Raw genomic sequence first — 288,358 nt, forward strand, 5'->3', positions numbered from 1 at the left:
AGGCCATCCACTGAAGGACCACAGAGAAGATTTGGGGCTGGAGAACCCTTGGTATGAATGGAGCTGTACTGAGCCTGACTAGGGGGGTAACCCCATCAAAGTGCATGGATATCTGATTTGAGCCAATAGAGAAGATGGAGCCAGGCTTTTTTCAGTGGTGATCTGTGAAGAACAGGAGTCAGTGGACACTGAAGGTTTCATCTGAACTGTGAGGGCAATGGAGCACTGGCACAGGTTGCACACTCTACATCCTTGCCTGGTCCTGGAGTACCTGCTCTAGGTGACCCTTCTTGAACAGGATTGGACAGGGTGACATGGAGAGGTCCCTTTCAACCTCAATAATTTGGTGAATCTGATTCTGTGGCTCTTGTATCTCACATTCCTTTTGGAGAGTATCAGAAATGTGGTCTTTGTTTGCTCCCACGGAAGCAGAGCCTAGACCGTGTGGACGTGGCTGAATTGCTGTTCTATACCACTCACTGCATTGCATTGAGGGCATTAAAAGACAGCCTCAGGACAGAAGGGCAGTTTTGTTCCATTTCTTCCTTGGGGAACTGCCAGGACTAGCACTGAGGACTCTGTACCTCTCCTACTGCTGCCCTTCCTGTCCCTCAGAGAATGCAGCTCTAGGCAGTGAACACATCTGATCCATGGCACATCTCCAAAAAGCAACAAACTCAGCCAAGACTCAGCTCTGAAGTGGCAGAGATGAGCCTGAGCTGAGCCCCAGCAGAGCCAAGCAGACAGGTCTGAAGCAGCAGCAGGACATAGAATAAACTCAGTGAAGTGGGGCAGTCTGGAGGTGGGCACTGCAGTGCAGTTCTTGGGGAGGTGTCCATCAGCATTTTTCACTGTGTTGAGCATGGGGACGGGGAACATTGGCTGTGGAGACCCTCTGCTGACTTGCCTTTGTCTTGGCAGCCATGTGGAATTGAGATAGTGAACATCTGTGTGTAAAGCACCTTTTGTTTTGTATATTTTTGTTTTTAATATTGTTGCTGTTACTGTTTCTTATTCCATTGCTATCTTTTTTTTCAGTAAATTGTTATTTCAACCCATAGTTTCTGCTCTCTGTCTCTCTCACCAGAGTGGGACTGGGGGAGGGGAGTGGCTTATTTGGAGTTCAATTCCAGCTGGTTTTTTTTAAACCACCACAAGTAAATAAGGGCTTTCAAGACCAGTTTTGGCAAATAGGGGTTTGTGAAATCAGGGGAGTGTGAGAAATGAAGAAACAGGAGACAAAAGGAACTGAGCTCACAGTCCAGCACTAACACCCTTCTGTGGGCCTGCAAAGCCCAAATTCAGACATATCTCATCACACAGGTGCAACTTGACTTCTTGAGATTCATGATGCTGCAAGGTCTGCATTCACTGAACACCACTTCTATGAGCTGGGCCAACCTGAAATTCTAGTATGGCCTGCAGGACACAGGGAGCCTCACATGAAAAGGCAATCTTTGGGACCCATTTTTAGAAGTGTTTAGGTGTCTTTTAGCTGATCAGGCTCCCCGTGGTGCTAAGCAGATTTGAATGAGGTCTACCACAGTGGAGAGGGAGGGAAGGAAGTGGAAGGACTAAGGAGCTGGATTTGATAATACCAAGTCTGATAACTTGCTCCACTGTGCAACTCACATGAAATTAGCTTCTCAGTCTTTCTTCCCATTTATGGTACCTCTTTCACACACAGCTGGTGTCACTTGACTGTTTATGCAGATGTTCCAGCTGTTAAGGACTTAAATCTGGCCCTTCTGCTGCAAGGTTTACAGGATAGAAAGCATTAGGCACTTTATGTGGATTATATATCATTCACAAACTAGATGATCCCAGCTTCTGAAATAGTCCATCTTCAAGGCCTCAAGGCTGGAGCTAGTGCTCCAAGCAGCTAATCAGTAGGGAAAGTTGCAGCAGTGCTTTGGCTGCTGTGAAGCTGCCAGTTGCAAGAGACTATACACGTAACTGAATTGGACACCTGGGAGGTTGGGCTGTAGTTATAGCTGTGAAAACAGCAGCCGTGCCAATACTGTGATTCTAAGCACCAATCTGTTGTTTTGGGAGCCTGAATTATTTGGAAAGACTTAGCAAATGACTGTCAAGGAGACTTAGAGCTACAGCTATAACTAGTGATGGGGTGTTTCACAGGTATTTTCTTAGGTCTTGAGGTAGTTACATCAGGCCAGGTCCACTCAATTATGTGTATTTACTTTCTCAAATGGGATGGTTGCTTGGACTATGAACCCTGCAGAGACTGGTACAGATGGTGACTGGGAGAAGATTCAATTAGGAAAGAGCTACCTTTTCTGCTCACAGCAGTATAGGGTAGATATCCCAAAACTCCAACTACCCTCTGTGAATTATGAAAACTGGACTTCAGGTGTCAAATTCATTTTATACTGGCATTTCACATCTCTTTCTTAATTTCTAGAACAAAAATAATTGCTATTCCACCAGTGAGCAATAAAAAGCAATAGTGAAGTTAAATATGGTACATTCAGGGTTTATGCTCCCATGAAACATCTGTTTCATGAATATAAGACACTCAGTTTGTCAAGCAAAGACACAAAAAATCTTATTTAAAGAGGCACTGTTGAAGAAACAGTTTTCTTGTTACAGAGAATGTTGACCATTACCTTCTAATAGTTGCTTCTGTTCCTCCTCGTAAAAGTAATTTTATAGTTGTAGCGGTATTTAGTGAAAAAACAGTACAAAAAATTTCAAACACACAACAAAAAGAGTTCTGCCTACCCACTCACCCATTCTATCTGATGTATTTTAAAGTAGCTGTGAGATAACATTGAATGTTCTAAATGTATTTAGCAATGTTAAATACAAATTACAAGTCAACAGGGCTAGAAACAAAAGCATAAGGCTTACTGACACATTTTTTCCTTCATAAAATGAGACTTGTAATTCAATTATGTACTCATAGGGGGAGAAAATGGTGCATGTTCCAGCTAGCAGCTCCTATTGTCCACATGTGCATTCTCAGATCAAACAGATCTAATAATTCCTTGTTAAAGTCATCATTTCCCATTAGATGAGCAACTGTGGCTGGTAAAAGGTAATGGTTACAGTGTGTTACACAATTAACACAGTGTGAAATGAACTGAAATGTGTTTTCTAAAGAAGATTTTCAATGGAAATGGAGTATTTAGATTGTATATATCAAAAATACATACCCAAATGTGGATTGTGCTGAATATTTTTACAAAACTGACAGTGTGCTCAGTCACAGCAGCTCTTACATTACAAATAAAATTAGTATGCTGTCAAAAGCATAGCAAACATTCTTTAGTGATATGAAAAACTTGCATTAGAAGAAAATCTCTTCAAGTTGTCTGGAAATATATAAATGATGGAAATATTTTCAGGCTTGTAATGGTTTCTGCCACAAAAATGTACTAAAATTTCAGATAATCGTAAGGACTGCAATGGATAATAGACAGCAAGTTTAGTGTAAGTAGAATGAATTCAGAATGGAAAATTACATGGGTCTGGTGATTAAAAAAAAAAAAAAAAAGGTAAAAAGAAACAAGCAAACACATAAGTGAGCAGTTTACTGTGTTGCCTACACTATATGTTTCAAACTACCCCAGAATAACTCATGTAGTCAGTGAACCACAATATCCAGCAGTTCTGAGGTTCTGAAGCTGCTTACCAATTCATGCAGTTTCTGCCTATCAATAAAGAGATCAGGTTTCATAGCACATACCTGATCTGAATTTTAAAAAAATAAAAATAAAAATCCATACATCCTTTCATGTTGTAGAGCGTTTTTACTACCTGTAGGCTAAATGCAATTCTGTGGAATTTAACATGATGAACCCATTTTATGTGTTACCTGGGTAGTGACACACTGCTGGAATTTGATAAAAGGTGCTCCAGAGGATAATGTTGTGTGTCTGTGTGTGACTGTGTTTCTGCTAACAATTCTTACTTCTCAAAAGGATTTGTTGGTATAAGGCAGTATGACCAGGTTAGAGCACTGGGCAGGTTAATGTACACATGGCAGCCTCTGACCATTTAGACAATTCCCGAGGTACTGTTGTGCTCAACATAGCAAATATCTAACTCTCAGGTGGCCCTTAGGGAACTTTGGTGTTAAGAAGCCCCATGTCAGAATTACAACATCACAAAATGGCTTGGGCTGGAATAGAACTAGAATAATGGAATCATAGAATCATAGCATATGTTGAGATGTAAGAGATCTCTCAGGACCAACCCCTGGCCCTATTCAGGACACTGCAAGGATCACACCATGTGCCCGAGTGCATTGTTCAAATCCTTCTTTAACTTAAACAGACTTGGTGCTGTGACTACTTCCCTGAGGAGCCTGTTCAATCACTCTTGGGGTGAAAACCTTCTCCTGATATTCAATTTAAACCTCCCCTGACTCAGCTTGATTAAGAGTAGAAAATCTCAAGACACATCCAGTAGTGCTGTTGAGGTGGAGATTCCTATCATAGAGTCACAGAATAGTAGAACCATCATAGAACCATAAAATGGTTTGGGTTGGAAGTGTCCCTAAAGAACATCTAGTTTCAAGCCCCCTGAAATGAACAGGCACACCTTTCACTAGGCCACTTTGCTAAGAGCCCCATCCAGCCTGGCCTAGAATGCTTCCAAGGATGGGACATGCACAACTCTGGCCAGCCTGTTCCAGTGTTGTCACCACCTTCACATTGAAGAATTTCTTCCTAGTACGTCATTTAAATGTATTCTTTTGACTTGAAGCCATTCCTCCTTGTCCTGTCACTCCTGCTCTTGCAAATAATCTCTTTCCATCTTTCTTGTAGGTTCCCTTCAGATGGCAGAAGACTGCAATTATGTGACCTTAAAGCCTTCTATTTCCAAGCTGAACAATCCCAGTTCTCTCAGCCTTTCCTCTTAGAAGAGGTGCTCTACCACTCTAATCATCTTCATGTTCCTCCTCTGGACTCTCTCCAACAGGTCCCTGTCCTTCCTGTGCAGGGACCCCAGAGCTGGATGTAGCACTGCAGGTGGAGACTCACCAGAGCAGAACAGAGGAACAGAATCTATTCCTTGTCCTGCTGCCCATGCTGCTTTGGATGCAGCCCAGCATATGGTTAGTCAGGTGCAAAGATATGGGCAAACATCTCAGAAAAGGATTTCAAAGCACTGGCACATACAACATTAGAGAATCTGGCTGAATCTCAAACACAGGCAATATTTTTTAGGTCCCTTGCTGCAAGAAGATGAGGTTCAGCTTCCAGTCAGGATGAGATCAAGCCATCAGGAATTAAGTTAGAGAAAGAAAAAAAATTAAAAGCAAAACAAAACAAAACATAACAAAACAAAAAAAAACCCCAAAACCAAACCAAACCAAAACAAAACAAAAAACCAAAAAAAAAAAAAAAAAAAAAAAAAAAAAAAAAAAAAAAAAAAAAAAAAAAAAAAAAAAAAAAAAAAACAACAACCAACCAAAACAAAAACAAAACAAAGAACCTGACACATTTATATGTGTCTTCCTTTTGTGTCAGAGATACCTCTCAGGTGAAGAGTTATAGAGGCTAGATGTGGAAAAGAAAAATACTTAAAACCAAGGATCTATCTATGCTATATGATGGAGCACAGTGCATTAATCTGACCTGTAACTACTGAAATAGCATGGCAGGTTTAATTATCTATTTTTCTTATGTTGCTCTCATGCTAGATTTCTTTTTCATAATTATTCTATTGCTATTCTCTTGAGTGTTGTTTTACTGTATACCACTAGACTTGTCCTTGAGGTTTTCATTTATAAGCCTACCAGGTATCAGGTGTTTGATGAGACTAGTTAAGAGAATAATTGGGAGATGTACACTTTATGCTACCAACAGGATACAGTAGCACTGAGACAGTTTTTAGGCACCATGCAGTATCTTCTTTTCCTTGTCTTTACCCCTAAACTTAATTTTTATCCTCCATAATGCACACCTTTAAACTTCCATCTGTGTTTAACTGTTTTTTGAAACAAGGACTGTCTGTTTCTGGCTGCACAGAGGGACCATATAGCCAATTATGCAAACAGTAAGTAACAAATAGCAAGCAGTAAATGAATAACCATATGATAAACACAAAAACTCCAATTGTTTTATTCCTCTGTTTGCAATCCTTTGAAGGGAGGCAACTTTTTGTAGGATAGCTCCTTTTGCAGTATCAAGATCACACTCTGTTCAGGGAATGGGATGAAGAGGTGTTTAGTTTCAAAGATGAGGAAGAAAAGCCACCACTAAAATATCTACTGACTAGATCCTCTCTCTCAAAAATAGGGAAAGATTTATTCAGCCATCCTATATTATTTAGAAGATTCAGTTACATTAGTTTATGAGACAATTACAACTTTATATATAGGCATGATGCCTTTGGTTGTAGTTGTATTCATTAAAATTTTGAAAGAAAATACAGAGACTCCAAACTGAAACTTATCACAGATTTTGGTGGGTTTGAAGTTGGATATCACATGACTCTGATATGCATTTGAGACTGTTCCAAAACTAAGTACTTCAAATAATGTCAGTGTTTTTATATAAGCAAAGAACACCAGAAATTAGAGCCCAAAAATTGACCTAATATAAATACTCAAAAGATTTGATTCCCTTATAGTGAAAATCTGACCTTGTAACTATGCCCTCTGTGAAAATGGTGTAATGTAACTTGCCTGATCAGTGAAATGCTGAAGCATGATCTCTCCTTCTGTAGTTGAAAATACACAGAAAAGAATAAATCTGCTCTTAAACCAAACACACTGTACTCATTTGTAGATGATGTCCAGATAGGTTACTTCAAATGATTGGCAGACAGAGTTTATAGCCAAATGTCTCAGAAACCAGCAATTTATTTTCAGTCCACAAACCTCTGAAACTGCTCTTCATGACTCAGATTGTCCGAACGTGATTTTTTCAATACACTGAGGGCATTTGATAGTTCAAATTTACAAAGAAATTGGCAGTAATGATGCTCTTCAATAGCTCTTTTCAGAAACTCCAAAACAATGACCTGTAATTGTAGGTGAAAAAAATATTGTCATGTCTCAGCAGAATAGCTTTTCTGCAAGTGGAATATGTGCAGTAAAAAGCCCTTACATAATTGTCTAGAGTAGTGGTGAAGGGGACGGAGGGAAGTGTGAGGTCATTCACACAGGTCATGCAGAAATATTTTTTTGGTAGGAAAAGGAGGCAGATCTATCTTCTAATTTTGAACAGAAGGAAGCAGTGTTAGTGAGGAGATACCACATGGATGCAGGAACTGATGCAGTTCCAATGGAAAAGCTGCTCCACAGCTGTTGCCTCCTCATAGAAGCAGAGTCCTTGGAAAGCAGAGGTTCCACACTGTCTCCTATTTAGCCTGATGTTATGCAGGACTAATAACACCAGAAATATAGCTAAGTGAAGAGTGGAAAGACCTTCTTCTGGCAGAATTTCTGCAGTAAATGAGTTCATTTATGCCAACCTGGATGTTAGGCTATTGAGAACAACTGATATTTTAGTTCCAATAGTGAACAACATTCTGAGTATATTGATTAATCAGTGAACAAGTAAACAAAGAGACACTTTCCTCCACTAGAACATAAATGATCTTTCATTTGTTTTTTGATTAAAATGTAGTGGTTAGATTCACAGAAGGACAAACACACCTTGAAGCCCATCAAGCTTGCTCTTATGATACTGATCCCAAAATTTCATGCTATTCTTTCCTAGCTGACTGACTAAACAGTCCCTTTGAATAGATAGATCTCCTTCTCAAAAAAATGCAGGCCAAAATTGCCATTGTTAGGTTACTGTCTATCAGGAGAGAAGGTGAAGCCTACACTTCTTACAGTTTCAAACAATAAAACTCCAGGACGTTTGAAAGCTTCTATTCTGCTTAAGTTCTGAACAATGAATACCTAACATATGCCTCAGCCTTAAACTTTTCTCTTCTTGAAACCTTGGAGGTGTTCAGAATAGTGGGTTTTTTAAGAGCATATAGAACAGAAAAGAAGAGAAATCGTAGCCTTACAGAATGCAGGTACATTGGATAATTTGTCAGAGTAGGGAACACTGACTTTTGAACTAGAATTCATGCTTTTCCCTTTCTAGACAAGTGATGTAACCAGATGGTTCTCATAGAAATGGTGAGGATTAAACCTGTATATTTTAAAAGGGAAACTTGTTTTCATTGCTTTGAAGGAAATACAGGACTGAGGACTGATTCAATTTATGCTGCAGGTGTCGTGAGATCTGATTCAAACAAAAAGAGAAGTCTGAGTATTTGGAGACAATAGCCCAGGAGAAGAAAAAGCAGAAGAATTCTTTTACCAGCAAACTGCAGAAATTAAACTGGTGTTAAATCAAATAATTTCCTCAGTTCCAGTCCAGGATACACAGATTTGTTTGTGTACTTTTTTACAGCCAGGTGTGAGCTGACTTCACTTTCCTATGAACTTACCTCCCTGCAGCCTGAAAGGTGTGCATATTTATCACCTCAATGATATTCTCACAATTAAAGCCATCACAGAGGTCTATTAGCATAGGTGAGTGTGTTAATACAGCTTCTTCCTCCCACTCATTTTGATCAGAGCACTGGCAAAGTCTCTGCCTGCAAGTAATCAGAGACCCTGACCTTTCTTTTCACGTGCTGTATGTTCTGATAACCACTTGAGAACCAGAGGTAAACAGAAAGCTGATGACTAATAACAAAACAGTGTAAAGAGTAGCCATAGGGGAGTTTTGTTTTGCAAGCATTTGTAGTTAAATTTTCATAAAGAAGGATCAAATTCAGATTATAAGTAAATGATGAAAATTTAATGATGAGAAAACTGAAATCATATTTAGGGAGCTAAAGTCCCTATTTTTATGAGAGGATACCATTAACATTTCTTAGACATCAATTGTGCATTAAAATGTGTGCGCTTGTCATATAAAAGTCATTTTCCCAAACAGAACCTCTGATCTAGGCAAACTTTTTATTTGTGACACATACATACTAGCAGGCCAGAGCTAACAGGTACTTCTAATATATCAAAAAAAAGTCAGCATAAATCACAAAGAAACTATGAACAGCATTCTCCAAGGAACTATTTCACTCATTAATATGAGAAGGAATTAGGCCCTTATTAACTGTCATTGGTTCCAAGAGAAATACTTTCCTGCCTTGACTTTACACAAGAATCTACTTAAAGTTTATGACCTTTCTTCCTTCCAAAAGCAGATAAATTATAAAAGCAGCTCATTCTCTCAACACATTAAAAGCATGTCTCCTGGTGAATATTTTTTTCAGTCTCCTGTTTAGTCCTCAGTTAATCATTGTTTTATACTTGTGTGATTGTAGTCTAAAAACTGTAACTGTAAAAATGCCATCTTGGTTACTCTTACAATGTTAAGACTCCTCCTGTGCCATCTTGAAATGATTTACAATATCATTAGAGACTACAAAGACTATGAAGAGTTGATGTAATTTTGAAAGGAAAAAAGGGGGAGGAGAGAAGTGCTTTATTGAATACCAAAGTTATCTTGATAAATGGAGGGATTGGTCTGAAATCAATAACAAGAAATTCAATAGAGACAAGTGCAGAGTACTACACTTGGGGCTTGTCTACACAAACAGATTAGTACAGCAAAGTAAAGCATGAATTTACAGTACACTTGCTGCTGCATACTAACTTTTCATGCTGACACTTTGCTAAGCAGTAAGTATAGCTCTCTGTGATGTCTTCTACTTCACATTTTGCACAGAGACAGCATTAGTGCAGGCTACAAGTATCCACAGGGGAATCAGGCATGGAAAAGCTAGTGTGCAGTAAATTTATACCCTACCTTACTGAAATTTGGTAGTTTAAATTCTACCATAGGCAGGAAAGAAAACGAATGCACAAATAGAAAATGTGGAATTACAGGTTAGATAACATTACTGCATAAGCAGGTTTTAGTCAGCATAACCAGCACAGTCAATGATAAATGATGATAAGTAACTATGATATTGGTATTACACAGAACACTATTACAAGTACCTCGAAAGAAACAGAAGATAATTATTCACATTCTGCTTTTCTCACTCTTGGCAAGATATAAGCCAGAATAGTCTGTTTTCTTTGGAGTTCCACTTGAAAGGCTAGGCAGGTTTGATAGAAGTCAGAAGAATGAAGTCAAATATGCTATAAGAACCAGGACTGCTAAATCCAGAAACACTGACTGATGGCTGAGTATGGTAACAGTCTTCAAAGACATAAAAGAGTGCTATAAGAGAACTTCCTGCTTTTTTTCCTAGTCCAAGAAGACTTGCAAGGAAATAATTGTTTCATGTGCAATTGTGATATGCATACCAGCAGTTTTGAAGAGTAGATGTATACTGTCCTGAAGGGTACAAGAGCAGAGCAACAGTGGAAGCAAGGATAAATGGATCCATTGCTCTCATTTCTAACATCATGACATTCTCTAGGAGTGAGTGCAAGAACAGCAGTAAGAAAGAGAAAATAAGAGACTTCAAGATTAACTCCCTTTGAGGAAAGGGTACTAGAACATTCAGTTTGAGAACTACTGAGTTTGGAGACAATTTATCTAGAAAGAACAAGTAATTAAGGACGCTGGAGGATCCTAAAAACTATTCACAGAAAAACACCTTTCCATGTGGTCTAAACATTCTTGTAATTTTTCTGGGCACAAGCTCAGAAGCAAACAGTTTTGCAACTCCTCTTCATTTCTTTTTAAACCTGTAGTAGCCATACTAAAATACAGACCTTCTAGTGATGTGTACTTGGCTCAAACATATACTTTGCAATTAGCTATGAAGCAGCAGCACCTATGTAGTGAAGCCTACAAAAAGTTAATGGGACTCTAATTTTATATCTGATCATTTACCACGCATTTTTCAGTTTCTCATCTAACTTATCTCCCTCATCTTTGTTATTTGTAAAAAGAAATTTTAGTGTTATACTTCTCATTATTGAAAAGAGAAATAAATAATTAATTATAATATATGCAAATTGTGCTTATATTTATATGTGTTCTTTTATTATTCATTTGCATTTGCTTACTTAATTGTCATTCTATGCAACTCCTAGTTATCCATATATAATTTTCATTATTGAATGTGTTCTATGCTGAATTTACAGCTTGCATGCTATAACCAATTTAACCCAGCTAGCCTAAAAAATTAATTTTTTGCGCTAGCCACATTTCTCTTCTACAAAGACAGCACATAGAAATTATCTTGAACTGAAACATAAAAACAGTTCCTGCTTGAAAAAGAGTGAAGAGTAAATTTAAAGTCTGCCAACTAGATAAAGTAAAAAGTTCTGGAAATTTACAAATTCAAACGGTCAAAGGGGACATTAGAGTTACAGAAAGTTAGTTGCCTTCTCTTGGCATCATCAGATGGTCTAAGTCTTATAAGGGTAGAAAAAGGAATCCAGTGTAAAGTCTTTTTAAAATAATGTTAATAATATCTGGGGGAGAATAAGACAAAGTGAAAGGAATAGGATAAGCCTACAGGCTGGCAATTACAATTGTGTATTTGCCTTCCACCTGGGAAGATTCAAGAAATGGAGGGAAACTAAATGGAAATGGTATGTATTTCCTAGGAATTATATGAAATTTTATTACTGATTTGTTCTACTACCAAGCTAATCACTTTGTCTTTGGTGATATTTAGACAAAGGCAGCAATTTTTTTTACATTAGTTCCCAGCACTATGAACAAAAGAATTATTTATTTTTAATGGCATACCTAAATCTTTACCCAAGGATTAGTTACAAGTACAACTACTCCTTAATACTTAGTATTTCTAACAGAGTTTACACAATCACCTCACTAGATCAATTTTTAATAGAAAACATAAATTATACATTTTATCCCTTCCTATGTGTAAACATATGTGTAAGCACTACTCACATATGATCTGAAGCAGATAAATGGACTTCAGAATAAGAAAAAACACACCATACAGGGAAGAAGGCAGACCAGAAATCAATCAGAAAAGAACAATAAAATATTTCCTATTTTTATGACATCACAGCAGTTAGCTAGAGGTCTAAGTAATGTGCTAATGAATTGTTACATCTGTGAGGTTAGAAAAGTATTAAAAATTGGTCTAAAAAGGTAGACTTGCATAAAGTAGTGGCAAAGGAAAGTAGGCATGAATACCTCTGAATACTGCTACTTCAAAACTCAAATTAGAAGGAACACTGGAAAGCAGTATAATTCAGGCTTGCTTTCTAATAGAAATAATAATGGAGAGCTCATTAGCAGTAAATTTTTTGCAGTTTGGGACCTGAGAGAAACCATTGTAACTATGAATATGAAGGAATTTCATTATAGAAAAGTGATGAGACCCTTCATCATTGGAATTCCATGTAAAATATTGCATTCATTTTATGGTCTTTAACTTTATTAGAGACTGATGATATAGGAGTTGTTCTGAAAAGACAGGCACAGTTCTTTTGGAGTGGTTAATTAAAAGCAACTTTACAGGTAAAATTTGTGCAATTAGTAAAAGTAAGTAAATTAATAAATGAAAGGGATGCTTTTACCTCAGTAGGAGGAAAAGCCTTCTTTTGGGAGAGTAAATTCAGTAAGAATATAGTCTGCAGGGAAGAAGTAGAAACTTGCTCAATATTTGTGGAAGAATAGTACAAGGGGTTTTAGAAAAAAGTACCTCAATGAAAAATGGGAGATTACTTTCTAAAACATCTCTCAGAGCAATAGCTTTGATTAAAGAAATGGTAAATCTCTGATATGCAGAGGAGATATTACCATTCCATAAAATTGCCTGGTACTGGAAAATATTGGTGAGCTCTTGAGAAAAATACAGTTCAAAGTTTGTGAGCATTACTCCTGTTTTCTGAAGGGATACAGCTAACTTACCGAACTTCATCAGCTAAAGGTTTCAGTAATTTTTTTCTCAAGTCATGGAAGATTCATTTGGGAATTCATTTGATACACAAGCTGTGTTGCAGTGTCTGTTCACCTTATTAACTGGACATGACCTGCAGATCATTAGAAAAATAAAGACTAGAGCACCTAATGTCACACACCTATATATCAGTTTGTTTCAGAGAGTTTATGAGTGAACTCCACACTTAGAGTGTCAAAGTGAATCATGGCTAAATAACTGTATTTCTTATGCTTTTACAAAAATACAAACACAAAACCAGAAACAGATAAACACAACAAAATTAACATGAACTCAAGATCACCGTGGTCCATGCCATCCAAGTTCTATTATTTCTGCTTTTTTCACTGCCACAGCAATCACAGTTCTGGATTCCACATGTAGCCAGTTAAAAGGAGTTCAGAGTATTTGCCTCTCGAATGAGTATGTTGCAATTGTAGAAACTTCCTTGCAAAAAAATTCCATCTTTATTTCCACTCTCTAACTAATCAAAATATTTTATTTTCACAGAAGAAATTTTAAAATGCTTCATAAATATTTCACAATAAATTTAACAATTATAGCTATTGGATACTGGAAGAAGCAATATGACTTTTTATTTACAGTCTGTAAGTGATCTCATTTTTCCTTGGGTCACCTGTTTCTAAGTAGGCTTTTGCATCTCATCCTAGATTTTCTGTGACATAGATGAGGAACTAAAGATCTCATGTTATTTATGCCTTTGCCAAGTCTGGTTTTACTTATCTGCTGTGATGAACAGATCTGCAAACATTGGGCTTTTCCCAGAAACTAAGTAGCCCTTTCATAAAGTAGTGATTTACTTATTGAAATGGTAATTGCTACATCTTCACTGATGTGTATGAATTGCTTCAAACTTATAAATTTTCCTTTGGTGCCTCTAAATTCTTATTAAAAACAGGCAGAAGTTCATTTCACACACCACTTAAGCCTTCCCTCAAAGCAATATCCCTACTTGATACATGACTAAGTACAGTTTGAGCTAGGAATAAATCCCAAACATGCCCCTTCTTCTCAAATTCCTTCTTTGACCATGGGACTGTAACTCTGTTAGAATTAAAGTTCAAGTAATTCATTGCCTTGCTCCTGATATAAAGCACCTACAAAAAATTACATTTCTTTCTTTATTCCAAAGACAAACTAAGATAAGGGATCACAAATTATGCATATCATACACAGGACATCAGTCCAAGCTCAAGCAGAGATTCACCAGCTGTGTCCCTCAAACAGAATTTAAAAATTTTATAGATGTTTTCCAATGAGAAAATACTCCTGTACAAAGCAAAGTAATCTGCTTGCTAGTTTGGGTACATTAACTAATTAGCACAGAATACAGGAAAGAATGAGAAAATTTAATTTTTGGCTATAAGATGCATCAAGGTTTTGGAGAAATCATGCTACAATTATTAGGTCATATTGTCAAGAATACTCAAGGAAATATAATATTTCCCACAGTCTCACAATTTATTGTATCTTTACAAATGACAGTTTATTTTTAATGAGTGTTCCTCTCACAAGCAGCAAAAAATGTTAACCATATCCACAGATACTTATTTTGTCAAATTGATCCAGAAAATTAATTAATCTGCAAATTTTATCATACTTTTATTAAGATACTGACCATTAAAAAATCAAGAAAAAATAAAATTTCTTTTTTTATTATAAAATACTCTGTTCTTTCACTGTCAAAATATTTTTGGAAATAGTATTTGTATTCATAAATTAAAGAGGAAACTGTAACTAAACAGAAGGGCCAAGAGTGCTTGTATTTAATTCTAAGTATGAGATTTTAAAAATATTTCTTTTTTGGGAACTGTGTATATTTAACAAAAAAAGCCATAGACAGTATGCTTCAAATTTATAAGTACATGTTTCACAAGAAGTCTGCTATACACTGTCTTGAAAATTAGGAGTTCTTGTCATCAAAACCATTCCCAAATAGGTATTGCATACACTGGATATTATGCAGCTCCTTACACAACAGATCCTTGATGCAGCCATTTGAGGTCTCTGGCAGACCTAAGACATGCACTTTAGTACAAATCACTGGAGAAAAGCCTTTCTTCCTTTAATAGATGAAGTCAGATACAATTTTACTGCCTCTGCCACAGAAGGGCATAGAAGGACCCACAAGATGCCAAGACTGAGGTTCATTTTCTTTTGTTGAGGAATAATTCTGCAGTTTTCTATGCTTTAGGCTGTTTTTACAGTAAGCTTAGCAGATATTTTTTCATCCATTTTCTTCCACGATTCTCTAACACATAATTTTCAGAGTAGTTTATGATATTCTACTAGAATTGCAGTTTAGAACACAGCATTCAGAACTCATGAGGATGTCATGATTAAATCACAGTAAAACTGCCCTCTGACCAAAAGACTCAAATAGTATTATTTAAATTTCTAACATCTATCGGAACACCATGAGACTTTCATTCTGCTCTCCTATAAATGGAGCCTGAATATTTTTAAGTTTACTGTAAATTACTGAAGGAATATTCAACTGTTTCTGATATCATTACTTTTTAAGTAACGGCAAACTTTGAAAAACAATGTCTGTGTAAAGATGAATTTATTAGTTTGCTTACTGTCAGTGTAAGAGAGAAAAGGGAGAAAGGGATAAAATTTTACCAGTGATTTCATGAGGAGCAGAAATAGTATATTTTCTGCCCCAGGCTGAAATATTTTGAAAACATTAACAAGTGAAAGCCTTATAGGTTTCCACCACTGTTTAGACCTTTGATCAGTGATTTTAGCAGGTTTTTTTGAAAATCACCTATTTCCTATATCTTGGATTCCTTTTTTTCAAAAGCACATGAACTGACAAATAAATAATATCACTGATCCATGCCAGGCAATTTTAATATACTGATACTTGCTCAAGTGTATGATCCATGTATTTTTCTACCAGAAATAATTAGTTCCGTTAAAATAGCTCTATCTGTGATTTCTCTATGAAGTGAAAATAAGAGCCAAAGCATGATTTAATAGTTAAAAAAAAAAAAAAAAAGGGTGAACAGAAACAGTCTCTTCACTTCTTAAAAATAAGTAACTTAATCTTCTTTAATCCTAAAAATATACCTTTAGAGATATACATCTTTATTACTTCTAGAATTAGTGAGTTATAGTGTGGCAACATTTGCCTGGTCTAGCACTCAGTTAAGGCATTGTTCATGTGCAAGACCCAGACACTCATACATAGATTGTTTAACTGACTTAACACATTCATGTTCATTAAAATTCCTTTTCAAATGACAAAACCAAAAACATTATTCAACAAAGTTAATCAAGACAAAATATTTCCCAAATGGATTGAATAAAATCCAATGAACTAGCACCTAAGTAATACATTATCTATTCTGATATTAGATCACTGTTACACAACTCAATCACCTAAAGAACCCTTTCAAGTTCAAACTCAACAATGCTTATGAAGAATAGCAAATTCTACAAAGGCTTCAGACCAATTAATAGTATGAATGACTGTGAAAGATGCAGATAAAACACCAACAACCACAATTAGTAGGATTAAAACCGTTGCATTATTAATAGTTCCTTTTTGTATGGATGTTACCTGAAAAGTGGACAAACATTTATATATGAACAGAATGTATATATTTCATATAGTGATGGGAAGTTTTAAAACATATAGAAAATATTGAAACTGTTCCAGCAATAGTATTTCACATCAATTTTCCAGGAATATAAATGAACCATATAATGTCAATTGTGATACAGATTGCTAAGACTGTTAATCATATTTTATACTATTAAATGGAAATTTATAATGAAATCAATATCAAAACTTCTATTGATTTAATAGGCCCAAGACCTAACAATTGGCAACAGCAGAAATTACTTTATGGTTTATATTCATAACAATTACTTTTCATAGAGCATAAGGGATAAACACTACCAGTTTAATCATAATCCCTGTCAAAGGAAAAAATATTTTGTTATGTCAGTATATTCCTGAATGAGATCAGAATATGTACTACATGGCTTGGAAAATTTCTTTCTCCAAATCTACACACAGTCTGGGGTCACAATTTTGTCCTGGGAAATGTCATACATAATGAAGAAATTCCCACAAGCATATCTATCCAAAGAAGCCAAAGCAATAATATTATGAAAGTCTCCTCTCCTACTGGTACATCAGTGGGAAAATATTTACTTTCAATAATGTTATTCATTTGCTTTATTCCATTCTCATTTAAGTTCTGCACATTTCAGCAAGAGAGGTCATCAACTGGTAGGTTTTTGAACTTTTCAGTTCTGGAAACTCTAGTGGAGTGTTTATTGGGGTTTTGGAGATGCTGCTCATAGTGCTCACAGACATAGTGCTCAGTGCTCATAGTTGGAAGCTGACCCACATTTGCCTTTGCAGCTGTGACCCATGAACACAGAACATGGGGGAAAGGGTGGAAGGGGAAGGAAAACATTTCCAGAAATGATAATTCTGAAAGATATGATATGAATTACTGAATTCTTCTTTGGGCAATCTTCTTTTAGGCATGGAGTTCTTACACTTGATGGTTTTCTGGATGTTGGGGGTAAAGTATGCCACTATCCACAATATATATATATATTTATATAAAAGCTATGAGCTTTTTCTTTCAGGAAAAAATTTCCTAGTACCATAAAAAGGGATCTCTTCATTCCATAGAGATCAGTACCTCACAGGAGGCTAGAATTAAGGCAAAGACAGGCCTTTGTACACAGAGAGTGGCTCTATGTTTTCCCATTTCTAAATTATAATGAGTCATTTTAAACAAAGCCCTGCACCTGCAATTTCTTATTGGAGTGGGGGCTTCTGCTTGAACTAGCAAGACCTTCAGTAATAAGATCTGCTTGCTAGGAAAAGGGCTCAAGAAAGTTTTATGTCCTCAACATATATAGGTGTTTGCACACACTCACACACACATGTACTTATACACACACAACTATGCACACACACAAATTCATAAATAGATGTCTATATATGTACATATGCAAAGAGACAATATTGAAAGTCATATTAGACTTGGAGTATTACCCGCTTGTCAGAACTATTTAAACTACTATCTACACAGTACATATTGAAACTCAACTTTAAGATTTTTTTTATTTTTATGTACAGTTCATTTTTTCCTCTGGAAATAAAATATCTAAATACAGACAGACTGTAATGTTGTATATGTATAGCTTTCAACAATACTTTAGCTGAATAAATGCTTTGTACATAGTTCTGTCTTTTAATGGAGTTTACAGCTACATTGATAAAATGGATTCCTCATTTCCTTGATTGTTTTAACCAATAACAAGCAGAGAGACAATTACAAGTTAATATTAATAAGCAGCTCAAATAACACTGGTTAAATTATGTACAATACAAACCATTCATACAAATGAAGACTAGGATATTGAATTTGTTACAATATTTTGTAATAAAGATAAGACAGCCACTTATAACTTACATGTTCTCCGCCAGGCATTTTCCTTCTTAGAGACCAATTCCAGTTTATAAGTAGTTTAGCTGGCCTAAACTTAAACAAGTTTAAAGAATCAGAGTTTAAAGAGTCAGAGAAACATTAAACCAGAATGTCTGCTCACATGTAAATTCCAAATGTTTGCCCATCTTTACTAGAAACAGGCTTGCTCCATGGAAAAAGAGCCACCAACACCACCTTGAATGTGCCTACTGTATGCTGGGAAAAGTCATGACACTTTTGCTGTGTTCATATAATACGGAATACTGAACTCTAAACACACTTTTTTCCCATTTTAACAAGTATTATTCCTACAGTATTATTTACCAGTACAGCTACTCCAAGCAGTAGAATGCATGAATGAAGATTATTGATTGGCATGTGCTCAAAGGACATTCAAGGAGATTTCCATAACAGTCTGTGTTAGAAACCTTGTACTGTCTAGTTAATCCATTTTGCTTGATGATAGGTTATGCTGAATCCTTAGATATCAGACAATGAAAGATTTCTTAGCAGGAATCTCAATAATGTGCACTGAAAAGTGTGTGTGTCTGTGTATGTATGTATGTATGGTTTTATTTCAAATCCATAGTGATTTATACCTAGATTGATACATGGAGCTGACTGGGCAAAAATTACATTAGATTGTTTTCCACTAACATATTTGCAGCCATTTGACATCAGCAGCAGCAGGTAGACACATTCCAGGCAATAGATGTGGCCTTCCTCCTTGAGGTTACAGCCCTGTCATTCGACCTCTTTTATTCCCCAGGCTTCAGTCTCAGACACAAGTTGGTCCTCACCCTGAAGGGAAGTAGGGTGTGTCACTGTGGTAGTTGTAATCAGGACACACCTTCTGTACTAGTTTATAATCTGTACTATAAAAGGAAATGTAAATACAGATTACTTTAAAGGGCTTGGAGCAGAGCCATGACACGTGGCTCTGGGTCTGCTCCTGATAACAGGTTTTTGAAGGGTCATAGTTGCAGAGTGTATTCTTGGTAGCCTTGTCAACCTTTTCATACTCGATTCGACAGTTAAAGGACTTGGAATCTTTGGCATCAATCACCGTCTGTTGTGCCAAGTCAAATTCCACTATTTTTGTAGGGGGCACTAGGCTCACAGATACATTCCCTTGACCAGTGGAGTTATGCCTGAAGTAAACACTAAACGTCCCATTGCCATGGTCAACGATTTTCCCTGTTATTAACAGATTTAGCTTCACAGTCTTGATGTTGGAATGAAAATCTCCCCAGCCAAACATTTTCTTAAATTTCCCAGTCTTGACGATGGGCCGTCTCTTTGCTCTGGGCCGAGGCTCTTGCAGATCTGTGGAGTTCCTCAGCCAGTCCCAGAGATCTTGCTCAGAATAAGTTTCTGGGGCATCGTATCGCAGGTCCAAATCTGTATCGTTTTCCTTTCCACGAAAAGTCTGTGACAGCAGTCGGCTGATGGACAAGTCTTTACTACTTTCTGTCCATATGTGCTTTAGTGTGGATTTAGAGCTTCCTGATTTAAGAAGTTCTGTTTTTCCTCCGTTTGTTAAATTTGCACAGGTAACCTGAAAAAGAAAGGAAGAAGGAAAAAACAATATATTGAGATATGTGATATAAATCCCATCATTTTCACCTGAGACCAAAATGACCAGATTTCCTAATCATAGAGAAATATTTTTTGAGAAATTAAATTGTACCTCTCTACTCAGTAAACCAAAAGAGAAATGTCCATTTTCCTTCACTTTCCAAGTTGTTACTCATTTCTCCTTTGCCCTTTTTGTTTTTTAATTGGCCTTCAGATTTAATCACAGACATTTATGTTATTGGTCTGTTATGATGTCTTTAAGTGATGAGTGTGTAATGAATTACTACAAAAACTGAGGTACACACTCGTTCTTCAGCTTGTATGTGGCATCTCAGAGTGAAGTGTTCTTGCTTGAATGCTCACTCTGCAAAGTTGTTGTATCTTCTACCATCAGAGACACATTAATTTATTTTTGCTGCCCCTGGAGTCTGCTGTCAAGGTGCTGTCTTGGTGGTGCCAGCCTGACCATGCTTGGAATCCATGTCATTATGAATCTAATAATAATAATACAATTTCCCTACTCCTTTTATGAATACTCATTGGTGTATGTTCTCGGCTGGGACCTTCAATCACAACTACTATATAAATAACAGAATAATGAAAATTTTAATGAGTTTTGAGTCGACAGCTGTACATACTGTGTACTCCACGTCAGTTAATGCAGGAGGAGTAACATCCTTTTCTAATAATCCCTTACAGACCAACTACTGCTTTGCCTTGTCAGTATCTATGACAAGCATTTCTCCTTCCTCACTTCACTTCTTTTTTCACCATTTCTTCCCCAAATTAAGTAGTGATCTGTGTAAGACAGAAAGCCTTTTGTATATTAAAAAAAAAATAATAGAGGCACCAATTTGAAAGCAGTGATAAAAAATCCTGCAAAATCATATTTTAAAAGAACAGAAAATCTTGTGCCAAGTTCCTACAAAATCTTCTATTTAAGACATAATTTTTCACAAAATTTACTGTCAGAGCAGTTTGTCTTATTTATATTTTTTCTCTTTGCTTTAATTGAGTGGAAAACAAAGAACAGATGCAGGCTCACAGCTGTCTAACATGCAGCACTGGCAGAGAACTCTGACAGAGCATACCTGGGAGGGCAGGAATTCGTGCAGGGTGGATGGAAAGGGACTGACAACACCTGTAGTCCCATTTCCCCTAAAATTTGCCCCACATACACTGCCCAATTTTTTAACATTTGCACTTCTCTGAAGAAGCCATCAAGTTTCTTATTCGCCTTTTCATATGAGATTCCAAAAATGCCCATTTTATTCCTCTGTGTTCTGGCACTGATTTATGTGCTTCTATCATACTTGCAGTTATATCTTTCTCTTCACTTAAAAATGAATTAAGTGCATTCCATACCCAGGAAACTCATTGGAAACCAGATAGTATTTAAATCATGTCCCCTCCCTACTGGTACAACTGGCAGTATATGTCACAGAGGATATCTATCACAGCATGGCCTTTTCATTTCTTAACAATCATGAAATTGAAACACACTTTCATTAACTTCAGTAGTTTTTCAAGGTCATTTGAAGGCACATACATAAAATCAGTCTAAATTGTCTTAATACACTGATCAGACAGGAGATATGCCCCCGGCCTTTCACAGCAAATAAATAGGAAAATAAATCTGTCGCATCCTACATGATACCTCCCGAATTCATTTCATGTGAGGCCAGTAAGGATACTAGATAAAATATGGATTTATTTCAGGATTTTGCCAAAGAGACAACTTCCCCCTCTTCTGAATGGACAGAAGGATTAAAAAACAGACTAGCATTTCGATAGCCAGTTCATAGCTTCATCTTAGCAATAACACAGTGGGCCAGGAGAGAAGCTGTAATAAAATGCACTGATGGTGCACTGGTTAATGAAGCAGCAATGAAAATTTCACAGGGAGAGAGAAAGAGACTCAGAATACATTTTTTTTCTATGGCATATGGGGAAGGAGGGCAAAATAAGAAAAGAAATGTGGTTAAAAGGAAAAATGTGCCTGTCTAGAATGAATCTGTCAACCTACAATGAATCTAAGCAGCTAGCTAGCAGAGCTAGTAAATCAACAATCTGTAGGTAGGATACAGATTGCTTACTTCTCTCATTTTCTTTGCTTGCAGTTTGTTTTTCCTTTGTTTTCCTTTCTTCATCTAATGATTTACATTTCATAGGATTAGAATACCAGTTCCATGTAACAATAGGTAAGACTATAAAAACCGTTAAAATAGGTCTCTCTCTCTTTTTTTTTTTTTTTTTTTTTTTTTTAGATGTGAAACTGAAGACTCAGGAAAGGGAGGAGCTATTTTCTGAAATGATTGATGGCTGATCCAATATATGGTTTTTTGAAAGCCATAAAAGTATTTAATGGAAATGGATGATTGAGGTTACATGCATTCTATGGTGCTTCATACCCAATCTAACAGATACAACTGATTGTTACTGTCATTGATTTTGCAATATCTGAAAGATTTCTGGCTGTGCAGTTAACACTGAGACCTCTCTTTGTGATTTTCAGTGTGGGTAACTGGTTGAATCCATGAGGAAATGCCTGAACCTGCCCTTCCTAGTCAAGAGTCTATGTGAGCGCTAAAAAAACAGTCCACAAAGCATTAATGAAAAAGCTCTAGAATTCATTGTGCTTTACTAACATTTTCCATCCAACAGCTTTTTCATATACTACTAGTATACTATATGCTGCAGAAAGTATCCTCAGAGACTCACACACCCAATAACAGAGTGTTGCTGCGTAATAGCATTTCTACAGATGCAGCAGTCCTTTCACGTGAACTAATTTCGTTTTCTTCAATCTCTCTTCTTCCCAAACACAAGGTTGCAATAATACAAGAAGAGGACGCAAAAGCATGAGGTTTTGCACTTAGTATTGTGAAACTGATTGTGAAACAGCCAATCCAAAGTGGATAATAAAATATAGAGCAACCTAAATTTTATGTAGGTATATTTTTAAGATATCCTCTTCCTTGTATCTACATATAATTCAGAAACTTGCATATCTGTTTAATTAATTAGTTTACTCTAACCAGTATTGCCTTCTTTTCTATGGCCAAGTGTCACTCCCAGATGAAACATTGAAACATTTGGCTCAGTTTCAATGGCTCTGTCTAGGATGGAGTCCATTTTCTTCACAGCAGCACATTTGGGGCTTTGGTTTTGACTTTTGACCCAAATGTTGGTAGCACACTGGTATTCTAGCTCTGACTGAACAGTGTACAGCACCAAGGCCTTCTCTGTTTCTCTCTTGACCCCTCAAGTGAATAGACTGAAGAGGTGTACAATGGATGTGGAATGGACACAACTGAGCAGAGAACCTGAATTCACCAGACATATTCCATAATATGTAGCATAAAGCTTAGCAATTCAAAGAGTGGAGGCTTAGAGGAGGTAAACATCTTTTGTTGAGGAACTGGTTGGTCATCATTCTACCCACTGGAGTTGGTTGTGAGTTGAGTGTTGCCTTTGCATCACTTGGTCTGGTTTGTTTCCTTCTTTTCTTTCTTCTTCTTCAATTTATCCTTCAGTTATTCAATTTTCTTTATCTCAACTCCTGAGTTTTCTTGTTTTTATTCTTCCATTCCTCTTTCTTGTCCCACTGGGGAAAGGGGGGAAGTAAACAAAGAACTGTGAAGTGCTTAGCTGCTCACCACTGTTAACCCAAAACACCACTGTAGTGCAATAAATCAGTGCTGCAAAAGGGTTGAGTAGGAATATTTCCTCCATGACTGCATAGCCAGAAACGGTTCTGAATGACAATGATGGCAGAAATGTTTGCATAGAAAAATAGTAAGGAACAAAAAATTTAGAAGTGCTTATCTAGTGCTACAAGTGTCATTGGAAAAGCACTGATTAAACATGGTAGACTGACATTTGGTTTTGGTCTTGTACTTTTATTGAAAAGTTTGAATTTCCACTGCATTGTAAAGGCTACTGATACTGAAAAGGTGCCAGGATCTTTTACTGCTGCCTGGCAACTCTTTTCCAACAAATATTGGAAAAAAATTTATTCCATTTATTCTACTTCTTCTTTGAAGAAGAAAAGACAGTGGTTTCATTTGGCACAATATCCAAAAGCATCATTTGAAAGATACAGGAATTGATGTGTAATTATTTTTTAATCTATTAAAATAGAATACTCCATTCATTTTGCATCCTATGTTTTGACGGTGATTAATATTTTAATTTTTAGCTTCATTAAGCATATTTTAATTAATATATGTTGCTCTTTTAGGACTTCCTAAAGGATAGATAGTTTCTTTATCTCAGAAATTTAGGAGTTCTGTTTCAAGACACTAAGCCCTGAATGCTTTGCCAAGCCAAACCTTAACATTTGGAACAGAGAAAATGAAGTTGAAAAGGAATTTCATGAAACCATGAAGGCCTCAAGTGGTGATTTAGGTCCTCTTCTCTATGTAAAATCAACCATAGGTATATTAACATTAATTTAAGACATCAATTTGGTATTTTAAAAAATAGCAATTCAAAAAGGTAAAGAATGCATCTTGATTTCTCACTCTTTTCCTTTTATTCTAGCTCTGCTACAGTTCATTACTTATAATTACAGTATTGGCTTGGAAATTATGTATTTATTCCTCTGAATATATGACTACTTGAGAGTAAATGAAAATGCAAACAAACAATCTAATACTCAAGGTGGAGAAGTCTCTCTCTTCAGGTAAATAACTAATCAAAAACCAAGACTGTTTTTATTGGCATAGCACTGTAAGAATTTGGCAGCACTGTGTTTGCAAATGCTCTGAACAGAATTCAGAATTTTCTTTCCTCAGTAAGATATCTCAGGCATAGCATAAGTGGGAGAGTATTGATGGGCATTACAATAAGCTGGACATTATCAAGGCAGGGCAGCACACAGAAAGTTGGCACTGAATCCAATGTCCTTATATTCATCCTATTTATGCAATGGGTGGAGGGAAAACAAGACTGAGTTTACTCTTCCATTTAGATCCATTTTTTTCTTCCTGCAGCTTTCTACACATTGTACAAAGTTGCCAGTGGCATGGAAAAATTTTATTCAGTAAATAATTTCCAGAAAAGTCAAAATCAATATTCTACAGGTATTTGGTAATAAACAAAGAATCTGAGAATGCAAATTAATGAAGATGTTTTTATAATGGGAGAGAGTAAAACTCACTGAAGGACTTGTATCTCTTAAAAGGAGACTATGGAAAGGAAGGACAAACAGAAAAACACATACATGGATATTTCACAGAATGAGTCCTCTCTGGTTTTAACTTAAAAACCTTTTTGCTGCATAACATGAAAAGAATAAGGATGCATGTTGGTCATTCAAAAAATCTGCAAACTCAAATGAGTCTGACAAACAGAACAGTAACTCGTGATTTACTATGTCAAATGAGAACTCAAGAGTGGCTATGCAGGATCAAAACAAAGACTCATTAAGAAAAATCATCTTGTCTCCAATAGTAACCATACGAGATGCCTGGAGAAGGGCAAGAACATGGCAAGCATATTCTAGACCCCTAATTTCTTCCCAGCTATACAATAATTCTAGTTTTCTCTGCTAGATATTGTTTCTGTATGTGTTTTCTGTTTCATCATTTCTCTTTCAATTTTAAGATACTATGCTGTCACTTATAAAACTCTTTGAACTGAAGGACCAAATGAGTTTTCTGTTTCAGTAACTCTAAACAGACTGATCTCTTGTGCATTTGTTCACTTTGACCCTTTTTAAAATTTAAACATTCACAAGATACTTCAGCAATGAGTTCCACAGTCTGTGTCCTACTATGATTTGTTTTGAACCTGGTTCCAGACCCTTTCTTTGGTGAACCCTTTAGATGGAAAATTCTGTCTCTATCCAAATTTCCCATGCTCCTTCTTACTTTTCTTTGTTGCTATGTTTTAAGTAATTTTTCTACAAGTACTACTGAGTGGAAAATTTGATGATTCCTAGCTGCATGAGGAAGCCTCCTTCTAGCTCACTAGTACATGCCTCAACTACATCCATCCACAATAACAAGCAGATACTGATCTCTTTTCCAGCCCTAACAGCCTCCAGAATCATACAAATAACCCTCCTACATAAGTTATTCTATACTTGGAATTTCCTTTTTGTCCTTCTCCATTCCCAGTTCTGTTTTTAAAATGAGGAGATCAGAATGGTACACAGTATTCAGCATGTGGCAGAACCATGGCCCTGTATGATGGCAAATATGGCTTTCCATTATTTGTTCAATTGTTTGTCTCTATTAATTCAGAATATTTTATTTGGGTTTGGTCATAAAATAGCACCATAGACCATAGAAAAAAAAGCATCTGAAATTTTCAGTAATATTTTCTAAAGTAATAACTTTGTATTATTCATTTTAAGCATAAAAGATTTTAATTTGTTGTCAAACAGAAAACAGAGGGAATGTAATTTTATTTTTTTTACTATCTTTAGGTTAAGAAATTGTACTTAACATACACTTTTACTGCAATTTTTGTATGAAACATCCTTAGGAGTCACAAAATTCAGAATACTTCTATTAAGTGTGTACAACTCAGCTTTAAATTCTGTATTTTTCTGGTTTTAATATATGAGCTATCATTCTGGCTTCAAATGGCCCTTGTTAAAACAAAAATGTAGCTACCTGAGCCTTTTTCATTATTCACATAACAGCAGTTATGCAAGACAAGAAGCTGATATAAATTCAGCTGACAGCAGCTGATATAAATTCAGGGAAATTTAACATCATTGAAATTAGAGACCTGTATCAGTTGATATCTCTTTGAGATCTGACTAAGAATCAAAGACTAATTAGAAAATTTTATCCACAGAAAGATGAGGGTACTAATAAAACAGTAGCAACATTGCTTTGTTTAGGTGCATTATAATTCTTAACAGTTGTTACAAAATATTAAGGTATTGGAATGGCTGTTCTGAAAAAGGAAAAAGCTAGTAAAATTTACAGTTTTACTGTGCTTCCTACACAATGTAATTTGTCTGTTACAAACAAGTCTGAGAACCAACTAGTCTCAAATAATTTTCAGGAAATGCAAAGATGTTAAAGCACCTTAAGTGTTTGCTTCCAGAAAAAAATCCTTAAGAATTAGAGTTTCATTTCCTCTCCCTTGCATTCCTGGACTGTGGGCTAAGCTGTGACACTGCAACAAGCCTTGTGAATGGTAACAGACTGATTAAAATGCTGGTGGCCTGCCAGCTGTTAGGTCCCTAAATTATATCATATTCTTTGCCAGTCCGGTCCATGATCTTGGGTGGGATTCACTGATCTATTCATTCACACGGAATTCTAAGCCTATTCCATGATTAAGAGAGAAACAAAATGGATTATGTCTTCTACATCCATTATTGATGAACTTTCCAAATTGACTAAATGCTCTTTGGCTAGTCACCCAATAGCAGCCAAGAATAATCTGACCTATGGTGTGTGACTTGTCCTGGAGACAATTCTATGGAAAGAACCAAAGGCTGTAGGCTGGAAGAAGGGCAATGAATGCTCTGTGTAAATGCCTTCTGAAATTCTCCAGTCCTGGTGAAGTGCACTTCTCCCTATCCATCTGTAAGTATGCTGAAGGTAATGAAGTGATTTGGTACTCATAGACATGTACACTTGCTATTATTGCTACTCCTTTTAAATATAGGAAATTCCAAATTTGGAGGTTTCCTGTAAGAAACAGTGTAGGTTTGTACTATTCTGTTATCTTTGAGTTTGATTTAATACCATGAAAAAATTTCACGAGTATTTAGAATATGGAAAATTAGTCTTCTTGATCCTGTTTTGTTCACTAGTGACAAAAAGAATTGTTTAGTAAGGAGGCTTTTAAAAAGTGTTTAGTCATCTAAGACAGATAGGTACTTTAAATCAATCAAACTTAGATAATAATTACAGAGACATTTCTTCTAGTAGCAGTGCCCTAATGGACATTTTTCTCCTCCTCCTTTTCTCTGCTTCATTCTGCCAGGGCTGCCTTCTCCCCTGTGACAGTCAGACATATAGAGAGATTTTCTTTAATTCTTTTAGAAACTTGCAGAGTGGAATCAGACTCAAAATTAAACATCCAGGCTCCTCTATCTGCCTGAGTAAGACTGGGATCTTTGAACCAAGAATCAAAATCACAGAACCACAAGAGGAAGTGATTAAAACCAGCCCTACAGTTTGTTCCACCCTTTTCCTGGAAAGCAGGAGCAAAGACAGGTACTTCAATCACTGTTGTTTTTCTCTCCAGAAATGTAGCTTTAGAGGGGGGGGGGGGGGGAAAGTAATTGTTGCCATTGTCTATTTCATTTAAGAGTTTGAAAAAATTAGCAAATCAAAATAGAAGTCCATCTGGTCCTGCACCATGTATTCATCAATGCCTAAGTGTTGATTTTATCAAGGAATGCAAAATGAGGGAGAATATACTATTTATACCAGAAAATCTTTTTCATTTTCAAGTCTTTGCAGAGCAAAGACTGCTTAAGTTGGGAGTGTGGCTATGAATTTATTAATTTTCAATAAATATCATTTACAAATGCATGTCTGTTTCTGAATTAATCTTCTACCATGTGAAACACCCTACCACCTCATCTCTATGTCACATTCTCAGAACAGTCTCATACTGTTGTTTTGAGCAGCCACCTGCCAGCTTTATCTGATGCCACCCAAAATCTGGCCCAGCACAACACAACAAAACCTAGCAAGAGGCAGCATTTTTCCTGTGGGGTTCAGGCAGAAGTTTGGTGCCTGAATGCTGAGGCCAGGCAAACCTGTAAAAGTCTACAGCTGGAACTAGAGGAGCTTCCTGGTTAAAGAAAATAAGGTGTTGTCTGAGTCACAGCTACTTCACAGCTACTTCCAGGCAACTCCAAAGGTATAGAGTGTAAAACTGTAGATTTCAAGTACATAGGAAATGCAAGAACTTTTCCCAATCAGTTTGTGGGCTGAATTTTCACCCAACAATAAAGTAAATTGTAAAATTCCTGGAGCAGCAGAAGGATGAAGATAGTGTGGTATTATGTATCTTAATTTCATTTTAGTGCCCAGTTAAGACAGAATGGAAGGTGTTCAGTTTGTAAAATGACATTTCTCTTTCAGTTTAGAAAATATTATGCTATCACATATAAAAGTCTATGAACTGAAGGACCAAAGGAGTTACAATATCCTGTGAAAATCTTCACATTAGAATTTTACAGCTTTCTGGTTTTTTGCCTTAAAAGAACAGAACTTTAGCCCAAGTATTTCTGATGGCAGAGATGCAAGTGAATATATAAAGGTTTGGAAAAGGATTGAAATATAACTGTATGAAATATCCTATTAACTCTTGCCCTAAGTTTTACATTTTTGGAAAGAATTTAAACTAAACTCTTGAAGCCTGCTGTCTATGTTGTCATTACAGATTTTTTACTTCAGTGGATTATGACTTTTGAAAATTCACCCCATCCGCGTTCAGCAGGGGATTAAACTACCATGGAATAAATTAAAGTGGGTTAAAAATGTCTAACAGAGTTTTAAGATCCGTGCATTATGCCAGTATGACAGAGTGCTGCTAACTTTGAAATGAAAGTCTAGCTAGGTAAATAAATTTTGACAAGGATCTATTGTTCTTGTTCCACATTCCTGTAAGCCTTCTTTTATTAATATTAGCTTGCCATTTTCTGCATACATGTAGAAAGTAATATTAAATAAAATTAGATTTTATATGAAAGGCCACAGAGCAACATTTTAATCAAAATTTGCACTATAGTTTGCTTTTTGTGTAACACACTGAAAAAATATTCATTATCATATAAGTAGCCATATCTTCTGAGGAAAGACTAAGCTTGTCACATCCTGGTACTATATAATGGACAAGGCCACCGTGCACTATTAACACATTCTATTAATATTACTAATTTTCTACATGACATTTCCCATCATCCATTGTCAATGCAAAATTTAGATAAAATTAAATCCACACAAACAGTCTATTGCTCCTGTGTCTGATGCTATATTTTTTCCAGTAAAAGCATTAGAATGTTGATACAGCTAAGTCACTTTCCACATAGATATTCATGGGTGCATCCTAGAAATCTGAATTTGAACATAGATGTCTTTTGAGAAGATTTAACTCCCACTGATCTTTGCAGAGTGCACATTGCCACACAAAGGAATTTTATATCTATGCGAGATGCTTGTGGGGAAATGAAAACAAAAAGGGCTCCCACAAGAAATTCGATTGCAAAAATATAAATTCCTTTCATTAAAATACCCTGTTCTTCAGCATGAGTTATTAATTTATTACAAACAGCTGAATACTTCAGGAAAGCAATTTTAAAAACATAGAGGAAGCTCTTCCAATGTTCAGAGTTTGGCATATCCCTGCTAACTTTTATGCTTTCATCTTCACCTTATGCCATTGCTGGATACATGTACTAACTTCTCATGAGTCTTTTGTGATCTCAAAGAAGGTTTTCTTCACTTTGAATTTTAACCAGACACAGCAATATATTGCCTTCCTGACTGTGTTTGTTTAATAGGCATTGATCATTCATTTTTTTGGCCAGTGGATATCAACCTCTATTAAAATTAATTTCTGAGGAAAGAGGTGTATTTATTTAAAGTTGTTCTGATAAGGAAGGGAATCATTAAGCAGCTATTCTACTGCAAGTGTATTCAATTAATTTTTATTGAGAATTTCTTGATGGTTTTGTAAAGGTCTGCTAATTCTTACAGGGGTATGCTCAGCAGTAAACAGCACGTGGGCACCAGCTCTGCCAAGCAAGCCAAGTGCTGAACATTGTTTTCCTGGCTATAACATAAACAAACATGTTGCAATGTTCCCAAAGTGCAAAGATGTCAAAGAAATATGGATTGGCCTGTTGGAAATCAGGAGACACCACATGTTACATATTTACAAGATCCAGGCAAAATTTAGTCTTGATCCAAATCTTTGCAGGACCCTCTCATCAGCGTACATTTGCTCAGTCAGGATGCAGGGAAACCAAGCAGACTCAGTAACAGTCCTAGCCACACTTGCCCACACAGCTGGTTTTCATGTGACTCTGGACTTGCATTACAAGGGACTAATTAGACCATTAAGAGGAACAGAGCTACTGAGTATTGGAGGGGGATACCATAAACCAATCTCTCTACATCCTATAAACTACTAATATTCAATCTATATGGTGCTTCTTTGTTCTGAATACCACTGAACTTGCGCAGAATCGTTTTGAGGTCTATGGAGCCTTTCTGAGCTGATCTACAGACACTCTCAGGGAATTTATCACAGCCAAACAAAACAGAAAATACTCAATAGAAAATCAACATTGTAGCTGCCTGATAGTAGTCTTGCATTTTCTCCTGCAATAGCACCACACCTAATTAAAAGTGAAAATTGATAGCCAGCAGGATTAATCAAATTCCACATGCAAATGGCTGGCTCATGAGAGCCATGGTCCAATTGCTAACACTATCACTAAGGTCATTAATTTAAATTGAGATGAGTTAAGAGTCCTTTGGGCATTGACACATAAGTTGAAGGAGGTTATTCATTGCTAAGTTTTTCACACTGTAACAAAAAACTTAGGAAGAGGATATGTGAGTATTACTCTAGCATGCCAGCTTCTAGGATGAGCAGCACTGTGAACCTGTCTATGAGGGCCATGAGTCTTCTCCTGAGCAGTTCTAATACATCCATTTAAATTCTTATAAAGATGTACTGAAGCAAGTTAAATACACAACAGTTCAAGATCTAGTAAACTGACATCTTTGGGATTATTTTATGCCTGTTGACTTTTGCTGAACACCTTCAGATAACAAAAACATTCTTTTTTTTAAACAAGTCTTGAGTACCAGTTTCATAAACCTTCAGAGAGTTTCCCAGCCTTCAGTCTTCATAAAAGGTCCAGACTTTTTCAATTAGCAAGAAGTATTAGCTCAAAAAAGAAATACTGCAACACTGGTTATTCTAATGCAAATGCAATGCATTCTCAGTTTACCAACTCACCTCAAAACTAGTTCCAGTGTCTTGATCTATCACTGCATTTCTAGACAGGATGACTAGAACTGTAACCTTACAGGCAGATTATAATATAGTGCCACACTCCTATGAGCTTTCTCTAAATGTTTATGGCAAAAATATTTTCAATTGCATAGTAACAAAATGACTGCAGAGTAATAAAGTAGTGATGGAATTATATAACTTATCCTACATAAAGAATAAAAACATAGCGTTTATTACTCTGACCTTGTATGCCAGGAACTGCTCAGGTACGTAAAAAAAAATCAATTGGTCTACCAAAACAGGCTTAGACTAAAGCAAGACCTGCAAGTCTTGGTAGTCAGGTGGCTTTCTCTAAATTTAAAGACTGGAGTCTGGACAATTAAGCTGGAATCCTTACAAGTTTGGGCTTCATGGCTTACTCAAGAGCCTGTTTTCATATTCGTAGAGTATAAAAAATTCAGGTTTCAGGGATAATCGGGCATTATTTGCCCAAATCTGCTCAAGTTAGGCAATGAGGTGGTACAAAAAAACAGGTAGACAAACACAAACTTTTCACACCAAGTTTCAGAAAGCCTTCATCTTTTTTGACTGATAAATAGAGTCCACTCTGCTTTGACCTCAGACAGTTATAAACATCAGCACCTTGACCACACTTAAATATTTGAGCCAATTCTATCTGCATTTCCACTCCTGCATGAACAAGATTTCAGTGGAGTGATTCAGACAGGAATTAAGTGCTTTGCCTTTCATAGAATAAACATTTAATCAAGGACAGGTCAAGATCACTGTTACATTCATCTGTCTGTCCAAAATCAAATAACTTTTTTCCATTGTCTCATCCTTCTATATCTTTGTGACTGAGCAGCAGCACAAAACAATTTAACATTAGCAAGCAAATTTCATTTGTTACTTGCCAAATGCTGATACAAAAGATAAAAATGAAAAAGCAATAATATTCTCATTCTAAGGCAAAAGGTAACATGTCTTCGCTATAATAAACTTGCTAAATAACAGTCAATGAACTCATAAAATAATTTAATTTAAATATAAGTGCTTAGCAGTTCCTTTTTTCAGGGAGTAAATTACAGTTCTGCTTGTGTTTCTCTTAAATGTATTTTCAGAATAGGCTTCCTTTCAGATCCTGTAGTTAGTGTTATATATTATTACTATTACTGCAATGGTCACAGACCTCCCTGTGGCCAGGGTTAAGGTGTATTAGAAGTTAAACATATATAGTCACTGACCTAGAAAGATTTCTCACTGAAACAGACTTGACAAAGGCAAAGCTAAAAGAAGAAATGCTAGTGATCTCCTAACTCAATTGCAGAGGTAAGAATTAGTACAAATCTCTGGACCTCCCTTTTCCACGTCTTATCCAGTATGTACCAAAAAAAAGGCCAATTCCAATAATTGCTTATATATAATGCCACTAGCTGTTTTAAAAAGGATACAAACACAAGGAAACAAAGTCAGCTTAGAAGTGAGTTGTGTCAACAAGACCAATTCGCAGACCATTAGGTGGTCCCAGTTTTCTACAGGAGCAGGAAAAACTGCTCTTGTTAATTGTTCCTCTGACAAAAAATTGTAGCGAAAATAATCATACTCGTATCTAGTATGAATGTTGTAATGTCGTTGCTAATAATGACAAAAAAAAAAGAAATAAAATTGGATTCACAATTTGGAAGACATTATAAATATCTTTCAAAATGTGAATCTCTCTGGTCTCCTTTGTCTTTCAGCCGTCAGTCAACACCAGCTCTGGGTAGTACATAACCTACCAAGTGAATAACAATAATATTTTTCCATTGTTTCAAACTTACTATATAAAAATCTAACTATATTGTTTTTATAAATTTAGACAAAACCAGAAGAATCATGCCTTTTTCAAGTTATTAGCTTTTCTAAGTGCTTTCTTTCTTAGCTTTCTCTATAGATAACTAAGACAAGAGACCATAGAAAAGTAAGAAAAGTCCAGCTGGTACTTGTTACAAGACACTTTAAGCCTTTTATTCATTCATGGAAAATGTTTGTCCATTTATCTTACGGATTTTATTGCTAAAATATGGAAGAGTTTTCATCTAGTGTAATCCAGCAATATTCCTAGATTAATTAACAGAATAGATTTCCTGGTAATTTCAGAACTTTCAGAACTTGAGCATTTACAAGATATTATTTACAAGAGTAACATTCCATCACTCATGAGTTAGGAGTATGAGAATGAAAAGCTTTGGAATTTGAAGTTTTGCTGTGTCATGGTAGCAAAAGCCTGAAGCCCCAGCCCCAAGCCCTTCCTCATTTCAAGCCCCTAACATGCAATTTCTCACCTAATCCTAAAAGGGTTGATGGCAAGGAAAAGAGGGGCAGGCCTTATGTGTATAATACACAAAATTTTGCGACACATTTTCTAAAACCACTTGTGAACCTTAAATATGATTGTGTACTTTGAGCAATGCAGAATCAGATCTTTATCCAGGTTCACTGACTACTACTTAACTAATTTTTCAGCAGATCCTGTCAGATTAATCCAGCTGAGGATCAACCACATATATTTAAAATCACCAAATAAAACCTTCCAGAGTTAAAATGCAGGTTATTCTGCATTCAGAGCCCTTCAAATAATTTTCAGCTTTACTTGATGTTCAAAATATGATTTGATATTACTCAGGGTGAAGGATTTCCAAACAGAATATAAAAATCTCAGACAGAGTGACTGAAACTTTCAGTTTGTCCTTGAGACTGAAAATGGCAGTAATTTTGGTTATGGGGAATGGCAGTAGAAGCTGCATGGCAGTTGTCTGTGCCTGCTCAATTACTGTCCATTCTAATCAGATTGCTAACAAGGGATCATTAGGAGTTTGGTGTCTATGATGTAAAATATCTACTAGGAATTGGATTTTGATCATCACTTCATTTTACATCTGTTTCCCACTAACCAATGGAACAAAGATTGTTAATCACTCTTGACCTTTCCTGGACTCGAACTAGTAATTTAATTGCTAATCTTTACTGAGGGACTCCGAAGTGCACTATAGAGCCCCTGAGGCATGCAGCTTGACCCTCTCTGTTCAACATTGGCTTTAACCAGCAACATCATCAAGAATAAACTCAGATTTGACAATGTTAATTGCAGCTTTGGCCATAGTTTCCAGATGAAGTAGGAGAAACTGTCTAACTAGAAATATTAAAAATATCTACTGAGCTCTAGGTGATTGTACATGAATCAAAAAAAAATTCTCTCTAGCCAAGAAGACCCTGCAGCCAAGACAAATCTTGCAGACTCACACTACTGCACTGTCAATTTGCTCCTAAGAAATGCCCAACTCCTGGCAATTAGAATTCTTAAGGGGCTGGTGAAAATCTGTTAGTTTTGGCTTGTTTCAAAATCTTCCCCCAGATGGTAATATAATTCCAAACCAGCTGAGATTCACTTTGTGTTGAACTTCATTCTAAAAAAGGATCATACAGAAGAAAAAAAAAAAAAAAACAGGAACAAAAGCTTTTCCCCTCCTCAAATTTCAAGTTACAACATGAAGAACATTTTCTTTGAATCATTCTTCTGAGTACGATTATGTTATTCTAAATTCTGCACCTCCAAATTGAAACTTTTTCCTTGATTATTTTCAAATTTGCATTCAATTATATTTCAGACTAACATTTGCTAATTGAGAGAGAAGAAACATAGAGGCAGTATGGTCTCTCATGCACTCTACTCTTAATGCAAAGCTTAAAACCAGAAGAGAATAAGCTTCTATCTGAACATTTTCTGCCAGATTAAAATCACATTAAACTGATAATAATTTTCCTGTAAATAGCAAGTGCCTAATACTGTTACAGTTTGTCACACAGTTTCATACTTCTTACATGTATTTCTAATACATATTGGTTTTTTACAAAATTTAGGGCCATATTTGTAACTAAGATTAGAACGAGATTTCTGTTTTAAACCTGACTGTTGAAGATTTCTGTACTTGTTTACTTTTCTGTAATACTTAGAGTGCATTGTCATTGCAAACTGGAATGCAGTGTCTACTGCTTTGAGATTTTACTGATTAATATTTCAGACAGAAGTACTAGCAAGGTCTCTCAAAGCAGACAAACTGTGTGGACATGACGTTGTGCAGCAGCTAATTAAATCCACCTATTAGTAGACCTTAACTGGGGCACCGTGCAGCTCTGTGCAAACTGGTTCAGGAAACAGCTTGCACAGAGGTCTGCACTGAATTCTTTGTAATGACAGAGACCTATTCTCTTCATTTTTAGCCACTGAAAAATGTAGATCTTCCAAAGTAAATACAAGTCACTGTAGTTGTTCACTGGAGGGAGTCATTTCCCATGTAAACTGAGTTCAGGCTTCAAGGAGGAACACATTAAAGGTATCTTTCAGTTTGATGGGCTACCAGCCACTTGGGTTGCATCTCAAGGGACAAACATAGAATGCTGTTTTTCTATTATAAAAATAGAATCATTGACTGCACTTTACTGGAGCTACTCCTGAACTACACTGTCATAAACAGAAGTTCGAATCTGTTCCACACAATTACTGACTAGCCCAGTCAATAGCAACTTATTGAATGAGTATCTGATATTTCTCAGGATTGAGAACACTTCCCATTTTCTGCTGTCTTGATCATACTAAGACAGGCCTACACAGGCAACAAAAATTATTTTTAAATAAATATTTTCCGCAGTTTAAACCAAAAATTCATAAACTCCCTCTGCCCTAAGATCTTGGCAAGAGATACAAGTCCCCACAGAAAGCTGAGAAAGTGTGTTGTGTTGAAAAACAGTTCTTTGACTAAGAATTTACAAACTTTCATTTAACAAATCACACACCAACTTTCTTAAGCATTTCAAAGAACCAGCAGAACACAAGAGCTGTGAAAAGACTCGGGAGTTTTGAACCATTCCCAGCCCTCTTTCTGTTGCTGCAGCTCTTTTGGGAAGGCAGCTTGCCAGCTTCCACAAACAAATCCCCAGCACGAGGCTACTGAGGTATTGGAAGGAGGCAGTCAACAGGAACCTGTGGCCAGTGTGCCAGGCCACCTGCTCTAGGAGGGATCAAGCCATGGAGAAGGGTTGAATTCAATTTCCTTAGTAATTCTCTTCACACAGCTTCCCAGCATTTATCAAATCTCTGCCACCTGGAGAAACTCTCTTTTATGTCTGGCAGAGAGAGAGAACAGTGAAAGAGAATGTGTCTCCCCATATTCCCTCACCAGAGTGACACTGGAAACCCCTAAGTAACTACTACAAATACTACAATGGAGATACACATTTTTCCTCCAAAGAATGAAGAAATTTCTGGCAAAGACAAAAAGAAAAAGCAAGACAGTACTCATTAATTTCTGTGAAAATTAATTAAAACTTCAGGGGGCTGAATTAGTGAATCAGATGCAGTCCAGAGGGAAGTTTCTATCCATTGTAGTCTCCTGTTATTTACCACACAAAAGCTCAAAAGTTTGCAGGAACTTAAAATTATTCACCACCAACTTAGTATTCTTCTTACTAATATTATAGTCCAAAGACAATGATCTCAGGAGCAAATCAACAGCAAATTATAACACAGACAAATACATATGAAAACCACTTTTTTCCTTTACTTCACAACATAGAGAAGAATCCATACTGGGGAAAAATATTTACATTATTCAGAGCTAGTACTGACCCTTTATAAAATAAAAATTGATTACATGAATCTTAATATCTGTGGGACTACAATATAGAAATAATATTATTTTGAAATACTGAACTTTTCCTAAATGTGTCTAAGAACTTTACAATAGAAGCAAGTCTGTCCATCGCATCAGGATTATCAAACTACTGAAAGTTACATAATTTTCTCATGGCAACCCCAAATTTTTCTAAATGTTGTTTTGAACAACACTGCAAAACTGTAAAATTGCCAAAATGAATCCAAGAAGGATCAAGTACAGTTGTGTTGGATTTTCAGTGAGAGAAGTTATTCAAGTGTGGTCCTGGCAGAAAAGAACAGGCATTAGAATTTTTTTTAAAAGTAGAATGCATTTGAAGTTAATAAGTATCTGCTTCGATTAGAAATTCAGGAAGTAATTGCAAGATTAAAAATAGAAAGTAAATAAAAGTACGAGCATATTTTGAAAGGAAATGTGTCCATTTAAATACTTTTTTTTTTTTTTTTTGCCCCACTACACTACTGAATTTGGGGTAATGAAAAATGAGACAAGACACACAAGAATGCAAAGCTTTCCAGGGCTAGTCCATCACTGGCAAAGTCACAGAAAGGAATGAAGGTTTATACTTGGTGTGGACCCGTGTGACACTTCCTGGAGAAGCAAGCTTTTTATTCAGAAAAGGAACAGATGTTTTGGCAGATAGCATAGAAAGAATCCTGTCAGAGACTATAAACTAGGCTTGAAGGGGAAAAAAAGAGTCTGGAAAAACTGTGAAGTATAAAACAAAAGAACCAAAATGACATGGATAAAATAGAAATACAGAAAAAAAGACAAGGGCTTTGTTAAAATTGAAAAGAGAAAGTAAATGTGCTCAAGTCTTTGTAACTTTGGGAGAAGTTTTAAGGCAAAAAAATGAAACTTATCTCTCTTCCACTGACACAGCCCATTGCAGCATGACACTGGGAGATTAATTTTATAGCTCCAGACAGAAATCAAATAAAAGGAAGAGTCAATGCCCTTTTTAAGCATCAGTAGAGAAAGATCACAAGTACACAGCCAATATTAAAATGCAGCCAAGGTTTATGGCCAACATTTAAGTGGATTTGTACTGGAAGAACAAAAAATAACCAACTGTGTAAATGGAGATGGGCATACTACCTACCACCTCACCTGCTCTGCACCCAGAACTTTTCCTCTTTCATTTCTTGGCAGTAAAGAAGCTCCTTCTGAACCAAACAAATAGTTTAAGAATACTTGAAACTCAAATTCACCAAGCCATTTCCTGTCAATATCTTCAGTCTTCATAAAAGAGCTTTGTCAAGAAATTCTCAGCCTACTCCATTCTGAAATCTGCAGCTGCTAGACAACATTTTTAAAAATCCTCTATAACCTCCAAGAATAGCCTTTTCTGAAAGAATATACAATGTTATCAAGGTATCCAAGCCAATTATGCCCAGCTATGTCCTGCCATCTGCTAAGAATGGAGTACCAGCCAAAGATACTATGGCACATCTTGGTACAGACATCTAAGTGGGAAAAAATGTGGTCACATGCAAGTTGTATTCCCAGCTAGCTGTGTGTCCACTGATACCTGAACAAGTAATCACAAACATTCAGGTACTGTATGTCAGCTGTTTCACAGTTAGAGCCAACACACCTATCCCTATCATGATGTAAATTCAAGGCAGTTCAAGGCAACTTGTGAGTAAACAACAACAAAAAGTTATCACAGGAAAAAAAGCAAGACCACTGATTTTTTTATTAAAGGATACTCAACTTTACGTTTTAAATCCCACTTCAATAAGCTTCCTGCTTCCAAAAATTAAACTACTTGGCCTGGAGGGGCGCAGCTTAAGGGACAGTCCCTGAAAATATCTTAAAGATTAAATTTAATGTTTAGATGTTGTCCCGAATCACTGCTTGTATGAGGAAAGACCCATACAATAACACTGACTAAAGTAAGAATGAGAAATTTAATATTGCAATGAAAGTTACATACTTTTGTCTTTTGGATTGTAACCCTTATATTAAGTCATTAAAGAGGTGCTGTTTCTCACACAGCAAGACATAGAATATCTCTGTAAAAACAAGAAACCATGAAAAAATTTACAGCCAGAAAAAGACACAAGGAAAAAACTGCAAGGAAATGAATACAAAGTCCCAGTAAAACTGACAGGAAGAAATAAGAAGGTTCATCTGGATAGAAAATTGACCGTATAAGCACTTCTTTGCATTCCATATATATTTCCATCAGAGGTTTCCATTTAAAATGTTCTCGGTCTGCAGTCAAAACCAGATTTTCCTGTCTGATGGACATGAAAGCTCAAATTCACCTCTGTAAATTAACTATGTTCTTTCCGCTTCATACATCAACTATTATGTGCAACGTTATTTCTGGAATTGTATCTTAGCTTACAATTTGATGATTATGGTACATCAGGGAGAAGAGAATGCACCTTGCTCTGCCACAGCTACATTTTTATTGACTCCACAGTACTGAATTGGGAAAATTCTTTTTGTCAGCAAACTGAGCAGGTCTGACTTGGAAGATTTAAAGGCTGCAGATCTGGCACCTGTGATCAGTTGAGGCCTGCAATGACAAGGGGATGGCACAAAGAATCTGCTTAGTCTAGGAAGCTGCTGCAACTATTCACAACAGAAACACTAAGGGATAATAGTGTACCAGACTTGTGCCATGATTTTCTTGAGGCAGAATATGCTTCTTTGTGTAAGGGGAGACTTTCTACACTCTCACCTCCAACCCATCACACCATTTGCATCCTGTATTCAGTTCTAACAACAGAAAGTCATCTCCCCAGTGGTTCTCAGAGGTTTTGTGACATATGATCCATCCTACTTGGTGAAGTCTCTAGCCTCCCAGTTTAGACCTTCAAACTCCAGAACCATGAAACATAGTATTAAGATCCATGACCTTGCTCTCTCACAAATTCTCTGAGGCCTCTAGCAAGATCTTTCCTCATCCATCCCTAAACTTCTCAAAATCTTCTTTGACTCTGAAAACTGGGTTTCTCTCTCCTGAGAAACAAATTCTTTGCTGGTGAGGTCTGATTAAAAGTAGATCTCCCTTATTCTGCAAAGAAGAAACAACAGAAATAATTTCTTACTAAAGGAAAAGCCATGAGTCCAAAACACCAGAGGACAGAGGGATTGATCAAAAGGACAATGAAGTCTTTCAATTAACTTTGATAGACTTTGGTCATAGGTCGTCAATCAGCACCGTTAATCTGTGGATCTTGTAAGAGGTATTGTACTGGAAAAACAGAGAGAAAAAATACAATCTTTATAATCTTACAATCTCTACAAAGACAAGAAAAACTCAGGGCATGTACTCACAGCCATACCACAGTTGCTAGATTATAATAACCAGCTTTATATTTAAATAGAGCAGGTCAATGACAACTTAAATATGGAATTAATGGCATTTTGTTCATCACTAAATGTTATGACTGATTGTTGCCATAACTTGTGCCATACACATTTTTATTTTCACTTTAAAAACAGGTGCTGTGGCTCTATATTTTCTTTTCCAGAATTATTAGCCCATTTTAATGTGTCCATTCTCTATACATCAAGATGTAACTAGAAGATTTAAAATTACACAGACAACAGAAATTTTGGTATCATAGATTTTGTGATTTTTTTTATAGCAGGTTAAGATAATTTATATGCAATGCAATATTTATTGAACTTTATTGTTCCTTTGGGTTTTTGCTGTTATTACATAAGTAATTATGCAAAAAAAATAGTTATATGCTTATAATTCTTTCAATTAGATCTTCCTCCTGATCAATGCTAAATTGCATGTCACTTTGGTGCATTTTCTTTTCCTTGTTCCTTCTACAATTCTTACATTTTTTCACCCAGTATGTACAAACCAGTTCTCTGAACTTGCTTCCTGAGCTATCCCAGGTAAGTGTGAATTACTTTGCTTGTATCAAAATAACAAATTCTACACAAATTCTACTTTTCACTGTTTTACTCACTTATGCTCCCCGTTTGTGTCACTGTAGTAAGTGAAAATTAGCATTATGCTGATCCCCTCAAAATGGCTGAAGTAATTTGCTTTCATTTGTGTTTTTTACTACCTGATAACTCCAGAGCACTTTCATCTCCTTGAGGTAATCACCTTCCCTTTTCCAAACAAGATGAAGGTCTCAGTGGTGCTGCAGCTGTTGCTGACCAATATTTAGCCCAACCTGGCAACAGCACTACTGTGGATCTGATGTGTGCAGAGCCTTCCTGCTACCACTGAGCCCTCTGAGCACTGCAAGGAATCACCAGCTCTGAAAAGGAAGTCCCAGGAACATACACATGCTAAGGGCTGCTGGCTGGCTAGAAAAGCTTTTAAAAATCTGGCCTCTCTTTTAGACTGTGTTATAGACAAAGCTTCTTAGAATCATCAGCACTCACGTGCCTTTCTGCCTCTCCCTAGTTAACTTTTAATCTGAGACCACTACTTAAAACAATTAAATGTTTTCTCTTTCTGAGTTTTGCCTGCAAACAAATACCTTTCTGAAAAATGAATATTTAGCTGTCACTGTCCTCAAGAGCAGAAGTGATCCCTAAATATCATTAATTTCCTGTCTCTTAGTTTGTACTCACCACTTTTAAGTCTACCAGTAGTTTCAATTGTAATATGATGTTGCCTCTACTCACATAGGTTCTTGGGTTTCTCACCTCTGGGACAGACTCCATCTGCCCCTGGAGTTTTGCTAATCTTTAGACATTCTAATATCCTGATCATCTGTTCAGGTATGGTCTTGATTTCCCTCAGTATTTCTTCTTCCTCTCATAGGAAATTTACAGCCATTTCCAGCATCTGTCACCCACTCACTTGAGAATGTTAGGGCAAATCATTAATCTGATGTTTAGAAGTTCTGTCCATTAATTATATTAGCTTCTTACTCCAGCTACCTTTATGGACTTCCCATGCAAAGCATTTTAAAATTCCTTCACAAAACAGTTCAGCAGACTTTTCTATAGGATTAGGCTTCCCACAAAGAATATGTATTTGCCTTCCTCGTCTGAAAAAGCTAAAATGGAAATCTATTGCATGCACTAGGTTTTTGTTTTTTTTTTTCAAAAATCTCCCATTAACTACCTGGTCTTAACTGTGGCATGTACTAATTGCTTTGATCATCTGTATTAAAACCCTGATTTTCATGGAATCTAACCTCTTTTTCTGCATTGTAATATAATCACTCTTGAAACTGAACTTTTAATAGTGAGGATTATTTTAAAAATCAAAGTAACCAGACCTGAAACTTTTGAAAAAATGTAAGAGGAGAGCATAAGTACATCTCCAAGAAAACCAAACAAAAGTTTCTGTTGCTTTGACTGCTCATGCTGTATTTTTGTATGTATTTATTTTTTAACTTTCTTTACTGCTGTCATTCAAACAAAAGATTTTTAGCTTTCCATACTAGAAAAGAGGAACAATCTACACACTGACACAACTTTCTTTCAACATCAGACATTGTTTCCCTTTTAAATAAAGAACTTATCATATATTCCTTTAGAAAGTTAGATCACATCATCTGATTTGTAAACAAGTCAACATCCAATGCAATACACTTCAGCCTAAATGATTTGATTATTCTTTACAGCACCTTTAATGAATGATCCTTCATGTCCACCCACAAAGATCTGGTCCACACTGTCATAATCCACTTCAAATTTCTACCATCATAACATCTGTTCCTCTGTTTAACTCTGATCCCCTCACACAGAATCTAATGGAACAAAAGTGCCAGCCTTTTTGACCAATGCCTGTTTATGATTTTCTAAATAATCAGATATAAGCTATTTGCCTTCATCCTCAAATTCTTCCTCATTTTCATCCTACCTATCATCTCCAATGGGATCTGTCTCCAGTTACACCATAATGTTGGCTTCCATTACCCATTTGTCAGATATTTTTAAACAAGCTCCTCTGTGATTTTTTCCAAGCATCTGCCACACAACCTCATTATCTTTCTTCAAATCCCTCATTAAAACTCTCTTGCTGTGATGCTGACAAAAAAAAATGAGAAAATGTTTAAGCTAATAATGCACTGAGACACTTTCTCTCATACTGACCAACATTGCTTCATTGTTTCCTTGTGCTCCTTCAGCTGTCTCGATGCATGTGTTGTCTCTTACATTTGAATCAAACTTCCCCATGTGGTCCTGGCTTATGACTTAGAGCTCTTTGGTGTTGATAATATAAATAAGAACCAGAAGAAAAGGCTCTTCCCCTCATTATACTTTGCTCGCTCCTGAAAACATGTTCACACTTCTCTTTTGTGTTAGTTTCTAGCAAGTAATTATAAAAAGCACCTCTAATATAATCTCAAAGTCCTCTCTACCTTTTCAGAGGGAAACACCCAACTGAAGGACTAATTTATTCTCTACTAAAAAAAAAATTGAAAAGGACAGCTATGGATAAGAGGGAAAAACTAGTGTTTCAGCACACTTTTTTTCCATAGAGGATAGAGAAATTCAACCCCATCTCCTCTCCATCTTGTTCCTGTCCCTTTGAACAATACAAATAGGATTCATTTCAAGGGAAGGATGAGGTTTTTCTTGGGGATTAGCAATTTCCTTTCTTCCTTCCCTGACTGCCATTGTTTGCTGTGTATAGCCCAAGTCCTGCTGCTTTTGAAGGCACAGACTCATGCTCCAACACTTCTCATGGAAAGGATTTTCCTTCAGGAAGGGAAAGAATTATTTTTCCACAGATAATGGAGAACAGAATAAAAAGTGAATGTTTTTCACATCGCATATTTCACAGTCTCTCAGTTCAGCATTATTTCTATTCTCAGATTGTAAAATTATTTTTGATCTTCCCTAATACATGCACCCAAAACAGCTCTGCACCTGCACTAAAAGGAGCTCTTCCTAAGAACAGAACCTCCTCTGCATGGATCTCAGAGTTACAGTGAGGGCTGATGTTTCCACTTTGGCTTTGAAGTCCTTTCTGTATATAATATGTCCTTACCCACTGACTTTTTTCCCTTTGCATCTTTTTTTTGCTTTTTACCAGATGAATGCAACACTCATAGGAATGACCCTTCATGCTCACAAGAAGGATACTTATTTCCCTGGTCTCACACCTTATCATTGCAAATACTACACAGAAGTGTAGAAATTGGTTTAGACAGATACAATTCACTAATGTCCTCAGCAGATATCTTTCTATCAGCTGGAGAACTTTAGCACCTTTCTCACAAGAAATACACACACAAGAAAAATCTAACAATTCATACACCTACCAAGCTTCCCACAGACATCAGTAAATCATACAGCAACTGCTGATTTTGAGATGTAAGCAGTCAGTTTTGTATTGGTTTTGTATTGCTCAAATGACTTAGGACTTTGGGAAAGCTTGATACTAAATTTTTCCTGTGTTTGCATTTTGTTAAAAAACACCAACAATGCAAGCTACAAAATTATATTAGTTATATTCATGAATGACACAACTCTGCATAATATCCTTTTATTCAATCTGAATTATGGGAAAATGATTTAATTGTGAAAATCTAGTTAGTCAGAGAGTTCATTAATCCCATAGCAGATCCACAGGTGGTAAGCATGGAACTGCAGTGCGAGTACTGGGCAGAGCCAGAGGCTGTTCTAGCACAGAAACAGTTTGGAGACAACATGGAGCAGGTGTAATCTCCAACTCTTCAGGAAGCATTTCAGCATTGCAGCTCAGGAGCTTCTTTCTGCTCCTGGAGGAGTGAGACAGCTCCATGCTGTTAACATGATCTCACTCTACAGAGGCACCAAATGCAAATATATTGTCCTCTCTTTGATTTCATGTTGACAGCATTCTGCCATGGCTGATCAACCAGTCTCCATTTAATTGTAATTTCTTATCTCAAGAGAAATTCAACTCTTTACAGCTTTCACATCAGAAACCTGTTGGAACAATAATAATAAAAAATGCAGCTGAACAGGAAAGTGTTTTCTATGGTTAGCACCTGTTAGTGCCTTACTAGCAGCTGTTCAGCTCTGATGGACACATTACAAAAAAATGGACTTTCCATGCAACAAATACAAAGAGGTTTTCTTGTTATAAACACAGCAGAAGCTCAACTTTGAGAACTCACAGTGTAAGGACTCTTTCATCCACATCTACATGGCTATCAGACTTCTTGTCTTTGCCCATGAGAAACCTACCTGAAGCAAACAGTTTCATCTTAAAAAGCTGAACCACTTTAACAAGAAACTGAAGCACTCCTGGAGAAAGAAATCTAAAAAACCCAAAAAAACAAAAAAAAAAAAAAAAAAAACCAAAAAAAAAAAACCCAAAAAAACCCCAAAAACAGACAAACAAACAAACAAAAACAACAAAAAACAAAAAACAATGACCAAAAAAAAAAAACAAACAAAAAAACACCCCTAAGTACATTATCCTCCGGAATTTCTCTACATTTTTCTGGTTTTCTTTAGTGCATTTTGGTCACTTGACTAATATCACTTCTAACACATCTCTTACCAATATCAACTTCAATCTGTCTCCAAATTCAAGAAGACATCTTTACCCTAAATCATGCTCTGATTTAGCAAGAAATGACCTTGCAGGACAGATTGATGGGCAATTTAAGTGAGCAGAGGAAATTTTCATTAACAAGAGATTAAGATATTAGAACTTGGTTTAGAGTATTTGTGTCATGCTATGAATAAAAAAAATCTAATCAAAAAAGGAAAAGCAATAATGTAATCATGTAACAAATGAAATTAAGGAGGGGAATCAATTACATGATCTACAGTCTATGGCTCCAATTTGAAGTTATGCACCATTTACAAAGATCTTCTGAATAATTCACCCAGGAGAAAAAAAGTTCAAAAAGTGCTGTCCAATAAAGCACAGAGCTTTACAGTTCATTTAAGCCATGTTTCTTTATGCACAAGTACCCATATCTCCATTATGCATCCAAGGGTGCACAATCACAAAACAAGGTGGACTGTGACAGAAGGGGACATGACCTGTTCCAGCACATAGTGCTCATTTAGTTGAGGAAAAGTAAAATAGGTATAAAATGTCAAACTGCCTGATGTACCCTAACTTAAAATAAATGCTCACTACCTTTGATGGTTTTATTCCAAGTTTTGCAGCAATAGAAATAAAGGATGAAGAGGATAAGAAAAAAATGTAACCACTTAGAGAGATTTTCCAAGAAAATATATTTATGCTGAAGCTGAGACATTCAATTTGCAGGTTTTGTGGCCCCACATATCTTACCTACTACTACCAACTACAGATCTACTGATCTGTAAGGTAACATAAATGATCACCAGTAAAGGCTTTTGATCACTCAGGTTTCAAAGGGTATAATAGCTGGCAAACCTCTAGATAATTAGTACAAATCCAATAGGACAGTTTAGTAAGTTAGGCAAAAGCATCAGAACATATTTTTTAATGCCTCCCAAAAAACATAAATTTTATGAACAAGGAATTGTCAGAATCTTACACCACCCCATCATCAACACCTGAAACCATTGGATAAAGAGGAAACTGAGTCAGCTGCAAGTTCCCATCACCTTGGCATCTTCAGAAATTTTTAGCAAAAGGAAAATATCATCCAAATATAGCAATGTTGTTTCCTATATTTGACAATGGCCTAAGGAATGCAAGAACATACTGTCCCAATCTGCTGCCTGCATTTCAAGAGAAATGTTGATAAATTGTATTCAGCTAACAGAAGAACCTTCAGCATTCTTAGCAGATCAGAAAATCTGCTTGTAGCTAAATACTCCAAGAGCTCAATACCTTTACAGAAGATTAAGGATTACAGAACATTAAGAATTATTTCTTCTACAGTTTAAAAGAATGTGTATGGGAAACAGAAATTTAATAATGGCTTCTCTGATCTACAGCAAAGAACAATTTTGAGAAGACATGCGCAAAACTTCAAAAAAAACCATGAATTACAATGTGACTAAAAGCCATCAGCTTTGGAAAAAACATAGGAATTAGAAATGTGGAACATCTGATCTTTCATAGGCCAGAAGTTCCCCAAACTCTTAAAGCACAAGAAAAGCAGAGTTGTGCACACATCACAGACTTCTCAGAGATAAGATACATGGAAAGAGAGAAGGATCTCCGTACACAATGAAAGAAACTACAATATATGAAATGGGAACAGTTAAAATACATTATCAACAGAAATACCTTTGAAGCCATTAGTGGACAAACATTCAATTAAGATTAAAAGGAGATAGCTCAGTACTGACTTCAGCAATATATCTACTTTCACTGAAGAAAAATAAAGATTATTAGATGATGAATGCACTGAATATCTTCAACAGCTGTAGGACAGCTTATAGTTTCTACCATTTTAGTACAGGGAATGAAGAAATTTTTAAAAAAACAAAACCTGGAAAAAAGTGTTTTGTGATATTGAAACTAGATTACTTTGAACAGATTTTATAAAGTGCCTTTACAGAATACTGCATTTTCTGCTGCAACTGCTCACCAACATTGGCAAAGAGCACAGATGGAGTTACTATTAGCTAGACTGATCATGCACTTACTAAGTCAAGATAGAAATCTTTGCCTCTTGGCATCAAAAACCTAGAGGGAGGTAACAGTAACTCATATGACTGTGTCATAAGAGAGTCATAAGGAAAATATTTACATAGTAGAGGAAACACAGAAGATATGAGCACATATAGAAGACATTGTCTTTAGATAATTCAAAATATGCACACAAATGAGAATATTGATTTAGAAAAAAATTTTGGAGTCTGTTATACTATACTGAAGATGTTTTGATAGAAAAAAGCAAGACATTAGGAAAGCAAAGGGCAGCAAAAAAGCATTTGGTTGCACAGAAATGCAACCAAATGCAAATTAACAATTTTGACTTAACACGCAACATGGCCAGCATGCCAGTGTAATCAATATAATCAGAAACTACAGAATGCAAAAAGGCAGAAGAAGAAACCGCAAGTTTACAATGACAGTACAAAACTTCAAGAAAATAATGAATCAGAATAAGTTTGGTAAAAACATGAGTATCCTTCATGACTTCAGGACACATTTAACTGCATGAAGAACACTATGTTCACTCTTGGATCCTTGGTGCAGGGTCCAACCAGCTGGGGGCAATCCCCTGGAATGCCATGAAAATGTCTGAGGTGCAAAAGCAGATGGCATGAGGATAAAGAAACTGAGCTCAATCTAGAGAAAAATGTAAGGAAGATCCTTAAAGTCAGATTTTTTACTGCCTAAAAGGGAGATATAGAGAAGATGGAGACAGGCTTTCCTAGGAAATTTTGCATGGAAACAAGAAATAAAGAGAAATTCCTGTTGAACATGGTGAAAACATGAGTGTGATCAAACATGGTAACAGTTGCTCCAGAGACTGTAACACATTTATTTACAGCACTGCCCTAAACACAGCCCCGATCAATCTGATTAGCTTGAAACTTAGCTCTGCTACAAGGAAAACACTGAGGTAAATGACTTCCAGAAGGCCAAAACAAAATACAAAACTGTGGTTTATGTAAGCCCTCCCTCAGATCAAAATGAGCAACAAAACTCAAAGACAGACTGAAAACAATTAGCTATATTTTGGAAAAAGTTCTGAAATCAAAGAAAGAAGATTAAATTGATAGTGAGAAGTGGTAAAATTTTAATAAGACTTTAGGTGAAAAGTTGAGAGGCAGAGGTAATTATTGGCTGACTATGAAAATAGAAATACAAGGAAGGTGGTGTAAAAAGACTGAGCATTACTGTTCCCTGAAATCTGTAGCTACAAGGCCTGGCCTTTAGTATCCAATGGCATAAGAAATTTTGCTTTCCAAGCTTTTCTTTCAAAGCTATTTCATACCTTTATTGCACTGGGCCTGAAAGTTCTGAGAGGGAAGGAATATTTTCTGAAAAGCATTCCCCCACTGGAAAATGGATTTCATAGCCTTTATTGTTTTTCAGCAGGGTTTTTTTCCAGAATTAATTTCTTGTTTAATTATACGTTTCCCATCCCCAGTTTTCCTAAGGGCTTTTGGTATGCTGGGTGAAATATAGTCTGGGAAATTCAAATGCAAAATTCAGAGATTTCAGTGGTTCCTTTGGAGGAGGTGTGATGGTGAGTATTGGGAAGTTGCACATTTGTTCCCCAGGCAAGAGTGGACCTTTTCAGAGGATTATAGTTTGTAGAGAATTTGCTTCTGATGACTGAGTTTAAGGAGTCTGAGACTGTTCAAAAATTTTACAGTGGTATCAATGCATGAAGAAAAGAATATCAATAATGACACAGTCTGATAAAATGTAAAAATGAAAATAATCTTATTACAAGGAATAGAAGTAGAGAAATATGGTAGGAGTGCTGAGACAAGCACAGTAAAGAAAATGAAAGGCTAACAACAAATGGCCACCTTCCAGGCAGCTGAGCCAAATTTTAAAGAGATTCAAGAGGCAATCAGAACCCTTAGGAATAACAAGCACCAGGTGTCAACAGTGTTGCTGCTGAAATGTTAAAAACAAGAAGCTGTAATCTTAGAGACCTTACCTTTTTTTTTTTTTTATGGAGTTCTTTTAAAAAGCTAAGGGAACTGAAGAAAGCAGGCTTATTTCTAATTTCAAAAAGGAAGACAAAATGTAAAGAGACAAAATGTTTTCTCTACCTATTATGATTCACACAATCCTAGCTTTAACACTTTATATATATTTTGCCCTTAGAGGCAACAAACAATAGGAGAATGCAAGTGTTTCCAGGCATATATAACATTTCCTAAATCTCATCTCTATGTATCAGACATTTTCAATGCTTCAGTGGCAAAGAAAAATTGTTGTATGATCAGCATACATATTTAAATAGATTTTAAGGTCTGTGTGATAGCATTCTCCAACATGGTCTGTGTATTACAGTGAAAGAGATGCCTAATAAAATAATTAGGGTAGCCCAGTTGTCTTTACATGGCTGAAATTTAGATTATGGCATAAGAAATTCCTATGCAATTTGTCAACAGTATAGGATTATAAAAGGCAAAACTATGTGTTGAGAAACCCTGGCATGAACCTGTAGGAAAGTTCCTACATAGGGTAGGGAAAAAAAAATAGGTCTCAAGACAATTCAGTAGCAGATCATACAGTCAGAATTCTGGGAAAATATTCCAGTTAAAAATTTCAATATACTGCTCTTATACCACTATTGGATAACACATAAAATGCTGACCAAGAAGGAGGCAGAAAAATGTGGCAAGTGTTACTAAGAATCTGCAAAGTTAAGATGGTGAAAAAGAAGAAATGAGAATCTGAATTTAGTTTATCAAAGTGATATAGAAGTTTGCCTTCTTCACCTAAGTTTCATGAGTACACTTTCAATAGACTCTCAGGATGAGAGTAAACTCAGCAGTGAGTTGTATTTTTTCATTGAGCAAGAGCTTCCTTTGTTATAGTGGGTATTTATAGCCTGTGCTTGACCATATCTTAATGAAGGTAAGTTTCTGAATTATTGCTAGACTTGACTTGATACTGTTACATTAAAATTTTCCTGATGCCCGATTTTAAGATTCAAATGCAAGATGCAACGGTATTTTGTTTTATTTTGTTTTAATTTAATAAAATTACCTACCTCAATTATTTCTACTCTTTCTTTTTTTTTTTCTTTCTATGATCATTTAATGCCCTTCTTCTTTATCTAGTAATTATCGCTCTAGGCAATTGCTAGATCCAGTTACAGAGTTCATTACTAGGTTTGATCTAAAGATCCACACTGTTTTTCAAAATTGTCAGCAGAAGAATCACCTTGCATCTTATTGGAGATTAGAATATATTGCTATAGAATGCATCTTAGTCTTGTCCCTTTTTAATATACAGTTTCTAATAGGAATAAAACTGCATATTGGCATCTCTGAGCCAAAAGAAGGATAAATAGGTCATTGACCTTGGAAAAGAATCCCATGCAGAATTCAGGGCTATCACGTAGCATTTCATCATTATGAGATTTTATTCAAGAGGCAAAGTTTGCCCCTGCTCTCTTTTCATGGATCATTAATAGCTTTTTAATCAAGAAAAACTAGCTGAAGATAGTGTCATTTAGCTAGAGCTATATAATGATCTTTATAAATGTCTCCTGAATACAGTGATAAAACTAAAAGATCTCCCTAACAGTTCTTCTATTTATTTGCTATTTCTGTCTACTTTAATGTCTGGCAACTGTGCTATGAAAATTACAGCTGACTATTATAATTGAGGAAAAATCAAATATCTTTTGAAATAACAGAGTAATTTTTTCCTAAAACAAATATTGAATGTATAGGTCAACTTAGAGAAAGCCATGAAATTCAACAAATAGTTTTTATTGGGCCAAAATGAAGAAACAAAATCAGAAGCCAGTTGTGTTGCAAACAAGGTTTTTCTAATCCTTCAGAATTCAAATCAGAAATCATCAATTAAATCCCTTCTTTTAAAAATATATAATTTCAGAAATTTTGTTTTAAAAACACATCTAAAACCATAGAGTATATTACATAGCAAAAACTGACTGTACTTGCACACTTGAAGTGTGCCGTTTATGTACAAAGTCTACATTTATTTCTTACAAAAATCAACCCAGAGGCACCAGGATTTTCTATTTAAATTAGCAATTTCTGAATACAAATGTGATTTTGGGGGTATTTTTTTCAAACATCCATTGTATACTAATGATGCTAAGACAGAAGACATCCAAAGCTTGAAACAAAATTCCTCTGTTCATCCAAACATTTGGTTTGTTTTCATTTAGAGAATAAAATATTCCCTCCACCCAAATCTTCAATATTCAAAGGTGTGATCCAAATTCATAGACAAACACAATATAAATTATGCAAAGGTATTGTTTGATCACCTAAATAAGTAACATCATCACTGCACTATTAGTCTAATCTGAATTTTAGGAAAGATTACCTATTTTTCACAGCATCTGGCACTGACTACTTGAATTAAAAAATAAACAAACACCATGGTGATACTATATGTAGAATTTTTACATATAATTTTATGACAGCACGTTCTTTGATGATGTAACTTTGAAATTTTACTTTACTGACAAAGATTTGTGCTTTAGTACTGCCTCTAGCTGTACCTAGTAACAATTCTACCTGAATTGTGAAGAGATTCCACTTGTCTGCTACAGTTTGACTCTTAAGATCCTCCAATATGCTTCACAGTAAGATTCCGCCTCTTAGTCGTTGTCAGTATTCTTTATTTTCACCTATTTTACTCATATCTCCACATCTTAAGATCAGATCACCGGAAGTTATGACTTTCCCAAAGAGAGAAAAGATTCCTTATTAATATACTTGCATAAAAATGTACACACGCCTCTGCATATGAAGACCAAATGAAATAAGTATAGTGAACAGTATAATTTGGTAAAAATTATTGCTCCAAATGTCAAACAAATACACCCAAGAATAAATAATATCACTGGTCTGGTTACCACGTATAACAGACTCTCCACTTTAGAGAGGTTGAGAAATTGGGAAAGGGTCACATGCTTTGGAAAGGCTCCAAAAGCACTCTGCTGTGCAGGGCACAACTCTTTTCTACTTCTGAACCTGGTATGGAAGTCCTGATATAGAGTTTAAATTTGTTCCATATCACATATGTGTGATTAAGTTATTCAGAGATTTATCTATGATTGCAACTAAACTGTACTGTTCTATTGTGGGTGTCCCTCTGCACAGTGTAGAGAAACCAAAACCTTCTGTACATTTATACCTGGGAATGAAGGGACAAGTTTTCGAGGCTATTGAGAGATCTGAAGAGGTAGGTTCTAGCTCCCCAGTACTTTACAAAAGTATCTGTTCACCAAGGTACAAGAAAGACATGTATTCAGAAAGAAAGATAATTCAACCAAACCACTAAGCACATGAATGTCTATGTGCTTTTAGTCATTTGTTCAAGACTGTGGAAGGAAATCATCACCAAGCAAAAGATACAATGTGGGATATCTTGTATGACTGGTTGTTTTTCTTTTTCTGAGATGAGTTTGCCATACAAAGACATGTTCACTCAGGAACTCTTTAACCAGGATTTCAGAACTTACTGAAGGCTGTCAAATGTATCTGAAATACTACAAAAGCATCAAATCTACATTATGTGTTTGAACATAGCCATCTAGTGCAATTTTAGATACTAAATTGTCTAAGTTATCAGATAACCTAAGCCAACAAAAATAGCTGTATAAAATTAAATTTTAGAAAGAGGAATCCATCTCAGGGTGACTACCAATACAATAATCTCTTTATCCCCACATCCGGTGGATCCAATAATTTTTTGATCTCCTGGATTCTGCCTCAATTGTAAATCAATTGTAAATAAAGATCTATCACTTTATGGCACCAGATAGTAGCAGCTTATATCTACAGCTCACATCTACACAGTTTACCTGATAGAAACCATTCAAAGTAAAAAAAATACAAAATAAAAAAGTACACAGACCTTCTAGCAAAGGTCTGAATATGTATCTACCACTGATGTAGCTACGTTATGAACTCAAAAAAGGTTTTCTCTAGATGATATCAAGATCAAAGTCCAGTGTGGAACATATTACAGCTAAAGGTAAACCACAGTAGTGAATTGAACCTGAAGTAAGCCCTGAAAGTTTATGCTAGCCACTCTCCCCAAGAGGCCAGGTGTAGGGTTTCATCACACCCCCTAGGAATGTTTGGGTTTGCACAGAGACAGTGCACAAGTGTAATATAAACAAAAGGCTCTAACCTTGGGTTAATGCTGTCATCACTTAGCTTTGTAACTCACCTGTTGCGACCGGTGACGTCTCCTTGAGCCTGAGATCACTCACCACACAACTTTTTGTTTTTAAAACAACTTTTGTTTTTAGGGTTCTTGTTTTTCCAGCTCAAGAACCAAAGGAAGAGTCAGAAGCTGTTTTCTGAGGTTTCCAAGCCTGTTTATTCTTTCATATCTAAGGAATTTTTTCCCTGACCTACAGAGGTCTGTCTAGCAGGTCAGTCAGAGGCACACTGCCTGCCCTCTGGGCAGGTCCTATCTTTTTATACTATAAATTACGTACATGTTGTTTACAATTACTTTCCAATACATGACACTTACGTTGCACTGTCCAACTTTCTCCCAAACCAATCCAGAAGAAGAAGGACAGACATACCACACCCAAATTCTTCCATCTTGGCTCTGGACCCCTTATTGCAAGCAATTCTATAAATTCACTTTTCTACCTTCTAACAATCTAATTTATGCTCTACTTATTTTTTGTGACTTGTAATTCTTCCTGTAATGATGGTAATTTTTCCCAGGGACTGAAATCAAACCCACAGGGGTCTTGGGCACTGTGCCAAGGCCTCTGAGCCTCCTGCCCGGGTCTCAGGGTGTCCAGGGAAGTCAGGGGAATATCCTGGATTCCCACACTCACCCTGAAGAAGCAGCACAAAAAAGGACAGATTGGAGGTATCTTCTGCATAACTCAATTGGTGCATAGCTTTAAGTAACCCCCACGGACCTATTATTAAAGGTAAGATTTCTTTTCTGAAACAAGAAGAGGGTATTTGAATTACTGTCTAGATTAGAGATCTTGGTCAATGGCAGCTCCCAGAAAAAATTCCCCACTGGCACAGCCTACCTTGGATCTCAGATGAGTTAAACAAAGGTGGTACTTGAACAGAAGGGTTTTAAAATTACAGCCTATGTGAAAAGAAAGGCCTATTGCCATTGCAATAACTGAAGAAAAGATAGATTGAAGTTTCACATCAATGTATAAACTAAGAGGAAATGATGGAGGAATTGCAGAAGATTCACATCATGGCAGAGCCACTCTCCCCAGAATTCTTGTCCCCTCTCCAGATTTTACAGCTAAGTGACACAGGCTCAACCAGAAGGGACTGCATGCAGAGCACTGCTCTCACCTGGGTAGACTCACCTGAGTTCCCCATGCAGGCTTTCTGCACCCACTTGCTTTTGCCCTAAACCACTTCATTAGTTCAGATGCCTGTAGCAGTAATATCTAAAATTCCTTTTGAGTTTGGAACATACATAAGAAATAGATTACTATGTACATTGTCCAATACATGGGTGTCCACATGGATTTGTCTCCTTCTAAGGTTCATTAACTTGCTGGCTATTCCATGTCCTTTTCTGATCAGAAACTAAAGGACATCAGTAACAGCATTAACAAAAACAAATGAACAAAAAAACCCCAGACAATATAACTTATTCTTCTAATGGATTATCTACAGTGTATTTTCTGGAAAACATCAACAAATACCAAATTTACCTGACTCACTATTCCCCATGAACTTATACAGGATCAAGATCAGCTGGGTAGATGGACAATGATAACAGTCTGCAGAAAAACAGGGTGACAGCAAGACACAATGCCAAATTCAGGAGAAGAGGGAAAGTACAAAGAGTGATCAAAATAAGTGAGAAGTATCAAAAAATCTAAAGCAACTGACTGTCCTACATAACAGGTGATTTCTGAGTGTGGACAGAGGGACCATCTCAAAAGAAATGAAGACTGCTGTCACATCTTACACAGAGGAGCAGTGACAGTGGGTGTCAGAGGGTGATTGTTGTACTGAGAGGTAGGTTGAAGTCAAACGGGTCAGATAAGAAGGGAGGATACTTGCTCCAGGTAAAGCTCCAGGGTGGCTTTTAGAGACCTACCTGATCACAGACCTAACTCTGCTACTAACTTTCTGCCCTCAGGCAATTAATTTTGTTTCTTTGAGATTCTGTTTTTCTTTCTGTCTTCCCTGACATCTAGTTTGAACTGTTTGTTGTTTAGGATAGCAGCTGTTCTTTCACAGTTCTTTGAACAATGGGGGTCTGATCTCATAGGAATCATCTAGATGCTCCTAGAATACAAATAATACATAATCTTAATTTAGCAACTATTTATTGAGTTCTCTCAGGTATTAGAACTAATTACTGCCACTTTCCCTTAAAGAAATAATCCATCATTCTGCTGTTGATAAAAGTGCTTTTTGAACAATGGATTTAAAATCTATCTATTCAGATAAATAATTTGTTCTTATTTCTTTCCTATCACTTTATGCAAATTGTTTGCTTCCCTGAGGGACAAGTCTAAACTCTCTAAATAGTGTGAACTAAGCCAGTATTGAGCAAGTTCAGATTTTGTACAATGTAAGGATGCAAAGAGATTGTTTCTGTTTCCAAAGAAACAGAAACTCTATATACAAAAAATTTGCATTCCACTCATAAGTAGTAAATAGAAAAGCTGAACTATATGGGAGATGACTGCATAGCCATCTCATTTGATAACTGTGTATTAAAACTAGCATTTTTCTATCTATGAGATTTGTGATTACACTGTAATATTCTAAGTAAATTCACTGTAAAGTCTAAGTAATCCATTTCTACCCAAACTATCTTATAGTAGTAGACCACACAGCTTAACTACACCTGTGGTAGGCACATTGCAGGAGTAGACATTTCTTTCAAATGGATCACTTTAAGAACTTGAATTCAGGTTTTCAAAGACTTCTTTTCATAATTAAATAAAACCTCAGAGTACAGTCTCAAGATAGAAATTTCAAAAATTTGACATCCTGCACAGGAGGTTTGCCTACCTAGAGATTGTTTACTTCAGCTGTTTAGAAAGAGCTTGCTCTAGTTATTGCTGGAAATATTTCCCAAGCAGAACTCACCACAGGGAAATGGCTAAATAGTAGAAAATCTCCTTTCTAGCAGAGCAAGGAAAAATGTTTTATATTTTATCTATGTATGTCAAATATGGAATGGATCAACCCAAAACCACAGAAACCCATCTTAAGTTTCAGTTCAGCAAATGTAATATGATGTGATATAACTGAAAAAGAAATGTTGCAAATAAATTCTTTCATTACTAATTAATTTTAAGGGAGTTTGAAATCCCACTCTATCTATATGCAACAATCTGAGCTACATACTATTCTGACATTAAGCTTCTGGTTTACCTGCTGTAACTAGAACAAAAATTTTGGTTCATTTTCCTAAATTTTTTGGGATAAAGGTTTAAGGAAAAAGCCTTACTACAAAAAAGGCTAATGGCATTTCTACTAAGTATTTTAGAATTTTATCTACCTTTAAAAGAGAGCTCTATAACAAACCAGATCAACCTAGAGAGGATGCTAAAAAGAGAAAGATATTGATAAGATAAATGAAGTAGTTCTTCATTTACCCTATTCCATAGGTATCATTAGTCTCAGCAAGCAAAAGTGGATACTAATCTAGTGACAGAGGACTAAAAAACCCCATTACATGAGAGATACTGTGCTGAGTGTGAGTCATGGGTCAGGTGATAAGATATGTGGTTTCACTGATTGTTTCAGTCCCTGGACTATCAAGCAACTGATGGTCCCTAAAGCTGTATCCATTCATCCCATCTAAGAGTATTCCTGGTGTTCAAGGCACAGTCTAGCAGTGGACTGAATTTCAAGGATTAGGAGACTAATTCAAATTTGGCTACTCTGGAGTGTATAACCTTCCTCATTTCATTGTGTGACTGACTTCTCCCTTTTGTCCCTATACTGTTTAAACTTCAAACTTTGAGTGGCTGGTGCTGTCTCTTACTATTTATGTACACAGCTCCTAGTACAAGATGGCCTCAACCTCATTCAAAATCCCTGGGTACTTCTAAAACTAAAAACAGAATCAGAAGCTCATGATACTTCCAGAGGCATATACACAGACCTGGGGACCTCATTTGTTTCCCAAGTCTGCATCCCAAAATGTGTTTAAACATCATCCAACCACTGGAAGAAGAATCTGGTTCAGTCATAATTTTTCTCACCACTGATACAGCCATGAAGAAGATTAAAGGAAGAAAAACTGGAAAGAAAAACTGGAAGAAACTGGAAAAATAACTGCAATGGACATGGAGACCAGAGAGACGAAGCAGTGGAGATCTTTCTCTGTCCAGAGCTGTGGACACTGGAAGGATGGTACATGATTTTTCTTGATAAACGAGTTTAAGCAATATCACCACAAAATAGCAGTCTTGCTCATGCAAGACTTTCTTTGGCTTCATGAGGTATCTGACAGACCAGAATTCTGCACTTTAATAATGCCTTAGGGAAATGATGTTCTTATGCACTGCCTCTGTATAAGTTTGCTTTTTTCTGATAAGCTTCTGAAATAAGCTCAGAATCAAATTGCATCAAATTAACCAGTTCCACAACAGTGCTCCAATCTCCTGAACACCTATTGATTGTGGAGAGCCTGCAAGCATCATACCAGGACTTGGACCTTTTAATCACCTCTGAGATTCTCAGCTGATTCCTCTCTCTTCAACATTAGTGTGGTTCCCACATACTCATTCTGAAGAAAAAAAATTATTTTATCCTATTCAAAAATACAAATTAAAAGAACAGAGACAGATTTTCTCTTTCAGCCTTCGGCTTCACGTATCAGCACAACAATTACTTGTGCAATTAATTTTGTGCCTGCTATTGGAGTAAGTAAATCTGCAACCATGGTCGAGCTATTCAAAATTAGAATCAAAGGTCAGCAAGTTTTCCATAATAATAGTAATATTGAAGTTTGTATAGATTAAAAATTCACATGTATCTTTCCAAGTAGCACAGAACCATTCAGCTTTACAACAACAACTGATACCAATAGATAGATTCTTAGTAACCTAACAATGATTTTTAATTTATTTTGTGCCTGTGAAGTATAAAACTGTGTTTCTAAAGTCATGTAAGACTAGCAAAGTAAGAAATAAACAAACAAAACAAAACAAGAAACTCCACAAAAATAACCCCTACCATTTGAGCAGGAAGTTTGCTTAAAATGTCCTTTTCTCTCATTTGTAAAATGCTGTCACCAGATGGAATGCGTTCTCGACTGCAATGCTCAAAGGTACTCATTAAGTCCAGGAAAAAATATATTTCAGACGAAATTTTTACATAACCTTTGCCCACAACACTTTTGAGGTTCAGACCTATTCCAATAAGCTGGGAGTGTGTTTGTTTGAATGGCTGGCTGGTGCTTTTGTGATTGCGCTGTGTCAGGTTGTTTGGCAGGCTGGATCTTTACTTATCACAGACACAGTCCCTTAGTAGTCAAGCAGTTTGCAATCATTTGTTTGTCCTCAGAATATTTTAAAATTACAAGAGTGTCATTTATGCTATTTATTGCACAGCTAGAGGACAGAGGCAGTCACAACTCAACTATAATTTGTTTTCGGTACAGACTTTCAATTTTTTATTGCCCCTAAGTGCAGGATCGCAGAGCATCATCATTGGGATCACCCAGATTGAGTAAAGGTGGGAGAATTGCATCCAAGTTATTAAGATTAAAGCTTGGAATGTGGATTTCCACACTATTTTAAAGGAAGAAAGAACATTCCTCATAAGCTTGAGTAAGGAGACTTTAGCCCACTCACTAAAATCCCTTCAGACCTGGTCTAGTTGGGTCTTCGTACCTCTGTTCTGCAACAGGTATACAGATTTTCCCATTAGCAAAATATTTCTCTGTCTACCCCTGAAGTAGACAGGGACTGTGAGAAACTAGTCTGTGTTTACAATGCACAGCATCTCGTCCTGGATTGATGCAGGTACCTAAAATTATAATCTAGAAGAAAATTAATTTTCTCAGTGTACAAGGAACATCACAGAAACAAAGCCTAACCCTTTGAGTCCAAATCCTGTATCATTGGCTATGATGTCATCTTTCCTGATTGGCTGTAAATCAGTTTGAAAGGCTGGTGTCAAATGATGGCCTGCTTAATTCTGAAGGTGGCTTAAAATGAAAGGAATCTGATCTAAGATACACTGCAAACACTGGGAGTGATTTCCTAAAGATATCAGTGGCCTTGGTATTGCAGCTCAAATATGCAAACACAGCCTGCTTGCAAGAATCCTTGCCAGATCCATGATGTTCTCCATATGCCTTTCAAGGATGCAGAGTTAAAAAAACAAAAACCAAAGAACCAAAAACACCAACCTCTCTCATTTTATAAGGACATTTGTAAAAGTCTTGTTATAATTTCAATTTCCCAGTCAGGTTGATTTATGGATTTCCCCCCTTGTTTATAGCTTTTTCAATGCTCCATTTTATAGAAGCCATGAGTACATCAGGATTTGCACCAAGGACCTCAAATAAGTAGCTCAACATCAGCTGACAAAGCAGCAGACTGATTTAATAAGATTTTTTTGCTCCAGATTCTCTCAATCTGCTTTGCACCAATTACAGAAGGTAGGGTCAGAAAGAAGGCTTAACCTAGAATTTTTTTCAAAGATTTTAGCAATGCCTTGTTCAGAACTGTTTTCCTGATCCCTATTATGTTATTAGCCCAACAGAGGGAAGAAACATGTCACAGGAGCTGTCTTAATATTAAGTATTAGATCACTGATGCTAGGTGTGAAATATTCTGGCTTTGTTGTAGTGTGAGAAGGCTTATACAGAATTGCTAAATAAAGAAACCTAATTTTACTTTCTTTTTCTTTTTTTAGAAAAATAAAATAAACATGAAGGAATCACTGCATGACCCTGTTAATACAAATTGAGTCAAAGCCTGTGAATGTATCATGACTATAAATGCTGTAGTGAATAGCTCATAAAAAGACCTGCTTTGCTGGACTTTTTAAAATTGGGTCAGGGTGGGTCATGCCTAAATCTCCTGGAAACCAAAAAGAACTAATTTTTTACCAAATGCAAAGTAGTTCTATGAATATTCAAATATGCTCTAATTAATTTTCTAAAAGTCAGAGTCTTTTTCTGCCAGAACATAGATTATCATAATTTTATCCTTCAAATTTGAGAAATAAAAATCATAAAATTTTAAATAATCTTTAAAACCTTCAAATTATTTTATGGAAGTTTCCTATGTACAGGATCATAACAAACAGTTCACAGGTTTCTTAAGCTGGAGGAAGAAAAATACCTTTAACCTTGTAAAACTTCAAGGTAGAATCATCTAATGCTTTTATTCACATAAATTAGTATGATTTTTATCAGGACTAATCAGACAAGCTTGTGGGTTTTTATTTTTTTTTTTTAATTTTAGGCTTTCACAGCAAACCTTTTCTGGTTTTTCATGCTTTGCTCTTCATGTTGAAAAATTAAAAAAATATGATAGTAATATAAAGACATATCAACAACATAAAATAATTTTCCTTCATACAAAAAAATGCCAATTTATTTGTTTACTTGCTGGTTACTATAGAAGGGAGAATGCTAGCCTTGTATATGACCGTAAACAGTGTGACTTCCAGTCCTCAGCAATAAATATACCTGGAATATGGACAAGAGTGGTATTCAGCCTGAACACCCATCATCATTTTAGGAGTTTGAAGTGCATCTGGTCCTTCAGAGTACTATTCCTGTGATTACCCAGTTCAAGTCTTTCCCCACTATTGTATGTGTCATCAAGTGGCAGTAATGAAAATAACTGCAGCCAGTATTATAGGGTTTAGGACTTTGCCATCTGTTGAATATTAGCCTCTGGTCTCCCCCACTGGCTTGCTGTTATGCCAAAATCAACTCATCAGCAGTGTCACCATTCTGCATTTGTATACATTTGTATAGTCTTTTGTTCACACATATCCCACAGAATTCCACAAAGTACTGTTAACAGGGCCAGTAATCACCAATAAGACGTCAGATAGAACAAGAGTAGTTCAAGCACTGACACCCAAATTCCATGGTGTGGAGAGGCAGGGATTGCAGCTGAGGTTCCCCATTGCAAGAGATGCATGCTTAAAAAGTTAATACAACTGTCTTAAGCATATGCTAAGATCTACTAATGTCCAACCCTGATCCAACAGATTTTTTGCTTTGCAACCAGAACCTGTAAAGAGTCTTGGGTGGAAGGGAATATAAGGCACTAACATAATACCCTAGAGAACAATTAATATATTCATAAAGCTCTTCTTTTAAAATATCACAGTTTGTTGACACGTACAACAAAACATTGGAAGTGTCCTGGAAGTTGAATGCCAGTAATTACTGCTCAGGCTTTAGACCATAAAACTTTCTCTTGTTTTCTGAAGACTCAAGTCCTTTGAAGATAAAAATGGATCTAAGTAGTCTGATCTCAGAAATTCCCTGAGTTTAGAGAGTTCATCAGTCAAAAGACTGCATCATCATCAATGGTACATACATTCACATGGCACCTGCAAGAGACTATTCCAAGCAAAATCCTCACCCTTGCATTCTCACTTGCTACATCACAGATGACTAAGATAACTTGTAAAATTCACATGTTGTTTGCTGGCAAATGCTAGATTTTAATTGTGACTACTTCAAAGACAGTATGTCACCATTAGCTGGAAGAAAAAAAGGTGAAGATACAGCAATGCACTGAATAATTTCAACAGGAAATACAGTCAGTGCTAAAGAACATATAGCAACACCTAAAACCTTGTGAGGATTCATTGTGTTGACTAGGAATGCAAACTAAGAAATAAAGGTTGTTATATGAAGATGGAAAGTTCTTAGGGAGCATTCATACTAATCATATCTTTCATGTTATTATACCTGGAATGTAGCATCTCCGTTACATTTTTGTTCAGACATTATTATTTTGGAAAAATTGTGACGCTGTTTTTATTCTCCAGTCCATGGAAACAGGCTGAGTAGAGGAAAAAATCTCAATCTATTGCCTTCAGCCAATAAGGGTGTCTCAATAGTGAATTTGACTGAGAAATGAACACAATCAAATGTGAAGGAGGCTCTTACCAATTTTTTTAATAGCCAAATCTACCCTCACTTCTGAAAATTCATGTGGGTCACGTACAAGAATAGCAAAAAAATACTACTTACAACAATAGAAAAATACTGAGGAAAACAATCAGAATTCTTTAATCTCCAGATGGACTGCAGGACAGAAAATGCAGTTCATATTTCCTGACTAACTACCTCCAGTTCCATACTCAACTAATCAGTTGTTGGTACTAAAATAAAACTAGTAGCTTAGATTTCACAGCTTTATGAGGAACCTACCAGCATGGTACTCTGGCAACCAGTCCAACCATTAAACACTTAGTATTGCTCTTTCAGACACAAAAGAAGGCTTACTATCAATGCTACAATAAACAATAACTGCTGACCCTGTTTCAGGAGATTGCTGATTTAGCAGCATGAGAGCAAAGAGATTTAGAGTAACAAAAATCAGCTTCAGTAAATCTAATTAAGTTTGCTTAATTCAAGACTCTGGATTACTCTCATGTCGTCTTCATAATCTTAAATTCTTAAATTACATAAACTGAGCAACAGAGGAAAGATGCATTAAAACATGTGGAACCATGGCCAAAATTTTCTTTTGATTTTCCTCTCAGTTCCTTCTCAGCTTGCCAATATGTCTGTACATTTCCCTAGTATTTTCCCTATTATCATTACCTAACATTTTCATTTTTGAAATAGACTAAAAGTGAAGAAGATGGGAGAGAGTAACTTGCTTATTTCAACCCCACCATTTTTGGAACGCATGATTTTCCAAAATACAGATGGTGATTCCTCTGCCCAAGCAGTTATGAATGAGAATGAGTGAACACAGAGAACACAGCAGAGTTGATTTATTGAGGAGTAAAGTGATCGGCCACCATTATAGTGCAGACTCATTTTTGGTTTCTTTTCATATTCTCCCCATATTAATGCACTAAGAGATAGCAGCTCTCTTGGGTTCCAGCTCTCCCTCCGCCTATCTCACTGTTTTTAATCAGAAGTTCAACCCTTAGAGGATAGAAATCTTTTCAATTAGGCTTACTGAAATGCTTACATTACTGTGAAAAATTTTGGCTTCCATAAATTGGTATATTTTCAAGACATACCATTTCATCAAAATGTGCCTGAACAATGTAAGGCTTCAGAATCAAGTGGATCAGAAAAAATTGCAGGACAAACTCAGATCCTGTAATAGAAACAGAGCAACATGCAAGTCACATTTTACCATAGCTCTGTGGGAACTGTAATCAGCCTAAGTGCTGTAAAATGTAGCTGCAATTATTTGCAGATTAAAAATTCCAGCCACAGTTACTTCTTGATTCAAAATTGAGGATGAAGAATTAGAGGTCACTCTGTTAAAATAAGAACATTTTAGTGTAATGTTTGTCAAGGTTGTCTTGGTTAGGTTTTTCTAGTTGCTTTTGTACCATAGTGTAAAAATAAATTCTATAAATCTGCACACAAATTCTAAATATTCAAATGCAAAACCATGGACTATTCAAAATGCTGCCAAGCAAAATAATGCTACAGGCCATTTTCAGTGATAGAAGCACAGCTGTATTGAGAACCTTCACTGAGATCTCCACTAGAGCATGGGAGTAGAAAGATTGGAGAAATGGCCCTGTAAATATGCAATGGGCAATCTGCTGTGATTTTTAAGGACACAAAATTTGACCAAATTAGAGAAAATTATAAATCCAGACTATTTAGCCATCTCTGGAGTCAAAATGCAAAGTATTGAAGTAGACAAAAAGTCTAATAGTTTCATTAGACTATGAAACTGATTTACAGTTCATTATATCCCCAACCATCTGGGAATAACCTGGAGACAAAAGCCTTTGTATCATGTGGAAGGACACTAAGCTATATCATCTCCAGCCCTAAGTACAGAGAGCATGTTAGGTGAAGGGGAAATGTGATAGAAGCTACAAAGAAGATAACAGAAGCCAACTAGAGGGAAGTCTGTCTGGGGAATACATGGGGGGGAAAAGGCTATTTATACTGCTGTGCTGGAGAAACACATAATTCATGTTTTCAAGAGTAGTGCATAAACATATATACAAAATTCAGCTTAGTGTTGGTTTCAACTCTCTACTGGCTACTAGCCATAAGATTAATCCCTTCTTACATATACAGACTTTCTGAAGAACACAAATAGCTGCTGTTAGCTGAGCCTGATTGGCATCCAGCCCCTCATTCTGATGTGATACTGAAATACGAATTTCTTAGTCCATACCAAAACCAATTTTTAAAACAGAAAAAAGATTAAATTATGACTTAACTATTACTTCTTGTATCTGAAACTAAGCTTCTATCAAAAAGAATTACTGTGAGCCCCATGTGTTAGAGGTTAGGCAAAAGCCTCTAAAAGAAGTTGCATCCAACAAATATGCCATACAGTAAGACTACGTGACACAAAAAAAACTCTGAAAAGTTTATAAGTACAAATCCAGTGAAATTCATTAAAAAACAAGCATGTCTACAACAGTTTCAAAAATCATACAGATTTTTTTAGTAAATGCTTAAAAAGTGTTTCAAATATTTTTTAAAAGAGGAGCATGTTGTTTTCTTAATTCTGTGAAAGATCCAGAGTCCCTAATAGGCACAGTGATCCAATCAATACATCTATATAGTCAGGAGATATGGTAGTTGTTACTCATTCATTATGTAGCATTCTCTAAAGCCACATTAAAAGGAGTGAGATATTAAGAAATGGCTGGCTAGTAGATTGACACATGCCATTGTGCTCTATTCAATCAATTAAACCATCCAGATAGTCCTTTGAGGATAAATGAGTAGATGCTCAAAGAACATATCTGAGCAATCTGATGAAGACATTGAAACAGCAATTCATCATTGCTTCAACATGAATGGTAATAAAGACTAACCAAATGACAGATGTTCTATACAAAGTCAGACACTGCAGACAAATGCAAGAGATAAGACACTTTAACTCTTTCCAGTAATGACTGAAAAAAACATCAAGCCAAAATTCCATGTTTTTAGAAATATTCCACTAGAAAAAAATCTCCTGCTGTTGGAATAGTCAATTTTGCTCTGCCGAACTGCTGTAAGCATGCACTCTTGACACAAATAGAGTGTAAATCAGGTTACTTTGTACCAGCAACAAATCCTGTAGTAATTCCTTAATACAAATCACCTCTTGGTTGAAGAGGAATGTTCAAGCACAAGAGATATGGGAAAGAACACAAGAGACACTGGAAAGTGGCTGGCAAGAGTGAGGAACACACATAGCTGATCCACCAGCTCAGTTTAAATGGTTGCTGCGAGTTAGAATTGAAAGGAGTCTCAAGTTCACACTAAGTCTACAGGTGATTCTCTAAGAGACATTAAACTACCCATGCATGCTGAGCTGCTATTGCATTGTTTGTTTTCATCATGTCACCTTTGTTCCTTTCTCTTCCCCAACTGTGCTCTAGAACTGTGGTCCTTTGTCTCTTGAGAGCTTAGAAATTATTCATAGGGGATCAAAATGTCTGCAGGGCTCACTGGCTCATTTCATAATGTTTTAAGCCAATCCAAGGTTCCCCTGCTGTCAAAAAGAAGGATCCTCTTTCCTATGGCCTCAGATTGCAATTTCCTCCTTTTCATCAGCTCTAACACTAAAAGGAGCTGTGTAATGAGTCCCATCAGTTTACTGATATCTGATTTCTGGAGATTTAGTTTTGGTGTAAGCCATCACACAATCAAAAAATGCCAGCACAACAAGCAGGCAAGGCTGGGGGAAAGGGGAGGATCAACTAGCCATGGACTAGCTTAATGGAAACATAGCACAACTGCTTTAGAAGGCCTGATATTTAGCAGCAGTTCCATTCTCCACAGAGCAAAAGCTACTGCTAATTAGTAGCTCCAAGTGTCTACACTAGCCAGGGGACTACTAAAAGCTCGTCATTTCTGGCATAAGCTCAGATTCTCCAGGACCAAGTGCATATTTACAGCATCAGCCAATAATTAGAATTGATTGCCATTCCCCAACCTCCAGGAACTGAGCTGCTGCCAAATGCCCAGATCAGACAGGCTGGGGAGCCCAAAACAGTCTCACTGCTTCAGAAAGAGGTTCAAATATGGGTCCTTCCATCAGAAGAACAGCTCATCTTCCCAGGCATTAAGGCCCAGAAAAATGCAGAAGTTGAATTCTCCTGCAGCCTCTTGAATATTTAGCAATTTTCTACTTGTAGATGGCTCTGGTAAAAGATGCTAACGGATTGCATGTCAGCAGTCACTGCTACCTCAGAGAAAACTTAGACAGCCTGCAGTAACAACACTCAGAGCAATCAGAACATTCTCTACGATAAAGACTATTGCACTTTCTGGCAGGGGAAAATATGTCAGCAAATGTGTCAGCTCTGCAATGGGAAGATATATACCTTGGGTCACCATAAGGCTTTCAACCTTGTCACACAGCTATGGACTGATTTTCCATGTAGTATTGCAGGGCTTCAAGGAAAATGATCATCACAGGTGTGGCAAACAGTCAGATCTTTGCATGTTTCACTGAACATGGCAAATTCCCAAGTCTTGACTATGGAAAAGATTGTTGGTACCAAGTCAGGGAAGAAATTAAACATGGTATGTAGAATCAATGAATGTTTGTACACACTTGAACACCATCAAGCCAATGTCAAGAAAGCTTTCTATGCATTGGTGTTGGGATTTTCTCATTTATGCAAAAAAATCAGCATCTTCCAAACCAAACTTGCGTTCTACTTACGAAAGAACATGAAAATGTTTCTCTCCTTAATTATCCTAGTAATAGAAAGGTAGAATAATGAAATAAACTAGACAATATTTTGTGCTCTCACTTTTTTCAAATATTTACTAGTTTCTCATTTGTTTAGCTCTTTTTTCATGGAGATATTGGCTAATTATTCAAAGGTACTCATCAGCAAAGACCCTTCCAAGTGCTAAGGTTTTAGAAATTTTATTTCCCAGAGACTTGATATTTGCCAGAATCATCTCAGATGAGCATTTTTATAAAGATGGACTTAATTAACATTTAACTGGAGTATTACACAGTGAAGGTGTTGTTTTTTTGTCTACAAAGCATTCTGCAACAGTTGGGTTTTACCAGAGAGTAATTGCTTTTAATAGCCAAGTCAGCAGCTGACATTTCCATGTTCCAGATTTCTCCTAACTGTGTGCTGTGTTGGCAGGGGGACAGCCTAACTGTAGTACTGTCATCAACACAGAATACAAAAGGACAGTCAGCTTGATATGCTAGAGAGACAAACAATGGAAAGAAACAAAAGCAATTAATTTCGGGGTGTTCTGTTGGTTAAATATAAAATTATTGTGCTTTTTCTCTTTTCACAAACTGGTTGGCTAAGGAAAGTCTCTGTAACTGTTGTTAGTTTATTTATCTTTAGCATATATAACAGCAGTGACAATGTGAATTTCAGAATTTTCATTATATTCAATTTCATTGCATAGGAAATTAATAGTTTTGAAGTCATATTTTTGTTCAATTGGTTAGCATTCCTATTAGCCATCAGGAATATTAAGCCCCCCTGGCTTGTCCTACCTTTGTCAATGTATCATAATGTTATGGGTTATGTTTTCACTAGCTCCTCTCCCTACCCCCCACCATGGAGCTGCCGGCCCCTCCCCCGGGCTGTTTTATCTAGCCGGGTGTTTTTCGGCTTTTGGGGCTTTTTGCCGGTGCTTTGGCTGCTGCTTCTGCTGCTGCTTTTGCTGCTGCTTCGGCTGCCCCCCTGCCCCCCTTCCCTCCACTGCTTCAGCTGCTTTCCCCCCCCCCCCAGCTGCCTAAACTGCCCCTCTCCCTCCCCCCATAACACATACCAGTGTCATTCTGTATCCTCAGCCACAGGCAGTCCTTGAGCTGCAAATTGTTGAAGAGTGAATATGCATGATGGACCCCTGCTTTCCTGGACAAAACTGAAAATCGGCCAGTCCAGAAAGTGATGGAGTGGTGAATTAATTCCTTTGTATTGCTTTGCTAAGCTTTTGCCTTACCTATTAAACTGGCTTTATCTCAACCCACGAGTTGTCTCATTTACCATTCCAGTCCTCTGCCCTTCCCACCAGTTCAAGGTGTGCAAGCAAAAGGTTGTGTGGGGCTTGGTTAATCCAGGACAAAGAAGAAGGCTGTTGTGTGTCCCCAGTCTTAAGTGCTAGAAAGAATTTCTCCACAAAGCTTTCTTTCTTGTATTTTACATTGGGATAAATGACACATTTTTATTTGTGCTCACCATTAGTTGACTTCAAAGGTACTTTATAAATGAGAAGATTCTGGCAGTCAAAACATCTATCCCTTTTATGATGTTTTTATTTGCTGGGAGATTTTCTTATGAAAACTCTATTTCAAGATTTTCTTACATTCTCAGTTTTGTAAATGTGAAAAGAAAAGCATACACAGAATATTAATCAAGTCCTACTTCTCTCTTTAAGGTCAAACAGAATTTTTGAAGTTGATATATCTGACAAAGGATTATGACTACAAGAGTCATATCTGCATCTTAAAAGCAGATTTGAGAAATGCCAAATTATTCCAGTTCTAACTGCAAAGCCAAGAGAAAACACCTTTCCACAGAACATTTCAGCTGTTTTCACTAATTTACTCAAGTATTAGTTTTCCAGAGTACATGGCAAGTATACAAGGGATATAACAGTTTCAACAATGTTGTCACAGGTGTTGTGTTACTATAAATGAGGTCACCTATTAGTAAGCAACATCTGAGACCATACAGGTTACCAGCAAAGACTAAAAAAGATGATTTTCTATCATCTCTCAATGCAATATATGAAAACAACAACTTTTCTCACCTGCATGTGTCCTTCAGCAACTTAAGAGTTATATCACAATGTATTAGTATTTCACTATCTCCTTTTGCTTTCATACAGGGTGATGAGGGTTAGGGGTGATGAGGGTAGAGGGGCAGAAATATGCATGGGTTTACCCTGTATTTCATTGCTACAGATGCACTTTGCATGGCTGCACAGCACTGGGTTGTCCTCCTTCAGGGTAAGAGAGCCAGCTCTTTAAAGCAGAATATCACTGCGCAGCCTATTCATCTTGCACATTGAAGTCCTCTCAGAAACGAGTGTCCAACAGCAGCTGATACTTGGAATTTGATGAGTACTTTACTTGATAGTTTACTTGATGAGTAAAGAACACTGTCTTCTCTAACCCATAGAGAAACAGTTCAAAAAAATGTGGTGTCCAACCCTCACTTGAGAAATTAAACAATTAATTGCAGTGTATGGATGTAGGCTCTGTAGTAAACTTGTGTTCTTCATTGAGACTATTTTCTTGGAGAGCAGAAAATAGACTTGTTCTTCTCTGAGTCCAGGTGATGGCATGGTACCATACTGTTTAGTCAAGAAAGAAATCATGTTTGGTCCTGCTTTTGACTTCTTTTAGGGAGAGGATGCATTAGTATTAATGCTCTAATCTCCTCTGGAAAGGAAACTCGAGATAAGAGCCTGATCCCAAGGAGAAAATATTGATAAGGTCATATTTTTATAGCAAACTGAAGAGCAAATATAAGCATAGAGGCAATTTTGTGCCAAATCCTATTTTGAGAGTTTCTTTTTTGTTTTACAGAAGCAAAAATATCGTCTGAACTGATATTTTTCATTTTTGTGCTCAGTCTGCAGTTTATCACCTTTCATGATGAATAAAGTAAAATGTGGTTATTTTTCATTTAAAACTGCCTTTTGTACTTTAAAGAAAATGTCCTTGTCATTTTTTGCATACTGCCTAGTCCAGAAAAAAATTATCTGGCAAGTTTCAAATGCTGTATGCATATAGTCAAAGGGGAAGATTTCATACTTGACTGAGTTTGGAAGTAGTAGATAAGAAACAAATGCATTAACACATAAAAAACAACACATTCTAGAACATCTACTGGCCTTTGTAGAGTAGGATATTTATAACAACCCTGACTCAATGCTCCAATGCAAATGGAATACAAGTATACATAAGGTATTATAAGGTCAAGATTTCAGGTACTGATTCAGTTCTGTAAAGTCAAAAAGGAGTCTCTGGGTACTGCATTGGATGTTAAAAACATAGAAAATGCATCCTGGCATTTTGGGAAGTGTTGAAATGCATATAACATAATCAAAACAATTTCCTTGCCTGTTCAGCACTTCTGACCATATGTTGCCATTATGCAAACACAGGAATTGTTAGACTACTGATTACATGGTAAACTAGTTGTCAAAAAACTTCAACACCATGCAATTTTCTTTACAATACTACATGTCACAATTTACTGTTTTTCCTTTTTACATGTCTACATTTTTAAAGGATGGAAAGCACCCACTCTTGAAAAGGAAAAAAAAAAGGCTTTAAAATAATATTTTTGTGATATTAGGTTAAGAAATTCACACTCATCAAAGTATCAAACAAACCAAAGTTATGATTTCCAGGATAAACACCACATCTACACTGCACTAAGACCTAGAAATATCTGTCAAAGAAAGTGTTAGAAAACTCTCTTCAAGGTAGAAGAGGACTAAGTTAAAATTCCTGTCAGAATCATCACTTCCCAAGTTTCTTGACTCCTCTGTGCATGTACACTCTTACCATGACATGGCAGGCATATATTTTTTGCATTTCATATTACATATCCACTACATTTGTAACACCAGAATATTTCATTGTGAATTTTAAGCATAAGGATTTTAATACCTTGTTCTTGTGGAAAAGGCTTACCAGAGCAGAAGCTGAGCTGTATTAATTTATTGTCATGATGAAAAGGATAGTGAGAATCAAGACTGACACTAACTCTTTCTATTTTCCCCACTACTTTTTGATTGCAATCATTGTGGTCTCCATGGATGTCATATCCATAACAGGCACACCAGCATTTGAAGCAGTTTACTGAGGCTGGAAAACAGTTCTGATAAAAAATGTGCTGCTGCCAGAACTTGGCATATTAGAGTGTCTGAAAAGATTGCCAAGTCTGGCATTTTGCCTCTGCTGCCCAGGGCCATAGAAGATTGACACAAACTAAAAATAGTTGTAAAGATCAAATGTGTGTGTTTTTAAGAGGTGCTTTTCTTTTCTTTTCTTTTAAAGCACAACTTGCCTGACAGACCACAAGCACCTAATACAACAAGGTGCCGATGGTTTCAGGAATGGTGCTGGGGATCATATGAGCTTTGTTTTGTTTGAGAGCACTCTACAGAACTGACTCTACAGTACATGTTGAAATACAAAATGTTATGTGCAAGGTGGAATTTTAAAAAAAAGCCAAAGGAGTCAGAAAAGCAAATGTCAGTAAAAATCATGTAAATCATATACAAGTTGATGAACAAAACTAAAAACAAATAGGGGATTAGCATTTGATCAAGTTTTTGATCAAGCATTAAATTCTGTGACCTTTCTATGCCCACAGAAAATTCAAGCCTCAAGACACACACAGTCTGAGTAATAGTACACGGCACATGATTCTTCCTTGTTTTACAACACTCTCTTTAGACTTTTGAAAACTTGAATTTTTGCTCCATTTCTTACTGAACCATTTGGTGCAGACACACACACACAAAATGTTTTATTTCCTTTTGATTTTTTACATAATTTTCGCCTTTTCCTTTTTTGTGATTTTTCTCTGTAAGTCATCATGAGGAAAAGTTGTACAGACAAAAATGTGTGCAGCATGCCAATTTCCAAATCAATTATAATTGACTAATAGGTCAGGTGTAACAACCTCTCAGCCAATATCCAACTTCTTCAGAGGATTTTCCAGAATGTGAAGCTTACATTTTTAATTGATTGTTCTAGGATATGAAGGAAAGATAAGCATGGGACAGCATTATATTGAACATTTTATAAATAGAAAAATATGTTCACAAAGTTCAAGTAATTACTAATTGTGAACTATTTACAAACTTCAGAACTTCTTGCAATCCTGGAGAAAACAGGACATGGCTCTGAGAAGCCTGATCTAGCAGGTGACATCCCAGTCCATGTCAGTGGGGCTGTAACAAGATGATCTTTAAGGTTCTTTACAGTTCAAACCATTCTATGATTCTATCATAAACTCTACACAGAGAGCAACAATGTTGGACAATTTTCCAACACTTTCTGCCTCAGCTTGACCGTTACTAGGATTTCTTTGAAGCAGGAGAACATTGTAATATGTAAATTTGTATTGCTTAACTGCAAAAACCCAGGGAAATTTTAGGGTTCTTCTACCAGATTTTAATAAAGCTGCTAAAGGCTCCTTTCCAGTTTTGTACATACAAATTGTGTAAATAATTCACACTAAAATCTCTGGCACCTGAAGGAACTGAAAGGATAACAGACCTTTCCATGGTTTCAGAGAGGTAGGACCAAGACCAATTTTCCAATCAATTCGATTAATTTTATATTAATAAAAAATGAGGTCTGTTCACCACACAATCTGTCTCTGAGGTATGATATTGTGTTTCTTGTTACAACAGGAGTTGTACTGTATCTGAGGAACATTATGACTTTCAAAGCCACTGTCATTCAGCTATGGAAGACTGCAGGCTCAACTTCTTCTTGGATCTTATAAAAATTACCTATTTTCTCAAGAAAAGTAAATAAGAAAAATATTGTGGCATGATGAATTTCTCTGAAGAGCTAATAAAACTTAATTTCATGAACTCCTCTCAAATGCTGATCCATACATTTCTAGTTACTCGTTGTTGGGTGACTGCCGAGTCATCAGAGTGACTGACACACTTTCAACTTTAAAAAATGCTTATTTGGTGCATCAGTAGCAGTTTTCAATACACTGGTTGCTGTGCCCTGCAGACCTCTGAGTGGAATAAGACTGTCCTGGCCCACAGAGGCAGATTCTCCAATTATAATTTTTGCAATATTGTCTCTCCCTGCTGCTTCAAGAACAACAATGGTGGTGAATTACAGAGTCCATTGGACTTTCACACTCACAGCTCACTTCCATGCTACTTACAGTTATTGTGGCATAGATTAATAATAAATAGTGCCTCTTAATGCTGTAGCACAAATAGTTCACCAAAACTCCTCATTCATTTAGCCTTCTTTGTTTTTCCTTTTCTCATAGGAAGGAATATGTCTTTTTCTGAGGAACACATTTGATATGTTCATCAAGTTTGCTTCTTCATGATACTCTTAGTAGTGGAGCTTGTCTCTGCTGGTGGCTGTGATTGCATCTGCATTTTACTGACCTATTACCTATAGAGATTGAGGGCATATGTGGATGACTTTCACTACCGGAAGTTTCATGCTGAAAGTTGGCCATATGGGAAGTATCTCCACAATTACTGGGAAAGAGGTTAAGAGTATCAATGCAATTCTGTTGCTTCCATTGAGGAAATTGTAAATTTCCTCTTTTGTGTCTCAGTATCTACACAGCTAGAAATATGTGTTAACAGAGCAGCTGTCGCCAGTCTCAAGCATTCAGAGACATCCTGATTCAATTAGATTGTCACTGATGAATTCATATTTCTAGTACATTTTGGTCCTTAATTTGTACTCTGGGCAAAAAATAATTCCTACTTTCTGTAGTCCTACTTTCTTTACTCCTGCTCCTCATTTCACCAAATCTTCATAAATAAAAGCATAAAAGCACAACAAATGAATGCTATTAGTGAAACAAAGGATACAGCAGTACTTTTAACTTCTTCCAAATTATGGCACAGATACCACTAAAATAAGAGGCTATTTCAAGGGACCTTCATTTCCATTTTTTCTATGCTGAAAAAAGATATTAAAATGTTCTCTATCATGAAAATTTGTGGCAAATGTGATTTTACCATCCCTTAAATTATTGAAGAGTTTTCATACTAAATCAGGGGTTTTGATTAGAAGGTAACTTGAAAAAATATTTGTGTCATGATGATGGGCAGCACTTAGCACAAAGAGACACCTTGACTAATTATAAAACAGCTCAATTGCCAACCATTATGAAGTTCAACAAGTGTCAGATTCTGCACCTGGGATGGGGCAACCCTGGATGTACAGACAGACTGGTGAATGAGATGTTGGAAATCAGTGCCACAGAAAGGAACCTGGGGGTCCTGGTTGACAGAGAGTTAAATGTGAGTCAGCAGTGCCCTGGCAGCCAGGAGGGCCAAGCTTGTCCTGGGGGGCATCAGGAACAGCATCACAGCCAGGCAAGGGAGGGGATTGTCCTGGTCTGCTCTGAGTTGGGGCAACCTCATTTCCAGTGCTGGGGGCAGGTTTGGGAGCCACAATATAAAAAAGACATTAAACTGTTAGAGAGCAAAGGAGGGCAACAAAGATGGTGAAAGACCTTGAGGGGAGGCCATGTGAGCAGTACCTGAGGTCACTTGGTCTGCTCAGCCTGGAGGAGACTGAAGGGAGGCTCATTTAGGCTGGATATTAGAAAAAGGTTTTTCACCCAGAGGCTGGTTGTGCACTGGCTCAGGCTCCCCAGGGAAGTGCTCACTGCACCAAGGCTGCCAGAGCACAAGAAGCATTTGGACAATGCTCTCAGGTACATGATGTGATTCTTGGGGATGGTCCTGTGCAGGGCCAGGAGATGGATTTGATGATCCTTGTGGGTCTCTTCCAACTCAGCATATTCTGTGATTCTATTTTCAGAGCTGAGGTCTCTGCTTTCACACCAGATCTTCTTAGTAGTGACACATTTTCAAAAGCAGTAAAGTGATCTGCCTACTTTTGCACGAGACTAGACAAGCGGGATATTTACCTTTGAGTCAATTACAAAAACTTACTGAAGCAAAGGGTTCTGATCCAAAATCCACAAAAACTTTTTTAAGTTAGCAACTATCACCCAAATTATCATAACACTGAATGTGCACACCCTAAGACTACCTCAAATCTGATATAATGACACTTAGCTTAGGCTTTCCTTTGAGTTTTAATGTAAATCCCATTATTTTGCAACTGGACTAGATTAAAGACATATACACTTGTTGTGCTTGTTGATCAGATGACTTTTATGACTTTTTATCAGTTTAGCATCAGGACCAGGTCCCCAGGACCCAACATAGTGCCTGAATATAACTGTTGAAGCTTTGCTATTAAATTACATAGGAGTTAACTGAATAAACATAATTAAGCTCAAAATTAACGTGACCTGGTTTTTAAAATGAAAATATTTTTTTCTGGTTTGTTCTTTTATTGTATCGAAAGCAATAGCAGCTGAATTTATTTACAGAAATGTAGTGGTTATTTTCTCTGAACCTTTCAGCCACTCAAACTCAACCTAAGACTCAAAAGACTAGTAGTGTGCATATAACTCACAAATTACATCAGTGTCAGATCTTACATGCTGAGATTCCTGCGTCCTCTTGTGTTAGCAGTCTGTCTTTAACACACACAGCACAGGCCCAAGTACTCTTTCTTCTCTGTTATACCTTGCCTTCAAGTGTGCTCTCTGAGCTGTCACACACACCTGCTGGAAAAGGGATTTTCTAAGAGTTTTGAGAAGGTTTGAGATCTTCATAGAAAAAATTTTTGATGTTGTTGAACCTAGTTGCAGGCACTGAAGGTAAAACTTGACCTAACCATGAAGGCAGTCAGGTGTGTCTATTAGAACACATTTTTTGCTGAATTCAGCATGAATAAAGTAGTTACTTGGTCTCCTGAGAGCAGTTGTTTGGGCTCTTGAGAAAGGGCCAGTTTATAGAGATACTTTTCAAAGTGTTAATCAATGTAACTCTTCTCCCTATAACTTGTTTTTTCCATTGGAGCAAGTTCTTAGTTCTTTGCTCTTGTAAACAATTAATAAGTCATTCATTAATGCTCTACTTAACTGGGTATTTTGTAAATCTCTGTTCTCTAATAGAAAAAGAAGAAAATATGAGAGCACTTTCTCATGGTTTATTACGGCCTTTTAACAGCATTGGAAATATTCCATCAAGAAATTTTAGTCACATTATTTGCTGTAGGATGGATTAATCAAAAAAAAAGAAAATTCCTTTAAAGGCATTAACCTTTGCTAAAAATTGCAGATGGCTGTAATGACAAATTTTATGCCTTAGGTATTAGATGATTTACGAAGTGCCTGATCCAGCAAAAAATATTCATACCCTTATGGACCATGCAAGCACTGGATGCTGGTTCCACAGCAGGTGAGTTGACATATTGAGATGAAAGGTCAAACTGCAACAGAAAGCGAATACCTCAAGTACAAGTAGTGAATGGACTCCCTGTGTCCATCTGTCACCACCCCTGGCCTCTAGACAGTCTTCCCACTGAGAGTCATGTGAATTACAAGGCTCCCATTTCCCTGCTCCACTTCTTTCCTCTCTCATTCCTTTCTTCTGTTCCTCAGTGCTGTGAACAGCACACTGCTCCTCCACTACTTATCTTCACAAGAACCTTCTGCTTCCTTGCTCCTCAGATGTGTACAGCCAATTGCTAACAAATCCACTGGAATGTAATGACATGGGTTTCAAAGCCAGATCTCCAGAATAGTTCATGCTGATTCCTGTTTGTCCCAGCTGACAATAACTGCAAATTTCTCCACACCAAATATATTTTAAGTGTCTGGACTTTCTGTTGTCATTATTCAGATAACCAGAAGAGATCAATTTTTTTTAACTCCTCACTTAAATTAATATCTTTGTGGGACAACTGACAAAACCTTTATCCTAGAAGCACATATCCTGTACAGTACCAATACCAGCAGCTTCTTCTTATTTAAGAGTAAAAAGGAGGAAAAATTTTAAAATGTTTGAGAGGAGTTCATATTGGCTGACAGAAATGCCCATTATACCCACATTCACCTCTGTGTGAATGAATAATCCAAACCTACTGTACCTCTAAAAGTGGGCTGAAAAATAATGCTCAGGGCACACCTTTAAGATTATTTAGACTTATTCTAAAAATTGTGTATTTTTGTGATATTCCTGTTCTGTCCTGGGTGAATTAAAAAGAAGAAGAAAAGGAAAAAGAAGGCAGTAAAAAGTGAAGAAATACAAAGAACAGCCCTTGAGAAATATTAAATATTTGCCCTAGGTTCAGGTGCAATTTTTGGTGGAGATTCATATCTAACTCTGTTTGTCAAAGCTTGATTCTTATAGAAAGGATTTCTAAAAATAGATGTAAATATATATTCCTTTTCCTCTCTCTAAATGCCCACAAATATTTAAATTATGTGTTCTAACTGCACGCTGTTCATGTACTTGCCTCATTATTGCAATCTATCATATCTCTACAGGTAACATTAAAAATCTGGTCATGTACATGAGATGCTTTAAATCAAACAATTAATTACTTTTAGAAGTAGGCTTCTTTTTCAAAGATGAAGGAAAATATTTTAGTTAGTCAAGATATCTTATTACTTCTCCATAATATGCAGAGCTTTAGGGAAAGATTAGGTTTATTAAGTCAGATTCACAATGCAGGCTTTCAACACTGCCATTTCCAATAAGTACACATTTGTTTAATATTAAAGTTCCTTTTCAAAACAAAGTAGTTAAGCCTACCCTCACATTTATACATCTGCAGTTTGTTTGATAACTTACAACATAATTACAGGCTGTCCTCCCACTAAATGCTGCATTCAGACTTATGAAACAAGGTGGTAAAATATGCACTGGAGTCTATGTACTAAGCCAGTAATTTACCACAAGCACTAGGAAGAAAAGAAACAGAGGGGAACCCTGCTATTTAAACTGCTCAGTTATCACGTTTTCCTCCCCCACACATGCAGTAGCATATAACCCATTCATATTTCAATTTTACATTTCCCAAACTGTCATCTTGTGTTTCAAGTTCATTTGAGATCCAATCTGCTTATCAGAGCAGCAGTGAATGCCTTTGCAGATCGAAAGAGGGCTGTCACTCCCCACTAACAAATATGTCTGTGGCACACGGGTTGGTGAAATAAAGCAGCCTTGTGGGGTTAACAAAAGTGCCCAGGGTGTTAGGGAGGGAAGAGGTGTCCAGCCCCTTTCTGACCTCCCACGTCCAAGCAATGAGAGAGTATCCTCCCTCTCTGTTGGAGCTGCAGCTAAAATAACTAAGCAAATTCCCAGGTAGAACCAGGGAATGTGAACAAATGAGAGACTGACCTCATTTCAGCCCTTTCAGCCAAGTTTCTCGCAGAGGGTGGGTCACCCCAGGGGAGGCACTGAAGAGGCCAGCTGCCCCTGCCCTGCAGAGCTCACTGCAGGATGCCTCATCACCCCATCCTTCCTCCGGAGCTGCTTGCTCACTGAGAAAACAAGGCTCACATGGTTCCTGGGCTCTGTCCAGCCCTTCCTTCCAGCCTGGCTTCCCTTGGAGTAGGCAGCTCCTGTGAGCCGCTTTCCTCAGAGACTGCAAGCCATTAGCCAGAAACAATGCTTACAGGTAGTTACATTCCCTTTCTTTTTTACTTGTTTCTTGTTGTTGCTCATTTTACTCTCCCATCATATTTAAACAGCAATCACAGGTTCTGAATCACAGTTTCCTGTGATATGTATGTGAAGCTTGCCTTGCAGCATGTTCTCAGAACAGCTCCACTCTGCAAATATGCCAGTTCACTTGTGCTCCAGTGTACTCAGACACTACCTACAGCTGTAGGAAATTACCCAAGTTTTAGATTTTAAAAAGTGAAAGCCACATCTTCACATATAGTATTCACTAAACACATCCTGTACTATAAAAAATAATAACTATTAAAGGCATATTTATTTTCTACTGTTTTTCTACCTTTTTGCTGCCTCTCAAATGTGCACCATAAATATCAATGAAAACACAGTCACTCTTAGTTCCATTTTAAAATCTCTAAGTTACATTTGGCACATTGTGACGTGAGAGTTAGTTTGCTATGAGAAAACAAGTAACACTAGAATAACATCTTAAATGTAGGTATGTGACTTTCATAACAGTGAAAGATTTATTAGGGAAAGGAAGGAGATAATATACTGAAGGCTGGATGTTTTGGAGTCCTTTATTTGCTAAAGCATTTCCATAATGTGATCCTGAGAAACCTAGGTCCATCCCCACTCTTTCTGAAGCATTTTGAAATGCCAAGAAATGGTGTATTCTACACCATTTGCTCACTAAGCTTCCCCTTAGTTCTCATATCTGTTTTGTTCAAGGACACCCATCTCAAATTTTGTCTGGGCTTTCAAAAAAAGTAAAGGATGTTTTCCTCATGCCAAAATCCATACTGTTTTTTTTCAGTGCGCTCAACAAGCAGATAAAACTGGTTAAGACACAAACTACCAAGAAGCTATTGAAATCTGTTGAAATTTTGTCTCCTCCAATTACATCCAAAGTTGCAGCCTTACTGGAATTCTACCTTCTATGTGAGCTAAACCAAAGTGGTATCTGACTATGTCTGAAATAGTACAGGAGTCTTTAAAGCACAATTAAAAAAGGTAAAAACTTTTCTGACCTGTATGGTTGCAACATATAAAACATGTCTAGGACATGAAGCTTCCAATAGGGATCCCTGCTTCTCTACAGTCCTTTAAATTGAGCCAGGGCTGCCTAGAATATTCGAGTCCCATCACCTGCTCCATAAAAAATATTAAAAGTTGTTAGTGGAAGAGACAAACAGATAAAGAGGAAAACCAGATAGCCTCTTTCAGTATTTTTGCAAGCTCTTTTTCAAACTGTGTTGAATAACTAAGAAATTCAGTGCAACTGCTGCAGTATCAGCAGAAAAAATATGACACTACCATAAAAGAAAGGATGTGAGGCAACATGTCAAGGTGTTTGATTCTTAAATAATAAATCAGACTAATGTTTGAAATAAAGTTCCTATATAAAACAAATTACAATTTCTATTCTTATCTGTCAAAGATGGCTACTTGCATGTTTGAGTGCCTATATAATCTGAGTCATAGCAGGTATAATTTATGCTTTTTTCACTAAATCTTTCTCCAGAAAAACATTTCTTTGGATATATTTTCCAAAACTCCAGTTTGTCATTCTCTTCTTTCCCCATCTGTCTGTTAGCCAGAAAATATTCTTCAATGTTTCAACTAGTGAAACATGAGCTTGTTGTGATAAGTCTACCTAGAGGAGACACATCCTCTATGATACAGGTTGATATTTGGGCATGTAATTCCTTTGGGACTCGAATCATTGCCTAATTAACACCCATCTATAGTTCAAATAGTGTCAATTAAAGCATGAATGTGATCATGTCCACAAAAAGAAAGAACACAAATTATAAGTGACTTCTGAAAAGGCATTTCACATCTGTGAACTGACCCATCTGGCATGAAAACAAGAACAGAAAGGCACACACACAAAAGGAAGGAATTGTGCTTGTGGCTGGACCCGTGAAAAGGTCTAATAAACTGTGTATTTTGATGATGGGCAGTGCTTTTATTTTTTCATGATTCCTGCCAGTTATAGGAATCAACTGCTGACAGATGTACTACAATTCAGGGTTAAATTGCTAGGTGGCTGGGCTCTGGATTGCCTGTTGCTTCTTTAAAGTTCAACAGCAATGATCTTTGGCAGCAGAACTCTCTTGTTTCCCCAGCTAATGCACTGATTTGGGGTTTACTCACACTACTCTGTTTCATGACAGCATCTTAAGTGCTCCATCATGGCGAGCTCCATGAAAAATTGTGATATAACAGAAAAGTGCAACTAAATTCCTTTTGCAGCTCTTTGGTCTGGAAGCCTGGAGTGAAAGGTTTGCTCTTGCTCTAACATTCCTCACCACCCTCAGGCTAAAGCACAGGTTGCAGCACCCATTTGAGGTCTGGGCTCCTGTTATATCCCTTCTCTTTGCCAGAGAAGGTTACAGTGGTAATGTGGTTACTACTCTGCACCCTGGGTCCACCTCTTGAGCCAGCAACCAAGCTCCCATGTGGTCTCTGATGTGAGGAAAGGTTGCTGCAGAGCTGGAGAGACAAATGGATTGAAACTATAGGCAACCAAGGTTCAACTCAGTAGTTTGCTGGCACTCTAGCAAACTTGATTCAAGCCTAGGGAAACCCCATTACCAAGGGAAATATATATCTTTTGTCCTATATCAAGCTTCATCTTTGGCCTTTAGGAAATCTCTCCTTTTAATGTCATTATTATAAATAAATCCATAGATCCTGCAGAGTGGGAAAGTGTTTATAAAAGAAGTATTTTTTGTATTGTCACTTATCAGACACAATTGCAGTAGACCAGAGACCCTATGGTTATGTATTCACACTAATAAAAAGGAAAATTTTCCATGCCACCTACTGATTTGCCTGCTCCTGGAGTGCAGCTCAATAAGAATTGACTTGGGTTAAGAAACATAAAATAGAAGAGTGAGTTTTCAATAATTTCAGGCTCTATCAGTTCCAGTAGAAGTCCAAACATGCTGCTAGATCTACAAAAATATATCCACTGGCTACATCCGGTAGTACTGATGTTTTCCATTCATCATTATATAAGTTATGCATGAGGACAGAATATGCTCAATAGCTGTTAGGGAAGGTGACACTATCACAAAGTATACAAAGCAAACTTTAAAACTGATTGCAACAACTATGAGATATAGTAGAACACAGCAGTCAATAAGCCAAGGATAAAGGCAGTAATCTACACCCCAAATGGTCCTTCAAAACAAGGCCAATCATTGCCAGTACTTAACAACCAAACTATTTCAGAGAGTGTCAGCTTCCAGACAGTCACTAATGCTGAGTGACATGAAAAGTGAATGTGAAAATATCAAACAATAGTCCAATTCCTGAGGTTCTTACTCATACATTTAATGCAGTTGTTACTAGGGCAATTTTTTTTTTATTGAAGTCAATCCATTCTGACACCCTGTTCTGAAAGCTTGTTGGACTTGGCAATAATAATTCCTTCTGCTTCTTTTCATGTGTTATCCCTTCAGCCTTGATCCTTTCATCTGTGTCCCCTGTAGGAATAATGTGCAATCCCTACTCTATGTCCAATTATTGAGACATCTGGAGATGGGAGTAAGGAGGCATGACAACCAAAATATAGCAAAGGACCTTAAATTTAAAAAGCAAATTGGCCTTATAGCTGCAGAGAGAAAAGATTGCTATGAATATAAACATACATTATAAACATCTGATAATCTGCTCACTATCTGAAGTGTGTTTAATTCAATTGAATGCAATATCATTTCTCTTGCAGACTTTTTGGATTTGAGTAAAAAGAATTAAATCATGAGGAAAGATTAAAACTTTTTTTGTTGAAAACAACTCTACCAGTTAAGAAACAAGTAAATGAAATCCCAAATCTCTACCAAACTGCTTCTGCAAATTTTTTTTTTCATCAGTTTGAAATTCCAGCCAAGTAAAAATGGTGTAGAAAACTACGAACTATAAAATCCTTTTTTTTTTTCCTTCTGTAAAGGAGGACTATCTGATTATTTTATAAACAGACAATGCCACATAACTGAAAGAAACAAAGCTAGGAGATATTAGATGATATTTAAATTCAGTATGACAAAGAAATACTAGCAATAAATATTTTGATACTTTGCGTTATGGGTCATGGTGAAGACATGTTAGAAACTCAGCAGAACATCAATGTTGTTTGCCAAACAGGCAGAATGGAGAACATTTTGTCATGCCTCTAAGGCAAACTCTATAATTTAGTCTACAAGCCAGATCGACTTTTACCAGCAGAATAGAATATCCTGAATATTTATGCATTTTAGGCAGCCCATTGTAACCTCCAGCCCACCAGGGCCCACTCTACCACATGTGCTATAACATCAGTGCTCTGCTTTGCCACTTGTCAGCCACAAGCTCACAGGCATGCCAGGCACCCTGCCTAAATTCTCAGCAATCATCTCCTTTCAGAGTGACTGGTTTGAAGGCTCCTGTATGGACAGAGGAAAGCCTGTTTTATAAGCCTGTGTCATGCTGTGAGACCAGCTCCCAGCTTTGTGTCATGCAAACCCTAATCTCTTCACAACCTGTCTGGTTTCATCTCAGTCTGGTGTGAATATCATTTCTCTGCTGAGGGATCTGGATTGCTCATGATCTAATCATATCTCCTGTCATCTCAATACAGGTTATTTGTCCTACATGTTTATCATAGATGCATACTTCCAAATGTCAGCTAAAAACAATGTGACAATAGCAGCAAAATGTTTTGCTTTACCATGTGCAAACCAGCCCGTTGGGTATCTGAGAAAAAAGGCACCGTCTCCTTTTCTGACTTTTAATCCTAATGCTTGCCTTTTCAATGTGGCTAGTTTCTTCCTCCTTGCTTACCCTCTGAATCAGACAGTGACAGTATGTTTTCTCACTGTGCTGCATTTTTTAACTCATGTAACCTGTAAAGTTGTTTCTGTGTCAATTTTTTTTCTGTCATTGACTACTTTAAATGTAAGTCTTCATCCACTGATACTCACAAAGCATCTCTGTGAATATCCCTGAATATACCTTCAAAAGCAATCATTCCCTTTTGCACAGAAATGCAAGGGCCTTTCAAGTACATGACCAGAAGAATGTACATTCTTGGGCTCTGTGTCTGGGTCCTTCTATACTTTTACTGTGTCTTTATTTCAATGTTTATTGAAAGTTTTACCCTCAGATCCAAACCCACAAAAACAGAGGGAAGAGCATCCTCTTGTAAGTGACAGAAAAAGAAAAGGGCAGCAAAAGCCCATGCCAAAATCTGAATGTTGAAGGAAGGATCCCAGTGAGATGATACAGCCCTGTGTATGCAGGCAATAAATAGGAGAATGAGAGTCCCTTGAATTTAACCCCAGCTGCTGAAGAAAGAGAAAGGGCAGCAAACTCAGGTCTTCCCAGTAAATGAGGAACCAGAGGGAAGGAGGACCAGACAAAATCAGGCACATCACCAGGGGCAAATTGTTCCCTGAGAAATAAAAAAATATTAAAAACCATCCTTTCCTCTAAAAAGGAGGGAAGCAGGTGAGACACTGCCCAGAGGTATGTTTGAGGAGGGGTGCAGCCATACAGTGCTCCCCCAGACCTGTCAAGGTATGTGGTGTTTCCTTCAGTAGGACATGACTGTGAACACATTAGAGCACAGCTATCAAGCTAGCACAACCATTCACACCCAGGCAGGTTGACCACTTCATACATCACTCTGTCTAGGGCTTTGCCTTTAAATCCTCTTATTTTGCTACCTCAAAGGCACCTCAGTGTGTCCTAGTCAAAGTGGCTGTACAATTTATCAATAGCAGCAGCAGCTGCTGACACATCTTGTAGTTACTTGGAACTGTAGCAATCTACCTGTAAGGAGACAGTGAAAAAAAATCAGTGTCTGAGATATGCATGGGTAACAAAGGCAGGGCAGTGGTTTCATGAGGCCTACAGCAGGCTCCAATACAACAAATTTAAATGAATGTGACATTGATTTCTCCTGCAGCTCGATTCAGTAATTAAAGCTATAACCAAAGGCTCTTTTCATTTTTTACTCAGGAAAATTCTCACTGCAGTCAAAGGAATCTATCCAATGGAAGTCCAGGAAAACCTCAGTAGCAGTCCAAAAATTTAACACTACTTGATTTATTTCTAATCACTCTCTTTTAGAAGGGTAATTAAAGCCACTTGACATGTGAGATGCTGTATACGTGCTCTGACCTAGTATGAGAAAGTAACAAGATAGCATTCTTTGTTAGAAAATAAAAAGCATGAACCAGAAGCAATAATCTCCTCTGGGTTTTCTATAGCATGCCCTGATTAAAAAGGAAATCTTTCTCCTGTCTACAAATCAAGACAGATGAAGTCTACAATGCAGCATTCAGACTCCAGAAGTTACAATGGTGCAGTGTGAGCAGCTGAAGGCAATCCCAGAGCCAAGACTTTTCCATCCTCTCCCTCTTCCCCAGGCTCACACTTTGTCACCTGTCCTGCCCTTCCACACACCTGCAGAGCCCACCTGTGCTGTCTCACCTGTAGTGTCTCACTTGTGCTGCCCCCCCTGCCCTCGCTGCCCTCCCCTGCCTCCCTACACACAGGCAGACATTTCCTCCACTCCTGAGAACCGGATTGGTGCCCTTATCCATTTGGTTCCCTCTTTTCTAATCTCTGGAAATGATCACATGGGGTTGTCTTTGTCACATCATTAATGCTGCCTTCAGTAATTACAACACACTGGCTTTCCTGTGTATTTTCAAATGCAGTTTAAGGATTAATGCTATTATATATCCTTTTCTTCTGACAGGGCTAGATTGTTTTCTCCCTACTGTTACACATTTACAATAATCTCTCAAATTTCATGTGTGGAAGGTACAGAACCATCAGAAGTGATTATCAATTAACAGTGTTAATACACTGTGATATCAAAGTGTCTTCTAAATAATCTTAATGTTTAAATTTTAAGTTTTTTTTTAACATTCAGAGGTCACTTAACACCATTTAAAAACAGTGGAATAGGTCACTTGAAGACAAAACAGTTTGAGAAGCCATCCACCTCTACAGCAAAATGTTTATGCCCTTTGAAACACAAAGGTGAGGGAGTTGTTCTATTTATTGTTTAGTGTTTTGTACATTTACAGACAAGGTCCAGAAGTATTTATCTTTCATCTCAAAATCTGATTGCTATGTTAATGCCATTTAAAACTAAATGGAAGAAAATTATATTCTCCACAAGAGTTCAATTGTTTCTTTTCTTTGCATAGAAAAGGAAATAACAGTAATTTTTATTCACACAAATTCCTGTATAGAAGCCTCTGTGCATAAATCACATTGGGCCTCCATAATTTGTTATTAGCTATTGGTTATAGCTGGGATAAATGCATGGGTACACTGTTTATGTAATTGCAAGCAATGTCACTTTTGCATTTGGGTCTCAGACCTCCTGTAGTTTTATACAAACCTTTCTCTAGTTTTTCCTTTTCCTGCAAATCTTTAAGTCAAACAGAAATACCTTTCCCAGTCACAGGAAGAGCCAAATTAGTTCTCAGAGTGAACAAAAACACCCAAGGGAACCCACTATGCAGTCGTATCAGCCATGTACATAATGCTTAAAGTGACATTTGAGGAACTAAATGGGCTGAAATATTCAAGAATTATTCAAGTTTTCAGTGACCCATATGATGCTTAGATCAACATTTTTACAGAGAGGTCCATTGTGTTTTCCTGACTCCTGGTATGGTGCAGGTCAAAGGAAATGGCTTAATATTACATACCATGCTATTCTCCATATATTTTCCCTCCATATTCTCTCTTGGATCTTCCCTATCATAGTTATGGTATGACACAACACAGGACAACAGAATCAACTTACTGATTCACAGGTATAGAAGTCTTCAATGGAAAATGTTGACACTTGGGTGAGATGCTTGGATATCACCTTCCCAGATGAGGAAGGAAAGCAGTTCAGTATAAAGATCTCATCTTTTTGTGCCCTTTCAATGATCATCATTAGTGCTTCTAGAAACCCACAAAATAATTTGCAATGCATCTGTTCAGAATACCAATGAAAGAAATAATTTAAGAATCTTTTAAATTTTAGCACTTTACAGAAATATGAAGCTGTACCTGCTTTGCATGAAATAGGGGTCTGCAACAATAAGTTTTATATGCATAAGCAGGTACTACAAATATATGTTCAGATAGCTTAAATGTAGGCAGCAAGCTGAACACCCACTTATGAGTTAAGTTTACATGCCCCAGTTACAGATATTCTCCTTTTATATTAGTTACTTAATTTCATACTCAAAGCCTTGATTTCTGTTTGTAAATCTGATTTTATTGGATTTTCCCTCTATAAAAGATTCCCAAAGCACCTCCACCACTCTGTTGCAAGTATTTTCCTTCTCACTCTTTAACTTCTATCACAGATTCCTTGGGGCAAATACACTGTTTACTATATCAAAGCATGTTGCAGCTCACCTGATGTTTCTATTTGCAAAAATACAAGAATCATACTGTTGATCTCCCAGCTGACAATGCAAAAAACAGACTCTCACAGGAAAGAAGTTAGACCCTGCCCTCATGCCCACAGTCTGCAAAGCAGGGAGTGTATTTGGAGAAAGGTTCCTTGCTCCCTCACTTCCTGGATATATATGCAAACAACAGGCACAATGCAAGCTGCAGCAAATTTCTAGCAAAGGTGCAGATGTCCAGTCTCAGTTTGGACCACAACAGAAAGTTTCAGTTCTCCTCACACAAAAGAAGACAATACCTCCCTAGACTCATTACATTACATATCATTCAGATTCAGGCCCTCAGAACGAGGAATATCAATCTGTCTTACATATTTTTCCAGCTTATGATGTATGCTACAGTCCACTAGGAACAGATATGAAATAATTATATTTCATTTCATCTCACGTCAGACAACAAATTAGCTTAGCACGTTTTAATGGAGTGGTGCACAGTGCCTCTTTCACTTAATGAGACCACATTTTGATGAGGGACTCCAGTGGGTTAAGGAATCATAACCATAATGAAATACAAGGTTTGGGGTTTGGTTCATTAGGCAACAAGGAGAGCTCTTCAGAATACTTGCTTCCAAAAAGAAATACTTATGCCAGGATGTTATATCCCTCTGGAGGGTTTTTCTGTGAACTGCCATTACTGAAGAAATGTACTTGGAGGGAGAGTAATGGGAAGAGGGATTAAAGAATTCAGCTGGGCCACAACACATTCATCCATCAAAAGAGGATAAAAAGTTGATGTCTCAGTCATGAAAAAAAAATTGTTTTTAATCTGGTTTGATAATCAATTTTATACTGGAAAAAGAGCCATTTCTATTTCCATAAGACCAGTTATCTTGCATACATCCAAGATATGCATGAAAAATGGCAGTTTTATGTATGCCTTTCCACCATGTATACAAAAATTACAAGCAGAAGATACGGGCAAAATGCATGTCTCCAAACTCTGGCAGATATTTTCCTAGAAGAAATCAGTATGGTGACTTCACTAGCAGCTGACAGCAAGAAAAAAGTGACAAATTAGTAATTTTACACTATTTAAACCTACAGAAACTGCATTTCCTCTTCACAATGAAAATACGATCAAGCAAAAGTTGAAGGTTACTTTTGGTATATGTGATGTGTTTTCATACCAATTCTCCTTATGATTATAATTTCCATAAACTAGCAAACATATTGGTAATAAAGAAGGAGAGAAAAGTTACGGATTACCTTGCCCAGAGATGGTCCCTCTTGAAAGGTAAACCAGAAATTTGTACAATTTTGAGGAAGGTTGAAGAAAACCAAATAAAGAAGGGAGTTTATCCTTTGGTGGACTTGTATCCATGCTTGTCCCAGAAGCTAAGCAATACACCTGTAGCACCAAGTAATTGTGTCCATTTTAAAATTTGTACAGAAGAAGATAAGAGAGGATTCTAAGTAGTGGAAAATAATCAATATGCCTTTCATTAGTAGTAAGGGGAACAGTTTGAAATCTGAGCTGAGCGTTGAAAGCCCTGAACATTTCTTTTCTATAAAAAATGTTAAAAGTCTGTCTCTGGAGACTGGAAGAGGATTTCTAGGATCTCTTTATATGTGCACGTTCTTCCTGATATGTGCATGCCACAGACCACACAAAATCTCACTTTATGATAATACCTTCCATCTCCTAACTACTGAAAACAAAGTACAGTGGATAGAGTGAAGCATTCCTTTCAAAGGTTAACATGCAGACTGTATTAGTCCTCCCAGGCATAATCATCCAGCAACAATTATAATTAAAAGTCATAATACATAATTTTTTTTTTCCCAAATCCCACACTTAACTTTGATCATAATATCAGATTACAAGGCACACATAATCAACAATATTGTAATAAAATCGCATCAAAGCTTGCTGACCTTTTGGTGCAATCTTTTGGGTAAAATTCACAGTACACAAACATGTTTTCATCTATGTGAAACATTTAACATGCATAAAGAAAGGTAACTTTTGACATCAACATAATTAGCCCTGGCATATTGACTCTAGATGTCAGCCCTTGGCTGTGAGCTAACTTGTGTGAGATCTTGACATAATCATGTTAAGTGCTGCCAGTTTGCCTAGCTGCCATAGATTAAACAAGAAAAATGGTATCAACGATGTAGGCGTCTGTGCTCTGCTGCATGCTAATGAAGCCATTTGCACCAAAATTGTTGATATTTAGAATTTCCTTTCTTCTAATTATGAAAGCAATCGATAGTATAGAATCTTTGTACTTTTTGAAATAGGCTATTAATTAACCTATTGATTGTTTTGGAGAGTGAGATAGATAATCTTCCTGAAAATATATTCCCTTTTTCAAGGTCTTCTCTGTGCCTTCTAGGATGCTGAGATCTACTGACAGAATAATGTTGCCTTTTTACCGTATGAATAAATAGCCATAATAGCTACAGCATAATTTACAGATTATTTCTGTTCTCCTTGAACCAAGGTCTGAAAGCTGCTAAAACAACTCAATAAGGGAAACTTGCCATCAGATGAAATTTGGATTTATATCCACAGAAAGCACTGCATTTAATTTCTCTCGACTTTATCTGGAAGTTGCATACTGAGAGCAGGGACCTCTGAAGACTTTTCAACTTGGCCTGTCTTTGCATACTTGTTATCCTGCAATCACCCTCTGAGATCTTGGAGCAGTGTCATTTCTCCTAGCAATGAGAGATAAGAGGATGTACTTTGCACATTCCTTAAGCTTGATAACATTAAAATATTGTATCTTGGCATCAGTTGGAACTTCATTGCAAATATAATTCTGTGGGTTTTAGTACATGGAGGTTAAAACTGTCGAATTTTGATCTTTCTATTATTTTAGGTAACATGATATTAATGCTTATTTCAGCATATGCTTTGGCACTCTAATGATCTGGGGCAAGGTAGCAAATTTTACCACATGTACAAAATATTAAATTTTAAGGCAGTGACAAAAAGACAGTTTCAAACTTGTGTATTTATACCACACACAAAACAAAGTTTGACTTTTGAAATATAATGATTTCATAATCACAAGCTACAAGCTCAGTATCAGCAACATCCATTAGAAAAATTCAGCATTATCTTTTACTGTTAAAAATACATTTAACAACTGTTGGTTATAAAATTATATTAAGAGTCAGGTCAGCCTCAGAATTTTAATTTGTCCACATTCCAGTGCATTGCAGAGTAACTAGTTTTGAATGTCTAAATCTGAACCCATTCTAGGGTCCTTAGGCAGCCCTTCTGTTTAGGACTTCTTTGAAGTAAAATCATGCTTTTCCCACGATTTAAGTATAGGGGAATAGAAAATCACATAAAAACAACTGGCTTCTCAGTGATTCCACCATTTTAAAAACCCTGATTCTAAATCCCTTGCAGTGGGTGGATGCTGCTGATCCAAATCCAGTTATAGCCCCTGATACTGACTGCACTTGTGCTGTTCTGGTTACAGATCTCACCTGGAGCTAAATCCCATTAGAGTGATTGTTTTCAGAGTCTTTTTTGTATGAACTTAGAAACTGCAGCTTGATAAAGATTTATATTAGTACATTAATTTTCTTCCTTTAAAATTAGATCTGAAAGTTAGTTAAATCTTTTAACAAAACTGATACTTTTTCAAAGGAGAATTGGAGCATCCTAATAACCTGGCTCCATCCTGGAACATTTTAAGGCTCTTGCCAATCTTTTATTCCAATCTTTGCAGATAAAACAATATTTATTTGCCTAGAAACAATTATTTACTGTCATTGGGATAGTCTAGGGTTGCCTGCCTTGCATCCAGCTACCACTCCAGAGGGGCATGGGTACCCTGTAGGTCCTGTGCCATCCCTGCCAAAGCCACATTGCTACCACAGACAGTGATAACATTATCACAGATGCAGTGTCTCCAGTGGCAGGGGGCATCTTGGTGTGGGAAATTGAACTTGAGTCCTTAAGCACTGCTCCAAATGCATAGGGTAGAATTCAACATGGAATTAAAGGACATGTTTAGGTGTCTACATAAAAAGTAGGTGTCCAAGCTCCTAATATAGGCAATAGAGCTAGTAAAAAATGTGGTGGAAACCAGGCTTCTCACCAATCTGCTCAACATATCTAAGGGTCCAGTAATTGTACTTACGGCAGATAGTTGTCTAAAATCGATCCTTCCAGCTATTATGATACACAAATACTGTAAATGTGACGTAAGACATGGGAAATGGAGCCTTTATGGAATATATTGAAGTAGGAAAGGCTGAGTTTCAAATGGCACCAGATAACTATGTTTCAGCAACAGAATCAAGTCCTGCTGTTATACCATGAATTTAGACTCCTGGATGATATGCCGACCCTTATTTTTATGTATCTGATCTAGAACTACATCCACTGGACACCAAAAATGGTGTCCAATGATAAATTCTCTTCTAGAGCCCAGTTTTCCCATAAGCCTCACAAGTCTAAACCAGAAACAGCACAAAATGTAAATGAATAAGTTTGATGTGCATCTGAGAGCAGATCCACCTGTTTGGTTTCTTTTTCTATTACACCAGTACAAGTATAGATTTTACAATTCTGCAAATCATAGGCTTAGTCTTGCCACTCCAAGCATTAAATCAAAACCAATTCAGGATTAAGACATGAACATCAAAGAGATACTTCTACTGCTGCTCCTCCTTCCCTCACAGTATATTGCTCAGCCATTTAGGGAATTAACTGCACAGTCCATGTACACCAAATCAAATATCTGCAAAGGAATTTTTCTATTCTGCTTATTCCATAATAGGAATGAAACTTTCCAAAAGAGCTGTTGGTGTACCCTCCTTTTCTGCATAATTTTTATAAAAAGCAGTTTACAAGCAATCTTGACAGTACCAATATTTAGTGAAATGGATTTTTTTTTACTTTTTGCATTGTCTCACAGGTTATTGTTTCTGGTAATTTAGTTAAACTTATTCCAAGTATCTCACCATTTCACATGTTTTAGAGTCCCTTTCTCTAATAATGAACAGTAGATGTATTAATACCTCCAGGGCACTTGATACATCTTGGACATAAAGGACATGTATTCTTTCTGCTGCACAGAGAGAATCTAATGCTCAAAAATACTCTGCTGTGAAAAACTTTACTCGTCTGTATAGATGCTAATTTTACATACATACACTCAGATATAAATAAATGTTAATTGTTGATTTTCTCTGTGGGACTGTGTTTGTTTCTGAGTGCTTAATATATTAGCTACTTTATATTCTCTGATGGGACATGTATGCAATCCCATGCTGTTCCTTCTCCAGTACTTCAAGGAGTCCTGGACAAAAAAATCCTAGTACAAACAACAGGTGGACTCATCAAAAACAAGTCTAGGAAATCCACTATTTTTTTTCTACACTATATTCTGCAGCAATATAAAAGACATTACTACTGAACAGAAGTTTAAAATTTCTCTTAATTTGGCAACTCCCAGAAGAATAATTTGAGAACTGATGCCAAAATGTACTTTACGGGATTCCTAGAACATTCAGAATTTCTCAAGCAGCAATACCTGAGTCCTATGAAATATAATGATAACATGAGAAATATTTCCAAATGGTGCCTTACCCAATCCTCTTTTGTTCCCTATTTTCTTTGCTTAAGTGGAAAATACTGAAAGTTAAAAAAATCTCTAAGTCTCCTTCATATTAAGCCTACTTTTGCTTAATTTTTTTATGTGCACTGAAAAACAGTATCAACATTGGGAACAACATTCCAGAGCAGTACATGGTTCATATCTGCTATTCCAGATTAGTTTTTATTCCCTACCAGATTATTTTCATATGTGACTTCAAAATACTCTTCATCAGTTACTGACTCCTTTCTCCCTATCATTGCTTAAGCTCCTTGTCTTCTTTTTATGAAGGTAACATGTCATACCCAAATTATTTTTGGCCTGTGTTTTGTTACCTTTCAATCACCTATAATTTCTGCTACTTTTGTCCAAATACAGAGAAATATGCAACATAAAACTTCACTTCCCAGGAATCTTATCAGTGCTCTGGACACCAGAATGATCAAGGAGCGTTTTGCCCATGGGGTAGCACTTTAGAAACTTGGAAAAGTTTTAAACGTTCTTTCCAAGTCACTTTACCCATACAGGAAAGGTGGTCTTGTGTTTGAGGCTAAATCTTGGAGCCATTAATATCATAAGAACCACAATTCTTTCCTACAACACAGTATTTGATGCTTTATCAAAGAGATTGTTTAAACTGGGATATTTTCACCCAAATATATGCATTTAACATTTTTAATATTATATATTACAGATATGTGTGTGTGTATATATATATTTATGCACAATCCAATAATAAATCGTATCTTGCACATATTTCAGATATTTAAACCTTTTTTAAAATTGGATTTTTCTCAGCTTTTTTATATATGTAGACTTTATGATGTTTATTATAATGTAGATTCTTCCATAACCTGGATCAGATTTGTCAACATGTCTTGCCTCTTACACTTGCTCATCCTGACTTTGCCAAGAAAGGTGTTTCATTTTGACTCAAGTATGCTAGCAATGTGTTGTTATATTATAATTATTTTACTTGTGATATGCCACTGAAAGCTTATCAGGAATGCAGTAAACAGCATGTATGGCCACATCATTATCTATAGATTCAGTAACTCACTGAAGAAGACAGACATTTCAGCTGTTTTCCTGTTCCTAATCATTTTTAACCACCTTTTTTAGACTGTGAATCCTTCCAAACATTTCAGCCTGCTTTCAGCATGCCTGCTACACTCTTTTGGAAGCTTATGATTAAGCCCTCCATAGCAACTGCTCCCTATATACTCCCTCACTGTCAGGAGGTTAACTGCCAGATCTTTATTTGCCACATTTTCCCCCAGGCCCTAAAGCCCTCATTCCCTCTGCCATGATAAACAGAGACCCTACAAGCACAACTCCAAGTACACACAACTCTCACTTCCATCTCTGCATGAGATTTCTGTCAACTATTCCCTAACCACTGCATGCAGCAAAGCCACAAACATTTTGCTATTATCCAGGCACTGCATGCCTCCTGAGGGGATGGAAATGCCTGGGTCTTCTTTATAATAGTTATTGTCAGAGCAAAGCCCACTGGACAAAGCACAGTAATTTCACCTTATAAAGAATAAACACTACTATTCATGTTGCGTAAGGAAATGCAGCTAAGCCCTGAATGCCTTTGGCATTCAAAATTTGTAGCAGCTCTTGTATCCAGTTTCTTATAATTTCTTATAACTAACCCTGATTTTATGAAGGTTTCTCTCATTCGTCACAACCTTCAGAAAATTGGAGTTCCTATGCTTATTTTTAGACATGAAGGGAAAGAGGATTTCATTTTAACAAGCTTTAAAGAATAATTTGTGATGCCAAAAATAGTTTCTGGTGATAATATGCTGAAACTTCAAAATGCTTAATTCTAAATCCTAAAAGTACTAGACAGCAAGTTTTGCTATTTTAGTTACATGAAGGGTTTATATTTGCATGAAGGTGCTGTGGTCTTCATGAGCATATCATTGCAAAAGTCAGTTTCCAGCTGACTGGAAATTTCACGAAATTTCACAACAGGAAATCACCTTGTTGCAATATGAAATTTGTTTACTTCTTTACCAATAAGTCATTATTTCTAGAGATCATATTATAAGATCTCCAGCATCTGAAGTTTATTTGCTTTATTTTTCTGGTGGGCAATAAAGCTTCCCATGTGCAGAAGTAATTCTCAGCTTTCTTTTTTTAATCATTTATTTATACATCTGAAATTATTTTCTCATTAATAATTTTTATGTTCCAAAAAAATCTTTTATTCAGATCAAATTTGACTCATCCATTACTGAAAATTTTATTTCTAAGTATCAATGTGTCATGACAACTTAAAAAACACACCTATAAATATAGCCAAATTTGCCAATAGTTTTGTACAATAGTTTTGGAATAGAGTGTTAGCAAACTTCAAAGTTTGCGTCAAAACTGGCTTGTTTCTTCCAGTAGATTCCCAGTGGAGCTAAGAAAGCAAACTTCCTCATTCTACACTGAACAGTTCACTTTTTCCCTACTGAAGAATAAAAGGAAAGTGTAAAAAAATGGTTACCAATGAAACTTTTACAACTGAGTATCATTAATTTTGACATGGTCTCTAAACCCACAGGCAGCTTTTGCAACCACTGAAATGACTCTGAAGGTCAGTCCAGAATGCAGTGAGTTTTTAAATTTAAATTATCGTTTTTCTTTGAGCATGTTTCATTTTGCTATCTCTATAAAGACATTTCAAACTGAAGACCACCTACAGTGTATCAGAATATTCTTCCACAATTTATTGAAACATATCATAAAGATTGAAGGTCTTTGGAAGCATATGCACAATCTGGTATTTCCTACCAGACTGAAGGGTTGATTTTTCAACTTTAATAATCCTTGATAAACATCGCTTCTCCAGAATGCATGAAAAGAGATGCTTTTTATACCAATACTTAATATCTTCCATATAAAGATTTATATGCATTCTTCTAAAGCAATATCTTATTTCACACCCATAAGCTAATGTTTCTCTTCCAAATAATATACGATTAGTAGATATTATGCCAAGAATAAATCTACTGCACAGTAATATAATGAATCTGTAACCTTCAATGCTTGCACAGTACTCTCCCAGAATACCTTGTAGCAATCAATAATACATTTCACACTATCAATGAATAACATAAAACAGTGAAAGATGCATGGAAGTCTTTGCTATATCAAATAAATGCTGCTTCTCAGCCAGATTTTCTTTGAGAATAGGATGTGTTACAAACAACTCCTGGGAACTATAAGTTCAGGATCGTTTCTATAATATCTGTAGATATATTTACATCAGAACTGGAACATAAGTTTCCAAACTGATTGATACCTAAGCAAATTGGAATAAATGCTATATCAAGGACATTTTTTCATCATTAATAAACCTGACATACAGCACACCACAGAGCTATGCTAACATATATTTTACTGCAGGTAATAGAACAGATCTTGAATAAGATGTTTATATGCAGCAGCAGCAAACTTAAAACCCACTCTATGGCATTTATACTCTCTAGCCAAGGTAGATATAACTTTTGCCAAACTTTCTCTGACTACATGTGACAAGGTTTCTTTATAGCCCAAGTTAACAAAACGCTTGTAGCTGTACAGGTACTTCAGATGAGAAACACCACTTCTCTAAGCTATTCATACCACATCTAAGTCACCATGCCTCCCTCTCTTGAGGAGTTGTAAAACACTTCATGTTATAAGATCCTGTTACATTTTTTCAGCTGTTTCCCTCTGCTTCCAGAGGGCAATTGTATTTACAACAGAGAAACAATTTGAAAAAAATAAAAGGAAAACAAGGAAAACAAATGCTATTTCATGGAGAAAATATTTCAAGAGCTAATATTTCAAGCCTGCAAGAAGAAATAACCACTATGAGTCTGAACATTTTTGGCTGCTCTTCCACAGACCAAAGGAACTTTATGAAGAGGCAAAGGATGCATGCTTAAAATACAACATTAAGCAAAGTTCTGAACTCCAGGTTCCCATGGTCTTGGTACATTCCATAGATTGTGATTGAATCTATGAAGACCCTCTTTTGAAGGATCTGACAAAGTCTTTTAGGTAAAATAGACAAATTAATCCCTGTTGTAGGTATGAGTTTTGTACTTAGTGTTTATTTAGGGCTCAAACATTTAGATCTGAAAGCAGCTTTAATTGCCTTAGAGACTGAGGTGTCATCTCTCAGATTTAGTGAAAATTTGAGGAACGGGAAAGAGAAATTATGATTTAAGAGGCACAAGGCAAGTGACCTTGTGAACTCTATCTCTCAATACATAATGATACCAATTTTTAAAATTACTGTAGTAATTCAAATAAATACCAAGAAAAAAACAAAACTGTGATGAAATTCACTGAAATTTCCATTAGAAATGGACAATCCTTATGGAATAAAACTGGTCATTACCTATCTATTTACTTTTTTGACTGCAAAGCACTGGAAGCACAAGATGCTGCTGAAGGACAAGTGGGAATGCATCCCAATACTCTTGGTTGGTAGAAGAGGCTCCACCAACTTAGTAGTTTTTTTGACAGCAAGATTGATAAACCAAACTCTCTGTAACTCTACAAACCTCTGTGTAGTGCAACCTCCCTCATGCTCTTGCCCTTCTCCCCGATTCACTGCTCCCCTCAATTCTCGCACAGCACTGGGACAGAGCCAGAGCACCAGGACTGATGCAGAAAAACTCTCAGTTGTACCTAAGTCTCTCATAACTCTATATTCACACTTCCTTGTCATGTGTCTTTCCTGAGACCCTTTGTGATAGCTGGAACATGGAGCATGGGCAGATCCTCTTCAAACTGAAAAAACAGCACAATTAAAATTTGGCTAACTCAAATCAGGAGAGCAATTGAAGAAAACTGTATCTAACCCACTTAGGTGTCCAGGATAATTGCAGATGTATAACTGAGGAAACTCTCTGGCATCTTTCTCTTTACCAAGCTGGCTGCCTAGATAAATCACCTTTCATTAACAATTCAGAAAGATGCACTGATGTCTGAAACCGCAGAGGAGCGTAGATTTCTAGCCATTCTCTGACCAAACTTAACTCAGACTGCTTTGTGTGAAAAGCTGTAGCAGGTATGAATGGCACTCACTTCTTACATAGCTGCAGAGTGTTTGAAGCACTTGCCTCAAAAGCAGGAGCCCAGCTTCCACAGAAGGGGCATAGAGTACTTTGATCCAAAAAGCTGCTGTTGAAGACACTGCCTAGAATTCAAAATCCATTAGGATAATGCAAGTGAGAGCTCTCATGACTCCATAACAGCATAGGAACACTGCACAATTTATAAGGTACCGTCCTGTAAATGAGAGGTCAACATTTCACCTCACAAACACACAGCAACTCCAGGCTCTGGTGTCTGGCTTGATGCAGGAGCATAGCCCCCTTTTTGGTGCTAACCTACTGTAGAACTTTGACACCTGAGCTGTTGGGGACTCCCAGGCTAGGTACCAAACCTGCCTCACCCTCTGTATGTGGGTAACTTTGGTTATGAATTCAACTTGCTCAGCAAAGTTTAAGTACTAAGGGAATTTAGAAGCTAGGTCTTGGATAACAAACTTGTTTACATGGATAGAAAACCTTCATAGTCTCTAAATTGTTTGGGGGCATGTAACTTATATATTGGTCTCTTGCTACACTGTTGAATGGAGAAAGAGCATTCCCTCACAAAAGGGAATACTGATAAAACACCTGAGAAGCTTGTTTGCTTCTCTACTGAAAAGTAGTATTTGTCTGAGCATATTTATTGTACATCTAATTCCATCTTTGTTTGCACTTTATAGATACTGCCTACCAGCACAGATGTCCTATGTTGAAAAATATGACAATTTTGAAATGAAATCACTCTGCATGTATAATGTCAACAGATGTTTTGGAAATGTGGAAATATGTCCCATTTTCACACAGCAGACTTCTGCTGCTTTTTCCCAAAAAGCATCCAAGGTAACAGAAATGTCATGAGGCTAGTGGCTTTGGAGCAGCCACCAGTCATCTTGGAGAATCACTGTTTGTGAATTGTTGAGGAAGACTCAAATAGATCCAGGGGAATCTCTTTGGCTACCAGGCTTCCAATGCCAATATCAAACTAGGCAGTTTCATTTCAGATTCCAATAGCATTTCAGATTCCAGCCACTGTCTAAAACCACTCTATCATAATTGCTACAAGAATGTGTGTCTACTAAAATCCATTCAATCACTTACCCAGGGAGGTTTGACTCATTTGCATGAGGCCTCTTTATGTTAGCTTAGCAACATGGAGCAGTCATAAAATGGATGCAAATGCAAAATAAGCCTTTCTCCATGCTGTGTCCATATCATCTCTGCATAATCTTCCTAGCCTTAGTGCCCTGATGCTCCCCATCCCACTCTTTTGTTGTCCCTCTTAGGGTACCCTGTGTGAAAGTAAATCATTAGCTGCTTAGAGCAGGGACATGTAATTATAGGTATTGAAAGCATGCAGAGAGTGCAATGAAAAAAATGTTTTCATAAGAAAAAATACTCTCTCTGCTAATAAATAATGAAGAATTTCCTCTCATTGTCAGTGGATGGGAAAATCTTGGCTACTTTATTTTCACTACAGTGTTGCCTAAGAATCACAGCTCCCTTTCTAAGCCTTTTTCCATCTCAGGGATGACAGTTTTCAGCAGATGCAGATTACTGTTTCCCCTCTCTTCCCTCCCCACACACATCCCCTGTCAGCTACAGTTTGCAAACTATTTCTATCTGAGGAACAACTAAGGCTTCGCCACCTCCAGATAGTTCATTCCTGGATAGTAGACCCCAGTGCTTGCCACTCCACAACACCTGAGGTGGGCACAAGCTCCTCTGCTTTCCCCATCCTCTGAGTACCCTCACAGAACCAAATGCTGACCTACATTGATTTGATTTTAAGGTGAGTTATGTGTGATCTCTCAAGTAAATTTTCAGAGCATGAACCAAATCTGAAAGAACTGTTATATATATATATGTGTATCTCCATGAAAAAGGCAATCTGGTTTTGGATATGGAAAATTAACATGGTCTTTTAAAAAAAACTTATATAAAATGCAGTCTTAACCCTAAATGCCCTTAAGAGATATGCAAATAAGCCATTGCCAGCAGGTACCCTGAAAAGAGATTACCAGGGAATTCATCATGGGGCACAAGAGCAAAGCAGTTAGAGTGCTCTGGTGTTGCACTTGAAACGAGTCCTCTCCCTGATGGACTTCTGCTGTAATCACACACTTTCCCAGCCAGTCTATATGAATGCAGACAAGGTCACAAGCATGGGGGATTCAAGGACAGACAGATAAGATACTAATCACATCACCTTCCTGCCTCTTATTGGTATGCTTCAACCACACCAGCCCAGCAAGCCATCCTAATCAGGAGCTGCAACCTCAACACCTCACACAATGATTCAGTCAAGATGGTTCAGGGCCATCACTTCCTCTATTTATCATGTTGGCCCATTTCCCAAATAAATAATAAAATACACATAAGATTTTCTGTTTCCATTCCATCCCTCACCCACATATAAAAATTATGAAAATAAGATACAAGCCTAATACTATCTATTGTTACAGTCACTTACTTTTTGACAGAAAATTATTATTATTAAAATTATATATCATTATTATTATTATATGAAAATGTGCATTAATTTTCCCATAATATTTTAGAAGGGTAATAAAATATTCCATCTACAAGATTTGAAATCTGAGATCTCAGAGAGCATCTGGGAAGTGAAAGTACTTACTGCCACTTTTGCAAGGGGTATTTTTGCATCTATCTTTTTACCTCATTTTTAAAACAAATGCCACACAGATGCTCTGGTAACCTAGACAATAACCAGTGCATGAGAGAAAGTGAAAAACAAAATTAATAAGTGGTATTTTTTTTGCACACAGGCACTTTTTTTTCCAGGTTGGCAAACATGCTGAAATCTGAGGGCTTAAGTTACTGATGATTTTTTTGTTTGTTGTTTCCTATTTAATGGCCTGAGGATATTTGCATTGTCTACATAAATGCCACAGGTTAATTAAGTATTATCTTTAAATGTATTTCCTTTTATCAATTTTAATTGTGGAGACTTTCAATTTCAGACCAAAGTCCCTTTTTGATGAAATCTCCAGAAAGTAAATAGAAGCCTCAGATTTAGCTTCTTGTTAATATTCACTATCTTGTATACCTTCATTGTGTCTTTTTTTCTTTTCTAAAATTCATTACTTCATCTCTTTCTTCAGATTAAAATTGTTTCATGCTTCTATGTTTTTTGCCATGTACCTGTTGGCCTCTTCTAATTTATATGTATATGGCTTCAGCTGGAGTATGGAGTTAATAAAGTGATGGTACTATATCTTTCCATTTTTTCTGTGTTACACTATTGCTCTTTGCAAATTACTTCAGAGATTTATAGTGAGCTGTCCAAAGTAGCTTCCAATACTGTACTTCCAGCTCCACAGTCACTTAATAGAGAGGGCTTAATTATATCAATGTCACATCTGGCATTTCAGCTGTATCCAATTGGACTGCCTTGTATGTTACAAAAAGAGTATTATTTATTCATTGAGGTTAGAGACAGATACTCAGTCACCCCTTTTGGAGTCTTTAACCAGCTGATATCTTGTATCTTATTGATCTCCTTAGGGTTTTCTCATGGAAAATTGTTTGGTCAGGACAGTGGTAATGAAATAAATGTCACAATCTGTGAAATGCATACAGTACTTCTGTAGGCATTTTTGTGTATTAAGAAAGTGCACCTCTTTGAAGAATATAAAATAATTTAGGTGCACTACTCAACCATTCAATGACTTAAATCTACTCATTATGAATAATCAATAGTCTCTCTTTCATTCTTCCAGGTTATAAAAGGCTTCTAGCCACATTGCCAAATAATCAAGTTCACCTTCCTAACCTTTTTAGCCTTTCACTGAGACATATAAGTTTTGTTTGATATTTCACCTTTTTATTTAGCTTTTTGTTTTGATATGCCATTAAGTTTTCAGGATACTCCTTTGTGAGCAGCACCTGCTCCTCCCACAGTTCAATTGTAATTTTCCTTATCTTGTAGGACTGATGTCTTTGGCAGATGTCTTTGTCTGACCTGAATACTCTTTAGTACCTGTCAGCCTTCTGCTCTTGCTTTATATAATTTCCCTAAATATTTTCAGTTCTCTGGGGTAGCAGTTTTTACCCTGTTAGAAAAAGAAAGAATCACTTTCTGTAGGGGACTTTTTTCTGCAAAATTTCCTACAGTTTCTAAGTATATTTTAATCCTCATCTTTACTTGTGTTTTCCTATTACAATTCTGAGATTTTGAGTACTCATCCTGTGCTGCACATGTTGATAAGTTGGGGTACATTTTATGAAGACATTGCTTAAAGGGGCATCTTTCTCTTGATAATATAATTTTTATTTGTGAAAGATTCCCTTCCCACTGTCAAATTAATCGGTAAAAGTTCAGCATCTGGCCAGAAGGGTCTCTCAAGTCTTCCCAGAACTTTACTGATATCCCATCTTCACACCTGTTGCACATACCCTCCCAACCATCACCTACCCAGGAAAAGCCTTATTCAGACTAATAACAGAATTTCCCACTGACAACTCCAGCTCCTGGTGTTAGAGGAGTAAAAATATTGCCACCTGTTCCAGTCTAAACTGCTATCATCAAGGAATATTTCCACAGAAAACAAATAGCAATTAATACGCAAGCAAAATTGGTAAATTATTTTTCAAAAATATTTTTTAGAAAATTGCAATACATTATCACTGGTATGGTTTGTTTGTTTTTTGGTTTTGGGGGGTTTTTTTTGTTTGTTTTTTCTTTCTTTTTCTTTTTCTTTTTTTTTTTTTTTTTTTTTTTTTTTGCATATAGAAAGGGTTTTGTATTCTCTGAAAACACCACAGACAAGGAACTGAATTTTAAGTGGTAGTGGCACAGTTCTCCATTTGCATCAATTTTTCATATTATTTTCCCTTGTGACAGTTTCCCCTCAGGCCAGAGCACAGGCAGCTAATCGTTCTAGGGAAAAAAGTTTGGATTAAAAGATCTCCAAGTCCATTACAGAAGTCCTAATGAAAGTGTTTACCTTCAAAGTCATATTTAACAATCAAACACAAATCCCACTCAGGCTGTAGTCAGTCTTAGAAGTAATCCAAGGGCTGACTTTAGAATATAAAGCAAATATTCTGCAAAAATGTTCTGCACATTGAAACTTCAGGGTAGTTTCTCCAGTTGCAAACCCTAGTTAAAGGCTTACCAGACATCTTACAGCCTCTCCTGGTGACGGTTTGGTAATATCTTTAAACAAGCAGGAAAAATGGGCAAGGAAAGTTCCTCTGGACTCAAAGGCACAATTAAAGATAGAATGAACTGGCTTACTATTGCCATAGGTAAGGCTGACATTTTAAAATGTTATTTGGAAAAAGAGGGAAAGGATATTATAGACAGGAAAAAGGATGAAGGAAATGAAAAAGAAAGAAAAGGGTAAAGTGATGCTGAGACAAAAAGGCTGTGAAAAGCAAAATGAAGAGATTTCCCATTTACCAGTAATCTTCTAAAATATTTGTTTTTCTCCTGTAGAGATAATCCTGAATTTTTCCTTCCTTTGTAAAGGTGATGTAAAGATCCAATAAAAACCACTCTTATGTAAACTGAAAGTTGTTTTCTTTATAGGTCATCCTTTTAAATTTTTAGTTTCTGAATCTTTTCAATTTCTGTCAATTGTAAATAGAAAAAAACAGATATTAGCTGTTGTAAATATCATAGACCAAAGAGTCATCAGTTAAATATAGTTAGAAGAAACTACCCTTGGTTATCCCATAGATGCCATTCATCTCCACTTGCACTGGTTTTTGATACTGCAACAGAGATAAACTTCCCCTATGAATGTTCTCAAAAGCTTACTCCATCACTTCAGAATTAAGTGGTGAGTTTGCAAAGAGCTGAGGATCCTCTGCAGTCCACAAGAACTGAGGATTTTCAGCATCATGAGGTACTGGCATTTTTAATTATCAAAGTTGGAGTCCTTGGGCAACATCATTCCCTAACTCAAAGCTATTATTTCCAGCAGTTCTTCTGATTAAGTATAAGCAAACAGCTCTGGAGTCTTCTACACAGTAGGATATTTAGAAGTAGTTTCATTGCAAATTATTTCCTACAAATAAAAAGACACCAACAAACCCAAAACTGTGATTTTCAATTTTCAGAAATGACCTAATGAACTGAGACAGTGAAGCTAATGTGCCCCAATTATGTCAGGGAGGAGAGAGGGGAAGAAGAAGAAATGAAAAAACAAAGAAAGAACTTGGATTATAAATGATTCTGATTTCACCCTTCTGAACACCCCATTTTGATTCACAGTGAACCAGTCAGCAACTGAAAATAGACTGCAATTTTCTGAAGTGGAGAGTTTTAAAGGTGCACAGAAGGAGTATGCTTTGAACTCAGCATGGAAGAGCATCACAGCAAGTGTTCCTGAAGGCAGTGTCCTTGGAGCAGGTAAAAAATACAATTGTGTCATCATCCTCTTCCAGTCTACAGGATGCATTTCTTTTGTGGAGGGCCTGCTACACAATGATAGACATGTCACTCAATGTGGAACATAGCTTCAAAGGTGCCACCTCTTCTCTTAGCACTTCCCTGAACTGTGCTTGAGACACACACCCTCGTATCCACACAGAGAATCTTGACAAAACACTCCTTCCCATTCCTCTACATGCTCCTTTCCTACTCTGTGCTCTAAAGACAGATTCTAGTGTTTGTTCAGCTAGAGATGTATAATTTGATGGTGACAAAATGGGGACCTCTTGTAAGACAGACTATGTCATATATAGTTTGGAATTTCTTGGCTTGTCTTTGACTCTTTTCCACAGTCTCCTCCCAGAATCTTCTTTTAGATTAATTCCCACTACATTACCCTTAGCATGCTGGGTCCCCTTCATTTAGCCCCTCTTAAGTGCACACTTCCCCAACATTTTTGCATTCCATTTCTCTCATCAACACACTAAAACCTTTCCTGTAAAGTGCTAAAAATGAACATACAATTTGCCACCTTTCCATTACCTGTAAAGCCCTTGCCTCTATTTGTAGTTTATTGTGTTTGGGTTACAAATTCAGCGGAGCAGGAATCATTTACTGATTCACTTGAATGCAGTACCTAAAACAAAGGTCCTCCTGCTGAGGAATAAGAGTATATTTTTCTCCCTCTTCTTTTTAATACATGTGATGGAAAAAGGAACTTTATGTGAAGCATTGGAAAACACTTGCTAACGGTAGGACAAATTTGTCTAACTTTCAGGCTCCACCATAACAAAGGATGTTTATTTCTTCTTATCCCAAAGCTTAGACTCATGTCAGCAGAGTTGTGGCCATTGTGCCTTGCCACCCCATAACAACAAAAGCAGAGGAAAACCTGTGATCCTTTCCTGTGTTACCATACTGAACACTGAGAGGCTCTGATGTAGGAGACCTCATTTTTCACGATTAAAAATGAATTTGGCGATTTGAAGAAGTGGGTTGAAATCAATAGGATGCAATTCTGAAAGGACAAGTGAAAGTGTTACAGTTATGTAGAGTAATCAACTGTACAAATAGAAAATGAGTCTGTAGGAAAGAGTTTGTGGCCTATGGGAGATCACAAGCTGAACAGAAACAGTCTCACCTCTCTGCAAAAATTATTACAGAGGTTATATGGGCAGTATAATGTATAAGATTTGCCTGTAGTTACTCCAAAATCAGTAAGCAGCTAGAGAACTGTATGCACCTTTAGGCACTTGCTTTAAAAGAGATGTGAACTTCTTGCAAAAGTCCCAGCAGAGAAACAAGGTGGATTAGAGGACTGGGGAAAAAATGAGCTGTAGGTAAAGATTGAACAAAACCAGAGTTGTTCAGCTTGGAGAGTGAAACACTTAAGAGGAAATGTCATAACAGACTTGAACAGTACCCTGCTGAGGAATTGGAATCAATTGTTCTCCATGTCCACAGGGATTAGAACAAGAAATAATGGAATGTGGAAACTTTAGACTAGTCATTAGAAAAACTTTCTGACTTGACGAAAGCAAAGCATCGGAACAGATTGCTTGGAAAGACTGCAAAATCCATATCATTGGATTTTTTAAGAATAGGTTGCAGACATGTTTTATCAGATTCTGCAATAATATTTATAATAATAACACCTTATGCCTCTCTTCTGTGTTTTATAGCAAAGAACCCCAGGGTGCAGCTACCCTCTAAGTAAAACATACAGACAGGAAAATTTGCACTCCACTTTTTCAGATAATGAGAAAAATGCCTCAAAGTAGCTAAGTCTCTTGCTTACTGAGCTGTAGGCATGCCCTAACAAGTGACTGTGCTGATAATTTGGGGTGTCAGCTCCAAAGTCCCATCAAGTTATAATGACTCCATTGAGTCTGAGTCATCTGACCGTCCTACAGATGTCTATAAAGTAAACAGCTATACTAACCCATCATAGTGCTCTTTGTAGTCAATGAAAGTAAGCAGGTATGTTTAGACAATGAATCACCTGGCCTCCTAAGGTGTACAACATAAGCTATATTTCATTGTTTCCCAGGCAGGGAATCTGAGCTTTCCAACTCCTCCCTTTGTAACCCAGGATTTGACATAAAGTACTTTGAAGCTACATATTTGCATATAGAAATATATGGGTGCAACTTGATGATTCTTAGTACATGGTTGAGGTCACTATGGAGTAAGTTCTGTATTTAGGAGCAGAAACAGGAAATATTCCCCTTCTACATTTTAGTGTTAGTTAAGATGATGGCTCAATTGTAAGAAGATGAACTGCCTGACAAAGCTTGTGTGATAGATGAAGATGGCTATAGGAATATGATCTGTTTAGCTCTCGTGATTCTGTAATTTACCACATAGTCCATCCTGCATTTATAAAGTGAAAAGGATCTCTCCAGATGTGCTAGAATAAAAGTCAATTCTAGTAACAGCTTTCATATTGCCTTTCCCCCAGAAATCAATCTCCTTTCACACTAGATTTGTTTTGCAAATATGAAACCTTTCTCCTGGTATACTTCCCATACTTTTTTTCCTTACTTCAAAAACACCATCTCTTTAACTTCAAATGTCTCTCACTCTTTCCATCTCTTTTTGACCTCATTCCTAGCATGAGGTCTCACCTTTAACTGTGTCACGAGCTTTTAGAGAGACCTGACTAATCCTGAGAAAGGATGGCTTGTTAGGTGGCAGAATCAATATCCTCTTTGGGACCACAACACAGCTCAGGAATGTTATTAGCTAGGCATTCTATAGCAGAGGTGATCAGACTGAGGACCTCTGCCCTTGGCCTCCTGTGCTGCAGGTGAGGGAGGTGCTCTGCAGCCACAGTGTGGGGCTGCCAGGTCAGCTCTGGGCACCAGGCACAGCAGCAGACCAAAGGGAGCTCAGCAAGAATTAGCAGTGCTTTATGTGAACTCCAGGTGCTGAGCCATCGTCATTTGCTTCTGAACAACTCCTACCTTAGGCTGGGCAACACCAAGTGGGGCCCCTGTTAAAGGGGTGACCCATCCAGCCAGTGCCCCACTGACACATAAGGCTGAGTTACTAATTTGAAAAGCATTTTACTTCCATGGATCATGACATTTGGAGAAGGGACTGCAGTGTCTATTTTTAATTTTGCCATTGCCCTGGACTGGGATGGAGTCAGAAAAGTGGAGGGAAGATTCCATTTTGTTTATACATTTAATCTATTTAATTGCAGATCTCCAGGATATGGATGCAACAAAAGAAAATGTCTGAATCAGGATTCCACTGACAGTGCCTCTTATTCTGAAAAGACCAGTACAATCACAGTATTTATTTGGCTTTGTTTCAGTCCTGTAGCTGGAGAATTGCCACTACTGGTCCCTTTGGCCACTTTCTGTCATCTCTTCCAAAAAAAGCCAACTAGCTTGGCTACTCTGAGGGCTAGTTTGGCAGCTGTTAACGTCCAGATTATATTTCTTGAGCACTGGCATCTGCAGCAGTGACCAGCCCCTCCTCTGGCCTCTGCCCTGGCTTTGATCCCAGCAGCACAGCAGCCTCAGGTTGGTGCAGGGCCAGTCTGCTGCTGGAATCCCTTCACATCCTGTCTTCCTTTGAGTCCACCTTGAAAATAGAAAATATGCTTCATAGTAGCTGCCACACTTGCAAACAGACACAATGGGCTGCATCTTATATTCAAGACAATCACAGGGCTAATACCATTCCAAACACACTTGGAAATTTTTTATTGCCACAGCATGGCTAGAAGAGGTGCAAATCACTTGTGTTTGAGCCTTTTCTTCATAAACAGGGCAAATTTTTTTTCTGATCCAGTTTTCACAGAAGATTTCTTACCATCACACAATTGAAAGCAATAAAATTTAATTATCACTCATCAGCAGATGCATAACAACTAACAGACTATGTCAGTACCGTAAGCCTGGATGAACCAATGTAACATAAGAAAGGAGCCCAAATTTTTATAAAGCGCTAGAAAACTCTAATTCCAGAGTCTGCACTTGAAATAGGAGATGGAAATGGATAGGACAGAAATTAATATGAATACGGATTTGGCAGATAAAGATCACGAAAGGACAAGAAATCTTGCAAAGGACTAAATTCTACATCAAATGTGCAGCCTATGGAATTTTATAAATAAATGTCCAAAGCAGGTTCCAGGTGCTTCTTAGATAACAAAGCTAAGTCCAGTCTGAGACCAAGATTGAATAAGCCTTAGTATGTTTTAATAGCAGAAATCTAACTCCCAAAAACATGCATGAGGAAACATGGTAGGACTTACAAACAGTGAAGCAGGCAGTGTGTACTCCTTGTCTATTTCATTTTGATGCAATATTTCACATGTAAATATAGGATTAATTTTTTTTGTGGTAAGTTCAAGATGCAAAATTCATTCAAAGCCTCCCGAGAGCTCCCCACTGCCTACAGAGCCACCCTGTACAGGAAGGAATCATGTCAGACAGCAGACTTGCAGAGGCTGCTACCCTGTCTCCTGTCAGTTCCCAGCACTGTCAATCAAATCCTTTGCCAGAATGCAACATAATAGTCAAGAAGCAGGAAAAGGGAAAGTAGAGAGACAATGACAAACCAAAACAACTATCCCCTGTTTCTGTGAAGATTTGTTGTAGGTAAAGAACTTCTTCCCATGAGATTTAATTTCCCAATCAGGAATTGTCTTCATCTGCTCAAGACCAGGCACTGGACAGATGTGAAAGTTCATTCTCCCAGTGTCACAGCCCTGTAGCATTGAATTCCTGTAGCAACACATTGAATCTCAGCTGTAGACAAGACAATGTGCCAGTGAGAGGCAGAGTCTGATAAGCTGTTGATGAAATTGATGATGCACAACATCTGCATTGCCTGATCCATTCTGGGACATTCAAGCTAGACCAGACTTTGCTTTGGAATCACAGCAACCTTGGCCACAGCTGATACCTACTGAACTCAGATACTCAGAGCAATGAAAACTCAGAGCAAATTTCTCAGATATATAAAGTGCGTTCAGCACTTACTGTGTAATAATAGAACCTTTTGCTTAGCAAACTAGAATTTACATGGGCAAGTACAGGAAGTTTGGGTTTTTTTACAGAAACTGGAAAGGTGGCAGAGGCAACCAGGCACCTGATAATTCTTTCATTATATAGGAAATTTCCAAATAGGATCTCACTACATACCCTCCATTCTGCCCTCTCTTACACTCCTTGGCAGTGTGTGTAGCAAGGATAAAGTTGCAAAATGGTTGCATTTTGTCATGCTCCAGTTCATCTAACATTCTCAAGAAATTTCAGCTTCAAACTATTCTAGTTTAATTTCTGACTTCAGAAAAATCACATATCCCTGACCCCTCTCTTAGGCCTTCACCAATGAGAGTGAGTTCATATGAATCCACTAGCCATGGCTGTAATTAGGATTGATTTTTTTTTAAATCTCCTATACTCTCTACAAAGCATTATTTTCATTTTAATTGTAAAGTATTGCTACACTTAACCCCACTCTGCAATCAAATAGAAGTCAGCAGCATTAAATCCCTTTCAATGGGTGGTTTTAGTTTGTGTGAGTTAAAAAGTACAGCTGCAAAAGAAGGACCCTGATAAGCTACTACAGGCACCGCATCCCATCATGTCTTTCAGAACTGATCAAAATCCATATTAATACTAATTAAGGTCTTCATTTAGCTGCCCAACTGGTCAGATGCTCCAGGATCCACTTCTCTGATTGTTAGGTGATTTCTAGCCTGAATTCGTGTATGGGCAGTCACAACACATTGATTCTTATGGCAACATTGTTGTTCAGCTGAAGGAAGTGTTTTCACTTCCTTTGCCCTTACCCCAGGATATATTAAACAGAGCAGTTATATCAAACATAACCCCTTTCTCCTAAGACTAACCCAAGCCATCTTTTAGTCTCCTCTCAAAAAAAAAAAAAAAAAAAAAAAAAAAAAAAAAAGAGTCTGGCATTTTCCAGTCATTTATTTATTCCTTGAGTATGAGTTCCTAGAATTGCACATAATTTTCCAGGTAAAATACCAATAATATAATTTTCCACCTCACTAGAAGTACCTTACCTGACTTGCCTTAGGAACATTTGATCTTTTTCATGGCTAAATCATATTGAGATATGTTGATCAATCTGTGACCATCTGTCAAACAGGTTTCCTTACTTCCTTAGTAATTTCCAAAACTTGATTTTTCCACCTTACCAGATAATTTCTTTTTACAAATTCCCAGATACAGTGGCTGAGTTCTAAAAATGTTCACTTCACTATTCTTCCTCCCTGCTTTTCAAACAAAAAGTCAGGCTTACTCATGGTGTAAGAACTTTCCAGTTGGATTTGACTGTATGGATTGGACTTCCATGCCATATCTGGGCTGGACTACCACTCTGTGTCAGGCATTTTGCTCATTATTCACATCATCTCAATATCAAAAGTACATTTTCCTTCCTGGAGTGGAAAAACTTTACAAAATACATTGCAAGAAAAAACAACTTAAGTCAGCAAAGAAATTAGAAGAGTTTAATTGCTTACCATTGTAGTGATGACTCTTTTATCTCTTATTAAATGCACAGTCAAGCTTCATAGTCTCAACAGATACTTTTCAAAGCAATTTTATCTTTAAGCAAAGATACAAAGCATCTCATAGATGGAAAAACCAATGCAGAAAGCCATTATGAGATTTTGCCCAAACAGGTAACACTGCTGGCTGCACAACTCACAGAGGTAATCCTTGCTTGGAAGAATGCACAGACACTGGTGCTTACTTCACTGAGACTAAGTTTTCATAATAATATGGTTGGTAAAATAAAAGGCATTGTAAGATGAAATTCAATTTCTGGTTTTGATTTCTTAGCCCAAGTTTTGGGGGTTTTGGTGGTTTTGGGTTTTTTCTGTATGTGTGATGAGGTTTAGTTTGCTTTTCATTCTGTTACTACTCAAGCACCGCTTCAAGTTTTCCAGAAACGATGATATGAGCTTATGTTTTGTTGAAAACCCCACCAATAAATAGATGAAGTTAAAAATGTCCCTTATCATGTGTATTTCTACTTTGATTTTGTTTAGGTCAATCTGGGCCAGAAATATGCTTTGAGCATTACTTAACAGGCAATTTCTCTCATTTTCAATAGATATTATTTCGTCATGCCCCACTGTAATACTCAAAAACTACAATGCAATCGCAATAGCCAATTAACTTCTGTCAAATCCCAAACCAGAACGTTTATGTCAGAACAAGGTTGAACTACTTACTGTAATGATATAATAGAGAAGTTTACCTCCTACCCGGGTCTCTACCCAAAATGAATTAAACTCTCCTGAACTCTCATTCTATGAATATACATAATTTTTACAAATCATACAGCAAATTGCTAACACTCTTGTAGCATCTCAAGGAACGTGAACTTTGAAATGGAAACTGTGTCAGAGACACCACTCAACAGCTCTTTATTTGAGGAATTTACCTGAGACAAGGTTCTGAGACCCTGAGTAACAGAGCTTTATTCTTGCAGAAGTGTTTTTTTCTCATTATTTTGCTATGCAAATATTACCTAACACCAGAACACTGAATGGTTTACATAAATCCCCCCACTTTCTGTTTTATATCATTCTTGAAGGGTTTTCCTGGCATTTCATTGCTTGGATGGGTGCACTGTTCACTGTGTAATAAAGAGGCTCAGCCCAAAGAGTGGTGGTGAAGGGAGTTAAATCCAGATGGCAACCAGTCACTAGTGGTGCTACCCAGGGCTCAGTGTTGGGGCCAGTCCTGTTTAATATCTCTATCAAAGATCTGAGCAAGGGGATCAGGTTGGCCTCCAGACAGTTTGCAGGTGACATCAAGCTGGGTAGGAATGCTGGTCTACTGGAAGGCAGGAAGGCTCTGCAAAGCCAAAGATCTGGACAGGCTGGATTGATGTGTCAAGGACTAATAGCATGATATTCAACAAGGAAATGTTCCGGGTCCTGCATTTGGGTCACAACAACCCCATGGAGCAGTACAGACTGGGGAAGAGTGGCTGTAAAGACTGTTGAGGACCTGGCCTACTGCCAGTTGAACATGAGCCAGCAGGATGCCCAGGTGGACAAGAATCATCTTGGCTTGTACCAGAATTAGTGTGGCCAGCAGCACCAAGGCAGTGATCATCCCCTTGTACTTGGCACTGGTGAGGCTGAACCTCAAACCCACGTTCAGCTTTGGGCCCCACAGTACAAGAAAGACACTGAGGTGCTGGAACGTGTCCAGAGAAGAGCAACAGAGCTGGTGAAGGGTCTGGAACATGAGTATGATGAGGAGCAGCTGAGGGAACTCATGATATTTAGGCTGGAGAGGAGAAGGTCCAGGGGAAACCTCCTCACTATCTACAACACCTGAAAAGAGGTGAAGCTGGGTGGTCTCCCAAGTAATGAGGGACAGAACAAGAGGAAATTGCCTTAGGTTGTGTCAGGGGAGGTTTATGTGGGATTTTAGGAAAAACATCTCCACTGAAGGAGTCATTGAGCATTGGAACAGGCTACCCGAGGAAGCAGCTAAGTCACTATCCCTGGGGGTATTTAAAAGACAGATGTGGCATTTAATATATGTTCTAGCAGTGGATTTGGCAGTGTTAAGGTAATGGTTGGATGTGATGGTCTTAAAGGTCTTTTCTAATCTAAATTATTCTAGCACTCTATAATTTATATGTTAGGTCTCAAAACCATGACTTAAATTAAATTTTTGAGTTTTTACTAGATTGGAGAATTCCTGGTGTACTCTTTGTTCAGAATTGCTTTTCCTTCCTATACACAGCAGGAAACTAAGAACTGGAACTCATCACAGAACGGGTGAAGGCCATCTGGACAACCACAATTTTCAAGGTTAAGAGAGATTGCAAGTCATTTAAAAAATAAAAACTAAATCTGTCAGGTCACTTCAGCTTTTTCCTATGGATCTTTTGGTGTGGATCACAGAGACCACCATGCTTCCAAGGGACAGCAAGGAAGGATGAGCCTCTGGAGGGGATCAGCAGGGGCAATATTCAAGAATAAAAGGTTCAGTCACAGAAAACAGTGCAGTAAGGTACAGAGTTCAAGAATTAGGTCATTATTAATCAAATTACAGATCAGTCCCAATAACCACATATTTCCCTGAGCCTGCATTCAACAGCCCTTTTGTAAGATATTCACAGAGTAGGATCAATACCTCTCTGGAGGTAAGTGGCATAAATTATGTCTCAACATATACACCACAGGAGCTTTACTGTGTGTTGTATACAGTAATTGCATTTTATAGATGACTGTGGAAGGTTTCAGCTTTCATTGATTTTTATCATAAACTAAGAGGCAGCAAGAAGAAAAGAACAGCAGTTTATATGAAGAAGCCAGTCAGCTGAAGCTGCAAAAGAAAATGAAAATTTGGCAACGTACATGCAATCAATCCATGTTTCATGTGGAAATGAATGCAGATATTTGAGCCTTTCCACTCAGAGTAGCAAAAATCTTGAGTGCCACAGAAATCCCAGTTCATCTAATAGCAGTCAATTGTGCTATCCATCAGCAGGGCTTAAGACTATAAGAAATCTTTCTAATTACAACATTTTTAACATTTCTTATACTATGTAGGCAATCTGAATCATTTATGAAACAAGGTAACAGGTTGTGTTTTCATTATCACACATAATGTGACCACATTCACATTCTAATTGATGTGAGGGGCATAAATTAAGATGATCATCGTATCCAACACTTGAAACTTTCAAAAGTGTATTTTTAAAACATTGCTTTTCTGATTTCCTTCTTTTTCATGTCCTTCACAGCAAGCAATTCATAAGAGATGTTAATGCAGCATAACAACTCTTTACCCTTTTTCAAGGCCAATTTTGCAATATGGGCAAAGTGATTGGAAATGTAGTCCTGAAAAAGCTTAAACCATCTGTCAGGGACTCAGTTAAGAAGATCCACAATGTTTCACAGCCAAAGATCTGGATAAATTATGCCTGGCTAGAAATGTCCAAGGCATATGAGTTACCATTCAAGCTTATTAGGATGAATTGCAATTTTTTTTATTGTTCATTACCCTGGTAACATAGTCTTTTCAAATTATAATATGCAATAAACCATGCAGACTGGAAAGCAAGCAAGTGGTAAACATGGACACTAATGATTATAAAAGCACCGTGTCTTGTTATATCAAAAAGCTATGCATGTGTATGCACCCAAAAGCCTATTTGTTTGTCTCTGTTGACATAAAGTTGTCTATATTTTTGTGCTCCAATTACTTGTCTGAAATTTATTCCTGAAATGTGTTTCATTAAAAAAAATAATAAATAAATAAAAAAGAATGTGGAGAGTGAGAGATTGGGATTGCTTTGATTAAGTTTTATGACTTGAGCTAGAAGACATAAAAACAATATTAATGTTATGCAGTTGTTTTAATACTGTTATTGGTTTAATGGAGTATTGTTACCCCAACATTTCTAAACAATGATTTTTCCAAAGTATTTCATAAGCGCTCTCAGTCTAAAACACTTTAAAGACCATAAATACTGTATGAAGCTTTTATCAGAAATATGAAATTGATTATTACTTGAGGGAAGGCCTCTGGGCAACATACGAAATAAAAATAAATCAAATTTTCCCATCTAAATTACTGTGCTATGATTTTTAAAACCCCTACAGACACTGTAAATGCTAAAAGGTAGGTGAAGATCTATGCTTATCATGTATGTGAGTGTGATGAGAATTATTTGGTAAGCAATAATAATTTTGTGCACAAAGGCCATAACTGGTGTTTGGGTATCTGAGATTTTCTCCTTCACAGCTATCAAAAAATTCTTCCAAGTCCTAAAATTGATCCCTTACCTGCTTTAGAAATTACCACTGATTTCACCTGGGAAAACACAGGATCTGTAAACTAAGCCTATCCCACTAAATTTAGCAAAACCCTTAATATCTCAGCTTTCACATTTATGAGTATTTTTCTGATTAATCTCTTAAGGGTCAAAATTATATAATATTTTATTTTCTCACACTATTTTCATTGTCCAGGAATGAAAAATGTTAATATATCTCAGAAAACCCATTGAGGAGATGAAAGCAAACCAAAAGAAAATAATCTGAAATGCTGATGCCAATAAAAAACTCATACCTTTCTCTTTCTTTCATCTTACCACAATAATTTTTTGCATGTTTGAAAGGAGTCTTTCTTGGGGAAAGGGTGATAGGATTAAGAGAGGCATTGGATGATTGCTCAGGGTGATGGCAGCAATTCAGCAGAGTACCTGCTGTAAAGTGATGCAGTGTACAGTGTACAGGTACCCTTACAAAACCCAGAGTGGATCCCTCATGACCACTGAAAGCACTTAACAGGCCACATATTTTGTACATGTGTAATCAAGTGAAAATATACAATGATCACCAATTCCAAAAATGGATGCTACGCAGCCAAATTTCTCCACAAAACCACATTGGCATCCACACAACCTGAATGGTCTTTTTTATATTTTCACAAGATAATAAAACTCCATTAATACAGCAAGAAACAAACAAACAAACAAACCAAAACAAAGCAGCAGCTGGCACATTAGGTGCTGTTCAGGTGCCAACACAGCAGTCTGCAACTAACAAGATTATTTTGTGTTTGTTTTGCTGATTATATTCAGTGGAAAATAGATTGCAAGCAAGAATAGCAGCTTTATCAGTGAGGCTGACTGGAGACTCAGTTAGGCTTTCTGCAAAAAGACACCTGAACTCCTTTTTACTCACATCACTTTGCTTTTTGTCTCTGTCTCCATTTTTATACTGGCAAAGCTTGTGTTTCCTTTTATGGTTACTGAGGATATGACAGTGATCCTAGTCAAGCACATCTGATTTACAGATTGGGCCAAGTGACATCCTGGACCAAATTTGATCAGATAACCTAGATAATGGAAAATCAAATGACTTTACAGTACCGTGGTAGCTAGGGCATGAGTTAGTTTCAGACACTAGGAAGAAAAAAAATAAGGAAAAATATGGTGCCCTTTCCTGATGTTATTTATTTGAACAAATTTGTGCATCCCTGAAAGGTTATCCTCTTATGTCTTTAAGCTCCCTCCTCCACTATAACAATGAGCCAGTTGAGCTATCATTTATCACAGCAGGCTAAAATTGTCACAGCCTTTTCTGACTGTTCAGGGAAAGGGAGGAAAGGAAACTTCTGACAAAACCATAGGTTCTTGCCTAGTTCTGCTCAGAATATGAATTTCTCTGCTGTGAGAAAAGCAAGAAGGTTTCATCCAAGTAATTGGAAAAGGAGAATTAAGAGATGTACAACCCATGTCCAGACTTACCAAGGATATGAGAAGTAATCTAATCAGTAAAACATGGAGAAGCAACTTATTCTCTAAAAAGAAATTAAATAGCGGAGGAATGGAAAGATAAAGATTGAAATCTTACTGGCAACACCTTAACATATATTCTAACAAATGCTCCACCATCTTAACAGCAAGCTTAGATTGTCTTTTGGCTTATTCCTGCAATAGGGCAAGGAATAAGCCTGTCCTGTCTATTCTCCACCACCCTGTACCAGATCACAAAGCTCCAGTATAGAAAAGAAACCCTTCCTTTTCCTTCTGCCTTTGCAGAAGTCTGGGTAGTATATCTGTCAAATGACTAGATATAAGCACTACTGTGAAAGGCCTGTAAAATATCTTCTATAAAATATCTTCAAATACAGGAAAACTGTATTTGAGGTCCGTTACCTTAGCTTTGTTTATCTGTTATGTAGAACAAATTTCATTTGTCCAAAGTCAAGTTCTGAACTGTACCAGCACCAAAGTAATTTTGAAGGAGAGCTTCTCTGAATAACCCAACACCTGCTCTTCTAATACACCTACTATTCTTCTACTCTCCACTAAATACTATTTACAGTAGACTTCAGAAATTATTTATGGAGTTTGGTTGGTTTGTTTGTTTTTTAAAAAAGAAATAAAGAATAGATGACAGAACTTTACATTCAGAGATCACCAAAGCAAAGACAGAAAACATCCAGTGAGAGAATAATTGTTAGAGGATAAAAATAAAAAAACAAAGCCCATTTTTGATTTAGCCTTTCATATAGCTGGCAGTATTTAAATGTTGACTGGTTTATGATCTCATGTTTTGAAGTTCAAAACAAATCCTGAATGCAATGCAAATGAGCTCATTATCTCACCTCTCATCTTTATGTATCTAATTTCTTGATGACCTGTTTTACTTTTTCTCTGCCTTAAAAGCAAGAAATAATTCAGAGACAGAGGAATATTTTTACATTTTTTTTATGTCACTTGCTCAGATCTGATTACTAATCAGAATGAATAAATCATTCTTAAATGAATACTGGGTAGACACAAATGACTGACTAGTCAATGTTCTCAAAACAACAAGGTGTTTTTATGTGGAATAGAAAAATAAAGCAAACCTCTGATAAGTTTTGAGATGATAATAAAGATAAATGTTTGTAGAATTTAAATTATGTTTTCTCAGTTCACCTGACAAAATGACGAATGACAAATGTTAATCAAAATAACCTTTTCATTTAATTCATATAACAAGTTAGTTAGCAAAATGTTAGTTTTAGGCACTGAATTATGAACTTGAGAAGTCTGTGCCAATGTGAATGGATCAGTCAGCTGCTTCTCATTAAACTCTGTTCACAGAATCCATGTTCATCTCCTCGTTGTGTGGGGATTTACAAATGAAACACTTCTACTCAAAGCACTTACGTGCTGGCTTTGTCACTAACTGAAGTATGCTAAAGATGAAAGAAGCTGACCATGAAACATCAAAAATATTGAAGTAGCAACCATGTTGCCAACATCTAAATGTAAGGATCTTGAATTATACACACTTACAAACTATCAGAGGAGAAAAAGCTTGAATTCCAGAACAGAATGGGAAAAGCTTGCAAATGTAGGTCTACAGTCACTGGCAAATCTTTTCTGTTCCTTTTTCTCTCCCTGTACAATGCACAGGCTGAAGTGAATGCTCAATTTCCCACACTGAGTGGGATCTGCACTAGTTTCTGGGATCTGAAGTTTACATCAGATATTAGAAGCTTTCCACTGAAATACATGGAATTTATATGCCACAAAGGGCTGTGACTTGGCCCACTCAGATTCATCGCTGACCTGCCTGGCATTCCACTGTTGTGCATCTTTTTGGAGCCAAATACACAGGCATGTCTACATGCAGTTCGGAGAGCCTTTGGGGAAAAGGAAATGTATATATGTGGAAAAAATAATGCAGAATATACATATTCACAAACATTGTTTGTGGTCAGTTGGAGCAAAAAGGGCTCCTACACAAAACTGAATTCACTGGTATACTGAAGCTCAGCTGCTGCATGGTAGAACTCAAGCACCCAGGGAGAAAAAGGATATCATGTATGGCTTACAAAGCCCTTTCATGATGACCAGGAACTCACCTGCAGAGTGAGGTCAAATGCTGCCCTTTATTTATACAGAAACAGATTTGTAGAATCCTAAATTTCCCCAACCTACACCAGCTAGCAGAGTTCACCGGCACTGGAAGCATATTACACCTCCTCTGCATGTTTATCAGCAGAATTGATGATTACATTTGAAAGAATCCCCTCTCCTGCCCACTCCCTTGTTCCAGCACTGAAATTTGCTTCATATAAATCAAGGAATGTTCATGGAGCTAAACCATTAGGAAAAAATCTCTTTAGTTTGTTTTCTTGAAGAATGGGAGAGAGGGTAGATAGGAAACCAAACACAACTTCGTAATTCTTTGCTTTGGCTCTGATGTAATTCAGAGTAAACCTATATTTGTGGAAGCTTTGTATTACTTTTGCTAGAGCTGTATAATCTTATCTAGTTTGAAGTACTAGCAAATACATTCTACAATCTCCATGCATAATGAATAACAAAATAAATATAGAGACTTAGACCATGATTTTGATGGATAAATTAACATTCTGGCTTTAAAACAATAGATTAAAGCAGGAAACTAATGTCAGTAAAGAACACTGCTAGAAAGTAGTCTAATACTGAAGATCAATTGAATGCCTTTGGAAACGTATCAACTGACCTTTTGATATTTAATGTAAGAGACATTGGCTCTCTGCACCTTAATTTACCTATAAGTCTCATCTCTGAAAAACCAGTTAAAGTGATGTTTTATTACATAAGGGATATATTTCAGGGGTCTCTCTGTGGTTTTTCACATCCTAGAAACAACCACACCATCTGGCACAATAACCTCTGCAGATATAGTCAAAGTACACAACTTTGCAGCAGCTGAGCAGAACAGTATGGGAAAGGTTGCCTGACAATTTCTTTCAGCAGAGCTTGAAAGAAGAACATTAGTTTCTCACATGCTGGAGCACATCATTAACATGAGTAATTGGAAATGATATAAAAGAAAAAAACCCAAGCTACATGACAACACCACTGCTACAATGTATGAAAATACATTTACTTTTTAATTGGACTTTTACTGTCAATTTGAATTGTGGATATGTGATCCAAAATAGTCACAGCATGCCTACGTGAATTGGCTAATGAGATGTCCGCTGACTGCTGAGTCCTTCAATTAATCAAATAGCTGAACACATTGAAGGTAGCTAAATATTCTTCTCTCTGGTACTCTATTAAAACTCAGCATTATATCAGACATTTTCACAAGAGACTAAAATCTGAGTTCATGTTGGGATAGCCTTCAAACAAAAAATGACACTCATTTAGTGATTCGAACATCTGCTTAATTATCTTTATTACCCTGCTACTTCTTAGGAGTAATATACCAAGAATTTGACTTACAAAATAAATTACCTTTAAGACAAAGAATGGAAGATTAGTTCTGTGTTAAGACACCTGGGAGAGAAGTGGGTTTAAATCCCAATTCTACCATTCTTTTCTGTTTGACCTTGGCCATGAAATTTAGTTTTCTAGCCTCATTTTCTAATCTATTGGTGCCACCAGTGATGTTTAGCTCTTCCTTCCCTACAGCAAGTTGGAATTCCTGTAAAAATGAGTCATAAAATGATGAGCTAAAAGATATCCAACACTTCAGAAATGCTTATTGAAAAGTTACCGTAAAGAAAACAAAAAAAGTTACTGTAAAGAAACAACTTCTCAATATTCTTACATAAAACTTTCATTCGCATGTGGAGGAACAGTTCAGGGAACTTCCCAGACTCTCTGTCTTAAGGGCACAAAATACTACTGAGTATATTGAACTTATTAAGTCCTATCTTGTGTTTTTCAGAGACTTATGTTCATTTGTCTGTTGAATCCAAGCCTACCCTCGCTCTATAAATTGTGAGCAAAAAGAGGCAGACGATGTCCTCACATACCTTCTGTTTCCAGTTCTACTGAGATACCAAACCAGCTTCCAGAAACAAAGGCACATTAGTGGCTACTACCATTACCTTTATAACAGTGATCTCAGTAAATTCTAGTGATCAAAATAGTAAGAGCAAAGGCAGAAATATGGAGTTTTCCCTAAAAGATACTATTAGCTACGATTATCCACTCCATATTCACTCCCAGTTTGCCACATACAACTTCAGCATTTCTCCAGCATGCAGCCAGGCTTATGCTGTGGTCCACTTCCTGGACCATCCCACAGTGGGGTCCTTCTGGACACCTCTCTTGGACAAATTAAAATCTTATAGCTGAGAATCTTTTTTTCCCAACAGTAGAGGTTCCTAGTCCCTCTCTTCAGTATTACATGCGGTTGAGGAAGTGAGCTGTTTCAGAATATGCAAATTAGAAAGCAGAACATAAAAATAAAAATATTCAGATAATAGTGCTCACATCTCATTCAATATTTATCAGCAATCCTACCTAAGTAGAAATTGTGATGGGATGGCCCCATGTGGTAGCTAAGTTTCCACTCAGTCAGTCAGTCAGTCAGTCAGTCACACTCTGCCCGGAAGGACGAAGGGCATAATCAGAAGGGCTAAAGCAAGAAAATCCTTGTGGGTCAAAATAAAGACTTTTTCAATAGAATTAAAAAAAAAAAAAAAATAAAATCAAGCGATGCAAATGCAATTGCTCACCACCTCCAACAAACAGACCAATCTCCAGTTAGTCTGAACAATGTCTATTTTGGAAAAACTGCTCTTCTGTTTTATTGCTGAACATGACTTATGCAACACTGTGCAAGCATTGTTCAGTAGTAGCTAAAATATTTGTGTGTTATAAGCAATGTTTTCATCACAAATCCAAAATGCAGCACCATACAGGCTGCTTTAAAGACAATTAATTCCATTCCAACCATGTCCAGCAGACAAACAAAACATTCCCATAGTTTTTGGGAAACCCCACAAAAGTCACATCTTGTTTCCAGTCATACATTGCAAACTCTCCATTATATCCCTCAGCATAATTTCCAAGTATGGAACGTGACTGTTTGTTGAATATTTCAGTAATGCCAGAAACTTTTAAAGATAGCAACTTCTCCTTAGGCACAGTCACCAAAAAAACTGCCTTGGTCTTACTGGCAAAACAAATCAACAAGCTTCTGCTACTCCAGCACCCTTCCAACAAGGAAATACAAAATTCTTGAGAGAAAATTTATTCTAGCCTAAAGGCTGAACATATTCCCAACATATCCCAATTCTTAAAAATTCTGGAACCACAATAACAATTAGAATTTCTGAAAATCTTGTTTTTCTTCTTTGTCAGTCCCTCAGCATCAGCAAAGTACTATTGCATAGTTCGTTAGACCTAATTAAATCATACTACATTAAGTATACTTCAGCTGGAAAACTGAACTTATCTGATTTTGCCTGCTTCAACAGCAAGATGGACATGAAATATTGTTTGTATCATGTGTTCTGATGTGACATCACACCCAAGACAAAGTTCCCCAGTTGTTCATCTTGCATCATAGTCTAAAGAAAATCACCAGAAGGCAACAAAATAAGAAAAGCATTCCTTCTGTACAAGCAATGATGGAATTAAATAGCATAACAAATGCTCACAAGAATCTTTCCTAATGAGGACAATATTGAGTTAAATTTAAGTGTCTGCACATAAGTCTGTGAACATGAACCAGGGGTCTAAGATTTCATTGTGGCTGACAGAGATTTAGCCTACAAGATCATTGGAGCCTCAATAACTGTTCCCCAAACTGAAATAGACACAAAATTATTTGGGTAAGCCTAGTTGCTTTAGCCAAAACTCTAGAAGATAGACCCATATTTCCTACTCCATGCTCCCACAATTCTGTTGCAAGAATATTTTATGTTGCCAAAATGAGAGAAGAAAGCAGGATTTTCCTACTCTCTGTACCCCTGCCTCCAGAGACCAAAAATGAGGTATTGCATGGGCCACTCTGCAAGTGTAGGAAAGACAAGGGCAATAAACCCTGAAGAATGTTTGGGCAAGTGACTAGTGAAAAGCCAGAAATATAAGTTTAGGAATACAATCTGTGGTTCAGCTTAGGTTTATGAGGCTAGGTTCTCCTAGTTTGTCTAGTTCATCTATTTTCTATTAGTCCATTTCCTTTGATCTGTTAGTAATATTAAAGTCTTATTCTGCAGTGCTGCTTTTGAACTTGTCCATTTTTCCTTTTAATTCCACTCTGGCAGGAAGGGCTATTGTCTTGATCTTCTTTGAAGATAGATTTGCTTGTTGTCACAGCTGATTTAGAGATTCCCATGACATTCAGTTCCGCTCTTGTTTCCCGTATTGCAGATGAGCAAAGCTTTCCCTTTGGAGGCACTGACAGGTAGAGCTAATTTGCAGTTCCCAGTAATTGACCATTTCTTAAAGACTAATGATGCAGTTCTTACACCTAACCAGCCTTACAAAAAAATGCAAGAGACCAAAGTAATTCAGAAGAATGTATATTTCAAACCTCATTAAAGCACTTTCATCGGCGATTCTTCCTCAAACTTGACAAATTTTCCCTCTTTTATGTTGATGCTATTTGTAAACCTAAACAGTTGGCTCAAGCTAATCCTATTTATTAGATGCTTTAAAATAAAATTATTATACTTTCTATGGATTAACAGAGCTATATTAACAAAAAATTTTTTTTTGTTAAGCAGAATAAACATTCCAGATCATATCTATCTGTTTTCCTTTTCTTATTACTGTAATGCAAGAAATCTATTACTTGTACTCTTGAAATATATGTGTTCTCATGAAAAATGTGTTTAATTGTGCATTCAGTGATTGCATACATTACTTTCCTGCAATTTCTTGTACACCTTTATTGAAACCTGGGATAAAAGCCATAGAGAATACAATGGCATAAGTGAGAGAGCGTGAGTAAAAGAAATAGACGGGAAAGGGTTAAACAGCCACAAAACCAAGAAAACTATGTGGATGTGTAATAAGAACCCTACAAAAAAAAAAAAAAAGAGAGTAATAATAAACCTTGAACAGAGCAATACTATGAGAAAAAAAATGAAATGAGGAGAAAAAGTCTTGGAAAAGAGTTCTAGATGAATAAAAAGAGATTGGAGAAGAAGGAAGTAAATTAACAACATAATATAAAACACTGGTAAAACTATCTGGAAAAAATAGTCATGTTTCAAATGAAAATGGGTGAAAGAAAGGAAGGAAAAAATACTAAGAATAATATTGAAATATTGTTGTTTTATTAATTTGTAATCTGTAAGAGGCTCATACTATCCATCATATTTGATTTCACAGGAACTGATGAGCATAGACATTCTATATACTATGTCATTAATTTTAATAGCATTTCAGCATGTGCAGGTAGATACAGATATTTGCAGGACCAATATTTCAATCTCCTCCATATTTAATGGTTCATATTCATGTGGAAGAACCATTTCTGTTGATGTGAATTGTTCTAATAATTTCTTATTGAGAAGAAATCACCACCTGTGATCCATCTTACGTTGCTGTGACACACACATTCCACCCCAGAATCTCATCATCTCCTGGAAGCCTTCTTAGTGACACACACATCTAAATTACATGGAAAACATTTCATCCAGCTGTATTTATCCAATGTTAGGTAGACAGTCACAACACACAACTTCATCTGCATATAGATTTTGAACTCATTTCAACTAACTTGCTGGCAGCCGTTTCAAAATGCAGGCACCAAGAGTTTATTTTGCTTAGCAGCTGCATAAGAATATTATTTACTCAGGACTACCTTCAACTGTGTATTTCTTTTTCCTTTACGAAGGAAAGAAAAGAATTTTTGTTAGAAGAGGGAGAGTTCTCTCATAATTCCAGATTTGACATGAAGAAAACATGCTGACTGGGTATATATCACTCATAAAATAATTTTAATCAAAATTGTTGTGATATTTACGTGGTTAGTGATGTTGACTTTGGGGTTATCACAGGACATGTGTTAATGTTGAATATGACACCATGGCTTCCCTGATTAAAGAATTTACCTTCTGTATCTGTCAGAAGAGAAACTTCTGAAGTGGAAACTTCTCAGTCATGGGGTCTTTACAGTTTTAGACATCATCTATCTTTGTGTCAACAGCACTTCAGGTAGCCAGAGTACGAGTTCTCCCTCTCTGATCTACTGATGAGTTACACTGTGGCCCAAAACAAGGTATTCATGAGTAAGCAACCTTCTTTACAGAAATTAATATTCCAAGAAAGCTGTTTCAGGCATCTCCTCACCAGATGCAAGCAGCCATCAAAAATGCCACAGCTGTTGGAGACTGAACATTTGATATAACACCAGCACAGAGTCATCTAAAATAAGTTTTAAAGCATTCTTAAATTAAAAGGCAAATACTTTTGAAAGCAAGTGCATACTGAGTCGTTTAATGCTCCATGATTTATTTATGAGGATTTTCACCATAGTAAGGAAAAAACATCGTTGAAAAATAAATGAAAACCAGCATGATATTAATATGACCAGAGAGAACCTCTCCCTCGTGCCTTTGGGATATGATCAAAGGACTCACTTCTGTGAGTATAGTTCTGAAAAATAACCATGTCTGACAGCCAGCATATGGCCCCGATCCTTGGCTGTACTCGAGCAGCATTTGCCACACCATCAGTGCAAAGAAAGCCTAAAGACAACACAGCCTTCTCCTGCAGCAACTGTGCAAAATGAGAACTTCCAGAAACACAAAGGAAAGCAACTTCCTTATCCTGATAGCCTAGATAAAGGAAATGCATGGGAAAAGACCAGGATAGAAGGTCATCCCTTAACTAAACAACAAAACAGTGGCTTTTGTCAATGGAAAAATAGGTTAAAGGAACTTGCAATCTCCAAAACTACAGGAGTTTAGTTCTTTGAAACCTCTCAGAGTTGTGCTGCTCATCCCAGTGGTACAGCTGAAAAGCAAGGGCTTCCTCCCACAGGCTGTACACAGGCTGCAGTGAATGCTCTCTGCCACGCACTGTGCAGTCCCTGCTCACAACTACTCAGCTGGGCATCTACCCAAACCCGATTGGAGTTCCCCCAAAGCTCATGAGACCCTTTCTACAAGGAAAGTGAGAGAGTAGGAATAGAGAGGAAGAATAAAAGTGGAGGAAAAGAAATCAGGAAATGCACAGGTCACACTCACAAATTCAGAAGCTGGGGATTAATTCTTAGGTTTCACAGATTTGGTAGAGTATACAAGTAAGGAAAACATGATACACATTTCCATGAATGCTTCAAACCATTTGCCCTTGTTCACTGAATAGTTTTGACCTTTGCTGCTCCTCCATGGCAGATCCTTCTTTCACCTCTCCCAGCAATCAGGTCATCACAAAGATATGCGAAAGGGAGGTCTCTGATTCAATGCCCACCATAATACACTCTTCAAAATAGTCTATCACATTCACTGTAGAAGGTGCAGTTGAAGCCAAACATTCAGGCAAAAATCTCTTGCTCTTTTCTTTCAGAGCTCTTCCCCACTATAACCAAGCTCATTCGAAAACCACTTGATCATCTGAAACTTCTCTCTGCCTGTCCCTTCCCATTGCTACAAGAAGAACTGATCTCCTTTATGAACAACCAGAAATGTCTAGATTTGGCCCTAAAATTCACATCTCTTTTCAGCACACTGTGAAAATGACAGAACTGAATTTCTTGTCACTGAAGATAAAGACGTACTTGCACTATTGAACAATCTAGGTAATTCTGCATTTTACTTCTCAAGAACTCTTATGCTCCCTGAGTTAAATTAATGGAGTATAAATTATTTTTTCACATCTTCAATAATTTTCATGAACTGTTTTTACTTTAATTTGTGAAAATATAATTATTTTTAAATAATACAATTCCCATATCTTCTCATTTACATATAGAAAGACAGACGGAGAGAGAGAGAAAAGTTTTTCCACTTCAGCTTCTTCACCTGGAACAATGAAAGGGGAGCAACATTTATTGAGGGCACTGACACCAAAAATTTGTAAATTCCTGAAAGGAATTTACTGCATCAGTTTCCCACACACATTAGCATAGTTCTGTTTTCACCTCTATACTCCCACAAACATGAATATTGTGATTGCTCAACATGCCCTGATATCAACACATCCTCATATCAAGTCTTGAGCATTTTTACACATACACTCTTCATGTTTTTAAAGTTCCCTTTAGTAATTAGAAGTGAAGGAAGCAAAACTGGATCAAATAGCCTGCAATTGATGCTTATGCACACAAATGGTGAATGCTGCAAAAATCACTGCATCCAAAGATGTTATTCTGTTCACTTTTAGAGTGGTTGGAATCCTTTTCTGTACTGTTTTCAATATCATTTCCAGTACACATCTATAAATGCAGAGAAATGCAAATATGTGCTGCATTTAGAATTCCATACTAAATGTGAAAAGTGAAAAGCAAGCTTCTTTTTTTTGATTTGAAAAATAAAATATTAGAATCTAGGGCTATTTCTTATTTGCAAGGAGTACTAAAATACCAAAATAGATTATGAAGTTAGACATCCCTAGGGAGGCCTAGATATTAAAAGACACTTAGATAAATTATTTTCATTTCAAAAGCACTTAACACTTATAAGTATCTATTGCAGAAAACAGGAAATACTGGATTTTCACTGCTTCTTACAACTTGAACTGTTTAAACACAGACTGAAGAATCTCATTTTAGGTTCAATCATGGTGACCAGCTGCTCCTTAGTCTTCCATTTGCTAGATAAGCTCTGACCTTGATTTATCATTCTTGGCTTCAGATAGTCATTTATGCTCACAGAAAATAAGTGTAATACTCTAGTGTTTTTCTAGTCATTGTACTGATCAACAAATGGATATGTCAGCATTGATGTGCAGTAGAAAATGAGGTCCATCTATTTTAATGTATTTTAAACCACATTTCAAATAGACCTGTATGGGGAAAAAAATTTAATTATTTCATTATATAGGTATATTTGCTATTTTGTACCATTTCCTCTGAGACATATCATTCTCTGAAAATGAAGATGCAGAGTCACAAGTAGAGTTACATACTAAAACTTCTACATAAACAAAACTGGCTGAAACCACAATTAAAGCTTTGAAATACAGATACTATTTTATAAAAAACAAAAATTTTTAAAAATTAAAATGAACTTTGTACATTTGAGAATCCAGACAGTGATTTTCAAAACCCACAGATATTGTACAGATCTGGTAGATGAACAACATAACATATCAGAACTAGAAATGGTATAAAAACAGAGTACATAACTTTGTGTCAGGGAATACATAATATTCCCTGGGGATATATATATTTTATAAATATACATATTTAATAAATATTTTTCATGAAAAGAAGCTGCCTGAACAGCAAAAGAACAAAGAAATTAAAATTAAGCCCCAATGAGCTTCTCATTTTTCAGGTGGCCAATAGCAAGTTCAGGTTTGTCATAGAAAAAAGTTAATTTTTTCAGAGTTTGTCAATTTTATCTTTTATCAGCTGAACCAGAATATTTAATCTCAGGAGTAGAGGCAGATGTTTCTTAGATAACACACCTGTTCCCTTTAAGTTGGAAAGTTTAGTCAAATTGCATTAGATTATCCACCTGCATGAGCATATTTTAGCTGCAGAAAAGAGAATTGTCTGCAAAGAGCTGATTATAGTCAGCTTGCAGCAGTTCAGATTCTTGTTTCTTCTTCAAGGGCTGGATTCAGACATCAGAAGTGCAGCTGCACTCTATCTCAGGGTGTGGCACAAAAACCATTTTCCTTCCTCCACCACTCAGAGGAAACTATTACCATGCACGGCAAGTTCCCCACCACCCACAGAAGCACACAAGAATAAACACACACACAGCTGGGACCAAAGGTCTGTTTTCAACACCAGTTAACAAAAGGTGCTTAGTGTAGAGTACAAGGACAAGGTAGGTCTGTAATGATGTTTCCCCATAATGTCCTTCCAGCATCTAACCATTTGTGTCTCAGAGTTCCTTGAGCCACAACATATTTTTTCTGGAAATCACCACCTACTACCTCACCTCAAGCAATTTAAGGTCCAGAAAACCAACAGCTATGTCTAACCACCAAAAAAAAAAAAAAAAAAAAAAAAAAAAAAAATATATATATATATATATATATATATATATATATATATATATATATATATATATATATATATATATAAAAGGAAAGAGACAGAGGAAAATAATTTAAAAAGAACAGGCTCATTTTAGTCCTAAAACCCTAAAAACCTCCTTTTCTTTCTACTGGTGTTGTACCCTTCTACAATTAATACTAAAGGCATATTAGGTCTAGCTACAAGCCTATCTCAGTGATCATTGCAGAGGAGAAATTGAGCCATCCTCTCTATTTTCCATTATAGAATTGCCACTGTTTATGGCTAGGTAAGCAGAGGGTTCCTACAAATCTCTCCTTTGCAAACCTTGTACTCCAGTTTCTGATTCTCCTTCATAGGACTAGGGACAGCTGAGCAATACCTCTATGTGAAGAAAGCCAAGAATGCAAGTGATAGTTTTTTGTTCCACACTGCACATAACAGGAGTGTTAAAAACTGTAATAGACATTGTGTTCCCTGTGCACTGAGAACATGCACTCTTTGTACTGTAATACAACATATGCACTCCAGAAATCTACAAAAGAAATAACTTGACATTTTAATAATAAAGATACCAACTATTCTCCAAGCCTCTATGCAGACAGAGGAAATAGTGACTATTGATAAGAAGTAGGTAATTTCCTCTGGATTCCTATTCATAAACTCCTCATGAATGTTAACACTGTAGGTCTTGCATATGATTGAAATTAAGATTTCTGCCTGGCATTCTTGTAATGTTTGGCCTATAAAGGTTTTCAAATTTTTAAAATTGTTTGCATAGAAGAAGATTCACTTTATTGTGAGCCATGGCAGCTTGGTAGGCAGACAAAGCTTTACCTGAGACTGGTATGTTAACTCCTTTAGAGTTCTGATCTCCCCATTCATTTACTTTTTTAATAGCAGAGAGGAAAGTGAATCAAATAGGAAATGGATGTAACTGCAAATTATGCATCTATCATGCTTACTGCCTAGTGGCAATCTCCTTTTGATGGGGCTCTTTGAACATTACAAAATGTAGAAAAGTAAAACACAAGTTCTGCTTAGTGGTGGCATTGTGAAATTATGATTATTGAAAAAGAGTAAATAACACAAACCAAAAAATCCCTACCTAATGAATTGTACTTCCATGCAACAAAGGTTAAATTCTGGGCAAAACCCACAGAAACATTTCATAAATAAGGGTTAGTATATTCATGTGGATTTTTTCAAAAGAATTATAAGATGCACATTCCAATGGGTATTAAACTTCTCCAGTCAATGGGACCACATGCAAATGAATTACTTTTATAAAATTACTTTCATGTTCTGTAGTGATATCCTGGCTATAAAACAACTAAGCCTCTGAATGTCACCTTGCCATTTTCATCACTCATTTAGGTTTCACCCATCAAGGATAGCCATACTACAGTCTGTAGCAGCTATCCACATTCCTGACCAGAATGTATGAGCTCAAACTCCATGTCCTGACCTCACCCTGTCCTCCCAGCATTCTCCACATTTTTGACAATTGTATCCTGTCCAAGCCCTGAATTGAAAGGTCCATCCAGGCAATGCTAAGAATCCTCTGCTGGTATGGACTTCCACAAAAGCAGGCCAAGTTAATTGTCATATACACATATATATATTTATTTTTATCAATATATGTTCATGTATGTCCTCTTTATACCAAAGAAATATTGATCTTCACTCAGGAGCCTAAGCTCTGCCATCCCTGGCAGATCTCTGAATCAAAACATGTTACCTCATGTCTAAGCAATCCTACACAGTAATTGGATTAAAATAAATACAAGGCAGTCCACTTTCTGAGAAGAAAATCCTTGATAAAACAGCACATGAAAACATATTCTTTAAGATATACAGCCTTCCTTACCAGCCTTTGTACTCATCCACCATGTTCTTCCAAAACTCAACACCTGAGCCACTTCACAACTCACCCTGTACTTGAGACACCTTAACAAACAGTCCTCTCATTTTGTCTTTTGCATGTGTATTTATGCTAAAGCAAACAGAATAATACAGGATTTTGTACAAATATGCATACATGGAATGTGTTCAATCACTGCACATCTTGTACTGTACCAAATAAAACCACTTTGTATATGTACTCCCAAAAGCCCTTGGAAAGGAGCAGAGGAACCATGTGGAGGGAGGTGGGCAGGCTTCAGAGCAGGAGGGTACAGATGAACTCCTGATTGAATTTTAATTAAGCATGGGCACAGATTGGCAATGGACAGCATAGGTACCTGCATAAATAAAGCTAGAACTTGTTCCACTGGTCACCATTGTAAATGTCAGGTGTCAAGGATTTCCAAGAACTGATAGACAAATCTGGGCTACATTTTTCTCAACATTTGAGCCACTATCACCAGCAAATGCATGTAAAGCAAAAAGACCAAAAGACCTGTTTTCTGTCCTATCCAAGAACCCCAGCCACAACTTGTACAACCATGGGGATAAGGTAGGCTCTAACTCCATCAGATGAGATGAGACTCTGGGTGGTGTAACCAAGGTCACTTCTCATTATCTCCTTCCTAGTAGTGGACAATCATCTTTTTCTAGAACTGAGTCAGTTTATTTTGCAATATGCACCAGAGAAATGCATTAGAAAATTAACAACTAAACAAAACTCTGACCAAAAAAGCAAATTAAATAGACCTCATGCTTTCACCAATGTGTAATGGTAGTGGGGTTACACAGGGCTTCATCCTCTGCTTGTGCTCTTCAACTTCTTCATAAATGACTTGTGCACAGATCTGGAAAGATTCTAGGCAAATTCACAGATAATACAAAACTGAAAGGAGCTATTGACCCCTCAAAGGCAGAGAGGCCCTGCAGAGGCTTCAACAAATTGCAGAACAGGGAAATTACTAACTGTTTGAAATTTAACAAGGGAAAGTGTCAGATTCTGCACCTGGGATGGGGCAACCCTGGATGTACAGACAAACTGGTGAATGAGATGCTGGAAATCAGTGCCACAGAAAGGAACCTGGGGGTCCTGGCTGACAGAAAGTTAAATGTGAGTCAGCAGTGCCCTGGCAGCCAGGAGGGCCAAGCCTGTCCTGGGGGGCATCAGGAACAGCATCACAGCCAGGCAAGGGAGGGGATTGTCCTGGTCTGCTCTGAGCTGGGGCAGCCTCAACTCCAGTGCTGGGGACAGGTTTAGGAGCCACAATAAAAAAAAAACAGGAAACTGTTAGAGTGTCCGGAGGAGGGAGACAAGAATGGCAAAAGGCCTTGAGGAGAGGTCATGTGAGGAGTGCCTGAGGTCACTTGGTCTGTTCAGCCTGGAGGAGACTGAGGTGAAACCTCACTGCAGTCACAACTTCCTCAAGAGGGGAAGAGGAGGGGCAGCACTGGTCTCTTCTCTGTGGTTAACAGTGACAAGACCAGTGAGGGAACAGCCTGAACGTGTGTCAGAGGAGGTTTAGGTTGGATATTAGAAAAGGGGGTTCACCCACAGGGTGATAGGGCTCCCCAGGCTCCCCAGGGAAGTGATCACAGCATGAAGCCTGGCAGAGTTCAAGAACATTCAGGCCATGGTCTTGGGCACTTGGTGTTACTCTTGGGGATGTTCCTGTGCAGACACACGAGTTGGACTCGATGATCCTTGTGAGTCCCTTCCCACTCAGCATATTCAGTGATTCTGTCATATGCCTCTATTCAGCAGAGGATGGAAGCAAATGTTTATATATGTGAAGAGTCTCACTGCAACCTGTGTTACATATTCAGAGTTTAGAATATGTTTTGTTGTTTCACTTGACTGCAGCTAACAGAGTTTCCATATCAGAAAAGAATAAAACAAAAACGAGATCAAGTAATTCCCTTTTCATCATAGTAGTGAAAAATTTGCTAACACTAAAACTCTGCCTGGATTTATTAGCTTCAATATAAATGGACAAGCACAAATACACTTTGGTTTATCTGCTATTATCTTCAAAATAATATAGGAAGCACATAAGTAATGTGCAAAAACTTGCAGGGAGCTCAGGCCAGTTATTCACCTTAGGTCAAAAACAGCAAAACATTTGGACTTCTAAAGATTGTTGTACAGCTCTGCTAACACCAAGAAAAGAGATTGTTTACCATTCTTCTGCAAGGCCTCTCTCATTGACAATGAGCTATGAATAGATTTCTGAGGTATTGGATTTGTTTGGTGCTTTTAAATCCTTTTCTGAGTCATATTTCTCTGCTCACGTCCTTTTATTACAGATGAGTTAGTTGCAAAAGCACATAATATCCCAAAACATCAATCTGAGATGGCATAATGAGAGCAGGATTCATGGGGTGTTTTTTGATTTTTTTTAATCAATTACTGACAAATCAATATATTTTATACTATTTCTGCCTCCCAGTTTTATTATTTCATAAGCTCTGCAACTTCAATTAAAGATTAAATGTGTTGAGTTATCATACTGTTAATTGTTCTGAACTGGTGAATTGCTCCTGGTTATATATGGATGTCCTTGTTTATGACAGATAGGACAATTGCCTCCCACAGAGACACTGTAGCTGTGGTGTGGTGTCCCACTGAGTATCCAGCACTGCTGGGGAGTGTGGGGTTAGTGTGACTTGCAGGGAACTGCTCTGCACCTCCAACTTCCCCACCAGGGTCTTTTAGCCAACCAGACAAGTGATATAGCTGATTGGAGAAGAGCATCTAAAATTAACCCAGGATAAGTAGCACCTTTTACTCCTCTGCACTTCTGATTTATCTTTGTTGCGAGGTTTCTTGGGGGTTTTCTGTTTCGGTTTTATTTTTGGGTTTGTTTGTTTGTTTGTTTGTTTTTTGTGGGGGGAAGTTGAAATGTTTATTTGTAGGGCATTTTGTACTTTTAACAAAAAAAGTAATCTGAAATCTTTTTTGTGGAAAACCTTGCTAAACATGTCTAGAGGTACTGCAGAAAAATGTCCATTTATTTCATTGATGGGCTTTAGATCAGACTACACCTAGCAAATACTATAGGCAAACATTATACTTTTCTTCACACATTTGCTGCTTTTTATAATATATTGAGAGTACATTTTATAACCCCTAGGGCTTTCTCCTGCTTGTACTTTTTCTCAAAAAATATGGCATAAAAAGCTAAAAGGAAAAATAAATCAACATAAAACCCTCAAGCTTTACTTCTCCAAAACATGTAGTAATCTTGGTTATAGTCAGCACATATTCTTAGATCTCATTGAGCTTAATGGGAGACTTATTTTAAACATACCCATTCTGAAAAATATTCCCTCTTGGTTAATATACAAAATAACCATTCCCTTTAGACTTCCAGGCTTGCTTTCACTTCAAGCTGAGTTTGCTGTGAATTTTGCAAATAAACACTAGCCTCATATCCCTTATTTAGTCTAGAAATACCTTTGTAAGCAAAGGTTAAGTAAAGCAGTCAACAGGAGTAAGAACAAGGCAATTTCTGGAAGATAGATCTTTACTCCTGTGCCTCAGTTGTAATATTCATTTTGTTCATTTATGCTGAGGCTCAGGACAGAATTCAACAAAGTATCTGTATGGTCAAACACAGAGCTTTTCTTTGCCAGCCTGTGAGTAATTCTCAAGATGAAGGCAATTACATTTGTGCATAGCTACACCCATGCTAACTGTTCACCTAAGAAGAAGGTGCTCTTTTTTTGCTCAAACACTTTGGTTTCCTAACTGAGCTGCATATGTTTAGCATTAGGGATACTTGCTGCTCCCATAGCTCAAAAGACATCTTAGCCAAGCAGCTAAGTTGTCTGCATCTGGCTATGCAGTTTTGTTTTAAGAAATAACCCCTAGTATGTTCTCAACAATAACTCTTCACAGACATCTACTTCATAAAAGGTACTGAGCTCCCCAATACCAGCCATTGGGACAACTACTTCTGTTCCTAACATAAGAATCTATTTGAAGTCCCACCACAGAAAACTAAGAATATATTTGTAAAAATTTAAGCTCCAGTGTTTTTGCTTAATACAGCAAGTCAGATCTTTTTTTAGAGAGCCATGGATATCTAGGGGGAGTCTGGGAAGTGTGTGCCACCAAATTCTGTTGCTGTAAAGTGTTTGCTAAGTCTAATAGTGGTTAGTTTTAGCCAGTTCCTCTTAAATCAGTTGAGATAATCTGTGTTAGTGTATTCAGTGTGCTCCACAGTATACAGAAATAAAGCTATGGCAAAATCAGTTCACTTAATCTAGCGTCCTGTTCCTACCTATGGCAAATATCAGGTGTTTCTAATGAAGCTCTAAATAATGCAGCACATAAATATTTAAGAAAAACTTGTTCACATTCTAGAGACGAAAGTGTATTGTTTCTAAGGAGCAAATGCAGAATTAGTTGCATAAAAGTCTCATGCCAGCATTAAGCATTTAGAGGTTTGTTTCTGTTTCAAAGCTAAACAGTTTACACACTTTCAGAACAATTGTCTGCTAGCCAAGAGAGGAAGCAACAACAGAAGGTGTGCATATTCACATATGGGCAGATCAGGGGAACCATCCGGACTTAATATTGGCGGAAGCTCTGGCCAAAAAACGTTCCAGAAATCCAGAGAGAAGTCTGTGGGCACATAGGTAGTCTGCATTTGGGCAAAAAAACTTCACACGTGTACCAGATCTTGCATTGTCAAAATTAGAAAAATCCCCTTTAATTAAAACTGTTGTTTTATCCATCCCCACCTCTAAATAGCATGCACAGTAGCTTTTATTTGTTTTCAGTTTTAGAAGAATGCAGTTTATGCCAAACATGCCACAAAGATGATCTGAGAGAATTGTGTGAGATTAAGCACGTAAAGGTTTTAAAGTAAATCTATCAGAGAGCCCTTGAACTCCTTTGCTAGTCATTCCTACTATCTTTTATAATACTCAGTCTTGTTACAAGACTGCAATACAAGATGTCCTGACACTCTAAAGTCTTCTTGTTTGATACACAGACATTCTGTAAATAAATCTGCAATGAAGTTCTTAAAGGTTTATTTCTTACTTTTTAGCAACTAGGTATAAAATGTTGGGCCATAAAGTGCTTGCAAATTAGATTACTGGAAGTGAATGGAATGCATTGTTATGTACTGAACCAATGATGGATCAAATGGCACTTTGAATTCTTGTGGTAAATATGACTGCGACCTTCACATAGCCCATTGACAGAAAGCAATTTTATTTACATTTTTAAATCCACATGAAGGTGAAAGATGTACCCCTATGAAATGAAACATAAATTTTTTTGTCCCAAGGCATAACTGAGATCCCCCAAGGTCATATGTAGTCTGAAATAAAGCAAGACTTTCTTAATCCTGCTACCAGTATGTTTCACCCATACCTTGTAGTACTGGTAATCTATTTCTGTTTGCCAGTCAAAAAATCTCCTAATTTTAAGATGGAGAAATAAGAAATATTGAGAGACTGTTTCTTTGTCCCTTAACTGTTCTGCACAAACAGATCATTAATTATGTTTGAGCTGCTTTAATAAGGTAGTTTCATCTGTACAGATAAAAAGGTCTACCCATAAAGAGATGGCAGGTTGAAAAAGCCTTATTCAAAATGAAATATATCACATCCTCCTGGGCCAACAGCACTATAATGTCTATACTTTTAGAACAGAGTCTTTAGGAAATAATTAAAGCTATGTATAATTGGATACAATCTGCATGTTAAAACACTTTACAGCGTATTTTCCTATGTATACCAAATGTGTCTGTCACTTCCAATTTTAAAAAAATTAATTGAAGTCTGTCCATTATATCACAGTATTCCTTCTGCACTTTCTAAGAACCTCATGATGAAAAAGTTATTACTAAAAGTCTTGCTTGTAAGCATTATACAGTGGGTAGTGTTATAAAGAAATTATAAATGTCACCAGTAACTGCATTCTTCTAACCATTCTGTTAAACCATGGAGCCCCTGCACAGCAAAACATCAGAAATATTCACAGAATAACACCATATTGCAAAGTACTGTCACACAGAGCACCTAGAAGGATACATATGTTTATAAATTATAGATGATTCTGGTAGCAATGACTTTGATTAAGGCTGCCTGATACTTCATGAAATAAGACCCTTTTTTTCAGTTGCTTATAAGTTTGCTGAATCCAGCTACTTGGAGCACAAATTTTTCCCTCCAAGGAATCTACCTGAGTATTTCTTCAGTCTTTGTGAAATGACTAACACAAAATGGTTTAGAGATCAAAACTACAGGAAAATATCCCTGGCCTTGGATAAAAAACCAAAACCAGTTTCTCTTTGTCAAGTTGTAATGTTGCATTTCTGGAGAAGGAAAAGCCTTTAAAATGTGTTAGGGCATGGCTTTTTTGTCAAGCATACAGTTTTAATGATTCCTGGAATGCCCATTAAAAGACAGGCTAGTTTGTTGAGTGTTTTTAATATCAAGCCTTAACTACTTCCCAGAATCACCTCAGTTTCTACAGCTAAAATTCATTAGTATTCTTTACATGTTTTAGCACTCAGGGCTGTATTTGCAGTATAGCCTATACATGTTTCAGCTCTAGAAAACAGAGTTTGCTTTCTTCAGCCCATAGAGCTAGCTGCACCAAGCAGAAACACTCCTTCAATCCTTGCTCTATATATCCTAGACCAACAAAATAAGATGCTGGAGCCAGGTTCTCTTATCCTTTCCTGACAGTTCCTGCAGGAGTACTGAGAATGGAAAAGCAGCAAGACAGCTTGCAATCCAGAAATTTGTTACAAGGTTTTAAGAATGGATGATAGACACAAATAATCAAACAAAGGAAATTATAAACTTAAAAATAATGGATGGGGAGTGAGGGTAGTGGCCTGCAAATTGGTAACTTGTTGCAGGCTAAAAGTTTGCATCCACAGCTAACTGTGAGTATTGCTCTTCAGGAAAAAAATAAAGCTTTCAGGAACTTAGTCACATAAACAGTTTTCTAGAAGCAATTGATTACTAATTAGCTACTGTGTTATGACAGACTGACAGAGTTTCTTAAAATATAAGACAAGAACTGGATCTTTTCAGTTCAGCTGTGAAGATAATGGAGGTTCAGCAAGCAGATTAAAATCAGGACTGCTTATGCTTACTGTTAACAACCTTGGAAGATCCTTCAGGCTTGATCCAGAAGGTGCCTATAATTATTACAGTGAAAGACTTGCTCTCTTTGTCCAAGGGACCTGTTAATGTTCATAACCTGGAATTAGTTGCCCACATATTTCTGTTGGGAAATGTTTCCTGAAAGCATAATTCACAAAAGCTACTAAACTGTCCAAACTAAGCAACCAGAGAAAGAAAAGGAATTAACTTAAACACCTTCTGACATTTCTGAAGCATAAATGCTCTTAGAATTAGGTACCTTATTGTCCTGTTGCTAGAATGTCCAACGAATAGAATTGGCAAGGCAACATATTTTCAACTTTCTGGTTCAAGACTTTCTTACACATGATAATAAACCTTTTTTTCTGATATAGGGCTCTCAAAATCTGAAGTGCTTCCATTTGAGTGAACTCAAATATATGAAGCCAAAGAGCAAGGAAGAGAGACTTAATTACGTAAATGTCTCAGAATTCATGTACAATAAGATCCTGTTTCAGATTAAAGCAGTCCCTGACTGTATTAAACCAAGCAGAATAAAATGAACTAGCGAAATCAAGAAAACTCCACAGATTATTCCACCAGGCAGTAGTTAAAACAATTACCTCAAACTGTAAGGTTCAGATTCACATCTCCTGAAGAAGTAAAAAACTGAATCACTTGAATCCCTAACAGAAGCTTTAGTCACTAGGCTGATGAGAAATGTATGAACAAGAGACAGAGAAAATGAGAGAGGAAAAGTCCTGTGACCCTATGAATCTTTTTTAAGTCTAGGATGTTGCACACCCAGCTAGAACTTCTTCCTGATGGTCAGCACTCCCTTTTTTTGGTTCAAGGGTTTTGGGGGTTTTCTGTTTTATTTTCTTTGTTTTCATGTGCTTATGTGAATCAACAGAATGAATAACTAGAGAAGTTATGGTGTTTTAGGCTGAAGTGGTTGCATTTAAGTTAAATAATTCAGTAGCTGACACTAATTCTGTCATAAGTGATACCTGCATATGAGGTGCAGTCATTTTTTTGGGAGCAAAGCTTTGCTATATGTTGTTAGTTTCTTACAAGTGACTAATAAGATGCTTGAAAGTGTGAATGCAGCTGACAGCTAAGCCTGGGATGGTCAGGTCTGACTTATACCAACCATAGGAAAGATACTGTTCAGTGAGGACTTGCACACTGAAAAATATCCAAAGAATATATTCAGACTGTCATGAGGCAGAGCTTGAGTGCATGGTTGATATCAATTAATTATGAAGTAAATAAAGTAGTTAAACAATAAAGGCTAGAAGCTATGATACAAGAGATGAAAAATCAAAATTATTGTATGTAAGAGTAACTTTCTGCACAGTCATTTTGTTGGACATTTTAAGAAGATTTTTCCTGTGGTCAATGGCAGTAAAATTGCAGGAGAAAAAAAAAATCCCTAGATGAGTAGTTCAGCCTTGAACCAAGCCTGTGACTGAACTCAGAGTTTTAGGTTTATGGGTAACATTGACTCAGACACCAACAGTGCAAGATGTAAAATATTCTTAAGTAGTCAAGAATGAAATAGAGGTCCAGGCTCAGAGATGAAGACAGAATCTTGTAAAGACAGACATCAAAGCTAAGCAATCGGGGCAGGATGAATCTTTATTCAGATTCTGGATTTTCTGAGATTTTGTTTTGATTTCTAAGAAGGAATTTGCGTTGGGATTGCCTTTTGATTACTGTACTCTTTTCTATGCAACTACAGTGACTCATTCATATTTTAGAGCCAAGAGTATTCCATTAAGGACTAACCTCCTGCTTTTTCAGGCATGAGAGGTAATAACATGCATTCCCTACCATTCCCAATGAGTCTTCTAGCAAAAGTAGGCTGGTATTTCTGCTAAGAATTCTCCGCCTAAGCAGTGATACATTTAACATTGTTTAGTAACTTGAAATTGCTTCCACTGTCAAAGCATCTCAATTTAAAAAAAAATAGTTGAGTCTGTTTTCTGTCAGGTTATCTTTATGACAGCTTTTTTTTCCTAAATACATACTCAGAAGTCATTGGAAACTAGGATAAATTCATCAATGTAATTTCAGTTGTGTAGATTTTCCATCCCCACTGGGCATATTTATTGGAATCTTACTGTATCTGGTCACATTGTTAATAACAAACAATTAATTTGATTAATTTATCCTATGCTTCTGTTCAGTAAAAACCTCTCCTATTTTGATTTCTGCTTATTTTATTCATAAGCATGCAGTAAATGTTTTCAGTATATTTTAGTCTGGAGTTTGTTTGGAAGCTCTTTGCTTCATCTAATCACAATGATTATTTCTTTGGTGGCGTTTCTCTTACTTGAAATCTTCAGTTAGTATTGTCTTTGTTCCTGTAATTGATGTTGTCACAGCAAGTGCAGTATCAGGGACACTTCTGACATGAATAGTGAACATCTAATATCAAGTATATTTGAAGCATTGACTTACCAAGGGATGAACAAATCCATAGGAAAACAACCTTTCTCTAAACATTCATCAGACAAAACGAGTTTACACAGGGGTATGTTAAAAAATGAATTAAAAAAGGGGGGATACAGAAAATTGAAATCTTTGGAGAAGCAAGAACTTTTATAGATAGACCCTCATGCAATTATCCCAGCTTATTTCAAGGCGCTTCCTCATTGTCCTATGATATATTTTCCCAACAGAATGGTCCTTCATTCATTCCAACTACCAATTGATCAGCTCCAACTAAATCAAGGCAATAAAGAGCCTATAGGAGTTGTAAGTAGTCTATGAAATGAAAACTTCAGCATATATGAGCAATGAGTTTGCTGTTTTTGTAAATGTTCATAGTGTAACTCCACTGGAACTCGTTTCCTCTAAACATGTTGAAGACAGAATTATTCCAAACATCTCTACAGTCTTTGAGAACCTAATAAAAAGAAAAGTCACAAAAAATCAATCATGCAAGGTGGACTTTGCTCAAAGAGAACTAAGTGGAAATATCATCTTAGACTCCATCTAATTTCTCCATTATTACACGAATCCGGGGGAAGCTAAACTCCCACAGAAGCTCCGTAGAACCACCACATTCCCACAAGCTAAGAACTGTTCTTGATGAATACATAAGTATATATGCCTCATTATCTGAAATGTTTTATAGGTCAAGAGGTTAAAAACTTTCCATCTGCAATGGAAATGTAGGTACAAATTTAGAGAGTGTAAAACACCTGAGCAAAATTGAGTCAGGGATCTGCCCAGGGAGATGAATTTTAGCCTGAATCAAGAGGCTAACGAAGTCACAGCTCCACCTGTTGAGCTAAAGCAAATCATCCACCTGTGGCAGCTGGCAGCACAATTTTTGTGCCAGACCCAGATGACTAACACTGTGCTGCTTGGATAAAGTAAAACATCAAAGTTTAGGGACAAACCATGGAGTCATTGCTCTAGGTGAAGGAACACTGCAGCCATGGAGCCATTCTGCCAGAGAACAAAAGGACTTGGATCTACAGAAAGTATCTCACAGCAGGCCAAAAAGTGGGTGGCATTCTTCTGAGTAAGTTTACTAAAGAATGATACAACAACAGAAACCATGCAAGAAATAAAAGTGTATAGAGCCTGCTCAGCTCTTTTTGACTTCACAGGAAACAAAGTTGCTCAGATCAGAGGCTATGAGTACCACGTAGCCATATATACATATTCTTTCACATTCATTAGAAATGTTTACTACTTCTTTCCTGTGTTAGCTATCAATAGCCAGTTCTCACAAATAAAATCAAGCTAAAATGTAGTGAAATATCTTTCCCAACCACCTTATAAAAAATGGAAATATTTATCAAGCTAAAGATCCCATTTTACAGGCAAAGAAATCAATGGCAAAGTTCTTCTGAGCCTGAATGGTCTTGAATCAACATGCAAGTTCCTTGTGGACGAATAAATCAGGCTACATTTTTTGCTTTACATGGTCATTGTTCCAGTACATTTTTCTTCTAGACAAAGAAAAAAAAAAAAAAGAATCTGCAGTGGTCTGCAAAAAATGTACATCAATAGTGCAGCTAGACTTCAACTTCAGACCTCAAATATAGTTCTCCAAAATGGCCACACATGACTTTCTGAGGTATGCCACCTTTTGTATCTCTTTGTAATTCCAGACAGTAGTAAAGGTGCTGTCTGAATGCTTCAAAAACACGTTTACAGGAAGAAAAAAAAAAAAAAGACACATTAATTATCTTTTTGAAAATTCTGACTTAAGTTTAATTTCATAGATAAAGGTGTTTTTGCAGGCTATTTTCTCAGAAGCTGGAGCAGTAGTCAGAATGAGTCACAAATCATAAGTCAAAAATTTCAAAAGTAATCAAGAATATCATTATTATTCCATAATTATATGATTTTTTATCATTAAATTAATTATTATCCAGTAATAATAAAGACAATATTTTTTAGGATAAGAGATAGTCAAAAATGTAATGCTTGGTTATAGACCAAGAAACTTGGTTAGAAACTTTAATAGTTTCTAAGTAGTCTAGAGGTAAATTCAGCATATTCTTGGCAAAAACATTAGTCTTCAATATATTTGAAGACATGGATGTGCTATCTTTTTCTCCGTGGAAGAAGTTTTATATCTAAAAAAAAAAAAAAAAAGCAGAAACCATACTGCGTTCACTTTCTCCTAGTTCAGTAAAGCACTGAAGCATGTGTGAGCAAGTGTCCTGACTTCAGTTGAGTTTTTTGCTCCTAAAAAGTAGTTGCAAGCTATTGGCCTTCACTCTGAAGTGTCTGCTACAACACTGCAATTTCAGAAAATTCTATAAATTGATGAGAACAAAAACAGCAGCTCCTCTAATGTACTTAGTCATACATTTCCATATTCATTTGTGTTGCATTATCATGGAAGACTGAACCATTTTGTTACAATCTGCTAATCCACACAATAACTTTTCCAAGACAGTCTGTTCCAGCTAGCAAATATCAGTGCATTCAAGGTACAAACACAAGCTATATTCCAATACATTTATAGTTCTATGGGATGGTTCCTTATAGCAATGACTTGTGCTAGCAGAGAAAGCAGAGCTGCTCACAGAGGAAGGAGACAGACTGCAGGAGGTCCCACTGAGTCAGCACTGAGAAGCTAGAGATACAGATGATAATTCACACATATCACAGACTTATCAAAGACCAGATAATGCAGCTTTTTACCCATTCCAAGTGACAACTCTCAAACGTGATCCCACTGAAGGTATCAATGCACTACCCTCTGCTTGCAACATGTACTACACTGCCACCTGCTACAAGCAAGTCAGCTAAGCAAATGCAATGGTTTGTGGAAGCAGGGAGAAGAAACAAGCAGGAATATAAAAAGTGGACATTGTCAAGTAATATCCATTGCAGATGAAGGCAGCAGGATGGATGGAGCTCATCTTTTTAAAAGGTGAAGGTTTTCATGTACTATTCATTATGCACATCTTTTATGTCACATCTCTATAGTCTCTCTTATCTTCATGAACCTTAAAGGTCTGTTCACTCAGCAGAGTTATAATAGTATTAGCATTATTGCTATGTTTTACCTATCAACATTTCTTACAAAATCTTCTCAAGGTGCAAAGCATTCCCTATATAAACGTTAAGAAAAATCTCTACGTAGTACAGAGTAGTTAAGTGACAGCAGAAATTACTTAAATTAGAGTCAAATTACAAACCAACATCCTGATTTTAAGCACGTCAATATTTTTCAGTACTGTTACTGACAGTGCAATAAACATGAGGACACTGTTTTAACATTATTCTATCTCTTCTTTTGCAAGACATCAAATGCTATGGATGAGACTGTAAATATAAAAAGCAGTCCATTAATTTTATATAAGCAGTTTTATATACCTGAAGGCCTATGACAACATTTCTTGACAAAATAGCCTAGCAGAAGGATTATTTTTCTAAAGCTTAATCAAGAAGAGTTTATAAAAATGACTGTGCAAATGAATATTATGGTACAGGTGGTCTGAACTACCCATAACAGAAATTCCATTAGCTAAAATTTTTTAAGAGCTGCCAATTACACTTTCAATTTGAAGTGGTATCTGAATAGTGACAAGCAATTCTCGGAAATAGAAATGGTCTACTTAATCTTTAACATAAACAGAATCTGTCCTCGCCCCACAAGTAAACAAACCATCAATTTACATGGAATCCTATCTTGTATTACATTGCCGAATCAGGGCATAGGATCTGCTGCAGAGGAGTCTTTGTTTACCCACAGTGTTCTCAATACATGGCCAGAATGTTTCTCCTTTTCTATTTTTACTTTTATCCGGTAGTTCACATGCACCTCTTAAACAAGTGTAGGAAATATTGTGCCAGCTGAAAGTTAACTCACACATAATGCAAGGCTGACATAGGGCAGGGGAAGGGGAAAGAGGATCATAAAACACATGGGTCACTAATCATTGGTAATGCCACTACTGTTATTTCAAAGCATGTTCCAACTAGAAAGGTAAGTAGGATCTTATATTTTTCAGCTGAGATGTATTGGTTAGATTTAAGTGATTCTCTACTTTTCTTTCTAAATAAATTAATATAATTCTATTGTGTCCTATATTATTATAAGATTAATAATTTTATATATAGTATATATTATAATTTAATTCCATGTATTATTTCTGAGAACTAAGGTTATTAGATCACCTCTTTCCTAGTATTATTTTGGCTGTCAGCTTTGCTTCTAAAACAAGACGGCTGCACAGCTGTCACCAAATTTTAAGCAAATATACAAAGAAATAAGAGACATATCTGATCTATCAGTTTTCAAAAGACCAGCAAAATAAGAGCATTCACAAGTGCTCTTGTGCACACAATAACCAGGTTACTCACACAAAGAAACAACCAGGCTCTTTGTTCTTTTGTTTTTTGTATCAAGTCTGGGTTAGAAGATGAAATGTGAGGAATAGACGGTACTAATACCATAATCATTTGGTAGGCCTAATTTCTCCCACTACAACAACCTGCAGATTTGGAAAGAGCAGACCATTTTTGCCTGCACTGGTCAACCTATCATCAAAGTGATCAAACAGATTAACAGGAGAGGTGGTAACCCAGAAGACTGGCAAAACTAACTTGTGAATGGACAGGACAGAGTCCAACTAGTAGACAAAACTTTTTTGAGCAGATGCAGGGGGCAAGGAAGAAAATGTCACTAAATCTCTTCTAGGAGAGGAAAAGACAAGGCAGCGGGAGAGAGGATGCAGTGTGCAAGGCAGATGAACGTCTCTGAGACATTTGTCACTAGCTGGACGGTACGACATTGACATTAATGAGGGTGGCATTTGGAAGATAAAAGCAGTATCTCTGCAGCAGACAATGCAATTTTGAGACGCCACACACGGGGATATGGTGTAATCAAAAGGGACTGGAGAATGTTCACATCCAGCAAAAGCATCACAATCACTATAGATATTCATGGGAGAATATGGATCAGGAATAAATGGCTTATGGTTTTATCTGGAAGGCTGGTGGAGACTGTGGGTTATTTTACCTCTCAGCCCAGTCAATTCCCATCACACTCCTTTATTGAAGGACTCTTCATCAGTCATTCACTTAAACCTGCCTTGCCAAAAGTCACTGTTTCATTGACAAGTGCTTTTCAAGCGGCAGAGCTCTAGAGGATAGCACTGTCTATAGTAAATGGGGATTTACAGGGGTGGAGGCAGTTGCCTGTGATTATCTCTTCGTGAAAGCAAGGGGAGAGCTGGGAGATACACTGAACACTGTCTGCCAGGACACAGCCAGTCAACGGAAGGCAGCAAGATCTGGCTGCCCTTCACAGATGCCTCAGAGTGCCATTACCCCAAAAATTACATCAGCTCTGTCTGAGACACCCCTGCCCCGACCCATGACATAAATAGTGTCATTGTTAATTAATAACTCCCTGTTCTCATGTCTCTGTGTCAGCCATGTCTCAGACCTCATTTTTTATTCCAATGCTCTTGGATACCTCTGGTCTCTCTCCGAAAAGAGAGGGTGCGGTGGTCCTGGGATAGAATGAGACAAACCTGAGCATATCAGAACAGCTTTCCTATCCCCAGATTCATTCTACCACCCCTGTTCCATCCCATATTATGTATTGTCCCTCTGAGCAGTTTTTACTCAGAGAATAAAGCTACCATTTTGCCTTTGAGAGAAAGCAACAGTAAACAAATACATCAATCTGCTGGTCCACCCATCTCCCTTCTTCCTTCAGGAAAACTGGCACAAAGCGCCAAGCCCCAGATGCAGAGCATGTTGGGGATGAAGTCTAAGCAGCATCAGCCCAAAGACTTTACTAGCCCGGGACGGGACGCCCATGAGCGAGCAGTGGGCGGTGCGGGCCGAGGCCGGGCGCTGTCCGCGGTGCTGCCCTGCCCTGGACTCTGTCCGCGGTGCTGCCCTGCCCTGGACTCTGTCCGCAGTGCTGCCCTGCCCTGGACTCTGTCCGCGGTGCTGCCCTGCCCCGAGCGCTGTCCGCGGTGCTGCTATACGGCGCTGCCGGCCCGGTGCCGAGAGGGACACAGCGCCAGCCCCCTCTCGGCCCCATAGCCACAGCCTGCCCGTTCTCCCGCAGCGCTTGCACTCGCCGTCCGCGTCTTGGAACACTCAGCACCTCCGACAGAGAGGGAGAAGACATGCTTTTAAAAAATAAACAAACAAATAAATAAATAGACAACACGTGGACTAATAGTGCTCTGGAGAAACTTTTAGATGCAGATCCAGCAACGAACGGGAAAATAGGAAGCCAGACTAACCCGATATGTGCTAAGGAGAAGCTTTCTGCTTCCTCATTAATGCTTCATGCAAGGAGTGCAGCCCCACACGTGAAAGAAGCCATGTCCCCGTCCTGCTGCAGAGTTTCGAGAGTCCCCCTGTTGTCCTTCAGTATCGTCTCTCTGCTTTGATACAAAAATTGAAAGAGTATGGGGAAGCGACAGAAGAAATCTGACTGAATCCATTACAAACAAGCCCAGCGAGACGGATTATGGGAAAAGAAGCTGTATCCTTGAGTAACGACCGGCGTCACAGTAGTTAAATAGAACAGAAAAGCCTCTCGAAAAGTCAATTCTTATGTAGATGAGCTGACATAAGAGCTTTTCTCTCCCTTCGAGGGCTTAGTGAATTCCTAATTTGCCCCTAGAAGCCCTAGAGGAATAAGGAAGAACGGGCAGAAATACTGGGATTGCTAGTCGTAACAAATATTACCGTGATCTGGATTGTTGCCTAGAAATACACTGAAAATTAGGGTATCCAATGCCACTGTCTCAGCCGAGCTATTTGTCATGACCTTCGGCTTTGTCCATCCAGGCTGAACAAACTTTCTGCAATGACAGTCGCCCCCGCTGTCTGCTAGCCACAAAACTTTGATCTCTCTGGGTCACGGAAGGGGAAAGAGAATGAGAGGCAATTTCCCCTCTGAAAGAAGGGCACTCGCAGAAGTTTATACAACAGCCAGAAAAACGTAGGGTTAAACAATAAACTGGCAAATGTGCTGTCCTGTTGAACAGAGAGTAGTTTGCACTGCATTGAGAACCCGCCAATATATATCATATCAATAAAAAGGAGCTCTTCGAAAGCTTGCATAGTAATTGAGATTGGAGATCTTTTTTGATATGGGTTGGCATTTCCTCATATCAATCTGACAGAGCCAACTCAGGAAATTGCTGGTAATATTCATCTGGGGAGCACTTTCATTAAACGTAATTCATTCGACTTTCACAATAAATTGAGTGACATCCTTACAGCAGAACCTTTTTATCCTTGATGAAGTGCTTGCCAGCCTTTGGTTTTCCACTTTATTGTCACATTCCTTAAAGCAGAATCGTCAACATGTCAATCTGCTGCCTGAAAAAAATGCCAAAGCTGTATTTACAAAGCACCCAGGAGGGTGGTTTAATGCTGACTTACAAGAAGAGCGAGCTGGGTGTTAAACTATCTGCTAAATCACAGCAAAACTTCCCCCAAACCCAGTCGGGAGAACAGAAGCCAATCCTAGTCAGAGCAGGATGGCTCATACATTCATTTTCTCCAAGTGTTGGCTATTCTGAGCAATTGGTTTCTTAACCTGCTTCACCGCACTTTCCAAGACGATTGGGAAATTGGCTTTTTGTTAATTAAAATGGCGGTTTAGAGATGCAGGGAAATATTAAAGAGGTCAAAATGGATACCTCTAGGTTCTGTACTGTCTTGAAAGATTTGGCTAGTCGAAGACAAACAGGGATATTGGATTATATTTAGGTGTCTCCCGAGAAGATGAAATCTCTTCTAGACTGCTTTCTCCTACTATATACTAAATTAAAATAGCGTGTACTAAGCACCAGGAAAAAGAAATTTCAGTGTGGGGAAACCCCTTCTTAAACTAGCACAGGTCCCTGGTGGTTAGGAAGCAAGGAAACCTGGAAAAGAATACACTATCCTCTGCTTAGGAAAAAAAAAAAATATTAAGAGCGCAGATAAGTTTGTTTCACCTACATGAGTTCGGGGTCCCGTTGTTATTCCCGTATTTTACCTTCCGAAAGGGTAGATTTTTCCCCCTACACGACCGCTATAGCGTCTCTCAAACTCGTTTAGAAAGAGGGAGCAGGAGCATCTCAAGGCTACATAAACTCTCCCGCACAAAAAGCCACTACTGTCCCCGCTCGCCAAGCGCTATCCCCCGCCCTCCCTGTCTTCGACGTCAGTTTGAAAACTGAAAGAAGTCGTTTATGTGGGGAAAAAAAAAAAAAAAAAAAATACCCGAATGCATTCACCACTAAATGCCACTGAGAAAATACTGTGGGTGGTGATTACGATAGGACCATGCCTCCTCTCTCTTTTGTTTCCTGCCTATAGAGGTGTGTGTTAGTTGTTTTTTTTTTTTTTTTTCTTCCATGACAAAGTAGGGCACAATCAGCAACAATCTTTAAAAAGAGAGAAGGAAAAAAAATCAACTTATCTTCGCCAGCACGTGGTATTTCCTGACGTTCACCGCAGCTTTCATTAACCGGGTGAAATGACCGCAAACAGTGTGACACACAGCGAAATTAAATGTACACAACTCTGGAGCCACTAACCCCCTGTTTACCCCCTCAGCAAATACTGTACCAAATGTGCCATCGCTGAGGACAATTTTAAACCTCTATTATTCACAACAGTTTTGCAGAAAACCTCTCCTCGGCTGTCAGAAGGCCTCCAAGCTACAGTGACGGTGTGAAACAGACCTTAAAATCCCAGCCCAGCACGGGGAGAAGGTTAGCAGGCTGTTTCCAAAGCCCCTGTGCCAAAGCCATCGCCCTGTTTAACAAGGTGCCCCGTGAGTCTCGTAGTTCCACTCTGGCAAAGAGCCGGGCAGGAAAGCTCCCCCCGCGAAACAGCCTTCACCGCGGGGTGAAATCCACCCCTCCTTTTGCTCTTGCGCTGCTTAAGTTCTGCTCAGAGATGAAGAACTCTTCTACCCGGCTCCGGAGCGTATCCTAATTAAACCCACCCGCGAATAAACACTTTGCTGGGAGAAGACGACAAGCCGGGCGGGGGATGGAGCGGGGGAGGGATCCTTACACTAGCATCATGCCATGCAAAATTCCGACTGATTTGAGTTCCGTACCCGCTACTCCAGGAGCACCTAAGAAGTGTCCTCGAGCCGGGATGATCCCAGCAGAAGAGGTGCATATACCCACTCCGTGCTCGTACCATGCGGGAAGGTGTCCCCGGAGCGTGCGGGGGCAGAGCCTGTGATGGTGACGGGGGTGAAATCCCGCCGTGTGCGAGCCCTTTGCCGCCCGGCTCCCGCCCCGGCCGGGGGTGAGCGGGGCCCGGGCGGCGACCCGGAGCCAGCGGGACGGGACAGGGCGGGAAGGGACGGAGCGGGACAGGAGCGGACGGGGCGAGCGCCCGTCGGCACCGGGAACTGCCGGCGCAGCCCGCACGGAGCGGCTTAGCCGCTGTCGGCACGGAAACGATCTGCCTCCTCCTTCGAGGGCCTGCTTGACCTGTCCCTCTGAGAAATAATACTTAGGATGCTTGCCGTCCTTCCTAACAGCCCGCTCGTTCTGCGGTCACTTCTACAGCTTGCTGCTTCCACACAGAGGGGAAAAAATAAGGAAGAAATGAAAAGAAACAGCCGGGCCTTTTGTTGTCCTGTGGTGTTGGGCTGGAAGTTCACCGGCAACTAGGCGGGAGGTACAACGACAAGGTTTCCATTAAAAGAAGGGTGTAAAATCCCAGCGTCCTTACAAACAGAATTCAATTCTATGAGGGTCTGTGATCTCCGGGTGTTATTTTGGTTTTTTTCTTTATTCTTGATGTGCTTCCTCACTGACGATTTTGAGCTCAGCACAGTACTGTTAGTTATGGAAACATCATCCATTAGAATCAGACTAAGATGCTTGAAACATCAGCGGTGATGTGGAGTGTCACGGCAAATAAGACCTAGAGTAAGTGATTGAACACTTTCTGCAGCTTTCTAAAAGTAGAGAAAGAAAACAACTGCAAGACTTTAAAGGTTAACTCCTAATTCTGCCAGGTAAGTACTAAGTTACCCATTTAGGCCAAAGGAAATGCACTACCACTACAAATCAAATATAACATTTTCAATACACTATACAGCTCAAAGCAGGGAGAAAATGCACACCTGGCAGTGCACAACTAATGTTCTTTTCAATGAACATGATATGGTGAACCGTCTCTACCCCAACAAAATTTCTACTCCTTCAGATTGGCCATGATCTCTATAAATTTCAGGCAATAAGGCTGGAGAGCATACGGCTCTATTAAAAGAGGAAGAAAAGCAGACGCACTATTTTTTTTTTTTTTCTTAAGATTACATTACAGAGACGTTTGACGGTAGGGGAGAAAGAAGAAGAAGAAGGAAAAAATAAAAACAGAGAAAGAGCAGCGGTTTGCTGAGTGAAGAGAAATTACAAGACAGACAGTGTCTATAAATGAGTGACTTCAAGGCAGCCCAGCCTCGCTGCAGCTGTTCACTCTCCATGAACACCTCCTAATTCAGGCGAAGGCGAAACAGGCTATTTTCCCTCTCACCTATATTATTAACCCATCTCAAAAAGGTGTTTTTTTTTTTAACAAACTCGATAGGAAGCTGTTTGTGCTGCCATTTCATTTACCCTTCCTAACAGTTTGAGCACTGATAATTTCATTCCTAATTGAAACTGCTTTTGTCCACGCGGAGCGACGTGCACATACGGATAGGCACAACAAAGTGCTGCACCTTGCTGTTTTGCGGCGCCGCATTAAAGCTTTAATCAAACTTCATGCTTCGGTGCTAATAAACAGTTTGCTACCATGCGATGGCCTAATGCAAACTTTCAGAATCACTCCTGAAATACAGAGAGTAGGGAAAGATTGGCATAAATGTGGAAGTATCGAGTTAGGAAGAAGAATCGTGCTAGGGAAATCCTTTTGGATCCTCCCCGAGTGTTTTGGCAGAAGACACAGACCAGCTGAAGGGCGCATTCCCTCCCCCCCAGGCTTGTCTTTTATTCCCGAGCTTTTTTTCTTTTTTTTACTTCTTTTTTTTAATCATATTCTGCATTGTTTCGAGGGAAGCTTGAAAATCGTCTCCTTCACTCTGCAATGCCAAGCCCTCGGAAAAAAAAAAAAAAAAAAAAAAAAAAAAAAAAAAAAAAAAAAAAAAAAAGTATTCAGGTAATGAAGTCTGTAACTAAACGGTAATTGAATCAGCATAATTTGCACACTGAATGGTTTTCAAATGCTCCCAGTTTACAATTAAAGGAGAATTAATGCGCTTGTTGTTCAGACTGCAGCGCATTAGAATAAATCCAGCACTGTTGTTGTAATGAGTCGAGAGCAGTTTAACTGCCAGCAAACACATTTAAAATTTAACACGACGTATCGATCTCGCTCCGGCTTTTTGATGGATTATTTGTCGCGCACTTTTCTCCCCATTTCCCCCCAACCCTCCACCCCCACCGCGGCTATAAAATTCGCAGGGAGGAGAGACGCCCGCGGCAGACGTGGCACCGCCCGGCGAGGGCAGGACCCCCGATGGGGGAGCCGCGTGGGGCGGGCACGGGGAGGGTCGGGAGGTGTCGGACCGGGACGGGCCGGGACGGGACGGGACGGGACGGGACGGGCCGGGCGCTGCGCGGGCGCTGCGCGGGCGCGGGAGGAGCGCGCGCGGCCCCGCCTGCCCCCCGGCCGCGCCCGATTGGCTGCCCCGCGCGGGGCCGCGCGCTGCCCCGCAGCGCCCCCGGGTGGCGCGGCCGCCACAGCGCAGGGAGCGGCGGCGCGGGCAGCGCCCGGAGCCCGAGGAGCCCGAACCGGCGCCGGAGCCCGAACCGGAGACGGAACCGGAGACGGACCGGAGCCAGGCCGTCGCCGTCACCACCCCCAGCACGGGCACCGGTGTGCTTCTCTCAGCAACGCTCCTGGAAAAAGGTCTATTCCCTCCCGTGTAGCCGCGGGGATAAGCTGCCGCCAGGCGTTTGCCTGCTTAAAGCATCACAAGCGAGACAGGATGCGGACTGCAAAGGGGCAGTCTGCCTGGGTTTTGTTCCTTGCAATCGTAGTGGGAATAAAGTGTGTATGTGTGTGAAAGGAGATAACGGCGATGTTTACTCGTGTTCCCGCGGTAATCTTAAAGGAGATTCGCTACGAAAGTCAATGACACTTCTCGCGGAAAATACTAGCTGTGCTCGCCGCCGAGTGCCCGCCCGCCTGTGCCGCACCGCCCGTAGTGGCACATCGGGGGGGTTCCCTTCCGAAGGGGCTGCCACCCTCCGGAGGGAGCAGAGGGCAAGAAGTTGCCTCCATCCCACAGCCTGGCCGGGCGCACACGCGGCGGTGCTCTGGTGCCCACGCAGGCACCCGGGGACTCGGTCCGGGAGGTTATCACCGGGGGACGCGGCCCGCGAGACCCCGACCCTGCTCTGACCCGGCGGAGCATCCCTTCCCCTCGGAGAAGTCACAGGTCTGCTCCCCCACTCCTCGCGCCCCGCAGGGATTTCCCTGCCGGGACCCGCACCTCCCGGCCCGGCCCCGGGAGGACAGGGCAGGGCTGGCTGCGGGATGCAAGTAGTTGCCGTGAGTTTGTTCGTTCTCCGCCAGGCTGGCGCCCTCCTCCCCACGAGCTTCCCCGTGCCGGGCCCGTGAGAGGGGCCGGGGACACTCACCAGGTAGAGAGTGGGCTGCAGCAGAAGGACCGCGTACCAGTACACAGCCTGCATCCTCGCCGCTCAAACTTCCCCCGCGCTGCTTTCGCTGCCTCTTTGTTCCTTCCAGAACATAGATCCACCTGACATCCACTTTACAGAACAAGCAGAGCTCTCACCAGCCTAGACAAAAACGAAATTATAGATCCCATGACCACAAGACGAGGTTAGGCTTAGTAAAGGGGGAACAGAGGTGTGTAGTGAAAGGAGGGGAGGGCGGGGAGGGGGGCCGGCGGGAGAGGAGGAGATGGAGTGTGTGAATGGGGGTGGGGGAAACAAAAAACGATTAAAATCGAGTTAATCCAGCGTCAAAGCAAAGTGATCGCACGGTCGGAGGTGGCGGCGGACCGCCTATAGGCAGCGCTCCCCGGCGCTCAGTCGTTTTACTGGGCGGGAGAGCCCCGTGGTGCGGGCTGGGACGGCCCGGGGTGCCACTGCCCGCTCTGCCTGCCTGTGTGCCCTCGGCGGGGACCGGGCGGCAGCCGCTCGCCAACTGGCTGCGGAGCCCCAGCAGCGAGCTAGAGTGGCGCCGGAGCGCGGAGAAGGCGACAGCAGACGCTGGGATCGTGGCTCCGGATGCTTCTGGGCTCTTAAAGCCGAGGCAGAGAGCTTTGCCTTCGGGACGCCCGAGCAGCCTATCCTTACCCCTGCAAACGCCCACCTCCCTCTGCCGCTCCTAAAGGCGCGCCGTGCCCTGCTCCGGGCCAGGACCGCGCCCCGGGGCGCCCCGACGGGCGAGGACCCCCATCCCCGGCCCCAGCCCCTCTCCGCCCCCGCGGCCCGTGACAGCCCCGCCGCCGCGGGGGGGCCGCGGTGGGGATACGTACGGCGTGTGGGATCCGACGGCGGACGGGGCTCCGCGGGACGCTCCATGGGCCAGCCTAGAGGGGCTGAGTGCCGCGGCGCAGCCCGCCACCCCTGCGCATCTCTTGGCCGCGCTCCGCGCCGAGGTGTCCCGCGGCCGCTGTGCATCCAGCGCAGGCACTGTCAGGACGGCGGGGCGACTGGCAGGCTGTCCCCCCCTTGCCTCCCCTTCTCCGTACACGGCCGCGCTCTGGATCCGCCGAGCAGGACACTTACGAGAGGAGGGAGACGCCCGGGCAGCCCGCTCGCCTTCGGCGGGGGGCGCGGGCAGGAGCGGCGGCACCGGCGCTCCGGGGCGTCCAGAGCGATTTGTCTCTATTAAAAATGACTTATTGGCTAGTGAGCGGCGAGCGCCTGCTATTTAACTTCAGATAAAATCTATCTGCAAAGACCTTGGCCGATCATCTTAAAATAAAGCGCTGGAGCCGAGCACTGTCCGAGGCTCACTGCTTGGGGAAAGAGAAAGAGCAGCGGAGGGGGGAGGAGTGGGGGGGGGGCTTGCTTGGAGAGGGGGGAAGGGAGGAGGGAGGAAGGGGAGTTTAGCGGCGTCCCATCCTCTCCGCTGTACGGGGTGATGAATTAGAGCCCTCCCCGGGCGGCGCGAGCTGCCTTGCGCTGCCCGCCCTGCCCACCCTGCCCGCGCTGTGCTGCCGTGTGTCCTGCCCTGCCGTGTGTCCTGCCCTGTCCCTGCTGCCTGCCCTGTCCCTGCCGTGTCCACCCTGCTGCCTGCCGTGTGTCCTGCCCTGCCGTGTGTCTTGCCCTGTCCCTGCTGCCTGCCGTGTCCCTGCTGCCTGTCCTATCCTCCCTGCTGCCTGTCTCTGTCCGGGAGCGGCGCTGCCCGCACTGCCCTCCCTGCTGCCCGCACTGCTGCCTGGGCACAACCCTTTCCCTCTTTGCCTGCCTGCGGGAACCGGCTCTCTGCCTTAAAGGAGCACGGGAGAACACCTTCTTTCCCTTTCTCCCCTTTCATTTTAGTTTGTCCACCTCCCTCAGCGGTGACCCGTGCATCGACAGTGCTGCTCCGCCTGGGAAGTCAGCGGGCGCCGGCCGGTCAGGCACGGAGGTGGCAGGATCGCGGAGGCGGCAACATCTCGGAGCCCGGATGGGTGACGGCTGCGGGAGCCAGCTTCAGGATGGAAGGGTTGCTTCTGCCTCGCTAGCAGGAACCTGTAGATGGACAGCCCCTCGGAGTGGAGCTGGAAAGCTCACCCCTGTCGGGTGTTGTGGCATGTCCTGCCAGCTGTTATAGAAATGGAAAGGTCTCACTGACCTGTTTTTCCTTCTACTTTACAAAGAATTCTATGGATGTTTTTCATACACTCTTCCATCCCCTAAACGGTATCATTACTAATGTGACACTGGGACAGAGTGAAGGTGGGGGGGATACCAGCAGCACAGAAGCAGCAGCCTTACCAGATGCCTAAACTCAATAGCAAACCTCAGATTTATCACTTCCAAAAGCCAAAGAAAGAAGCATGACAGTGAGCTGTACAAAGAGGAAAATGATAAAGAAAAGGAAGACTTCAGCTGTCCTGTCAAATCCTTGCTTCTCTCAGAGGACATAGGGGTAACTAATATCTATGATCTGAGGCTTCAATATCAAGCTGTAAAATACTGTTTTAATTTGGGGTGTCTGAGTTTGGAACACTATAATAAAAGGGGAGCAGGGAAAGAATGGGAAAGGTAATGAGTACTCTTTGAAAGAGCTGCACCAGAGCCCTTCCCCACAGCCATTTCTGCTCCAAACACCTGGAAGATGGACACCTCCATATGCTTCCAGCACCATCACTCTGCTAGACATGCAGAATGCTCATGTCACAGCTTTGAACAGAAGTGTGCAGCCTGTGAGGAATCATACTGTCATCCTGCCCCTCCAGACAGCCTCTGTGTTGCAGTGCAGGCTAAAGCTGCCTAGGGACTTCTTGTTTCAAAAGGGTAGCAAAAAATTGCAGCTGACTTTTCCCTAGCAACTCCTTTCTTCCTATCTCTCCCACTCTCACTTTTTCATAAGTCTGGGGCTAGAACCACACCTAATAAACAATCTAGAGAGAGATGAGAGAGCGAGAGAGAGAGAGAGAGAGGAGATTGCTAGCCAGATAGTGGTCTCTTTGCATAGAACAAACTTGCCATAGACCGTGTGGAGCATACTGCTGATCATTGCAATAACTTGCTGTTTAGACCCAGCACAGTTACACTTATCTTAGATATGAAATTGCCAGGTTAGTATGGAGCAGAAAAGCAATCTGCTGGATTTCAGTAGGTCACATTCCTGGAGAAGACATAATTTCTTCAGGAAGGAGCAATTCAACTCTAAGTATAACTTGATTCAATTTACCCAAGTTCTGATCACTGCCTTCCTATTAGAGTGACAAGAAAGTAGTCCTAGGGGAATAATTATTCCTTCAGGTGGTCAAATAGAAGCAGGTCCTCTTAGTCTTTCTCATCCAGATCCTTATACCTTGTCTAGGGATCATTGTGGAGGAGCCCCTGGATCCACTGCAATCACAAGCATGGCTCCTCTTTACTTCATCCTACTGAAATGTCTTCACCTTGTGAATTCAGCAAGGTATCCTATAAACCACCTGATCTGTGTGGCATGTGTCTGAATTGTTAGGCAGGCTCTCAAGGCCTCTTAAGGATGGATAAATCTGTTTACTGAAGGTTCAGACTGTTCCAAGTCTCATTGGCTTAACTGAGGGATTCTTTCTTTGCCCTTCAGGTGACCTCCTCAGCCAGAGGCCACTAGGACAAACTTTCAAACTACAATGACTGAGATTTCCTGAAATGCTGCTTGGACAGCTCCTTCTCTCCACTGCCATTCCAGAAAAAAAAAAAAAAAAAAAAAAAAAAAGATGTAGGGAGTATATAGGAGTCTGGATTGAGCATTTTTATAATTAAGAAAAATAAAAGCAAACTTCAGAAGTATTCTACCTGTGAACATGTGATACTTTTTTCAATGGGAATAAAATTATAAAATGCATATAAAAATCTGACATTTAAGATTTTTGGATACAGCCATTTGATTTTAATCAGATTCTGTAATATTGGTGCACTTAAGTGGAATATTAGATTTTTTACAGTGAATAAGTGAATTTTAATTCCAACCATTTGGATGCTGTTTGCAATTTTAACAGTAATGTCCTCATCAAAGCAGTATCAGCTAGTAAGGTTTTAAATAATCACAAGTTCTGGACCTTGGAAAAGACCAGGTGGACTTCAGAGTGTAATTGGAGTTATTTTTAAAGCTCTGAAATACATTTTAACCTTTAGATATCTTCCCTGTTCATGCAAAGATAGCGTCCTGGCTTGCAGAACTGAAAGGGCCACAAGCAGAAAATCCAAAGACAATGGCAAGTGATTAATAACTGTTACAGGTTCCAATGGAAGATGGGCATATGGTTTAATTGCTTAAGGCAACTAGAGGAAAACACAATGCTGTAATGATAAATATCAAATTATTGTGCTAAACTTACTGCATAATGTAACTAACCTGTCTAAACATGGACAGTTATTTATGAAACAGTAAATAGAACTGAATCCCGTGGAATCGTATTCATAGAGGCCACATCTCATATTTTGGAAATAAACTGCTTGGGAAAAAAAGCAAAGCAAAGAAGTTAAAGGTGGACCAGAGAACAAAAATGTTTAAATGTTTAATGTTTATTTAAAATGTGAAGAAGTGAAGGAATAAGAAGAGAAAGTCTGATGAATCCAGTGCTTGGCAATATGAAGAATATTTCAGTGAGATTATTTACATGAGTGATATGAAGTGTCCAGCCTGTAAACTGTATAGTTCATATGTAGTGCATGTGCAACCCTGCTATCTTATCTATATGCAAGTTGAAGTACTACTGAATTCAGCTGGAGCTGCATAGGCACTACAAACAGATTATGGCCTGCACAGCTTTTCTATATTTGTACTGTACAGTGTGTGGGCCAGATGCCTCATATCACTCATGTAAATAATCTTATTGAAATGTTCTTCATATTGCCAACCATTAACTCATCAGACCTTCTCTTCTTATCCCTTCCCCTCTTCACATTTTAAATAGATTTCTTTTGTTTCAAGGAAATTTTTATGTTTGAACAGAGTATTTTTATGGTTGGTATAAATACTACAAACAGAGTGCCTTGTCACATTTTATTTCCAGTTTTTCAAGGTCAGAATATTACTATATGTAACATTCCTATTTCTAAATATAAAAATATCTTTGTGAGACTTTTATTTTTATTACATTGATTTCTGCCTACTTACAGTCAAAGGCATACCACAAAGTGGTGTTTCTCTGTATCCCATATGGAAAAATACAGGAATACTCTAACCACTTCAAGAGAAGTGCCTTGTATTCATGGTTTTCTTAACTATTCTCCTGACACTACATCATGTGCATTCACACCATGCAGGAGTGAGATGTGACATTCAGCATCAAAGAAGACTAAAAGGTAATGTACAAACATCTGTGTCTGGACCACTCAGTGCTTCTGTGATAGAAACATGAGTAAGCCTACAGGCTTCATGAGACTTATTGCAGGTGACACTCAGTCTGCACACATATACTCAGGATTTTACCAAAAAATACTTGAGGTAAGACATAAATTATAATCTATACTAATAAAACTTACAGCCGGGTTTATTTACAGAATTATCTCTATAATAATGCCTTTAAATTCAAGTGGGAGGGGAAATCATTAATGTAATAATTAGGAAATCTTTCTAACTTCCATTGCATAGGGAGCTTGTTTTCTAACAAAATATTTATAATAGAGATTCTTATTTGCATTCCACTTTTATTTCATCCATTAGATCTAGAAAAGTTTCTATAGTGACAACACAGGAAATAAAAGAGTTTTAATAATAGCTATGAGAAGCAGAAAAAAATAATAAAAAGGAAGAAAGGAGTCTGTACTAAATCTGTGTATTGTCCAGAAAATACCACAACTTGGGCAAGTTTCCTGAAGACATAATTAGATTTCAAAAATAATGTAGGACTAAGTGAATTGCTTAATTAAAATCCAATTATTAGAATATTTCATGATGACCACTCTAGGGATTATTAGCTGACAGCAACACTTGTTGGAATAATAAAACTTGATAACAAAAGTTTTATTAAAATTTCTGTGTCTGTGAGTATGGGTTTTAATTGCAAAATAACACGATATATAACACAATGTCAGCTGGGAAGGTTTTATGCAAGAAAGCTAAAATATGAGAGTTAAATTGTATTGAAGTAGAAACTGATGTAGGGGAGAGCCTGCAAAGCCGGTTTTCTTTCTTTCAGTGTGATGGCAAGGGAGAGGAGAGAGCAGGGAAGTCCCTGAAGGTTCTTGGGCTGCCTGCTGAGCCAAAGGAACAAGGGATGCTCGCAGCCCCGGGCTCTGTCGAAACAGCTGCCCTTGGCTCCTGGGAGCTGTTTGCTTTTCAAGGCTTGAGTCAGAGAGCTGCATAAACCTTGAGCGTTCAGGGCAGAAGGACACTCCACAGAGAATGAGGAAGAATGGCAGAACTTCACCCCAAAAGCCTGCCAGGGTAGGACATCCTGGCTCTACTTCATATGTGCCGAAACAACACTGTGAAGCCACACCTTGTGAAGGAGCCATCAACTATTTCCCATTCATTGTATTACAAGCAGGAGTAAACTCTCTGATGCAGTGTTAAGGTCACTGAATGCAGATTTCCTTAGCATTTTTCCCTCTGTCCCTTTTTTCCTCCTTCATCCTGTATTGACTGCACACACCCAACAGCAGTGCTGTCTGAAGCCAGAATTTACTTGTCACTCTACAGAGTGGCTGCAGCAGCAGCCAGGCAGGGCAGGGCAGGACATCAGGCTGCATGCCCAGTCAGGCTCTTCTTGATGCTGGAGCCATCGCACTGAAAGCTCTGGGGACACCCTTCCACCCACTCCTCCACGTCCTGGGGTTTGTGGCAAGCACAAATGCCAGAGCCAGGGGTGCTGGGTCTGCTGCTCTACACTCACCTGCTCATGGGGAGCCAGGCCCGGGCTACAGCTTTTACACCCTGCAGTAAAAAGCTCTGGTGACCTCAGGAAGGGAAGCACATCTAGCAAATGACTGGAATGGCTGTGTCCAAAAGGAACCTTGTTCTCTTCTAAGAAAGCATCTGATTAAAGGATCAGTGATCTCAGAGAGAAGAATCTGAGCTCAGACACAGGACCCTTCATGTCAAATACAGCTGACACTGGCTGTAGCTAGGAAGAAATCAGTTTCTGAGTGAGTGTTCAGTGTGTTCTGTGGAGCTCTGCACCCTTTCACATTGCTTTTGCTTCATGGTGCATTTGTAAATTACCAATCACACTGATTTTGCCTCAAGCAAAATTCACTTGGGTGAGTAGCAGAACCTGAGAGGATTTTTTGCCTTTCATAACCAATAACTTAATATTGTTTTACCTACAAGGCAAAATGAGCTATCAGAAAACTATTCAGAAAAGTTTTGTCTTTTGTGTTCTAGGCCTGTTAATTTGGGGGACCGCTCTGCTCATCATCAGATAAACCAAAGTATTGAGACTTCCTTTGAGCAGATGGAGTTAAGCTTTTGTGAGAAGTCTCCTTTCGCTATGTCTTGCAGCAACAAGAACTTTTAAAGACCATTTTTTACAAGTCTCTGATCAAGTAAATTATTTCATGTGGTCAGGTCTTAGGATCAGCAAGGAATATTTTTTAAACTATTCGAGGCTGTTTACACTTCGTGATCAAGATTTTACCTTTCAGTTGTAGTACTTAGGACTAAAAAGACACCAACGTGTTTCATTTTCTTTGTTAGCTCGAAGGCATTCTTAGTCATAGGTGTAAAAGACAGTCATCAGTTAGACAATAGCCCACCCAAGTGACATGTTGTTACTTTACTAAATTACGAACCGGCTTCGACATTTTCAGTATTTAGAGGATCAGAAAGAAGTGTGGCAATGTGGGAAGGAATTATATACTTTGAAAAGCCGTGCAAAAACGTGACATGTTTCAGCTGTAATAGCAATACAGTACTTAACCGCTTTTGCTCACCCAAGTCTGGTATTAAAACAAAGTGAGATATTTTGGAGTAGAATATTGTGAAATCTATTAGAAGTAGACAAACCTTGTGAGAACTTTCACTTTTGAGGAAAACCTGAAATAGATTTCCAACTTTCCAAGGGAAGAGAAAGCTTCAGAAAACTTATCGAAGAAATTGCAAAGGAAATTAAATTCCCACTTTTGCATTGCAGTTGCTGTTGAGGTATAAACACTTTGCTACAAAAGAGACAGCTGTTAGGATCGCCAGTATTAACAAATACATGCTGAAAAACAAAGGGATGTCGATTTGTCAAGTTAGTTTGTCGTGCTGTTGCAATAGCTACACTGCACACAGACACATTTCCCTTTCACTCTTCACTAAAAATTTTCAGTGAATCCAAAAATCAGAAGTAAGAAAAATAGCCAATTCCCATGGTTTACATCATTTAATACAAAAATCCGTGCTTTCTCTGTCAGAGACTGCGGGGTGGTGTTAATCACGCTGGTTTACAGCAATCTTCCAGTGCCACCTTGTGGCGCAGGATAATACCGCAAAAGGCAGCTGGCATCACCCTCGCCAAGAAAAAGCAGCCTGTTATCCATGCAGCAGCCCATAAACATAACAAACTGAGAGGTGGAAGAGAGCTTTTATCTTAGATATTAAACTAGCTTCTGCCCCTGCCACAAGAAAATGTCAGCTTTTGCTGGTGGAGAGTAGCAGCCGTCATACCTAATGCTGATATTTGGGTATTACTCTAAGGATGCTCAAAGCAGTGTGCAGAAAGATCCCCAGGGAGGCTTTGAAACAGGCCATATTGTAGTACATAAACATTGCTCTATGTAATTTAGCACCAAGGACTTTTTTTTTTTTTTTTTGTTTAAACCACCATTATTTTTTTTTTTACAATACTAGGGAATGCACCAACATAAGTAAACGCCAGTGTATGTGGACATCTATTCCAGTCCTGACTACTCTCCCTGTGAAGATTGGTTCTCTAAGCCCACCAGGATTTGTCTCGCTGCAGTCTGAGGCTGTTTTATCACATCAGAGTCACAGCAATAGAATCACAGCTCCTGAGCAGAGCCCTTCCACATTGCTACAAGAACTCCCTGCACACACACAGAGTACCTTGGTGGTAAGTGCATTCCATCAACAGATAAATGGACTTCTTAAAGCTGGAATTTAAGAGATATAAAACTCCCAAAATAAAACTGGTTGATTTCATTCACACATATCCCAGAGGACATAATAGTTTTAAACAGGGAAGGGATATATTTGAAAAGTGTACAAGGCACAAGGATGTCAGCAGCAGTGGCAGTACACTGGCAAGAGCTGCAGATCAGCTCATACTCAGACTGGTCCTGTGAGCTGGGATTTGGGGGCGGACAGTCCAGTTCCCCAGCCTGGCTAACCTCAGATCCTACTGTGAAACTGCCCTTCTCAGCTCTACAAGACTTAGAGAGACAGCAAGGACATTTGGAGGATATAAAAAAAATTAAACCAAGGGGAATCAAGTGGCTGGATTTCCTTGAGTGTGAAAATCGATGAAACCTGCAAATGACACATGAATTACAATAATCTGCAGGATACTAAGGCAGATTTTACTAAAGAGATCAAAATCAGTCCTGAATAGTTATGTCTCACATGATCATACAGGGCCAGGCAAGCATCATATGGCAGGCTTTAAAATGGGATTCCTGTTTTGGAGAGTCAATCCTACTGACAGACCCCTCTTTTACTTTTCATCCTATATTTCTTACACATCTGTGCTGACAAATCTTCTGTTTCTTGTCATCCATCTATAGTATATATTATGTTATTTTCAAAGGTGCAGAGCTTATGTCATGTACCACTCATAAGGTAATAGGATCATAAAATATAATTGTAAGAAGCACATTTTCAGAAGATTCATCTTCCTCTTGAGTACGTAAGATGTGTCCATGGTTTTATTTCTACACATAGATTTAAGGAGACTATCAGATGCTGACAGAAGCCTGATTTAAACAGCTAAGGTATTTAAATCTAGCAAGGTGGCCATGATCACCCCAGCTCCCCAGGTAAACTGAAACTTGCAGATCTCATTTTTGTATTTACAGAGGAGGACAGTTTTAAGATGAAAGACAATACTCTTCTAAGCCAAGCACATCCTAACTACATAGTACACATCAGAACATGGATGTACTATTTTTATCAAGTTCAGATTGCTTGTAGATTTAGATATACAGTATAAAATATCTATTCCACCATAAGAACAGACTGTTTAGTATAAAACCTATTTTTCTGATCTGACAAGTTTCAAACACTGCAATAAAATAAATTCAGTAAGTTTGGATTCTACAGACCACATAGTCTTAAGGGGGAATTATATTTAAATTTGATATAGGTTAGGAATTGTGTAATACAATTAGATTTTAAGTTCAGCTAGTTTTAAACTCTGCCAGCATGGTATAGTGTGCTTAGACAAAACAGACATAGAGTTTTAGAATTTGTTCAGTTTAAGCACCAATGATTAAAATTTAGCAAGTCCTTCAGCATGATAGTTAAAATTCCTAGTTCAAATTAAATCCACAGCTTTAACAATATTAGCTGGGTTCAGTATAAAGCTGCTCTGAAAGAGTGATAAATAGGTTGCTGTTTGGTTTCCATTTGAGTGCTGGGTGCTGCAACGGTAGATTAATTACCCTTAATTAACTATCTCCTTTGTAGAAGCTTGGAGCAAACTATCTAATGAGACCAGAAGGAGAGTGGAAGCTACTTGATTCACTTAATGCACAGGTATCATCTGTACAATGATCTGCCCTCTGAGCAGATGGGGTGTGCTCACATCAACCCAGCTCCTGGCCCTGGCAGATGTGACAAACAGAAAGAACTTGGGGAGACAGAAGAGCCCCCCCTACACACGTGGAGACAGCAGTCCCAGCTGCAGGCTACAGCACCTGTGCTCTGTCAGGGCACTCACCTGAAAAGGAACAAATTTCTCCAGTACATGGGTTCCCTTAACCCTAAGGATGTCCATATATTCCTTTTCACCAAGAATATAGTGATAAGAATTCTAGTTTTCATTTTAAAAGGCATACACTACAAAAGATACTATTGTCAAGTACACAGATAATCCAGTTTCCAAAGCCATGGAAACCTGGCCAGTGTTTTATAGGCCACATATAACAGCATTGGACCTCTGAAGGCTTCTAGATAGTTTCTTATACAACAACAAAGAGGATGTGGTAGCTCTGGATCATGACAGTATCAATATCAAAGGGAGAATATGTAATCTTTTTGTCTAGGAAGTGTACTCTGAAACTGCCAGAGAGACAGAAAAGATACTTTTGAAAAGCAAGGTTAAGAAAGCAGTAAAGACAGAAAGGTTAGCTTTTACAACTCTTTGGAATAGCTGAAATCTATGTAAGAAGCAAGGAAAAAAACCAGAGAAATTTTAAAGTTTTTATAAAAAATAAATAAAAGCAAAGGAAAGCTAATACCTGTGAAAAAGGTACATACTATTTCCAACTCTGTATGTTATGCCTCTTTTTGTTTCTATCCAAACAAATAGCATACCTCTTCTCCAAATCCACCAAGCCAAGGCTCCAGAGCCTATCCCTGTGCTTGGTGTCTGACTTCCATGCTGTTTGAAGAGAGGCTCTCCCCCTTCTGCCCCTCAGAGGACTCATAAATTCTTATTAAGAAAGAACTACATGCATGACAGCCCCTGGAAATGATGGTGATAATCCAAGGTGATTAAAACACCCAGAGCACCTGTAATTTCCCAGTCCTTTTACAGGCAGCAGATCCCACTGTTCTGACAAGAGACCCAGCTCCAGAACTGACAGCTGAGAACAAACAGTGCTTCCTGAAAAAGTACCCTGAGATGGGCTGGACACTGGAGCATTCAAAGCTTTGGGACACTCTTGACAAACACAGCCTGAAAGCACCATGATCTTGAGGACTAACAGAGAGAGTCTGTTCTTTGTTCACAGCCATAGCTAGGGGAATGCAAAACAAGGATTCCTTCTTAGCAAGGAGTCACAAGGAATAAATGCTTGGCATTAGATAACAACTTCCTCCTTCTTGGACTAAATACCCCATGGAAAGACTTCTGGTTATGAATCTTCATTTACTTCAGACATTCCCTCCTTCTGCTGCAAGATACTGGTGGATAAATCAAGCAGGACCCATTCACCACAGCAGTAGGATGGGATCATATTAACATGTGTGACAAAGCAGGTCAGTGAGCCATTAACAGCCTGAAGAAAACTTCCTAGAGGTTCAAGAGTCCCAGGAACTGCTGTTGTGCAGAAGGCTGTCAGAGGTACCTGCTGTGTCCTCTCAGGGCTGAGGACTGGAGCCATTGCCCATTTATGATTATGTGACATAACAGCTTGGAGAGTCCCCACCAGAAAAAGCTATTATTGACTCAGATCCAAACAGTGGCCTGCTTCAAACTGGCTGCAAAGGAGATGTCAAATAACCTTATATTACAGGCACAGTGACTAAGCCCAGGGGAGCAAAAAGAGTTGAAAAAATTAATGTGAAAGGTATTTAACTTCAAAAAAGTGAACTCCCTAAAAAAGAGGAAGCTAGGAACGAGGCAAAAGGGGAAAAAAAATTGCATGGTGTGGAAATTGTTTTAAGATGTCCTATTAGATGTTGATTTTAAGTAAGCTAATAACTACTATCACAAAAAGGAGCAAAATCACAAGTCAGTTAGAGTTAACAATGGGGTGAAGAAAGATTTAGAAAGTAAAAAAGGGAAAAAATTAGATGTTTCATCCAAGTGAGGAAAAGAGATCATAAAAACTGGAAAGTTTACAGAAAACCACAAGGAAACCCAAAATATTTTTAGGAGCAATTTCCTGAAGGCATAAAAATGTTTCATAAAAAAACCCACCTACTTTTAAACACATCAGAAGTAGGAAAGTTGCCAGCTAGTTAGTCAGGCAGATATATGATCAAGATGTAAAAGGAATGCTCATGGAAGATAAGGTTGAAAATGTTTAATGAATTTTTCCACTACTGTTCATGGTGGAGAATCTGAGGGAGGCTCAGGCAACAGACCACTTTATATGAGATAAGAATATCATGATCTGTCTCAAACAGAAATGTTAGAAGATAATAGTATAGAAAAAAAAAATACAAAATAAGTTGGAACAAATCAGGTTCCAGAACTAAAAAATGTTCACTTGGGACACCTAAAGGAATTAATATACAAAATTGCAGAAGAGCCAACTCCATTTCATGTCTTAAAACATGTTCCAGTAATGTTAATTTCTTTAAGTAGCTGTTGACATTAACCTAGTAAATCTGTTTTCCATCTTGGGTAAATTTGTAGAAACTACATTAAAATACAGAATATATAGACTCAGAAATAAACATGATATTTTGGAGAATGGTCAGTATGACTTTCATGGTGAAAAGTCATGCTTCATTATTTACTACATTTCTTTGAAGTGTCAATTAATATGTAAGCAAGGATACTGCAGTATAGTAGGAATATGAGAATTTTGTAAAAAGGTTGGTTAAATTCTCTCAACAAGGGCTTTAAAAACACACTGTTTGCCTGGAGGAAGGTGGAGGTCTTACCATGAATTAAAATTTTTCACAGCAGAGACATTGAGTCGGGGGGATCACAGGGATCCAGCATTTTTGGTGCTCAGCAGATTTTCAAATGGTCCAGAAGGAACATTATACTGATGTGACCAGAATGGCATATCATGGTGATACAAAATTATTCAGGACTGGAAAAAAATTAAGATGGCAGTGAAAAGTTACAAAGGGACCTCATTTACCAGTGGCTTGCACCTAGAGTGGCAACAAAATGTAAATTGCAGTTCAATGTTAGTAAATTAAAAGGTAGAACCTTTAAATGTGTGCTCTATATAGTAAAAATAAAAAATATAATAAATATAAATATATAAGTATGTATTATTTTTATAATTTTTATAAATATATAATAAAAATTTTAAAAATACATTTTTTCCCCTCAGGAAAGAGATAGGTGAAAAGTTCAGCTTAACAGTCTGTGGGAATAATGAAGAAAAACAGATCCCAAAATGAAGAAAAACAGATCCCAAGCATTTAATTTTAAAAAATAAAAAGCAAAAACAAGAGCAAAGAAGTTAGAAAAACAGGAATACAAGAAGGACATTGCTTAGAAATGGTTACTACATCCCCATCATTGACTGTGCACAGGTCTGCTCCTCTATCAGCAAATAGCTTTAACAGAAGTAGAAAAGCTGCAGAGAAGGATAAGATCACCACACTGTTATAACTTCCACATAAGGAAAGCCTCTACAGCTGCTCTTCTGCTAGTAAATCCAATGGCAAAGGAATAAAATGATGTGAAGAGGGAAAAAAATCCCCTTCAAATGCATCAACTTGTTTGTTCTTATATTTAAAAAAAAAATACAGATGCCTGAGAGCCACTGTTAAAAAGTCTGATGCTACTTTTTTCTTTTTTCTGTTGCAATTTTTATTTAGGTGCATCTGAGTGACTAGGGCAAGAGAGATGCCAATTTTTGTAAAAGGAAATGGAAGTGCTGTTATTCAACTCTGCTATAAGATCACTAAATCTTAAAGCTTGTCTCATAGTGGAGAAGCAGTGAAGCAGGAAATTGCTAATGCAAAGTGTATAAGAGAAGATCCACTATAGCAGGATTCAAGCTTCAGCTTCACCCCAAAAACCACTCTTGCAAAGCAAAAAACAAGAAATGTGTGAGCAGAGGAGAGCACTATGAAAATTAAACAGCTTTCCAAAACAGAAAAAAAAAATTCTTTTACTACTACATTCAAAGTTTAATTGTGTTATTAATTTTTTGTGCAGTATTTGGTCTTCAATAATGCACACAGCTGGAAAACAACTCAGTACCACAGAACTAAAATTGTATCAGTCCACTTTATGGAGAGCTGGAAAAGTTATATGATTTATTTTAAATTTAGGATAACATATCTGGAGAGACAGTTTGATAGTAGTACTTTAGTTTTAACGATTTCTAGCTCAAAGTAGCTCTCTGTCCCTGTGGTGTTTTTTGTGAACCTGCATGCAGTGATAGTAGGATCTTCTGGGGTGTTTTTTGCAGACTCACTCAGGACATGTAATTCTCCACTGCAACTCTGTGTGAAGAAGGAAGGTTTTTAGATCCTGTGCAATCTGTGGCCTTTAGGCACCTTCTTTAATTCTGCCCACTTAAGCAGTAACATGAATCAATGGTACTATTAGCACTATTTACACCAGGCACACACTTAAATGTTTTCAAAATTACAGTTTGTATACCTGCAGATATGTGACCAGCTGTGTCTGGCAGGTATAGTCATGTACAGGTATGTAAAATGACTGGCAAATGAAATGATGAGTCTGCAGAAGTCTTCACTACAAAAAGTCCATGTGCAGATAAATTACTTCTTTTCCTGAGATGCTGTAAAACATGAATTTTCAAATTGAAATTGATTTCACACTGTTTTCTCTACCCAGCTGATACAGTGTCTGTGGTGAATCTCTTCATCTCTCCATGACTGCACATGCCATTCTGTAAACCCAACTGGGAATCTTTCACATCTCCGACTATTTCTGGTGTCTTCTCACCAAAGGAGGCAGGGCATCCTAGAACCCAGCTGACTGGAGGAATGTGCAATGAACAAAAGCCTATCTACATTTTGGATTAAATACAGCATCATCTGGGGGCTCTCATGTTTTTAAAATTTATTTACCTATTTATGGAAAACTCTTCAGAAATATTTTGCTAAAAAATGTAGCCTTCAAAATGTAGCTGCAGACACCACAGACAGTTTTCAGAGTATTTGTATCTGTTACAAGGCAGTATTTTAACAGACCTGAAATAGGCACCCATATGCACAGTGCTTCATTCTGACTTTGTGATGTGTTCATATGTTTCATTATTTACCACCCAAAAAGATTAAAAACTATTAAACAGTTCATTCTCACAACCATTACTGAAGTAGAGAAGTTTAGCTATGCAAGGGAATTGCAAGTTGGAAAATTTAAGGGCTTAAACTATTCTAATCTCAATAAAAAAACAAGCTGATTTATTCAACATAAAGCTATACTTGGCTCCAGCCTTAAGGTTAAACTGTGGTTTGTACTTGTTGTAAACAACTAACCTGGTGCACCATTATGCCAACAGATGCTGCTATGGGTGAAATTCTCAGTTTGTTGAGCTTGTGATACAAAGCAAAATGCTTCAAATTCTTGACATCCTTCTGAGCAGAAACTAGAAGCATTTACTCCCAGAAGAATTGTTCTGTTGATCCCTCACTCTTAAAAGAGTGTTAGCAGTACAGAGAGCCAAACACCAAACAGATGGGGTTTGGGCAGTAATTTCATAGTTATCATTCCTGATAGGGATCCAACACGTTAAGTGCAAGCATCAGCACACTTAGATAGCTACATTTCACTGTCAAAAGAGCAAGGCAGGAAACTCCAGAGGGCAATTCATCTTGCATAACTCAAACATGAAGCTTTAGAGCACTTTGACATTTGATTCATCATTTTGACACCAATTAGACACCTAATTTTATTTTGTTTTCAAGAGGCCATATTTCTTCATTGGTTGAAGAAGGGGGGGCAAAATAGCCTAGAACCTGACTTTCAGGCAATTAAAGCCAGAGAGAATGAAACCCACTTCCTGTTTCTTCTAACTTGTGGGAATCATTAATTGTGGATGGTATGTAGGCAACCCCTTGCCTGACTGCTTCCAGACAAATCATCCAGACACTAAAATCCTAACCCTAAAGTCCTAATGGTCAAAATCAGAAGCCTTCATGTAAAAAACAAAACCAAAACCAAAACCAAAAAAAAAAAAAAAAAAAAAAAAAAACCTAAAAAACAAAACCAACCCAACAAAAAAAACCCAAAAAAACCCACCTGATACCAATTTGAAATTACTTCAAAGGTCACACTACTGAGCCTTTTATTTTTCTCCAATACAAATGTTAAGCATCCATCAATTAAGGAATAGCGTAAAGCTCTTGCTCAGACACAGGCATGTATGTCATATCACCACATATAGATAAAAACTAGCCAGGAACATTGACTGTCAGGGACAAGCAGCTATTTTCAAACACAGTCAAGGTGCTTTCAGCAGGGAAATCACATGCTGCTTTATGCAAACAAACAACTTTTTATAAACTCCCTAGTTATTTATTCTGCTAAGAAGTCCACCTTAGCCACCCAGTCAAAAATAAATGAATAATATAATGCACAAAGACTTCAGGAGCACCTTTGCCATCCTAATTACAGACAAAACAATTTCCCATTCAGTGTTTAACACAATAGATTCAAGTGGATGAATAGTCTAGTTTTATATCTACTCTAGATGCCACCTTGGACTGTGCCCCAAACAAGCACCAGGAAGTCCCCAGCTTTGGGATTTCTGTCTTGGGTCCTCCATCTCTCTCTTAAACTGAGATGCCTTAATAAACATTTAAATAAATAGATGTCATGAAAAGCAGTCTGAATATGGTAAAAATCAGCATGGTGGAGCAGCAACTCAAATTAATATAGCATTTGGCCTCTTCCAGAAGAGGAATAGATCAAAAGATTAATAGATTAATATTCCCTATTTAACTGTCCTGGCAATCCTTCTTACAAGTCAGCATCCTTACCTTAAGAAGAGGAGGGACAGGCACTGATTTCTTCACTCTCAAAAATCATGACAGGACTTGAGGAAACAGCATGAGGCTGAGTCAGGGAGGTTTAGATGGATATCAGAAAACAGTTTTTCATCCAGCAAGAGGTTGGGCACTGGAACAGGCTCCCCAGGGAAGTGGTCACAGCACTGACAGAGTTCAATAAGAGTTTGGACAATGTTCTCAAGCATATGGTGTGACTCTTGGGGATGGTCTTGTGCAGGGCTAAGAATTGGACTCAGTGATCCTCGTGGGTCCTTTCTAACTCAGGATATTCTGTGATTCTATTATTTTACTGCTGCCAGTGAGCAAGCTGTGTGACCTGTGACCTGTGTACCATTTGGCTGAGTTATATGCTGCCTGCTTCACTCATCCATTGTACTCATTAGCAAAGGCCTGAAGAAAAATTACTTCATTTGTATCTATTTCTTATCCAGAATTCCCACTGGATGCTCAGCTGTCAGAACATCTCTCTGTTTGAAGGTATCCGAGCATTTCTGAACTAAGATTTGAGTTTTCTCCTGTATTAATTACAGGAACATGCTGAGCTGCTCTTCAATCAGAAATCTCCTTTTTGCCACACAAGAATGTGTGACATACAGCTTACAACAAAGGCAAAGAAGTCACTGCTGTATTTAACACTTAAATGAAATTGAACTTGATGTTTCAGAGATGGTAGCAAAATAATTTGAAAGAATCTCACAGGATCAAATAATATAATTATAATCTGCAGCAGTAACATTACGTTGGCTGAGGTTCACTTGTCCTAACTCTGTGCTTTCTTCCACAGGGAGAAATGTCAAAATTCTGAATTTCCCAGTTAGCAAATTTGCCAACAACACAAAGCTGTGTGGGTTGGTTGCTGTGCTGGAGGGAAGGGATGACAGGCTTGAGAGGTGGGTCTGTGAAAACCTCATGAAGATCAACAAGGCCAAGTGCAAAGTCCTGCAATTAGGTTAGGGCAAACCCAAGCATGAATCCAAACTGAGCAGAGAATGGAGTGAGAGCAGCCCTGCTGAGAAGGGCTTGGGGGTGTTGGTGGAGGAGAAGCTGGATGTGACCCAGCCATGTGCACTCACAGCCCAGAAAGCCAAATGTGTCCTGGGCTGCATCTACAGCAGTGTGACCAGAAGGCAGGGAGGGGATTCTGCCCCTCTGCTCTGCTCTGCCCTGCTCTGCTCTGCTCAGACCCCATCTGCAGTGCTGCCTCCAGCTCTGGGGTCCCTAACACAAGAACGATGTGGATTTAGTGGAGTAAGTCCAGGGAAGGGCTAGTAAGATCACAGGACTCTCTAGGGTGAGACACCTGATGTCATTTAGCCTGGAGAAGAGAAAGATCTGGGAAGACACTAGAGCACCTTCCAGAACCCAAAGAGGGCTACAGGAGAGACATAGAGGAACTTTTAAGAGAGACAGGACAAGTGGTCATGGCTGCAAACTGAAAGAGGGCAGCTTTAGATCAGATGTAAGGAAGAAATTCTTTACTATGGGGATGTTGAGGCACTGGAACAGGTTGCCCAGAGAATCTGTGGATGTCCCATCCATGGTATTTCTCAAGGCCAGGCTGCATAGAGCCCTGAGTAACCTGGTGTAGAGGAAAGCATCCTTGCTCATGGCAGGAGAGTTGGAGCTAGATGAACTTTAAAGTTCCTTGCAACCCAAACTATTCAATGATTCTGTATTTCTATGATCCTACAGTAGGTACTCTGTGAAAGGAAAATATAAAGGAGATATAAACCCAGGTCTAAATAAAGAGATAAGAACATAGCAGTGAGATGTGATGTGACACTGTCCTTGCAAGGGAAGAGAACAGACATGGACAAGGAAAGTAGATGAAAGCAAGAAGCAGTTTATGTTTGTAAACAGGCTCATTGTAAAGGGAAGTGAAAAGGTCACTGGACTGGAATCAGTGACTGACAAAGATGAAAGAGAATATTGTGTGATGAAAGGATTCCTATTATTTATAGAAAAAGGTTATTGAAAATGGAAATAGTGTGTGACAGTGTATCTGCTGATGGTAGATGAGCTGCTAGTGACTGTATGAAAGTGACACTACTCAAGGAGAAACAGGAAAAAGAGTGAATTAAAAGATTAGAGAATGAATGGAATTCTTGTTAAACTTAAAGAACTAGTGAGTGGTAGGAAAATGTGACTGTATGTCCTTATAAAAGTGTTATATTTGTTCATCAGAGCACACTGCAAAAACAGCCATCAAGCAAGTGCTGCTGAAAATCAAGAACTGCCAGAAAACAAATGGCAAACATTGTAAAAATGTTCCCATCACTACTAAAAGGCCAGCCTGTGAAAAGATGTTAGTGACTTAACAAAAGATGTGGCTGAGTATGCAGTATCTCCCTAGAGATGCAGGTAATGAGAAGAGAGATTGGTTTGGGGTCAGTCATCCTGCAAAACCACAGAAAGAAGGTACTCCAGGCTACTAAACAAAGACTCATGAAACTTGCAGGTAATTTCATGGGTGTAGATGTAATCCAAAATCTTTTGCAGGGGTTTCTACTCAAGTGTCTACTCGAATTTCATTTCAATTCTAAACAAAAAGAAGAGAAAGAATACTAAGCAGTAGGAAAGTAACAGGAAGAAACTAAGAAATAATAGAAAAGAGTAGTGCCTAGTAAGAGAAAATGATTGCAAATATCTTCAGAATAGGCAGAGCTGTGCAAATGGCAGTATTGCCTCCTAAATAGCTCAGTGGTAAAAATGTGAAGCACTGGTAGGTAAGCTCAGTCAAGCAGCAGTGTGAGGAGAGGAGTGAGGAGAGGAACTGCCAGCCAGCAAAATGCTGACTGGGAGAGAGAATACCCAGACTGTCTAGGGAAGTCTGCAGATTTCTCTCCTGCCTTCCCCTCCTCATGCAACAGACCTGCAAAGTCTGAATGAAACAACCCCCTCTCCTTTTCCATTCCACAGGAGGGGCTGCTAGAGCAGCAAGTGTTTCAGCATGCACAGGTCCTGTTGGTCTTGTCACTTAGTCTTGTAGCTCTTCCTGAGTCTAAGTCTGCCTGCTCACATAAAACAAGGGAGTCAGACTTCAGTGACAGTCCTGTGTCTTAGCTAAGCTACAGGAGCAAGCAGTGTGTGCTGAAACAATGCCTGAAGGTACAGTGAGATTAGTTCATAATGCTGAGCCTCAGCTGGACTCTCTGGAAGCTGCAGCTGCTGGGTAGTGTGGCTCTGAATAATAATAGGAAGAAAACACAGAAGTGTCACTAGTGTTTTCACTTTATAGAAAATGGATTAATTGTGTCATCCAGCTACTTCTGTGCTATACTGAAAGGGTGGTGAGAAGATCTCTCAGCTTACCATGGTGCTTCTGATCCAGAAATTATCTGAAATGCCCTTGGTTACCTTTGCACAGAGGTAAGATGTTCTGTCCTGAAAACACTGACTGTGCCTCTGCTGAGTCTTTTCCCTGTGTGCCTTGGCTACCACATCACAGCATCTCTCCATGTTATACCTTCTGATAATGGCATCCCTGAGTAGGTATGTGATTGCCTGAGTAGCAACAAGTGACCTATAATACTCTTAAACAAGTTAATATTTGGTCAATATGCTTCCAAAGACCTGTTCTAGAAGACAGTCCTAGTTATCTCAAGTAGAAGACACTCATTTGAAATGACATCTCAGGTGATCTATAGTCCTATTTTATCTTTATTATTTTTTATTGATCTTAAACAGAAATCTCTTTTGCCTTTGCTGTACTTCATTCTTCATTGAGCATTTAACAAAATATGCATTGCTATAAACTCTTCATTTGTTAAGTATCGTAATGAATTCAGGATGATTGGTTGTGTCAAATTCGAAATTCTCTCTGCTAAAACTACCTTGAGAGGGCTGTGAGCATTAGCTGGCATTCCCTGAGTGTATTTCTCATTACATCCCATCATTTTACTGCTTTTCAACAATGATGTCCCTTGTTTTCATTGCAGTGATGCCTTGAGGATATAGTAATGAGTCCTCAGACCATTTTCATCTCTCTCTAAAGGGAAAGCAAACAAAGTGCCAGACAGAGGAGAATATAAAGAAGCTCAGATAGTAGGAAAGCAGGGAAGGAGATGGGACTATGCATCAAAGAAATCGTCAGTAGATTTGATTCATGCTGGGTCCAGGCATCACTTGGCTGATCTGTAAGAGACACCAGCTTGGTCTCTTCTGCAGAATACCACTGAAATAATTTTAGCTTTCTCATGCTATCTGATCCCCTTCTCTCTGTCTCAGCTGGTGGATTTCAAGTGTTCCCCCTGAGTATTTGAACACGGATGCAAAGCAAGTATTAGAGAATTGTATGATAGACCTTGGCACTTATTGAATAGAAGGAAAGACAATTAAAATTTTTTGGGTTTTTTTACACTGCCAGTTGCTGGATATCTTTTCATGGCTATGGTATCGTCACTAATTTCCAGTATATAATACTGAAATTGAATTATAGATAACACATAATCTTCCACATCTTTAGCTTCCAGCTATTGGCAGTCCTGAGAAAACTGTATGTTTTGGACTGTTCACCATTTTAAACATGGTAATGTCTCTGCTTCAAGGACACATCTCTGTTCCTTCCCTTCAAAGAATCATAAAATATGCCAAGTAGGAAGGGATCCATCAGGATCATCCAACTCCTGGTTCTGCCCAGACATCTCCAAGAGTCACATCACATGCACAACAGTGTTGTCTAAATGCTTCTTGAACTCTGTCAGGCTGGTGCTGTGACACTTCCCTGGGGATCCTGATGCAGTGCCCCACCATCCTCTGCATGAAGAACCTTTTCTTGATATTTAACCTCCACACACACATCCCCATCCCACCACTGCCCCCTAGCTCACCCTCATGCCATTTCCTGGAGTCCTGTCACTGGTCACCACAGAGAAGAGATCAGTACCTGCCCCTCCTCTATCTCTCATTAGGAAGTTGTGACTGCAGTGAGGTTTCACCTCAGTCTCCTCCAGGCTGAACAGACCAAGCGACCTCAGCCACTCTTCACACATCTTCCCCTCAAGGGCTTTCACCATCTTTGTTGTCCTCCTTTGGGCACTCTCTAACAGTTTAATGTTTTTTTGTATTGTGGCTCCCAAACCTGCCCCCAGCACTGGAGTTGAGGCTGCCCCAGCTCAGAGCAGAGCAGGACAATCCCCTCCCTTGTCCAGCTGTCAATGCTGTGCCTGATGCCCCCAGGACAGGCTTGGCCCTCCTGGCTGCCAGGGCACTGCTGACTCATGTCCAACTTGCCATTGACCAGGGCCCCAGGTCCATTTCTGCAGCTCCATCCTCTCATTCCCTAGTTTATACACACGAACAGGGCTGTCCCATCCCAGGTGCAGAATCTTTGCAGAGGTTACCAGAGCCATTCTTTTTCTTCCCCTCCTGGCATATCTCCATCTCCTTCTTCCTTTGTAGGTAAGGAGAGGCCTTCACTGCTAACCACTGAAAGGCAAGTTGGCCATTGCTTCTCCCAGCTTTACTGCTCTGCTGAAATGGGGTCAGATCTCACCCTCCCCTCTTTCTGTTGCTGCAGGACTGACCTGGGTGGGTCAGGGCAGTGGACAGCTCAGCTGTGGCTGCTGCTGCCATAGCTTCCAGATGAATGAATGCTTCTCCACAGCACAGAGACTGGCTTGGCCAACACCTTAGTGCCTGGATTCCAGTGTTCTTCAGCAGCCAATGGATATCTCACTTCTCACTCTTTTTGACAAGGAAATTATTAATACTGGCTCTTCTCTACATAACTGAGAAATCAGTACCAATTTGAAATCCCTGCAGTTGTCAGTGTTGTCCTCTATAGACTGAAGAATATTTGACAGCTTTATGCCCTAGCAACACAAAGCAAGGCAGTCTATGCTGTTTTAAATAATTTCCTCTTGTTAGGAATATGTAGAAATCACTTGTGATATAACACACACTTTCTCACCGTTGTTCTCTGCAGACCCACAGACTTCCTAGCCTATGACAAACATCCTAGGGAGGTTTGGAAATAACTTAGGAGCTGTATTGGGCATGGGAGGCATGAAAGTCACCTGTGAAAAGAACAGCATATTGCTCAGGTTTACCAGGAAAGTCAGAAATAAACACATGATTTATGGAAAAAGTGTGCAGAAGAGGTTGTTCAAGTTCTGAACATGGCTGTTGTGGTTCCTGATGAATCATTTATAGAAAAAGACACTTGATTTCCTTTCAAATGTATAGGAAAGGTACAAAAGAGAGTCTTCACAAGTAGTTTTCATCCTTCTTTTTATGCATTCAAAACATTGTTTTAACCACTTACTAAAGGACTACACTATCCAAGGCTAAAGAAGCCACTCACAAATCCTGTGAAGAAAAGGATGCAACCATACAAATCAGAATAAAATGTACTAGCTCCTCTTTTCCCCTTCACAAAAATACATCTAGAGTGCAAATCTGATTTTCTTGCAATCAAACACATATGGCAGCTGGAGGGGCAGGTTTCTTTGGATCACACCCCAATGCCCAGTCTGGCCCTCCTCATCAGAAAGGCTCTGCTTATGGCTGCAGCTATTTCCCCCTTTAACCACACCAAGCATTTGGCCAGTAGCCACAGGTTCACAGGGGCTCTCAAAATGACAAGCACACCACAAATACAGCAAGTGTTTACTCTTTGTCCTATCCTTCCTCCCTTCCTTTTCTTCCATGTCAGTCCCAACTATGCTTTTTTTGCCCTCATTGCTGGTGCTTTTCGTGTTGCTTGCACCCTCAAGCCACCTCAGAGCTGTAAAGTCCAATTCTCTTTTCTTCATTCTCAGCTGGTACCTTGAGTACAAAAGCTCATTCCCAGAGAGAGAAAATTGTCCAAATGATCCTAAGACATTTAAACATGTCACTGCAGAACTATGTATAAGCAAGTACATATGAGTTGAGATACTCTTGGGAAAAGGAATAAACATTTTTGGAAGATAGCCTTTCCTCTGGTGTTTTTCTGCACTGGCACCTCCAAACATCAGCTGCATCCTTCCATCTTCTACTGCAATACTGTCATAATATATCAGTGATGGCCAGGTGGTATTTTCATTGGATAAATCTAAGGAATATCTAGATTCCTTGGGAAGGGAAAACGTTAATTTGGTAACTTGCATTTTACTCTCTAACATGAATTCTGGGTTTGTTATTGCAGGACAAGCTAAAGAAAACTGACCTGCAGAGGATTTTTTCTTCCAGATAAGACATAAAGTGAGAGTCTGCTGCTTGCAGTCACTAAAGACACTGTGACACTTTTGTTCAAGGTGTATTTTTTCCTCTACTCTGGTGAAATCCCAGCTGTGAACTTTACATTCCTCCTATCTCTTTTCCCCGTAAAATTAAATTGGATAGGATGGTTTTCATTTCCTGTCCCCTCACTTCTTGTGTTGTGTGGCTACAGGCAGTCAAAAAGCCACAGTGTTTCACCCTGCAGGTGCCTGTATCTCAGTAAAAGCTGAAATAATCTTTTATGAAAAGATTTACCTACCTCACAGGAATGTTTTGAAGTTTAAGCCTTTTCTTTTTTTTTTTCTTCTTTTTTAATCTTTTTTTCAGGGGGGGGAGGGGAGAGGATTGAGATAAAAAACAAAACACCACAAATATACAGATGACATGCATACTTACAAGGAATTGACAAATTTTGAATGCAATTAGGATCATCATTTTCTGAGATTTCAGTTTCCTTCCTCATTTTTTGAGAGGAGAAATCAAAATAAAAGCAATTGGAAAATAATCCAGACAGGAATGAAAAACCAACCACAGAGCTTTTCTTTAAAGGAAATAGCTCTCTCTGCTAGACATGATCTCTACAGGATGTATAAAAACTATTGTGAAGGATGGCTGTCATATTAATGCATTTTCGGGTCTTTTCCTGCAGCCACTTTGAAGACGTGACTCAGCTGTATTTCTCTCTATTCCTCAAAACTAGTGCTTGCTTTGAATACCAAAGGGCTGGGAAAAAAGGGGCACAGAGAAACCTCTGTCAGCAGTCACACAGACAGCCCAACTCCTGATGAAAATGATGGCAGCAGCCCAGGTTACATTGGTACCTTGCACTTTCATCCCTATTTCACCGAGTTTTGCAGATCTGGAGACTTGACATCTAAGAAACATTAATCCCTTGAAGTGAAACAAGGGGATGTGATTAAAATCGGGTGTTAAAATTGTTTTCAACGAATTTGGCAAAGACAGGGCATGGTTAGATGTCATTCCATGCAGCCCTGGCAGAGGGAGACAGCAGAAGCATCTCTAGTTGTTACACTGGAGGATCATCAGCCTTGGAAGGATAACAGCTATTATTAATCCTTGTTTTCAGCAGCATCCAGCTTGACTGAGAGACTTTCAAGTACCAACAAAGATCAGTCCTTAACCTTATAGTCTGAAACTAAATTCAGGGTCAGAGGTAAAGGGGAAATAGTGAAATGTACAGAGGGCACCTTTGGATAGTCTGTATTAGACACTGTAAATCAACCAGACAGTCTTATAAGCAGGGATGACCTTGAGAATCCTTCAGCCTATTTTTGTCATACAGTGCTTGTAGAAACTGACTGCTTCATTCTTGATGAGTTTTGTCAAGTACCTTCTGTGAAAGTAGGCATACAGATTGTAGGAAGAAAATTAGGTTCAGTCTATTCTCATTTATTTTCAGGAGAATTTTCTGACTTGCAGTTTAGTGAGATTTTGCAGAACAACCCCAAATTCTTCCTGTTTAAACTGTCCTTTTAAAGTCTGAACTTTTTCTTTTTTTTTTTTTTTGTTTTGTTTTGTTTTGTTTTGTTTTTTCCAACAGCAAATACACTAACTAGATGTTGGCTTCAAACTCTACAAATGTTTTATCTTAACCAGGTGTTTATTCTGTTTACATCATCTCATCCCCTTCTTCCATGGATATTTGAGGATTAGCATATGTTGTGGACAAGATCAAAGCAATCAACTTACAGTGTGTGAGCTTTACAAGAGAATTATTTGATTTTTGCAAACACATCACAGCTGTTGTGCATGAAAAAATCTACTTAATGTTATGTAAAGAAAAGATTTCTATGAACGCTTTTGTTTGACAGAATTCACTTTTCCATCTCATACAAAAATCAATTAAGATGAAAATGTAACTGGACTGTGTATGTGTAATTTTTTTTTTAATCAAGAGAGCTCCGTGTCTCCAGATTCTATTGAAGTAGGTTTTCAAAGCTCTTTTGTTCTCACCTGCTTATGAAAAATCATTCACAGCATCCTGGGTCTCAGCTCACAGTGACTGCCTGAATCCAAAAGGTAAAGCAGTCCATCCCCACGGAGGACACCAGCTGTCTCATTGATTCTGCATGGCTCTTGGCTCATGCTGAAGCAGCACTGGCATAATTTCCAGAGAGAGGTGTATAATGAGGTAGCACCATGTTAACCATTAGCAGGGAGAAGTCAAACATCTGGTCAGGAGGAAAAGAGGAGTCCAGAGCTGAACTATCAGCATCTAAGCATGCATTTGTTGGGAAGTGTATGCCAGGATTCAACATCTAGGAGAAAAAGCTTTGGGGATGAAAAAGAATGCAAAAACAATAGTAAAAAAAATAGGAAGAAAACTCCTTGTTCAAAGTATTTCTTTTCTAGAAACTATATTCTTGATGATTTAAAACCAACACTATTAAAACCAACATTGTTGCTGTAATGAATGAAAAGTTACTCAGAATAATCTTCATTTTGTACAAATCCACAGTTATTTCCTCAACATTTTTTTAATCTATCTGTCTCTGTCTTTCACACAGACCAAGCCTGCAGTTTGATGCAATTCCACTAAAACTCCAGCCCAGTGCAGCATTTTCTACACTTTCTGGATTGGAATTCTACAGCAGGAGTTTACAAATGCCAAGAACCCTGGTCTGTGAGTTGAGAGCAATTGTGTCATGGATTCTCCTACATTTTGGAGGGATGAGGATGTAAAGAGTGAAAATTATTTAGTAGCACTTGGTGGAGATGAAGGAGAGTGTTTTAAAAACAGAGGCAGAGGGTGAGAAAAGGACAGAAGTCATCCCAGGCAGCCCTTGCTGGCAGGTGCATTCACACCAGGTGCTGGCTCTGTTCTTCACTGTAGCAGCAGGACACTGGCAGTTTTTGCAGTGGTATAGAAATGTCTGGGTATATTTCAGCTTTATTTTTGTTGGGGTGACACTTTTAAGAAATCTTGGTTTCTATCAACAAAACAAAAGTGTCTTTGTGTAACGTGTAAGGGATAAAGCAGCCTCTGCATCAGTTTCCAGAGTGCAGCTCTCTCTTTGTCTGCAGTGTCACATACCCAAGTGAGTGTATGGAACATTCACAGTTTTCTCATCATCATTCTGGACATGGTTCTTTCTGAACAAAGTTGCCTCCTAGAGAACTGATCTAAGGAATCTGGTCAAGTACTTGTGATGCCAAGTCCTGTCCTGGTGGCAGGCATTTCACAATGAAATTCACCATTCTTTCTTGCAATCATGGGGGAAGGTGACTCTGACCTGCAGTTTGCTGTTTGCTTTGGCAGGGTTAGGATTCCCTGTGTTGCTCAGTCTCATGAGTGATTTAGAATTAACTCTCTGATTAACATGCCTTGTTAGTTGTGTACCAAGACTTTGTTCTTTTTGTCTGTTCAGCTCTGAGCTGTGATCTTTGCAAAGTGTTATGAAATTGATTGCTATTTTCTTACAATGCTAAATATGCAGTAATTAAATTTGCCAAGGACCTTTTAAACAGTACCTCTACCAACTTTCCTGCAATCCCATCTGGTTGGTCACAGTATGGATTTGCTATGACATGCTTTAGCTGATACAGCAAAAAAAAAGCATTTTTGGAACATAAGACTCCCACAACCTTTCTCAATCCCAATTAGGACTCCCCAAAGTCCCCTGTTTCACATTGCAAGGAGTCAGATGCACAACAGTAAATTATCAGCTCCTAATCTTTCATCCTCATCCATTTCCTCCTCTTTTACTCACAAACTGCTCCAGGTAGTTTTCTACTCTGAACTGTTCTTTCTCTACTCCCCCATCTGCCTGCTCAGAGCAATACATCATCTCCTTTCCTAATCATCTTTCTTTACCCTAGTTTTTAATGTCAAAATATTCTATGCCTTTGGGGATTTGCTAGTTCATCTTTTTCTTTTTCCTGCTCACTGACTCTTTCTGGTCCTCCCTTCTGTGTAAATACCAGGAATGCTGAGAGTTGTAGCATATATGCTGGATATGTATTCCCCAACATAATGCTATGAGTCTATATTTGCATTATTCGGGATGTGAAGCCTGTGAAACATCTTCTCATTCCCTGGCTGTTCAAACTGGTGGACCTCTTGGTGTAAACTGTGCCCCCTCCACTTTCAGTCAGCATATGTGAATATATTTTTTTGGCATAAAGGAAGGGAGGTCTTGCTCCTCAGTTTTACCTCAGCAAGAAGGTGGAATACAGCTGCCTCCATACACAGAAGCTGCAAAACCCCAAATCCTAAGGTACAGATGCAGGCAGGGGGGGAAAAAAGAAGCCCCATTGCATTTTGAACAGGCCATATAAAAATGTTCTGTGCAGATCCATCTGTATAAATGTAAGTGGTTGATGAATTTATCTATAACAATTCTGGCATCAGTCACATGACAAGTTACTAGGGGTCAGATATAACATGCCATCAAAATAAGCTCCTTGAGTATTTCCATTTTGGTACACAGAGCATTTGATAAGAAGAGGCACTTGTCATCACTTCCTTAAACATAGTCTTCTGCCTCTTTTGTTCAAGCCACTAAAAGCTAGATAGCATATGCACAGGGACTAAATTCTTCACAGGCAGGCATCTGGATCAGTATATTGAAATTGAGTTTATTTTTAGGCCACTGATGCTAGCTTCCCCATGAAACTGCATATTCGTAGTTTTCAGGCTTTCTGAAGTGGATTCTTGCCATAAATTGATTGTAAATCATTTTGAGTGCATGGGAGGAAGGGCCTGCTCCAAAGTCTATTGAAAATACATTAGAGTCTTTCTATTGATTTGAAAGGCTGAAGATCCAGCCAGCAAGAATTCATTCTGTCCATGTAAAATATGTGCAATTTGCATTAGAAATGCAACATAAATGTATTTCTTATGCAAAACTCAGCTAAACAACACACTTCACTGCATATCTAGCAAATTCCACAGCTGGAAATACTGTTGTCTCTTTTATATCCTTATTCTTCTTATCCAAGTAGCTAAGCAGATATTTGGGGTTTTCTCAATTGTTTTGTTAGGGAGACAAATTAATGAGAGAGCCTGAGATTGCTCTGGTAGAACCCATTTACTTTATGAGGAACAAGCATAAATCCCTGATACAGCAGGAAGAAGAATAGGATGGGGCTTTTTGTTTGGTTGGGGGCTTTTTGTTTATTTTTTGGGTTTCTGGTTTTTTGGGTTGGTTTTTTTTTTTTTTGGTTGGTTGGTTTTGGGGTTTTTTTTGTCTTCAGGCATTTTAAATCTGTCTTTTTAACAATCATTCTGCCCCTAAAGCTGTTTTTATCCCCTTTGGTTTTCTTTCCATCATGCCACATATATTTCTGTTACCTGTGTTTCTGGTCCTTTCTGTGTTTTTTTTTCCATGGCTGTTGATTCTCTCCTCTATTTATTAGATTCTTAGGCTCTGAGACTGCTTTGCAGAAATTTGGGACTGCTGGAATCTGCTGTCAGTGTCCATAGTAGCAATTCCACTGTGTCAGTTCTGCTTAACACCTACTATCATTTCACTGTTCTTATTTATCTTAAAAGAGAGTGATTGCCATGCCCAAGAATTTCAGTGAGATCTCTGATTGTTTCCAAATCAAAAAGCTCAGGTCTATGATCAAGTTACAACATCTAAGCAGTTACCTAACTCTAGATGATCCACAATAAGTGTCTAAATATCCATCCTTTCAGGCCATATCAAATACTTAGGAAATTCATTTAGCTAAATCCCCAAAGAGTGTCATCCAAATCAAAATACATTTCATATTAGCTCCCTTGATGTTCTCAGACCACTGAGGCTCAGAGAAGGCTTTATATAAATCAATAGGTTCATATGGGGTCAAATGAGAGAAGCATGTGGTTTTCAATCTCTCCAGGAAAAATCTGAGCTACCAATCAAGCTATTCCTCATTCTGTGAACTTGTATTACCTTGACTGATCACAAATTGTGAAGCAGTGGATATTTATTAGGTAATTACCTTTTGGAGACAGTGTAGCTTGTCTAAGCCGCACATTGCTAGGATAAGAGAAATTCAGTGTTAAATGCAATTCTGTTCTGTTCTTTTTTCTTTCAAGATCAAATACTTTTATTTAAAGTTTAATTTTAAAGTTTTGAAAAAATTAAATTTTTAAATTAAATTTTTGAAACACATGTAAAGTCAAGATGTATTCATAGAACACATGTGCTATGAATACAAGTGTGTGTGTGGTATTTGGCCATGAAGGGAATAGGGTTTCCTGGTGTTTATTCTAGAGTCAATCACCAAATTACATGGAGTTTTCAAAGAGCTTCATATTTTTAATTTCTAATCTTGTGTGATGGCCTGGAAAATATTTTGAGGTAGACTGATGAATTCTCATTAATTTATGAATTCTCTTTTTTGACTTATTTTCAACATGGAATAAATTTATGGAAAAAGAGACCCTGTAAGACAGGAGTGCCAGGGTCATGTACTGCTTCTCCCCAGGAAAACAATATAAGTCACTGCCTGAGACATTAATTCCTATCAATTTTAAGCCTCTAATTAAATAAGGGATGGAGAATAGAAGCAACACGGAAAAAAAGCACAGGGAGGAGATATTTAAAAATGGACTTGATAAGCAATATTCTAATAAAAGTGGCAAAAAACCCTAAATCCTAAAACACGAAAAAAGGTATGGCAGAAAAGAACCCAAAAGTACTAGGAAACCCTAACCACCATATTAATGATTCTTTAGAAATTCCTAAAGAGAGTTTTTCATTGTTTATACATCTACAATTCTTTGTTTTCCATTTCTTCCATTATTGGTATGCTTAAAGTCTTTTACAAAGGCTGAATGTGTTTAGCTTCAGCTGTCACAGAGCTCTGCAGAGTTAAATAGCCTGTCAGAGCTACCTCAGGAGGGCCTTGATGAACCAAAACTATTTCAGCTGAGTGTATGTGAGCACAGTAACATTCTAATGTTTCTGGAGTCTTATTATATAAAAAGTATTGGTTTTGTGTCTAGGTTTGGTATGCCACCTTCCTCTTACTGCTGAATAAAAAAGCCTATTTGCCTATTTACAAAAAAAGTAATAAATTGTGACATTGCTTTCATGGAAAAAACTGAAATTAATGAAAAAAAAAAGCTACAGCATGCTCAGTCTTCTATATGAATTTTATTTACTGACTTATTTTGTGTCTTTGCTTTGCTTTATCAAGACAAAAATGTATAAACACCTATATAATCTGTTTACCCACAACTTCTGCTCTCTGATGGAATATTTTCATCTCCTAGCCACTATGTAAAAGATGGGCCTTATTTTCTCCTTACCCTTTCTCTGTACCTTCAAAGAAGAAAATTATGTAATTATCTGTTCTAATGAGTTGACATGGAGGCATAAAGAAAAATGAATCCCTTTCTCAGGGTCCTAAATTTCCCCATACATTAGGCATCCAAGTCAGATTTGTCAACTCCATTCCCAGAGCCAATTCTGTTTCAGAACTGAACTCAACCATATGTGCAAAGCTGTGTATATTTGACCAAGGTCATGTTGAAGTCTGGGATGGAGTGAGGGATTGAAATTCCTTCCTTTAAATGGCTTGTTCCCTTCTAGTGCACCTGGAACAGCACTGAAGACAAAAGCACTAGCTATTCATATAATGAATAATCCTTCCATTAAAAATTGCTCCAGGCACACTTGGCAGCAGGAACAAGGATAAGTGGGAGGACCAAGGTGGATGATAACACTTGGTAAACTATTAACCAGCCCACACCTGGGCTTGAAAGGTTTGTACGTGGATGTATTAATCTTTTGTGTAAACACACAGAGGACAATTATGGACACGGTGGCTTAAACTGCAAGTGTTAAGAGATTGCTGACCCAGCACAATTACTGCTGCACAACTCCCTCAGATACCTGTCCTTTATGCTGAGAAGGACACCCTAGCTGGGAGTGCTTCTGTACATACATATGTACAAAATGCTGCTTGGTTCACAATGGGAGACATAAAAAATACCACAGAAAAGCTTTTTGTGACACCTAATAGAGAAGGCCATCTTGATGAGTGTTGAATCCAGGAATTCCAGCAAGGAGAATGCAGAGAGGCTGCAATTTGCTGGCAATAGTTGCAATAGGAGCTTCACAGCCCCACTCAGTGGCCCTTGACTAAAGAGCAGGTTTGTCCTCTGCAGACCATTCATATTCCATCCTCCTAAAGACCAAATACTGAGACTACAAAAGCAGATTAGCAATCAGTGAGGGTCTGTAAGTATGAAAATCTCCTGAATATAGACAAGTATTGATGTCTCTGTATTTGAGTACATGTCCTGTCTGTTCTGAAACTCTCAAGATCCAGGGAAATGATTACACCCTGATCCAGTTTCTCTGGGCATTCTGTTCTTATTGTTTTGTGATACTGCTGGTTGCTTTGAAAAAGGTCTCTGTTTCACCCCAGAAGTACATACATACAAACTCTGAAAAAATTAATTCTTCTTTACATCTGGCTTCCTTTTGCAATAAAAGGTCCTGTATAAGGCAAGATATGACAATCTGAGCAATAAAATTAGAAATTCTAATCTCTGCTTGCTGGGCACAGAAAAAAAGTTCATTGCAGCATTGGTTAACTGTAGTATGCTATTGAATTGTGATAATGCAGATAAAAAGGGAATGGAAACAGCAAAATTATTAAACTAACTGTATCTGCAAGGATATTAATTTGATTTATCTCACTTATTATTATTGCCATCAAGCTCAAATGCAAATCCCTAAGTTTGAGTTAAATCGATGACTGAATTTAGTCAGGGGGAAGGGAAATAAAGGATTAACAGTTATAAATGCTACTCCCTTACATGAATTTGGAAAAGAAAATCTTTCTTCTAAGTTATTTTTTATATCTTTCTTGTTTCCTAATCTTCTTGTTGTTAATTTTTAAAGCTCCTATTTTAAAGGAACTGATAAAGACATCTAGTGTGTACAGTTTTGCTTTACTGGACATTAATATGTTTTCCTGATACTAACTTAACTCTCTAGCATTTCTGTAGATACTCAGAGGGTGCTCAGAAGCATAGGGAAATCAGAAAACCTAATGCCCTCAAAGAGAAACATGAACTGTTATTCTTTGCCTACAAATAACAATATGCTCTAATAAGTTTTAAAGTTTGTATTACATTATTGTGGTGCTAGCACATCCAAAAACAATATTCAAATGTGAAATATATGTTTATGCTTCCATTTCAGTGTATGGCATTCTTTATTTATTTATTTATTTATTTATTTATTATCACCTTTCTTTAAGGAAGGAGTTAGGGTTCTGTTAGGTTTCTTATATTGAATGTGTTTAAAAGCCCACATCCAGGGCATGGCACAATAAACCAATATATTCTGATACATTAAAAGTGACATTTGGTCTTCTTTTAAAGAAATGGCAAAAGTCCAGAGTGACACCTAAGGTACATGTTAAGATATGCACCTAATTTATAAATACCAGAGTCAGACTGATAATCCTCATCCTGACTGAGAATATAGCTATAATATTTACAAGTTTCAACTCCTTTGCTGAAAGGAGTTTAGTCTTGGAAAGACCATTTTATTAGGATGATTGTGATGTACCCAAGTAGGCTTCCTCAGAGCAGTGCTCTCCAAAGACATGAGGGTTTTGTAACAATACACAGTACTTTGGTGTGGTCTATATACCCAATCAGTGTGTCAGGATTAAATCATTCATTCTTAAGGCAATGTATTTGAGATGGAATACATGCTTTAAAGGCTTGTAAAATTGCACTCATACTCTGTGATGAAAGTCAGGATTCAGATCTTATTAATTTTAAATAAAAGCTAAGCCAAGGGTAGCCAAGGTTTATTATTATATCTGTGTGAGGCATGGCAATCAAAGCCGTGGAAATGTCTGCAGCTGTACCCACCACATCCCTTCTGGAATGGTTCTGTCACTAAGCTGAAATCTTGAACTATGTGTATTGTTGCCTACAATGTACACAGAAAAAAAAAAAAAAAAAAAAAAAAAAAAAAAAATCCAAGGATAAAAAACAAATTATAATTTTGGCCACCATATCCCTAAGTTAATAATCTTCACAGGACCATATGTTGAGTTTCCGCATTAAAAAAGTGTTTAATATTACAGATTATGGGGAGACTCATGTGAACAAAGTGACAGATACAGACCAATCAAAGTGTCTATTGAGGCATGGAGCTGCAATACAAAACCAATCAGTGCAGAAAGCAAGGCAGAGACAACGCAATTTTAAATCCATTTGACAGGCAAACTATATCTGTTGAAGCTTCTTAGGCTGAATGAATATAAAACTCATTATCAGTATTGCAGCATGCCCTGTGACACCACTTTATTTATTCAGATGAAGATTGGAGAGTGTGAGTAAAAATAACAACCCTGCTCTCTACATTTTCTTTGCAGGTAAATTCTTTGCCTATATTTGTTCTTTGTGCACTTCCCATGAGTCTCTCATGCAATCTCCCTGCCCACTCTAGGAAAACAACTTTATAGAAAGTACAGGGCATGTGAAGAAAGTGTATTTACTATTTTAAATGGTCAATGCACACACACAAGTCTTAATGATATTGATACTACTGGATCTTTAATCTTGACTTCTATTATTTGGTGATTTGGTTGACTATCTCAGATGTCTGTGAGCATTACAAACTACTTAGCCATGTCTTTAAATAGTGAGAGTTGTTTGGTGGGCAGAGTCCATTCAGTCCAACTGTGTGGCAACGTACTTTGCCTCTGGACACAGATATTTGGGGTTTTATAAGTACTTTCCACACACCAATTTTCCCACACAGAGTATGGATCCCAAGTTGTGTGCAGCCCATTTCAATCCATATCACCAGCCAGCACCTTGAATCCTAATGTGGGGGATCTATTCTTCTGCACTCGTTTTTATACAAAGTCTTATAAATAAACATTCCAGAAATACTTCAAATGCACTTGACCAACCACATTTATAAATTTTTCAAGATGACACAACTTTTAAAAAGCAGATTTTCAGTGACTAGCAATAGTTTAGACAGTGATTTTTTTGCCCTAAATCCAGATTTAAACCTGATTTGATGGTGTCCAAAACCTGAATAATCTCATATGTAGGGATCCTTGTTTTTCCATGAATTTTGAATCAGACTCACATACAATAATTATTATTTTCTCTGCTTTGTGCTGGAGAATTAGTGTGGTATCAGACTTATTTTTCTTCTTTTTTTCCTCATCATTTTTATAATATCTGTAATGTGACAATAGCTATCTAAACTATTTTGCCCTTTTCTTTGGTGAGTAATTTGATTTGAAAGTAACTCCTAGTCCCAACCTCAGTAACCTTAAGGAAGAGGTGAAAGAGAGGTCATTCCAAATAGAGATTAGCAACAAGGTTTAAATAATGGAATTATTAAGATTTTTTTTTTTTTTTTTTTGCATGTGAAGGATGGTAATGAAAAGAGGAAATAGCATACTATGCAATGTGTTCATTGGGAAAATAACTGCAATGAAATGTAAATCTAGGAAATAATACAAATCCAGACTGTTCTCATTATATCCTAAGGACAGACAACAGTGTATCCATTTCTTCCTATCACTGTTACTCTTTTAAAAATCAAATCATGTTTTCACCTTAAAAGTCACATTTTGCTCAACATACAATACAAATGTGTTACAGAAAATTGTAAGACCAGACAGGCAGCTGAGTGGTCAGAGTATTTCTTTGCAGTTAATTCAAATTGGGAAACAAATCTTATTCTTGAATCTATATGCAATAGATTTTCAATAATTACAAATATATTAAGATTTATGGGGTATAGAACAGCCATTGGAAATATCAAAGGGAAGTCTCTGTGTGCAATCATGAACCAGTCATCACCTGGTGAGACACGAAGTAAAATCACAAGTTTTCCTTAGGAGACTATTGTGCAGATGAGTACTCCAGGAATCCACAATATTCATGGACTAACTTGAAAACTGCAAAGCAAAATGAGTAAGATGTTGTGGGTATTTCCACTCTCCTTGGTGGCCTTGATCTCAACTCTTCCGATGTCCTATGGCCACAAGTACAGACGGCGCACTGGTGTGGTGGGGTCCAGTACTCCTCACCTCTTAAAAACTGGTATTAACTCAGTGTAGTGAGGCTGGATGTAACTTTTTCATCGTCTTCATTTAAAAATCTATTAAATTAGCGACAGGCATGTGTTATAAAAAAAATTTCTTGTGCAGAGGCACTAATATACTGGAAGAAGATGCCACTTTTATTCTTTAGACTTACCTGCAATGAGTCACAACTGACAGGTGCGAATTTTTTTTCTCTTCTCATCTGTCTTGCTTCCTTTGAGCAGAATTCCAGCCTGGTGTCCCCTGCATCAATAAACATCCCTAGGTTTCTAGTGTTACATCTTCACTTGACATAAAAACAAATGAAATTGTTCTTCTGTATATCCAGTTCTGTTTCACATAGCTTTGGCAACTGCCAGCTGGAATAGGAAGAGACACTCTGATTTCAATAGTTGACAGAAATGATACGTAGAGAAAGCCAGCCTGTGACAACTGAAAAGGAACAGGACATTACAGAAAACCTGTATGTTAACACCAGAGTCCAAGGCCAAAGAGAGCAGATTCAAATCTCACCCCTTCCTTGTCCCAGCTGTCACCAGGCATCAGAGCTAAACAATTCTCAAGTTCATGGTTTTTATAGTGACTCATACTAAGTGCCCCCATACATAGGTAATGCAGCTGCTGTCAAGCACAAATTGCATTGAATACATTGTAGAAAGAGAGGGGCAAAATGTCTGCAACTCAGCACCTGTGTACTTCCTGGAGACCAAACTATGTGCAAACTTGGGAACAACTCCATAGGCAACCTGGGGTACCTAATGTACCACACAGTGGGGACGTGGGATCCTGCATATAGCCAAACCTCTCAGCCAACCTGCACACAGCAGCTTTCTCAAGCACTGCCCTCCTCCAAACAAGGACCTGTTAGAAGACAGGAGAGTGAATCAAGTGAAAAGACCCAGATATTCTTCATGGCTTCAGCCATTCTTCTTTTCTTCTATCCCAGTGATGACATCTGCCCCCAGTGAAGAAGGGGAAGAGAAGAGAATGGCATAAAAGAAAAAGTTTGAGAGTTGCAAAACTATAGAGTATACAGTGAGCACACTATATAATATTTTCCCAAAGTCAAGCCTCTTCTTGTATTGGAATAGTGCTTTTTCCTCATGACTGCCACTGCATGCATGCATTTGTCCTTAAAACATGCAGATGTCCCCTTGTGGGTACATCTAAAGATTTGGAGAACCAAGGGAAGGGCAGAAAATTTGTCATGAATGTTTTTCCTACCAGTTAAACATTTTGATCTGAGTAACATAAAAAAGCTTTGTGACTATGGTAAAACATGGAGATTTTGCTGTAGATCTCACTTATATTAATTCCTCATTCCTTAAAATTTCAACATAGCAAATGCCAAGTCAAGCTTGTCTAGAGACTTCTAATATGTTCAGAAACTTCTTTCCAACACTGTGATATTTCCAGGCACGTGACAAACTCTGGATGGAGCATCTATGACACCTGACTTCTAGAGCATTCACATGGCTTTTCAATGACAGCTGCTGAGAAGAAATAGCATCCTCCAGCTGCACAACTTTTTTTCCTTCCCTTACTTGTGAATTGAGATATTTGGCTTTAAAGTGGCTCTCTGTACTGTACTCTTAAAACTGCAATTGTCACTTGATGAAAGGAAGCCAAATGCACCATCAATTACATCTGACAGCAAATAAAAATCTCTTTCCTAAGGGCATAATGGGCAGGATGCAGCCATATCATTCCTTGCTCTTATTAAATCGTACTATCCTTGGGATTAGCTATCAGGCACTAGACACAGGGACTCTACAAAAATATACAAAGCAGAAGCAGGGTACAAAAGGCAAGCACATGCTCCTCCTCAAAACTGAGCACTATGACATTCCATGAATAAATTAATGTGATTGGTCCTCCAAAGAAATACCAGGGAAAACATCTGGCACTAATGCAAGGCCAGGTACTCCTCACCTTAAGCCTGGCCTTCACAGTGGGATAAAACCATGAGGGAGGAAAGAAACATCAGTTTCTCATTATCTGCAGTTTCTCACTTGCAGGATAAATTTTAAAGAACAACACAAGCATATTCACAATAATTGCCAGACAGTTAAACAAGGGTGAAAAACATGATCAGATTAAACAAAACTCTGAGTTTGTTTATTTCTTTCCTCTCACAGCTGCTGTCCAGCCACATCCTCTTTCTCAAGTCTAATTAGCAGCCCAAAGTAAACCTTCATGCTACTCTAAAATAGCTTGCAAGTGGCACATATTTTCACTGACATGCTGTGGTTGAGATTTTCTTAAGTGACTCTCTGCTACTATTTAGATGTTGAGAAATCTGATTTCTGAAAGGGCTGAGTGTCTTGATGCACAGATAGATCCTCTGTATAAGGACTAGAACATCAAAGATAATCCAGAGTGAATAATTGGTTGTAGTTCTGGAAGCAGGATATCCACTGTGGCCCCCACATCAGACCTACCAAGCACATACACCCTGTAGCCTCTTCAGTGATACAACATATGAATAGATAAGAATCTCAAATGTGTCCCACAAGCCAAACAAGGAGATTTTTTGCTTTCATGCTTGCTGTATCCAGATACAATGACCTTAAATTTTTTATCATATTTCTTCAGCCTAATATACAAAAATTAACACTACTAATAAAAATCAGGCTAAATATTGGTAACAGTTTTTGTTGCTTTTTAGTATTTCCTTTATTTGCTCCTATGATTTTATTTGCAAATTACAATCTGGTTCCAAAGGGCCCACACAGGACCAGCAGAAAGATGCCCTCTTGATCACAAACAACTGCAAGGCCAAGGACAGACCTCCCTTCTACTGCCACTGGGTGGAAGAGGAGCAGCTTAATAGGGAGATCCCCACTGCACAAGGAATCTTAATCACACACTATCCACGTCCCTGTTACATCCTCCCCAGAGAAAAGCTTACCACATCTCCTCTTCACCACAAGCAAGAAAACACAGGGGTCAGCAGAATCCTTTTGCTTTTATCTATCCTTGTTTAGAAGCACAGGAGGAAGGGATTCTCACTACGAAACCTCCATCCTTTTATTTCATGATACAGCTTGAATCCCTAAGACAAAACATTTCTTTTTGTCTCTTGCACAAGGGAAGGCCAAATTCTGTCTTGCATGGGACACATGAAGAGCTGATTTAGGCTTTCCCAAGCAGATATCTAGTGCAGACCTCAACTGAGAAATGTCTTGCATAAGAAGGACTTACAGGCAGAGCGAAAAAGGAGAGGACACACATCAGTGCACAGATCTCTGACTGCACAGCAAGCCCAGACCCTGGTGCTCCAGTCAGAAGCACCATGCAAATTACCTTAACTGACCCCAGTTTATTCAAAGAGCATTTTATTCTAGAACATGCATCCTGTGAATCCCCTTGGCAACTAGCTAACAGCCAGCAAAATATTCCCTGCCAAATGCCCATTAAACTTCACATAACGTTGCTGCACCAAAGAGGCTTTATCTCTAGTTTGTGGTCTCATTTTTTAAAAACACCCTGCAGTACTAGATAAGCTTTTAAAAAGGTATTCATTATTTGATGTTTCTTTTGTTCAGATAAAAATGACAACAAATAAATTCAGAAAAATAGAAAAAAAAAACAGACACCACTTTCATATTTTCAGTCGTGCTATTCACATCACAAAGACACATTCTTAACATTCCTGCCCAGAATATTAAAGTCATGCATTTTGCCAGAGAGAGAATTTGGGTATAGAGAGTTTCATTTTCAAAGGTCTCAATGCTTTTTCTTGTCTGTATCTTCCCCAAAAGCATCTTGGATGTCACAATCATTTTCTGGGAAAGCAATTTTGACCTTCCTCAGAAAGCTATTAAAAGTAACCTGGATCTTACAGATACAGCACTTTAACCTGAGAATTTTAAATAAGCAATAGCCCTTCTAAATTATTTAACAGAGATTTAGCATTAGGTATTAGCTCCTGGACAGAGCTGTATGTCAAGTATATGTCATATAATTTGTTACTGAAGGATGAACATTAAGGTCTCTTGCCACCTTAGAAGACAGGTTCGACCTGGGCAATACTTTACTAATAGTTTGCAGGGTGGGAGGATTTTGAATTTCTATCATTTTTAATGAGTCGTTTGTGTTTTAATGGGGAGCCAGCTTCAATTCACATCCTTGGGCCATTAAAGACATTTTACCCCCCTGAGTTAATTCTGTGTTCATTCTCCAAAATGAATATTCATACCATTCAAATGCAATTTTTAATTAACGGCACCAGCAGCATTATCATTATTACACCTGAAAGATTCAAAGCCAGATCAGAGAAATGTTGCCACAATAGAATTCACTAAATTCTGCTCACATTCCCTTCTAAGACTGATCACCTTTAAAGTAACAAGAATAAACTCGTGGGATAATACAAGACAGATCTAATTAAGATAACGAACTGGAGATTATGAACATTGCTACTCCATGTCTGAAGAATTTTAATATATTAGTCTAACAGAAGGTTAAGGATTTACAAAAGGAAAGATGGTGAAATACACAATTGGACAAAAGTTTGAGATTCAACACCCATAATGTATAAGTAAGTGGGATAGAAGGAAATCAAGGAGGATATTTCAGGAAACACATATCATAATTTCTTTTAATTAATTTAACTCATACTTCCCTACAACACATGATGAGAGAACTCTCCCCACAAAGCAAAAGCAGGCAGGGAAACATTGTGGGAAGCTAAGAGGCACTTATAAGGCTATACTGCAGAGAGTTTTATCCTAGCTTCCATCTGATATGGCTATTACAGCCTTGGATTAATTTTTCTTGAGGGAGCAGCCTAATTAGCTTGCCAGCAGCAGCATGGAAAGAAAAGGGAGGGAGGCAGGCAGAGAGGAAAGAGGTAAATGAGCTGTTAGGTAAAATAGAGTTGATATCAATAAGACCTACTGTTCGGTTTCTGAGAAGCTTCATCTTCCAAAACAAGGCAGCAGAGAGACAAATGTTTGAGGGTGAAACTAGAACTAAACAATTTTCTGTAATCAATAGCAGATTGTCAGAAATCGTCCTTCTCACATTTGCAGAGGTACATTCTTCAAAGCAAGTGCCTGGGAACTGCTGCCTTGGAATCATACCCCCAGATAATTCACTGCAATTATTCTGCTACAGGTAGAGTTTCACTCTAGAAAGAATCATTATTACCCTTCTAGAATAGAAACATCAGGTTACCAGAATATCCATTGAGGACTAAGTAAAATTAGGCCAGGCTGTGTTGGCTCAGTGCTGCACAACAGGATGCCCCTGGAAAGAGGGGCCATTGGAAAAACAGAAGTTTTCAGGGGTAAGTCAGCACAGAGGCATGACTGCAGCTCTGTAGGCATAACCTGCCCATCACTGGCAATGACAGGAGCGTGTCTGCAGCAGCACAGCTTCCATCAGACTGCTCTGTCCTGCCTAAAGCTGCAGGTAAGTGCTGAGCTGTGAAGCCTCAGCTGTCACAAAGGGATTGCTGCTCACAACTGGCCAGTGTAACACCCAGCCCCTGTGAGCCAGGAGCCTTCATGTGTGAGCAGTGGCACCGCTCCTGGAGATGATTCGCTCTGTGCTGCATGCTGCCACTGTAGCCTAACAGCTCCTTGATGTGCCCCAGTACCTGTGGAAGTATAAACATGTCAAAATGTCCACAGTGTTATTCTGACTGATCACAGACTCCTCCACAGAGCTCAGCCAGCATGGCTCGAGGGAACAGAGGCACCAGACCCTGCACTCAGGGGAGTGCACAGCCCTTAACGGAGGCTGGGCACTGGACACAATGGGGGAAGCAGCTTTGTGATAGCCAGCTCAGAATGCCATTTCAGGTTGGGTTGCCATAGCAATACAATATAAGGAAAATAGAATAAAATTTTCCCTGATTAAAGACAAGGTTTAGCTAAGAAAATATCCTTTGACAGAAAGAAGTAACTGGAAATAAAATGAAAGTAATGTTATTCTGGTCAATTTCTCTTGCTCCAAACAGGATGCCATAGACAATTCATAATGACTCCAACATTCATTTCCAAAAGAATAATTCTCACTGGTGCCACCTGTCAAATTTTCATCTTGTTCCAGACACAGAGTTTGTACTATAGATAAGCCTAATTGTCATTGGCTTCACTGAAATAGCAGTTCTATTTCTCTGTATTTAGAAGCATTAATTTTCCTCAGAAAAACAGACATCTATGGATTTGGAGACACAGAAATACAATTTTTTTGAGCTCTCCTTCATATTAATCTAGTAAAACAAGCACCAAACAAACAACAGCTTTCTCTCCCAAAAGCAGAAGAAAGAGAATATCCATAATACAATCTCTACAAAGAGTAACGTCTGCCTATGAAGCAGACAGGTTCTGGAACCTTGCTCAGTGCTTGGGCTAAGCAAGGAAATAGGGACATAACAAGACTCACTATTTATACACTGAAAAACAAGCACATTACTTCTACCCTTGATTCTCTCTTATTAGCACAGTATTTAAAGTAATTCCAAGGGAAAATATTCAGCTAGGCACACTCACCCCCTGTGGAGAGGGTGAGAGCACAAACATACACCAGCTGTTCCTCACGCTGCTCTGTGCTCTTCTGCATGTCACTGTGGTGCTTTGGTCACGAGCTCAATAGAAACCCCCAAAAGAATAAACTGGAAATTAAGACTGTCCTAGTATCTCTGAGAAAAGCCTGAAAAAATCAGAATGAGAGCACTGAAGCAATTCCTTACAGGTCTGCCAGCTGTCTACTATACACCAGCTCACTGGGACAAGACAAATTAAATGAGGAGTCATCTTCACTCCTTGAATTTTAAAACAGATTCTTAGGGTATTACTTGAAAAAAAAAATCAGTAGACTGTAGAGGTGGCAAAGTCTGATCTTTTAGAAAAATCTGGTTTATCTGAATGATTTGCATTGATCAAATTGACAATGCACTGCAATAAACTGTGAAAACTGCCCTGGTTTGTACACATTTAATTTGGCATTTGGCACAAGACACTTCCACTGTGACAGGGAGGAGTGTTGCAGCAATATGCAACAATGAGCAAGGCAGACAGTCAGAGCGAGGACAAGGCTCCTCTTTGTAAACACCTGAGTGACAGGAGGAGTTTCCCTAGCCACAGACAGACTCTCATCCTGCCAGTCAGCCCACACATTTTTCTCCATGAACATATGAGATAAAGCAAGCAAAGGAAAAGGCAGCTAGAAATATGTAGGTATGTTTAAGAAGCTATTGGCCAGTGGGGTTGAAGAAGGTTGGCCTGCCTGCTTTTAAGAAAACAAAGCATTATTTTAGGGATACTAAGTGACTTGTCTCAAAACCTTTTTCTCTAACTGCTATATTACCTTGGATTAGAAGTGGTCTAACCCCTAAATTCAGACTAGTCACATTCCAGTGGAGACAAAGACTTTGTCAAAGTGCAGAAGGGGCACTTGATTTCACACTGAGTTTTAAAGGTACAAAAGCTAAAACATGAAATTTGATAAAGGAGAAATAACATGTGTACTCCAAATCATTACTATCTAGTGAAAATTTGTAGTGAGGTAAGATGCAAAATAATTTTATTTTCCTCTATGATAATTCTGATAATTTTTCAGCCAGGTAACATAATTTCAGTTTGATAATTTTACTGTAGCTTATAATCATCATAGAGAAATGAGACAGCACTTGTCATCTCTGATTTGCAGAGCTGAAATATTTCTCCCTGTATTTACAGATTCTCCCATTCTGATCAAGATATTTTAGGCTTAAAAAAAATTAAATCCAAAATGGTCATAATTCTCACAGATATTCAAAAACTCTTGATTTTTCTCCTTTTTTTATGGAAAAACATAGAATTCATTCAGAGATTGAGAACCAACACCTGTCTGCAATGTCACTTATGAAAGTTATTTCTTCCAATTTAAGTGGAAATCAATGAATTTTTTTGTTGCAAGATCACAATCCAAACTCCTATACTGATGTACTACCAATTATTTCTCTTTTGCTATCAGTTTATTGGTTTTTTGACAACACAGTATTTCCCTAATACTTTTGTTTATAAATATTTTCCTTCCACAATATTCAAATCAATAGTTTCAAAAATTCTTTTACTCTGCATTATCTTTCCAATTTTTGTTGGCCTCAAGACCATATTTTTATCCCATGCCTATGCATAGAGATGAAAAGATCAAAAGACACAAGCTCACTTAAATCTCATCATCTGTCTTATATCCAATGTACCGTACATTAATGGAGCATACAATTTTTGAGTTAAATAAAGGTACAAAATTCAGTTATGATAATGAAAGCTGCTATAATCCAGCAATCACCATTTTAACTGCTGCAGGAATACATGAGTAGGACATGCAATTTGTATAACAATGAGAATATTGACAAATATTGAATAGCTGTGTGAAAGTGTAACACTTAGTGTAGTAGATGTATCATTGTCAAAAAGTGAAGGGGAACAGACATGTCACCAGGTCAAGGACAAAGCTCATTTTTCACACTACCTGTATATTGATCTTTAATTAGTTCTCTTCAAGCAAACTCCAGGTACTAAAATGTATCACTTTATATAATTTTAAGGACCTTTGATATTGGGCCGTTCTGCTTAAAATAAGTCAACTTAAGAAGTAGTCAGTTGGCAAAAAGACCAAAAAGTCTCCCAATGAGAAGAAGCTGCCTCTTGCCATTCTTTCAGATGGCAGCCACCAAGATGACCTGCATCAAAATTACCAGGTCAATGAGATGCATCTCCAGCTCAATATGAGGAGTGTGAGGAGGGAAGCATTCAGGAGCTCCCTGTCAAGAGCTCCTTAAAAGAATTTTCCAGAAGTCTGGACTTATATTGTCATTGTGGTAACCATTCTGGAAGGTTTCTTCACAACTAAAGTCACCTTAGCAAATAGGAGTCTGCTGCTGGCCCACTGACCTTTCCACTCCCAAGAAGTAAAATGACCCATTGCAGAATCATCTATTGTGGTTTTAAATTACTTGTCCTAATTATTTACTCTTCAGCACTACAGGAAACCATAAGGAAAAAATGGTACCTCTTCTGCTAGGCCAAAAGCATGTAATGAAGTCCAAATCCAACTCAAAATCCAACCCCAGCACAAAGAGATTACAATTTAGGGACAAGTCTCAGGCATCTTATACCTAAGACCTAGAGAGACTAAACAGAAAATCCTCATCACTACTCTTTTCCATGCAAAAGCAGCGTGGAGTCCTAAAGGAGATCTAAAAACCCTTCACACTGAGTATGGTTTCTTTAGAAAAGGCACTATGAAAGAACCAAATAAGCTTTGTTCCTAACATCCTTTCTCAAGGTCTGGTGAAAGAAGCATGCTACAGCTTGGAGTGGGGACAAAAGAAACGGCATTAAGGATATTCCAGCCATGACATTTCTATTTTATGCAATCCTATTTCACATTCCCACAGGACTCTGAAGAGGAACCACAGTTTGAACTGAACAGATTACACTAGAGCTTTCACCAGACCCCAGGGCAATTCAAGGTTAAAGAAGCTCAGAAGTATCTTGAAGCTACTTTTGCCTTTCTTCCTACAAGGTCGTGATTTCTGTGTTTCTACTCTAGGGACAGGACACTGTGATTTGCTCAAAGTTGTCAGTTCCAGAACTATTTCAGATTTCTTTATGTTTTTTGGGGTTTTTTTGTCTCAGTCTGCTGTTCTTTAGCATGGGGGCTGCCCAGACTGGAGAAGAGACAGCTCACTGGGATGACATCACTGTGCATGAATACATGGTAGGAATGAGTAAAGAAAACTCTTCTCTGTAGTACCCAGTGACAGAGTAATAGCAAATGGGGCACAAACTGAAAGATGAGATTGCATTTTTAACATAAGCAAAGCTTTTTACTTTTTTAATGGTAAGAACTGTTGAACACTGGAATAAAGAGACTGTGAAAGATCCACCCTTGGAGATATTCAAAACCCAATTGGAGCCTTAGCAACCTGCTCCAGCTGACCCTCTGAGCAGTGACTTGGACAGCCACTCTGAGGTCAGGAACCCTTCTAGACAAGAACTTGATGGCTATTTCACTGCAAGTAACTGAAAATTATCAGCATTTGTGATGCTTGTCTCAAAATACTTTCCTTCTCTGAAGGAAGGCAGAGTTTGCACATGTATGTGCAAAGGCAGAATACGGTGCTGGATGAATTTCTTCCAAGTTAGTGTTTCTGCCTGCTCTTGCTGATTTGCAAGGGTCTCTGAATGGAAGAAATGCTGCAGAAACTTGGAACCAGAGAACTTCCATATGCTCCTCTGTCTTTAGTGATGCCCCAGTTTTATGCTTGTCAGGAACTTGGCCTCAAGAGATGCTTTTCTCTGAGGCGTGGGTGGGGTGGGCATGAATTGAGGGTGAGATTTTCAAGGGCATCTCAGGGATTTGGGAAACTTACTTACACTAGAAAGTGAGAACTGGGACACCCTTTTCTTTGGCTGGTGATGGACATGCTTCCCACCATATTTATTCCATGCTGTGTATGATTCCTTGCAATGACAACTACAACTTCAGTGATGTGACATGGCATTAGCCTCACAGGCTACACAGTTCTCTAAAAACAATAATCTGCTGTGGTTCTTGTCACTCCAGATACTTAAAGTAGCTCTACATTTCAGGAGACACGGACACAGAGGCTCACAGCATGCATCACGCAGCAAACAGAAATTCTTTGCCAGAAAATAAAAATCAGCATGGTCAGGTTTTCAGGCTTCCTAAAATGATACATTTCTGCAATATCAGATGATTAACCTATTGGGATTTTGCACAGCACCAGAAGAACTGACTTTCTCCTTACCTTTTTTCACAGTACCTATAGCATCAATCAGTACTACTACAATTGTCTCCACTTTGCAAGCTGTCACAGAAAAGTACACAAATTAGGAACTGTATGAAGAGCTGCATATTTTGCATCTAGAAATACGTTCAAATATTCACACTGGCTTGCCTGAATCCTTACCAAAAAAAATCTCACCTTCCACTTTCATCTCAGAGTCCCTGACAGGAAAATATAAATTACCTGTAGTAGCTGCACCGTGGACTTCTGAGCCCTAGAAGAGCAGGACTTCTGAGACCACTTACTAAATACCACACTATCCTGACACTGGGATCTAAGAACTTCAAATAGAACATGAGGCAGGAATAAAAACAGAAAAAACAATGTCTGTCAGGTCTGCCTGTCACAGACAGGAGCTTCTTTGACTCTGCTGTAGAGCTAACAAACAGAAGGGACATTCATGATGTGCACTCCCTTAGCCTCCCCCCTCCTGCCTTTCCTCTCTTTGAAAAGCCAGAGCTCTTTGCATCTCTACTGCATCTCTAGTTTCAATGATGCTCAGTCTCTTTGCTTCCACATTGATATTTCACAGATTCTTAATGGCTCCTTATTAAACCGAAAAGTACGTTTTCATACATGCTAATGAGAAGAGCATAATGTCAGCTCAAGGATTGGGAAGTACAGCTCCACAATGAAGCACTTTGCCAAAATACCTCAGTATTCATACAGGCAGGTGAAAAATATACTTGAGGGCAGAGTAATAACAAAGTCATATTCACACGCAAGGACATCAGAGCATACATGGCATATAATGAATTTGTGTTTAAACATCTGAATGTAGTGCCTCTGAATAAAATGCTGTGAAGGGATTAAGCCAAAAGAGTCATGTGGCAGTGACTCAATAAGAAAGATAAAGCACAGTCATTTAGGCCCCAGTTTCCCCCAAACCTTAGCGTCAGCTGCTCAGGCTTCATTAACATTACCACATCTTGTGCTTCAGCTATTAACAGCATACTACATTGTGACTGGCCTTTTGTGGGGACACAAAAAGAATGAGTGGTCACAAGGAAACCTTTGTGCCTCTTCCACAGTTGCATAGGAGAGCCAGTCCTTGCAGTCCACAGCTGTATAGGGAGTTTCAGAGTTAATAATGCCAGCAGCAGACCACTTTTCAAAGGAAAGTGGAGCAGAAGGGAGGGCAGTCAAAGCTCTGCTCTCTTTCTCTCACATTAGCTACCAAACTAAACAGAGGGAGTTTATGCTATACCCCCACAAAGGAGAAGCACAAACTACTTGTCATTGAAGAAATCCTTCCCATGACACTGAGACTTTCTGCCTGCCCTTGAGAGCTGACAGGCGCAACGCTTTCAGGAATTACCAGTGCTGCAGTGCACCTGCAGTTCCCCCATGATTTTGCTGTGCCCTTGGTAGTGTCAGGAGAATAGACATCATACAGTATTTATGCATGTCCTATTGCTGGATTTATTAATGGATTTTTAAGCACTGGCCATATGCACGGTTCTTCATAAGACACTAGCTCTGCCTGGATGAGATTATTTGTTACATATTTCTTCATTCTCTGCTCAAAAAAAATCACAGAGTATTTTGGAAGTTATATAAAAAACTTTATTCACTCTCAAAACACCAAGTCCATCAGTATGCCTAACTAGCTGATTAGCACCACTGAATTTGTCTTAAATGTCAAACTTTATGAATAAGCATCTGGGTAGCAAGAACTGGAAGTTTGTTTTTACTAATGGAATGCTTACAGTCTGTAATGTGAGCTGCAAGTTCTATATAAAAATTGTTCACAACCTTCAGAAATAACAGGATAAAATAAGAAAACCATGATGATACTAGAAAACCAAAACTCTCAGAATGCAGAAGGAATTAGGCTATTTTAAGGCTATTTTAAATAAAGCTGGACGTGTCTTGAATGCAGAAAATCCATTTGTGTCTGAACTAAAGAAGCCAGCAGGTGTCAGCCTTGCTTTAGCCAACCAGCCTCTCCCTGGCTCGGCTGCAAATTCTTGCAAATATTTTTGCTCTGATTTTTGACCGTAATTATCTTCTCAGGAGTAATAGTTACACAAGTTAACTGTGTTACCACGGAATTCTATATTAAGCAATTTTTATATAGGTTAAAATGTTGAAACAGTTGTTACCATAGCAACTGCTGCATCAGATGGATTATAACCAGGTGAACGAGGAGACTGGAACAACTTCCTGATGAGAAATTCAATTAATATGTTCGTATGCAGAAGCCAAACAGCAATTTGTCTGAGTTGGCAGTCACATTTCACATGTGATGTTTTTTTCCACAAGGGAAATGATGACCATAATCTCTTTATGCTTCTGTCACATTTACACATGTGCCTGTTTGTGAGGCCTTAAGCACACTTATTTTCTTTATACAAAATTCTAACTCCTGAAATGATGTGTGGCCTTTTGCTCAATACACAAATCACACAGGGAGTGTTTTGTAATGCTGGTGGTACTCTGCTGTGTAACAACATGCAAACAAAATAGTGTTTCCTTTATTAAAAACATGAATATATCACTTTTAATCTAAAATTTTATAAAGACAAAGTGCTGTAGGCTAAGGGCAAAAAAAGCCCAACCCTTGTGCAATTCAGATTATGAAAGGCTCCTTATCTCCTGCTACACTGCAATTTGCACAGCATTCTGAATTACCAGGGGTGCTGTCAGTCATTCTGATTGGTTTAGCACTAAATGCTTCTTATTTTTGACGATCTTTTAAACTCACTCCCCCTACCCCAATACAATGGTAACCCACAGGAAGCACCTCCAATGAACAGTGCAAAAATATTTCTGTGGAACACTCCTGACTCTTAATTTTCCTATCTGCCATAATTTGATGTAGGGACTTGCAGTCATTTCTTCTGAGATCCCCAAATAATTTCTTCGGGGTATACTCACGTGAAAGTGCCCTTTGTGTCTCATACTTCAAAACACTTTAATCTGCTTGTCCTGGTTTGAAAGGACAGGTGTCTGCCAGTAAGGGCAGAAGTTTCCCTTTGAAATAGAGACTTTAGTTCCACTCCCCCCAAGTATTATAACTGTTTGAATCAAGGACTCTGAGGCAGAGATAAGGGGGTAGGAATAACAGCTCTTTTACTAGTATATCTAACCATACAAGCAGAAAATAATAGCAGTTGTTAAAATTGCTAACAGAACAGAACAGATAACTCGACTTCAGTCCCTTATTTAGATGCAAGCACGCTGTCTCTGTGCTTGGTCCCAGTCCTGCTGATGGAACAAAACCCGGAGCTGCAGAGGGCAGGGGGGAGCGTAGGCAGGAGGGGGCGGCAGCGGCCACGCCGGTCTCGGTGGGAACGGGCTGGAGCGGCGGCTCCTCGGTCACCGTGTGTGTCCGGGTGATCAGCTGTGTCTGCAGAGGCAGGAGGCTGGAACGGGGCAGATGCAGGGCAGGTGATCACAGACCCTCTGGCTCTCCTGTGTTCCACAGCGGGGGCTGCAGATGGGGCGTCCTCCTCTCTGCTCACCGGAAACCTGAGTCCCCTCCAGAAGCCCGAGAGGCCCCTCCGGGAGCTGCTGCCACCGACCCCTTTTGTCTGGGGTCATCAGACAAATCAGAAATCCTGGGTGTAACCCAGCCAGCTCCATTGGCATGATAATGGGGAAAATTCTTTCAATTGACACAGTAATAGAAAAACATTCGACCCCCAACATTATCCACCCCAAATTTTCTCCATGCCAACATGCAACATCGTATTGAAACCTTTAAATTATATACATACATGTAGTTACAGGCACAGTATCATAGATAGTTCACCCTAGAACAAGGTCCCCTTGGGGTATGCATCGGCTCTCTCCATCCTTTTGCATCACCCACCAAGTGCAACCTGGTCTTTGAGCGAAAACCACTCCACGAGCAGGATTGTCTTTGCTGGAAGCAGAGTTCACCCAGACAGTTTTCCCTAACATGCCTCTCAGGTGTACCACTGGAACCTTATCTCCATCTGCTGCTCCCAAGGGCTCTGACTGGGCAGGGCCTGCTCGGTTAGTGGAACCTCGGGTATTCACTAACCATGTGGCCTTTGGTAGATTGATCTCCCAGTTCTTGAAAGTCCCCCCACCAAGTGCCTTTACGGTGGTTTTAAGCAGACCATTGCACCGTTCGACTTTCCCAGCCGCTGGTGCATGGTAGGGAATATGGTACTCCCACTCAATGCCATGTTCTTTAGCTCAGGTGTTTATAAGGCTGTTTTTGAAATGAGTCCCATTGTCTGACTCAATTCTTTCAGGGGTACCATGCCTCCAGAGGACTTGTTTTTCCAGGCCCAGGATGGTGTTCCGGGCAGTGGTGTGGGGCACAGGGTAGGTCTCCAACCATCCGGTGGTGGCTTCCACCATGGTCAGCACGTAGCACTTGCCCTGGCGGGTCTGAGGCAGTGTGATATAGTCAATCTGCCAGGCCTCTCCATACTTATATATGGACTATTGCCCCCCATGCCAGAGGGGCTTCACCCGCTTGGCCTGTTTGATGGCAGCGCACGTGTTACAGTCATGAATAACCTGAGAGATGCTGTCCATGGTTAGATCCACCCCTCGGTCTCGTGCCCACTTATAGGTGGCATCTCTGCCCTGATGGCCTGAGGCATCGTGGGCCCATCGAGCCAGGAACAGTTCTCCCTTGTGTTCCCAATCTAAGTCTATCTTTGAGACCTCTATCTGTGCAGCCTGATATACCTGCTTGTTGTGCCTATGTTCTTCATTAGCCCGACTCTTGGGAACATGGGCATCCACATGACGGACTTTCACGGGGAGCTTCTCTACCCGAGTGGCAATGTCTTTCCACTCATCAGCAGCCCAGATTGGTTTTCCTCTACGTTGTCAGTCAGCCTTTTTCCACCTTTCCAGCCAACCCCACAGAACATTGGCTACCATCCACAAATCAGTGTAAAGGTAGAGCTTTGGCCATTTCTCTCTCTCAGCAATGTCCAAGGCCAGCTGAACAGCTTTGAGTTCAGCAAGTTGACTCGATCCACCTTCTCCTTCGGTAGCTTGTGCAACCTGTCGTGTGGGGCTCCATACGGCAGCTTTCCACTTCCGGTTCATCCCCACAATTCCGCAGGAACCGTCGGTGAAAAGGGCGTAGCGTGTTTCACCTGCTGGCAGCTGGTTGTACCCGGAAGTAGCCCAAACCCGGAAGTAACTCCCAAACCCGGAAGTAACTCCCAAACCCGGAAGTAACAGTCAAAAACGAAAGTAAATCCCAAACCCGGAAGTAACTCCCAAACCCGGAAGTAGCCCAAAGCCAGAAGTAACTCCCAAACCCGGAAGTAACAGTCAAAAGCGAAAGTAAATCCCAAACCCGGAAGTAAGTCCCAAACCCGGAAGTAGCCCAATCCCGGAAGTAGCCCCACACTGGGAAGTTGCTGCAAACCCGGAAGTAGCTCCAAACCCGGAAGTAGCCCAAACCCGGAAGTAGCAGTCAAAAACAAAAGTAAATCCCAAACCCGGAAGTAAGTCCCAAACCCGGAAGTCGCTCCCAAACCCGGAAGTAACTCCCAAACCCGGAAGTAAGTCCCAAACCCGGAAGTTACAGTCAAAAGCGAAAGTAAATCCCAAACCCGGAAGTAAGTCCCAAACCCGGAAGTAGCCCAATCCGGGAAGTAGCCAGGCAAGCCGGAAGTAACCAGTCTAGCCCTGAATATTTTATTTTCCAGAATTCAATCTCATTAATTGTTTGGCTGTAGAGGCAGCAGGTTAGAAATGGAGCTGTGAGAAAAGAGCATATTTTGCATTTCCAAATGCTGATGCATCAAAACCTACCAATAATATCTATTATTAGCCAATCTTTATCCTGGTGAGAATTGCAAGGAATGAATTAGGATCCTCTCCAACAACAGGACGTGGGAATGGAAACACTGACAGATCTTTCACTAAAGCAGCTCAGGACAGAAATCTGCTGTGCTCCAAATCACTGGCTGATCATGGGAAAATAGCAAACTTTAGCAGGCTTTACCTGTAAAAGTATTAAGATGATTCACATTCTCAATAGCTCAAAATCACAAATAATCTACTGTTTTATTTCACAATAAACAAATTATGATTTCTCAAAAATTAGAGTATTTTAAGCATTCATATTAACAGTATCTGTGGAGTTTGAAAGCCTTTTTCAAACTCTGCCTTACAGAGAAGCTGAACCGCAAGACTTTAATTTTAGTGCATATTCCAAGGAAATGTTTATCTCCCTTCAGCAGGGTTGAACTGAGCACATTAACCCAGTGAGCAAACTGCTTTAATTGCCCACAACAGATTCGTTGATAAATGTTCTGTTGATAACAGAACACTTCTCTTAGACTCAGACTGGAAACAATCTCAGAGTAACACGCAGGAAGTATACACACCTTTTTAGTTCTGTGGAATGTACCTATATAGGATGGGCAAAAAACCCCAGAAGAAACAGAAAACATTGAATCTCATAGCTTGTCTCGTGCAACAAATGATCCATGCTCTTTACAAAAGAGAAAAGAATAAAATAATTGCTGAATGAGATATGCAACAATACCTGAGTATACTTCCACTATATTTCTTTCTCTGTTTAGTTCACTAATTTAATTTAATGAGGTGAGGGGTTTTATTTTTCAAAAGTATAGTATGAAAAGGTTTGGAAAATCAAATTTTTTGGTAACAATTAATATTTCCCATCCCTTAAAAAAGTGCACTTTAAAAACCAAGCGGCTTGTTTTTCAAATGCAAAGATGTACTGAAGGTGGACCAAGCTATATTTTCAGAATAGTAGCCTTCATGATTCTTGTTGGCACAGCTGAAAAAAAAAATAGATTGGTAAAGGTATTTTTTGTCAGAAAAGACATCTCTGCATATTAGAAGATGAAACCACCAATGTTCTGTTTCTCAAGTAATGCCACACTTTTTTCTATTAAACAGCAAAAATAACATTAAGTTCATGTGTCATAAGGAACTGAAAAGTATCTTCTATCAGAAAACAGTTATCTTGGGACAGCCAGTTCCCACTGCCTTGAAGGGCAAAGAGATTATACAGCACTGAAGGATCTGACTCAAGCTGTTGAAACCTCAGAGATTATTTAAATAATGATGCCTAATTTTAGGTCCATCTTAATCACAAAGAACTCTGGCATGTGTTACAAAGGTTTATTGAGCACAATGGCTTTGTTACAGTTTTTTTCAAGCAAATGTCAAAAATTTTACAAACACAAATATTAACATGTTTTGAGGGGGGGAAAAGAATCAAATATTTTAAATTATCTGCAGATGGATTGCTCCAAATGTTCAATAGGAACTGGAGATACCAAGCCATAGTATTGCTTGCTAAGTATTAAAAGCCATACCTTCAGAAAATTCAGTAATTATACATTTTATGATAAAAGTGTTTATATGAGACATGAGAGGGTTGAAAGCAAATCAAACTCCGTAGTTGCTTGCAATACTTATTGTGCTGTAAATCTATTTTCTGATGTAGTAGAATTCTTCTCACACATTTGAGAATAAGCAATATCTACAGTACACAGTACAGCAGCTGTTGTCAGATTCTTTTTTAGTAGACTTACACTCCTAACATATGAAACATCTCCAGGAGAGCTTTAAAAATTAGGTGACTCATATTCTTAATGGGACAGAATATTTTTATGACTATTTCAAAATTTTGCTTTACATGGAACAACTGTCATGAATGCCTCAAAAAGAACATGGTAATATCTGGGAGCCTCAGCCTGCATTTACTATATAATTGTCTTCTGAAGAAATGAACTTCATAGAAAATGTATTCATATTGCCACTATGAAAATCTATTTGATGAAGAGCTATTTTATTAATATACCACCCTTCAATAATTCAAAAATGTATTCAATAAATACACCCTTTAGTTGTATTTACTAAACATGGTTTCTGTCAGTACCCTGCTCCTTTCTCATTCCCAAACCACAAGCTCATCTTATGAATCTCTAGCCTTTGAAAACACTGGAAGATGGGATGGCTAAAGGCAGTGGCAAATCAGTGTAAGAAACTTTGGCCACCTCTGTCATAGGTTTTAAAGCTGGCCATGGGCTTATGTACAGAATCCCAAATGAGACAGGAATGCTGTGGAACACGCCTCAAGCTGTTTATTTTCCAGCATGTCTCATTACGTGGTTAGGACAATGGGAAGGTGTCAGCAGCTCATCCTCAGCAGCAGCCAAAGAACTTTGTGCTAAAATGCACTTTGAAAGTTTTTTGACCAATCACAAAAAGCAAAAGCACATTGACAGGAGTTTTGTCCAACCACTCTAAGTACACATACCTTTGATTAAAACAATGCTTGCTTATTTTGAATACAATACCTGCTTGTAAGCCTTAAAAAACCATGTACAGAGCTCCACTATTAAGTTTAGAACTTCCTAATATCTTGCAAGATATACTTTTTTGCAGCGTAGGGAGTTATCCTAGCCAAGCTTTAATACACAGATCATTGTTTTATTTGTCCTTGCTTTCTACATCTCATACAACGTTTCTGCTGACAAATCTTATGGCTACTGCTTTGCTCTAATTGCAGTTCTGCTGTTTCTGAGGCCTGCTTTTTGCAGCTTTCTCAAAACCCTCTAATTTTAAGGATTCCCACAGGTTTTTTCTAACAAATCATTTTATCTGTTTGTGTCTCAATTTCTCATTTACAAAGCAAAAACAATTCTTGCTGTCTCTCTCCCATTTTGCATTTTCTTTCAGACTGTAAGCCTATTTGGGAAAGAAGTTTGGGGATTATTCAATAATACTGTTGCGGACTATAATAAAATAAATTCATCGTTTACTGCAGGGATCAGACTGCTCATCCAAGTCCAGAGTAGATGAAGATAGCCTCAATTCAAGTACATATGCATTTCAGAATACAAACAATGTCTGCATGTTGTGTGTGTTCAAATTAATATTTTCAAGTAAATACTTAAGAAGATTTTTTTAAATGTTATTGTTCTCAGATGAAAATCAATGCAAATTGCCACTGGGCTCATTCTCCTCTCCCTACTGTCTACTTGTCTTTATTAAGGATCAACCTGGTTCTTGAAAGTCTTGCTAATTCTCGGGTGAATTCCACAAATACCAGTTCCATCTAAACAACAAATTAACCAACACAGGTCTTTTGATTCAAAATGTCAGGTATGAAAAATAGATAGTCACTCCACATGTTCCATCCCTGTCACTCAAATGAAAAACATTTGACAGAAAAGAGTACCCTGTGTGGTGTTTGCAATAGTATCCAGGGAGCTGGATAATGACAAAAAAGGAAACAAATGGAGGACAGTGGAAGAATGTACAACAATGTCCACTGCAAACCAGACAAGAGGAAAGAAGAGTATTGCACAGCTCACTTATCAGGAATTGCCAAAAAGAGTATATGAACCAGCACTTGGGCAGTGATATCAAGTTTGGACTTTAGACAGTTTCTAAAAGTGAACACCAACCTGCATAAAGAAAAATTCAGGCAAGCCCTTCTGCTCATGACTGTTTTAAGTCTTAAGAACCATAGATAGAAAACTAATAGTGACTGAAAAACATGAAAGCCACAATTACAGGCTGAGTCCTATTTGGCAGTTTTGGTCCTACCTTGATGATCAGAGATGCTGGCATCACTTCAACCTGCAGCCCTCTAATTCTACACCTGGCTGTCATTTCAGGGGCTCTGCTATCATAAAAGATATCAGGGGCCACAGGCACAAACAGAAACACAGATAGTTCCATATGAATATCAGGCAAAACTCCACTTTGAGCACTGGAACAGGCATGGAAAATTTCTGGAGTCTCCTTCTCTGGAGATACTCAAAATCCACCTAGACACAATCCTGTGCAACATGCTCTAGGTGAGTCTGCTTTAGTGGTGGGGCTGGACAAGATGATCTCAGAGATGTCTTCCAATCCCAACCCAAAAAATCCTATGATTCTGTATTTTCTATCTTATGAAAAGAGAAATAAATGACTAATTAAGTAAACCTCTGAAGCTGACAAGATGCTAAAGATTTTCAGCAGATCACTAAACTGGAATAGTCACACAAACAATATAAACTACATGCCTTATAGAGCTAAATTACAGAAACTATAAAAATAAGTGCAAAACAGCAGAATACAAACACCTTTAAACTAGACAGATTTTTGCTAAGAAATTTGAAAACAAACAGCAGTGTGGCAGGAAAATGAAAAGAACAGCAGTTAGATAAGAGAGGACAAAAAATACTGAAAATATTCATATGAGGGGCTTGAGGAAGTTTAAGGGAAGTATCATTTCCCTCACCTTGATTTCTAAATTTAGAGCAGAATCTCAAGCAGGCAGTGGCTGTGTTCATAAAACAAAACAATTAAATGTTTGTACTTCTTTATGTAGACAAGAAACAGAGGGCAAGGGACATGAGAGGATTAAAAAAAAATCTTAATATGTAGAAGTTTAAATATAATAATAATAATAAAAATAACAACAATGTTACTGTCCACGGAAGATGAGAAACCTTCAATGCTGTTTCTAGGATACCCAATGCTATGCAAGTTTCAGAAGTTACTAATTCTCAGATACATATAAATGGGGGACAGAATAACACACACAAGGAATCTTAAGAAAATAATATATACAAATGGGAAAAATACAATTTCTATTGCTTCAACTGAAAAACAGGGCACTACTACTAGGCTTCCAAAATCCTTTAATTTCTAGTTTACTCTCTTGCCCCTGGTGGTTTCCATTTTTAAATTTGAAATTCAATCTCACTACTTAAGGAATATAATAAGCTAAAAACCATCACACACATTTTTTAGGATTATTTTATGTAGACACCACAGAACCCAAGAGAATGTATACATTTAAATGACAAGGGTAGCATATCCCATAGTATGCTATAGTAGCCATGTGGTACAGTAAACACAACTGGATGGTGAGTCTCACTGAGTCAAGCTGGGATTCCAACCTTTATTTGTCTTATTAAAAATTAAATGCAGCTGGAGCAAAGTGCAACACAAAGCTCAGACACAAGAAAGAGCTTACGAGATGAGGGCTAAGATTAATCACAGGCTCAGTCTTTTAAAAGCTCTAGGTTTGTGTGATTGAGGGCTTGGAAAGTAATTTCTACCATAAAAAGTGATGCTTTGAACTGTGACATGAGCAGTAGTTCCACCTCAGAGAGCTGCACTTGGTCTTTACTTACATCTTATGGAAATTTTAATGATGTCATCCAAACAATCTCAGTTTGTAAGAGGATGGGGTGTTCTGTGGAACAGCATAAATTAACTTTTTTAAGGTCAGGGAACCAACTGCTTGGTTCATTTAAGCAAGTTAGTGTACTTTGATGGTCAAATGGGGAAAAATTGTTTGTAGCAGAAAGTATGAAGCACCATGTTTCAAGGTGCTTCATGCATCCAGTCAGCTTTATCAAAGAACTAAGCTTGCAAAATGTAGAAAGAATACCTTATTTCAAATATCACTTACAATAACTGTCTTAGTTACATTTCTGTATTTCTGCTGCCCTAAAAATATCTCCATGGGAGATAAGAGAGGTGCTAGAACAACCAGATGGCACTTGCTTATATTTATAACATTTACATCTGGTGATAAACTACATGAAAGATTAAGAAATGCCTGCACTTCTGTGAGGAAAAGCTTTAAAGCTAATTTTTTGAGGTTATATAGTAATCTCAGCTAATGGTATGAGACATTAAGATGGACAATGCAAAAAGTTGTCAGTAAGTTACAGGATATAGTCCTAAAGCACATGAGATATGAATTAGCCTAAATCCTGATTTTTCAGGTATATTCACATGCATACAGTTCTAGAGTACCAAGGTAGCCGAAGGGTGTTTACAGTATAACATCCAAAAGTCAATGAGATATTTTACATCAGGTTTCCTGTATTCTAAGCTTTCAATTGCTGTGTTATACCTTTTTCTGCAAGACTGAAGACCCCATAAAGAGATTTGTCTCCCATGAAAATATTTTCTTGCTGTTACTTTGCTTTAACACAAAAACTATCCTGTTAGGGTATCTGTAGTTCTGGGAAACAATCCTGTATTTCTTGCCATAAAACCATTCTTGTTTGTCAACACACCATCTGCCTACTTACACCATGCTTGGGGGTATGAGCTGCTGTTAGGGGTCACACCAATGCCAAACAGGGAAAGTAAGCAACCTCCAAATGATACCTGAAACTCCTCACATTATACAGCGCTAAATTATCCCTGTTGATTTCTTTAGGGTTCAGGGATGCCTAGCTCTCTACCCACTGGGTAGACACTTGGGATCTATTGCACAGTCACCCTCTCACAGCACAGTCCCTGTTGTTGTAAACATCTTGCATTTTTACTCTTCGATCTGTGACTTCCAGCTAAGTCCTCTGTTCCAGCTCTGCCTCAAAGAAATATACAGAGACACTGACAAGAGTGCTTGGGACCTCTGTAAGTTTCAGAAAATGATGTCTCATTGCCACTGTTCTCCTCTCTTCATTTTCTACAGCTTTCTCCTGCCCACTCTCTTTTAACCCTTTTCTGGGCCCTATCAACCCGACCCCTTCTCCATTCGTGCCTCCTCGCCCTGCGTTGTGCTCTCACCTCTGCTCCCTTCACACCGGTAAGTTAACACCGCCCCATTTAACTGGCATCATTTTTCACCCCATCTTGCTGCTCTCCGTTTCTGCTCTTCATTCTCAAATGCCACCTGTGGACTCTTCTCCTCATTTCGAGCTCTTAAATCAGCTTCAAATCCACCTGCTTTACTCAAAAAGCTCTCACACAACCCCAGTGACCCAATTCCGAGATCAGCTCCAAACCAACGCTCTCCTGACGCCCCCGACGCTGCCACCCGCCTGCTACGTTAAAGGGCCTTTTCCTCCAAGTCTCCTACCTCGACAGCAGCTATTTATGACAACCAAAATATTTTAGTATTTCCCTGCTTCTCCTCGCGAGACACCTGCGGTCTCCAGCAGGCTGGGGCTGAGGCACAGGGCTTAGTGCTCCGGTCGAGGCGGTGATCAGAGCTCCAGAAGGGCCCCAACCCGGCTGACTCTCCTGCCGCTTTCCTCACAGCGCGGCAGGGAGCACAAGGAAACGCGTCCCTGCCCTGAGCCCGACCGGGCAGCGGCCGGCCCGAGCACCGGGACCTGGCGGCCGCGCCCTCCGGCTCGGGGGCCGGGCTGGGCCGGGCCGGGCGGCGGCTCCGCCCCGCTGCGGGGGCGCCCGCGCCGGCACAGGCGGCTCCGCTGGCCGCGCTGACGCCGGCGGCGCTGAGCACCTGGAGGGGCGGCGGCGCCTGCGGCTCGGCCCTTCCCTCCGCAAGGTGAGTGCGGCAAGGGGGGGCTCGCTGGTCTCCGCGCTGGGGCCGGCGGGGAGAGCCGGTGCCGCGGGTACAGCCCCGGGTGGGCGCCGCCTCCCCCGCGGGCAGCCCGCTCCGGGCGAGGGAGGCGGCGCGGCCGCCGGGCCTGCGGAGCCGGTGCCCGTCAGCGCTGTATCCACGGGCGGACCTGTTCAGAGCGAAATTTCTGAGGCACAAGATGGCATCTGTCCCTCCTTTTGCCTGGTGTTCCCCCTCCCGCCGTGCGGTTGTCTCGCCATGATTATTGCATTTATCCGTTTGTGCCTCCCGTACATCCTCCCTGGCGCTCTGCCCGCTGGAAGCGGGGAGGGAAACGGCCGGTTCTCCTCGGCGGTTTCCGGCTCGGCTGCCGGGCTGAGGCGCAGGTTGCCCGTGTGCGCTCCGAACCCTCCCGGGGCCGGCCGGGCCGGAGGGGTGGCAGGGCATCCTCTGTCAGGTAATGGCAGAGCTCGAACCAGCGCCGAGGTGAAATGGCAATGCAAGAACCACACGTTTACGGTTTAAAGCTTATAATTTGTGAAAGGTTCGTCTTGGTAATCAGATTTATTTTGCATCCGTCCACCTGACCCGTGAAAGCTGCTCTAGCCCTTTAGAGGATACAAGGAAAATTAGACATTACTTGAAACATCAGGTCAGTTTTTAGTAGCGCAAAGGGGTTAAGGGCACTGTGCTCTTTTATTTGTCGATATCCTTGTGTGTATGTTCAGTGCCCTATGTAAATAAGTCTCTTGTTCCACACTGTTGTGCGTAAAGCTGATAGCCTCAAGGATCTGTGCGACCCTTCTTAAAGCAGTAATTCAGGCTTGCCTTAGCTCAGAGGTGTAAATATGAAACTGACTCTGGTAAGCTCAGTGTTACATTCTTTAACCCCCTACCACCAAGTTACCTTGTGGTAGTATTTTGGAAGCTTGGCATTGGAGTTTTTCTTCTGTTTGGTTGTGGTATTTTTTCCTTGCCTACCAACCTGAGATGACATTTTATTTCCATGAGGCACCTGTTTACTGGCTATTGTTCTCTCCATGTTTAATTGTGTTATCCTCTTTTTTTAAGCTTCTGGACAGATTTTATTTAATTTGCATCTCAGAAAGCAGCTGTGACTCGTGTTTCAGAGTAGACTTCTTGGAAAACAGCTGTCTTGTGTTTTGCCCTAGCAAGATTCTTGTAAGGGCAAAACTGTTTGATCACTTTTCCAAAGTGTTGGACAGAAAAAACAGTGAGCTGGATTTTGGCATCTGCACTGCAGGTGGCATTTGGTTATGGTCTTTTATCTGTTTTTTCTGGTAATCCACTCTTTCTGCTTTGTCTATCCAGCATCCTCAAAGAGGGGATGGAAGAATCCCTTGACAATGCTGTCTGGCACAGATCTCGAAGTTGCAGCTCTTACTGGTACTTAGCATGATGACAAGGAACATCTTATTTAGACTTTAGCAGTTTTTTAACTTCTGTTTGAACAGCCTGTTGATTTAAACTTAGTGATGTAATGGTTTAATGTTAATACCACTGAAAGAGGAATTTTGTGTCAAGCCACAGAGATCTTTTGAGTAGTGAACTGCCATAACTGGTAAAACCAGTCACATTTTGCACATGACAAACTCTACTGGAAGATAACGTGGTGGGTAAATGCTGCCAAACCTCAGTCTAAATGAGTTTCTAAAGTTTCTTGACTGTCAGAATTTCATGTGTAAAACGTTGCTGTTTCCAGAAAGGTTCCAGCACTTTACTTGAGAATGTCGATGCTGGTCAGTGGAATTTTGAGTTCTTTCCTTTTCAGTTGAGAAAAAAAGCTAAATGTATTTTAGATAATGGTGCTTTCTTCTATTGTGTTTGTTGGAATTGAGATTCAAACATAAATGGTATTGCAGATTTGCAGATTCAAGAAAACCAGTTATGACTTTATAGAAGGGGGAGGTTTCATTAACATTTTTCTTTTAGAAATTTATATTAGTAGGGGTGAAGGGGATCACACCATGCAAAGTAAAATTCATGTTGAACCCTACTAAAGGGTTAAGGGGTTTTGTCCTGGCTTAGGAGAGTTTCAAGCCCAACCATCTAGCCAGTTCTGCTCTGTTATCTGTACTTTGTACAGCTGTTAAATTGTTCTCATGATTTTTCAAGTAACATTTTCTTGAAGAAACGAATAATAACAATTCTTTTCAGTCTTCAGCTAGTGTTGAAAGCTGTTGTTACAAGTTGGCAGAAAAAAAAGTGCTAATATCTCATCTAAACGAGAAGACAAAAATGCTCTCAAAGACTTTTAAAAACTTTTTTTTTCCAAAATCACCTCAAAGAATATTGCTCTGTAGTTTATTCTTCAAGGTGTTTTGCTGTTTCTCAACCATAAAATCACTCTGGAAACAAAATTACACCACGTGATGCAGAAGCATTAAAAATGCAAAAGCCCAGAGAGTGAAGTTTGTTAGAGAAAGAACCAAACAGTCAAGAACAGAAGAAACATTTAACCTTTTAAGTGTTGCTAATTGTAATAACAGTCTCACAGTACCTTTTCCTGTGGCTATTGTTAGCCACAGCAAAGTGAGGGGCATTTTGACCAGGTTATGCAATTGCTTACGTCAACCTTGAGAACTCTCTGTACCAAGTCACTGAAACAGTACTTGGGTCCATCTTGCAAGTAGCTTCATAGGGATCACCACTGCTCTAGGAACAGTCCCTGGTGTGCCAGGATATTACTGGGAGCAGTAATATTACAGTTGAGTGGACTATGCATCTGCTGAGAATATGTATCTTGTGTTGATGGTGTTTACTCAAAGGGTGGTGCGAGGAGATCATCCTGTATTGTCGTTGCTGTGCCTGTTAAGGCTGTTTTGTTAATTGAATCTCTTATCCACAGATGTGAAATAATCTCCAGGGGAATCTGGAAAAAATTATTTTCTCGTGTTCTCTCCTCCAGCATTGTTTTCCCTTGGGTATAAATGGCATTGCCTTCTGGCTTCTGAATGGATGAAAAGGCAGGAGGGAGGCAGAAATATGAGAGGGTTGGCCAGCAAATAGGGCATCTAAATAAGAGAGCCATTAGTTTGAAGTTCTAAAGCCTTGTATGTTTGTATGTAATACACTATACATGCAAAAATAGTTTCATGGGGTTTTTTTGTTCATTCATTACTTTTCTCATAGTTTCATGAACGGAAAGTTTCCCAATATTGAGGCTCTAGACTGATTACAAGCAGAAAAACAATCTTGTCTCTTATAATCTATATACAGTGCATGTTCCATGTGATATTTTTTTGTTTATTTTGTTTAATAATATTCAGCTATTATGTTTACAAATAGTGGTTCTTAAACTAAGAGAAAAAATGTGTATTACAAAACAATTTAATAGTCATTTTGAAGAAACAAAGCAAGTCTGCACTTGAAAAATTATTAAATACTGCATAGTAAATATCCCCAGTTTTACTTATTTGCAGTCAGTTTAGACCTTCCATTTGATGACTTATACTCAAATTATTCTTCCATAAAATGCATGTAGTACTTGCAATATTTACCTGGTTATCTCACTGTTGTCCACAATTATAAGTGGAATACTTTTCTAGTGAAGCAAAAAATGTTACCTGAGGGGAAACTGATACTATGTACTGTCCCTTACTGTAGCTTATTCCACAATAAGTAGATGAAAATTCAGTATAATCTGAAAAGGAATTTAATTTTTTTTTTGTGTGTGATTAAATATCCCTGTGCAAATGAAAAAGTTCTGTGTGCAAATGAGCTTATCTAAAAAGTGCTACTGTTTGCTCATCAATCTTGCAGTCTACCAGTATTTATTTGAAATATTTTGTTCTGAGACTACATGTACTGTGTTGTGACTTCATGTGCCATTCTTATCAGTATTTTTGAGATGATCCACTGGGTGACAAATTTTTCATTCAGCTGTTTAAAAATCAACCAAAAAACCCTCGACTCTGCTCCAAGTATCATTTCAACGCATTTTATGCTCTAGAAAGGAGATCACTTATGTCTGTAAGTTTGACCTGATAGTTTTTGAAATAAAATGACAAATATACAGTATCAAATAGGCACTTTTTTTTTTTCTTTTAGAGAGGAATACTAACTTTTGAGTTGGTCCTTGCAATTTGTAGGGGCAAAAACCAAATTTTAAAAACATGTTGACAGTGCCAAATTTCTGCTTTTTCATGTTGGCTAAAACTTACTTGTAACCACTCAAGTGCTGAAAACCAGAGTAGTTCAGATGAATTGATACTCCTTAGTTCTTGGTATAAGTGAGCAATAAACTCTCAAAGTTTAAATTTGCAGTTTGTCTGCCAGTTCTATTAACTTGTTTGCATCAGAGTTGGAAATAGAAAAATAAAGACTAAATGATAGCATAAGAAATACAGCCCTGGATATCATCCTTTTTCTAGACTATACCAGGAACTTAAGTAGAATAATTTTCCACATTAATTGCATATTCTGAAATTAGAAGTATGACAATTGTGTTTTGGAAGGTAGTAACTCTTGACAGTACTCCCTGCATGACCTATACATGCCCTACACAGGGTATTAAATAGAGTCAGTGTCAAACTGAGTGAAAAACAAGTGTAAGTAGCACATTTGGTTGGATGTACTGTGCAGACAGGTGCCTAGGTAGTGCTGCAAAATGACAGAAAGAAGACCCAAAACATTCAGATTTCTACATGCCTTGTACATGATTTTTTTAGGGTGGGAGTCTCTAATCACACAATCATAATAATTTAAGATACCTGCTAGTATTACTGTGGTTTGTTCTCCACACAGAGAAACTTGAAAAAGAAAGGTGTGTTCTGTTGGGTCAAACTACTTCCTTGGAGAACAGACTGCAGTTTCTCTGATACTTCTGTTGTTTTAATTATGTGCTTGAGATTTTTCTGCACATCAAATTTGGCAGGGGTAAGTGGCATGGTAGAATACATTAACTCTTTGGGTTTTTTTTTTTTTTTAATTCTTTAAAGAATCAGGACAAATGAATAAATGAAATGGAATAAATTAGTGGTTTCCTGGGATGACTCATAGGCCTTGGTAGAGGAGAGAAGGAAATGACAAAAACTGTGTATAGAAATGTTAGTTCCAGAAGTGTTTGTAGTGAAAGTGTAAATTGGTTCCAGGGGCCTTAATGGGTGTGGCCATGTCCCCAGGAGTGTTACTCAGTATGCTGCTTTTTTTTTAAAATTATTTTTCTTTTTTTTTTTTTTTTTTCCCCCACTAGTTCAACAGACCCCCATGAAATCCTAGTTCTAAAAGGAGGGGAATAGAGCTGTGCTCTCACAGCATGATTTGTCTTTGTAGTTCAGGTGCCTAATGCAAAAAGCCAGATTTCTGTATGCACAGAGCACAGTGGTGAGAGTCTGGTTGAGGTGCTCAGCATTGCTCTTTGGAGGTTCTGTGCACTATCTGTACAGGGACTTAGTCTTGAGAGGCTTGTATGGTAATTTAGGCACTAAAGTTAGATGATAGCAGTCAAACACGGTGGTTTTTTTCCCCTCTCAGCACCTCCCAGGTGTATGAATATAGCAGGAGTCTTCACTGTGTAACAGATGCCATTCATCCTGTGCTTCTTTTAAGGACGCATTCAATTTCTTTCTAGGTGTCAACTCCTGAAATCGATTGAAAGAGTATATTCTGTTGATACTGCAATCTTGTATTTCTTTTCCTTAGAACTTGTGGGTAATCTCCAAGATGGACACTTTCCAGGATAAGTAGCAAAGCTGTGGGTCAATCTGAGACAAAGGATTAGACAAAAAGTTGTAATGGATGGAAGGAACTGCTACTGCAGCATTTACAGACCAATTTGCGAACTTTTTGAACTAATAAACAAGTGCATCAGTGAGTAGTCTAACTGAATGAAAAGATTCCTGGATTTAAAGCTAAGCATGGATGATTCTGCAGGATTAGAGCATCAATATTGAGAATTAAGAGCTTTAGAGGAAAAATTAAATCTTGTCATTTGTCATAGATATACCTTGAACTCTAGATTCATCTTAGCTGAATTAGAGTAGCAGCTATTCTTGTATTGAAGAGTAGGCATGCTTCTAAGTCTGTGTATAATCTTGATGCTAAAAAACCCAGGCTTCAGCTTTCACTCTTTTCCTGCATTGTCAACATAGATAATTCAGATCTACAGGCTGTTATATTCTCTTTTTGCTTGGGAAAGGTGAAGTCAAACACCATTTGTAGCTCCTGGTCTGTGTGTTTGTAGACACACCAGAGAAGATAAAATTGCACCCTGCCTAGTCTCCATCTTGCAATGAGTCTGCTTCTTGTTTTGCAGACCCGTTTACTTGGTTCAGTTTGATCACAGCTTCCAGAGAGCAGAGTGGAGGAGATAGGTTGTCAGCCAAGAGCTGTTGGAGGCACAGATGGCCTTGATTGCCTCACCTAGGCACATTTTATTCCCTTCAAAGTACTTTACATAAATGAAATTATCACTCTTAAATTTAATATATAGAATTCCTTAAATTTATTTTTGTTACTTAGTGCCACTGCACTATTACTGCATTAGAAGTTTATTGGAAGATTATTAATTTTAATAAAACTGTTCAAGTTATAAGTTGTAAGGACTTTAGGATGTGGAGAGTGTCTTGGGATTTGAGAAGCCCCAGAACACATTATCTGCTTTGAAAGAACAATAAACTCAGGACAATTCTGTCAGTGAAAGTGCAGACTCTTCTGTGTGTTTTGATGTACATATTGCCTTCACGTAAGGGTTGCTCAATTCTGCTATGCTATTTGTTCCATTCCCTTTTCTTTTTTCTGGATTTATCTCAGAAGAATGTGTTGTTCAATCTACTACCTTCCTACATAACTTCTAGGTCATCTTTGGATTTTAGATTTGCTCTGTACACCAGCATTTATGTTTTTGCAAGCATTTCAGCTCATCTCTGTTCTGAGAAGCTGTGATTAGATCAACAGTTTGTTTTATGTACAGTTGAGTTGAGAGGCATCTGTTTGATGCCTCTGGTTGCATCTTGATACTTTTCTATTGATCTGTTGTCTGAGCTAAGAGCACAGTAAGAGCTATGTAACCAATGTAGCTGTTGGAGAGAAGGCCCTCATACCATCTTTTCTTATACAAGTAGAATCTAAATATTATTCATAAAGCTGTTCAGCTCTTGGGAAACCAGACAACTTATGCTATAACTAAATATACTAAAGGTAAAAAAGAGAAGCAAGCTTGTACAAATGTTGTACAGAGCATGAGCTGAAGGGTATAGGATTATAGTGTATACTGCAGTTGAAATCACATGAAACACCATGAACATTTGCCTATTTGCACAGAAAAACTTACATGTTCATTCAAGTGGTCTTGGACAATATAGAGAATCAGAGGATTTTCCATAGGAATAGAAATACCACTTGCTAATGACGAGTGTCCTCCATCAAGTTTCCTTCCAATGTCACAGCTAATAAAATTCCTCAGTAGGATGATGAGTATGGTAGAAATAACATGAAGTTCTGTGTGCATTCCAGCTGTTATGGCTTCATGTGGAAATAATTTGTGGGTAAATAGTCTACCACCCAGAGAAACTCTGCCATAGTTGGCTGTTTGAAGGACCATCTTTGTTTCAGCATTTCTTGTTGTCTGTGGCAGAGCACTGCCTGAAAACAGCTGTATTATGCCTGAAGCCAGGCTAAGTCTAGGAATAGTTGTGATGTATTTCAGTGTCCAGGCTGTGCCTGTCGTCTCTGCCATCAGTTTGCAAACAGGATGGTTTGTGGAAAGTGATGCTGAAGCTTCTTGGTGGCTCCTCAAAAAAGCCTGCTTTTTTTCAAGCTTTTGGCAGGGCTTGTGATCCCAGCTGGTTCTGTATGGGAATGGGTCTTTCTTCCAAGCAGACTTGTTGTGAATAGGGCCAGCTCAGGTTTAGCATTCTCTCAAAACACTGAGAAGCACTTACAGAATTTCTGGAGCCATGAGTGGACTTCTTCAGAAAGCCTCAGACCCATTACTGTGCAGTATTAAACATGGGTTTGTGTAGAGTTGTCTGCAATGTGGCATTGCTTTCTCTTTCCATGAATAAAGCAGGTATGCTTGCTTCTGACACTCTCCCCCTCATCTAGAGTATCCATCCCTTTTGTTTGTCAAGATAAAGTCTGTCATGGAGATCACAAGTGTTATGTAACTCTTTATTGTCAGATATCATGGAAACTTTCCAATACAAATGCTTTCCTATAGAGTGGTGATTTTTTTTTTTCTTTTTTCTTAATAATCTTCAGTATTATACTATTTATTGAAACTTTTCTCTTTTTTTTTTTTTCATTTTAATTCACAAACCAAAAAAATTCCTTATGGCAAATAAAGTTTGGTTTTATATCTAAAACTATATGATAACATGGGTTAATTTTAAATTTGACTGCAGTTTTTTGGAGTATTGGTAGATTCAAGTTAGTGTCATATGCTTCTATTGTAGTGAATTTTGTCAAAGACCAACTGGTGTGTTACTCCTCTGTGGGACATTTGCCTTATTCTTTGAAAGTGTAAGAGTTCAAAACTTAAAGTAGTGAAAGGTTATGTGTTCAATCTTGGTTTCTCTCTGCAGCCTCAGGGTCAGCATTTTGTGACTGTAGGGATACTTCTTTAGATGGCTGTGAAATGTTCCTGGTGTTTCCAGTCCCGTCTTATTAGTATCTCACTTTTTGAGACTAGATTTAGATTTTGGTATTTTTTTAAAAAATCTCATGGCTTTCAGCTAAGCCATACACTTTTAATAGTGTCCTTTGTTAGAGCTGAACCAATATCCTAACCCTTTTTGTTTCCTGGACTTGGAACACACAGTAACAGCACATGAAGTAAGCTACTATTTGTGTTTGTATTTATGTTTTAGGGCCCTGTTAAATTACTGCAGAGACAATTTACTGCACATTATTTTTTAGCAACTACGTTTCTATTTTTTCAATGCTAGCACTTAATAAGCTGTCTTTGCAAACTGAATTTTCATTTAGAACCGAAAGCTATCTCCATTCTGAAAATAAAATAGGCCCTGGGGTTGACTTTGTGTCCTGGGCTGCTGCTTGTTGCCACTGCTTAATTACAGCAATCTCCCTGGCATGTTTTTTAACTATGCTATCTCGAACTCTCTGGGACCTTTTTCCCTCCTGGCATGTTTTGGGTGATATCATATTGCAGAAGCCATTTCCAGCAGGCAGTGTAAGTAAGGCTCCACTTCTGTTTCCTTCCACCCTGATTGGCCATAGGACACCATCCCAGCAGGTCTTTTAGCCTCACCTCCTCAGATTCCATCCTGTCACACAGCAGAACACAGAATCATTTTCATACCATGAAAATATTGTCCACTTTGAATGTAAAAATTCTCACAAAGAATATATTCAGGGCATAAGGGTGCTATGTAGAACCTGGAAGAGTGTCAACAAGAAGATTTCAGAGTCAAAAGGTGAGGTAGATGTTTAGGAAGAAAGAACATGAACTTGACTTGCAAATGGCAACTATTTCACCATGACCTGTGTATTTTTTGTAGGGACATTAATTTCCAGGAGAAGCAGGTGGACGTGTACAGTGAATAAGGTCAGTGCTTTACACCTTTTCTCCATACTGGTTGCTTATACTTCATTCCAACTCATGTACATGTTACTCCACCTAGATAGGCTGTTCTTTGCTTGCTGTCAAACCAAGCGTGTTGCTGAATAACTGAGTCATGGATGTGTATACAAGCTGAATCCTGTGTCTTATCTCACTCACACATCCCCACAGTTGACTTAAGGAGGACCAATGTGAAAACAGTGAAGTCAAGAATATAAAGGTATTTGAAAATTAGTTAATATATAGTGCCTCTGCTTATGGCTCTAGAAAGAGCAGGAAAACAGTCCATTCTGTGTTCTTGTCTGACTCAATGGTTCTGTAACACAAACAACAATCTGAAAAGATTCTTTCTTCCTCCTTTTTCAGTTGTTGACCCTTACATTTAAACTCTGGTCTGAAGACAGAGTTACGAATTTTCTCATGGTCTCTCCTGCAGTGCTTAAGAATATTTCACAAAAATTCCACTTCAGGCAAAATTCCTGCTCTGATATAATCTTGCAGTATCTCATGGAACTTTGCCAGGAAATTTCACAGGTACTGACAGCAGAGAGGTTAGACTAAGAAATCTGAGATTTGGCTCCATTCAGCTCCAAATGGAAGTGCATGTGCTTCACGCTTGCAGGAAGCATTAAGGTTGTTTGCATTCCCTTGTTTGGGTTCCTGAAATCTGTTCCAGTCCCTTTGCCTCTCCAGTGCTAACCACACTGTCTGTATGCAGCACTGTGCTCCATGAATTTCCAACATCTTGACTCCCCTCTGTAGCTCATTTTCTTTCTTACTTGGATTAGTGCCAAACTTCATTTTCAGCACTGTTCCCTCCCTAGCTGCTTTTTTACTGTTTTCTCAGTCAGTCAGCTTCATACCTTGGTGGAGCCTGTTGGTGTGTTTATTCTGTGCCTCTGCTTGCTGAAGTTCATTCCCCAGCAGCACCATCCACCTCACAAGCTTCATTTTGGTCTCATCCAGATCCTGCTGCAGAGCCTCTATTCCCATATTAACCACGTGCTGAAGAACAGTTCCCTCTGAATGCAGCAGAGGAGAAACTGGGTGCTTGCTGTTTATAAGTATCTGGCTTGGCTGTTAAATTTGTCCTGGAAAGAGTGTGCACAGGTACTGGTGGGAAGTGATGTGCATGCCATCTGGCCAGCTCAAAGTATAGTGGGAAACTTGATTACCCAAGCTGGAGATGGTAACTTGTAAAACCTAAAGTTCTAATGCATACAAAATCATGTTCTATCATCAGGAACTGTGGTGTCCCTCATAGAAAAAAAAAAAATCTGATCATTAAATTTCACATCTCTAACTCAAGACATGATGTAACTAGTGTTTTAAAATAATAGATCAGTGGGATATAGGAAAAAAAAAAAAAAGGTAAAAAGTAATTGAATTTTGTTGTGGCTAAAACTTGGAGGAAAAGCTTGACTGGTGGTGATGCCCAGCATGGACAATTTAGGAGTGCCTCATCAAAATTCACTGAATTTATGCCTGGTAAATTTGCTTTTGCTTGAAAAACTTGCTAACATAGAAGGATTGGCATCGCTGATGGCAGCACTTAAATCTATTTGTAATGGATTTTCACAAGAATTGTGTGTTACACAAGGAAGGCATTTGGCTCACAGACTGAAAAGTTTTCTTTTATAATTTGGTAAGCAAGATGCTGCAGCATAGGAGCTTTCTGAGGGAAAAGAAACAGGATTTCTAGTGTTTAAAATTACAGATACTTGTATTAACTGATAATTTCTCATTTAGGTGTCTGAAGAAAACAAGAATCATGGAAGGTCATAAATAGTAAGTATCTTGATAATTTTTTTTTAATTCCAAAGAGCTAATAGTGTTCGGTGTGTTGATTTGTTCACTTGGTTTATCAGTCTCATAATTCTGGAATCCTTATTAATTCCAGAACTTTTTGTGATCTTATATTAGTAGCTAATTTTTTAGTCTTTGCACCTTGCTACCAGAATATCTGGTGACCTCAGATGAGGTAGCTCTCAAGGCTGGTTAACATCAGATGAATTGTGGTGTTTTCTTCACTTGAGTACTGAAATGAGATCTCAGTTATTTTCACTGCTGTAGCAGAAGTCAAAGCACACAACTAGCCAGGCAGCTAAGGCCCTCATAATACCTGGTAAGAAGTTTGATGGCTATTTTTAATTATTAAGGTAATGCTATTTTTATTAAACTCTCTTATTATGTTTTTTCATAATGCAGGAGGATTTTTTTACTCATTAAAGGTTGCAAATATTATATTTTAAGGGTTCAGGATGTATTGAGTCAATATAATCTTCACCCAACTTGATAGACTGTTGTCAGTGTGTGTAATAGCTTGTTTGTACAGAATTTCAAATAAAATGTGGTATGTTTTGTACACGTTTTGTTTTCTGCTGTAGCACCTTTATTTTAATTTTAATTGATAAATTAAACTCTTGGAATTAATATTTGTGTAGAATTAAATGGGTAAATATCTTTTTTTCTTTTCAAGTTTGATGAAGAAGCCATGAAGTGCTCTGTATAAGGGCTTTTTAAAATTATGTCCCTGCTCACTTCCAGTTTAATTTCTTACCATCTCTTTGGTGTTTAAAGCACTGTCACCTAACTTGTTAATTAAAAGTAACTTATGCAAGTAATATAACCCTGTGAAAAAAATTTCATTTTCAGGTTGAACTGTGTCACTAGTAACTATGTAGGATAGATATGCTACCCTTTTGGGGTTTTTATAGCTGTAGATACATGTAATCAGAGGATCATAGGATGATTGAGTGACCTGGGTTGGAAGGGATCTTACAGATAGTCTGGTTCTAATCCCCCTGCCATGGGAAGGGACACATGTCTCAATACATGACTTGGTGTGTGTGTTGGGTCTGAAGACCTCTTGGGGTGGCATCTCTTAGCAGTCTGTGTGCTGTGAACAGAACTAGGGGTCAATATCTCAGTAATGAACCACAGTTTGTCACTCCACAGGTGGAAGGTATCTTATCAAAATAAACTCAACAATTTAAGTTGAGTGGAATATTCAATATACTCCATGCACAATTTTAGCAACCATGTACTTCTAAAAATCTGAAAGAGTACCATGACTTTCTGTATATGCACAAAGGGGAAAATGCATGTACTTTAGCACAAATTAGTAATGGAATAACACTTCCTGAAAGACACCAGAATTTTATTTTAAAGTTACATTTTCTATAAAGCTGTCTAGGTATGGCTTAAATATTGTGGAATGTGCAATTTATATACTGCACTTTTTATTAAATCTGCTACAGGAATGCAGACTTATTTGTCAGGGAAAACTAATCCATGAAAGAAAAAGTTACCTGCAATGCACCCACAGTTGTCATGTAGTCACTTGTATAAAGAGAGATGTGAGATATCAGTCTTTCACAGAGCATGCTCAAAAGAGATGAGTGTTCTTCTAATTCTTTTTTTATTCAATTGCAAAAAAGGAGGACAAGAAGTAGTCTAATCCCATTCATAAAATGAGCTGTGCCAAATCCCAACAGTGCTGAAATGGCATGAAAATTGCTACCTGCTTAAGCAACTCTGCTAGTTTACTTGAAACTCTCCTATTAATTATACAAAACAAAAAGTTAATTCCATGAGGTATAAATCATTTCATAATGCATTGGGAAGAATTCTTTGAAGCTGTTTATTAGGCAGTGCTAAGGTTAAGATATTCAAGTTGAAATCAGTGTATTATTTTTGACAGTAGGATGGGAAATACAGTAATTTAGTTGCTTTGTTGTTAATGCATACTGAGGAACTGCATATGTGTCAGCATGCAAATGCAATATTCTTAATGGAAGTGTGTTAATTGGGTGTGCTAGACTTATTTTTAAAGCACCCAATTGAAGTTTTGAATTTTGTTTGTTAATATTCTAGCAACTATCCAAGAGAATTTTATGATCAATATGCTCAAAGCCAAGAAAAATCTGTGGTCAATAAAATGCAGCAGAAATACTGGAAAACAAAACAAACCCTTATAAAAGTTACAGGAAAAAAGGAAGATGAACATGTTGTGGCTTCAGATGCAGATCTGGATGCAAAACTAGAGGTTTGTAATGTTTACATAATGTGTGTTCTCTGTTTGTTAATTTTTCAAGTGTTTTCATTTCCACCAAGCCTTTAATATGTGTGCATATAGGATATAATAATATGCAAACATTTTTATAATTTTTATGTAATATCTCATCCAAATTCTGATGAAAGTATCTCTGTAAATTCAGAGAATAGAGGGGAATTTTGTAACACCAAACCCCAAGTCCTTCTAACTTTATTTGGTACTTAATATATCTCAGATTTATTTTCATGTTTTAGGGGCAGATTTTCTCCTTTTGTTATCAGGTGAGTCAGGAGATCATCCTTATCCTTTGCCTGTGTCAGTTTAAGGTGATTTGTTTAGGGTTGTTTTTGTTTTTTTTTTTCCAATAGTATTCAATTGAGTGTACAAATGACATTTTTTTATGCAAGTATAAAATACCACATATACCAGAAAAACATGACCAGTAGCAAGGTACACAGTGCAGTCTGCTCTAGAGGTTTCGAGGAGGTTAGTGGTTTCTGACATGGCAAAAGAAACTTCTGAAATTCTGTAACATAAAACCAAGAGAAGGAGTCCTGCTGACAGTATCCTCAGCCCCACTGAGGAAAAAAAATAGGCTGAAGTTCTACAAAATGAAGGTGTAGAATGTCTTCGAGGCAAAGCAAAACGTTGAGGATGTACTATACAAGTGTAATAACCCAGTTAATGTCCATGTAAGTTTTTGTTGTTTTGTTTGTTGTTTTCTTATGTGAGGGTAAATGTTTTGCTTTATTGGCTTTCCTGCAGTTTCTTAAAAAAATATTGACCTAGGATTCTCAGTTTATTTAGGTTTTAGCTGAAATACAGGAGGCTGTAATACAACAAACACAAGAACAGCAATAACTTACCACCCAGTGGTTCTACCTATGGAGTCTTTACAATGGGTTAGGAATCAAAAGAAGTGATGTAAAACAAGCTGGAAGTATGCAAGAATACTTTATAAATACATAGCTGAGTTTTCACCATGTCTGCTGTGTTGCAGACACCAAGAAAGATGCTTTGTTAGCTCAGATGGGATTGGAAATAGGGAAACTTGTGTTCACACAAGTGAAATAAGCATATTTTGGTCAAATTCTCAGCTGCAAGTCATGCTCCCAGTTTAAAAGACAAGACCTGTGTAAATGTGTAGTCAAGCAGCATTGAAAGAAGGCAATAACTGTACCAGTGGTCCATTTCACTTCTAGCTGTGTAATGCCTGATATGGTAGAGTTTAGGTTTAAGTTGCAGGCTGAAGGTTTTAGATGAACAAACAGAGTAGTAATTCCTAGAAACAGTCTCCAAATATATTCACAACTGATTTTTTTTCTACCTCTACTTCCTTTGGAAGCTGCTGATTTAGAAATTTGCTTATGAATTTTATGAAATAAAACTTTCAGTTAAAATCAACAACTTTCTGTGTTGGCCATACCTGTGCAAGTTTATTCCTCTAGGCTTCACAGTATCTGTGAAAAATTCAGTATGCATATTCCCACATGTAAGAATGACTGATTGATAGAATTTTGATAACTCTCTTCTACCACAAGGTTTTCAGAAACAGATTTGTAACTCTTCATATCTATACAAACATATCACCTAAAAAAGCCCCAAAACAACACAAATGGTTTGGTTAACTATCAACTGTTTGTATAGATCTGTTTCCAAAGTTTTTTTTTCTTTATTTTCCTTCTGTAAAGTTATGGTTGGTCAGTCTTTAATTTCAGTGAATAATTTAGTTGAAGGGACAGCATAATTGATAAGAGAAATACCAGAAATGTTGCTCATTTTTCGAGAAGAAAAAAATGTTCCCTAATAATTTCTACAAAAACTTTTCTTGTATTTTATTCCTCAGTGTTTCTTGCATACACCTGACAATTTTTTGTGGGTTTTTTTTCAATATCAGCTGTTCCATTCTATTCAGAGAACGTGTATGGAGTTGCTGAAAGCAATTGAACTGTATCAAAAAAGGATTTGTTGTAAGTATGATCAAACACAGTAGTTAAAATGATAAGAAGGTCTGCATTATGGATTCTTTGAACAAGTGAAAAGGTAAAAATGGAAATGGGGAACTACTAGTTTCATCCTATTCAAAAGTAATGTTCCTTGCAAACAGCTGAATGCAGATTTGCTTATTTGTTTGAAGATTTCCCATCTCTGGAGTTTTATATATTGATATAGCATTATATAATTATATATTGAGTGATAGCAGTAGTGACTTGAGAAAGCTTTCTTTAATTTTTTTCCCCATAACTTGGTTTGCTTGTTTAAATTCAGAAGTATCTTGCCTTGGAATCATAACTCCTTTCTAAACTGTTTTAGTATGATGATTTTTTTTTTTTTTTAATCAGGATTGCTGATGAAGAATTTTTGGCTTATTACAGTTTTGTAATTAAGTAATCTATGCTATTATGATGAATTTGATAATGCTGGCTTGATTATAAAAACCATACTAATAATTACTAATAGTAATTAGTGACAATCATTAGTTAGAGTTAGGGACCTAATTTGGGAAATTTCAAACAGCAAGTTGTATTAAATGTCCTCTAAAGGTTATTTGCAGTCCCTATTGTTTGATTTAGGGCCTGGAGGAGAGACTCCAGCTATGAAATCATCTTCCTATTTACTCTCCTTTGTTGAATGTTACCCATGTTTTCTCAAGCCTTTCATTTTTCTTAATCCCAAGAAAACCAGAAATAAAGTTTTAGAATCAGGAGGTAAAATTGAAATATAAAATAGTAGTGTATCAAGTTAAAGAAGTGGCACGTGAAATCTGATGGAAAGATTTGCATCAGATGCAGATGTGCATCTTCTGTCAAAGAGTGCTGAATCTGCATTGGAGTTGACTGTTGCCATTTTGAAAAAAAAAATGGCAACAGGACTTCAAGAGATCTTCTGTCATTGTTTTAGGCCATTCTCCCTCTTGACAGTCAGTTGACATTGGTACTGCAGGAGATCACTGCTTTAAAAGACAAAGAGATGAGGGCATCATGAAATGTTTTCATGATGTTCTTTGAGGTCCATGGTCCCAGTTTAGAAGCAGTAAACAATTCAGTGTAAAACCACTTTGTCATTCTGTTTAAAAAATCATCAGTTACTTTGGGGTAAATGTGTTTCAGATAGTTGAAATACAAGTGTTTGAATTATAGGATGTTAAAATTGTCAAGTAATCTTGCCAAGTAATTTGAAAGTAAATGTTCTTTAAAATGAAGTATTAGATTTTTCATGTGAAATTTTATGTAGTCAAGCATGAAAAATGGTGAGCAAGGGAAAAGCAAGTTAATGAGTTTTGGTTAGTGCAACTTGGAATTAGCTTCAATAAAAGCATGCTATGAGCTGAGGCAGTCCAAGTAGTAAAAAAGGTCTGAAAACCAGCCTACCAAGCCAGAGAGAGCCCAAAAACCCCAACACTGAAATTTACTGCAGTCAAGATGGCCCTTTTTGTAATATAGCCACCTAACTTTTTCTTTTTAATAAAGAAATAGCACATTTTTCCTGTAGATGGTGATGGCATTTTGTGATTCTTGTTAAGTATATCAGCAAATATATTATATGAATCAGGTCTTTTGTTTATTAAATGCTGGAATTCTGTAAAATTAATTATTTTTCTTTGCTGCTTGGACCTAAAGTGACTTAAACTGATGTTAGGCCAGTTTTAAAGCTGTTAGGAACCAATCAAATAACATATTTGACAACTCATTTATTTTTTGTTAGTTTTGTCTCAGGAAGAAAATGAATTGGGGAAATTTCTTCGATCACAGGGTTCTCAGGATAAAACAAGAGCAGGAAAAATGATGCAAGCTACAGGAAAGGCCCTCTGCTTTTCTTCTCAGCAAAGGTATATGGGTTAACATTGCTGTCTGATTTGCATAGTACATGTGATAATAATAGTTGATTCACCAATGTCATAATTCATTTGGCTATTTGAAATGCTTGAGGAACCAATTGATAGGAAAATTATTGACAAAATCTGCTGTAGTATTGGCAATATTGGTGGCTTCTTGAATTTTGCCTGATGCTGCTTTTTGTCTTATGGACCTGCCACGTCTGTATCTTCAGATCCTCTGGCTATGCCTGTTCAGCTCAGTAGTTCCAAAGCTGTACTGGAGCATCTCCAAGGCCTTCCCAGCAGTAGGGTTGTAAAGGAGCTGGTATGAGGTCCCTCTCCTGTTTGATGGCAGTTGTCACTCTGCAGAGAAATGCTGCAGTATTGGAGGTGTCTGGGTTCTGTGAGGAAGGAAATGAGTAAGGGATTACTTTTTTCTGGGCCACTGAGTCTCATGTCTCAACTAGACAGAGGAGAAAGGAGGAGTCTGAATGCCATCTTCTGCTTGAACTTTGATATAAAGTCCCCCTGAGAGAAGATCCTAGATCTCTACAAAGCTCATGTAGGTTGTGTAGGGGCAAGTAAAAGGTAAGGAATCCAGATGGACACACAAGCACACTAACACCTGCTGTTTACTAAAGTCCTTGATGTCTCACTCACCCACTGTTTGCTCTAGAAATTTACAAGTAACATTACCTGATGGCATTATAAGTATTGTGGTGTTCTTTTTCACAGAATTAGCACTATGAAAGTGTGAAATTCACCATCAGTCACAAAGAGAAATTCTATTCCATTATATTTTACAGGATTTTGGGAGGGCTTTTAACTACTGTGATACTTTGTTTCTACCTTAGGCATGCAGTTGTTTGGCTCAGAATAAAGCATAGCATACAGAGCACTGAGAATTTCATATGTTTACCTTGGGCTAGAGTTTGGTCATTAGCACCTCCAATAGCAGTCATGACTGGGATCTTTAAGACACATGAAAAGCACCTTTGAGCAAAAGTGCTGATGACTTTCTTCTTTATGAAGCTTAGCTGTTAATAGAAATCTCAGTTCATATCTACAGAATAGTGGAAAAAAACAAGTCACAATTCATTCACATGTTCTTATAGCTCTTCTCAGTACATTTTTAAGGCAAATTTTAAAATAAATTTACATAATAATAAAACCATTTGTCTTTCTTCTTTTGAGCTATCCTCACACTCTTGTTGAAGCTGGGACTGATTTTATTTATTGTTTCATACTCATAGCTAGCTCAGTAGCTGGAGATCAAGAAGAATTTCTTGGGCTACTGAAGCCAAAATTAGAAATTCTCTTATGCCAAGGGACTTCTTAGCACATTAAACTGTCTCTCTGCTGATGTGGAACTGATTGAAGCCATTCCAGTGAGGTGCTGCTGGAAACCAAGAGGAAAACAGAAGCAGCAGGAGGAAGCAAAGCAAAAGGAATAATCCTGTCTAGTGTTGAGATTCCATTAGGAGCTGAATGGTGGCATAGGGAGGACAACAGTGTCCCCTACTGCCTTTCCAAAGTGTGTTTGCCAGAAGAAACATATAGATAAATGTCTAAATCTTCCAAAACATGAATGTCCTTCAAAGGAATTGTTCCAATTACAAAAAAAAAAAAAAAACCCAAACAACAAGAACCAACCAAACAAACAAAACAACACCCAAAGAAAAAACTCAGATGATTATCTACCCAGCAGATGATTTATTTACATTTGCATTTGAAGACTGAAATGCTAATGGAAGTGCTTTTTGTGATGTTTAGCATGACATTCCTGATACATCTGTGATACTTTTCCAGTAGTATATTACCTTAGGTATACTTTTATAGTTGTTAAATGAAACTTGTGAAGAGTAATGGTACTGACATACAAGTAGTTTGTCAAACTAAAATACATAGGCACAGTAGAAGAAGTTTATTTTCCACTCACATGGGTAATTGAAAGGTTGCACTGTGAACAGAAGGGTTGCAAACACAATACTAATTAAAAATTATTCTGTTTCATATGTTCCTCCAACCAGGTGGTAGAGTCATGTGAACATACACGAGCACTTAAGTGAACTGTGTTGGCTGAGTTTGTTTATTTTGAGTGCTAGTAAACTGTCAAGAGTTGTATTAATCCTTTGTAGAATGTGTTTAACATGTTCCTCTCTTTGCTTTGTGCCTTCCCCCAGGTTAGCACTCCGTACTCCTCTCAGTAGATTGTATCAAGAAGTGGAGACTTTCAGATACAGGGCCATCTCCGACACGTGGCTGACAGTGAACAGAATGGAGCAGTATCGGACTGAGTACAGAGGAGCTCTACTCTGGATGAAAGATGTGTCTCAGGAGCTGGATCCAGATCTTTATAAGCAGATGGAAAAGTTCAGGAAGGTATGAGGTTTTATCTAGCTTTCTAGAATGTTGAATTATCTGTGGTTATTAATATGATATATACATTATGTATACAGTAATTACAGGATGGGGCTGCAGGTACAACAGTCTTAGAGCTTCTATTTCATCAGTGTCATCATGAGCATTCCTACATTCTTCCATTCTGGGATTTGTTTTCACATAGCTTTTGAAAGTTTTGTACCTTTTCTATTTCCCACACTAAAAGGGATTCCTAATGAATGACAATGTAGCATGGTTTTGATTCTTTTGAGGAGGGCATAATTGAGAAGTTGTAAAGATTGCCATTTATCCTAACTAATCTCTTCTTTGTGGGCTGTAAGGGAAAGAATTTTTTAGTAGCATGTTTGACTTCAGCATACATCTTTAAATAATATATAATTTTGAAGAAGATTATCTAATTGTGAATACTTAGCAGTGATGCTTGAATGACTAATAGAGGAAGATATATCTGCTGTTCATGGGGGAAGGGAATATTGATTTTTTGCAACTAAAAATAACAGAAGAGTACTGTACTGTCTGCTGCTAGATTTTGGGAGCAGTTAAAGACCAGCATTTTCAAAATTCGCTATTGTTGGGTTTTGGGGAGGAGTTGCAAATTTGGAACTTATTTTTAGGTTCCTTATGCAGTTCAGCTTGATTCTTTGGCAACTGCTAACACTGAAACTGCTAAGGAGGCACTATCCATAAATAGTCTTTATTCAGTGTCACTCAAGTTTGCTAAACTCCTCCCCTCCCAAAAGACTTGCAAAATCACAAGTCCTAGGCTGCAGTTTTGCTACCAGGTGAGAGTATAGAATTTATTTAGGCTGATCCTGTCACAGTTCAGGAATGCACATGAGACCTTCACATTTTCTAGTGCCCTAGAGCCGAGTTTGTTGAAAGTCTGTAATGTTCACAGTTGGCAGGTTGTACTGTCAGGAAGACTTTGGATCTTAGGTATAACCAAGTGACTCATGCTTTGAGTAAAGGCAGTAAAAAAATGTAGAGAAATTGTCATAATTGAAAGCAGAGGTCTAATAACAGAAATTGTATTAAAGTGTACATGTATATATATATATATGGCTTAGAGATAGGTAATTTATAAAAGAAAAAATCCTGTTAACTGATGGCCTAAGAAGTCTGTAACTGAAAGTGTTTGAAGATGAAAGATACATAACTGAGTATCTTAAAAGCTTGAATAAACCATCCTAACAGGAAAAGAAAAGCATGCATCTAACTATGCCATTTTTTGTAAACCAAAGTGGTGACAATAGCAATTAAGAAAGGGATGGAACAAGTAGTACCCCAGTTAGTCATCTAATCTTTATTTAATGCTTCAGTACAGGGTGTTCCTGTAAGTCTTGTGGCACCAGACATATATTTTATTTTGCCCAATGGGAAATGTTTGTAATGGCAAGTTCTTGCAGGTAACATAATTGGTATGGTCTTGGCCTCAGCTGATTGCTTAAGTGTAATGTTTGATTTATTAGGAAAACACTTAAAAATTGAACGTTAGAATGAATAAAGCAGTGCTGGTAATGGTCATAGAAAACTGATTTAGAACTTTTCTGCAAAACAAATGCTGTGGAAAGCATAAATTATATAAATGGCAAAGTAATTAAAATATATGCTATGTGCAGTGAGCTGCTGTAGATAAAAATTTAGATGTGAAATTTCAGACTTGGGTTGCTGTGCTTCAAGGTCAGCAAAAAAAAAAAGGATTTTTTTTTTAAGCTCTTACAAAACTTAGTGGCAAAAATGTGGAAATACACTAAGTATTTTTAAATATTTCTTGGCCTGAAATACATTATATTCTGACATAAAAAAATGAAAGTAGATTCTAAAATTCTGTAGCATGACCTCAAATAGTTAAAAAAAGACCAAAGTTGAAAGTCTTTTGAACATTTCTCTAACTGGCTGTCAACTGAAAACCTTTCAGTTCACATTGTAATGCAGAGAACAAAAAGCTCTACGTTTTGTTGCCAACAAAGTAAAGAAATGCCCATGGTATCTGCTTCCCCACATATCCCATCTGTGCAACAGGCATATCAAACTAGTCTTTCAAGATTTAATACTTGCAGAAAGTTAACTTTTTTAATCGGGGAAAGAAAATACTGAAATAAAATCCTCAAGCATAATGTTCCTAGGTAGCTGTTGCTCAGCAAGATCTAAGGATTTTTTTTTTTTTTTTGCTTTACAGAAATTAATGGTGGATACTGTAATCCTAAATAATTAAAGTAGAGGCATTTTTGTCCTTTTTTTTTCTATTTTTGCTTGCAGATCTTAATTGTGCCATAGTGTGGCAGTGTAATGCTGAGGTTTTAGGGGTTATTTTGGATCTGTAGCAATTTAAGAAGTTGTGCTAGTTTTGTGTTGCAAAAGATGTTATAATTACTCATGTAAAGTTTTTGATTCTTAAATATACCATTGCCAGAGAGAAGCATTTTGAACTGGAGCTGCACACTGAGTGATACACCACCAAGTAGTTAGTGAAGCTGATCCTGTCAGAGCACTTGAAAAAAAGTTTTCTTCCGACTTCTGATTGTAAAAATCCAAAGTATTTCTATAGTAAACTTTTTTTTTTTCCAGTAAACAGTTGTGGTTTAATGATCTTTAATGCACCTAGTGCATCAGCAGTATTTATATCATGTAGTTAAAGGACTGTTTTTAAAGTATGTAGCTTTTTATAATGCAATCCTTAATGTATCATTATGTATACAGATATGGTACTTGTTTTTGGAGACCAAAGCTAAATCAATCCAGATGGGTTTTTCATACCTTCCTTCAGAATAGCTCAGGCTAAAAGATCAATAGTTGAGTCAGTATTTTCAGAGCTGATAAAATCTGAGTTAAAACACTGACATTTTTGTAGCTCTCTTTCAAAACAATGAGGTAGTTGAAAGAATTTTCTAATGCTGTTCTTAAGGCGTCAGTCTACGTATGCAAGACCCAGCAACACTACCCCTTTGAGTGTCTCAGAACACTGCAGAGCTGCCTTTTTACATTGTTGTTTGAAGATATCTATGTAATTGTAGCTACTTGAGTCAAACTAAGGAAATAGGTTATTTACTTTTCCCTGCAGAGTTCTATAAATGCTGTGTAACTTTTTTTTTAGCAGTTTTTATGAACAGTCCAGTGCTGTTCTGGTTATAGAGGTCTTCCATCCCGAGTTCAGAGTTTGAAATATTCCTTGACAGCATCTAAACAGTGTTGAGATATATAGAAGAATTTTAATGTGCTAATATCCTTTTACCAAATTCTCCACACTGATCAGGTTTTTAAAGTTCTTAAATTTGGTCTCTTTTATCTGTCTGGAGACTGTATACTATAACATAAACTGTGCTGTGATGTTGTAAAAATATACACCAAATAGCCCAAGTCCTCCTTCCAGTTCTGAAAAAGTTAAGCTTTTCCATGCATTTTCTGAGCAGGAATGAGACAGTGTGTAGTGGTAAATTATGAGACCAGGCAACAGCCTTCCATGTGCAGCCTACAGGAACACAGGAGGATGTGCTGTTCAATTTTACTTGGCTGTGCAATTGGCTTGGCAATTTTACTTGGCTCAGATGCATGTACAATTCAATATAGACTTTCTCATCAAACCTGTACATTTCAGTGCCTTCCCTAAGAACTAAAAAGTGAGAGCTGAAAAAAACTGTCATGCTGACTTTAGGCTATGAGAAAATTGCATCTGTGGCATGATAGGTTGTTTATCATGCTACATTGATAAAGCAGCTTAATCCTTTCTGTATTTGTTATTAGCTTCCATCATTCTTGTACTCCTTTGTTTCCCCTTCATTCTGAGGCTTGAATCAAAGCTGGAGTGTCTTTGTAAATACCCATGCTGGGCTCCCTGAGACAAGCTGCACTGCACCTTGGTGTCCAGCTCTTGGTTTGCTTGCAGATTTTGAGAACTTGCAAGCTTGCAGCTGAGTTTTTTGGATACAGTTTGTCTCCAGTTCTTTCTAGTCGTAGCCCTTTATATATTTGCCCTTAAATGTCATTTTAAAGATAAATCTGTCAAGAGGAAAGTAGAAAAAAGGAAAATTCAACAAGAAGAACTCATAATAACAATAACTCATACTGCTGTTGTTACAAATGTACCAATATAGGGAGTGGCTGACCTGTGCAAGCTTTCCTTGAATGTCTTTTATTTCTTAAAAGTTAAAGCTTCTGTGGATAGATGGGAAATAATGAAGATATAAATAAACCTATTGATTAAAAGGTCAGGAGGGAAACACTGGCTATATGTATTCATTGTAAAGGTCTCAGCAAGTATAGCTAAGATACATCTGCTGCAGCCTGTCAGGATGGCTCAGGACCTACAACTGTGTTCCTCTGCTGTCCCCTTGCCTGTTATCACTGCTGGGCACGAGGACATTCTGGCTTGTGTATGATAGAGGTGCTACAACACCACATTTACAACATCACATTTTTACAGCATCATCTGCTCCTCCCCTATCCATTACCATCAGCTGCAAACAGCCCAGCAAACCTAAAGGCACAGTGGAAATGTGCTGGGGTATTGTTTTAGGGTTTTTTAAATTCTCTGTTACTTTTGAAAACTCTCCAAGAGCTGAGAAAATGCAAAAAGCCTAAGAAATGAGAAAAAAACAAATATGAAGCTGATCTTTGAAGTAAGAACAGACTTGGCAGTTGCCATCCTTGGAAACTAAATTTCAGTTTCTGGTAAAAATAAAGTGAGAAGGAAATCTGTAGGCATTTAGAAGCTAGCAAACTGAAAAGCGAGTGAAAACACAGGTTTATAAATAACATTACGTGTTGGGTTTTCTTATGTTTTTGCATTTTTTGTCAAATAGTTCTTCTAATGGAAAACAAATTGCAAATCTGTATTGTTGCTGTTCCTTATGAGTGATTACTGGAAAAGGGAATTTAACTTTCCTAGAAAAATAAGAGCTCTCAGGAGCTGAGAGTTGAGAATATTGGCCAAGGAACACTAAACAAAGTTTCAGAGGATCATAGAATTTAAAGATGGAAAACAACTTAAAGATCAACTAAACTCTATTCCTGCCAGGATAAAATCTGTACATCTGTAATATATTTTGCAAGTGTTTTTCTATATCTAATAAAACAACTCATTTGAGGGTGACTCTCTTAGAAGTTTTGTGGTGCTGTTTGTTGGTCATATTCTAGTTCAATTACTAAAAGCCAACCAAGAGAAAATATGCTAATGCTGTTTGCATCTGCAAATTATATTAAGCTGGAAACTTTTGGTTTTCTAACAGCAAAGTACACTAGCTCTTAAAGAAAAATGTCTTTGGCCATGGCAGTCACAATGGTGTAAAAAAAAATACTCTGTTGTCATAGCAACAAATAGCAGTGTAATTGATGGATGTTTAGAGCCAGCTAGGGTAGTTCCTGTTGACCAACCTTGAGTTTTAAAAAATAACAAAAAAAGAAGTAAAAAAAATTTTAGACAGTACTTGTCTCTTTTTGATATTAGATGATACTTTCCCATTACATTTCAACTTCATCTGAAAAACTTAAAGCACGTTTATCTTGAGGTGACAATGATACAAGCCCATGCATGTGAGAGAGCAGATGTTGGTGTTTGTGCTCTGGATGTGTCAGAAATATCTGAGTTGCTTTAGTAGACCATATGCTGGATATGAGATGTGTGGCACTGTAATATGAAAAAAGAATTATTGCTTTCATAGTACCTGCTAGGAATTTGGGGTTATAAAGTCTATCACGTTGATACAATTTTTATCAGCCTTGATTCAAAATTTTCCTTTAAAAAAGCCCCCACCTATTCTCTATGGTGATTTAGATTGCTGCTACTGCTGCTTGCTAGAAGAATATGTGAAATTCCAGGAGATTCAATAATGCTCTCTGCAAGGTAGCTGCTTCTCCTCTAAAATTAGTAAGATGGTGTCAAACTGCACTCTGAGATCCACATCTTAGTGTAGCAATGTGATAGCAGAGATAGAGATAACAGGCTGCTCTTACGAAATGATGATAAGCAGCACCTACACATATCACTTCTTGTGACATCTCTCTGCCATCAAGAGTAGGTTGGGTTTCATTCTGGGAGGGAATAGCAGTTAGAGCAGGGTTTGGAAGTAAGTTTTTTTTAGTATGAAAGTATATGGCATTGGAAATGCTAAATTTAGGGATTTACCTAGAAATTAGAGTAGTGAAAAACAAAGCACATAAAAAAGTACTTTTCAATCAAAATTGTAGTTGTTGCTTTGTGATTATTGCCTCTCCCTGTAAAATCAAATGGAGCTCCCGTGCTGAGCATGTTTTCTTTGAGGAGTTTCTGCTATAATGTTCTTTCCAGCTTTTCCAATATCATATTTAGTAACATGAAGTGGAGAAACCAAAACATTACAAGATCTCACATACAAAATGCTCAAGCATTTTAACGCACTTAGGGATGATGTACCTCTTTTGAAAACGTAACCTTTAGGAGAAATGTTCTTCACAGTAAAAGCATTTTATAGTCTTACAACTTTAAATTATTATTTTAAGCATCATTTGTAAGACTCAGAGTACATAATGATACAAAATCAATTATTTTCTGAAGCCATTTCATGTATATTAAATATTACTGATGATTGTTACAGAGCTAAAAGCAAAGTAACAATGTGTGATGGAGATGCCCTTTTAAAAGCATAAGAGTATGCCACTTAAAAATAGAAGCAGACTTCTTGGAACAGATTACATCATCTTTAGAGGTATTGCTTGTAGAATATGGTTGCTGCCAGAGATTAATGCTTGCCCCTGAGAAATGGTTCATCATCTGTTCAGTTATTTTTAAGAAAGAAGAGTTTGAGGTGAGACTCTGGAAAATGGCTTTAAAGTAAAATAAAATTAAGTGCTATACTACAAACACAATATAGATTTTTAGCAACTTTGTAACCTAGCTGAAGTCAGAAAAGATAGATTTGGGTTACTTCTACATTTTCAGACTTGTATTTATATTGATAAAAGGTAGGCAGATACATCAGACACATCCTAAAAATTTCTGTTCAGCTAAATAGCAGAATCTAAAATGTTTCAGAGTACAATAAATATTATTTTTAAAAAATCAGTGATTTAAATCAGTGGTCTTAACTTTTATGTAACAATTGGTTTTGGTCTCAGTATTAAAAAGACTCTCTCAAACATGTTGTAATAAAAATTAGGATCCAGTAATTTTCTCATGTCTAATAATTATAGAAATGTGTAAATATTAAATTTAATATTGGATTTAAAAATATAGAAATAACTGAACACTATTTTCTGAAATATTATTCTGAAAATGGAAAAGAAAAGATGACTGCCTAGACAATTTCTATTGCTCACAGGAAAACTCAAACCCTGCAAGCTGGTCTATGTGGGCAAAGCCTGTTACCCATGTGGATCATTTTGTGAATTCAGAACCTAAATGAAGTGTAAAAAATATGACCAGAGTAGACTGTGAAAAGAGAAATGAGATTTGGAAAATTCCCTCAGCCTTAATAATCTGAAAAGGCTAGGAGGATAGCTAAAGAAATATTTTTTAAAAATAAATGAAATACAGATGTGACTGAACTGAGAGAATTCTGCAGAAGGGAAGAATAAACAGGAAGGGGAATACAGCTGTTGGGGAAAACACTGTTTACACAAGAGAACCAAGTTTTTCTATGGTCGCCCCTGCCCAGGAATTCTTCTTATGCTTTCCTAAAATGCTTGGGCACATGCATAATGTAGTCCATCTGCTTTTACTTCTTAAGGCCTTTGCTGCTCAGTTGTATGTTGCATAGGCTCTGAATGATTAAATAGATGCTGTGTTTGATTTTTCTCCTTCACATAATGAAATCAAATTAGGTAGGATTAAAAAAAAACCCCAACAAACAAAAGGTACTGTTCTAACAAAAAAATGGCAAATATTCCACCATCCTTGATTCAGGGTTTTTCCTGAATCCTGCTTAGATTTCAAATGTTGTTTTGTCTGTAATAGCACGCTGTGAAGTCTGAAGAGCACCACAAAAAGATTTGGGTCTTTTTAATAAATGTGTACTCTTTCTTTTGAGTTTGTACTTGAAAAAGTATGATTAAATTGCTTTGATGGAAACAAGCCATGTTTATTGATATATTGAATGCCAACCAAGAATAGCAATAACAATGCACGGGATTATTTACAACAGACTTTGTATTACAAATGAATTACTAGTGGGTGCCATTTTATATTTTGTGATGAAAAGTTAAATAGAAAATGAAACACAAAACCTCAACTTACAGGACTTCTACTCCTGCATAGCACTGTAAACAGAGTGGCTTTGCACTCAGGGCAGTGAGAGCATCTGGGGACTGAATGTTAAAGGAACTTGGTAATCATGTTGATTTTGTTAAAGGTATCTTTCATAAAGTATTGGTGTCACATCTAGCTAGGATTTGCAACATGTGTCAGTGCCATTCCCTGGCAGTTTGTACATCTGTTCATGCCACTGCCCTTTGCAATGACTAAGGGGATCATGCAGGCTAGCTCACTGTTTTACAGTGAGCTTTCAATGGGGATATTGTTACTGCACCTGAATTTGAGCTTTTCAAGTCCCTTTGCGTAATTCCAGCTTATTCACTCCTCCCATCTGCTTTCTCAGAGGAAACTCATTCAAGTTACAATCTTGTTCAGGCCTTGAAGAATTTAATTTGGATGCAAAGAAATTAAAAATATTAATTATGTTTTTCCCTTTGAGGACTCTACCTAAAGGAGTCAAGAAGACCTCCAAATTGTCTGCACTATCTGAGATAAACTAAACTGTATTATTACTGTGTGAATACAGTCATGGGTATAGTAGACATGTTAGTTTTATGCTGTATTCTTTACATCACTGCTGGTCTTCAGTGTTCAAAAGCAGTAATTACCTGTCTCAGTTTCCTGCAGGGACTGACTGTTTAATTGCTCTCCACTTGCCAGCATTCCCCCCTGTGCCACGTGTGGCAACCATCCTTTGCTCTCAGGTTGTCTAATCTGATTAACACAATTGAGTTATGATAAGCTCAGCAATTCTCAGCACTTCCAACACTAAATCCAGATTATACATGCTTTAGGGCTGTAAGTGATCTTTCAAACCTGAAAGATCATATTTCTTCATTTTTTCCATTTATCTTGGTTGGCCTGCTTCTTGCTAAAAATCTTTGCAATAATTTTATGCAACTCATAGATACTAATAAAACGTGACTCTTTGTTTTCAGACTATATATAGTTATTTGCATCTATGCAAAGAACTGTTGGGTTTTTATTAACTCCCTTATAGTAATTTCAGGAGAGAAGAGTTCAGTAGTTCTAAGTTTTCAGGACCATATTCTTCCCTAAGGAGGTCGTGTGTCCATGCATGAAAATGTGCACCTGTTTGTGGATTGGGAGAGTGCATCCAAGCACACTGTGGTGGTAATGACTCCTGTCTGCAGACTGACAGATGTATGTTCCCTACTGGAACTGCATTTGGGCCTCATAATGCAAAAATCTATCCCCAAACTCTGAAATAATCCTGTTTAGTTGAATGTCATTCTGTATGCAATTTAAGAGTCTGCTGATCATGAATATTTTCTTTGTATGCTCTTACTTCAAGGTCCCTGTTAGTGGCAACAAGTGTTTTTTGGTTGTTTGTTGGTTTTTTTTTTTTTTGCTTTCAGCCTAGTAAACCACATATTCTGGGTTGGAAGAGTACTGAAATTTGTTTCCAACAGAAAGCTGAAGCATGTATTTAAAAGGCTTATTAAAGTAGAAAATAAACAGATGTTTTAACAAGGCTAGAAGTTATATATTTATTGCCTTCCTTTCATTTAAATTGTCATTTCGTGTTTGTTCCCTTTTTAAAATAATTTGCATATTGATCCAAGCTGTAAAAATGAACACGATGGCTGTGAGGAAGCCATCCATATTAATAGTTTCAGGAGCATGATGTGGTCTCTGCTCTCTGATATGCTGAGAAGGAGCCAGGAGGTATAAGCTCTGAGAGGTGTTTTCATACACAGTTTGTGCCTGTAATGACCCTGTGTGAATGAGTTGGGAGGAGAGGCTGTGTGCACTCCAGCTCTCAGCTGTCACGTGTCTCACTGCATTAAAACTCCCTCCTTTGATACAGTTTGAAGTTAAACATACTGAGCATAAGTAGTTTGTCCTTATATTGGATAAAATAAGAGAGGCCTCATACAGCCAGTAGTAGTGTCAGCTGGGATGCTGCTGCTGGCTGAATCCCTTTGTATCCCCATGAACCCTTTTGGGAACACAAGCTACAGATTTTTGGATCAAAAAACTGGGGCCAGCTTCTATCCTGCATGAAGTGGGGACACATTCACTTGGAGTTGATTTATTCCTGCACGGGCACGAGATAGAGAAATTGCTTGGCAACATGTAAGAAGTATGGGGATATGTATTTGAAGAGTAGGGGAAGATCTTTGGAAGGACAAAGACAGGAGTATGTATGACCTGTTTTCTGAGGAAGATGTATGGCTGTGCAGAGATGCTGCTTTTCTAGAAGGTAATGCCTAGATGAAGCTGAACTGGTGCAGAACTCTGTGTAAACACTCACTGTGTTTTGAGCATAGCATTTCTCTATTTAGCTTTCTGAACATAAATTCAAGTAAAGCACTCCTAATTTGAAATGTCTTGCGTGAACATGCTTAGCATTCAAATTCAAAATTTTTGTTAAAACATCTTAACTAACCTGCAGAAAAGTAACATATCTTCATTTCTTGCACTGTGAGCTCAAAAGCTCTTGAATGTTTTAAAATGGGGTGACTCAGGAATGGTTCTTTGCTTTCTCTGAATTTTTATATTGTGATGTGATCATAATTTCTATAATGACTCCGAGTATGGTTCTGAAAAGTTGAAGACTATTACTGCTTTCATCTTCCTAAAGTTAGCAGACTTTCTGAATTACAGAGGCAGTCTACATCATATGTTTGAGCCAGTTGCATGCTGTATTTAATAGAATTTTTTTTAAGCTGATGTATTTCCTGTGAATCTTTGTATGTTTTCTTGTAATTGTTTTATTTTAAGCAATTGGATTCACATTCTGAGTCTGCACTGTATGTTCTGTTTGTGAAAGCTGTTGTGCGTGTTTAAGCTAAAGACTTTGGTTTTTGGCTAGATGAACATGTTGGACTGTGGATGTCATTTTGATCAGGGCTGTGTCCAGCTGCTGGATAAGTGGAAAGGATTCTGTAGAGGCGTTGCTCTCCCTAAATGACACACTGTGTCTGCCTCCACCAGACCATGCTAGAGGGGTAAAAATCAGGAAGGAGGAAAATACCACCTTAATTCTTGGTAATTCCTTAGAAAAAAACTTAAGAGGTTTTCTGTTGCTATTGGGCTGTACCTTTCAACCTGTGGTGTTTGGGATTTTTTTTTCCCTATGAAGGGACTAAACTATTTTTAATAGTGGAGAAGGAATTATATTTCTATTGCTTCAGGGCAGCTGTTCAGAATGTTGTTATTTAGTACAGAGCTCTGTATTGCTTGCCACAAATAGTTTTTGTGTCTCAGAGAAATTTAATTTGGATGTAACAAAGCTTTGCTGCTGCTAATAGGTGTTTGGGTCTATGTTTTGCACTACTATAGTGCTGATAGAAGGGAAGAAAATATGTCAGATGTACATCAAAAAAGGTTAAAACAGGCAAGGAAAAAACCACATTCTCTTGAGACATCTAAAATGGGAACATCTTGTTGATTGAATAGCGGAAGAACTTTTTTCATGTGACTTTAGAGTACATGTAGTTGATGGGCCTGTTCTGATGAAATGCCTAACCCTAAATATTTCAACAATATTTATTTTTAGCAAACTACCCTCTAAAAAATTGAGGGAAAAATTAGTTCCATATACCTTTTCCCACACATTTCACGTAGCCAATAGCACAGTTTAGTATTCCAGCCCCCACCTAAATACCATGAGTAAACATTTCACTTGACAGACAACCCTCTAAGACTTGAAAGAAGAGAGGGGGTTTGTGGTGGATGCTGAAAGGTAAGCTAGGCCAGTCCAGGTAGATCCTGTAGGTTTTGGCAATTAATTTCCAAAATTCAAAGCTCAGGTCTTAATGTATATGTAGACTTCTTACAAGGGTACAAAATTTTTTGAAAGGACTAAGATTTGATCTTCTCTCTCTACTGCAGTTGTAATTGTAGAAATGTTGAAGCACCTCAAAATTGCCTCCACTCCTTCTCCAGGTGAATCTGTGTGAGTGTAAAGATTACATTCTGTCATACAGTTATAACACATGAAGCATTTCCATGTGATTTGTGTTACTTTAGCATGTTTGGGCATAGGCAGTGCTTGAATACGCTCCAGCACCTCTAACCAGTTACACAGTTATGTAACTCATGATTTTGAATTTTTGTAGGGGAAAATTTGTAGTTACACGGTGTTACATTGGAAAAGCTCATTTGGAGTATCTGTGCTACCTTAGATCACAGAACAGTGAGTTCTTCTGGCATGAGAAGATGCTGTGCTGGTCTGAATCCAGCAGAGCAAACTCTCAAACTCCCCATAATGTGCAAATGTGTCTAAGGGTTGCTTTATTCTTCAGACAAAAATCCACTGCCTGTGCATCATCTTTCTTCATTCATGTCCAATGGTGGCAACTAGGGAGCTGCATAAAGCAAATAAACAGTGGTGTTTTCTTTTAGTACTGTGACCAGTAGAAACATCACAGGACATAGGGGTTTTTTTCCTGTAGAATTGTCCAGTTGCCTTTTGAACCAATATAAATTCTGGCCATCCCCAATGCATGGCTGTGATCAAAGGCCTGCCCTGCAGACACAGATGTTGTGTGAAGATCCCCTCACTTCTTGTTTTGTTCAAATGTCTTGGTCAGTATAATGCCCTCTGGTTCCTGTGTTAGCTGAGGTCTCATCATTTACAAGTTTTGTATCTGTAGTATGATGGCCTTCCATCATACTCCTACTTACTCATATTTTTTTTTCTGGCCTGGTAAACCCTCATCTATCTTTTTAAGGAAATTAATTTACATATTTGGTCAGATATTTTGTTGCTGCCTGCCTTTTTTCCCCCATTGCTAAGCCTGAATTGATCTGTGTTTTCAGTTCCAACTTGGCTTTCAGTTGAAGAAAAATACAGAGTGAAAAGTCATGTCCCTGTATAATATTTATGGAATCACACCCATAAAGTGTGAGGAAGTTCTCATTTTTCCCTATTCTTAAAGAGACTCAAGAGAGTTGAATAAGGTACATTATAAAACAGCAGGAATAAACACAAGGATGGGGAGGAAGTGAGGCAGTAGGGAAAAAAAAGAGAAAGGAGTGAGATAAATGTCTGTGTGTTTGCATAAAAAGGAGAGGGAGAGCTATTCAATTTCTGTGATTGCCACCACTGAATATATCAGAAGATGGTACAACCAAACTTTGGTTGTTTTTTTGGAGGGGAAAAAAGGAAGAATATTCAAGCCAGCCATAACCTTATATCCTCACAGGGTTCAGAGAATTGCTCACATCTGCTGACTGTCAGTGGTTGTGAGGTAAGCAGTTCTGGCCGTGGTTTACTCATTACTGCCAGGCTGGAGTTGCATGGTGTGTGAGCCAGCAGGCTGAAGGCAGTAAAATTTTTACAGGCCAAATACTGAAAAACTGAAGAGGGAAATGTGGCAGAAAGACCAAATTTCATATACGACTGAAAAAAAAATCTGCAGAGAAGTCCTGGTGTATGTCCATGGACTAGCACTGTGGTTGATATCTGTACATCTTTTAGAAAATATTCTTTGTTAGGATTTAAAAGTAATAGTAGTTAATTCAGTGATATGACCTAATTACATGTTTTCCTACAGTAGGTCTTTCTATTTGTTCTGTATTTTACTGTTATAGTAAAAATTGCAGCAAAGCTCATTAAACACATTGCTTTTTAACATGGCATTCTCCTTGACCTGGACTAGAGACATGAATCTGAAACGGGAGGGAAAGCACATGCCTCTGACCCAAAGTAATGAGAGGATAATAACAGAGCTAGAAATTAGGGCAAAGTTACATAGGCAAGAGAAAATAAAAGCATGAGGCTTTATGGTCAAAGAAGAGAACAGAGAATGGTAGCTGTACTTCATCTGTGATATATTTGTATCCTGAGCACAATGGCCTCATCTTCAGTGACTGGAGGTACAAACAACAAAACAGTGTATGTTTGAAGTTCTAGATTAAAGAGTTCTTTTGTGTATTTAATCACAATTTCATCTCCCTTGTATATTTAATTCTTTTCTCCCAACAGCAAACTGCTAATTGCAGCTCTACAACTACAGTTGAAAGCTTTTTGCAAGTGTTTTTGTGGAAGTCTTATGTAAAGATGTAGCTTCACTGTAAGCCAGTGGTGTCTCTTGATGCAGTTTGAGCAAGTACAGATCACAGTCCACATCTCTGCATTGAAAACCTGGAGAGTATCAAAAAGTGTAATACAGTGACTAGGGGAAGCAACTTAAGGTGTTTCTAAGTCAATCTGTCTCATTTAACAATAACAAGATGAAAAGTTAGTTAGACCACAATACATAATGTGCTATCCTCAGTCTTTTCGTCAGGAATTTATCAAGAATCATGGCTTGGAAGCTTATACTGGATGAATTAAAGGGGTAAATAAGGCACACATTCAAATAGTTTTGGCTGTTTTTAGCAATAAAGGAAATAATTTTCTGGATGTCATTTAGGTTAGGATTTATTAAACATAACTTCAGACTTGTGCTCTGTAGGTGTCTGAATTGGTCAATGAGAGTTCCCTTTATAGTCCAGTGGAGAGAAACAGGATAATATGAAGTGAATTCTAGTGTCAGTTGTTTGTGTTTGCTAGATCTCAATCTACAACACAGGCCACAAGGTATCAAGGTGGATGCCAAAGCCTGAGCTAGGCACACCTTGCATACTTCTGTGGGTGGAAGGTGTGCCTGAGGGTAAGTGCAGGAGTAGTATTTTGTGATGTTCATTGCTGATTTGTACTGCCTTTAACCTCTCTGATGAAATACATAGCAGGCTTTTCTCCAACTGCTGGAGCAATACTCCAGCAAGGCTTTTCTTGAAAACCTGGGGAGCTTCCCAAAGCTGGCTTAGGTGTGAATGACCAAGGGGATAGGTGTGTGCACAGGGACAAATTCTGGTAAAAACTGAGCCAAAACAGTGATGACAATTTTGAGAAGTCATAATGACTCTCCTCAAGAACTCCCATAGACCATGTCCTAATAGGACATTTGAAAATCACAGAACTGGAGAAAATATGATGCACATTTTGGTGCTTCTTGGAGTTTAAAATTTTGTCATCCACAGATACCAATTTTTTCTAATAAAATGGTTTTAGTATACTGAAAGAAAAGTAAATTAAGTAAATCGTAGCACATCTGTATGACAAAGTTTACATGAAAGCTGCTAGGTTTGGGGGAATAACATTTTGGTTATAATGTGACTTTTTTACTATTTTTTTTCTCTAGGATTCTTCATTGTAGTGTAAGGAGGGAAAAATACATGTTTAAGTCATGGAGATTTGATGGTTCTGACTAGAATAAAAAAATGTCAGTATTAAATGAAAAAGAACCTTTTAATCAACTTATACTGACTTTAAGGTCAACTGTTTGTAGACAGTTGATGTTTCATATTGAGTATTCAGGCAGAGAAACATGATCTGGTCCCAGTAAATACAGGGAAATGCAGCTACTGTTACACTAATCCATGTTATGATCCATTTGTCTATATTCTGTTATGCAGCAACATAGCATTGCTTGTGCTTTTTTTCTTTTTTTGTCTTAATTTTCTTTTGTGTACTTTAGCACTCTTCTTCTATTGCTTACACTGAGTTCTAGGACTGCCATGGGCAATAAAATTTAAAATCTCTGGGTAATTATGGCAGGTAATATTCTAGTGGGCATTTGCAGTTATTTCAGTTGGTATTGATTTCATTGGATTATGTTGGATATCACTGTGTTTTAGTGGAGTATTTTGTTTCTCACCATGAATATTTCAGGTATTAGAAAAAAGGTCTTTGGTGGCATAGAAGTTTTTGTGTTGTATTTTATATTGTGATAGAGTTACCTTGTTCAAGTCTGTATATAATAGGAGATTTCTACCACTTCAGGACATCAGAAAATTGCATCATCTTCCTTCCCACAATCCTTCTCTTGCAATGTGACTGACATAATACATCTTTAATTCAGCTTTCACCTACTTGCTGTCTCTCCACATAAATTTGCCAATATATTTAAGGTACCTCAAAATACAAACATAAGTGCTTTTTCAAAGCTGACATGCCAGTTCTTTTGTGGCAGAAAGGCAAACAGTACTTTTTGCAGAATCAGAGAGTGGTTTGGTTTTAAAGATCATCTAGTTCCAACCCCTCTGTTGTGGGCAGGGACACCTTCCACAGAAGGTGTTTGGTTGGTTTCCAGAGTGAGGCTGGTAGACATGAAATGGTAATTAAGTTCTTTATATGAATTGCAACATGACTGCAAATTTGCTTATCAAGCTTAATAGAGTGAGGTGCACTTTTGCACAAGTGCAGACAATGACTATTAAGTCCAAAATGGCAAATTTAAGAAATGTATTATTGGAACTTTTTTTTAACTAAAATTATCTTAATACAAATTTCAAGTATAGTTTCATTTCTTGAAGAAATTTGGGCATCACATCTACTCAGCTTCAGACTTAAAGATATAATTTGGAACTGTTTATACTGTCCAAGTAGTTTTCCCTTTTAGCTAGACGTGGCTCACTTACAACATTTCATCTGACAAAATTAATTTCTACCAATGTTTCTAATCAGATAATAAATGAATATTTTAATAACCAGGGTTGAAGCAGACGAACAGAAGTATGCCCACTCTTCTTTAATCATTTTTCATGTGTTATTCTTTAAAAATGATAGAGCAGAGATTAATGAATGCAGTAAATACTATTTTAACCCAAGGGAACAGTTGAGTGAAAGTATAGTCTGTGAAATGTAGAACATACCAAAGCACATGGAAATCAGGTTTCATACTGTGCAAGGCACTGGAAATCTGTACCTTGCATGTGGAAAAGTTTAGTTGCAGGCATTATTTTGTATTATACATTACCTTTTCTGCACTCTGACTGTGCATCATCAATCTTCAATTAAAAAGGTAAATAAACCAGTGAGTACTTAGTTATGCTCATGTGGAAGTGTAATGGGTGCTCCTTATCAAAACACCACTCAAACTATGAAATTAGTAGTTTGTGGGAAGTGAGAGTCTAGTTCCTTATGTTTTCTGTGCCATATTCAGAAATGCTGTAAGCTGTGCTCTATGGTAAATACTTGGTCCTCAAACTGCAGTTTGATTTTATTTTCATGTAATCTTTACAGCGATCAGGTATGCCAGAAGGTGCTGTATTCATTTAATGCAAAGATCTGCACTGATTCCATCTGCTGGTAGAGTTTACCCAGAGCCCTGACAGGAAGGTTTGCTATATTCCAGGCATTTTTCCCCCTTGATTTACTTTTCCCCCTCCTTCCAGCCTATATACACACTGTGCATGCTTTTCAGATCAAGTAAGTGAGAGGTTTGGTGACAAATTAGACTAAAAGCATCTGTTTCTCCTTCTATGCTGGAAATGTTGAGACAAAAATGCACTGTATGTAAAGTGAGTTAGTACATTTATCCAACATAATTTTGGAGATGGTGCTTCACTAGCTGAATTGTCCCTGAAATTAGGCTACTACTGAAAATACATTTTGCATTTTATAGGAGACCGAAAGAAAGTAGTAACACAGATGTACTGTAGACAACATAAAGACTCCTTGAAAGCACAAGACCAATCTGTATTGTAGTAACTGAACATATTGAGAGTTTTTTAACTGGGTCTGAGGATTTTTTTTTAAATGTTAGTATGCTTGAAGATCAGAATTTTTCTGTTCGAATAAAGATTTCCAGCATACCTGCTGGAAAGCAGATCTGTGGAGAAGGACCTCAGGGTGCTGGTGGATAACAAGCTGTCTATGAGCCAGCAATGCCCTTGTGACCAAGAAGATCAATGGCATCCTGGTGCTCACTAGGAAGAGCATGGCCAGCAGGTCAAAGGAGATGATCCTGCCCTTCTACTCTGCCCTAGAGAGGCCACACCTGGAGTGCTGTGTCCAATTCTGGGCTCCTCAGTGAAAAAGAGACATGGAGCTCCTGGATTGTGTCCAGTGGAGGGTGACAAAGATGGTTTAGGGACTGAAGCATCTCTCTTGCAAGGAAGAGCTGAGGGAGCTGGGCCTGTTCAGACTCCGGAAGAGGTGACTGAGAAAGGACCTTCTCAATGTCTGTCAGTATCTGAAGGGAGCGTGCCAAAAGGATGGACCAGGCTCTTCTCAGTGGTGCCAAGCAACAGGACAAAAGGCACTGGGCAGAAACTGATGCACAGGAAATTCTAGATGGACATGAGGAAAAACTTCTTTACTGTGCAGGTGACAACACACTGGAATAGAAAATTTGTGGAGTCTCTGTCACTGGAGATATTCAGAAACTGTCTGGACCCAATCCTGTGCTATGTGCTTTGGGATGGCCCTACTTGAGCAGGGAGGTTGAATCAGAGGATCCACTGTGTTCCCTTCCAACCATTTTGTGATACTGTTTAGGAAACTGTGTCAGCAAATATTTGTCCTTACAGTCAATTCTAGAATCTGACTTTTGAACCCCCAGAATTTAGGATTGTAGCATTTCAGTCCATTTAAATTATTTCAGGTTTGTCTGACATCTTATAGTTTATCAAGCTGTTGATTGAATAAGATAATGCTTTCCAAATTTGTTTTCTTCTGTGCTCTTTATGAATATTGAACTTGGGTGTTTGCATTGGGAAATCAAAAGCAGGTTGCTGCACATTGCTGCTTAGAAAAAGAGAAAGAGTAACAATCATTTTTTATGTCAAGAGTAGCATAAGATTTTCTTGTATAATATAAACCTCACATCTAGCACTTACAGTTTCAGATGCCTAGAAGCTCATTCATCATAAAATGTTCAGGTTGTATTTGAATCAAGGTGTTTCTACTAGGGTCAGTAAAATCCTGACAGTTTTCAGACCAGGATTTCCAAGGAGTTTTGTATATTCAGCTCTAGTAAACTTAAATATATGAATAAAAATTTGCAGTACTGAGACCACAATGAGGTCCTGCCTCTCATGTCTTAAAAGAGTAATTGCAGAAAAAGGAGAAGATTAGTATGTATTATATCAGCTTTCCCTTGAGTAGAGAACCAAAAGTTCATTCTGATAACTTGTGTGGTAATTAAGTAGATTATGCTTTGTGAGCACTAAGATTTTATACCTAATTCTTGAAGCCAACAGGTAATCTTAAAAGATGTCTAATAATAATTTCAATTGAAAATGCATTTATTGGCACAGATAAGGAGCAAAAGGTTATGCTGCTGTAGTGTGTGGTATTCTTTTAGTTGTCCTGCACTGCTGCTGAAAGAACTTCTGTTCAATAAACTTCCAATATATCAAAAAAACTAAAAACATCCTTAATTTAATAGTTTTTATAATATCACATCTTTTCTCATTGGCAAGAGAAATGTGTAGCATGTGGTAATGCAGCATTAAGCATCATGAATCATCTGTATGAGTGTGATAATCATAAGAGTTTGTATTCCACATTGTGTTGTGGATCACCTCTTTCTCATTATGAATGCTTTAGTTTTAAAAAGAGCACGTTGAGTTAAGATAAATGCCAACCTTGTTCCTTGCTAAATTCTCTGAAGAGTGTTTGCCGAAAGACTACAACTCAAACTATACAGGTGCTTTTGTTTTATGGGGTTTTTTCTCCTTTCTTAAGGAGTTAGAGTAGGAATTAATAATTACATTTAGTAGTACTTCTTTTTTTCTTTAATTGTCCCTCACCATCTCTGGCAGAGTATTTATAGTCCCCAAAACTAACATTCTTTGCTCACTTGGACTTTCAGTCTACAAAGCCACAGCTGTTCTTACTGTGCTTTCACCACTGCTGTGATATATCGAGTAGGAAAGGGATTCTATTCTCAGTTGCAGCATTTTAAAATATAGTTATATATGTGGCACATTTCCACTTACTTCAGTTGAATATCTCTGAATTTTCATGGCCGTAACTGAGATCAGTTTTTTCAAAACCCTACATCTCTTACTTAAATCCCTACCTATTGCAGTAATTCTTTATGGTAAAAAAATGTGTGTAATTCCATATCTGGATTTCAGTTAGAAGTTCTTCTTTGCACAGGCCCATGATTTTCTTCACAGCACTCCTTTTCACAGTGAAGTTGTAACTGTGCTCTTAGGCACTTGAAGCTAAAGCAAATAAAGGATTTGAAGACCTAATACAGGACAATCAATGTCTTTATCCAGCACTGGATGAAGCTTCTACAGTTCTCCTGCCACTGCTCCTATCTTCCTCCATTGCTGCTCAGTTTTGGAGGTCCATAAGCTCTTTACTCATGTGCTCTTTTGGCTAGACAGCTGTGCCTGGGATGGCATTCCTGGCCTGCATAGCCTGGTGCTTTGCTTGGGCTTCCTTCAGGCACAAGATAGAAGTGTGGCAATCCTTGGGGATCCCAAACTAAGAGGCAGCCTCAGCTCATGCCAGTGTAACTCTGACTGGGTAAGGCTTTCCTTGAAGTTCAAATCTGTCTCTACTAAAATCTGACTAAAACATATCCCAGCTACCTAAGAAGTCCATCTTCTGGAGATGCTTTTTTTTTTTTTTTTTTTTTTTTTTTAACTGTTCAACATGCAAAGACAACAAGCAAGTTGTCAGTAATATGTTTTACTCATGTTGTTAGAGCACTGGATCTAGTCAGATGTTTCAGTTATTGTAATTATTACCAGAACTCAAGATTTATTCACTGATTGTTTGGTGGGGTTATCCTGGAAGACTTCCTCTTCTGGATGTAAACAGAAGAGTAACCACAGAGCTATTTTGTAAGGGTAGAGTAGCACTACTCTTTACTAAAAAAAGAATTGGGGTTTCTTGTTTTTTTCTTTTAGCATGATCTTTTTCTAAATTTCACTGTAAGATTCTGCATTTATGACATTTTAAATTGTGATAGTTTCTTCCTTATGAACAGATTAGGCTGATGTGCAGTACTTCTTAATCTTGATCAGTGAAACAAAGTTTCCATGTGTCCAGCAATCCAGGAGTCCCACAATTTGTATGAGTAGGTCATCTGATGAATTTGTGGTACAGATCCTTGGCTGCTTTTGTGCCCAGTTGGAGGTCTTGTATACTCTGAGTTTGGGATAATAAGAGCTGAAGTACAGTAATCAAAACATTTCACATTGCATTATGAGAAGTATGTATTTGTCATTAGTGCACAAGGCACTTGCTGCAAAGTTCCAGATTCACTCCTGAAGATCAGGAGCACACAAGTTTGACAAATCTTTGACTGAGTTTGCATATTCTAGACAAAATGGTTTTAGGCTCCAAGTTAGGCCAGAAAAGGAAAGAAATGTATAATTTACTTCAGTAGTTTGTGTTCATTGTCAAATGTTTTATTTTCGGGGTTATAAGAATTATAAGAAATTCATTATGTTTTGTGGTTTGATTGTTTCCTATTCCATTGGAAGAAAACTATAACAAAATTTGTTTACAGAATTTAAATAAATATCTTTCATTAATATAATATTTGTGTAATGTGCCACAAATGTGCCACAAAAATGGAAAATCATGGTTACCAAATGCCTACATCAGCCTTTTACCCTGGTACCAGATCATGTCAGTGTTGTTGTCAAGCATGTGCAGTTTGTGGAACACAGGGTGTTATTAATGCACTTAACATACATGTGTATGTAGTTATTAGGTGCTAGAAAAATAATTTGAAAAAGTAAAATACCTTGAAACTGAAATTGTTGGTTCCTAGGTAAAGGGGGCTTGATATTTTTCTGGTAAACAGAAAAAGCACTCTTGTCTTAGAATGAGAACTTATATGAGTGAAAATTTTTGTAGTGATCCAAAGATATTGAAGTGCCTATATCATTTTAGACAGACTTTAAACCTTGTCAGTGTCATTTATCTCTTACTATAGGTACATGGAAATGTCTCTGACTGTGCACCTGTATGCTATGTAGTAAACTTTCTGATCCAAATTTGTTGGGCTTTGAATTTTTCTTTCTTGAAAGAGATATCAATATAAGTATCTTTCCCAGTTGTTCTCAGTGTATGTTTTATAGTAATATCCATCATACAAAACAGGGGTTAGAAAACAAAAAATTCTTCACTGAATATATTACAAAAAGCAATAACAGAGAAGATAGTAAGAGTACCATTTTCCATCCAGTTTATCTTAATTTCAGTGGGATTTATGAAAATAAAACTGTAATTGAGTCTGCTCAGTTGTTTGATTTCCCTAGAGGTTTGTGTTAGTTTGCTCTTTGCTTAAAAGTGGAGGAAAAAACCACTACATAACAATTATCTTTTTGTGTGAAGGTTCAAGCACAAGTGCGACATGCAAAACTCAACTTTGACAAACTGAAGACTGATGTCTGTCAAAAAGTGGATCTTCTGGGAGCGAGCAGATGCAACCTCCTTTCTCATGTGTTAACAACATATCAGGTATCCAAGGAAAATGTTGACCTCTGAAAGAATGTTTTCCTGTTAATGTGGCATTTTAAGAGGTTACCATGGCAGTATTAAACTGTAAGAATACGTAGCTAGCTTTGGAGGCAAGATGTGAAATTTGCACTGAAAACAGATTTGTGTTAACATTGGCACTGAAATTTTGCCCTGCCTTACAGACAACACTTCTTCATTTTTGGGAAAAAACTTCACACACGATGGCAGCCATCCATGAAAGTTTCAAAGGTTATCAGCCATATGAATTCACTATGTTAAAGGTAAGGAATGTATAGATATATACATTTACCCAGTGATAACTGATAAGAGATCATACAAGGATGTAGAAAACACATATCTTTTCTGTATATTTTCTGACACATTTATCCCTGTTCTGCCATTTCGTTTAATTACAGGTTTTCTGTTTAATATCCTTCTGACCAGCTGTGCTGCTGGGCTCTTTTCTTACCTTCCTGATGTCAAAAGGTTTCTGAAGATGTTTTTATCTTTGCTTTGGTCCAAAACAATTTCATTCTAATTTGTGTAGGTAGCCTGTATTGTTGCTGGGTATTTATTCTTCATGCTCTTTTGTGTCTAAAAATTTGATTATTTGAACAACACATAGGATGTTTCAAGAGGTATAATAACATTTGGACATCTTGGAGAGGAACTTGGAAAGAAAATGCACCTGTTTTGGTTTACCCTTTTGATGGAGGATGAGAGACATTTGGGGATGCTTTGTACCTTTTGAACTTCCTCCTGTGAAACATGTCACCATGATTTAAATTTGAAATTAGATTGGGAATCTGTGATAAAGAAATACCATCTATATTGAACCCACACATATAACAAGCACTCCCTTGATGCAAAAAGTGATTGTAAAAATGGTTGGGCATATTGTAGTGTGTTTAGGATGCAGCCTTTGTTATGAAAATCTTAACCAATTATAGTGTTCACCTCCTGCACTGAAAAGATGTGATTTCCTGTTTTTGCACTGATATGTATGCTGATAAATGATGCTAATCAGGAGATAGTTTAAAACTATAGGATTTCATGTAATTCTGTGCTTTCAGAAAACAGCTGCTTGGGAGTAAGACTATGTTACTGGCTTTTAGGATCAGAGTTTTTTTTCTTTCAGTCTCTAGAATGTGGAGTTATTTTCTATGCCAAAGCCTTCTCCACAATCTCTTGTCCACAACTATTAGTTTCTGGTTGTTTCCATCAAATGATTGCTAAGGTGATTAAATCAAAATCTGGTGATTGCATCAGGTGAGATTGTGTTGCCTAAGAGAACAGATGTAGGCTGCTGCTTGAGTTTCATTAGTAGGTTAAGTGAGCTCTGCTTGTCACTTCTCCAGGGCGTGGTGAGTCCCATCTCACCTCTGCTACACATGGGTGTGGAATAACAATAGGTGATAATGGTTAGGGAGCTGATCCCTACCTATCATATGTTCGTGCCAGAGTAACTATATATTAAAAAGGAGCTGGAAATTAGTTTTACATTGAGATTATGGGGTATTATTTTTTAATGAAGTATGGTAGATAGCTATGGCTGATCTAAGGTAGTGTAGTTTCTGATGGAGAAACTTCTGGTCTAAAAATGTACCCAATGGAGATGCCATGTCTGTTGTTGACTTCATGCATTAAAATAGAAAATCAGAATATCTACTGGATTAAAATATACATTAAATACTTCAATGTGTCCATTTGTACATTTAATTGGAAGTTACTTCTTTTAGACTATTTCCCCTGCCTGATACCATAAAAGGGGATCTTTGTTAAATGAAAATTTTGAATTTGATTTTTGCAAATCATTTTTGTCTTTTGAAATTCCATAAAAGACAAAATCTTGCTTATACAAATTAAACTGAATTAAACTAAGCATGTGTCAATGTAGCATTAGTGTTTTACTTTAAAACAATAAATTAATGCAAGTTTATATTTGACTTAAAGATAGATTGTTCTGCTGAAAAATTAAGAGGTGCTATGTACTAGAAAATGCTATTTATATTTTGTAGTATATACTTGTGTACCAGGATTGTTTCTGGAAAGAAAACATTGTCTTTAGAGATGTTTGCCAAACTCCCTTAATGAAAAGCAGCCCATTTGTTTTCTTTCCTTCAGGGTATGTGCAGAGAGCAGTATAATTGTGCTATTGCAGCTGTATTTCCTAACTCCTGAGTTTTATGCTTGATGAAAGATGATTATTAATGTGCTAACAACTCTATGTATAGTGATGTAAAAGAATCTGTCACTGTATCCATTGCTTTAATATTACAGATTATGAGCTCCTGTTTTGGTAAAGCTATTAAGATTTCATTGTCTTGAAATTAGCATCTATCAAATGAATTCAAATTTATTTCAGAGGCTACTTTTCATTAATAATATCTTTTTCTATTTGCTGTTACCATTTATTTGCCTTAGCTACTTAAATAATATTTAGTTGCATTTTTTTAAAAATTTAAATACTAGAATACCAAACTTCCTGAAGAGTTTGTATTAACTTAGAAATAACAGTAGGCCTGGTAAGGGAGTCAGAAGGCATAAAAATCTCTTTATTTCTGTGTGAAGTGGAAGATGCTGCCTGAGCTCCTTACATGGAGTACTTCCTTGGAATGCTCTGTCCAAACAGGTGCTCCAACACTGTGCCTTCTGCTGACACCTGCTGTAGTTGGGTATCCTCTCTTATTTCTGTTTGTCACACCGCGACTTTGCTCATAGACAAGATTGCCTATGGTTTTTCATCTTTAAGGGTTTTGAGGAGGTGTGGTACTTCTTTTCTTGATAAATATCTGGGAGGATATTCTGAGACAACTTGCTTTTCCTCTTCAGCTCTCTCCCAAATTAAATATATTCAGATTTTTGTCTTCTCAGTGCTGTTGCACTTTTTCATAAATGTTGTGACATCTTGGAATGTCTGCCTGGCTCCTGAAACTGTCCTTAGTTGTGTTGCTTTGATTCTGTCTCTGTCAAGAGGTGCATTAGTTGTCCAAGGCACTTGGGAGGAGCTGTGGGTGAGCTGAGAGCAGTGTCAACACTGGTGATTTAACTGCAAAGGGCAGATTTTATGTGCAATCCAGATGACCTTGGCTTGACTTGAAAGCAGCCCAGATGCAGGTGAAGGAATTTAGTGAATGAGTAGCATTCAGAAACGGAGCCTGAGCAGGAACCAGAGTTAACTCTACAGTGGAGGAATCCCTTGTTGGTTTGGATACTTAGCCTGAGTACTGGGAGCAGGTGAAATATCGCTGGGTGACTTCTGGTGTTAGAGACATCAGGCAGAATGAATGACTCTGAATTTGTTCTGCTAATCTGTAAGGCCTTACTATGGTTTTTGTAGTAAAAGAGAGATTAAAGAAGCTTGGAAGATAGGTTTCTAAATATGCAAGGATCCTACTTCAAGCCATATTCATGGTATAGCTCACAACAAAATCCATTCTAGCCCACATGAACAGCCAGAAGAGTGCTGTGAAGTTACACATCTGTACACAGATGTGCACATGTAGATGTACATGTAGATGTACACATCTGTGTGTTCTGAGCAGCCAAGTCAGGGGTATAACCAGCTGAAATGTGCTTGCTTTGGTCTGAATTCAGTCTGTGTTGTCATAACTCTGTTTAATCACTACACTTTCTAGATGATGAGGCTTCTTCCCTTTCTTCTCATGTAACCTGAAACAATTAAGAGAATATTGTGGTTTCTTTTCTATGCCTGATGACTGTTGTGATCACATTACTGTGGGTTCATGTTTAGAAAATGGTTGACTGTGGCTTTTTTTAACATTGTTTCATTTCATACTCACTCTCTAGCTTTTTAAAATCTTTTTTAAAAGATACCTCATTTTGTAGTGAACCTCAGAATGCAGAGTACAGGGATGCAGGGGTTAGGAAAATAATTTCATTATTTGGTATCTGATTTTGAGTCTGAATAAAGTTGTTACATTGAATTGTTGCATCAAAATATTTTTAACAATTTTTATCATAATCACCATTGAAACCAAGCTGTGTTTCAGAGTTATGTTTATTTTTCTAATACAGGAAATAGTAGCTGCCATTATTATCATGCTGTTTCCTTCCCAAGGTACTTCTGAACTCCATTTCTATATGCTGTTTCCGTGGTTTGATCACAGCCCTTTAAATATGGGTTTCCTGAAACACTGATGAAGGAAGCTTCTTAAAATATGGATCCTTAAAGAAGGATGCTTATTTCCCTGGGGTTTTTGGTTGGTTTTTCTTTTGGTCATTATGCAAACTTTATTTCTAATAATTTTCTTTAACTTATATAGCTAGGCAGTGGTTAAAGTAGTTCTGGTTTTTGTCCAAAACCTTTTCAACCCCTTTGGAGCAAGCTCTGAGGTGCTATACTTGGTGGCAGGCAGAGCATGGTGACAGTTTCACCATCATCTCCTGATTCTGTGGCCTGTGTGTTCTGGGGTGAAGATACCCAGGTTGATTCAAGTGTCTAAAGCAGCACAGTCCCCATAATGCAGAGTTGCTTTCTTTCTCTACACTGCACTTTTGTGCAAGTATAGTTGATATTTGTGTGTTCTTGAACTCTAGTCCAGGACTGCTTGGAGTCAATGGAATAATTCCCATCAATTTTAATAGTACAAGAAGTGCAGTCTAATCAATACCCAGTACAAGTGCAGGTAAAGGGTGACATTCATACATAGGTGATCTATCTGAGCTGGCTAGTGTCCTTATTCATCATCCAAGAAGAAGGACACTTACATGTGATTCTGATTAACAACAGTATCAAACAAAAAAGTGACAACCACAGAATAAGGTTAATTTCTTTAAGGCTTTATTATTATTATTATTATTATTATTATTATTATTATTATTATTATTATTATTATTATTATTATTATTGCTGGTTTTGTGACCATATTTTGACCTTGCTGAGGCTGCTTGTGACAAATTAGCAGATTTATGTAGAATTAGCTTATGTAGAGGGGGGAAAAAAGCAGCTGCAGCACATGACAAGTCTAGAAGTTTAGTTTTTAAAGTACTGAAGTATAGATTCCTCATACAGACAAATACTGAACCAAGCAGAAACTGGAATTCTCCTTTTGAGGACTTCTCTGTCCTGGTTAACAGGGTAGTGCAAACAAGACCTGCAGCATGTCTGGTAATGCTTTTGTGACAGATGGGCTGGGCACCCTAATTTTTATTCAGTCACTTAGGCTGTGGCTTTTTGTTTAACTTTTCTAATGAAACACATTAATGTTTTGTTGAAATTCCAGATACAAAACCACTACATTTTTGTGGGTTTTCAGTTTTGTATAGAAGGTGACTTCTCTGTTTTACCCTTTGCTTTTTGGGGTGGGGTGGGCATGAGGAGATGTTGGGGTGAGATGCACTGCTATGACTATCAGGCAACATTAATACATTTAATTACAAATGGTCAAGACTATTCACATGTAGCATGGTTTAATTTTTCCAGAAACTGAGTTGGATTTTAAAAAGAGGTTCTTATTTTCACCTTCACAGCAAAACCATTTGATAGAAATAGAAATACTTACATTGCTAACATCTTCTTTATGTAATTGCTGTGTTCCTTTATTTAATTTTTTAGACAGAATTTCTAATTGATGCATAGGAGTGACCACCAGTAGCATATTTATCACTTCAGAGTCAGTCTGTAATCCTTGTGTTGGCTTGTTCTTGTCTCCAAATTTTGGTTATAAAAATGCTGACCATGAAACTGCACATTGTTGTCTTGTAGCACAGCTTTTCAGACTGCAAAGGGACAGTAGGGTTTCATAATACCATGCCTGGCCTTCATCAAACTATCATCCAAGACTTTAACCCTTGTTCTCAGATTCAGGACACGAGCAGTGTCTTCCCACTACCACTGCAGTTGCCAGCTTTCTGGGAATAATTGTGGAGGGAAAAAAAAGAGAATAAGTAAGAAAAGAAGCAGTATATAAGGAACAAACAGATGTAAAGAATTCATTTTCTCATCTTAAAAAAAGGAAAAAAAGGAGGGTAAAAAAATTAGCAAGTGCCAAAACAGCGAAGAAACATGCCATTTGTGCCTGCTTTGCACATAGTGTAGATGGCTTTACTTAGATACATTGGAAATACTTACCTAGAAATAATAATTATTTAGAAATATTAGAAACAGAACATGAGTTTAGAAGTTGCCATGTGTCACCTTCTTCCATAAAGTGTGTTCACAGACTCAATTTGAATTAATATCTTCTAACACTTTTAATTCTGCTTGTTTGAGTCAGATAGAATTTTGATATAGTGTAAAACCATTCTAACTGGTTTTCTTCTTTACATTTGTACTATGGTTATGATCTAGAGCTTGCAAGATCCTGTGAATAAACTAACAGAAAATGTAGAAAATGAAGATCAACAGATTGAGAGCACAAATACAGTGGAAGATCATCAGAGTCAGTAAGTCACGTGTCCTGTATATCAAAATTATAAGTATTTTTGTCTACAATCTGCTTCCTAGTTGCTCAAGTCACCAAACATAAGTAGAGGTACAGACATAGCTAGTCTAATTCTACTGATTACCTCAATACAAAAATTTCTGAGATGTTGTAATGTGTACATGAAAACTAATAAACTTTATGGTGAAATTAAGAGCTTTAAAAAGGCCTGTAAAACCCTTATGTGTTTTTCATCTTTCCTAGTCTTCTTTTAATTTTTTTTCCAGTTTTGCTTCATTTTTCTTTAGTAAAAGAAATTGTAAACAATTATACGTGGGAGCAGATATATGAGCATTGTATTTCTCCTTTCAGCAGCATCTCCTTTCACCTGGAAATAGGATATAGATTACTGATTGCTCCGAGTAGCGATTAGTTTTTGTAATGTATACAGCATCAGTTAGTAATCCAATGAAGCAGTAGGTACTTAGTATAAAGTACATCTAAGTGAGCTGATGCTGTCAAGTTTTGAGTTACCTGTAGCTCTGAGCTGAGAGAGTCTTATGAATGGGCTGCTGTGGGGAGAGGAGAACAGGAGAAAGAGATGCGATCCCTCCCCTACCTGACCGTCAGGATTCGGTTGCCAGGAGATGCAGTGTTGATATAATCCCGCTGCCACCTGTTGTTTTGACTATCCCTGCTTAAATGAAGCACCCAGCAAAGGATCAGTTGTCAAAAAGCAGAGAATAGCTTGACTGATTAGTGGATTTTGCTTGGCTATTTATAATAATGGATTTTTAAGTTCAGGTTTTCAGTCATTTTTCTACTTCAGATTCAGAACCACTGACCAATACCACTTTATAAATTGGTCAGATTTGGTGCTGTTTATATTAGAAAGGACTTGACCAAATACCATTTGGCAGGTGATTGTCTCCACTGCACTTGCTTCCATCTGTTGCATCTCATGTGACAGTAATAGAGTTTAACAAATAGCTCTCTCTCCGGCGTTGAATATAAAATTCTAGAATGAATGTGTGATTTATGCAAGAAGTGTGCGTTGGCACCTACCAGGAAATGCATCAGATGCCATGTCATGGTTGTACTTGTGTTTATTTATGGATTACCTTTGTCCTTGTCTGGCATAAAAGTGAGGGAAAAAATATGTCACCCTTTTGCTGTCTAAAACCATAAACAAACATGTAAGATTCGAGAAGAATTACACAAGACAAAGCTTTTTAAATCCTCATGAATTTTCCATTCACAGTAAACATTCATTATACTAGAATTTGGCCTGAATCTAATTTTCTACCACAGGCCTACCCCCAAGAGCAGGGGAGGGGTCTTTTTCTGACCCATCACTAGAGGATAGGAGGAATGTGCCCACACAGTCCTTTTTTCACCACCACATCAGCCTTGTGGCTGCTTCAGTCCCTGCTCCTTGAATGGCTTTACACAAAGTAATAGTAGTTCCAAAGTGTGTATTCTTCACTGAAGTGATCACCTTTGTGTATAAATTGCATGTAAACTACACCCTTTTTTTTCCCTGTTGAGAGCTTTTTTCATCAATACTGCTGATCTGTTATTATAGAAATCTGCTGACATGGGGCAAAACTGTCCTGACTGTTGATTTTTAATTAGTTGCTGTTAAAAAGAGAATCACAAAGTGGTTGGTTGCCATTTTTGGAGAGAAGGAGGGGGAGGGGGCTGGGGAACAGTTGCAGCTCCTTCATGATGGCTATGGAAGACCAAATGTGGAAACACAGAATACACAGTACTTTTCAGCAGAGATTGAGTCAGACTAAAAATGGAAGCTGATTGGATTTGCTAGTTCAATCTAATTTTCATTTTCAACAGACATGCCAATGAAAAAATAAAAGGTAACAACAGACAAGCAAATGCAAGAGTCCATTACTGTTTGTTTGTTAATGATATGAATCTGGAATAATTTGAGGAAAAAATGGGGAAATGTATTGTTATTTTAGAGCCTTAGAATTATTTTCCCAATTTTTTTCTTATTCTTTCAAATTAAGGTTGATTTCATTAGATGAGGAGAGCCATACCAAGGAATCGAACTATTCAGGTATTACATTTTGTGTTATCATAAGTGCTGTAACACTTGGGTTGTCTGGTTTGGTTTATTTCCTATATCAGCTTCACCCAGCAAATCCCTAAAATGCATAAAATCAAATGAGAATCTGTTAATCTCTTACATGTTACATTCCACTGCATTTCATTCAGTCATTCTCAGGCAGGTCAAATAGCTTGTGTTCCAAAGCCTAATTCATACAAGAAAGGGATCTGCAGGATGGTAGGTGAGACAAGGGAAGTGTGCCACTTAGCTCACTGGTTTGTTCCAGTTGTTAAACTATAGTCTGTGAAAAACTTGATGAATTCAGTGGAGCTTCTGCCCACAAGCCAGGCAAGATCACACTCAGCTGCTGCCAATGTATTATTGCCCAGTGACACAGCCAGGCTCCAATTGGAAGTGCACTGAGAAAGAAAGGGAATAGATACAAATATCAGAAAGAGAAATTCTGAGTACATACTAAGAAGCAAGTGCTTGCAGTGAGGGTGGTGAAGTGCTGTAAAAAGTAGAATCTTCATCCATGGTATTCTTCAAGACTATCTAACTTTTTCTGCTAAATTAAGGGAGAATAATTTTAGTATGTTTTATTTAATCCTTCATTATTTAAAAGGTACTACATGAAAGTCAAGACTATTCTCAAGTCTTTATTTCAGTGGATTAATCCTATTGATGTCTTGAACTCATCATCTCATCTTTATTTTTGAAATTTTTGTTTCCATTCCACTTTTCAACATTCCTTTTCAAATATGAAATACATAGCTGGACAAGAGATTTCTGATGTTGTTCTCACCTGTCATATTTCTAGAAGATAAAGTCACATTCCTGTTTCTGTATCCAAGAAGAACATCCTATTTTGCTGCAACATCAAGTTTGAAGCTCATATCTCAATGCATTATTTACCAAGATTCAGTTCCTTTTAGTCATAGCTTTCCAGGATTCCAGGATTTGGCCTTTCTACAGCATGGCTTATATTCCTTAGTCCTGGACAACTTGGTGGTGTTAAATTCTCCCAGCTCTGACTACAGAAACCGAACGAGTGGACTTACTGACCACCTCTAATAGTCTGTTAGTTGTTTGCACATTTTTTTCAAGAGTGATTTTGTGTTTACTTCCAGGTGACTGCAAAAGCCATTGACTAGCAATGGATAAAACATTAAGCCTTGCAGTTCTAAACTAGAAACACTTCTGCTTTGCAATTATTTCTCCTAACAGTGTGTTTTTGACATCTGTTAGTTGTCACATTCCTAATCCATTCAATATGTTCGTTATAGATGCTGTGCAGTGCTAACTTTTTAGCTGTAAGGCAGTGCAGTGCAAATTCAGATTGTTTCTAAACAAATACCTTCACTGAAAAAAGTTCATAATTTTATCTAAGAATTAAATTAGCTGGTTTTTCTCAACTGGGTCTGCTTTCCATAAAATCAACAGTAAATTATTAGAGGAGCATTTATGATGCTCACATTTTTTTACTGGATGCCATACTGAATGGCATTCCATTAATCTTTTAACTGGGAGTAATGGTGGTCTACCAGCCTGTAGTAACTTCCAGTTATTTGAGTCACTCTGTTTAATTATGGTTGTTGTTTTTTGTAATAAAGACACAATATCAGGATTTTTCCAGTGTTTTGAAGTTTCACCTATTTTGCAATTAATTAGATCAGATATATCTTTGGCAAGATATTGTAATGTATATGTACAAAATCTGACATATTTTCTTAGCAGATGTTTTCAAGAATCTCACTTACTTATGGACTGTAAAATATTTCACCATAAAATACATACCTTGTTCTGTCTCTTTCTTCATCACCCCTAAAAGGAACTGAAGTGTTTTGAAATATTTCTAACTGGTTGTCTAAATTTTTCCATCTTTGTACACCAGAAGGTCTGTGCCATTGCTAAGATTTTTTTTTCTTAAATTATCCTTTATATTCTGAAGTCATACAGGTACAGTGCTTCTAGTGAGGGAGCTATGTTGCTGCTTAGTTTTCCTCACCAACTACTTTTACTTCATAACTTCAATTTTTTAATTGTTTGCTCTGCATTTTCCCTTATTATACTACAGAGGATTTTAATATTTGCTTCATCATGTTTACCACTTAACTAAGACAGGCTTTGGGCAACAGTTGTACCTTTTTCATTACAGAATTGTGGCCATCCATACCACATCTGTCACGAACTTTGCTTTCTGAATTTCTTTTCCCCTTTGTCAGACAGTTTAGGGTTAGGATTTCCCTCTTTAATTTGTGCATTGTGATCTTATGAAAGCATCATGTATATTGTTCATGTGTTTATCCCTCTCCCATCGATATGTATATAGAGTGCAATCAGATGTGCTCATGGGTTCTTAAATGAGCAGGTGATTTTTGTGCCAGGAGCACATTTCTGTCCTAGCAAAGCCTTATGAAGATAATGATACAAACAGCAAGCTGTTCTGTTTCCTTTAGTTCTGAACACACCTTAATGTTTCTCTTGGAAGAGATTGGCAATTCTCTTGAAAGAGTTTGGGATTCAGTTTTTATTTCACAATGGAGAATACTATTTCACCTTTCCAGCTTCTTGTGTGAGCCTTCCAGCAGATGGGCCTTCCAGTTCTGCCAATACTGTGGCCAAACCCTTCCTTTGCCTTTAGAGCTACAGGCTTACTTGTCTAGGAGCTAGATTTCCTCAACAGTTAGACTGTTTTGACTCCATGTCTCTTCTAAGAAACTTGCTGAGAATTTAAGCCATGTTTTGTCATCTCTAATAGCCAATAACTCTCAGCTCTACATTTTACTCCCTATTGATCTTACTCCACTTAGTCCCATGCAGAGGTGATGCTGTTACTTATATCCTGACTTGGGGTAGCTTGGGTGGAGACTTCTCCCTGTTCCTAGAGTTTGTGTGGAAGAACACATTGTAAGGAAGGCAGTTTAGAGCGTGACAAGGTACCAGCACTTTTTTTGCACTCTCCTGTCTTAAGTACAAGCTTCAAAAAGCAATTTCTCTGCTTCTGGAGGACTGATTGTTGCAGTCACCTTAGATGGGTGCACTCAACCTGGAGAGGGTGGTGTAGCAGGCAGGGACTCAAAGGAAGATCTCCCTCAGGTTGTTTTTCAGAAATTTGCCTCACTTTGAAATGCTTCTACGTTGGATCTTTCTTTCATTGTGACCAGCCTCATTTTAAATGTGACTCCTTTAAAATGAGAATCCCAACAACCATTGCATGTTCATCTTGTAGTGGCATTGTTTATAAGCATGGTCTCCTTCCAAGTGCAATTTGACATGTTTGTGGATCTCGATTACAGCTGATGATGGCAAGGATGTCCTCTCCACATTGCAAGGACGTTGTAACCACGAGCAGAACTCAGGTGAAGACACTTTAAAAAACTATCTTTACATGTTTACATAGTGTTTGTCAGTGTACTGTACATCTTCCTTTGTGACTTTTAATTTTTTTTTTTTTTAGGTGCTATAGATGCATTATTAGACCTGCAACCTGAAGAAAATGGTATTATATGATTGTGCATGTCTGTTTAATCTATTTCATTTGCTTTTCAATCATAGTAGCCAAGTATACTTTTAATTTTAGATCTCAATTTCTTTCACAGTCTGAAAGGTGGAATGGAATTATTCAGCTGCAGTATTTAAATAGTGTTAAAGGCAATTCAGCAGAGGCACTATTCCTGATAATTACAATGTGTAGTAAACCATGTTGGGTATAAAATGTATATACCAGGTAATAGGCTGGACTATATCCTATTTACCCAACTGAAGTAGGTTCCACTGTAAACCTTACCCCTCCTATAACATTTCACAAATGTTTCATTTTGGTTCTTTAGTTGTTGTGCTACAACTCTTGGCAATGCACTAGTAACCACAAGATTTTGTGTTAAAAATGCACAAATCAGAAACAAATAATGTCGTTTTCTTAAAACCATATGAGAACTGGTGACTTCTTTTAGACAGAGTTAATTAAATCCACTGTGCTGTTCTTTTACTTCTGTGAAATCCCTGACAGCTCAAGGGGGTGTACTGTTTGCCAGGTAACATGTCTTATAATGTTTCATAAGAAGTCAGAGTGTTGTCTATAATTTTCAATTGTTTTTCACTCATATATCTCAGCAGAATGAGCAAAAAAAGCTTTAACAACCAAAACAGTTGTGGCAACTCAATGTGTGAATGAGGTAAAGAAAAAAAATCCCTTTGTGTGGTTTAGTCAGTCAGACTGAGAGTGTTTGGGGTATTTAAAACACTGCCTTCACTGTAGGCAAGGACATTTGCAAACACCATGGCTCTGGATTTGCCACGGGCAGTGTCTTGCAGTGCTGGGGGGGAATTACCCATGTGAGGAATCAGCCATGAAGGCAGGCACCAGGAAAGTTCCTCAGCTGTCTGCAGAAGCAGCCCTCATCTGTGAACAGATAAAGTAACAATGACTTCTTTTCTGTGGTTATTAAAAAAGATTGGTGCATGTCTGATAATGGCATTTTTTTTCTTCTGGTTTTCTTCTTAGCTCCATTCCTTGCTGGGCCTTCCTAGTAATATACAGATAATATATACATTTTTTGCTCATACAAGCTTAGCTGTGCCACTTAAAATACTTTTCCTTTACTTAAACAGTTAAATTAATAGAAAAACTGCTGTGGGGTGTCTGCATTGGCTAAAGATCCCTTTGGCACTGTTAAAATATCAGTGATGTGCCCTAATTTTACACATTAGCTAGCTTTAGGCTAATGAATATTGTACTATATTAAGTGAAGGAGTATAGGTAGAGGTGCACTTTCATGTGTGATTCAGAAGGAAGTCTTTATCATATGTTGCCAATCATGTACTGTTGTAAATATTTTCAGTTTCACTTCCCTTTTTTTTTAAAAGCAGCAAAATGAGGTATGTTTACAAAGGAATTGGGAGCATTGCTAGAGGCTTGTTCAAACAGCTACAAAAAGAATATAATCACATTGTTCTGCCAGTGTTTTATTGGAAGGTTTGGATTTTTTTCATGGTTATTTATAAGGCTGGGGCAGCATGTGCAGACAGAAGAAAGGATTTTGACTGAAAACAGGCAGTGAAAACAGAAACAGGAAAAGAAGTAATAGAGGATTTACGGGTAAGGTGAGAAAGTCCCTATCATTCTAGTAATCTGGTAGAGATACCACATGAGTAATATCTCGGTAAGCAAGACTGGTTTCTGAGATAAACTTTATTGCAAGCAAGAGTAAAACTTGCTGCTGCTTACTCAGGGCAGCCTGAGCCTGAACACACCCTATCCTGCCCTGCCATGGGTGCATAGTCCCCACAGGAAAACCAGGAAGATTGCTGAGCCACAAAATGTGTCACTCCTCAGATTTCTGGTGGTTGTACACCCTGCAGCAAGACCTGGCTGTTCTTCACGGGGAAGCTTTGTGTTGTACTTGCTCCTGAAGTCACCATGGGGCTCCTGCAGTGGCTCCCCAGATGAAGCAGAGCCTGGCTCTGAGCTGTGCTGCTGCATTTGTTCCGTTCAGGGCACTTGTGGTTACATGGTGTTGGTGCTGTGTTGTAGCAGATCTGCTAGAAATGCTGCTCCCTTTGCATCTCTCCTGCAAGTTCATGAAGGGGCTTCCTGAGAGCAGCTTTGAGGTGGTGATGCCCCATAGAACTCAGAGTTCTTATGGGCCTTTGAAATAGTAGGTGTGTTTCCCCTATGGGAGGATTTACCCCTCTGTCTTATCTGCTGAATAACTTGGGGGAATTGGAGGTACTTGGACAATGTTAATATTCTTTGCTCTTTATCTGAAGATGGGAAAACAGCCTGAAAATTCATAAGAACAGATTGTTTTCTGATATATTTTAGTTATAGTCTAGGGGGAGCATCAGGAGAATTGATGTTTCTAATGTTTCTATTTTGAATTTTTAGGCCTGTCAGGGAGTACAGAGGTATATCAAATTATGAGTTAGAAAGGAGTTGAATCTCACAGCTGAGTTCAGTAATGAATAAAATAATTTTATTGTGTCTTGGTTTATTTGTTTCTTAGTACGTAGGTGTGTGTGCTGACGCATGAGCCTATTTTAAAACACAGTTTTGTGCTTTTTTTCCTCCTCTGACTCAACTTCAACCATTTCATTATAAATTATTACAGCTGTTACCAGGAAACTTTTCTGAGAAGGCTGTTGAGCTTCAGTAAAATGGCCTGTTGCAAACACTTGCTATTGTCAATCTTTTATCCCAACCCAAAAAGGTTAAAAGCATTATGTAAGTTGAATGCAAATTGAAGAGTTCAGCTGATCTACCCTAGCTTTGGAAAACTGAAGTTGCTTCTGTGCCTTACCACAAGTTTGAACCAAGCATAATTAAGATAAACTGATCTGGATTTCAGGAATGTAACATTATCAGCCTTGTTAACCACAGTTTTTGTGATCTGCAGACTTCTACATGGGAGCTCCAAATGCTTCCAAGGAAAATAACTCTTGGGGGTCCTTGATAGTTCTCTAACTCTCAAAATATTTTGGAAAAGGATAATGATCCTGGTTACCAGTTTCATGTATTTTATGTAACTATTTAGCATTTCTAAAATAGGGGAAAATTATTTTAAGGAGCAGTGGCTCAAGTGATCCAGGAGCTTCTGCTGCTGCAGTTCTGGTGCCAGAGAAACTAGCACAGGCAATCAGAAGGAAAGTGTGCCCTCAATTATTTCTCAGCAGCTTAGGAGAAGAAATAAAATGCTGCAGCATTGATCAGTGTAGAAATCTAACTCTGTGTGATAGACTAACCTTTTTTATGGGAAAATACTCCAATAATTCAAACATTGATCAGAAGGTCATAGAGAAGATCTTAAATCCCCAAGCTGTACTACTTCTTTGTTTGTTTGTTTTTTGGGGTTTTTTGTTTTTGGGTTTTTTTTGTTTTGTTTTGTTTATACCAATCTGGGCTTTTTTTGAGATTTTCATATGATGTTTCAAGAAGCAACATAGAAATACTATTTCCCAATGATTTAAATATTAGACTGTGTAATGATTTTGGTGTGTTTAATAAATTTTTGTGCATAATTGTAGTATTTTTTTTAATGAGAAGCATTAACAGCAGTGTGGTTATCAAAGAAAATGAAGGAATTATTTGTTGCATAAGGTATAAACCCGGATGTCCAAGAGAATTGAGTCTAAAACAGAATATTTGTTTTCTTGCAAAAATATTCCATCTCATTTAACATACCCAGCCTAGATTGGCTATGTTTTTAAAAGTTCCTTCTTTACTTTGTCTAAATAAATTTATTTATCTTGACTCTCTTGTTCTGAGACAGCTTCCAAGGAAAAGTTTGTGAGATCCTCTGAGCCAGAACCTGGTGATAAGGATGACATGGTGTTACTAAATGAGATCCTCAATGCCTCCTCCCTAGATGAGGGGGAATTCAGCAAAGAGTGGACAGCTGTTTTTGGGCAGGCTGCTGATCTCACCATGAACTCTTCAGCTAGAGATGGGGAGAACACTTCATCATCTGCAGTACCAGCACCATCAGGCTACTTGCCCTCACAGCTGCTAGACCAAAACATGAATGACTTGCAGTCATCCTTACATGGTGAGAGCTCGTTGTCTTCTGTCAATGTGTTGGGGTTAGGGTTTAGAGCATGGTTTTCTAGTATGTAGAAGTATGGTGAAAGTTTATATTGTGCCATGGCTGCAGAAATTGTGCCTGAAATTAAAGCAGAGTATGGCCTGGAGAAAAAACATGTGAGTAACTTATTTGTTTTTCTAGCCCTTCTCATGCAGTGTTTGAGCAAGGTTCCCAAAACTTAAAGTCAAGATTACTGTCTTGAATGTTTTCATGGAATTTCTTGAAATGTTCTGTAGAAGTTTGAGATCATTTTTCTTCCTGAAGCAGGAAATATGTTTCAGAGGGTTTTACTGATATAATTACAACTGCCATCTCTGTTAAGGGGCCAAGGAACCAAAAATGATTATTGTCTTTTGTCTGGGGATTCTGTTTTTAAGCCATGTAGTGAAAATAGTGAAAATCAGTTGCATGGTTTTTGTTTTTTTTTTTTTTCCCCAAGCATCTTATACCATTGCATGTAGGGATATGGCTCACATAGAATGGGTTGTCTCATCCTAGCAAACATATAAGTGGTTTTCTCTTGCAGCTGGTTACTGATGCAACCCTTCCTTTCCTCTTTCTTCTGAGCAGTTAATTCTCTTGGATTTTCCAAACTACTGCTGGGGAAAAAAAAAAAAGAGGGCAAGTAGGGCAGAGCTTTCCTGCAGGCTGGTGATAAACAGCCAACAGCACCTACCTTTGTCCTCCTTGCTGTCTGCCTGAATCTTCTGTAGGGCTTTGCAAACTGGAGGGGACCTTGCCTTGCTGGGGTATGTCCCAAGTAATTTAAATCTCACTTGGGCAAGAGCAATATAGGAAAGAGTAGCAAAGTGATCCTGTCCTGGAGACTATTTCTTGGAACCCATGCAACTGGAAGAGTCATACATGATGTAGAATGACCTGTGACATTTTGGCATGAATAAGAAAGTCAGATTTACTTTATAATTAATGCAGTTACCACCAGCACCCCTAGAGCAAGATACCTCGGTTCATTGGCTTCAGCACTTAGATGAAAAATGGGAGAATTTGTAATGATGCACAGGTTTAGATGTATTTTTATAAGGTACATGATTTTCAAGCAAATTACTAAAAATTACTAAAGATAGCAACAGAAATATTATGAGATTTGATTTTTTTTTTCACAGCTTTACATATTTTTAATGTATTTGGCATTTCAGTGTAATTTCCATTTTAAAATGTTAATGTGTTTTTAAAGGAAAAGTATTTTTTAGGTATAAACAGCAAGCAGAGTTGTGCATCCTTTCTAAGCTGGCTGTTAGCTTTCATTTGCACTGGCATTGAGTGCAGTGGTAGAGGCTTCAAAATCAGAATTCAGTGATGTTACATTCAAGGAATACTAGAAATGGAAAATCCATTCCAGTCAACATGGTATCCCAATATCTTTGTAAGTAAAAAAAATAGTAAAGGGCAAAATAAGTGGATGTTTTCAAATGGGTTAGATAGAAGAATTGATGTACTGGCATTTGAAAAGTCAGGGTTAATCTGCTAAGTGATTGTAGCTGAAAAGAATCTTTCTAAATATTTTGTTTCTTTTTATCTTTTTAAATATTTCCAAGTTTTTTGTTTCCTGTTTTTTAACAGAAGATTAAATTTAGTCCATTTTTTATCTTATAAAAACTCAGCTTTAATCTTAAACTACATTTCATTTCACTTCACAACTTTTCTTCCAGAATTTGATCTTATCATTAAATATAGAAAGAGACCCTTTTTTAAAAAATACTAACTGGAGCATAAGCATATCCAGACACACAAGTTGGAAATATTAGAATATATGAATTACATTTTTACTGAGGACTTGTGATACATCTCCTGCATTTTTTCCCTAACTGGTAGGATTGCTTAATAATTATTCAGTGTGAGGTGCCACACCACAGCCTCAATGTTGCATACTTCCTGTGTGAATTTGGCCTTAAGACCATAAAGATTCTTAGAACTCACATGCTTAACTTTAAGCACATTAACTTTTCTATTAACTTCAGTGGGATTACTTACTTATTTTACGTTAAGCACACTCATAAATCTTTGGGGCTTTGTTTTCTCTCTGCCTCAGATCCTAATCTGTAAAACAGGCACAATGCTATGCAGGTTATAAACTGTTAGGGTCAGGAATTCCCAGCTCAGAGTTTTCTCTGGCTGTATTTATAGGCAGGATCCAGCACAATGGGACTCTGAATTGCTATGGGGCTACCAGGTGCTGGTTTGAAATACATATAAATGTGTGTGTGTGCATTTATATCTAGAAGAAACAAAGCATGCTCCCAACATATCTTTTAGGTTCTCTTTCAGATACAGCTCTGTAGTTAAGTTGCTTCTACTTTTTCAGAGGGAGCATTGGCTTTCTCTTTTCATGATGTTTAGGGCCCCATTTACTTACTCATTCGTACCATTAAGGGCTCTTCTTTATCTTCCCTACATGTGCACATATTCTGGTTGGTAAGAAAAGGCACAGCTCATCATTTCCTTTTCTAAATGTAATCATTGCAATGTTGGTGAAGATGCTTGCTGACAATAAGCTGTTTGGTTTCCTTGCTGTTTTGACAATAACCTTTTTGTCTGGTGAGGTAACAAAGCCATCCTGTGAACAGGCAAACCAAAACAGGCTTAGGGCCAACAACTGCTTTCAAACTGATAGGCTGTGGTTTGGTTTTGAAAGGCAAAGTTGTTCTCTGTAGCTGACTAAAAATATAATTCATGAAAGTATTCAATAAAAAATCGGTGTCAGTCTTTCCCAGTACCTTCATAGATCAGTAATTTCATTATGAAAGCATCACATATTTTCTGGATTTGGTTGGATTTTTTGTTGCTTTTATCAGGTTCTTCTTGTTTTCTAAGTGGCTCTTGAGCTACCTGCATTTCATTAAATGACAGCCAGGCCACAGCACCTGTCACAGAGGTGCTGCCTGCCAGGCCTTAGTGCAGGGCTCAAACAGGGGCAGGGCTCCAGAGGAGTTCACAGGTCTGAAGTGTCTCACTGCCTGACCTGCCAAGCACACCAGCGTAAAGGAACATCACTGATGTTGCAGGGAGCCAGTTCCTGGTCTTGCTGAAGTCACTGGGGCTTGCACAGAAAGTTTCTGGCAGAGCTCCTGTGCATTTCTATCAGATTAGGATTTGGCCCTCTTTGTTTAAGCAGCTGAATTTAGCTGTTGTAATTCATTGCCATATCAAACACTTTCTCACAATGCACCTCGAAGCACACAAAAGCATTGCAGTCTACTGTAGCTGTGTATAATGTCCTCTGCCATTCTTGTTTGTAACACAAGCAGAGAAAATGCCTAGAAAAATATGTTGTTCTGAAGGGACAGCCCATGCTTTCCATTATTTATCTTTCAGATTTGCTTGTTTGAAAGATTAAACTATGAAACGTCACTTTTCAAGGGACACAGTCTGGCTCACAAGCCTTTATCACCTTTGTCTAGAGCAAATACATGTGGGCACTCTGCTTCTAGGTTTTGAAGAAGTTTTTTGTTAGTTTCCTTAGAGATACAGAGGATGTTTGTGGCTTTAAATTTCCTTCCTAATTTGTGTGATTTTACAGAAAATTTTTTCTTGCCTCTTTTTATAACATAGCTTGGGCTTTAGACCTTTTATAGCAAGGTAACATCAGAGAGTGATGAGAATAATCTACTGAGAGGAAGGGTTGATACAACTGATGTAGTTGTTGCATTACCTGTCAGGATGCTGGGTGCCAATATCTGGCATGACTCCCAAAAGACCAGAAAGTATGGGGGGAGGAAGAACAAAAAGAGTAAAATAGGAAAATACAAATTTGTAGAAAAAAAGACACTGAATAAGGAAATGGTAACTAGATTCATAGATTAGCATCCTGTTTGTGATACTGCCAAATTCAATGGATAATTGATCAGGCCAAACTGAAAGGATATTTTAATTCAATTAGAAATACTGTCTCTAGTCCTCTAAATGTAATAAAGAACATGAATTTATGTATCTTAAGCAAGGGACAAAAATTGTTTTGTTTTTTTTCCTAATCTGTTTCTGTTTTTTTCCTAATCTGTAATCTGCAATGTACTACCCCTAGTTCATTTTGCCAACCTGTCCATCTGGTCTCATTAACTATATTTATCATTTCTCTTTTATGGATGTAGAATATGTGTGCAAGAGCAAAAAGTTTTCACTTTTTCCTGCATGGTTTCTCTCTTCTTGCTGAGAATCTCCTTTGAAATAAAGAGCAAAAAGAAATACTCCATTAAAATGTAGTTTTAAATTAACTTGAAGTAATTAATCTTGAATTTAATTCTTCAGTGTTTTGCAATGACCTATCTTTTTTTCCAGCATTACTTCATAATTAACTAAAAAATCTAGGGGCTCTAAATAAGGTTTTGTCTGGAACAGTGGATGAAATGAAAGTCTTTGGATGTGGAAAAAATGTGTATTATGTGTGGTATATCCACCCAAATATAAGTGACACTTTTCCCTACAGCTGTGTTCGACTTGATTACTGAACTGGTTTTTCTGTGGATGATTATTAACTGTGATTCTATAAGAGAAACAGAAATCTTTTCTAGCCAGGTGAAAGGTTTGAAAAGAGTATAGTTTCTTGGACTAGGAGATGATGAAAGTGATCTACAGATGCTCTTTTGAAAAGGGTGTTGCTCCTAGACTGTGTGTACAAGGACATATATGTAATGTAATGTAATGTCATACTCTGCTCCTCTGTCTGGTGCTGCCAGACACTGGAGTGTTGGTGTTAACAAAGTAACTCCTCATGCTAATGCTGCTGTATTACTGAATTTTAGGATGGGCAGCCAGCAGTGTGAGCCCACCATCAATACCACAGCCAGCACAGAAACCACACAGCCTGAATGTGAATGATGGCAAGACGCCTGGGAAAGGTGATAGTCATGCATTTTTTTCAGTTATTTGGCTTTTCCTTTTTAGCTCTTGTGTCTTGTATAGTGTCTCATGTCTTCTCACTGTGGTACCAAAACTTACTTTTGTAGTAGCTCAGTCTTGTGCTCCCTGATTACTCTGTTTCACCTTGATTAGGTGTATATATGTGTAGATATTTATTTTTGGTAGGCTTAGTGTTAATAGCATGTCAGAAGAGTAATTTACTATATAACAAAGGAGTTGAAGCTACAGTTTCTTTTACCTACTTTAATTTTGAGTTAGAATAGCATCTGCATGCACTTTGAGCTAAACAATGTTTTTAAGGTCTAAGATTTAGCATTGTGGCTAAAATACATGCTGTGATAAGGCAGAAGAGCCCTAATTTCAATTTTTTTATTAATAAGCATATATGTTATCAGTAATCATATGTTTAAAACTTAATTCAGTTATTGCAACTGAGCCAAGAGTGAATAGCCCTGCCATCTACTGAGATAAAAGCCTGCTGATTTTTCACTAAGATTTTCTGGATAAGAGAACCAGAATTATGTTGGATTCCATTACCAGTTTGTAGCCAATTCTGTGCATTCACGTGTCATGATACAGAAGAAAGGTGAGACAGGTATTCCTTCCCCTGAGATTTTTTTCAGCTCAGCAGAAAAAAAGGAAAAGAGGGTTAAGGTGTTTCGGAAACTGTTTTGGAAATCAGTGAGATTACACAGGCATAGGACTGACACCAGCAAAAGGAATGGCCTTCTGCTATTTGGAAATGTGTGGTTCTGAAAGTGGCAGGTACCAAGAGGAGCATCATGCCAGGCAGAGCCTATTATGTCTGTTAATTCTTTTTGTCACAAAGAAAGCTTTCATTTATCTCTGAGAGTAGAACATACCTTATTTCACTATCATTACAATACATGTTGGGCATAGGGCCACAAAAACAAAGCAAGGGGAGATGTACCTTCTTCATAGCGGCCAAAGTTGTTACTGTTTTAACCTGAACATCTGCCCAGTTGGAATAAAAGCAGGCAGGAGACCTCTGTGAAATACATACATCAATGTGGATATAGAGGTGCAATAGTCCAGCTGCTATTGGATATATTCCCTATTCACATTTTGTCTATATCCATCAGAATTATACTAGAAACTGTATTGGGGACTGCCTATCAAATATAACCCCTCTCCTTTTCTCTCCAGCCAATGCCTTCCCATTAAAACTTCTTTCCAGATGAGTAATGACCTTGTTGGTTGCATACAGGGGAGACGGAACAGTCACATGAATTGGATTTAGGCAGAGGAATTTAGTCCTGTAAAAGAGGTTGAAAGTAAAATTTGCCTTCACTTTTCATTTGCTTGTTCTCAGGCATGCAGGGGCACACTGAAATACCTTTCATGAAAAAAAAACTAAAAAAAGTGAGATTGTGTCTATTTCTAATTAAAGTGTTCTGAACTTATGGCAGAAGCCATAAAAAATACATAGCAGACATGTAAAACACTCATTCTTACTAAAGTTCTATATGCTGACAAAGATGGTGTTTTAAAATGCAATCAGTCTGATTTTCTTGTCAGAAGTGCCCTTGGTAATAAATTAAACAATAACATGGCATTTGTTTGACCTCAGTCAAACATTCAGTCAGTTTTGTTTTCAAATAACTGACAAGTCTGTGCATTTCTTTTTTCTTTCTTTTTTTCTTTCTTTTTTCCTTTTTTTTTTCCCCAGAATCTACAAAGAATCCTAAAGACTTGACTGCTTGGTTCAGCCTCTTTGCTGACCTTGACCCGTTATCCAATCCTGATGCTGTTGGGAAAACTGATAAAGAACATGAATTGCTTAATGCATGAGTCAGCTGCCTCTGGTAACTCACATTCTTCCCTTCATCAACACTATTTTGGAGTTTAAAAAAACTAAATTAAAATTAGTATGCTGTTGTGAAACTATAAAGTATGTGCCATGATAATAAAATTAAAGGGAATTAATCCCCTTTTCTATAGGTACAGTTATTTGCTCTTGTTTTGTATAAAGAGTTCGCATTTATTTTCTATGTGGACTTAAACAAATGAGGTTAAGAATTAGGGCAGATTTCTTGCCAAATTAGATTGTCTGCTGAAACACTGTCTTTGCCTGGGGTGATGTGGAGCTAACACCGAAGTGAAATACAAATTGCTAACCTATTTTTTTATAATGTTTCTTGAGTAAATTAAAAAAAAAAAATCATGTAACTGAAGAGGCTGCATGAGTCAAACATCTATCATGTGTATAATATATCTATTACTGCTGTGTTAAGATGTCAACTGAAGTTGTTTTGTGAGTACTCACAGTTGAAAAAGCTGTGCTGGAGCTAATTACTGAAGAAGTAAATTTGGGTCTGTGCAGCCATCGAAATTGTGCCCTTTCCAATTTAACTTATTTGACAAACTGCACTACATAAAGAGAAGTCATGCCCAGGAGGCTTCTTTTTCTGAGTTTTTTCTCCATTGCACCAACAGAATTTGCACCTGTTTGCAGAAGTTTCTTGGAACTGATGCTTTGCCATGCCTTCAGTCCATTTCTGTTTCTGTTCTGAGAATTTTTCATCCAGTTTATTTCTGAAGCATGTGTTATTTTAAGCTTGTTGTGACATTAACTCTTTAATAAAATGATTTTGACAAAACCCACAACTTTATTCCCACTTAAATGCTGTTGTTCTGTTGAATTGATATATAAAAAGCATCTGAAGATAAAGATGACCAGTTTGTAGACAGTACTGAACCCTTTGTTTCTGAATAGTAATCCAGGAGAAAATTTGAACTCAGTGCGGTGTCCCTTTGCTTCCCTGTAAAAGAAGGGGAAAAGGCTCATAGAATCATAAAGGCTGGAAATGGCCTCCAAGACTATTGAGTCCAACCTTGGAACAAGCAGTTCCCCTGCCAACTAAACCACAGCACTCAGTGCCACGTCTGGTTGTCTTTTGAACACTTCCAGGCATGCTGACTCCACCACCTTCCTGGGGAGCCCATTCCAATGCCTGACCACCCCTTGAGAAATTCTTCCAGCTGTCCAACCTGGACATGCCCTGCTGCACCCTGAGGATGTGTCAGTAGTCAGTGTACTGTACAGGACCTGCTTTACAATTTATTATATTCAGCCTTTTTTAATTTGCTTGATTTCCTTTTATATTGGTGAAGCGTTTCACACTCAGTTAATCCCTCCCTCATGGTCTAATAGGTAACTAAGTACCTGAACATAACTATATAAATGTACAAGTTCACTGAATTGACCAACTTCTTGAGTGCAGCAGAACATTGTTGGATGTACGCACTGAGCAGCAGTAATGTGGATTTGCCACATGCTAGCAGTGGATGTGAGGTTGGACTGACCAGAGTTCATCAGGCTCAGCCCTCAGCAAGCTTTAAACACCCTTGTTCAAACTGTCACGTTCATGATCCCATCCCATAACCTGGAAGTGTCAAAATACTTCAGTTGGTGCCAGAGAAGTTCTTCAGATGCTTAGCAGTGGATTTTCATGTCTAGTGGGAAAAGATGGTCTGATCTTCTCTTTGCACACTCCCCAGCCCACCTGGGGCACTGAGGTGTGTAAGACCTGGAATCTGATACCCATTAACTCTTTCTAAAGGTACAACTTGGTTCCTTCCACAGTATTTGCAGCTCTTCAGTCCTGGCAGCTCCTTATTCATTGAGCTGCCTTTCCTGCACTCTGAAACTTTCTTGAGCTGTAGGAGAGGGCTGAATTCACAACTCTGGGCTGCAGTTCTAGCAGTAAATAAGACATCCACAAAGGGGATTAACTGGGAAATACCTAAGGGTACACTGGGGTGCACTTACACTTAGGAGTGCTAGTTTGTACTATAACAGAGACTGTTTGCCCAAAATCCTCTTCATCCCAAGCTGTAATTATCTGCAATGCCAAAAATGTTAGTGTCAGGCGCTCGAGGGAGAGCCAGGCTGCTCTTCAGCCCAGCTGGGTTACCACAAAATCATTAAACAGATTCTTGCAACTTCAAGCAAGTCTGTGGTTGTTAAATTTGCTGTGGATTACATTTGTCTGGATAGTTTCTAAAACACTTATGGACAATCCACTCCAGCATTTTTTGGTAGCTGAAGCACTTAGGTGAAAAGCAGAGAAGAGGCTGTATTGAGTTCAAAATAGCCAATTAACTGCTCTTAAAGGCTCAAAAAAAAGTTTGTTTTTTAGGTCAAAGATTCTAGACTCACAGGATTTTTTAAAAAAACCCAAAACAATCAAAAGACACAAAAAACCAAACTCCTGTCTTGACTGGGGCAACTAAGAGCATTGCAGAGGTTCAGCTAATGATGTTCTAAATCCTTATCTTGTTTTAAGTAGGAAAGCATCAGAATGATCATCCCTTTTACACAAGGCAAACCACAGGTGCAGGATTTTTTCTTTTCACTCTTCCTCACACAAAGTTCATATTAAGCATTGATTTCTCATAATAAGTAATTTTTGAAATTATTTAAGCTTTGAATCATTTGCAATGCCTTTTTTTTTCACACTTTCAAATGAAAAAAAACAACAAGAATTAAGCCAGAGGTATTTAAAATATAATTGATTTTGCTTAAAGAAAAGCAATTTAAATCCCTGTGTACAATGCATTATTATCATAAAGATTTGATGCAGTTGAAAACCAGAGCAGGAAAACTACCATCCTGCAAGTAGACATTGTCAATGCCAAGTACAGAGTTACAGACAATACTTCCCTACTACTAAAGAAGTGTCTGGCACATGCTCATCAGCAGCCTGGGCTGTGGAATCACTCCCAGGCCAGAGCCACTGAGAGGATTGTCTGTGCTGCACTTTTAGGCTTGGGACAACAGGGCAGTTCTTCATCCTGAGAAAATTATGGATTGATTTTTCTACACCCATAATGTTCATCTTGATTTAATATGCTTCATTCCAGTTGCATATTCTGGTTCAGTAGTGGATTGTTTTAAAATAAAAACAGCTGCAGAACCCCTATGGCAGATGAAAACAGTGGCAATTGATTAACTGTCTTTATTGTGAAGTTTATTAAATTTGATGTAATTGATTCTGGTGATTCAAAGTTTCTACAGTTCTCAAGAGCAGCTGCGTCAGAGAAATTGGACTGTGAGCCTTGGCAATTGAACAGCTCATAGAGAAAACGAGCAGGCAACTTTTTAAAGTAACTTTTCTGGCCTTGTGAAATAACCATGATTTATTTCAACAGAGTAGAATAGGACTTACCTTGTTCCTTTCTGCTGTTCCCAATAATCATCATTGCATGGGCATGGCACTAATGTACTTTGAAGCTGGACCACTTGGCCACAAGCAGCCAACTGCCTTCCCAAATGTCCTTTTAAATTCCCTTCAAACATTAGGGGCTGTATATGCTAGGAAAAAGTAGAACCACCTGAGCAACAAGATGACCAGCAAGCAGATTTGCTTCAAGTGGGAATGCAGGAAATGTCATGGCCTCCAAGCCCTGACAGGATCTGAGCCTGGAAAGGCTCTACAGAATAGGAAGTTGCACAGCATCCACGTGCTGGCACCATGCCACTTTTTCTGGGGCCTCTGTTCACTGCTATCTGCATCCTTCCATCACTGGGAGTGCCAGGGATACTGGAATGAATGGTGGATGTACTGTCCAGTTTTGCTGTTGAGGGTATGTAGGGTCAAATAGCCCCAGAGCACAGGAAGAGCAGCTGGAAGATCCAGTCTTCTCAGTGCAGTTCCCAAAGATGATGAGATGTCAGAGCAGCAGCAAGAATGAACATGGTATAGGTGCAGCTGCCAGTGTTGGGTCCCTCCTCACTTCTTCAAGCTTCCTTCCAAGCACTTACTGCAAATCCCCCTCTGGTTAGCCTACTTTTACAACTTCTGCTCCTTGTAAGTATCTTATTTTTAAACAAGTCACAGATGGGGGAGGCAGGAAGCAGAGCAACCATCAGGCTTGCCAACAGCCTTGCAACAGAGGCTTTGCCTCAGCTGAGCAGCAAAAATGCTGAGATGGTCTAGCACCTCCTTGGCCAGCCAAGCACGACAGAGCTGCTGGGGCTGCCATCCTCCCTCTGTGTGTGCTCAGCCCAGCACGGTGCACACACATGGAGTGCACACACACAGAGCCTCTCCTGGGACAGTAAACAAGGGCACCATGGCCAAACAGGCCTTGCAGGTCCAGCAGGTCTGGCCTTGGGTAACCAGCCAGCCTCCAGCACCACGGACTGGCCGTGCAGTCAATCAGACCATTACTGGGCCATTCATTAACAGGGCTCTCCCAAGCATAAAATTGGCTTTTCCCCTGCACTGACTAATTACAAACCCTAAGGACTAAAGTATAGCCCTCTCTTCAAGCTAGACAAGGTACTTGGCAGCACAGGAGCTCTCCCTGCCCGAGTGGGTCCAGAGGAGAGGCATGAAACCAGTCAGCAGCTGTCCTATGAAGGAAGGCTGAGAGAGCTGGCATTGTTCAGACTGGGGTCCAGAAGTCTCAGGGGAGACTTTACGGTGGGGCTTTCTTTTCAATATATACAGTTTGTAACAAAGGCTGAGACAGACTTCATCAGGGCTTAAGGATAAAAAGCAGGTTGTTAGCTGCTAGTGTAGGGTTTTGATTACACAAAAGAAAGAATTTTTTTGTGGTGAGACACTGGAACTGTTTGGCCAGGAAGTGTCAGATGCCCCAGCCCTGGAAATGTTCAAGGTCTGGTTCAATGGGGCTATGAAGAACCTCATCTCATAAAAAACCATCCATGGCAGAGGGCTTTAGAGGTACCTGCCAGCCCAAACCACTCTGTGAGTCTGTGACCAAGTGAGGAGGCTGCTGTTTGCTGCACAGCAGTGTTCAGCTCCCAGCAGCTGCATCAACTTTTAACTCTGTACTGCCGCAGCAAAAGCTTGATGGGCCCAGCCGTGTAATTAATCTATAGTGGGTTTGAAGTTTTGGCTGCATGCAAAAAAATTACAAAATTTTAATTGACAGAAGGATACTGTAGCTTGGAGGTGGAAGCCTGGCTGACACTATTTGCCAGATAGTTACATTCATTGCTGTTGGAATCCTTTTTGGGATAGGGAATACCCCCCCACACCCCCCCCCAAAAAAAAAAGAGGAAAAAGTGTAGATAAGCCATTTTAGCAGAGAGAGCAGACCTTACCTAAGCTGTTAAAGAAGAGCCAGTTTTCTCTTTAAACTAAAATCTTTCATCTATCCCAGAAACTCACTCTGCAGGGTGTTTCTTTTATTTTGGATTTCTACAGCTATAATGGCAGTAGGAAAGGCCTGAGGACAGGCGTTGGATGCCATATGCTTGCTTCATCAACAGGCTGGAGCGAGGGCAAAAAACAAGTTTAAAAGTGCTACACAATTAAATCATCAAATCCTGTCTCCATCTAGGTGGGTGGATAACAGCTGGCTGCAGGAAACAAGCATGCTGAAGGTAACAGGAGCAGGATGCAACAGGGAAAAAGCCCAAACTCCTATTATTTCAAGTACAATCCTCAGAATAAACCCTTGACGCATAAAATACAGGAATTTAAATTATGAGCCACTCTGCTGTTACAGTTGCTTATTTTTCTGGACTGCTTTGGCAGTCTGTGTGGTGTACCTGTGGTCATCTCTGCCTTGAACTTGAGCACCAGAGCTTCAGAACACCAAAGCCTGACATTAGAGAGCAGCCCTCACTGTGGCAGGTGAGAGTTTGATTTTCAGATAGATTTTTAGAACACAATGAGACGAGCCCCATGGGGGACTTTTCTGATCTGGGGTTCAGCTGGATCTTGGGCTCATCCAGCCTTTTCAACATTTTCCCTGGATTTAGAGTCAGCAACCATGGCTCCAAGAGCCAGAGACACAGGAGCAATTCAAGGCTCTTCCCCCAAAATGCCAGTCTCTGCTCTGAAGTCACAAAAGCCTCCCCAGGCTCCGAAACCGATCTAAACATGGGCCACCACTGTCCTAGCAGGTCTTTTCCAGCTGGAAAAGAGCCTGCAATGACACTGATCTGGCTGAAAACTTGCCACCCTCCCCCCAATTCCCCCCCCCCCCCAAAAAAATTTAAAAATTACCCTTGAAGCACAGAGGCCACAGAGGGGTGTGAGGCTGCGCAGTGAGGAGATACCAGCAGCACTACCACAGCCCTCAGGCAAGACCTGTGGACACCTCTACCTGTCACCAAACCACAGCCAAGCTCACATGCAAGATACTCACAGTCATTGCTGCTCTTCATGGAGGGAAATGATTACAAGACACCTTACTTGAACAAAATCTTGCTTTTGTTAGTTCTTAACCTTCCCTTCCCCTCCAGCACTGAGCAGCTTTTGCTTTCATTTTAAAGGGAAGTGACCCAGGTCTCCTTGGAGGCACGAGACCTCTTGGCTTCACCAGCCTTTGCAATGTTCTTCAGTTGCTAGTGCTGTGCTTCAAAGCCTGGCTGGACCTCAGTGTGCAGATCCATCTCATGGCTTGCAGTTTAAACTATGGGAATGTTCCCAAAACAAAGCATAAAAGGAAATAAGATCAAAAACTAATCAAGAGTTCAGGAAGAAAGGCTGCACTAAAAACTACTTGACCACTTGCCCCCATCCATTTTATCAGCTCATCCTGTTTGCAAATATTAAATGCAATTGAAAACCAGTAAAAATCCATAATGGTACTTTTCCTACTTGAGATTTGGAGAAGCAGATTGAACTGTCTGTCCGAGGGTGGTTTCTAATGAACAGTGCAGCTTGTCTATAAGTGGTTTGGGTTCCTCTCTGTTCCCCATAAACATTTGAAATATTTAATGCAGGGCTTAATTGAGTTTGAGATATATAATGTTGTTTTCTTTAATGGTTGTTATCAAACTGAAAAAAGGAAAGTCTTTCAAGATATAAGAAAATGCTTTTATGGCCCCAAAAGGAGTCCTGTTGTGTAGTGCCACCAATACAAACTAAGTTCCTTTCTGCAAGACCCAACTGCGAAAGTGAAGTAAGTTGGGACCAATCTTACCATGGCTCAGGTAATGATGCTCCTGCCCCCATTGCACAACAGCATCATGGTGCTGCCAGAACTGCAACAGCTGCAGGAGCCCAGGTTTGCAGGCTTTTCTCCCTGCTTTGCACAAGGGGACAACATTTCCCAGTCATCAGAGATGGTGGAAATGAGACTCCCATGCAGGGGGGCCAGCAGGGCCTGTACGTACCATGGTAGGAAATGGAAACTTCCATGATGGTGAGAAATGGACAACAGCTCCTGCTCTGGCAGACTTGCACCCACAGGACAGAGCCAGTGCCATGAAGCCCCTGGGCCAGACAGAGGTACCAGTTTGTTGGCTGGTCTGGAGATACATTTTCTCACTTCCTGAATACAAAGTCAGGTCATGATACACAACAGCATTCACAGCCTTTCAGCCAGGACACAACCAAAGGGACAGATTGCAATCTACAGATGGCCTGATTTAGAGAAGAAATGACATTTATCCAGGCTAATACTCCTCTGGAGTATTAAGACATCTGCTGTGTTCCTAGCCCAAGAACATCCTGTATGTACCAATACAGACATACAGGTTACCCTCCAAATCAGGGGCCTAAGCTGCTTTGCTTTCCCAGTGTTTAGAAAGTGCAAGACCTACTGCTCCCATCTTCATCACTCGCCTACCCCCAGAGGATTAGGATTCCCCTTCAGAAGCGGAAAACTCAGAAAATCCTCCCCAGAAAAGAACAGATTTCTTAGGAACTCAACTCAAAAAGTGTTAAAACTATCTCCTTGAAATTCTCTACTAGAACCAAACCAGGTCCACCATTGTACCCAAATTCATTTCATGAGCAAGAGCCCCTGAATGCAGTGAAATCCTTAACATACACCTACATGCCCCATCCAAAATACAACCATGCAGTCAAAGCAGGTAGTAGGGTACCATCTCTGTACTGTCAGAGATGGAAAGCTATGTCTGAAGCTTCCTATGTTTTCAGCAACTGACATCAAAATGAATGGATCTCAGCCTTCTCAGGACGTACAATGAATTAGAATCCAAAGGGATCACAAAAGCAGATTTAAGTGCTTCTTCCCCCACTTCCCATTTCCTAATAACAGTATTTAGTTTCCAAAAACAACACCCTTTTTTAAATCTTCCATAAAAATGAGTTCTTACTTCCTTGTTTAACAAGCCCAAGCATAGCATGGAAAGGGAGGCTGCTACCCAGCCTCTGAGAAACCTCTGTATCATAGAGATAGGACACAACTAGAAATTCTTATTCAAATAAAACTCAGTAAGGGAGTAATTGCTTAACCCGGCCTTTTGGCACCAAAGTTTAACAGGAGGTCTAGTTTCTTTCAGCTTCCTCCTCCTTGGAGAAAGAACTTCTGTCCATAAAGTCTCAAGAGCACTCAGATTTCACCTGTGGAAAGTAAACAGACACCTGGTTTTAGTTAACATGACTTATGCCTGGCAGTCTGGGATTTAGATGATGCTATTTACTTACTACTTATTTGGAGAAGTTAAAAACAAAGGTACAAAAAAGATATTACCATGGGTATTACTACGGTCCTGAACAAATCCTATTTTCATCCAACAGCTGCACAAATCACTGAAAAGTTTAACCACATACTTCATTGTGCACATACACAAAAATAAATTACACACACCATCCCTTACTTTTCTACAGGCACAGTTATTAGCCTAATTTTCCTTTGTTATCATGCTCAGTCAATTAGAGACAGCATCATAACAAAGGAGGAGAACGGGGAGAAGACATTGACACTGCCTCTCCTCCCAGGTTTCCAGCT

At 38.3% G+C, this 288,358-nt stretch overlaps 2 protein-coding genes across 8 annotated transcripts; one reads left to right on the forward strand and one right to left on the reverse strand.

Annotated features, from left to right (window-relative positions):
* Positions 1-17,958: 17,958 nt before the first annotated feature.
* On the reverse strand, positions 17,959-155,285 carry NXPH1 (neurexophilin 1). Of its 3 annotated transcripts, none has more exons than XM_079299442.1 (3): positions 154,690-155,285; positions 153,571-153,732; positions 17,959-19,911 (listed from the first exon to the last, which is right to left on the reverse strand). In XM_079299442.1, exons 2-3 carry the CDS (start codon positions 153,622-153,624, stop codon positions 19,150-19,152), a joined length of 816 nt encoding a protein of 271 aa, XP_079155568.1. In that variant the 5' UTR covers positions 153,625-153,732; positions 154,690-155,285; the 3' UTR covers positions 17,959-19,149. The 3 variants fall into 3 exon arrangements, with proteins under 3 accessions (XP_079155568.1, XP_079155567.1, XP_079155569.1); XM_079299441.1 differs by having other exon boundaries at positions 154,437-155,154; XM_079299443.1 differs by lacking the exon at positions 154,690-155,285 and adding an exon at positions 154,271-154,367.
* A 59,020-nt stretch (positions 155,286-214,305) lies between these two features.
* Positions 214,306-280,279, forward strand: ICA1 (islet cell autoantigen 1). 5 transcript variants are annotated; one of them, XM_079299435.1, is made up of 17 exons: positions 214,309-214,443; positions 223,941-223,987; positions 225,752-225,790; positions 227,879-228,050; positions 229,957-230,029; positions 231,765-231,888; positions 234,060-234,258; positions 256,614-256,739; positions 256,922-257,020; positions 263,053-263,147; positions 265,153-265,202; positions 268,493-268,555; positions 268,654-268,695; positions 272,465-272,740; positions 277,534-277,629; positions 279,342-279,477; positions 280,109-280,279. In XM_079299435.1, exons 3-16 carry the CDS (start codon positions 225,774-225,776, stop codon positions 279,461-279,463), a joined length of 1,554 nt encoding a protein of 517 aa, XP_079155561.1. In that variant the 5' UTR covers positions 214,309-214,443; positions 223,941-223,987; positions 225,752-225,773; the 3' UTR covers positions 279,464-279,477; positions 280,109-280,279. The 5 variants fall into 5 exon arrangements, with proteins under 5 accessions (XP_079155564.1, XP_079155563.1, XP_079155565.1 ...); XM_079299437.1 differs by lacking the exon at positions 268,493-268,555 and having other exon boundaries at positions 214,307-214,443; XM_079299438.1 differs by lacking the exon at positions 223,941-223,987 and having other exon boundaries at positions 214,306-214,443; positions 279,342-280,279.
* The last annotated feature ends 8,079 nt before the right edge of the window (positions 280,280-288,358 follow it).

The sequence above is a fragment of the Erithacus rubecula genome, assembly GCF_903797595.1.
Source record: "Erithacus rubecula genome assembly, chromosome: 3".
Classification (NCBI taxonomy): Eukaryota; Metazoa; Chordata; class Aves; order Passeriformes; family Muscicapidae; genus Erithacus; species Erithacus rubecula.

Coding starts and splice junctions, on each gene's coding strand:
- NXPH1 (XM_079299442.1), bottom strand. CDS start 153,624: ATGCAGGCTGTGTACTGGTACGCGGTCCTTCTGCTGCAGCCCACTCTC. Junction 19,912..153,570: donor TGCAGCCCACTCTCTACCTG/GTGAGTGTCCCC, acceptor TTTCTTTTTCAG/GTTACCTGTGCAAATTTAAC.
- ICA1 (XM_079299438.1), top strand. Junction 234,259..256,613: donor AGATGGAAAAGTTCAGGAAG/GTATGAGGTTTT, acceptor TTTTGTGTGAAG/GTTCAAGCACAAGTGCGACA. Junction 265,203..268,492: donor CAAGGAATCGAACTATTCAG/GTATTACATTTT, acceptor TCTCGATTACAG/CTGATGATGGCAAGGATGTC.